General features: G+C 36.9%; 2 protein-coding genes and 1 non-coding gene across 4 annotated transcripts in view; 1 reads left to right on the forward strand and 2 right to left on the reverse strand.

The window, feature by feature from the left end:
• The window catches only part of N4BP2L2 (NEDD4 binding protein 2 like 2), a 75,076-nt gene extending 63,363 nt beyond the window's left edge, over positions 1-11,713 (reverse strand). The window contains exons 1-2 of one of the 2 annotated variants that reach the window (XM_008692218.2): positions 11,544-11,713; positions 8,787-10,048 (exon numbers count right to left, since the gene is read on the reverse strand). In XM_008692218.2, coding sequence (XP_008690440.2) covers positions 8,787-10,048 — 1,262 coding nt within the window. In that variant the 5' untranslated portion in view covers positions 11,544-11,713. The remainder of the gene's footprint in view (positions 1-8,786; positions 10,049-11,543) is intronic. The other variant, XM_008692219.2, reaches the window with a different exon arrangement.
• Positions 11,714-36,818: 25,105 nt separating this feature from the next.
• PDS5B (PDS5 cohesin associated factor B) lies at positions 36,819-223,675 on the forward strand. The gene is made up of 35 exons (XM_040621970.1): positions 36,819-36,916; positions 104,685-104,811; positions 107,967-108,170; positions 111,469-111,555; positions 111,659-111,756; positions 112,389-112,515; positions 118,141-118,221; positions 122,367-122,507; positions 126,989-127,104; positions 129,853-129,947; positions 138,437-138,582; positions 140,707-140,858; positions 142,301-142,414; positions 149,056-149,137; positions 152,212-152,260; positions 154,384-154,523; positions 156,175-156,290; positions 161,027-161,132; positions 163,545-163,705; positions 174,965-175,088; positions 177,662-177,820; positions 189,654-189,722; positions 191,320-191,456; positions 193,326-193,449; positions 200,199-200,403; positions 201,266-201,380; positions 203,172-203,304; positions 206,276-206,395; positions 207,657-207,719; positions 208,314-208,459; positions 210,756-210,861; positions 215,402-215,841; positions 215,932-216,042; positions 219,093-219,231; positions 220,669-223,675. Exons 2-35 carry the CDS (start codon positions 104,704-104,706, stop codon positions 220,702-220,704), a joined length of 4,350 nt encoding a protein of 1,449 aa, XP_040477904.1. The 5' UTR covers positions 36,819-36,916; positions 104,685-104,703; the 3' UTR covers positions 220,705-223,675.
• Positions 223,676-260,514: 36,839 nt separating this feature from the next.
• On the reverse strand, positions 260,515-260,618 carry LOC121101508. The gene has a single exon (XR_005833521.1). It is a non-coding gene; the product is annotated as a U6 spliceosomal RNA (small nuclear RNA).
• Positions 260,619-288,358: the final 27,740 nt, after the last annotated feature.

Here is a 288,358-nt window from a genome sequence, read left to right on the forward strand (position 1 = left end):
ATTTGTACTGCCACTTTTAAAAACACTCTTCAACCAATCCCAAAATTATGCCAACTATTATCTGTGTTTTAACTTTAGTGTATTTGTATGTGGTGTCTAAAATTGCCTAAATTTAGTGTATTAAGTAACCTAAAAGGCAAATAATATATCTGGGGAAAACTCTATTTGACCTAAGACAGCTTTACTAAACTCATTTCCACAAAGCACAAACATGTATGACCTAAAAGTGGAAGTCAGAAATAGCGTGAGACTTAAGGTTATGAAATAATCTGTGATCCTCCAAAGTATAATCAAACTTTAAAACTAAGAGATTAAATTACTAAATGAAGTCAACTGTTAAACACTAAATAAAGAACACACTCTTCATAATAAGCCAGTGATAATCAAACTTCACTCTCACAATATGATACTACCTTAAATTTCTAAGCACAGATTAACTAGTGTTCAGATTGTCAGAGAATTCCCAAAACTCATGAATGAGACTGGGGATATGCTAAGAAAAGGTAAAAACACAATAAAAGAATAATCTGGATCCAACAATAACAGGAATATTTTGTTGGTTCTCTCCTGCCCACTCAGCCATTAGGCAACTGAATATCATTCTATAATTTTTTGAGAGGAAAAGGAAGTGTAAAATGGTAGAAGGGATTGAGAATACAAGAGTATTGTCATGGGATGATTCAAGAATACATACCCTCTAATTCAAAGGAATAAGAAGGACTTTGACTTTTAAATATAAACCTGTCTCTCCTTTCCTCAGCTTATTATAAAATTGTATACAGGCATATCTCACAGATATTGCAGGTTCAGTTTCAGACCACAATAAAGTATCACAATACAGGAAGTCAAAATTTTTTGGTTTCCCAGTGCATAAAAGTTATTACTAAAAAAACAATCTATACACCTCAATTCAAAAATATTTTATTGCTAAGAAATGCTAACCATCATCTGAGCTTTCAATGAGTTGTAATCTTTTTACTGGCAGAGGGTCTTGCCTCGATGTCGATGTAGGCTGACTGGTCAGGGTGGTGGCTGCTGAAGGCTGGGGTGGCTGTGGCAATTCCCTAAAATAGGACAATGACGTTTACCCCATCCACTGACTCCTCCTTTCCTAAACAATTTCTCTGTAACATGTGATGCTGTTTAATAGCATTTAATTCACAAGAGAACTTCTTTGAAAATCAGAGTTAATCCTCTCAAACCCTGCCACTGCTTTAGCAACTAAGTTTATGGAATATTCTAAATCTTTTGCTGTCATTTCAACAATCTTTACAGCATCACTAGTGGACTCCATCTCAAGAAACCACTTTCTTTGCTATCCGTAATAAGCAACTGCTCAAGTTAGATCATGAGATTGCAGCAATGCAGTCCCATCTTCAGGCTCCACTTCTAATTCTAGTTCTCTTGCTGTTTCCACCACATCTGCAGTTGTCTCCTCCACTGAAGTCTTGAACCCTTCAAAGTCATCCACGGGGCTGGCATGAACTTCTAAACTCCTCTTCATATTAATATTTTGCCCTCATCCTATGAATCATGAGTATCTTAAGGGCATCCAGAATGGTGAATCCTTTCCAGAAAGTTTTCAATTTACTTTGTCCAGCTACGTCAAAGAATCACTATGTATGGCAGCTATAGCCATACAAAATGTATTTCTTAATAATAAGACCTGAAATTCAAAATTACTCCTTGATTCATGGACTGAAGAGTGAATGTTGTGGTGGCAGGCATGAAAACATTAATCTTCTACATCTCCACCAGAGCTTTTGGGTGACCAGGTGCATTGTCAGTGAGCAGTAATATTTTGAAAGGAATCTTTTTTTCTGAGCCATAGGTCTCAATAGTGGGCTTCCAATATTCAGTGAACCGCGTTGTGAACAAATATGCTGTCATTTAGGCCTTGTTGCCCCATTTATAGAGCACAGGCAGAGTACATTTAGCATAATTCTTAAGGGCCCTAGGATTTTCAGAAGGTAAATGATCACTGCCTTCAACTTAGTCACCAGCTGCATCAGCCCCTGAGAAAAGTCAGCCTCCATTGAAGCTGAGGCATTGACTTCTCCTCTCTAGCTATGAAAATCCTACATAGCAACTATTCCAGTAGAAGGCCATTTGTCTACATTGAGAATCTGTCATTTAGTGTAGCCACTTTTGTTGATTATCTTAGCTAGATCTTCATTAATTATCTCAGCTAGATCTTGCTGCAGCTTCGACACCAGCACTTGCTGTTTTTCCTTGTACTTCTATGTTATGGAGACAGCTTCTTTCCTTAAACCTCATGAACCAACCCCTGCCAGCTTCAGGCTATTCCTCAGTAGCTTCCTCACCTCTCTCAGCCTTCAGAGAATTGCAGAGTTAGGGCTATGGGTTAGGCTTTGGCTTAAGAGAACGTTGTGGCTGGTTTGATCTACTATCCAGACTATTCCAACTTTCTCCATACAAACAAGGCTATTTCGCTTTCTTATCATCTGTGTGTTGCACTTTTAATTTCCTTCGAGAACCTTTCCTTGCACTCACAACTTGGCTGCCTGTTTGGCTCAAGAAGCCTATCCTGACTTTTGGCATGACTTCCTCACTAAGCTTAATCATTTTCAGCCTGTGATTTAAAGTGAGAGATGTACAACTCTCCCTTTCACTTGAACACTTTGAGGCCATTGTAGGGTTATTTACTGGCCTAATTTCCATATTGTTGTGTCTCAGGGAATAGGTAGGCCTGAAAATAGGGAGAGATGGGAGAACAGCAGGTTGGTGGAGCAGTCAGAATACACGTAACGCTTATCAATTAAGTTTGCCATCTTACTGTATGGGTGCAGTTCATAGCACCCCAAAACAACTACGATAGTAACATCAAAGATGACTGATCACGGATCACCATAACAATATAATAATAAAAAAGTCTGAAATATTGTGAGAATAACCAAGTAACATGCTATCGGAAGAAAGGAGCCAAAAACTTGCTTGACACAGGGTTACCACAAACCTTCAATTTGTAAAAAGTGCAGTACCTGTGAAGTGCAATTAAAAAAGTTATGCCTGTATATTTTTTAATAAAAGTAAAATTGCATATACAAAAATAAAAAAGATTTAAACATGCATTTCCACTTACAGAATTACAGTTCAAATTATTTCAAGTGAAGCAAATAAATGGTTGTTTGTTTGCGAAGCTAGAGTTGGATTTCTTTCTTAAGCCGCCATAATTTTTCCAAAATATGCCACCTAACATATTTGGGACCTTATATTTTATACAGATAACCTAGAATATAAAACTACTGCAGTATGAGGCACCTGGATGGCTCAGTTGGTTAAGCATTCAACTCTTGATCTCAGCTCAGGTCTTGATCTCAGGGTTGTGAGTTCAAGCCTCGCAATGAAAAAAAAAATATGCTACAATATTAGCATTTCAAACCAAAGCTCAATCACCTACAATGATTCTGATCATAATCAACCTTATGATACCTAATTATATTTAAACTACCAGAAAACAGACACCGTCTTTCTTAAATACCCTGTTTCACTTTTTCCATTCTATTACTTTATTAGCAGTGATTTTTCAGATGTTAGTGATACCATACTACCAAGAGTAGAGTAGCTTTTGTATCCAAGGAATGTTTTAACCTCCAAAAAGGTGGGGATGGGGGAAACATGGAGAGAGAGGGTAGGAGACAGCACATCAATTTACATCATTAAACCAAGTAAACATCAAACATGAATAAACCCCTATGAAGAACACCTTAAATATATAAATCATAATTATAGCAAATAATTTTAGCTTGGAGAGAGACTCTTCCTTCCAGGCTGTTCATGCAGCTTCTTAAAATTCCCTGAATTATCTCAAACTATGAAGCTTTATTTTGGGGATTTATATTAAAAAAATACTTATCATCAATTTAGATGTATCTGATGTCATACTAACCATCTGAATCAAAGATAGATTACTTAGGAATATTAGTATTTTCAAAATTCTTGTAGTTAGATTCTATTAAAACTCTCACAAGTTAAGTAAGATATTAAAATGAATTCTCCAAATATCAAAACATAGAAATCTGAAAAATGAAGTATTTAATTTAAAAAGATCAGATATGGGCACACTCGCTACTTGATTGGTATTTTTTCAGAACGTCTATCTTTTTGAAAATTTACTATATGACAAGCATTTTACATATATCTATGACCCCACTTAATATTCATTAACAACCTTGCTAATTTGATATTTACAAATCCAGAGAAAGAAAATGATTTCAGAAATTGGGCCACCAGAGTTACACAGCTGCGTGGGACAGCCAAAACCAATGGCTTACAATAATCCCTGCCTCCTGGTATTCACACCCTTATATAATCCCTTCCTCTTGAGTGTGGGTGGGAGTCAGTGACTAGCTTCTAACTAATAGAATATGGCAGAGTTGACAGAATGCCACTTCTGAGATCAGATTACAGAAAGAAAAGAGAAAAAAAAAAAGCTTCTGTCTTGGGCTCAGAGCTGGCTCACTTTGTCTCATCACACGGTATGTGGAGAGCAGTCCAAGGAGCAAAGAACCAAGGGAGGTGTCCAGCCTATATACAGCCAACAACTGAGGGCCTCGACCTAAGAGCTCACAAGGAACTAAGTCTTGTTGACAACCTCGAGAGAGAGATCTTCCAAGCAGATCCACTCCAAAATAAACCTTCAAACCAGAACAGAGCCCTAGCCAACACCTTAATCACAGCATTGTTGAAGACCTTGACCCAGAGGCACACAGACGCCTGTCCTTCAGAAACTGTGAGATGATATTTGTTGCTTTAACTCAGTTTTTAATAAGGTAATTTGTTACACAGCCAGAGAGATAACTAACGCGGTCTGTGCTTATAATTCTTCACTGAAGTCAGGAAAGTGAACCCTGTTCCTTTTTTTTTTAATAACAATATTTTTTATTATATTGTGCTAGTCATCATACAGTATATCCCCAGTTTTTGATGTAAAGTTCCATTCTTCATTACTTGCGTATAACACCCAGTGCACCATGCAATACGTGCCGTCCTTACTACGCATCACCATGAATCCTGTTCCTTAACCCTGTTTTGAGAACCCTATTTCCCCAAATGGCCCATTATGACAGTTAATTTTCATAGTTTATTTTCATTTTTTCATACTTTATTTTTACAATTTCTAAGAACTGTACTTTATTTTCTTTATGACATCCATGTGCATTTGCAAAGAGAAGTGATTTTCCCCAAAAAATCTGAGCAGAACTGACACTTCATGAACCCCTTACCTCCTTATTTACTGAATGGCCCTGCATACCCCTATCCCAAAACCACTTTACTGGGGCTCTTCACTCTCTAAACACTCCTTAAATTAAGAATAGAGATCTACATAAGAAAAGGTCAATCTTTCCTCTGGAGTTTAAACTGAGATCTTCTCCAAAAGCAGGGAGGAAAAAAAAAATCTCTTCCCATCTCTCTTTAAACTGTAATTTCTTATGGCTGCTATAACAGATTACCACAAATTTGGTGGCTTAAAACAACAGGCATTTATTGTATTGTAGTTCTAAAGGCCAGAAGTCTGGAATCAGTTCCACTGCGCTAGAATCAAGGTATAAGTAGGCTGATATTCCTCCTGGAAGCCCCAAAGGAGAATCTGTTTCCCTGCCAAATTTTCCAGCTTCTAAAAGCCACCTGCATATCTGGGCTCATGGTCCCTTCCTCCACCTTCAAAACCAGCAGTGTAACATCTTCTGTCCTCTCTGAAAGTGCTTCAGTGTTTATCTCTGACCAACTCCCAACATTTTGCTAATATAATAATGAAATTAGTGGCCTGTTTCTGAAAATACATTTACTCACTGTTGAAATCAGTACAGTAGAAGAAATTCATATTAGTTAAAATATTTTAGGTTCACCCTTTCTCCTCATATGAACAGGGTATATGAATCTAGCAAAATCTATAGCCCAGACCCCTAGGAATGACACCCAATGCTTGATCCCTGAATAGTCCTGTGTCCAACCACAGATTCAGAGGATTCTGTTTAGCTGATGCCAATTACAAAGGTAAAATTCCACAGCTAGAAATTGTTGAATTCTGCCTGAAATGAACCTTTCATCAAAGTGCTGTCGGTTTGCCTAAAAGGACAAAGAGCTAGCACTTTCATATACCAACGAAGGTGTATGAACTGTTTTGCACTAGCTTACTCATATTTAAAGTCTGTACTTGTGTTAGAATTCAACCTAAAACTTATTTCATTAAAATCTATTAGCAAATTTGTGGGTAAACAATTAAGTAAAAACTTGGTAATGACAAGTACTATATGAGTTCAGAAGGATTACAGAGGACTGAGATGATAAACCGAAACCTCAAAAAGCAGAGGCACTTGAGAGAACCTTTGAGTAAGTAGAGTCCTGCAAACAGTGAATGAACAAGTATTATGTCTCCTGCAGTGGAGGGTAGGTGCTAGTCCAAGTGCAGAAGGACATGAAGACGGAGAGGTGGGTAAGGAGTAAATTAAGGAAGAAGAGGACTTGAAATACTACCCCCAAAGAATCTGAACTTTAACCTCCTATACTCATTACCACACAGCAATACTAAACAATGCTATCTTTTAATTTAGTGCCCCCAAATCAGCCCAACTTGATCTACCAAATCTTTACTCCTTTCTTTCTTCAAAGCTCATTTTGAAAGCTAACTCCTATATAAAGCCATTCTCTACCACAGAAGATCTGGCTTTCTATCCTGTCCCAACCAACCAATCTTACTTCATTCAAAACGTGGTGATCTAAACAAGTACTCCTGCTTCTTTAAACAAGCTCCTGAAAGTCAGGAGACAGGTATAAGCCACACAATTCAATAGATATTAAAGTGAAGGAGCAGGGAAGAAACACGCTATAATTTACATCTCTAGTTTGACCTCCTACCAGTTCTTGTAACTTCTCCCAAGTCCTTTAACCCGAACTTAATCTCTTAAGCCTCTGCTCCTTCTATGAAATGAAAATAACGCAACCCATCTTACAAGATTTTTATATATGAAAGTACTCTGTAAACTGAAATCATGATACAAATGGTAGTTACTACTATAGCTTCCATTCTTGTAACATACATGTGATTCCTCAAATATACATATTACATAAAATCACCTCTATCATCTCCCACTACAATTACGTCTCCTTGAAATTCTGTTGGAATACCACTACTTTATTCACCTTCAGTTTCAACATATCCCAATGTTGTTCCAAATCTAACCTTTCTTTCTTACATTTATTCTAACCCACACATACACAGGTGACCCTAGCTAGGAGATTCCTTCACACAATTTCCAAATTTCAACTATTTCAAATCTTTCCTCTGATATTATATTCTAAATCTAGGAGACTGCCCATGTTTGTGAGACACCACTCTTAATTTCTATCATTTCTAAAGAGTTGAAATTTCACCTTCTCTACAAAATCTTCATTAAAATAAGAAGAAGAGGGGCGCCTGGGCGGCTCAGTGGGTTAAGCATCTGCCTTCAACTCAGGTCATGCTCCAGCGCCCCCTCCTTGTCTGGCTCCCTGCTCAGCAGGGAGTCGGCTTCTCCCTCTCCCCGCTAGTGCTCTAAGCAAATTTTTTAAAAAACTTTTTTTTTTAAAGATTTTATTTGTCTGAGAGACAGAGCACATACACAAGCAGGGGGAGTGGCAGGCAGAAGGAGACGCAGGCTCCCCACTGAGCAAGGAGCCTGAAGCAGAACTTGATCCCAGGACCCTGGGATCATGACCTGATGGGAAGGCAGACACTTAACGACTGAGCTACCCAGGCGTCCCAATAAAAAAAAAAATTTAATTTAATTTAATTTAAAATAAAATAAAATAAGAAGAATCAAAATGCAAGGACCTAAATTTAAATTCATTTACAAACTTACAATCTAGCTTGAAATGTATCATAAATTTCACCTTTCTTCAATATATTGCTTCTGAAGAAACTTTTGTTTACACTGTTTTGCAAGTAAATATAAAACATTTACATAACGGTTCTTTGGACTTTTTTTATCCTCCCTGAAAGACATTAAACAATTTTCTTTTTCTCCTGATCTGGCATAAATCTTGAATCATCCTACAAAAACTGCAAAGAATTTGATTTGCTTTTCTTTGTACTATTTTTCACTACTGCACAAATGAATTCAAGTGCATCAATATTCTTTTTAAAAAATGCAAGCAAAAACAGGAATTTGAAACATTTTGTAATACAATAAAACATAACCAATTCTAACTCCATTTAACTCAAGTACTGCTCACTTCAGACTCCTTAAAGAAATAAAAAAAAAAGAGTTCCCTCTGCCAATCAAAGGTATGAACACGGCACAGTGCTGAAAACAAACTCACACCTCCTTTTCCTTGGTTTATCACATTTGCTTCTCACAATTACTCCAGAAAATTAAGTATTACCCTTTCTATTAACAGATAGCAAAACTTGTCCAAGGCCACGAAGTTTGAAATAACTGGGTCAAAAGCCCAAATCTTCCAACCCTGAGTGCAGCTCTTGTTGGATAACAGACTTTAAAAGGGAAGGCCAGGACAGTTCTCAAATAGCGTTTACTTACATCACTGTCATAATTATACATGGTGTATCTATTTTTAAAGCCCTCAGCAGAATCTTTACATGCCAATTCTCCTTTCCTCCATCAGAAAACATCTTTTTAAATATTTACAGTCAGATGTCATTCTCAAGTGTAACAAATTAAAGACTTTCTACTCGAAACAGGAAAGCATTTGTCATTGCTGACTACTATCATCTATGATTTTTAAGTAATGAATTATCAAGCATTCACTTGGTATCCTTTACTCACCGAGACAACGTTGTTTTCCCAGAACCAGGCAAACCTCTTAAAAGAATAAGTAACTTCTGCAATTTATTTAATTTTTCCTCTTGAAACTGCTGGCTCATAAGCCTGTCTGTTCCACTATGTTTGTCCACAGAAGGATCTTTCCAACATCCTTCCCTGGTTTCACAGAAACCATTACTCACATATCTATCTTGCACACTGTAGCCATTTGTAGAGGAAGGATCTCTACTGGTATTCTCACTACGGTCAATATAGTCATTGTTCTGACCAAAAGTCAAACAATTCCAGTTTATGTGACAACTATTTACATAATACCCATTTTGATGCTGAGACCCATCTGGAGCATGGAAAATATTTGATGGTGGATTTGGTGGAGCACTGAATCTTTGCATATTTAAATGATAGTTAAAACTGGGAGGAGGAGGACACTGGGGTACTATAAAAGAATGCACTGATTGCCATTCAGGCCTGAAGGAAGTTAAGGAATCCTCACAAAACGCAGGTATTAATTGTCCATTACAAGGATATCTGTCTGGCTCATTCTCCATGTGCTGTTCGTAACCACGATGTGACTGAAGAACATTACTAATATCTCTTTCTTCTCCTTCTTCCGATTTTAAAAGTTCATTATTAGGGTCCTGATAATACGTAGTAAGTTTTTCCTCAGAGGGTTCAGGTTCTTTACAACTGCCTTCCAAATCATCTTTTTCATTTTCAAGCTCTTCAATTTCCTTGTAAAACTGGAATAATTCATTGTCAAGCTCCGATTTTTTGGAGTTGGATTTCTGTTTCTGTTCTCGTCTTCCTTTGCCATCTATACCACTGATTGCATCTGAGTGATTTCCCCTTTCATTACATTTCTTCTTCTCAGGGGGTTTGTAAATGGGTCCTATAAATGCTTTACTTGTGCTATATATCTCATCATCTGTGGATGCCAATGCAGGACTTGCACCCTGTAAAATCTGTGGATCAATGGATTCAATCACATCTGATCTATTATTACCAGGCATCTCATCATGCACAGGTTTCACCGAGTCTGTACTTTTGGTTTTGTCCTCCTGAGGATAACTATGTCCTCCGACATCAACAATGGTCACAGGCACCCAATCATTCCCAGTTTTCTCCTGGATTCTGTGAAAATTAGCACTACCATGATGGGAAAAAACATACGGCTCTTCAGTTGACTTCAGTTTTTTATAGCATGGTTCACCTGTTAGTTCTTCACCATGATCCAAGGATTTCGCTTCAATTTCACCATAAGGCATCTGAGGAGCAAATAAATCATGTAATTAATAGCTAATATTTTAAAAATCTAAACAAAAGTTTTTCAGAAACAAGAAAACAGAAAAGACATTTAAATGGTAAATTTTCCCAAAATTCAAAAATTACAAAATTGTAATTTTGTAACCACTTACTATTTAAGTATTGTTATAACAATGATTTTGGGAAGGGGCCTCACTGAAGGTAAGTAAATATCTTTTTTTAAAAAAGGATATATCTCATATTTAATCCAAATGATGCATTTTTTATAGATTTTATTTATTTGTTAAAGAGAGAAAGCACAAGCAGGGGGAGCAGCAGGAAGAGGGAGAAGCAGGCTTCCTGCTGAGCAAGGAGCCCCTGTGGGTCTTGACTCCAGGACGTGATCATGACCCAAGCTGAAGGCAGGCACTTAACCCACCAAGCCACCCAGGCATCCCTAAATGATGCCCTTCTGAACTTAAAGAACTGGAAGAATTTAAAGGAGTTTGGAAGATTGAATCAATAATATATATTTTGATGATACAGATACACAACTGTGTACTAAGATGGAGAGTAAATCCACCAGCCAAACTGACACCTATCCAAACTGGTTGTGATAAATGTCTTCATAAACTCTTACTGTTTAAAACCAATACATCCTTCGGAGTAAATGGATCCGGCTCCCAAATATCAGAATCCCCTCAGCAATCAAACGTTAGATACTGAAATGCCAAACTTTACAGACCCTATTCCTGTGAATAGCTAAAAGTGGTTCCCAAATGGGTGTACTGCATTAATTTAAAAGAAAAAAAAATTACTTCAGTTGCACTAAGAATGACTCAAATAGGTCATATTATGTTTAGAAATCTGGCAACTCCCCTAATCAACGCGTTCATCTTTTCCACACACTCGGTCAATCTCGAAGATAAATTCTGCTTCCCTTGAAATTTCTTAGGGGCCCTCAAAAGTGCAATCCCAAACGCTGTTTTACTCAATACTTCATCCTGCCCTCTCTCTGGTATTCCTCCAACAGGACAGAATAAGAAAAGGGCAAAAAAGACGAACTAGACAACAATACAGGTAGGCCCACAGAAACTGAAACAAACCTGTAAAGAACGGCGTCCCATCGGAAACGCTCCCCCCCCCCCGGCCCCCGCCTCCGACCACCTCTCAGCCTCTCATTTCCTCATTCGAAATACTATAAAAGTGTCAAGGAACAGCAAGGAGGTTGCATTAATAGAGTGTGGCCTATACACAACCTGAGTCCCCTGGCCTCCTGACCTCCAAAGAAGGTGGCCCGGGCAAAAGTGCGTCACCCAGTTTCTTTCTCCCAACGCAGACATGTTCAGGTTCCGTCTAGGAATTCAAGAGATATATCCTAGACTCAAAGGTTCACTCCGGGCTTCCACGTTTACGGCTAATCAAAAGCGTCAAGCCAAGAGCAGACAAGAAGCCAAAAAAAACGAAAAACGTCACCACCACTACCACACCCTTACTTAAAATGGGATGTTTACTTACCTTACACTACATTGACTTTACCTCCCAATAAAATCGTGGTCTAGAAAGACACGAACATCTGAAAAGGTGAAAGAACACGCAAACACCACCCCAAAGCACAGAGGAACTAAAACCCAAACCCTCAGCATCTGGGTAACTGCACCGCCGTACGCAAGATGGCTGCCACCTCACGGTTACCCCGGCAGGAATTACAGGTTTGCGCTCGGCATTGTGGGAACTGAAGTCCGGCGTTCGCGCTGAGCCTGATAACCTCACGGCTCGGAGACTGGGTCTCCCAGAATCCATTGCGTGATAGACGCGGTAGCGATAACCAACGTAAACCATAGCTAGTTCCTAGATTCGGAGCTGGGAAGTTATTTAGAACTGTCAACTTTGGCTAAAAAAGGCAGCGACCTACCTGCGATTCATCCGTAAAGGAAAAGAGACCATGAGTCCCTGGCACCCCAAACAGATACATAAGCCGCTCTCAGTGCGTGCTTTTAAGACTTTCTAGGATACAAAGAATCAGATTTTTTAAACGGGTCTCAACATTTGGTATCATCAAGTAGGGTTGCTGGCGTTTCTACGAAAAACCACTCAGGAATTTCAGGCTCACGTTCTTTTACCCATGGAAACAAGCACTGCAGCAGAGCCTTAAGTACTTATGAGAAAGATTTCGTATCGTAACCGTGTTGTGTTTTGTTCTGAGAAAAAAAGACCAATTGCTGAGCTTTCCCACTTAAAGAGTCAATTTGTGACAAGCACTTAAAACAGAAGCTGGTTTAAATAAAAAAAAAAGTGCGTGCCTGTTAAATTAGAAATATTAAACAACAACAAAAAAAACCCCGAACAATTTGGCAATCCTCAGCTCAGAGCCCCATCTCTCTTCCCACCACTTCCCCACACTCTCTAAACCCGCTCCCTCCTCTGGATTATTTCCTACCATTTCAAGTAAACTAATGTCTTCCTTTCGGAAGCAGTCTTTCTGTTGTGGTAGTTCCTAATTTATAAATATAACAGTCAAAAATCACAGTCTGGAATATTTGCATTTGATTATTTAACAGCTTTATGACCAAGAGGGCTTAGGCTTATGACCTAACCAAGCCATCTCCTTACAAAGAAAGACTCTTCCTCAAATGCAAATTCCCCCATTAACCTTTGATGTTTCCTCTGGTTAGATCCATGTTATGCATCCTCGGTGGAAACAACCACGTAAGGGAAGTTGAGTCTTTCTCAGGGTATTATGTTTGGAGGTTCAGGATGTCTGTCCATTATAAGGTGATATTAATCTTTATCACCTTATCAAGGTGTTTTCCAGGTTCTCCACTGTTTATTTTATACCTTGCAACTAATAAACAATCAATGAAGAGCTACTTTGAGACCAAGCAAATACCTTGCTCCTAATGAAACTCTACCTTGTGGTTCAACCTCCATTGAATGATCCTTGCTGCAACCAGTCTTTACAATGATGGTTACAACTAGTTCTCTTCCCCCTAATTCCTTCAAGCCCTCCACGTTTATTTGTGGTGATGCTACAATAAAGAAGAGCTCTCCTTATTTACTATTAGCATGAATTTATGTTTTCCTTTTTGTTCAAGAAGTCCATTAAAAATCATTAATATCTTTTATTATTTATTTATTTAGCTTGTTATATTAGACTATTTTGAGGACGGTTTTAGATTCATAAAAAAACTGAGTAGATATAGTGAACAGTTCCCATGTACCACACCTGCCCAACCACACGTTTCCCCTATTATTAACCTCTTCTTATTACAATACATTGTTACAATTAGTGAACCAAATATTGATACATTCACATGAATTACAGCCCATAGTTATTTAGATTTCTTAATTTTTACCTAATCCCTTTTCTGTTCCAATATCCCTTCCAGGATACCATATTACATGTAGTTGGCATTTCTCTTTAGGCTCTTCTTGGCTGTGACAGTTTCTCAGACTCTGCTTGTTTTTGATGACCTTAACAATTTTGGGGAAAACTGGTGAGATATCTTGTAGGATGCCCTTCTACTGGAATTTATCTGATGTTTTCTCATGATTAGACTGGGGTCATAGGTTTTTGAGGGGAAGACCACAGAGGTAAAGTGTCACTTTCATCACATCATAGCAGGGGTACATACTACCAACATAATTTATGATTGTTTATGTTAAACTTGATCACCGGGCTAAAGCAGTTTGTCAGATTTCTCCATTGTAAAGTGACTCTTTTTTCCCCCTTTCCAGTCTGTACCCCTTGGAAGGAAGTCACTGTGCACAGTGCACATTTCTGGTTGTTAATCTCCCCCTCCCTTAGAGTAGTTATATAATTTATTTGGAATTCTTCCACATGGGATAGTGTTCTCTTCTTCCCCATCCTTATTTTGATGAGGTGAGGGAAAAGGGAATATATATATTTCCATTTAAGAAATCATGAGTGTTGATACTTACAATCCAATCCAATTCCTCACTCTTCTGTTGTCTCCCCCATTTCATACTTGTATCTGCCTTTGTTAACAGTGAGAACCTCGTTTCCTAACAGCAATGTTTACTTATTTGCCTAATCCTACAATGCACATAAAATAGTTTCAGAATTGCTACATTCATATACATACAAAAGCAAACCTTCTAGGAGGGGTTCAAGCCTTGTTTGTAGTTTTTGTCCCCCTCGATTGAGGGTTGAAAGTCAAAGTACTATGTGCAAAAATAACTTGAATTAGTTCTCTCACCCTACACTATCCCACTTCAGTGGGTTTCTGTTAGTCATTTGAAATACACATGAATTCACTTGTTTCTATTTCTAGTTTTAGTTTATTTTTCCTTTCATTATTGATAATTTCATTTTACTTTCAAAATATGTAGGATAATATGCTTCCAAATATCTAAACCATACAAAAAAATTATAATCAGAGAACTATCACACTTTCCTGTATCTCTTGAACCCTTCTTGCTACCGCCCTTTACATGTATACAATTGTATTGTTTTTTGATGTATCCTTCCTTTGTTTCTTTTTGTAAAAATAAGTGGATAAATGGATGTTTTCTTCTTTCTTGTTTCTTACTCCAAGGTGAACATACCGTATATGCTGTTTTGCATTTTGCTTTTTTCAGTTAGCAACATTTCCGGAGATCACTTTGCATCAATTTATACAGATCATCTTCATTCTTTTTTTTTTTTTTTTACAGCTGCATAACACTCCATTGTGTAGATGTACTATAGTTATTCACTTAAAATCTGATTCTTGGATATTTAGGTAGTATCCAACATTTTGCAACACAAATAATGCTGCAATATGTAATCCTGTGTATCTGTATTTTAAGAGAACTATCTTTAAAGTCCCAAAGTGGGATTGCTAGATCAAAAGGTAAATCAATATGTGCTACATATTGTCAAATTCTTTCCCATAGAGATTGTATCATTTTGCATGCCTCAAGCAATTTATGGAAGTGCCCATTTACCTGAACTTTTGCCAATATAATGAGTGAGAAATGGTTATGTCAGTGTAGTTTTAATTTACATTTTTCTTATTATAAGTTAGGGAGATTTTTGTATCTTTTCTGTAGATTGTTGGCTTTAGTTCATGTCTTATTGGATTTTTTCTAGTCTTTTTTTTACTCAACTTAAAAGTATCTTTACATATTAGGAATATTAGCCTTTATCTGGCATATTTCTTGCAATAATTTCTCCTAATTTCTGTGTGTTTTCATGTGTGCTTTGGTTTCTTTCCCTCATGTAAAAAAAAAAATTTTTTTTTTTTTGGCAAAACTCATCCTGACTTTATTACATCCTAGACTTTAAGTCATAGCCTGAAAAACTTTACAGACATGCAAGTTAAGAAGAATTTATTTATGCATTTTGCTAGATCTCCAGTCCATTTGGAGTTTATAGTTATATATGGGTGTAGGAAATGGATTTCTGATTTTTCCCTAACATGATTTATTAATAGTCTATCTTTGTTTCAGTGGTTTGAGATGCCACTTTTATCATATATTAAATGTCCACATAAGCATGAATTTTCTGCTTTATTCAATTAGTCTTTCAGTCTATTCATGTACCAGTACTACACTTTAAATTGTATCTTGTGGGATTTAACTGCCCCACTCCCCAGTAGCTCTTTTTAGTAATTTCCAACTATTCTTAAGTGTTTATTTTTCCATGTAAACTTTAGTATCAACTTATCTAGCTCTAAGAAAAAAGACTTTTGGTATTTTTTATGTTGGGATTGCAATCTATTCATAAATTAGCTTAAAGAAGAACTAATGTAGGGATAATGTTGACATGTCCTGAGAATGGATATCTCTCTATTTGTTCAAGTCAATTTTTGTGTCAGGAATATTTATTGTAGTTTCCTATACATAAGTTTTGAAAGTTTATTAAGTTTTTTCCCAAGTATGTTATCTTTTTAGTTACTATTGTAAATGATACATTCTTTTTTTCTTTCATGAGATCTTCTGTTATTATTTGTGTAAGTTAAGGCTGTTAATTTTTCATATTGATTTCATATCTTGCTACCTTACTGAATTATTTTGTTGTTTTGGTTAGTTTAGTATTTACTACTAAGATTTAATAAGTATGATATCATGTCATCTGTAAACAGAGGTCATTTTTTTTCTTCTTTTTACATTCTTATACCTCTAATCAATTTCTCTTGTCTGATTACATTGGCTAGTACTTCCAGCACAATATAGTAACAGAGATAGTGATCATCTTTGCCTTATTCCTGACTTTAGTGGAAATGTCTTTAATTTTTCTCCATTAAATATGTATATATCTCCATTAAATAAGATATGTATATATGTATAAGATATGTGTATGTATATATATATAGTCATATTAGAAAGTATCCATCTGTTTCTATTTTCTCAGGAGTTTTAAATTAGGAATGAGTGTTGAATTTTGTTAGTGTTTTTCAGCATCTAGACACATTAATATGGTGAATTACATTAATATTTCCTAATATTAAACCATACTTTCATACTTGTTATAAATCCCACTAGGTCATAATACATTATCTTCTTAATGTATTACTGGAGGTTATGCACTATATTTAGGATTCTTGCATTGGTATTTGTAAGCGATGTTGGTTTGTAACTTTTTTGGTCATATCATAATCAGGCTTAGGTATCAAAGACTAGTCACTGATGGAGAAATTAGAAACAAAACAGACAAAATAGTTGAGAGTTCTATTTCCCAGTCTCTTTTGATCTTCTTTGTCTGAACACTCTTTAATAAGCCATATTTTGTTGTCTTTACATTTTTTGGTTCTTGTGGGCCTTCAACTTTCCCTTTAATATTTTTACGAGTAAGGACTACCCTTGGCGTGCACCATTTTTGAACTTTTGCATATAGCCACATTGCTTATGCTGAATTATTTAAAAATAAACTACAGACAACTTACAACAGGTCATAAGCCAAGTCCCAGTTCGTTTGTCCTGCCTGTCTCACTTGTATTGCTCTACTCTCAAAATGACACTAGGAGACATTTTGTGAATAAGAAAAGAATACATTTATTTACTTATTGTGCTCGGTGCACTTGTCCCTGAAAGTGACAGTGTGTGTAAACCCTAAACAGAGAAGCAAGGGACAACATTTTTCCTTAGCAGTGGTGACAGCAAGGAAGGTGGTGACAACACAGGTGTAATAAGGCCAAGGCAGGGGCTAGCTAGCTTCTCAAGTTGGTCCAGGCCTTACAATGCCCACTGTTCAATCTTCTAACAAGTACGTTCTCTGGTGATGGGCATTACTACCCCCACTCATCTTTCAGTCTGTCCTCATGGAAAAACCAAATTTTACAGAGGATATGGCATACCAGACTTCACAGAAATAAAATGATACAAAGAAATGGAAGGAGAAATAAGCAATTCTTTTCAAACAAACTCAAAGAAAGCTCTTCATAAAACTATCTTTCTACAAAGCCACGTAAATTTTTATCCTATTCATAAAGAAAATCTGCATTTGATAATTTCTATATCTACAACAGGAAATCTCAGGGGATTGGGTAAAAAATTTATGCAATAAAATATTTTATAGTTTTATTTCATGAAATATAATTAATTCCCACAAATTTTTATGGATCTGGACATGAAACCCTTATGTTTCTAATCAAGAGTTGCAGAAATAACTCTTTCTTGGCTGTTTAGTGCCAAGGTCATTGGAAAGTATACCTTGTAGGCAATTTTTTCAGAGCAACTAGTCAATATATTTGCTTTTTAATAAAATATGCATCTTCAGTAAAACCTCATATATGACTTTCAGGGCTTCACTAATTTTCCATCAGTGATGTGATTTGTTGATTTTTCCATTATAAATATTTGTAGTTACCATGCAGTAAAATTTATTTTTAAAGATAATGACATTTCATTACATAAAGATGATATTTATTATTTTTAGAACCTACAAATGCAGAAGCTGAATTTATTTTTTAACTCATTGTTTAAGACTGGTGAGAGGAGAGTGATTGGGGGATGGTTTAGTGATGTTTTTCCTATTTTAAATTTTCCCTCTATTTTATTAAAGTGATGCATTGTTATCATAGAAAATGTGGAAATACTAAAAGGATAAAGAAGTTATATTATTTGGTGGTAGCCATAGATACTAACTCTGACTAGATTAAGCAGAAGGGAATTTAGGGGAAAGATATCAGGGGATAAAGAACCTAGGATCAGCTGGGCACCCAGCATGGAAATGAATAGCTGCAAGGGTTTTCAGGAATGGCTCACTAGGAGAACCAAGACAGCAGTAAGTATATCTGCAGAAAGGCTTGTCAATGGCACTGCAATGAACACTGCTTGCCATCAATCTTTGACCATCACTATGTTCCTTTTTAAAAAAGATTTATATATTTATTTGAGAGAGAGAGAGAGAGAGTGCATGAGTGGGGGGAAGGGCAGAGGGAAAGGGTAAGAATCTCAAGTAGACTCTCCACTGGCATGACACCCGCCCCCATGCCCCCCGACATGGGGCTCAATCTCAGGACCCTGATATCATGACCTGAGTCGAAATCAAGAGTCAGACTCTTAACTGACAAAGCCACCCAGGTGCCCCTCCATGCTGTTTTAACATTAGTTTAAGATTCAGAATCCCAGGAGAAACATTTGATTATCCAAATCCTAGGTCATGTGCCCATATACTGACTATACCAGAAGAGGGAAAATGGTAAGTCTGGCCCTTTCAGCTCTCCTTGCAGCTCTACCTGCTATCAAGACAATGTACAATGTGGTATTCTCTGCCAGGTAGCTGGCTATTCCATTGGAAAGGCTGGGATTGGATACTACACAACCAAAAAATGACAAAAATCCCCTAGAGAAATGTTAAAAGTATTACAGATAAACTTACAACCCAGAGAAAGCTTAACATTTTGGTATGTCCCTTCAGGCTTTTTTAATGCATTTTTCTTCTCTTTACATAATTTGGATCACAGAATCAGAATACAGTTTTTAAAAATCCCATTTCTTTTAATTACCAACATAGCATAGGCATTTTTTTCCATGATTAAAATGTTTAATCATTGCTAATGGTCAAATAATCATCTATAACACACATGTAGTAGTGTACTTAAATATTTCCCTACTGTTGGAAATTGAGATTATTTCTAAGGGTAAGATAATTCTATAAAACAAGAATTGTAGACCAACTATTTCAATCTTATTATCCATTGACTGATGAACCAGATTCAGGGACAGCTTCATGCGAATATATCCTAGTCCATTCAGGATGCTCTCTAACAAATCAGAGAGATTGGATTGTTTAAACATTTATCTCTCATGGTTCTGGAGGCTGGGAAGTCCAAGATCAGGGCACTGGCAAATCTAGCATCTGGTGAGGGCCTGCTGCCTGGTTGGCAGACCACTGTTTTCTCATTGTATATCACATGGCAGAGAGAGAAATCTCTCTGGTGTTCCTTCCTATAAAGGCACCAATTTCATTCTTAAGGCCTCTACGCTCATGAACTTAATTACCTCCCAAAGGCCCCACCTCCTAATACCATCACATTGGGGGTTAGGATACCCACATATGAATTCTAGGGGGACACAGACATTCAGTCCATGACAGTGTGCAACCAATGAGGCTGCACCGGGCCCATGATCAGAATGGCACCCCACATAGAACTCAGTACTCTGTGATGGCCATCTTGAAATTCTTAATAATTAAACCTTTGAATTTGTGTTTTGTAAGTCAAATAGGATAAGAACATGTTTCAAAAGGTTGGAGCATCCTGCCAGCTTCCCACATCTGTGGGATGGGTTCACAGCTGCTTACTTCCATCTCAGGACGCTTCTGCACCTGTAGCAACCCCTGTATCCCTATGACCACAAATAACGTCTATCTGGGGTGGTGACCCAGTCACTCTGAAGGGGGAAGGCCTGCATTCCACTGATACCCTCTGACCTCAGAGTAGTACTGGGTGAGGATATAGAAAAGGTGGGAGATGGGCCTTGGTGCCACTCCAGGTTTATCTCTGGATGGGGCATGTGGCAGCTCTCTCCACCCTGGGCTGGTTGCACCACAGCATGTTCAGCAGGAAACTCAACAGGGAGGAGCCTCTTGCCCATCCTTAATCCAGGTACCAAGTAAGAACAAGCACAGGAAATGGAATCCTTTGGAGGTTGCCTATCTGTACTAGGATGGGCCTTTGGGAAGGGGAGACTGACTTCCCTGCTCCTGAGCTGGGATACAAAGCTTCCTTCTGAGGCTGGCAGGAGAAGGAACCCAGCATGAACGCACACACACATCAAGTCAAGGGAGAGTGTACCTGGCACCTGTGAGGGTTTACGCTTGCCGCATGAGTATCACCACATTCAAGGGAACATGACATTAGATGGCAAATAAAAACCACCAGGACAGGAAAAAGTTTTCTATCTTTGTACCTTTAATGATGTCTTTTTGCTGCATTTTGAACAAGGGATCTGCATTTTCATTTTACACAGGAACTGAAATTATTAGCCAGTCCTGACCAAATTCCAAATACTTTGACCCAAATTGGATCCAGACTTTCCAGATTTCTCTGACTCCTCCCACATCTCCAAATATGTAATTTATTCATCAGCATTCATCCTCCAGTCTATGCTGAAATAGTTGCCTCCTCTTAAAGACTTTCCTGACCTTTTTATTTATACTGTTTCTTTGTTATTCTCTATCATAGCATGTCCTTTAGTTCTTTTATTGCACAAATTACAATATGTAATTATTTGCTTACTTATTCATTGTCTCCTTCCCCCTATGAATTATAGTCCCCATGAGGAAATCATTTGTTCTGTCTTGTATACTGCTTCATCTCTAGCAACTGACACATTTCCTGGAACATAGCAGGTGTTCAATAAATATTTGTTGAATGAATGAAACATAGGACATTATTTTATCACTTACAAAAGAAGTTGACAGGAAGAGGAAAAAATGACTGGGGAGTTCACAAGAAACACTAAGCCTTAAAAAGGGCCAGGTGACCAGAGGATTGAAAGAAGATAGACCTGGTTATGTGAAACAGAGTGCAAGTCAAATCAGCAAACATTTAGAAAAGGTCTACTCTGGGGTGCCTGGGTGGCGTAGTCGATAAGCGTCTGCCTTTGGCTCAGGGTGTGATCCCAGCGTTCTGGGATCGAGCCCCACATCAGGCTACTCTGCTGGGAGCCTGCTTCTTCCTCTCCCACTCCCCCTGCTTGTGTTCTCTCTCTCGCTGGCTGTCTCTCTCTGTCAAATAAATAAAATCTTTAAAAAAAAAAAAGAAAGAAAAAAGAAAAGGTCTACTCTGTTCAAATCATGAGGTCATGTGGTATTTCACTCTAGGGTCTTCTAATCTGGTCAGAAAGAAGGAAAATTAGCATAACAGAAATAAAAACACAATGTAGTAAAGCAACTTTTTTTAAAGTAAGCTCTCCCCAGTGTGCGGCTTGAACTTGTGACCCAGAGATCAGTAATCTCATGCTCTACTGACTGAGCCGGCCAGGCACCCCATAGAGCAACATCTTTAAATTAATAAAAGAAAAAGTGGTCAGTTTAGAATCCTATAGCCAGAGAAACTATATTTCAAAAACAAAAGTTCAGTTATATAAATACTGAACAAATGTTTCACTGATGGTGCTGAAACAATTGGATATCCATTTTTTTTAAAGAAAAAGAATTAAGATCCATGATTTGTATCATATGCAAAGATAGCACAAAATCTATTATAGGTCTTTAAAAAATCTCCAAAATACAAAACTTCTCAAAGAAAACATAGGAGAAATTATTTTTTGCCTTGGTTTAGGCAGATTTCTTAGATTCAGTATCAAAAGCATGAGCTATAAAACAATAGAAGTGGTTGACAATTATAATTGTCATGAAAATTAAGAACTTATGTTCTTTGAAAGGCACTATTAACAGAGTAAAAAGACAAGCCACAGACTGGCACAAAATATTTGCAAATCACGTATCTGCTAAGGGATGTGTATCCAGAATATAAATAGTTCTCTAAACCCAAAATAATAAAACTCAATTTTTTTAAATGGGCAAAAATTTGAATAGACACTCCACCAAAGAAGATAAATGGATGGCAAATAAGCACTATGAAAATATGCTCAACCTCATCAGTCAAGAGAAAAGTGAAAATTAAATCAATTATATATATATGTATATATATAACTACACAGCTATTAAAAATGTCCAAAATTTAAGGACACCATAGCAATATTGACAAGGATGTGCAGCTTCTGGAATTCTCATACGTTGTTGGTGGTGTAAAATGGTACCACCACTTGGAAAACATTTTGGTAGTTCCTTCAAAGTTAAATATCTGCCACCATATGATCCAGTCATTCCAATCTTCGGCATTTACCCAGAAGAAATGAAGACATATATCCAAACGAATATTTGTACACATATGAAAAAAGGTTTATAACAACTCTATCTTTAATGACCCATAATTGGAAACAATGGATATTGGAAAATAAGTCAATGAATAAGTGAATGGACATGCCATACAACGGAAGACTACTCAACAAAAAAAGGACTATCGATACATACAAAACACGGATGACTCTCAAAATAATATTGTTTAGTGAAAGAAGCCAGGCAAAAAAGAATATAGACAGGTACAGTATGATTCCTTTCATCCAAAGTTCTAGAAAATGTAAACTAATATATAGTGGTAAAAAGAAAATTAGCATAGGAATGAGGGGAGGGTGAAATGGGTTAGGAGTTGAAGGGTAGGAGGGAAGGAACTCAAAAGGGCACAAAAACTTTTGGGAGTAGTGGATATGTTCTTTAATTTGATTGTGTTGTTGCTTTCATAGGCGAATATGTCAAAACACCAACACCGTACGCTTCAAATATGTGCATTTTATTGTATAGTTTTTTTTAACTCTATTTAGTCAATCTTATCAACATTATATCCTCCAAAGATTTCCTCAAAATGTCTGGTTTATTTGTGGCATTTTTCCTGGCTTCTATTTTAAACTGGAAACATTTTAAACCAGGTAGACTCTGGTTTTTATATTCAACTAAGCCATATCTATTCCAACACAGGATTCTCTTCAGAAATTAAAATCTTCACCAAATGATTGAAAGATAAGAGATAGAAAATTAGGTACCCATTTATATGGGCATGTCTATAATTTAAAACTTAAAAAGCGTTAGGCTCCCAGTACTCTCTCTTATCCCACATCTTGCCGCTCTCCTGTGGCTCCTACAACTATGTTTACCTTCTCTGTTCACTCTGGGAAGTGTTTCTATGCTGCTTTGATGTTTCCTCTTGGTAAGATGCTACCAGTGCCTCTGCTTCATTTCATTGTAGGGTTCTCGCACTCGTTTACTTTCTCATAACCTGCCATTGCAGTGGCCGCCATCTCCTCCCGGACAAGCATTCTCTTCATTTCATAGGGCTAGAGGGAAGAGAGAGTGGGCTGGGCCACTGCCCGTCACAGGTGTCACGCCTTAGACCTAAAGACAAGGAGGTTTCCTCCTGTTGTTCTCACGAGATGGTCCTACCTTACATGAATCAGCTGTTTCAGTTTCAGAAACCCCACCCTTGTTACCAGTTGACTTTGATTCCCCTCAGATTGGCTCAAAGGTCTCTCAAACTGAAGGAGATGAAAGACAAACTGATTAAAATGAAACTTAAAAGAACACTTTCTTAAGGTTCTCAATGACGAGATGGGGGTATAGCTCAAATGTCATTTCAAGAGTAGCTACTCACACAGTCTGATGGTCTCTTGGATATCTCCATCCAGCGCTGCAGCCGTACAACTCTGGTTTTTCTGTTTTGGTGATGGCAGTTGGTTGTGCACTGAATAATAGAACACCAAAACCTGGCAACAGCAACATGGATGTGTGCGGGATAAGTGAGTGGAATTGTGAATAAACGCCCTGCATCTCAGATAAAATTAACACAGCAGGATGGGCGGGAGGGGGAGATTATTCTCTATTTTAGATATGCTTAGTTTGAGGGAGTGGTTTCTTCTAAGGGAGATTCCTAGTAGGCAGTCGGGAATGTGTGACTTAATTCCACTGGAAAAACAACAAAAAACCCCGAAATTCAGAGCAGGAGATAACTTGGTTGGCAGATGTCTAGTGCCTAATAATCAGTAAAGCCATAATTGAATGAGATGCTTCAGGAGAAAAAATATAGAATAAGAAAAACAAGAAGTTCAGAACTGGATCTTGACATTAAGAAGAAAAGATTGGAAACAGCTTTATGTCCATTATAGAGGACTAATTAAACAATTATGGTACATTCTTACAATGGAATGCTATGTAGCAGAAAAAAGATGAGAAAGTTCTGTCTGTATTTGTATAGAATGACGTTTGAGTTAAGTTATTATTTGAGGAAAGCAAAATGCTTAAGAGCATGTGCTGTGTGATACTATGTATAAAAAGATGAAAATACAGGCACACACATCTGTGTGTATAAAATGTCTCTGGAAGGAACTCATGAAACACATTGGTTGCTTTTGGAGAGGGGCTGAGGGATGAGAAGGGATATTTTACAGAACATTTGAATTTTAAATGATGTGAATGTGTGTGTATTTATTTTACTATTAAATAAATCAACATTTGAAAGAAAGGATTAAGCTTCTGTGTGCCTCTGTTCAGAGATTTAGGATCCAAAGAGCTCCTGCACTATATAAGGAATAGAGGGACAAGTGTAGCGAAGTACCTCAGAAGGGAGCATTAGGGAGGGGGACGACAGAATTTGACACTTGTTGAGAGTGATGAATGACCTAGAAAGTCAAACATGGGGCAGATGGAGAGAAGGTCACGGTGAAGAGGCAAGGGTTGCCATGTTTCTTAGAACATTATCTAAAAGGGAGAAGACTTATTTACTTATGGAGGAAAGACAGTCTACAGGCAATGTCTCTGGCCTGGTTCTGCTCAAGGCCTGTTTCCACCCTTCTGGTTGTGATGAGTCTGGTGAAGTGTTCTACCAGGTAGCACCAGGCCTACCTACTATCGCCTCCTCAGTATATCCGCATCTCCGCACTCACCAAGGTCCTCCCATAGCCCAGCCTGCAGTGCTGGGCCATTTTTCAATCCTTAAGCACCCATTGATGTTGTCTTGTAATAGATTGGGTTTTCCTGTAAAAGTGCTCTTGCTGCCTGCTTTACTCCATGTTTATTATTCCGGTAGTTCAACCTGAGAAACTTCTTTCATTATAATTTAAACATCCTAGCAAATAGAACCTCTTAGCATAATTGTTATAGATAGCGTATTACCTAAAACTCATAGCACATGGCAGCTTTATTTGCATTTGCCCAAATATATTACTAGCACTGTGGCAGTAAAAAATTCTTAATTTCAAAAGCCTCAGCTTCTATGATCTATATTCATAAATGATGTGTTCTCAACCCAGAGAGCCTTAAAGTAAGTAACAAATTTTTGAATGTTTGAAAAACATATTTGAATCATTGAATCTCCTTAATAGTCCTGTGAAGAAGCTATCACGATCCCTATTTTACAAACCAAGAAACTGAGGCTCAGAAGGGTTTAATAACTGGAACTTGCTTAGGGTCATAAAGCTAGTAAGAGGCAGAACCAGAATTTGAAACTGCAATCCGCTTCCTGGGTCCACGATATGGACCTCAGCAAGTTTAGTAATACCCAACTCTTAGCTTCTTTTTTGCTAGGTAACAATTGTCTTCGATAGTCAGAATTGAGTAAGGGTTACATCCCCTACCCTTACCCCACGACCTTGAAAGCAAGTTTCTGTTTCACTTAGAGACATTTACTAGCAAACACTCATGTTTAGACAGTGAGCACAAAAGAGTTCATAGAGCCTTTTGTTTTTTGTTCCTTTGGTGCTCTGACCACCACCTTGCACGAAAGGTTCTTTTGAAGGAGATGTATTTCAAAGAAAAATTCTGTTACTCTTCATAGTTGGCCTTAGAGAACCAGAAATCCTCCTGACTTATGGTTGAATACCATCCCAAAGGGTATAGACGTCAGGTATCTATGCTTATCACTTGTTCGTGTACAGGTGGGCAGCACCCCCAAAATATTTTAGTTTGAAAACTTTTAATCTCACCGGTAAAAATCCATTTCTAATATCCTTCATGATATTTACAAGTCATGAATTGTGAAAATTCGTTTCTGACCTTAGTTAGCAAAGTGGTGTTGCTGGAGATATGACTAGCCAATGGGGTGGTGGTAACACCCTCTGGAACATGGCCTTTCCAATATAAGGCTAGCTGACTCGCTTCCCTTACCATATGAATGACTGATTGGAATGCTCGCTGCACCTCGAATGTAGCTTGAACACACATTTACATCACATTGTCTATGGGAAGTATTTTATTTTATTTTATTTTATTTTATTTTATTTTATTATTTTTTTTAAAGATTTTATTTATGTATTCGACAGAGATAGAGACAGCCAGCGAGAGAGGGAACACAAGCAGGGGGAGTGGGAGAGGAAGAAGCAGGCTCATAGCGGAGGAGCCTGATGTGGGGCTCGATCCCGTAACGCAGGGATCACGCCCTGAGCCGAAGGCAGACGCTTAACTGCTGTGCCACCCAGGCACCCCTATGGGAAGTATTTTAAAGTAAGTTATGGACATCATAACAATCTCACAGCTATGCTTTCAAAAGGAAGCATTCTCACCTCTCACACACAGTTCAACTTGGCTGCAACCTGACTTCCGTCTCCCACGGTGCCATGAAAACTGCCTGCACTAATATCTCCCGTGGGATCCTAATCTCCAGATCCATGGATTTCTTTTTGTCCTTCTCTCCCTGTGGCATTCGACATTGTTGACCGTGATTTTCTTTTTGATCCTTTCTCCTCCTACCCCTTTATTCCGCTTTTGCAGACAGCTCTTCCTTCTTGCATATCCAATGTCAGTGATCTTGAAGATTTTGACCTCAGCCTTTTAATTCACTGTTAGTCTCCATATTCTCTTTAAATGAGTTCATCCAAGTCCTAATGCTTCAACTAGCTCTTCCATACTGAAAACTCCCCGTATCTTCATCTCTAACCTTGCTCCTGAATCCGGCCAAATGTATCAATTCAACACCACCATTTGGAGATCTTCCAGGCAAATCAAAAGTGCATGCTTGAATTCATTGTTACCTATTTCGCACTACAAGGCCCATTCTTCTTGCAAGTTTTTTTTTTAATTCCAATTTCATGATACCACTGTCTAATTCCCCAAGCTCCAAACTTGAATGTCTTGACTTTTTCCTTTTGCTTACTCTCTACACCTAATCTGTTACCTTTTAAATAGCTCTTAATTCTCTTCCCTCTTCTTTGCTCTTATGGCCAGACACCTTCATCATTTCTCCTCTGAATTACTGAAATAGCTTCTTAAACGGATATCTGCTGCCATTCTTTTTTTTTCTATAGCCCATTCTCCACAAGGTAACAAATTATTTTCTAAAAAGTAAGTCTGACCATAAATTATGGAAACCTGTACAAGGGGCACCTAATCCAGACTTGAGGGGTCAGAGAAGGCAACATCTCAATCCAGGTTAGTGAGAAGATTTCATCTCAAGGATACCATTGGAATTAGTTGATAGTGGCTGTCAAGTGCCCTGGCCTTTCAGAGGACTTGAAGCCCCATCAGGGCTTAGGGACAAATATGAGGCTGTGCCACTTAGCAGGAGCTAGATGGTTAAGGATCTTGTAGTGACTCTAAGTGGGACTTCATCCTGAGGCCAGTGAGATGCCATTACATCCAAGAAGTCAGTTGGTCAGATTTCCATTTTGGAATGTACTCCGTGTAGAGAGAAATGATGGAGGTCTGGAGTGGAGGGTTATAAAACATTTTACAAGTGAGGAAATATGAGGTTCAAAAAGGTTAAGCATATCTCCCTAGATCATATAACTAGCTACTAAGTCTGGAGTCCAATCGCTAACTCAGTTTTGTCTAGCTTCTGTTGTTCTGCCTCTGATCGTCCCTTCAGCACACAAGTACCACCGTGGTTAACGTTAATGTTTTATAGCCACTAACATTCATTCATGCAACATGTAGGAAGCCCTCTCTGGCCTAACAGTTGAGAAAACAAACATAAATTATGGTTATCTTCAAGGAACTCATGGTCTAGTAGGGGATTTAGACAGATAAACGAATATCAAAAATACAGGGTAATTAGAGTAAATAAAGATATCCTAGGCACGGATCATGAAGAAAATGGTTAAAGGACTGCCCAAAGTTACCTGGGCAATATGATTGGCTTCTCCAGACAGGCGAAGTTAAGTTGAGTCTTGAAGAATGTCTAGGGATTTTTCTGGAGAAGAAAGGCACAAAACATTCAGAGTCAAGGAGGCAAGGCAGAGAACCTTCCAAATAATTGTATAGAGCCAGAGCATACACTGTGTATCGTACTAGAAAGATAAGCTGGGGCAAGGGTCACAAAGAGCTCCCTAAAACATACAAAGGGTTTTGGGCTATGATTGTAGGAAAGGGAATCAGGGAAATGGCAAGATTAGAGTTGCTTTGTGGAACTTTGTGAGGGTTTGGTTATGAAGGAGACAGAGCTAGAAAGGGGAGGCTATTGCATTGATGAGAGTAGGAGGTAAAGCCAGAGAGGCGAGGGTCTTGGATAAAGTAGATTGTGTATTTGACTTTCCCCCTGGTGCCTCACCTCTGACTCACTCTTCTCTCCTTTCCACTGGCAGTCAATTCATCCCTCTTTTTTCAGCAGCTGACAATTAAGCTATCTGCTGATTTAAGGTTGGTCTCCTTATCTCCAGTATCTCCTCCACTGCAAACTCTGCGTTTTTAAAGGAAATGCTTTTGAAAGGCTAGCAGTGCTTTCAGCAGCCTGGTGATGCTCCCAAGTCATAAAAAAGAACTGCAAGATCCCTGCCAAGGAATTGAATGGTGAAGGTTTGCCACACCATCTTTGAAAGCTTACCAACTCTTGTTCTTTATCATGTTTCTAGAATACGTAAAAAAATGATAGCAATATGCCAATCTTAGTTTAAGAGGTTTCTTATTGAACATAAAATTACTTACCTATAGAATTTAATAATAATTTCCACTGACTAAGTGAATACAATAGCCCAAGAATTGTATTTGCGGCTTCATATGCAATATTTTGAATTATCACAACATCACTGAAAAGTGGCTGATATTATTACTTAGATTTTCCAAATCGTTCAATTGAGTATTTGAAACATTAAGTAACTTGCCCAAGATTCACAGTGTGGGGCTGGGATCTAACTTAGTTTCATTGGACAGCAAAATCCACTCTGTTTATACAATCTTACGATGCCTTTCTGTGCAGACATGTTGTGTGTGTACTTACATACTTTAGGTAGGTTTCACCTGTGGAGTTAACTCATTTTTAATTAGTCTTCTTTATAATTTATTTCAGGCTGCCACTTAACCAACTGAGCTACACAGGCACCCCTCCTCTGCCCATTTTTAAAATCAGATTGTTTATTTGTTTGCTATTGGGTTGTACAGGTTCTTTGGATATTAACTCCTTATCAGAGATATGACTTGCAAATATTTTTTCCCGTTTAGTAGGTTGCCTTTTCATTTTGTTGATCATTTCCTTTGCCGTGCAGAAGGTTTTTAATTTGATGTAGTCCCACTTATTTTTGCTTTTGTTTCTTTTGCTTTTGGAATCAACCTTCGGAATTTAATTTAGAAACCAGGATATATTTCTCTATATTTCTTATAAATTGGTACTTGATCTAGAGGCCTGATCAGATTTAGTCTAGGTTATTATGGCAATATTACTGCATAGGTGCTGCTATGTTCTTCCATCAGAGAACAGCCAATGTTTGGTTGTTGTTCTGTGTGATGTTAGCAGGTGTTTATGCTCAGTGTCTGCATCTGTTATTTTTATCCAAGATTTAAAAAATGTTGATATTCTAATTCTATCATTCCTTTTTTATTAGCTAGACTTCCATTCAAAGAAAACTATATGATTATCCACTGGCCCAGTTTGTATAGACAGGCGGATAAATGACGGATTCCTTCACTTTATTTGCCAGATTTCAAAATAATGAGTTGGTTCTCTAGCAATCTCCTACAGTGACTAAGTGCTTTTATTTAAAAAATATATCATGGGGGCGTCTGGGTGGCGCAATCGTTAAGCGTCTGCCTTTGGCTCAGGTCACGATCCTGTCGAGCCCCACATGGGCTCCCTCCTCAGTGGGAAGCCTGCTTCTCCTTCTCCCACTCCCCCTGCTTGTGTTCCCTCTCTCGTTGCCTCTCTCTCTGTCAAATAAATACATAAAATCTTTTAAAAAAATCATGAACTTATGGATTTAAACTTATTTTATTTTATAATTCATTACTGAACCTTTAAATAATGAGGGTTTGTTAAATAAATTAGGATATATAGAGATGATAGATTGGTAGCATATAGTCACTAAAAATAATGATATAAGTGTATATTTATTCATCTGAAAGTTATTCATGATATTTTATTCAAAAATTATTTTTGATGTTAAATACATAATCATGGTACCAAAGGTGAAAAATTTCTCTTCTACCATTATTCCCAAGCTACCCAGATCCCCTCCTAGGAGTCCGCTGAGTTTGTGTATCCTTATATATATTTTCAGATGGTTTAGAGCTGATAGTTCAGCTGCTATGCATTGGTGTGACTGCATTAGTCGTTAAAATAATAAAGGACTTCCATAAGGCTGTTACATAGCTGCTTCCCTGACCTCTTGAGTACTCTCCTTCCTCCTTGGGCACTCTAGCCCCTTTCTGTCCCACCCCCCAGACCTTGCCCATCATCCATCAACTAAAGGGTGAATGCCTAGCACACCAGGCAACATTCAATATCCTGTTCAAGCTACAGCCAATATCCATTCTGATTTGTCCTTGCCTGTTCTGTACAGTTGCAAATATTTTATATATTATCCCTAGAGATTTCCATACAAGTAAATACATCTTATATTTTTAAGAAGATAAGGCAAATTATAAAACATTACACATATATATCTAATATATATTATATTTATATTATAAAACATTACATTTTTATAAAATGTAAATGTATGGATAAAATATAGTCTGGACTGACATACAACAAAGCATTAAAAGTAACTTTCTGTAGTGACATGATTATGATAGATATTTTTTCCTTTTTAAAAAAAATAATTGTGTACTTATCTGAGAGAGAGAGAGTGTGTGCACATGCACACACAGGAGGAGGAGCAGAAGGAGAGAATCTTGAAGCAGACTCTTAGCTGAGATTGGAGCCCCTTTGTGGGGATGGATTCCAGATCCCATGAGAAGATGATCTGAGCTGAAACCAAGAGCGGGATGCTCAACCTAGTGAGCCAACCAGGCACCCCTTTCCCTTTTAATCTTAACTGCGTTTCCAGATTTCTCTACAATAGACACATATTTACATATCAAAAAAGAGAATATACCTAAACTGGTTTTATTTCAGTAAACTAAAAAAACAAAACAAAAACCACAATCTTTTAAGTAACGTCAACATTTTTCAACAGCGCCATCTGCTGGCCGCCGAATAAAGTTAATTTTTAAATATTACCGTATTTGTATTTACTACAGCCTGAAGAAGAAATACGATAGGATGCTTCTTACGTATCTTTGAAGAGCGAGTATCAGGAGTCGAATTAATCTACCTGCAATGAAAAGTGATATAAACTTGGGTAGCTATAGAGTAGGCTCTCACCCTAGACACAAACATAGAGCTGTTTGCCTAAACCAGAAACATGACATTGAAAAATTGGTTTGGTGTTTTGGCTATCTTACACTGGGATGCTGATTTTGATGATTGTGCAAAATAAAAAATTAGTAGATATTGAATATGTATGTATGTATATGAAACATATTGTATGCATTCATCTGCCTTTGCCCAAATATTCAGAGCTGCAGTCTAAACTCTCCTGGTCATTCTCATTACTTTTCAAGTGAAATTGCTCTTGGTTTCATGTCTCTTTATTATTTCCTGAAATTGAATTGATGATAAGTGCTTTCCTAAACACAAACCTCTCTTTAGATGGTAGTGAGAGATATGATGTTTTGTATAAAAATCTCTCAATTATCTAACTTTGAAACTCTTAAAAAGTAAGATTTATCATTATGCTAAATAAAATAAGCTTGTCATGAAAAGATGGATACTATATGATTCCACTTATATGAGGTATCTAAAGTTGTCAAATCCATAGAAATCCAGAAAATAGAATGGTGGTTATGAGGGACTGGGGCAAAGGGGAAAAGGGGTGTTGTTATTTGATGGGTATAGAGTCTTAATTTTGAAAAATGAAAAAGTTCTGGAGGTCTGTTTCACGACAATGTAAATAATACTTAACATTATTGAACAGTGCGCTTAAAAATGGTTAAGAGGTAAATGTTGTGGTATTTTTTTTATCACAATAATAAAGTTTATTATATACAATATTCATGCTGTATGTTATATAACATATAATACATACACATATATAATAAATTCAAAAGAACATACTGAAGCAAATATGCACTACACTTGATTTCATTTTTCCTATCTTCTCACAGGTCAATCAGTATTTCCATAAATTTATAGCATTTGCTTGTGACTTACATTTTAAGAAGATATTCAAACATGTTTTTAAGATGGAGTGAATCCCATTTAAATTACTTTCTAAATTAATTGGAAGATGTTGAGATTCGCTAAAAATTTCCCCCTTTTTATGTATTCCTGGACAAGTCATTTAGCTATGTGGGTCTCAGATTCTTTATGTAAAATGAATTGGAAGAGGTGATAATTTCTATGCTTTGTGAACCCTAAAATTCTCAAAATATTTTCATGACGTCTTTCTGATGCCCTTCCCTAAACAGCTCTAAAGCAATTATATCTGTAAGCACACTGGTAATAAATTTTTAAAAGGTACCATCAAGTAATTAAAGGTTTATTAGGTGTATTTTATACAAGAAATTACAACCTAGTTTGAGCCTATAAAAAAAGAAGTCTCTCCTCTACGATGGGTAGAAGTGACACACTTGTTAAATATACATACATATGTAGAATTTTTTTTTTTAAGATTTTATTTATTTATGTGACAGAGAGACAGCCAGCGGAGAGGGAACACAGCAGGGGGAGTGGGAGAGGAAGAAGCAGGCTCCCAGTGGAGGAGCCTGATGTGGGACTCGATCCCAGAACGCCAGGATCACGCCCTGAGCCGAAGGCAGACGCTTTAATGACTGCGCTACCCAGGCGCCCCATATGTAGAATTAATATAGTATCCACACCTTATTTGGAGAGATGATTGAGATCCTAGACAAGAGTAGGGAATGTTTTATTTTTGCCCTAATTCAAAAAAGTGAGGTGAACATTTTCTACAGTTGTAAACAGCATAGTCAGTAGACTATGGAGAAAAAAAGAAAAGACGAAGGATAAACCTACAGACAAAAAGTCATGGGGCAAAGCAGCATGGGTGTGGAAAGTGGGCAAGAAGTAAAGAGTAATAATAAATAAAAGTGGCTAAGTAAAGGAATCAGTTTGAAGTAGGGGTGGGCCCCTATATAGCTTCAGACTTACCTAATCAACACTACTAGGAGCTGCCTTGGATGCAAGACAATTAATTAAAATCAAAATATAAATAAGAGGTTTGGGAGAGAGTCCTCATTTGCTTTCTTACAGAACTAAACCAATGATATACTTCATATAAATATGAAATTTAGAGGAAGTCATTATTCTACATTAAAAACATGAACATAAAATAACCATATACATATATACTATATATGTGTAATACTACGTAAGAATATATATATGTTTGTATACCATATATATATATTGAAATATATGCACTTCAACTGGTATTAGTATAATTCATAACTAACTTCAACAGTTGCAAAGAATATATAGTGAAACAATGTTTGCTATTTATTACAAGTTGTTAAAAAGTGGTATTTTTGATTCCAGGGTCTATTGGCTGCGCTGTCAAGGACAGGAAGCCACTTGTCGCATGTGCTTACAGAGCACTTGAAATATCACTAGCAGGAATTGCGATGTGCTTTAAATGTAAAATTCACAGTGCAAACAAAATAATGTAAAATATCTCCTAAAATATTTTTATATTGATGACATGTGGAAATGACAATATGTTGGATATGTTACATAAAATACTATTAAAATTGGTATCACTGGTTTCTTTTTACTTTTTAAAATTGGAAGATTTTAAATTGCACACATGGTCTGCATCATATTTCAGTTGGACAGCATGGATTTACAGTGTGAATAAATGCAATTTCCTCCCGTGAATCAAGCGCAGGCCCATGTATTGCTCACACTGCGGAGTGCTGACTATGAGTGAGACTGAATGGTCTTTGCTTTGGCTGTTCTGCCTTAAACACTCAGGAATACTCAGTCAGCAGCTCAGACCTCAATCACAATGGTGACCTATGCTATTCAACTCCCAGGAAACCAAGGCGACTCTGCCAAGTGTGTATATTTATCCAAACGGTATTGGATAACACACACATACACACATTTCTTCAAAGATCCCAGGGAGTTTTTCAGAAAAAAAGAATTTTAGGATGATGTCTGCATAGGCGATCTGGAGTACCGTTAGTTATTAGGTAGGTAAGAAGATGGTCTAGGATTCTTTACGGAACAAAATGTGCTTAACAACCTGTAAGACAACTGACCTCTAAGACAGTGTTCAAAAGAAAGCATTTTCTTTTCTTTAAGAAGAAAGAAAGAAGGGTACTGCCTTGGCTTATGTTTGCTAGCTCTGGTATTACGAAGTATGCAAAGGTCACCTTCCCCTATTTTCCCTTTGTGGCATCCTTCCCCTTCTAGCTCTTCTCCCTGTTTGGAAAGCCCAGCACCTTTCTCAGCTCTGTCTCTCCTATCTGTTTCTCTCCATAGAAAGGAAAACAATCTTATTGTAAGGCAGTAGAAGGGTGGGCTCAGAGGCACATGCGGTTTGCAGAAATATCCCAGGTGATTTTGGAATTCTTCCACTCCACTCCAGTTGAGAACTACTGCCCTGAGACCAGATGAATGTGCATTCTTCCAGGATTTTCGCATTTTAAAGACAGTCACAGAAGGGGCACCTGGCTGGCTCAGTCAGTAGAGCATGCCACTCATGATCTCTAGGTCTTGAGTTCAAGCCCCACATCAGGCATACAGCTTACTTTTAAAAAATTAAATAAGTAAGTAGAAATAAATAAAAGGAATGGGCGAAAATAGAACAATACTTAAGGGGTGCCTGGCTGGCTTAGTTGGTAGAGCACGTGACTCTCGATCTTGGGGTTGTGAGTTTGAGCCCCACGTTGGGGGTAGAATTTACTTTAAAAAAATAAAAATAAAGAGGCTTATGGAATGGGCACAGTGCTTAATACAGGGAATTAATCATGGAGGGAGGAAACTTCTGCCGGTACTTCCGAATAACACACCTAATTTAAGGTCATATGATTCGCAACCTAAATTTGATCTGCAGCCTTAATTCCCCTTTGCCATATAAACTAACATATTCATAGGTACTGAGGAATATGACAGATACCTTTGGAGGCTATTATTCTGCCTACCACATTACTCATATTTGGGTTATCTGCACCTTTTGTTTTCTTTTGATAGGGTATAAAGCTGAGGTGAAGGGGATTAGGAAGTCGAAAGGCATCAAGAATGCACACAGTTAATATGAACAACCCTAAAAACACCTGCACTGCCCCAGTACATTTTGAATACTCTTCTACTACACTCTGCTACTCGACTAGCCTCACTACACGACATCATGATTTCTGAAGTCTTTGTTATTCCACATAATTATGCCACATCCAGTTATATTTCTCCTGATGAATTGCATCGTGTTTATTTTTTGGACTTTATATTTATTAGATCTGTTTTAAGTTCACAGCAAAATTCAGGGGAAGGTACAGAGATTTACTACATTCACCTGTCCCCACACTTGGTTATTTTTTAAATCCCAAAACACAGAAGTTTATTTTTGTTTGAACACCAATTTCAGATTCCAGTTTTCCTAAATACTGTTGCTTTAAATGAAGGTTTTTATTACTAATTTCTGTAAATCCACTTGCTGTTGTATAAAACATGGTTTCTTTTGTTAGAAACTAAGCTTCTTTGAAGCCTTAACGATTTTTCCCTTTCTCTGCCCTAATAGTAATTGCCAGATCAACTCTTAATACACTCCCCCAAAGCTGCAGGAGGGAGGAGAGGCACCTCCTGGGGGGTGAAGGGGTTTAGAAACCTAACTACTGCAAGGCGTCTCCGCGGTATTTAGATAAGGACAACTGGGATAACAAAACAAATGAGTGAAATGCTTCGTTACAGGTTGAATCACTGTGTCCCCCTCCCCACCTGCCTCTTAATTCCTCAGACTGGGAAAGCTGCGGATTAAGTAGAGACGTACGTAATACACACAGAGTGGAAAAAACTATTTTATGGTATTTTGAGATGACTAGGTAAGAGTTACCAAATAAAGTGCAAAGTAGTTAATACCAATTTCATTTACATGGCACGATATCACTATTCAATTTCAGTGTCTTAAAAAACACCCAACTTCTGTCTCCAAAGTTAGGTAAGTAACAATTTATGTGGTTTTCGGCAAAAGTCAAGGAAGCCGCAGAGGCAGAGAAAGGACTGACAGCTGCGAGTCTCTCTGCCACCGCGGCCACAGCGGCGGCGTGCCCGTGTGGCTGCGTGCGCGCGCGATGGGGCGGGGCGGAGTTGGGTGCGCGCGCGGGGACGGGGCGGGGCGGGGTGGGGGAATCCAGCGGGCTGGCGGGCGCGCGCCCGGGGCTGTCTGGTCGGCAGGGGGCGCTGCGCACCCACGCCGCGCACTGCCTGCCCCCGGGTGCTGTCCGCGGCGGTTCGATTGGAGCAGCCGCCGAAGAGCGCTTGGCGCCATTTTGAAGCGGAGAGGAGGAGGAACGGCCGGGCAGGCTGCGGAAGGGGAGGGGGGGGGAGGAGGCGATTGGATGCGGCGGCGGCGGCGGATCCCGGAGAGCAGCGGAGTGAGAGGAGTAGCGTGTCGGGCACCCGGAGGTAGGAAACAATTCAGTTAACGGAAAGAAAATGTCTCTCTTCTCTGGTCGCCGTGCTCCATTTTTCAGCGCCCGCCACCGCGGCTGTGTCTGTGGCGGGGCTCAAGCGCCGCCCGCTGCCAGCCGAGACTCGCCTCCCGGCATCGGGGGCTGCAGCCGTCGGCTGCCCGGCGGCGGCCCGGGCCGAGAGTAGTGGGGCGCGGGCCGGGGGCGTGGGCCGGGCTGCGCGGTGGGGGTGGGGAGGGCCCCGCGGCCGGCGCGCTCCCTCCACGCCGCGGGCTCAGTCGCAGCCTCGGGAAATTAAACTTGCCGCCCTGGCCCCAGCCGGGCGCCCGCAGCGGCGGCGGCGGCGGGCGGTGACCTTGCGCGCGGGCGGGGGTCCGCGCCCCGCAGCCCGGCCGCCCGCGCCCCGCCGCCACCGCCGCCCCTCCCCCCGCGTCCCGGCCGGCCGGCGGCTGTTTCCCGGGCGGCAGGCGGGCGGCGCGGTGCTCCTGTTGAATCCTCCCGCTGGCGGGTTTTCCCCCTTCCGGGCGAGGGGTGGGGAGCGCGGGTCGGGGCTGCACCCCGGGCGGCGTGCGGGCCTCGGGCGCCCTCGCCCCTCCGCCCGGTCCCCGCGCGCCTCGCCCGCGCCGCCCAGCCTTTGCTCCGGGCAAGGAAACGGGCTGCTAGAGTGACATTTTACACTGTTACTTGCCAATCGCCGGAGATAAAGCGCGCTAACTGCGCTCTCCGAGCTGGTGCTGGGGGGACCTGAGGACCTAGTGGAGGAAGAGCTCAGCACTGGCTGAAGGGACTCCTCCCGGGCGACGACTGGGGCTCTGGCTTTCCTTTAGGAAGCCTCGGAGTTGGAATGACAATGAAAATGGTGTGCAGTTGTAAATAGTTGACATTTTTTGCACTCAGTTATCTTAGTGACACTTGAAAAGTTTTTGGTCAGAAGGGAAATCTTGTATGTTGCTGCTGCTGCTGTTGTTTTTTGGTACATACGTTCAAGCTACGCCAAGCAGAGGTACAGTTATTTGAGGGAATGAATCTGAACCCCGAAACGCAGCGCCTCGCCTTCAGACTTGGCATGTTACTGCCTACCTTCCCCGGGAGCGTGTGAACTCAGGGCAGGGTTTGAAAGCAGTTCGCTACTCTCAACACACGTTTTAAGAATCCTCACTAACCCAATAAAAGGGAACCGTTTATTTTGCTTTGAAGAATATGAACGTTTTTTTTTACACTTTTATTATGAGATGATGGGTGGGCGGTGCTGTCCTGAACGACCCTACCTTTATTCAATAGTTTCGGAAACTTTGGACATACAGCCTTTAATTTCGAAGGCTGGTCAGCGGTCTTGGGTGCGTTGGGGGGTCTTCTGTCTTCCTAATAAACTTTAAAAATTCACGTGTGATTAAATATGAGGTGAGCTGTAAATAAATTATAATTATTTAAAACTTGAATGGATATACATTGTTCTCAACTAACACATGTAGATAAAGTTCCAAGATAGAGCATTTTCTGTATTAACTCCCGTAGTAGTTAAGTAAAACAGTTAAACATACAAAAGTGTGGTATTAAGCAAAATAAAGGCTAAAAGGACACTTCTTACCTACGCAGTACATTTGTCAGAGATGTTAGCATTTTTAGGGACAGTAAGATGAGCAGTCCTGTGGTGTATGCAGGTCAGTTTGTGGAACAATTAATCATGAATCACCTGGCGATAGCAGAAAACCTAATTAAAATTTATATTGGTGAATATGTAGGTGAAAGTTTCAACGTGGAAAGTCTTAGGTTAAGAAAGACTTATTCTCAAAAACGTAACTATAAAAAACACGTCTTCAATCAGAGCATTACTCTCTGGAAATAAATTTACAAATACATATAGAAAAGGTTCACTTTAGACATTTTTTGCTTACTGAAGTAGTGCTTTTTTTTTTTTCTTAACGTTTAAAAAAATTGTTGCGGGTGGGTGTTACTTCAGGGTGTGACTATTTTAAATGACAAGGTTAGTGTTTGGATTGGCCTTTTATTTTTCTTTTAAAGAACTTTTGTGCCCTTTCTCCTTTTTTTTAAGATTGGTTCTCCTTGTATTAGCTTTGTTTTCACAGCAGCTTTTGTTTTCTTACTGTTGCTTTTATTCCTGTCTAGTTCTGTCTTTTCCCTCACTTTTTCCAGGAATTACAGAAGATAATGTGATGATAGTGATTCTTGTTGTCATGAGATGTCATGTAATGTTACTAAGCTTATATGACAGGTAGTCGAGTTAGCTGTTGGATAAAAGTTGCTTTATTTTTAAATTTATTTAAAAATTGTTCTGCAGCTTTAACAGATCCAAAGAGTAACGTTTTGAGGGCTTGGCTTTATCAATAATTTGTTAAGATTAAAATAAAGTGATACCCTGTATTAGACAGGACTTAACCTGATGAAGAATGAAATGGTAGAATATACCCAAAACTTTGTGAGGAGGGGACTATTTTGGGAAGTTGTGGTTTTTTCCTCTTTTTCCCTCTTGAATGAGGATTGCCCTTTGGCTTCCTCATTGCTACTTTTTTTGATCATGTGTACCTACAACAGGAGAACTCAACTATGATTTGGCTTGGATGACAAGTACTGTAAATAATTTTTTCTTTTAAAGATTTTATTTATTTATTCGACAGAGATAGAGACAGCCAGCGAGAGAGGGAACACAAGCAGGGGGAGTGGGAGAGGAAGAAGCAGGCTCATAGTGGAGGAGCCTGATGTGGGGCTCGATCCCATAACGCCGGGATCACGCCCTGAGCCGAAGGCAGACGCTTAACCGCTGTGCCACCCAGGCGCCCCAATAATTTAAGTTAGAAAAGAATAAATTTATGTTTCCTTTGTCAGAGCTAGCTATAAGGAAACTTAAAGATGGTCATCAACTCACTATATGCATGAGAAATTAGGTTTAGATTGTAATTTAATTGATTTATCCAAAGTCACAGTCCTATTCATGTGGTGGAATTGGGGTAACTCTCCATTTCTTGTGGAAGCTTAGAATCTTCTACATTGTATTGTTTAATTGAGGACTTAAGTCATAGTTAAAATTACTGCCAGATAGTGTATTATTCTTCATTACCTTCACTCTTCTTTTCATTCATTGAGTCAAGAAATAAAGTTTCAAGGTTAACCATCTGTTTCAGAGTCTGTTTTTAATAATTTTTATCCAGGATTCAGTCCACTTAAGTTGTCTTAGAAGATAACCTCTTGCATGTCTTTCTCTTCTGGAGCTGCTTGATCTTTCATTGTGCAGTGTTACTCAACATGGCATTTATTTATTTTTCCCGAAACCTGTAAGCCAGAGTAATTTTGAGGTTAGTATTAAACTTTACTTTGTTATAAGATGTATGTATGTGTATGAGTGTGTATTTTTTTCACTTTTAAACTCAATTTGTTGTACAAGTCATTTGTCACTTCGAATTCAAATAGAATTTGGAGAAAATTGTGTTTAGTTTGAGTATTCCTGTGTGGAAATGTTAAAAACTCCAAAAATACTTAGTTTAAAAATAAGCCCAGTAATTTCTCTGAGAACGTATTTACTTTTTAAGCATATTTAAGAAGCTGCGAAATGGTTTGCAGTTTTGACTCCTCCGTGTGTAGAAGTCAGCTCTTCCTCATGTTATAATGTTATCAACCTGATTATAACCATTTTCCCCAACATGTGAAAAAGGTTTTTAGCCCTTTCTCACTAATTAGTTCAAAAATAGGGTAACTGTGCTGTTTTGAGAATGTAATTGTTTTAGTTGGCATGGGTGATCATGCACATTGAGAAAATTATGAAGATTAAATTCAGATGAGCAAAATTTAGTTGTTTAAAGTAAATCTTAAAGCCATTAATCTGAGATATTTAAAAAATCCATAGGAGTTGTGTTCTAATGATTAGAAATTAATAAGAAGCAGTAATTAGAAGTACTTGGTTTAGTTGTAGAACTTATAAGTGGCTAGGGGGAGTGGAGGAAGACTGATGAAAGCAGGGAGCATCTTTAAAGGGCCATGACCTGGAAGTACTCCTCTAACCTGCCTCTCCCTTTGACAGAGAATGCTCTAACGTGCTTCAGGTAGAATGAACAAATATTAAGCTTGCATATACGTAGAGTACCAGAGATGAAGTGTAAAGTAGTGGTTGGCCACCTGCACCAAGGTGGTGACAGCTGAGAAAACCAGCCGTAAGATCCCCTGCACTTAAGTGATTCTGCAAGGAGCAAGCCTTCCTCCTCTTCAGTAATAATTGAGATTGCTCTTTATGTGGGAGAGTGAAATTAGCCAAGACTAGATATAAAACTGATAGGAGAAGGAGAAGTTATTATAACCATAAGCATTTTCTCTCTCTAGGAGAGGATGGTTAGGGGCCCGATAGGAAATGAGAGTTTAAGGTTCCCTGGGCAGTGTAGGGATTCTTTTTCTCATTTTTCATCTCAGAGGTGATTTTAGAGTGAAGCAATTTTAAAGAAAAACCTCAGATATGGATCCAAAATTTATTTCCAAAGTATATTCTCTACTAGCTGAAATTCCCATCACGTGATTTTAGTCAGCCTTTAGATATTGAGATGGGGGAGTGTGTGGACAGTTGATGGTGAGAGTAGTGGTTCAGGTTGTGGGGATTAGAGGACTTTGTTTTATTTTTTATTTATTTACTTTTTTTTTTTTTTTTAGAAAAAGATTTTATTTATTCATTTGACAGAGAGAGAGACAGCCAGCGAGACAGGGAACACAAGCAGGGGCAGTGGGAGAGGAAGAAGCAGGCTCCCAGCTTTGGAGCCTTACGTGGGGCTCAATCCCAGAACGCCAGGATCACGCCCTGAGCCGAAGGCAGACGCTTAACAACTGAGCCACCCAGGCGCCCCGACTTTGTATGTTTTAAGTTAAAAGTTGTACATGTATATGATAAACCTTCTGATGGTACAGAAAAGTAAAAATAAAAGCTATTTTTTCTGTTCCCCCAAAAGGTAATCATTCACTGTTTACAATTTTCAAAAAGTTTACTTTTCAAAAAATTTATGCAAATAGTATTATAGTATATATTGTATACCTTTTTTTTTTAAACTGTAGTTTACTTTTTGCCTAGTTAATGTTACAGAGCTGTTTTCATACTGGCACGTATAGATCAACATAATTAAAATGATTAGAATATTTTATTATATGGATATATAAGAACTTTTTTCATCTGACTCCTTTTGAGTGATATTTAGGTCGTAGCAGTTTTCACTAACTGGTGGTATATGAATATGCATGTTATATGTTCACCAACATTGGGTTTTATTACACTTTATGCTTTTTGCCAATTTGACATGTGAAAGTTTTATCTTGTTTTGGTTTTGCATTTCTTTGATTACGAGTAAGGGTAAACTTTTTTTTGGGGGGGGGGTACGCTTATTGGGCAGAAGTTACTTGTAGCACATACTTTAGATTAAGTAGCTTAATCTACTTGACTTTCTCCCCCTGCCTCCATCTAAAATGAACTGAAAAGAGGTGCAGCTTTTAAAGAGGAGTGATTATTTAAGAGACTGTGGTAGCTTGAGGGACGCATTGCTCTGAATGGAGAGACTACAGTGCTAGACTTGGAACTACCAAGGGCCACATTGAGGGTATCGATAGCCCTTAACTTGGTGTTAACAAGATATATAAAGGCAGGAAGGGAGATTTGAGAGTCAGGGCAAATAAATTTTGTATAGGGTCAGCTCTGTCTTCTGTCTGCTTCTCTTGTCTCACTACTGCTGCTTCCTACTCTTGACTGTCATTTCATTTTTACTTATACTGTCATTTGGTTTTCTCCTCTTCCCTGGCTGGGGTGGCAGCCTTGACCTTGTTATTTCAATATTTCCTCCAGAGATGAGGGACATTTAGTTTTACTTATAAGGGAAACTGATTTTGCTTCAAACCAGTCAAAGGGAGAGGATGTTAATTCTAACATTCTTTATGTCTATTTTCTGATCTTTACTAGTACCTCTCTGTAGTTGATATTCTACTAGAGTGTCAGAGGCTGAACTGTTTAGAAATCTGGGGATGTTGACATGACTACATGGGCTTTGTTTCTGTTTAATCCCTACATACTACCCTCACCTGCAGCTTCACTTTTTTTTTTTTTTAATGAAATGAAATTTTTCCTTGTAGTCTGGGGAGGTGATTGGTTTAAAGGGCTCTTCCCTGTCACCTGCCCCCCCCAGTGATAACTATGTAAAGGTGATGTTAATTAACTTGACTGTGGCGATCTTTTCACAATGCATATGTGTAGTATCAAAATATTAGGTTATATACTTTAAATATATTACAATTTTTGTATGTCAAAGATACCTCAATAAAGCTGTAAAAAAAAAAAAGTTCTTGTCTGTCTCCAGTTATCATATACAGTAGTTAACATCAGAGAGCTGGCCCTTTTTCATCATTACCTTGAGTCTTGGCCAGTGGTTCTCAGATGTAGGGGTTTGGGATGCCCCCTCTCTCACCAAAACCTCACACCAGGACCTTTATTTGTCTGGAGACATTTTGGCTATTATAGCTGGGGGGAGTGGGGACAGTGATGCTACTGGCATCTAGCGGGTAGAGGTCAGGAATGTTGCTAAACATCCTACATTGTGTAGGGCAGCCCTCCACAATAATTTTTGGCCCAATATGTCAATAGTGCCAAGGTTGAAAAACCCTGGTCTAGATAGAACTAGTCCAGGAAGACTAATTCACCCAGGTCAGCCAAATTAGGCCTGCCCACCAACTTTGATAGTAGCAGTCAGGCTACTTCATGTGTTTCATGCAGTCTTATGCTCAAAGTGGCAAGCTTTGAAATATAAGTCTTGAGCACCTTTTTATTTTCTTGGTCTCTTTGGTAACTTTCTTTTCAGCTTTTGACTTTCCTTCTCCCTTACCTTTATGATGTAACCTAATTGGGTCAAGGCTTTGTAGTCCTAGTTGGAGTTTGGAAGATCACTAGCATTTTTGACTTGAGCAGCAGTAGGAGCATATGTGGGCATTTGTGGTAATGCTTGATGAGTGAAGCCCTTTCTAAGGAAGGCAAAAGAGTTTGGTTAAGCATATAGACTTAGACTGAAGACTGCTTAGGTTTTTATTCTGTTTCCATCACTAGCTAGCTATGTCACCATTAATCTTGCTAAGCCTCAGTTTCTTAATCTGTAAGATGGGGATAATAGTAGATACATCACATTTGAAAACAGCTTAATTTAGCTATAATTCACATGCAGTACAATTCATTCATTGGAAGTGTACAGTTGGGACGCCTGGGTGGCTCAGTTGGTTAAGTGTCTGCCTTCAGTTCAGGACTCCCTGAATTGGGCTCCCTGCTCAGCGGGGAGCCTTCTCTCTCTTCCCTTGCTTGTGCTTGGGTGCACACGCCCTCTCTCTCTCTCTCTCTGTCAAATAAAATAAAATTTTAAAAAGAAAGTGTACAGTTTTCTAGTACATTCATAGGTTTATGCAACCATCACCACAATCTGATTTTAGAACATTTTTATCTCCCATAGAGGAGATAGCTGTCACTTCCTATCACGGCTTATCTCATTGGTTTTTTTGGGATAAGCCAGACCGAAGGCTTAACTCTGGTGCCAGGTTGGTAAGTACTCAACAAAAAGCTGTTATAAGTTGGTGCAGGGATACTGTATTTGTGGCAAAGTCCATGCACATCACTTTAGAGAAAGCAAAGATGGATCATTGTTTGTTAAATGGATATTGATGTGCTATATTATGCAAGAAATTTGTGCTCAGAAATAAAAAGATGAAAGATATTTTGTCAGTTATGAGATGTGTATTCAAGTAAGGAGAAATACTGGTAGTGTAAAATACCAGTTATAATTACAAAATAACTTATAATAAGAATAAAGTGTTTTCAGAAAGGTATAAACAAAATATCTGAAATTTAGAATTAGATAAAAGGAGGGGTGCCTGGGTGGCTGACTCGATTAAACGTCTGCCTTCTGCTCAGGTCATGATCCCAGGGTCCTGGGATCGAGCCCCGCATTAGGCTCCCTGCTCAGCAGGGAGTCTGCTTCTCCCTCTGTCCTTCCCCCCCCCCCCGTTTGTGATCTCTCTCTCACACACTCTCTCAAATAAATAAGTTCTTAAAAAAAAAAAGGAATTAGATAAAAGGAGATTGATTAATCATGTTAGTCTAAGAACAAGGGAACCATGAAAAACTTCTTGAAGGAGGGACTATTTTGGCCAAGTCTTAGATGGTAAAATATGAGACTTTGACTCCTATGAAGAACACTTGAAGAATGCTCTACTTTTTGAGGTATTGGTATCATCGTGATCATTTTTTGCTGCCTCATGGTGCTGCCAAATGATTGCCTCAGGTAGTTTACACCCATGGTCTTTTTTTGATGTTTCTAATCTGTTGTGAATTTGGGACATTATCTAAATGTATTAAATCAGATTTTAGTGAGAGCTTGATGTCTGAGAAAAGGATATGTGTATGTGGCTTTATGCTGTCTCTTTGAATTAGTTGCATTTTTAGTTTATTTTCTGGTTTAATTGTGTGTATAGAACAAATGCCTAGATAAGTTAGGCTGATATAAATGTTTTCTTCTCCAAGGCTTCTAACAAGTATATCCCTGATCCCTCTCCTAAATTTCCTGTCATCTTTTTCTAGCGTAGTACCGTATGGGACACAATACTTTCAGTACATGTTAATAACTGAGCTGCCTTCCTCTACCCTTTAACATCTGGTGTTGGTTAATAACATAGATAACTTTTTTTTTTAATAAGTTGTAAGGGATGACTAGATTTGGTATCAAGTCAGAAATGTGGGAGTCTTCTTGATCCCTCCTTCTATCAAGTGAGTTAACCAAATCCTGTTGATTCTGATACAGCATTTCAAAGTTTTTTTTTTAAATAAATAGTGTATGCACATTAGTACTTCAAAAGTGAAACAGCAAAAAGAGGAAAAAAGATACACAATATGAAGTTTCTCATCCATACCTCTGCTCATCTGCCGAGTTCCCAAATTCCTACAGTAGATTACTAATATTATTGATTTTTTTTTTTTAAAGATTTTATTTATTTATTTGACAGAGATAGAGACAGCCAGTGAGAGAGGGAACACAAGCAGGGGGAGTGGGAGAGGAAGAAGCAGGCTCATAGCAGAGGAGCCTGATACGGGGCTCGATCCCACAACGCCAGGATCACGCCCTGAGCCGAAGGCAGACGCTTAACCACTGTACCACCCAGGCGCCCCAATATTATTGATTTCTTATATATCCTTTTGGGGATTTAAAAAATACAGCCATATGCAAATATGTTTATCCCTTCTCTCCAGGACTCAGTACTCCCTCCTCTCTGTCCCCGCCCCAACAAATGTTCCACATCAATGTTGAAAACTAACTGCTTTGCCTTTAATTTTTTTCACTTAACAATATACCATGGAGATCTCAACTTGTTAGTGTATAAAATGCTAGTGCCTTACGCACTGTCTACTTCTATTCCTCTTGGTAACTGCTGAGTGTTCATTTTTCTTATGAACCACAGTTTAACTGGTAGTTTAAAATACCAGTTATCATTGTACCATAATTTAAAAGTATAAAGCCCATTGATGGGCTTTATAAGCTAGATTGTTTCCAGTTTCTATTGTTATAAAAATTCTGCATTGAGCAACATTGTACATATGCTGATGTGCCTGTAGGATAAATTCCTAGAAGTAGAATTGCTGGGTCAAAGAATCTAGCAGGTATAATTTTGATAGATATTGTTAAATTGTGTTTATAGAGGTAGTAAGAGTATTGTGTATGTGAGAATACTTGTTTCCTTATACTCTTGCCAACACAGTGTATAATCAGGCTTTTTTGAATTCTTGCCAATATGATAGGTGAAAAATGGTATCTCAGTGTAGTTTTAATTAACATTTCTCTTAAAAGTGAAGCTGAGTGTCTTTTCATATGGTTAAGAGCCATCTTATTTTTTTTCCTGTGAACTGTCGGATCTTAATCTTTACCCATTTTCCTGTCCATTTCTTTTTTTTTTTTAAATATTTTATTTATTTATTTAACAGAGACGGAGACCGCCAGCGAGAGAGGGAACACAAGCAGGGGGAGTGGGAGAGGAAGAAGCAGGCTCACAGCAGAGGAGCCTGATGTGGGGCTCGAACCCAGAGCGCTGGGATAACGCCCTGAGCCGAAGGCAGACGCTTAACCGCTGTGCCACCCAGGCGCCCCTCCTGTCCATTTCTTAAATCTCTCTTCAGTCCGTGTGCCATTGGTTGGTTTACTAAAATTAACCATGACTTGCTTGTTTGCCTGCATTTACCTTCTGACAGGTCTCTGCTTCCACCTTCCTTCTCTTCTAGGCTATCTCTTACACTGCTAATGGAGTGATGTTTCTAATCACAAATTTGAATGTACCATTTCCTTGCTTAAAACTATTCAATGGCTCTTCATGGTCTCTGTAATCCAAATACCTTATCATTGATTTCGTGCCTACCTACTTTGCTGGCATTTCCTGTTACTTTCTCTTGGGCTCTCTAAACTCCCCAAACACTGAACTGCTCAGAGCTTCCTTTTGTATTAGACCCTTTGTCTCTATGTCTTTGTATGCAGTATTTCTCTGCTTGTAATGGTCCATTCCTGCCTGTCCGCATGTCCAGACTCCTGCTTTTCATCCCTCCCCTAATGGAAGGCTTCTCTGATACCTGACTCTTCTTTTGGACAATATGTGGTACTTTTTTCTACTTTTCACAGGATCCTCTGTATACCTCTATAATGGAAACCTTCACTTTATGTGTTGTTATTTAAGTGTTTCTTGCCCTAGATGGGTGAGCTTCGAGAGCATGAACTTTTAGTTATTTTGGAACCTAGCATAGTGTTTAGCACATAGTAGGTGATAAATATTTACTGAATACACATAAATGTATGTATATATACACTAAATATACATCTGGACAACCTGAGACTAAGAGAAAAAAAGGAAAATTAATACAATGAGCTCACAAATTCTTTTTTAAAATTTATTTGTATTTGATTTATTTATATCAAGATGTAAACTAAATACAATAAAATGTACAGATATTAGATGCTCACTTTGGTGAGGTGTGACAATTATATCCATGTAACCCATACCTGGAAGGTGATATTGAGCATTTTTGTCATCCCAGAAGGTTCTCTGGTTGCCCTTTCAATTCAGTTCCCTTTCCCCCAACCAGTCTGATTTCTAACAACGTAGATTAGTTTTGTTCTGTCTTCATACAGTGTGTGCTTTTTTGCATCAAGCTTCTTTGGCTTGACATATATATATATATATACAGATTTATTCATGAAGTTGAATGTATCAGTTTTTCTTTTTCTTCTGAGTTGAATTTCATTGGACGAATATACCAAAGTTTATCTTTTCTAATGTTGATGGACACTTGAGTTGTTTCTAGTTTTTTTACTATTAAGAATAAGGCCTAATATGGATCTTCTTGCAAACAGTTGTTTTCAGTTCTCTTGAGTAAATATCTAGGAATGGAATTGTGAGTTTATAGACAGATGTGTGTTTAACTATGTAAGAAACTCCCACATAGCTTTTTAAAGTGATTTTCCATTTTATACTCCCAACATGAATATATGAGAATTCTAGTTGCTGTACATTCTTGTCAGCATTTGGATAATCAGTCTTTTTAATTTTAGCCATTTTAATTGGTATGAAGTGGTTTCTCCCTGTGGTTTTATTTTGGATTTCCTTGGTGGCTAATGATGTTGAGCAATTTTTCATATAGTTATTGATAGTGTATTTTCTTTTGTGAATGCCTCTTCAAGTTTTCTACACATTAAAGAATTGGATACCTTTTTATGGATGTGTAAGAATTCTTAATATAGTTTGGATACACGTTCTTTATCTGATCAGTGTATTGAGTATATTCTCTCAGTTTGCAGTTTGTTTTTTCCTTAATAGTGTGTTTTGATGAAATCTGATCAGTTTTTTCTTTAGTAGGTTATGCTTTTTGAGTTGTAAGAAGCCTTTGCCATCCAAAAATCATGAAAATAATTTCCTGTGCTTTCTGTTAGAAGTTTCATAGTCTTAACTTTTGCGTATAAGACGGTGATCCATCTTGAATTAATTATTATGTATAATGTGAAGTAGGGGGTTGAGATTCATTTTTAAAAGTACATTTATCCAATTCCAGCATCATTGTTTGGAAAAAACCTTTCCTTTCGGGCAGAGAATAGCCTTTGTGTCTTTGTTCAGAATCCTTCAAACTTACTTGTGTAGGTCTATTTCTGGACTCAGTTCTGTTTCATTTATCTGTTTGTTTCTTCTTTGCCAGTGTCATACTGTCTCTGTTATCATAAGTTTTGGAATCAAATAGTGTGAGTCCTCCAGCATTATTTGGCCAGGCTAGTTCTTTTGTGTTTCTGTATAAATTTTAAAATCAGTTTGTCAGTTTCTATTAAAAAAGCCTTTTGGGATTTTGATTGGGATTGTGTTGCTCTGTAGAGACATAAAGGGAAAAATGACCTATGGCAATATTCACTGTGGTAGTCAGCCTCTTAACATGGTTCCCATTTATCCCTGTCTCCTGGTATTTGCACCTTTTCAAGCTGCCTTGCACATTTTATTAGGGTTGGTCTGTGTGACCAATAGAATATGGTGAAAGTGATGGCATATCACTTCTAAAATTGGTTAAAAAAGACACAATCGTTGTTATTGGTCTCTTTCTCTCTCATCACTCACTGTAGAAGAAACCAGATACCATACTGTAGAGAGACCTACTGTCAAGACTGTGAAGGGTCTGAGATTTTACCCTACATGTAAGCTAACTTGCTTACTTCAGTTTCATGGATGCTGATAAGACAAGGACATGAGGCCCCTGGGTCAGAGTTGAAAGACTGTTTACTGCCACTAGTGTGCTGTAGTAGTAGCGAGGGTATCAGTGTTTTTGCACCAGTGCCTTGAGCTCCATTTCATAGCTGGTAACATGAAGAAGGCCAGATGACACCTGCTTATGCAGTGGGTTGTGTTTCAGGAGAGGAACTCTGAACATAGGGAACCTGGATACTTTTTAATGTGCAATAAGCATACCTGCTCTTTGCTGTGGAGGAGACTTTATCTTCCAAGTCTGTTCACTTTATAGACATCGTTGAAAGATGTCTAGAACAAAAGGTAGTCAAGCCTCAGTTACAAGATGTGCAGAAATGCAAGAGTCCCATGGAGTATTGTCTCCTAACATCTCCATGACAGAGAATTGAGGCCTTCTGCCAGTAGCCTTGAGTGAGCTTAGAAGCAGATCCTCCAGCCTTTATTTGACTATGTAACTACCTATTGACTGCAGCCTTATGAGAGACCTTTGAACCAAACCCACCAGCTAAGCTGCTCCTAGATTTCTGACTCTTAGAAACTGAGATAATGTTGTTTTCAACTAAGTTTTGGGGTAGTTTTTTTTTTGTTTTTGTTTTGTTTTGTTTTGTTCTTTTTAAAGATTTACTTATTTGACACAGAGAGCACGAGTGAGTGAGCACAAGCAGGGGGAGCGGGAGAGGGAGAAGCAGGCTCCCCACTGAGCAGGGAGCCCGATGTGGGACTGGATCCCTGGGATCATGACCTGAGTGGAAGGCAGATGCTTAACTGACTGAGCTACCCAGGCACCCCTTGGGGTAGTTTTTTACACAGTAATTACTAATATAGTTATATACCTCTCCTTTTATTTAGGTCATCTTTAATATGTATTATAAACATGTGTTTTTATATATATACATACATATATGTGTGTATATGGAAGCTCTTTACCTCAGCCTCCTAAAATGGATTTTTACATACTAATATATTGTTAATATATCAATTACATGTTAGTGTATTTATTACACAATTATTTATTAAATAATATTTTAGTGTTCTTTGTAGAAATCTTGCATGTTAAATTTATTCCTAAAAATTTTTTAATGCTATTAAATGAGATTTTATAAATGTCCTTTTCAGTTTTTTTCTGTATAGAGAAATGCAGTGATAGTTACTTTACATTTGTTTAGTTAATTTAAATTCATTTAGTTCCAGTAGTCTTTTTGTAGATTCTTTAGAATTTTCTTTACAAAGACAATCATGTCATTTGAGAATAACACCGTTTTTTTCCCTTCCTTTGCTCATCTTATAAGCTTTTTCTTTGTTTTACCTTATTGCATCATCTCACGTCTTCAGTCTAATGTTTAAGAACTATGGTGAGAATGGACATCCTTGTCTTGTTCCTGATCTTAAGGGGAAAACATTGTCTTTCAGCATAAAATAGGATGTCGGCAGTGGGTTTTTTGTAGATAAAAGAAATCAGATGGATGATATTCCCTTTTTTACTGAGATTTTATTTTTAAATTAGGAAAGATTGTTGAATTTTGTCAGACTCCTCCCCCCCAACTTTTTTGTATTTATTGAGATGATTGTATGGCTTTTATTCTTTAACCTTTTATTTTGGTGAAACGTGCTTCTTGATTTTTGAAAGTGAAACCAATCTGGCATTCTTAGGATAACCTCATTTGATCATGATATATTATTGTCCGTATATCTGTTGCTGGATTTGTTTTTTTTTTTAGGGATTTTAATGTCTGCTTATGAGAAATATGGCTTATAATGCATTCTGGAAGCATGGTTGTGCTAGCCTTTTAAAACTGTTACAGAAGGATATCCTCTTCAGTATTCAGAAGTAGTTTGTATAAGATTGGTCTTTAACGTTAACCATCTAAGCATGGAGGGTTTTTTTTGGTGTTTGCGTGGAGGAAGGTTTTTGATAACAGATTTTGTTTCTTTGATAAATATATGGTTCTACAGATTTTCTGTTTTATCTTGAGTTTTTCAAGCAGTTGTTTTAAGTCATCAAATCGTGGCATAAAATTTATAATTTTCCATTGTGATCCTTTTGATCCTTTTAATGCCTATAGGATCTGTAGTGATTGCTCTTTTATTCCTGATGTTGGTAGTTTGTATTTTACTTCTTTTCTTGCTAGGTCTTAGCAATTTTATTTTTTTTCATAGCTTTGTTTTCAGCAAGTTATATTAATTGGCTTCTGGTTTTATCTTGATAATTCGTTTACTCTTTTTTTTCTGTTGGTTTAATTTTTTTTCTAGCTTCTTAATGTGGGAATTTAGATATTTAAGTTTAAGACTTTCTTTTTAAATATAAGCACTTAAAGCTGTAAGTTTTTTTTTAAGCATTACTTAACTACATATCAGATGTTTATAAATTGTATTTTTGTTATTAATTTCTAATTTCTTTTGTGATTTCTTTGAGTCAGATTATTTAGAAGCGTGTTGCTTAATTTCCAGATGTTTTTGAGTTTTCGTAGATAGCTTATTATAGTTGATTGCTTATACAGTTTTGTTGTGGTCAGAGAACATATTCTGTAAGATTTCTGTCTTGAAATTTGAGACTTATTTTATGGTTCAGTATATGGTCTGTGATACAGTTGAGTCAAGTTGGTTAATAGTGTTCAAATCATTTGTATCAGGATCAGAAAACTTTTTCTGTAGAGCTATAAAGAAAATACTTTAGGTGTTGTGGATTATAGCCTTTGTCGTAGCTATTCTCTCATTGTAGTGCAGAAACAGTCATGGTTGTATGTAAATGAATGTGCACGGCAGTGTTCTAATAAAACTTTATAAAGGCAGGCAGTAGCATGGATCTGCCTTGTAGTTTGCTGAAGCCTGATCTATATGTCTACAGATTATTTTTTATCCATTTCCGTTGTTGAGAGATGGGTATTGTTAACTTCCAGCTATAACTATAGATTTGTTCATTTTCCTGTAACTTAATCAGCTTTTGCTTCATATATTTCCTTAATGAATTTTTTGCCTCAAGGTCTCTGATATTAGGTGCATTCTTATTTAGTATTGATATGCCTTCTGGATGAGCTGATTGTTTTGCCTTTGATAATTTTCCTTTACCGAAGTTGATTTTTTTTTTTGATAGTAATGTAACCATGCCACTTCTCTTATGTTTACTGTTTACATTCATGATATATAATTTTTCATTTTTAAACTTTTAACCTGACTTGTATTTTTGTTTTCTAAGTGCATCTCAAGACAGCATATATTTGATGGACTTTCTTTCATTTTTTAAAAAGTTTTCCTTTATTTTTTATTGTAATTGATACACAATGTTACATTAGTTTCAAGTGTACAACATAGTTGTCTGGCAAGTTTATGTTATGCTATGCTCACTGTAAGTATAGTTATCTGTCACCATATTAACACTGATACAGCACCAAAAACTATATTCCCTATTCTGTACTTTTTATTTCTGTGATGACTTACTTATTCCATAACCAGAAGCCTGTATTTTCCAGTCTCTTTCACCCTTTTTGCCGTATCCTCTCACCCCCCCATCCCTCTGGCAACCATCAGTTCTTTGTATTTATGAGTTTGTTTCTTTTTGTTTACTTGTTTATTTGTTTACTTTGTTTTTTTAGATTCCACATACAAGTGAAACCATATGGCATTTGTCTTTCTCTGACTTACTTTACTTGGCATCCGTGTTGTTGCAAATGGCAAGATCTCATTCTTTTTTTTTTTTAATATTTTTTTCAATGAATTTTTATTTTAGAATACATTTAAATTCCAGGAAAACTGTGAATAGTAGGGAATGTATACCACACTCAATTTCCCTTATTGTTAATATCTCACATTAGCGCGGTTCATTTGTCACAATTAACTAATACTGAAACATTATTATTAATTAAAACCCATCATTTATTCAGGTGTCTTTAGTGTTTACCTAATGTCCCTTTCTGTCCCAGGACCCTATCCAAGATGCCATATTACAGTAAGTAATCATATCTCTTCAGATTCTTCTAGACTGTGACAGTGTCTCACATTTTCCTTATTTAATGGCCTCGGCAGTTTTATGGAGTATTGGTCAGGTATTTTACAGAATATCTCAGTTGGGTTTGTTTGATGGTTTTTTCACAGACTGTGCTTATGGATTTGGGGGAGGAAGGCCACAGAGGCATAACATTCTTATATCAAGGGTACATGCTATGAACATGGATTTTCACTTGGCTGAGGTAGTGTTTTTCATGTATCTCCACTGAAAAGTTACTCTCTATTCCCCTCCCTTTTTCCATACTATACTTTTTGGAAGGAAGTTATAGATATGCAACCCACATTTAAGCGGGAGAGACTTACATTACAGTGCTTTGAGGGGGAAATATTTACATAAATTTCTGGGAATTCTTCTGCATGGAAGAATAGAATTGTCTGTTTTTCTCAATTTATTCATTTATTTGTTTAAGCATTTATGTATTTTTTCTATGTGTAAAGTTGGCTCACTTTATTTTATTTTATTATTTTTATTAATATATAATGTATTATTGGTTTCAGAGGTACAGGTCTGTGATTCATCAGTCTTATATAATACCCAGTGCTCATTACATCACATGCCTCCTTAATGTCCATCACCCAGTTACCCCATCCCTCAACACCCCTCCCCTCCAGCAACCCTCAGTTTGTTTCCTATGATTAAGAGTCTCTTATGGTTTGTCTCCCTCTCTGGTTTCATCTTGTTTTATTTTTTCCTCTCTTCCCCTATGATCCTCTGTTTTGTTTCTTAAGTTCCACTTATCATATGATACTTGTCTTTCTCTGATTGACTTATTTTGCTTAGCATAATATTCTCTGGTTGCATCCATGTCATTGCTAATGGCAAGATTTCATTTTTTTTGATGGCTGAGTAATATTCCATTGTATATATATACCACATCATCTTTATCCATTCATCTTTTGATGGACATCTGGACTCTTTCTGTAGTTTGGCTATTGGACATTGCTGCTATAAACATTGGGGTGCAGGTGCCCCTTTGGATCACTACATTTGTATTTTGGGGTAAATACCCAGTAGTGCAATTGCTGGGTCATAGGGTAGCTCTATTTTCAACTTTTTGAGGAACGTTCATACTGTTGCAGAGTGGCTGCACCAGCTTGCATTCACACCCGTAGTGTAGGAGAGTTCTCCTTTCTCCGCATCCTTGCCAACATCTGTTGTTTTCTGACTTGTTAATTTTAGCCATTCTGACTGGTGTGAGGTGGCATCTCATTGTGGTTTTGATTTGTATATTCTGGATGCTGAGTGATGTTGGGCATTTTTTTCATGTGTCTGTTGGCCATTTGGATGTGTTCTTTGGAGAAATGTCTGTTCATGTCTTCTGTCCATTTCTTGACTGGATTATTTGTTCTTTGGGTGTTGAGTTTGATAATTCTTTATAGATTTTGGGTACTAACCCTTTATCTAATATGTCACTTGTCTAATATGTCATCTCGTCTTATTCCGTGAGTTGCCTGTTTGTTCTGTTGACTGTTTCCTTTGCTGTGCAAAAGCTTTTTATCTTGATGAAGTCCCAGTAGTTCATTTTTGCCTTTGTTTCTCTTGCCTTTGGAGACGTGTCTAGGAAGAAGTCGCTGTGGCTGAGGTCGAAGAGAATGTGCCTGTGTTCTCTAGAATTTTGATGGGTTCCTGTCTCACATATAGGTCTTTATCCATTTTGAGTCTGTTTCTGTGTATGGTGTAAGTAAGTGGTCCAGTTTCATTCTTCTGCATGTGACTGTCCAATTTTCCCAGCACCATTTGTTGAAGAGACTATCATTTTTCCATTAGATGTTCTTTTCTACTTTATTGAAGATTAGTTGACCATAGAGTTGAGAGTCCGTTTCTGGGTTCTGTATTCTGTTCTATTGATCTGTGTGTCTGTTTTTGTGCCCATACCATACTGTCTTGATGATCACAGCTTTGCAATAGAGCTTGAAGTCCAGAATTGTGATGCCACCAGCTTTGGTTTTCTTTTTCAACATTCCTTTGGTTATTCGGGGACTTTTCTGGTTCCATAAGAATTTTAGGATTATTTGTTCCAGCTCTGTGAAAAAAGTTGATGGTATTTTGATAGGGATTGCATTGAATGTGTAGATTGCTCTAGGTAGCATAGACATTTTAACAATATTTGTTCTTCCAATCCATCAGCAAGGAACGTTTTTCCATTTCTTTGGGTCTTCCTCAGTTTCTTTTGTGGGTGTTCTGTAGTTTTCCTAGTACAGATCCTTTGTCTCTTTGGTTAGGATTATTCCTAGGTATTTTACGGTTTTGGGCGCAATTGTAAATGGGATTGACTCCTTAATTTCTCTTTCTTTTGTCTCATTGTTAGTACATAGAAATGCAACTGATTTCTGTGCATTGATTTTTATATCCTGCCATGTTGCTGAATTGCTGTATGAGTTCTAGCAAATTTGGGGTGGAGTCTTTTGGGTTTTCCACATAGAGTATCATGTCATCTGCAGAGAGTGAGAGTTTGACTTCTTTGCCCATTTGGATGCCTTTTCTTTTTGTTGTCTGATTGCTGAAGCTAGGACTTCCAAGTACTGTGTTGAACAGCAGTGGTGATAATGCACATCCCTGCTGTGTTCCTGACCTTAGGGGAAAAGCTCTCCGTTTTTCCCTATTAAGAAAGATACTTGCTGTGGGCTTTTCATATATGGCTTTTATGATATTGAGGTATGTTTTTTCTATCCCTACACTGTGAAGAGTTTTAATCAAGAAAGGATGTTGTGCTTTGTCAAATGCTTTTTCTGTGTCTGTTAAGAGGATCATTTGGTTCTTATCCTTTTTTAAATTAATGTAGCATATTACATTGATTTGTGAATGTTGAACCACCCTGTCAGACCAGGAATAATTCCCACTTGGTCGTGGTGAATAACCCTTTTAAAGTACTTTGGATCCTGTTGGCTAGTATTTGGTGAGAATTTTTGCATCCATGTTTATCAGGGATATTGGTTTGTAATTCTTTTTGGTTGGGTCTTTGGTTTAGGGATCAAGGTACTATTAGCCTCATAGAAAGAGTTTGGAAGTTTTCTTCCATTTCTATTTTTGAAACAGCTTCAGAAGAATAGGTATTAATTCTCCTTTAAATGTTTGGTGGAATTCCCCTGGGAAGCCATCCTGCCCTGGGCTTTTGTTTGTTGGGAGATTTTTGATTACTGCTTCAGTTTCCTTGCTGGTTATGGGTCTGTTCAGGTTTTCCATTTCGGAGTTTATACATCTCTAGGAATGCATCCATTTCTTCCAGATTGCCTAATTTGCTGGCATATAGTTATTCATAATATGTTCTTATATTTATTTTTTAGTGGTTATGATCTTTCCTCTTTCATGATATTATTAATTAGGATCCTTTCTCTTTTCTTTTTTATAAGTCTAGCCAGGGGTTTATTGATTTTACTAATTTTTTCAAAGAACCAGCTCCTAGTTTAGTTAATCTGTTCTATTCTTTTGGTTTTTGTTTCATTGATTTCTGCTCTCATTTTTATTCTTTTCTTCTGCTGAGTTTAGGCTTTATTTGCTGTTTTTTCTCCAGCTCCTTTGGGTATAAGGTTAGGTTGTGTATTTGAGACCTTTCTTGTTTCTTGAGAAAGGCTTGTATTGCCATGTACTTCTCTCTTACGACTGCCTTTGCTACATCCCAAAGATTTTGAACAGTTGTGTTTTCATTTTCATTTGTTTCCATGAGTTTTTAAAATTTTTCTTTAATTTTCTGGTTAACCCATTCATTCTTTAGTAGGATGCTCTTAGTCTCCATGTATTTGAGTTCTTTACAAATTCCTTCTTGTGATTGAGTTCCAGTTTCAAAGCATTGTGATGCAAAAAAATGCAGGGAATGATTCCAGTTTTTTGGTACCAATTGAGACCTGCTTTGTGACCCAGTGTGTGATCTATTCTGGAGAATGTTCTATGTGCACTCTAGAAGTATGTGTATTTTGTTGCTTTAGTATGGAATGTTCTGATTATATCTGTGAAGTTCATTTGGTGCAGTGTGTGATTTAAAGCCTTTATTTCCTTGTTGATCTTTTGCTTAGATGGTGTGCCCATTACAGTGAAGGGGCTGTTAAAATCCCCCGGTATTATTGTATTATTATTAATGTGTTTCTTTAATTTTGTTATTAATTGGCTGCTCCCATGTCAGCGGCATAAATATTTACAATTATTAAATCTTCCTGTTGGATAGACTTTATATAGTGTGCTTCCTCATCTCTTATTACAATTTTTGGCTTAAGATTTAATATGTCTGATACAAGGATTGCCACCCCAGCTGTCTTTTGATGTCCATTAGCATGATAGATAGTTTTCCAGCCCCTCACTTTAAATCTGAATGTGTCTTTGGGTCTAAAATGAGTTTCTTGAAGACAGCAGATCAATGGGTCTTGCTTTTTTATCCAGTCTGATACCCTGTGTGTTCTGGTTGGGGCATTTAGCCCATTACATCAGAGTAACTATTGAAAGACATGAATTTAGTGCCTTTGTATTACCTGTAAAGTGACTGTTACTGTATAATGTCTCTGTTCCTTTCTGGTCTAGGTTACTTTTGGGCTCTCTCTTTGCTTACAAGTATCCTTTTTAATATTTCTTGCAGGGCTGGTTTGATGATCACAAATTCTTTTAGTTTCTGTTTGTCCTGAAAGCTTTTTATCACTCCTTCTATTTTGATAAAGTATTCTTGGCTGCATATTTTTCTCATTTAGCACCCAAATATATCATGCTAGCCTTTTCTGGCTTGCCAGGTCTCTGTGGATAGGTCTGCTGCCAGTCTAATGTTTCTACCCTTGTAGGTTACAGATTTCATGTCCTCAGCTGCTTTCAGGATTTTCTCTGTCTGAGATTTCTAAGTTTCACTATTCTATGTTGGGTTCTTGACCTATTTTTATTGATTTTGAGAGGGGTTCTCTGTGCCTCCTGATTTTTGATGCCTTTTTCCTTCCCCAGATTAGGGAAATTCTTTGCTATAATTTGCTCCAATATACCTTCTGCTTTTCTCTTTTCTCTTCTTCTGGGATCTCAGTTATTCTAATATTGTTTTGATTTATGGTATCTCTTACCTCTCGAATTCTCCCCTCTTGATCCAGTAGTTTTTTAGCTCTTTTTCTCAGCTTTATTCTCCATGACTTGGTCTTCTATATCACTAATTCTCTCTTCTGCCTCATTTATCCTGGCAGTTAGAGCCTCCATTTTTTTTTTTTCTTTTTCTTTTTTTTTTTAAATGATTTTTTATTATATTATGTTAGTCACCATACAGTACATCCCCGGTTTCCGATGTAAGGCTCGATGATTCATTAGTTGTGTATAACACCCAGTGCACCATGCAATACGTGCCCTCCTTACTACCCATCACCGGTCTATCCCATTCCCCCACCCCCCTCCCCTCTGAAGTCCTCAGTTTGTTTCTCATAGTCCATAGTCTCTCATGTTTCATTCCCCCTTCTGATTACCCCCCCTTTCTTTATCCCTTTCTTCCCCTACCGATCATCCTAGTTCTTATGTTCCATAGATGAGAGAAATCATATGATAGTTGTCTTTCTCTGCTTGACTTATTTCACTTAGCATTATCTTCTCCAGTGCTGTCCATGTTGTAGCAAATGTTGAGAACTCGTTCTTTCTGATAGCTGAGTAATATTCCATTGTATATATGGACCACAACTTCTTAATCCAGTCATCTGTTGAAGGGCATCTCGGCTCCTTCCACGATTTAGCTATTGTGGACATTGCTGCTATGAACATTGGGGTGCATATGGCCCTTCTCTTCACTACGTCTGTATCTTTGGGGTAAATACCCAGTAGTGCAATTAGAGCCTCCATTTTTTATTGTATTTCATTAATAGCCTTTTTGATGTCAATGTGGTTAGATTTTAGTTCTTTTATTTCTCCAGAAAGGGATTCTCAGGTGTAGTTTATGCTTCTTTTCAAGCCCCGCTAGTATCTGTATAGTTGCTATTCTGAACCCTGGTTCCGACATCTTATGTCCATACTGATTAGGTCCCTGGCAGTCAGTCCTGCCTCTCGTTCTCTTTTTTGAGGTGAGTTTTTCTGTCTTGCCATTATGTCTGGAGAAGAATAGATGAACGAGAGAGAAAATACTAAAATGGCAACAGTGACCCCAGAGAAATATGCACTAATAACTCAAGAGACCTGAAACTTGGGGAAAAGAACAAAAAAACAAAAAAATAAAAAAGGAAAAAAAGAAAATCATCCAACAGATGAGCAGATAGAGCAATGCCCTGGATTCTGTGTGATTTTGGTCTGTTTTTTAGAAAACTAGATCTCAAAATTGTAAAGAAAGAAAAACTTGAATACATACAAAAATAAAGTTAAATACAATGAAAGGATAGGATGTAACTGTAAAAATGGAAGTTAAAAGAAAAAAAACAAGAAAAAAAAAACAACAAAAAAGGGGAGGGATATAAACAGCAGGTGAATAGAACAGTACAGTATACTATTTCCTGAGTGTATTTTGGTCAGTTTGTTAGAAGAAACTATATTTCAAAATTGAAGAGAAAGAACAGCTTACATATATAAAAATAAAATAAAATGGTCTTGGATAGAATTTAACTGTAAAGATGAGAATTAAAAAAGACTTAAAAAAGAAAGAAAAACATATATTCAGGAATAAGATAAAATGCAATGAAGGGATAGAATGTAACTGTAAAAATGAGAAAAAAGATTAAAAAGTTGATAAAATAAGAAATTGGTTGAAAGAGGAAAGAAAAAAAATTAAAAACAAAATTAAAGTTGAAAGATTAAAGAATCATGGGAAAAAAGCCATGAATTCTATGTGCTGTATTCCCCTAGGTCTGGAGTTTTGTAGTTCTCATTGATTGGTAAACTTGGTGTTGGCTGGATGTTCTTGCTGATCTTTTGGGGGACAGGCCTGTTGCATTGATTCTCAAGTGTCTTTTCCCGGGGCGGAATTGTACAGCCCTTGCCAGGGGGCCAGGCTAAGTAGTCTGCTCCTGTTCACTTTACGTGCCTTTGTTTCCTGATGGCTTTCTGTGCAGCCTTAGAGGATGAGAATGAGAATGGTGGCCTTTCAGTCTCAGGCCTCAGAGCTCAAAGCTCATGGCCCTGCTCCTCAGTGAGCTGTCAGAGAAAAGCATCAATCACTCCCATATTCCTTTTTTTTTTTTTTTAAAGATTTTATTCATTTATTTGACAGAGACAGCCAGTGAGAGGGAGAACACAAGCAGGGGGAGTGGGAGAGGAAGAAGCAGGCTCCCAGCAGAGCAGGGAGCCCAATGCGGGGCTCGATCCCAGGACCCTGGGATCATGCCCTGAGCTGAAGGCAGATGCTTAACGACTGAGCCACCCAGGCACCCCAGTCACTCCTGTCTTCCTGGTCTCTGGCCACACTCTGTGCTCACCTGGCCTGTGACCAAGCGTTTCGGTCTCAGGCACACTACCCCATTTCGAGTCTCCAAACCCTGTAGACTCTGTGGCATGCACCCTCCCCGCTCCTCCCCGGGGAGGAAGGAGGGGTCTTACTGGTTCTGCTGCTTGTTGGACTCCTGCTCAGAGGGCAGTTGCCCGACTGTGCCATGGTTTGCGGTTTATGGCAGCTCCGAGCTGAGAGCCCACTCCTGGGCTCACTGTTTGCATCCGGTTTCCCCCCTTCCGATTCCTGTGAGCTCTGCCACACTCAGGCACCCATGGTCATCCTGTGACCCTGAGGGTCCTGAGACCACACTGTTGCAGCTAGGGTTCTGCCCCTGCTTAGCCACCTGAACCACGTCCCTCACCAGAGCAGACTTCTGAAAGTTCTGGTTTTGTGCTTAGCTGCTCTATCACTTGCTGGTAGCTGGCAATAGTAGAACTTATTTGTCTTATAGCAATAGTAGAACTTATTCATCTTATAACTGAATGTTTTACTCTTTAACAAAGTCTCCCCATCTCCCCCATACCTCAACCCCTGGCAACCACCAGTTTACTCTCTTTGGGACGTCTGCTTTTTCAGATTTCACATATAAGTGAGACTGTACAGTATCTGTCTTTTTCCGGTTCATTTCACTTAGTGCAATGCCTTCAAGTTTTATCTGTGTAGTTGCAAGTGGCAAGATATCCTTTGTCTTGACTATGTTTTATCGCATATATATATATGTGTGTGTGTGTGTGTGATATATATGCATATGTATGTTACATTTTTATCAATTCATCAGTTGGTGTTTGTGTTTTGGTTATTGTGAACAATGCTGCAGTGAATATGGGGGAATTTTTACGTCCATTTTTTTTTTTAAGGATTTTATTTATTTATTCGACAGAGATAGAGACAGCCAGCGAGAGAGGGAACATAAGCAGGGGGAGTGGGAGAGGAAGAAGCAGGCTCATAGCGGAGGAGCCTGATGTGGGGCTCGATCCCATAACGCCGGGATCACGCCCTGAGCCGAAGGCAGACGCTTAACCGCTGTGCCACCCAGGTGCCCCTTTACGTCCATTTTTAAAATACCATTCAGTTTTAGTATTTTACTTCTTTTTTTTTTTAAAGCATTTCCATTTATCTATGGAGATTCCCCCTTGTGACCATGTTCCCCATTGTCTTTCAACATGTTTGTAGTAGTTGCTTTAACATCCTTGTTTGTTAGTTCACCTAGGTGAATTATTTCACCTTTTTCTTTTAACTGCTTTTTTCTACCCTTGACAATACGTCAGATTTTCCTGCTTATTTTAATGTCTAGAAAGTTGTAATTGTAGAATGGATATTGTGGATGATATATGATCTCTTAATTCTCTTTATCTTTCTCTGGTATGATTAAAATTCTGGCTGATCATCTTGAACTTTTGGTGGCTTGGTCTTACAATTTAAGATGGGTCTGTAGAAAGCCTGAGGTGTTTTCTAACGCCTTGTTAACTTGGCTGGATTCAAACTCCAGGCTCATGTCTCTGCAGAGGGAAGCATCTGACATTGCTGCTGAATTCTTTCAGCTTTCCAGTTGTTTCCCGCTTGGCTCCATGGAATCTTCCTTGAGCGTATACAGTTCAAGGGTTCTTGAATAATTTGATGGAGTTTATATTAGTTTTTGAGGCTTCCCTTGTTGTGGCTCACTCCTTTACTGAATTACCTCTTTGAGTTTTCAGCCAATCTGTGGCCATGAACTTTAGTAAAACTGTAGCTTTCTGCTTGAGATCTAGTGGACTTGTGTTACTGCAGACTAACAGGGCCCTTAGGGAAGAAGCTGTATAAATTTGAACCAGTGTACTTCTCTTCTTTCAGTGGTCAAATCTCCCAGTTTCTACCTGCTTTTGCTTGCTTTTTTTGCGTTCAAATCATTCTTAAAAGTATTCTATCCAGAATTTATAACTGACATCTGTGGAAAGGTTAGTTTAATGAGTAGACAAAAGCTACCCACCGTTATTAGAACTCTTAACTAATTTTCATTCATTTCAAACTAGGCCTTTAAGCACAGTTGCTGTTAACACACACCTTGTTTTAGAGTTACACATTTTAGAATAAGGTGGAAGTTTGCTGTTGTTTCACTTACATACGCTTGAACTAAGTAGGTAACTATGTAGTGAAGAGGCAGGAGGTAAAGAATGTTTATGAAGGCTGGCAACCTTCTCCCCTTTTTTGGCAGCAACCTTTGATAGGCATCAGTGGGACCCTTGGGACCAGTTAATATTGGGGGAAAATGTTAATTTTCAACTGTCTTTGACCTTTTCTTAGTATTTCTGCCCTGTAGAAAAAGTACTAAAATGCAAATGTTTCAACTGCTTTTCTCTCAAAATTTATGCTCATGGTAGGGTTGTTGGACATGTGTTTTTCTTTAAATTGTTAACCAGGGACCAGGTTAGGTCCAGAGGACCCTTCAGGATCATTCTACAAAAACTTGAGTTTATGGTTCTGCTTTCAAACAGATTTAAAAAAAAAAGGTGTCTAAGAGGAAAATGGGTGAGTTGGTTTAGAGATGACACATCTTCTAAGAGATTTATTGCTTTGTGCTTTCAACCCACATCTAAGATTAACATTAATGTAGTTTAAAAACTACATTGAGGTGTGTTGATTTTTAATTTTCCTGAATTTAGACAGTCTATTTTGTTGTGTTAATGTGACTATAACTTTTTAAGAAGGTAGATTTTAAAATTTGAACTTGTGCCTTTAGAAAATAAATATACTTGAAATTTAACGGTTTCTTCAGGTAAATCCTAAAGTATTTTTGCTGATGGAAGGAAAGTGAGGTATGTGATAGCCCCAATATATGATATTCAACTTTTTCTTTTTAGTTGGGTGTTAGGTGGAGAAGAGAAAGGTAGACACATTCAGGCCTTTTTGCAGTATTCTAATCCTAAATAACAATTCCATCTCTGTCAGTTAGGGTTTGGTTAGAGAAGTAAAATTATTGCAGTGATTGATTTTTACCAGTTGTGGGAACTGGTTATATACTCCCGAGTGTGGTGCTAGGCTTGAAGTCAGCTGGGCTGACATTTGGGAAGGGAAGATAGACATTCAGTAAGGTTAAACTGGAACATGGAAAGAACATTTGGAACTTAGTTAGAACTAATAAGCCTGAACTTCTAGCTTTATTGCTCTCTTACTTCTTCCAAACCTGCAACTCCAATCATGTAGGTAACCTATAGTAGGTGTGGCACCCCTGACCAAGGAGCTGCACACAACCTGCCCCAGTATTACTTGGAAAAACAAAGAAGGAGATCCAGTAGGAGCTAAGGGAGCTGTGGGCGCAGTTGCTGCCTCATGCCAACATTGCTGGGCCCAAAGATCCATGACAGTGTGAGAACTGCATCACTACCTGACCTTACGTTCTGAATATGGCTGTTGCTTCACTTTTATCTTCTAAATTTCGTGGGAATGTCTCTAAGGCCGACCTTAACCTGCAACGATGCAAGGAGTGAAATTTGGAGAAATGTAGTTGTAGCCTAGCTAAGATGACAATGAAAAGCCATCACAGTCTATTCTTTGACACTCTGGTACCTATATACACCTCTTGTAATCATATTTAACTTACAAAGACAGTTGTAAAGCTATACTTTTGATGAACTAATGCAACTATCGTTTGTTCAAATGATAGCATACATTCTTCTTAAAAGAGGAAGAAAATCCCTTTATCCATAGTTGGGTTCATTTTTTTTCTATTTAAGTCACATTTTCTACTTGGTATCCTATAACTTAAATACTGATTGTGGAGATTAGCTACTACTAGATGGTTGTAGAAGGGAAGATAATGAATTGGTTAATATACACATATATAAGTTTCTTATATCAAAACAAAGAAGAAACAGTAGAATGTTCATTTCTGTAACTAGTCATGTGGTTGTAGTTGCTATCTATAATTGCCTTTTCCTGCTGTCACTCCACATTCCTTCTGTTCTTGGCAAGTGCCTCAGCTGGTTGTGGTTGCTTGCCTGGTGGGGTGACTCAGACCTTTATTCCTTTAGGGTCTGGGTCATTAGCAGTCCTGCCTGGATTGTTTCCAGTGACTTTAATCACATTACATGGAAATACTAAGTGGTGTCCCAGAGGAACTCCTGCATTTCAGACATATTTTTTCTTAGCCCATCTGTGTAGTAGCAACCTAGCTTCCTCATAGTAGTAAGATCAGTCTACCCCAGTTCTATAACATTCTTCTTTGTTGACTCGTTGCCATGAAAAGCCCAAAGTGGCTGGATGGTGGTCTCAGCTTCCAGTTTAATGGAATCATTGCTGTATCCCTTGGTGGAAACTAAGATCCACCAAGGGAACCATATGGGCATAGATGCATATGGGTGGGTGTGTAGACGTTGTGGTATGTTATATATCAATGAATTGGGAAGCAGAGTAAATCAGTTAAGAGTGAGGATGAGTTAATAAAAATTAATATAGGTACATTTCAGAAAACACAGGGAGTTTATCAGGATGCCCTGTACACAAGCATTTATTTACATTGAAATAAATGTAAATATATCAAGAAAAATACATGTAGTTTTTCTTTTTTATTATCTAATACTTTAGTTAATGGAAAGGTGGTTATTAGTAATTTAGTTCTAATTCTAGGTCCATTGTGCTTTTTGGATTTTTTTACGTAAAGGAGAAAAGAATTATATTTAGTATTTTGAGCTTTTATAAATTTTCAATAATATGGAATAGTAAGCATAAATGACTTATACCTCTTTTTCACAAAGCAAAGTGCTGGAGTAGTATTGCATATTATGTCTACTCTTGGAGGTTATATAATGTAAGTAGGAGGGTGAGCTTGGATCCGGACTGCCTGGCTTTAAATCCCAGCTCTTCTGTTTACCATGAATTTCAGTTAGATTATTGCTCTATAACAACCCTGCCCCCTGCGCCCCCCCCCCCAAATTGGTGGCTTAAAGCAAGTGCGTTTTATTACTCATGAATCTGGATCAGATGGGTGGTTCCAATCATCTGAGCTAGATTTGGCTCATTTCATTTGGGGTCGCTCATATATCTTTGGTCACGTGGCAGGTTGGTGGTGAGGGTACTGCTTTAGGGTGCTTTCTCACATTTCTGGTGGGTTACTGGCTTTTATGGGGTTGACTGAGGCACATGTCTCTCATCATTCATCAGGCATGTCTGGGCTTGTTCACATCGCAGTATTCTAAGAGAGGTAGTGGAAACATGTGAGATCTCTTGAGGTCTGCACATGGAACTGGAATGTCAGTTCTGCCGTGTTTATTGGCTAAGGCGAGTCAGGAGGCCAGGTAATATTGAAGATGAAGGGAAATCAACTTTCCCTTCTTATGGGAGGAGCCACAGTGTCATATTGCAGGGGGTATGGATACTAGAGAATTGGGGCCATTTTATAATCATTCTGCCATACAATGTGATCTTGCACAAGTTTCTTATCTTTCTAAATCTGTTTCCTAACCTGTGAAAGTGGTTAGGAGAGTAATGATATTTTCTGAGATGATTTTGAGGATTAGATAACTTATGTAAATTGTTTATGGTAGTGTCTTGATATACCAAGGGTTTTTTTGTTTTGTTGTGTTGTTGCTCTTAATCTTGAAATACTTGCCCTTGAGAGCAAGTGCAACGTGTTTAAAAATATGGATTCTGGAACTGACAGACTGTATTGGAGTCCTTGCCCCACCCCTTCCTGGCTCTTCAGCCCTGGGCAAATTACTTAGCTTTTTTTTTGTGCCTCGCTCTTAGGAAAGGAGATTATTTTACAGGGTTGGTGAGGATTAAATGAATTAATGCACATTAAGTGTTTAGAACTGTGAGCACTGTGTGGGTACTCAGTATGTTGCTATTTCTCCCCTTCTTAGTATTGCGCTGTGGTGCCTTTAATCCAAACCTTTTAAAACGTTTTTGAAAAATTTAGATGAGGTGGAAATTGCCATCCTTAACTGTTTAGAGCCACCTAATTTTTATTTATTTTTATTTTTTTATTTTTTAAAGATTTGTCAGAGAGAGAGAGAGACAGAGAGTGAGCGCACGCCCGTGAGGGAGCGCATGAGCAGGGGGAGTGGCAGGCAGAGGGAAGAGCAGGCTCCCCGCTGAGCAAGGAGTCCCATGTGACTCAATCCCAGGACTCTGGGGTCATGACCTGAACCAAAGGCAGACTCTTAACCGACTGAGCCCCCCCCAGGCATCCTGCCATCTAATTTTTTAATGAAGCAGTATTAATCCTTATGGTTAGTTTGCTAACATAATTATGGATTTTTACTGATTTTACCGATGTGAATTCATTACACTGAGACATTTCAGATCTCATAATACTTTTTATTTATTTTTTAGTCTTTTTTTCTGAGCTTTTCCTGCATAATGTCATTTATTTCCATGTTTTCCATTCTCTGTTGGTTCCCCCGTACCAAAATCTGAAGTTTAACTTCCCAGCTATTTTCATTCATTAACTGATTTTTCTTTCTTCTCTTCAATTAATCATTAAAGTTACTTTTTCTAAACCTAGACAGAGGATTTCAGATGGAATTATAAACACATGCAAAGTACAAAAGAATATATGACAGCCCTCAATAATTTCATATATCCAGGACTCAGAAATTCCATTGCAAACTAAAGATTCTTCTGGAAAGGGAAGCACAGACAGATTCATCAAGAATCCTGAATGCTCCAATTTATTTTTTCTTGAAAGCAATGGGAAGTTAAAAAAAAATTTTAACCAAGGAAATAAAATGATCAAACATCTGTTACATAAATCATCTTGACAGTTCTTAGAGGATGGAGTGGAAGAATGGAGTTGAGAAACTGGTTAGGAGGCTACTAATTTAAGAAAAAAATGAGGACTTCTACAAAATCAAAAGCCACAAACATAAAGGGAAGGGAACCTGGACTGAAAGAAAAGTAACAAGCATAAAGGAGGAGAAGAGTGTGAGAAAGGAAAAAGTAAATTATATATGGAACTAATGGAACCAAAGTGATAGTAAAGTTAGAACATTTTTCTAGTTGAAATATAATTGACATACACCTGAAACTAATGTAATGTTATATAACATTTGATATTGTATTTATTGCAAAATGATCACCACAATAATCTAACATCTATCACCACATGTAGTTACAATTTTTTTTCTTATGGTGAGAACTTTTAAGATTTACTCTTTTAGCAATTATTCAGATATACATTGTGTTATTATTAACTGTCACCATGCTGTACCTTACATCCCCAAGACTTAGTTATCTTGTAAGTGGAAGTTTGTACTTGTGACTACCTTTACCCATTTTACCCACTCTCCCTCCTTCTGCCCTGGCAACCACCAATCTTTTTCTTGTATCTATGAGGTATTTTTTGTTTGTTTTTTTGGTTAAAGATTCTACATGCCCATGAGATCATACAGTATTTGTCTTTCTCTGACTTACTTTACTTAGCATAGTGCCCTCAAGGTCCATCTATGCTGTTGGAAATGGTGAGATTTCCTTCCTTTTTATGGCTGGATGATACTCCAGAGTGTGTGTGTGTGTGTGTGTGTGTGTGTGTGTATACACACAGCTTCTTTATCCATTTATCCATTGATAGGTTGCTTCCATTTCTTGGTTATTGTAAATTATGCTGCATTGACCATGGGGATGCATATGTCTTCTGGATTAATTTGTTCATTTCCTTTGAATAAATGCCCAGAAGTGGAGGGCATTGTGCGGAGGCACAAAAGTTTTTAATTTTAATCATGTCCAGTTTATTTTTATTGTTACCCCGTGAGCTTTTGTTATGTCTAAGAAACCATTGCCTAATCCAAGATTGCAAAGATTTAAACATGTGTTTTCCTCTAAGGGTTTTATAGTTTTAGCTCTTGTATTTAAGTTTTTGATCCATTTTGAGTTAATTTTTGTATATTATTTGAGACACTTGCAAATTCATTCTTTTGCATATTGATAACCTGTTCTTCTAGTATCATTTGTTGAGAAGCCCATTCTTTCCCCTATTTAATTGCCTTGGCATTCTTGTCAAATCAATTGATTGTAAATACGAGGGTTTATTTCTGGACTCACATTTCTGTTCCATTATTATATATATATTTATGCTAATACTACACTTAGTTACCGTGGCTTTGTATTAATTTATCAAACTGAGAAGTGTCAGTTTTCCAGCTTTGTTATTCCTTTTTAAGGGTAGTTTTTGTTTATTCTGGGTTCCTTGAATTTCCATATGAATTTTAGGATAAACTTGTAAATTTCAGAAGCGGTGTTAGCTGGGATTCACAATGGATTTTAATAGTTACTCATCTGACTGTTAAATATTTATCTAATGATTGTTTTTTTAATAATCTATGAAGTAGGCCAAGTAGATACTACCATGTTTATTTACTTCTCCAGAATTAGAAACATTCAAAATGGCTAAGTGAGTTGTTTATGGTCACAATTAGTGGGTCAAGCCAAAACTTTTTGACTATTGACTCCAAATGTCAGCTTTTCACTCTACCTTCCAACGTGACTCATCTGCTTTTCTTTAAGACTCTTGTTAGAGGTTTAGTGTTTCTCTAAGACTTTTACTATTTAAAATTAGTAGAGACTGATTTGGCTGAATGAGTTTGTCCCTTGTACTGATTTTTATTCATGTATATATAAAGTAAACACACAGGGTATAAGTGGTTAGGTTCATTAGTTTCCATAAACTAAATGTTCCCTTGTAACCAGCATCCAGATTAAGAAACAGACATTAGCAACACCCCAGAACACCTCCTTTGTGCCACCTTTTAGTACTCCTTCAGGGGGCTGTTACCAGACTTGCAACATCATACATTAGTTTTTCCCATTTTTGAACTTTAGGTAAATTGACTCATACTGTATGTAGTCTTTTGTGTCTAATATTAATTTTACTCAATATGGTTTGGAGACTCATCTGTATTATGTGTGAATGTAGTATGTTGCATGTAGTAGAATAAGCAGAGATACTCCTGCCACTTTTATTATTGAATTGCTTCATGTTATTTTCATTCACTTATCAGTTAATTGCATAATTGTCCAAAGCTGAACTGAGATTCTTGGTGATTAGAAATTTGGTAGGATGTGGGGCGCCTGGGTGGCTCATTCATTGGGCGTCTACCTTCCGCTCAGGTCATGATCCCAGCGTTCTGGGATCTAGCCCCGCATCAGGCTCCCTGCTCAGTGGGAAGCCTGCTTCTCCCTCTCCCACTACCCCTGCTTGTGTTCCCGTTGTCGGTGCCTCTCTGTCAAATAAATAAAATAAATAAAATCTTAAAAAAAAAAAAAAAGATTTGGTAGGGTGAATAGGGAGATAACTGATATATAAAGGTGAAGTAGGCTACTGTGATGATTTATTACATGAAGCTTATGTATTGAATCATCATGAGTAGATAGCTGCTGCTAAGACTGCAGTTTATTACTTATGACCTTTTCTGTAATTTTTAGCTCTTTGTGACATTTTTGTAAGGAGTATGATAAGAAAGCCTCTATCTTTGGACATTTATTGACCAAGTCGTCATGGTTTAATGAAGAGAACACGGGCTTTGGAATTAAATCTAGAATTCAATTCCAGCATTATCAGTTACAAGTGTTATGACCTCATGGGATGTGGACGTGTTGCTTCTGTTAATATCTAAGCATGAACATCATATATCTCAGGATTGCTGGATGAGTAATGCAGAGTTCTTAAAAATAACATAGTTCTTGGAAAATAGATGCTCAGCAAATATTAGTTTTATTCTTTCATTTACTATGTGGTAAATACAATAATTTGCCAATCCAGAAGTATACTTGCGTTTTCAAAATTAACTAAAGTATTTTTGTAATGTACCTGACTACAGCCAAAGAATTCCTTAATTCTGTGAAATATCTTTCATTTCGGGTTCTAGAAATTTCTCAAGATGGTAAGCTAACAGTGGCAATTATTTCTTCTCTTCTTCAAAAGATGTTTATATTTAAAAAACACAAGTGGATATTATACCATTTTGCCTTTTCAGTGTAATTTTGGCCCTTTATCTGGGTCAGCACATAAATTGCCTCATCAGTTTTAGTTTTGCATGTTTATACCAAAAATTACTTAACTTTTCAATTGCAGAACATGTAAGTAATTTTTGATATTTTGCTATTATACCCACTTTTGCATGTAAATACAAAAAAAAATGTAGCTCGGGATGCAATTTCCTGGTATTTTGGCATGTGGAGAAAGGAAGAGTCAAGGGAATGGGACAAAAACAGAGCCAAGGGCAGAAATGGAACCGTGCTGAAAGCCTTCTGTACTTTGGGGTCATTTGTTTCCCAAGACAATAAGCCCCTTTTTGTTCAAGGTAGTTGGGCTGAGGAATTTTGTTTCTTGACACTTCAAGAATCCAAATGGATATTGTGACCGCCCTTACCTTGGATTTGTCTAAGTGGAAATGCTCTAGTATTTTGTAACTAAGTTTAATTATTTGTTTTTTACTCTGAAAAGTAGTTTATCATATTTAAGAATTTTCCTTTTCTTCCTGATTTGCTCCGAGGAATTTAAATAAATCAGTAGTGAACAGTTTAATTTAGATGATTTTGTGCTTTTCTTTTTTTACCTATTAATATAATTCATTCAGTAATAGATTTTCTGATGTTGAGAATCTTTGCAGAAAGAACTCGTTTGCAAGAAGAGAGATCCCACCTTAGTGCGACAGTGAAAATCACGTGCATTTTATTTGTCTCATCTAAAACAAATTCTTGAGCTATGGTTCTGTGGCTAGAAGTGTTGTATCCCCATCAGCTTAAGTCAGTTTTGTCCTAAACCATGTATTTACTCTCCAGAGGGATGGAATTATCCTGATTATCTTGACCAGTTAGGGACTGTTTAATGCAGTTACATGTTACTATGACCCCAAATTTATTGTGGCTGCATCATCAAAGAGGATGTGATGGTTATGGAGGAGGCAGCAGCATATCTACGTTGTTTTGTATATCTTGGCATTTAGAAATATGAGATAAATAAGAGCCTGAATATTGGAAAGGAAGATACCAGTGTGGTGTACACTGCTGTTGTCTTCTTTCTTGTGGATAGACCTCAGATTTGTTACATGTGCTTGGGAGGGGGCTGGTTTGTAGTGGATCCCAAGGTTTAGTAAGAGTAGCTTAAACCATTTGTGGCAACTTCTTTTCAAACCTTGTTAGCATCTGGTTTAGTAATGCCTTTATTACCTGTTTCATTTTTTGCTAGTTCAGTGGGTATAAAATCTTACCTCACTGTGGTCTTAATTTGTATTCTTCTCATTATTAAGAAGAGAGGAGACAACTTGTCAAATATCTATTGGATATTTGTTCTTTTGTGATGCACCTGATAGTGCCATTTTTTTTCCTGTTCTTTTTGTTTTTAATATTAATATATGTTCTTTGAAAAAAAAAGTTGGTTGAATTGCAAATACCTTTGCCCATATTGAGATTTGTTTTTTCACTTTTTTAGTGTTTTGTGAAAAACAGATGATCTTAATTTTAATGTAATGTTTATAAATTTTTTAAATGGCTTATGTATTAAAAATGGCTTATGTATTTATATTTACTTTGGTTTAAGAACTCCTTCCAGATTTGGGTAATAAAAAAGTATTCTTTTAAACTTTCATCTTTAATTTCAGTTCACTGGGGATGCTTTTCTTTTCTTCCCACCAGTAGTGGGTAGTGATTGAAATTCATTTTTCCCTGTATGGACAATCAGTTTTCTGCGCTTCATGTATTAAAGAGTCTATCTTTTCTGCAGTGGTCTGCAAAACTAATTGTAATGATCAAGTTTCTAGCTATCTAGCTATCTAGCTATCTATGTTTCTAGACTCAGGTCTGTTCCATGATCTGGTGGTTTCTCCTCACTGTAATACCACACTGGCTTAATGACTACAGCTTCATACAAGTTTTGCTATTTGTTAGGCAAATGTTAGTTTGTCGTTTTCATGTCAGAATTACATTAGTTTCATAGAAAAAGAGGGAAAGTATTCTTTTTATTTCTGTTCTCTGGGAGAGTTGTAAAATGCAAAGCTGAGTAATTATGAAGGAAGGCATGAACAAAAACATTTATTGTCTAGTCCTTTAAGAAAAAGCTAGGCAATCCTTGGTTTAAGTATTATTTATCACCTTAGCAGTAGACCTTATAACGTCATTAGTTACATCTCCTTTGTTATTCCTAATGTTAATAATTATTCTCGTATTCTTGATCAGTCTTTTTTTTTTTTTTTAAGATTTCATTTATTTATTTGACAGAGAGAGCGCACGCATGCACAAGGAGGGGGAGCAGCAGGCAGAGGGAGAGGGCAAAGCTCCACTGACCAAGGAGCCTGGACATGGGGCTCAACCCCAGGACCCTGGGATCATGACTTGAGTGGAAGGCAGATGCTCAACCAGCTGAGCCACCCAGGCGCCCGTATTGATCAGTCTTGTCAGATTTGCCATATTTTGGCTGTTTAGATGTATTCTCCTAATTAGTTAATTAATTTCTGCTCTTAACTTTATTATCTTATTTATTCTTTGGGTACATTCTTTTCTTTTCCTGGCTTTCTAAGTTTCATGCTTAGCTTATTTAAGCCTTTATTTTTTAGTTTAAACATATAAGGCTGTCAGTTTTTCTGTCTGTACGACTATCTCTAATTCCATCAAGTTTTATGTTTTTTTCCTGTATCACTCAGTTATAAGTATTATTTGTGTGCTTTTTCTAATATATGGAAATATTTATTTTTGTTTTCTACTAATTTAATTACATTTTAGTCAGATAGGTGTGGTGGGTGAGATTTAGATTCTTTGGAGTTTTTTGAGACAAGCATTATATATTAGATTGTCCTCAGTTTTTGTAAATGTTATATGTGTCTTTGATAAGGTTATGTAAGGGTGCAGGGTTAAATGATTCACAAATCAATCTTGGTAATTATCTTACTTCAGTCTTCTATATCTTTACTATTTTTTTGTAGTGTATAATTTATCAATAGTGGAAAAAGTCTGTTAAAACTCCTGTATTGTGTTGGTGGAAAGTCATTTTATTTTTGTGTTTTTTTCAGTTTTTGTTGTATTTTTATCTTATTTAATAGTTTACATTTAAAGTTACTTTCCTGGTGATTTGAATCTTTTAATCATTTTGTGATGACGTTTCTATGTCTTATAACTCTTTGTGTTTTAAAATATGTTTAGTCTGATAAGAACGTAGGCATTCACCTCTCTTTTGCTTACAGTTTTTGTTTTTTATTTGCCATGTTTTTTCCCTTTGCTCGTTTTAAGTTATTTTCATATTACTACAGTTAATTTTTTAAAAGTTTTTTTTTTAATTGAGTAGATTTGACATGTAATGTTTTACAAGTTTAAGGTGTACAGTGTATTACTTTGGTAAATCTTTATGTTGTGATACGATTGACAAAATAGCCATATTTATCACAGTACGTAATTACAGTACAAGATGATTGTCCAAGTTTATTATGCTGTGCATTAGATCTCTATAGTTTATTTTAGTACTCATTGCAAATTTGTATCTTTAAATACTACCCATCTTACTTCCCCTAGGCCCTAGAAATCAATATTTTACTGTTTTTTAAATGAGTTTTAGCTTTTTTGCATTCCATATATATGTCTCATCATATGTACTTGTCTTTCTTTGTCCAACTTATGTCACTTAGCATAATATGTTCAGGGTCTATTCATGTTGTTTGCAAATGACAGGACATCCTTTTTCATGGCTGAATAATAGTTTATTGTGTATTATGTACCTTTTTAATCCATTCTTTCTTTGATGGGCATCTGAATTGTTTCCATATCTTGGCTATTGTGAATAATGCTATGATAAACTTGGGGGTGCATATATCTCATCAAAATCCTGTTTTCATTTCCTTTGGGAATATACCAGAAGTGGAATTGCTGAATCATATGGTAGACCTCTTTTAAATTTTTTGAGGGATCTCCATATTGTTTACCACAGTGGTTGGACTAGTTGACATTCTCACCAGCACTGTATGAGGGGTCCCTTTTCACCACATCCTCATCAGCACCTGTTGTCTCTTCTTGATGATAAGCATTCTAACAGGCATGATACCACATTGTGATTTTGATTTGCATTTCCCTGATGTTTAGCAGTGTTAAGCATTTTTTTCTTGTACTTTGGCCATTTTGATGTCCTTTTTGGAACAATGTGTAGTTCTTCTGCCCATTTTTAAATCAGTTTTTTAAAAATTATTACCTGAGTTCTTCATATACTTTGTATGTTGACACCTCATTTGGTACATGGTTTGCCAGAATTTTCTTGTATTCTCTGGGTTTTTTTATTTTGTAAAATTTTTCTGTGCAGAAGCTTTTGCATTTGATGTAGTCCCACTTGTTGATTTTTTGTTTTTGTTTGTGCTTATGGTGTCATGCCCAAAAAATCATTGCCAGCACCAGTATGTAAAAGCTTTTTGTCTGCATTTTCTCTTAGGAGTTTTATGGTGTCAGGTCTTACATTTAAGTCTTTGATTCACGTTGGGTTGATTTTTGTGAGTGGTATGAGATAAGGGTCCAATTTTATTGTTCTGCATGTGTTTCTCTAATTTTCCCGGCACCATTTGTTGAAGAGACTATCCTTTCTCCCATTGGATATTCTTGGTTCCCTTGCTGAGTATTAGTTGATGGTATATGCCAGGGTCTAATTCTAGGCTCTTTACTCTGTTTCATTGGCTGATGTGTTTGTTTTTGTGTCAGTACCATACCATTTTTATTACTTTGCAGTATAGTTTGAAACCCAGAAGCATGATACTTTTGGCTTTGTTCTTTTTTCTCAGAATTGCTTTGGCTCTTTGGTGTCTTTAGTGGTTGCATACAAATTTTAGGTTGTTACTTCTATTTCTGTGAAGTTTTAATGGGGATTGTGTTCAATCTGTAGATGGCTTTGGGGAGTATGGCAATTTTTAACAGTATTAATTCTTCTAATCTATGAACATGGGATGTTTTCCTGTTGTTTGTGTCTTCAATTTCTTTCGGTAGAGTCTTGTAATTTTCATTGTGCAAGTCTTTGATTTCCTTGGTTAAAATTATTAAGTATTTTTTTTTTGATGCTATTGTAAAGCTTGATAGTTTTGTTTCTTTTGTAGATATTTCATCATTAGTTATAAAGGAGTGCAACTGATTTCTGCATGTTGATTTTGTATGGTGCCATTTTATTGGTAACGTAGCTTAATTTCGTTTTTAAAATAAGACATATTTTGGAGAAAGAGTGGACAGAGCTGGACAGGGGCAGAGGGAGGGTGGAAGCAGACTCCCTGCTGAGTGTGGGAGCCAGGAGTGGAGCTTGATCCCATAGGACCCCGAGATCATGACCTGAGCTGAAACCAGGAGTTGTATACTTAACCGACGGAGCCACCCAGGGCCCCCATTGCTTAATTCTAAGAGTCTTTTGGTCGATTCTTTGAGATTTTTTTACATGGGTAATTGATCCTTGAACAGTAGAGTTTAGCGACGCTGATCCCCTATGCTGTCGAAAATCTATTGCAACTTTTCACTCCCCCCAAACTTTACTAAAAATAGCTTATTGCTGAGTGGAAACCTTAACCAGTAACATAAACAGCCAATTAACACATAGTTTGTATGTTTACATGTGTAATGTACTGTAGTCTTACAATAAGATTGGCTACAGAAAAAGTATTAAGAAAGCCATAAGGAAGAGAAAGCCATAAGGAAGAGAAAATACATTTATAGTACTGTGCTGTGTTTATCGATAAAAAGCCACATGTAAGTGGACATTTGCAGTTCAAACCTGTGTTGTTTAAGGGTCAGCAGTATAAGATCATATCATCAACAAATAGTGACAGTTCTAATTTTCCTTTCAGATTTGATTGCCTTTTATTTCTTTGTCTTGCTTAGTAGCTTTAGCTGGGATTTCCAGTGTTATACTGAGTAGGAATGGCGAGAGTGGGCATTATTGTCTTGTTCTTGATCTTAGAGGAAAACACTGAATTTTTCTCCATTGAGTATAATGTTGGCTGTGGGTTTGTCTTATATGGCTGTTATTATTTTGAGGTCTGTTCCTGCTATACCCAATCTGTTAAGAAGTGTTTTTTTTTTCTTTAAAGATTTTATTTATTTGTTTGAGAGAGAGAGACAGTTAGCGAGAGAGGGAAGACAAGCAGGGGAAGTGGGAGAGGAAGAAGCAGGCTCCCAGCAGAGCAGGGAGCCCAATGCGGGGCTCCATCCAGGATCCCGGAATCACGCCCTGAGCCAAAGGCAGATGCTTAACGACCAAGCCACCCAGGTGCCTCTGTTAAGAGTTTTTATCATGGAAGGATATTGTATTTTGTCAAGTGCTTTTTCTGAGTCTATTCAGGTGATCATGTGATTTTTGTCTTTCATTTTATTGATGTATGATATACTTAATGATATGTGTATGTTGAACCATCCTTGCATCCTGGGGATAAATTGCACTTTGTCATGTTTTACTATCTGTTTGATGTGTTCTTGAATTGAGTTTGCTGATATTTTATTGAGAATTTTTGCATCTGTATTCCTTAAGGATACTGCTCCATAGTTTTCTTTTGTAGTAACCTTATCTAGTTTTGGTATCAAGGTAATGCTGGCTTCACAGAATGAGTGTGGAAGCCTTCCCTCTTCCCTGATATTTCGGAAAAGCTTGGTGTTAATTCATCTTTAAATGTGTGGTAGAATTCTGCAGTGAAGCCTTCTGGTCCTGGTGTTTCCCGTGTAGGGAGTTGTTTTGATTACTTATTCAGTTTCTTGGTCTGTTCAGATTTTCCGTTTTTTCCTGAATCAGTGTTGGTAAGTTGTTTATTTCTAGAAATGTATCCATATCTTCCAGGTTATGTAATTCGTTGGCATATAATTGTTCATAGTCTTTCACAGTTTTCTTTTTGTAATATCAGCTGTAATTTATCCTCTTTCATTCCTAATTTTATTTATTTGTATTTAGTTTTTTTTTTTTTTTTAGTCTAGCTAAAGGCTTGTCAGTTTTTCTGTTTCATCTTTTTGAAGAACCAGCTCTTAGTTTTTGTTGATTCTTTCTAATGGTGGTTTTTTTTGTTTTTTGTTTTTTTTGGGGGGGTATTTTTTTGGTCTCTATTTCTACTCTGATCTTTATTATTTCCTTCTTTCTACTAACTTTGGGCTTAATTTGTTCTTTTAGTAGTTACTTGAGGTGAAAAGTTAGGTTGTTTATTTGATATCTTTCTAATTTCTTAATATATATCCATTTATGGCTATTACTTTTCCTCAGAGTTGCTTTTGTTGTGTCCTACAATATTGATAAGAGGTTTTTCCATTTTCATTTGTTTCCAGATAATTTATTTACCTTTCGATGTTGTTTTTGATCCAGTGTTTGTTTAGAAGTGTGTTGTTCAGTTTCCACATATTTGTAGATCTTCCTACTTTCCTCTTGTTGATTTCTACTTCCTACTTTCCTCTTGTTGATTTCCTCTTGTTGATTTCCTCTTGTTGTTTCATACCTTTGCAGTCAGAAAAGATAGTTGAGGGCACCTGGGTGGCTCAGTTGTTAAGTGTCTGCCTTTGGCTTAGGTCGTGATCCCAGGGTCCTGGGATCCAGTCCTACTCCAGGCTCCCTGCTCAGCGGGGAGCCTGCTTCTCCCTCTCCCACTCCCCTTATTTGGGTTCCCTCTCTCACTGACTCTCTTTGTCAAATAAATAAATAAAATTTTCAAAAAAAAAAAAGAAAGAAAGAAAAGATAGTTTGTATGATTTTAGTCTTCTTAAATTTGCTCAGGGGTGCCTGGGTGGTTTAGTCAGCTAAGCATCTGACTCTTGATTTCAGCTTAGGTCATGATCTCAGGATCTTGAGATTGAGCCCTGTGTTGGACTCTGCACTCATTGTGGAGTTTGCTCATCCCTCTCCCTCTGCTCCCTTCACCCCCTCCTCCCCCATACACACATGTGCACTTTCTCTCAAATAAGTAAAATCTTTTTAAAAAATTTGTTCAGATTTGTTTTGTGGTCTGTCATGTGTTCTGTCCTGGAGAATGTTCCATGTGCACTTGAGAATGTTCCATGCGCACTTGAGAAGAATGTGTATTCTGTTGCTGTCGAATGGAATATATGTTTGTTAAGTCCGTTTGTACGTAAAATGTGGTTCAATTTCAGTGTTTTCTTATTTTCTGTATGGAAGATCTATCCATTGTTGATAGTGAGGTATTGAAGTCCCCTACTCTTACTGTATTGTTGTGTGTTTCTCTCTTAAGATCTGTTAGTATTTGTATATTTTGGTGGGAATATATGAGTATTGTACATTCTTGATATACTGACCTTTTTATCATCATATAATGACCTACTTTGTTTCTTGTTACCCTTTTTTGGCTTGAAACCTATTTTGTCTGATGTAAATATGGTTATTCCTGCCTTCTTTTGGTTTCTGTTTGGAATATCATTTTCCATGCTTTCTCTTTGAGCTTGTGTGTGTTTTTGAGCTGAGATGAATCTCTTGCAAGCAGGATATAGTTGGGTCTTTTTTTTTTAATCCATCCAGCCACTCTGTGCCTTTTGATTTGTAAGTTCAGTCCATTTAGGCTGATTACTGATATGTAAGGATTTACAACTGCCATTTTATCTTTTGTCTTCTGGTTATTTTGTCTGCTCTTTCTTTTTTCTACTGTTTCTCTCACCTTCGTGTGTTGATGGTTTTCCATGACAGTTTGTTCAGTCTCTCCCTTTTTTATGGTTTGTGTATGTTCTAGATTTTACTTAGTGGTTACCATGAGGTTTACATAAAACATCTCATGGATAAAATAGTCTTTTTTCTGTTGATAGCATTTCATCTTCGTTTATCTGTAAAGGTATTCCATCCTTCTATTCTTCTTTAATATTTAGATGTCACACATCTCTTCTTATGCTGATTTTGTTAAAAAGTTATAGAAGCTATAGTTATTTTTAATACTCTTTTCCTTTTGCTTTTCATGCTGTGATTAAGAGTTTAATATACTTTTCTAAAAAATTATCATTTTTTTTTTAAAGATTTTATTTATTTATTTGACAGAGATAGAGACAGCCAGCGAGAGAGGGAACACAAGCAGGGGGAGTGGGAGAGGAAGAAGCAGGCTCACAGCAGAGGAGCCTGATGTGGGACTCGATCCCAGAACACCGGGATCACGCCCTGAGCCAAAGGCAGACGCTTAACCGCTGTGCCACCCAGGCGCCCCCAAAATTATCATTTTCTAATTATATTTATCATGTTAATCACTTTTGTGTACTTAAATTTTTTCATTTCAGATTATAGAGCTCCTTTCAACATTTCTCATAAGGCAGGTCCAGTGGTGATGAACTCCTTAAGCTTTTGTTTGTTAGGGAAAGCCTTTACATCTCCTTCATTTCTGAAGGATGACTTTGCTGAATAGTGTGTTCTTCGTTGGCAGTTTCTCTTACAATGTTTTGAATATGTCATTCCACTCTCTCTGGACTTGTAGTGTGTCTGCTGAGAAATCTGCTGCTAGTCTAATAGGGGTTCTTTCATAGGTTACTGTCTGGTTTTTTTTGGTCTGGGTGCCTTTAAAAGTTTTTTTCATTGACTTTTGATAGTTTTAATATGTTTCTTAGAGAAGTGTTTTGTCTTGAGATAAGATCTCAGCAGTTATTTAAGTTTACTATTTGCTTCCTTCTCTCTTTTTTCTCCTTCTGGTATATCCAGTAATCTTATGTTGGCAATCTAAATGGTGTTTGATAGTTCTCATGGGGTTTCTTCACTTTTTAAGACTCTTCCACCTGAATTATTTCTGTATTCTTATTCTTGAGCTGCTTATTCTCTTTTCCACCTGATGTGCTTTATTTTCAGCAATTTCTAATGCATTCCTTATCTCATTTATTGAGTTAAGTTCTTTTTTAGAATTTCTCTTCAGTTAAGGTACTCCTTGTGTTCATAAACTTTATTCCTGAGATCATTGTCTTGCCTTTCTGAGTTTTCTTTTAGCTCATTGAATTTCTTCATGACAGCTATTTTGAGTTCTTTATCAGTTAGAGGGCAATATTTTGTGTCTTTGGATTTTGTTGCTGGAATATTGTCATTTCTTTTTGTGATATTGTATTACCACAATTTTTTATAGTGTTTGATGAAAAGTGCCTTTGCTGCTTGCATTTAAGTAGTAATCATCTTTCCTATTTATGTAAAGCTTTGTTTCTTTTCATTCTAAAAGCTCAACAGGTTGGTAATTAGGAGCCTTTTTGTTTTCCAGAAAGTAGTTCTGTAGCCAAATTTTTGGTTTCTCCTGCTAGGGCTGACCTGCCGTTATGTTTGGGAGTATTGGCATTAACCGCCCCCCCCAACCAAAAAAACTGCCTGAGAAAAAAGGGTGGTGGCAGATTTAGGGGAGGTGTGTGCTTAGCACTTGGGGCTTTGCTTTGCCCACAGCCCAGTAGGGGGTTCCTCTGGTGGTTGGGGGGGCTCTTCGGGGTTCATGGTGGGTTCTCTTGCCGTAGTCTTGTGGCAGAGAGTAGGAAACACTTTTCTTCAGTTCTCCTTGCCTTCTTCCCTTTACTCTTTCCTCCCCTAAGTCACTGTGGTCTTTTGTCAGAGAAAGCAGTAGGTTTTTCAGCTGCAGCATGCATGGCTGAGCAGACTCCTTGTGATTGCCTTCACCCTCCACCTCCTCTGCTAGAAAGGCCATGCTGCCTCCCTACTGGATCTACCATTTTCTCTGCTGCTGCTCCCCTCTGCAGCCTCCTATCCACCCACACTTGGGTGCACAGGTAGGTGGTTTGTTCAGGTGTCCTGTTGTGCTGTGCAGAGGCACTTATTATTGGGTTATGGATGTGTGATTAGTTATAAGTTGAAGGAGGAGAAAAAAGGAACTACTCACGATGTGATGATGTTGAGGTCGTCTACATTTCTTTTTTCTTTGAGGTGTGGTAGTTACAGTCTGTTTCTTTCCTTTAAAAAATAATTGATACCCTTTAAATTCTCCACTACATAGTTAAAGTTAATTTTAAGATTTAAAAACTTGGCCTTTTTCAAAATTGACACAAAGTCCTTTTTACTCTGATAAGCACCCTCCTCCCATCTTCCATGGTGATGTTGCCCAGTATTTTAGTTCTCTTTTTTATCCCTCATGTGAGACTTGGTATTATGTACAGCGCTTGTTTGTATTTTGCTTCCATGTTTATAATTACTTTTTCAAAAATTTTCTGTTAGGATTTTGAAGTTTGCTATCATCTGATATCTCTTAATTCTCCTTTAAATTTGTTATCTGTTTGTCTCTTCGTCCTGCATTTTATGTAGCTTCTTCAAATTACTAATTTTTATGACTCTATTTCTACCCATTTTCAATCCATTTAACCCATTCATTGAGATTTTGAAATCAGCCATTGGTATCTTTGTCTTTTCCAGTTTATTCCAGTGATTTTCAGAAGCTTGTTTTTGCTAATGAATCTTGTGTTTTAATTTTAAAAAATTCCTTTTATGTTTCATTTGTATTTTATGGTTTTGCAATTAAATTTTAATATTTGAGTTCAGTGGTGCATGACATGTTGGGACTTGGTGTTTTCTTAGGTGTGTGTGATCCTTGACCAGGACTTATATTTTGTTGAGCTTAATACGTGGAAAATTTGGGAGTTTACATTGAGAAGTTTTTTTTAACTCCACAGAGGAATTGCTTTTCCCTCTGCTAAGAAATAGGACTTGTTGTACCTTGGGAACTTTCTAGGGTTTATATGTTTAAAGGATGACTGTCAGGGTCAGCTTGCCTCCTTGTAGCTGGCACAGAGATGATATAGACATTTGTGTGGAAGTGAAGGTGAAGTGTAAAAATCTCCTTATAGATTTTCCTTTTTATGAGTTCAACAACATGATAACAGTTTTCTGCTGGATCTTTCGGGCCCTGTATGCTATGAAATATGGATGTCTCATTTTTTTTTTTTAAGTTGTATTTGTTGGGCTCTTCACTCGTTTTGTTGTTACTTATTTAAAAAATGTTTTTAAAGATTTTATTTATTTTTGCAAGAGAGAGAATGAAAGCACATGAACAAGTGGAGGGGAGGGCCAGAGGGAGAAGCAGACTCCCTGCTGAGCAGAGAGCCCAGTGTGGGAATCAGTCCCAGGACCCTGGGGTCATGACCTGAGCTGAAGGCAGATGCTTAACTGACTGAGACACCCAAGTGCCACTTCTGTTTGATATTTAGTTACCTCTCTCCTCACCCTTTCTGGAAGGTTGGGACTGTTGTGCTTTCAAGTCTCCAGAATTTTCTTGTTTTACCATTGCTACTTTTAAAGTAGTCTTCTTTTATTATGTATGTTTCTCCACATTTCATTCAGACTATTAATTTAAAAATTCTTTAAAATTTCTTTTGTACGTTTCTGTATTTTTTTATTTCACTTGGCCTGTTTGCTCTGATTTTCGGTTTGTGCACTTCTTTTGGACCGTCTGGGTCTTGTCTGCTTGTTGATTTATCCTTACGCAGTTGTAAGTGGGATTCTAAATTTGTCATTATTGATAGTGGCTGCTTTAGCAGTTGTACCAATTAGGATCATTTTCTCTGGATGAGTCCTCCTAAGGAATGGTTGGCTCTAATCCTCTCTCTGTGTGGGTTATCCCTGGTATGGTAAATGAACTGAGACAGGCTTTTAAAAAGTAGGATTATTTTTAGGGTATGTGGGCTGGGAGCATACTGGCAAGTCTTGTGTCTCCCTGGAACAAGACAAATGGCTGAGAGAGCATTCGGGTCATAAAATCCCAAATGATTTATCTTGCAGTCTATGCCAAGTCAAGAAAACTCATATGAAAGCTCTTCGCCCATCTTAGTTCCGTTTTGATTTTTCTTGGGGTTTCAAAATCCTATTTGCTGTGTTATTTGAGCTGAGATTATTAGCAGGAATTAGGAAATAAGTTGCTCTAGAGGTAAGAGTATGTTATTGGAAGATTCTGTTTGCTTGTTTGTTAATTATGGTGGGCCAAAGCTAGGGAACTTCCATTTTATTGTCTTCAGTCCATTCCACCCCATTTCTTCTGTGTTGGGGTGGCTTCTGGAGTTTTGGTTTTCCTTCTGTTGACTATCAGCATTGTCAGTGACCTTCTGATTTCTAACACTGCTTTTTTTTCTTTGGCCATTTTAATGGATTTGGGGAAAAGGAGGGGTAAATGTTATAATGTGGTTGACCAGTGTAAAATTAGTTGTGTTAAAAAAGATTCAAAGGTTTATTCTCTTGTTTTCACGTAGAAAAGTTTTTTCTTAACTAGAGAAAAAATTTTGATGATTTTATTTTTTACATCGAGCTCTAACTTATGCATATTCACTCTTTTCTTACTGTTGCCCTCCTTTTCGCCCACCAAAGAAAAAGTTTGGTTTTTGGTATGCATAATGAGGTGGAAATCTTTAGGTTTTTCTTTTCTCTCTTTTTTTGTTTGTTCCTTTATTACCAAATTAGAACTTTTTTTTCTCTCCTTGCTCCTCCTGTTCACACTCACTGAAAAAATTTCTTTTGATAGCTTGAGAAGTCATTGAGGTAATTTCTTAGGCCAGAGTTTTTTTCTAAATCGAATTTCAATTGGAATAGAAAATCTCATGAATTACACACAAAAAGAATGTTATTTAATGAGACTTTTTTTTTTTTTTTTGTTAGTGTATTTTTGTATTGGGTTGTATCGCAGTTAAAAAAAAAATTTGAAAGTCATCGTCTTCACTTTAGGCTGTCCATTGTAACCTGTGCCTCCCCAAAGAATCCTTTTTTTCAAAGGAGATCTTCTGTGGTGCTGAGCTGTTTTAATTGAGAGGTTGGGACACTTTTGCCCCTTTCCCTTCAGCAGCCCTAGCTATTTGTTGAAATCTCTGGGTTCCAGTGAATACTGTTACCCATGTGGAGGCGGTAGGCCAGAGTGTAGTCCCAGGCTCCTCCTCAGCTACAGAAACGTCTGCTTTTTGATATTTTTTAACTTAGAATTTGGTGGGGGATTTTGAAAATAGAGCTCAACTGCTAAAAAGTGTCCGAAAAAGATTCTTAGATAATCAAGGCTTTGAGACTGCAATAGTCTTTAAATAAACAAAATACAATATTTGGGTATTTTTTTGTTTAATTATTGTATTCGACCTTTAGTTTTGTTTCCTGCTTTTTTAGAATGAAATGTGATGGTGAACACCCTATCATTCTCATTTTTTATATTTTCAGTCTTTTCAGTTTTTTATTTTCTTTGCCCCGTTACCAATGAAGATAGGGTAGAGATGATGTACCCTAGTGCAACTTAAAAATATCTGTGAGGATCCCTTGTAAATATATAGTAAGAGGTTCCCAAAGGTGCTTGGCTTATGGTGCCCTTAGTGTTTCATTCCATTTTTTCATAAAACCAAAAAATAATACTTAATAGTCCTATTTCAGTTAGGTATGAGCAACTTAAGTATTTATGGCCTAGGAATTACACATATGCTTAAAGAAAAAATATTTTTTATTCTTAAATAACAATAGTTACTTACTAATGGGATATATTTGCCTGTTGGTGACAGATAAGTCCTAAAGTCTTAGAATCAAATTGGATACTGCCACCTCATTTCCTATTTCTCATTGATTTCCATGCAGTACTTTTTATCACATCACCTGCCTCCAAACCCAGTTTTTTAAAGATGTGGTACCTTCAGAAGGAATGTAGAATGATCTCATGGTTAAATGGAATTACTTGAGCTAGGAGTTCACTTGGTGTCTAATAGATCTTGAGAATTGTCATGTTTTCCTTGATAATTAAAAAAAAGATTCCATAATGCCTGTGAGTTTGCTGTGGTGTTCTGGGTGTTTTCTGATGTCTTGGAGCACCATTTGGTAATTGCAGATGTAGAAGGTTTACAGTTTTTACAGCAATTAAGCAGATTGTTACTATTTGCATTTTATAAAAGAGAAAATGAAGCCATTTCTTTTTTTTTTTTAAATATTTTATTTATTTATTAGACAGAGATGGAGACAGCCAGCGAGAGAGGGGACACAAGCAGGGGGAGTGGGAGAGGAAGAAGCAGGCTCATAGCGGAGGAGCCTGATGTGGGGCTCGATCCCAGAACGCCGGGATCACGCCCTGAGCTGAAGGCAGACGCTTAACCGCTGTGCCACCCAGGCGCCCCAATGAAGCCATTTCTGTAGGATAAGCTATAGGTATTTGTATGAAGTGGATTTACTGAGCTGCCTAGTTGCATCTCAAACGATAGTCTGTATTCTAAGGTTTACTTCTCATAACTATTTTTTTTAAAAGTACTTCATTGTCTTTGAGTTTTTATATCCTTTTTGGAGAAGAAAACTTAGGTTTGCTGGGGGTTGAAAAGATATTTTTTCAAAGTGAAAAATAGCAAAACTATTTTCTGTATTGATGTTCTTTCTGTTACTTTGTTTTCCTGGGAAAATATATAAAAGATCAAAAATTAATTTTCAAGTGAGTAATTGAGTAATTGCATTAGCGGATTTGTGAATAACAGCTCAACCAACGTTGGAGAGCTGAAAAGTAAGAACTGCAGATAACTGTAAGTATATGATATAATAAGATAATAAAATTGTATTGTTTCAGACCTGATAGAGATCTAAGATGGGATGAGGATAGAGATGAGGGTTTGGTCATCAAATGAAACTCACTGGGTCATGTATTGAATTCTTTATCTTTTAGGATCTTCCAGTGGAAGGTGATGAGAGGAAGGAAGAAAGAGGATTGGTTAGAGAGATACTGTGATTTTATTCTTGTAAAGGCAGAGGTGTCTTTGACAGTACAGAATATTTGCACTGTTGTCTCCTGCCATGGTATACAACCTTGAATATGTTTTGCCTAGTCTTCATTTAAAAAATCAGGTTTTTTTTTTTTTTTTTTTTTTTAAAGATTTTTATTCATTTATTTGACAGAGACAGCAAGAGAGGGAACACAAGCAGGCGGGGACTGGGGGCAGAGCTGGAAAGGGAGAAGCAGGTTCCCCACTGAGCAGGGAGCCTGCTCTGGGGCTTGATTCCAGGATGAAGGGATCATGACCTGAGCAGAAGGCAGATGCTTAATGACTGAGCCACCCAGGCATCCTTAAAAATTCATTTTTAAGAAAAAAATGAAAGCAAAGGTCAAAGAATAACAGTCCATAATAATTGTAGATTATTGACTTGTTTCTGTTCTTTAAGGATTGCTTTTAAAAATACTTTATTACAAGTACTTTGAAATAACATATTTGTAGGAGGTATGTTTTCCACCCCAGGTTCAAATCGTGTTTATATCCCATTTTTACATACTAAACAGTGGAAATAATTTTGAATTCTGTATTTCCCATTAATTTCTGTACGTATTTTTCCATCTCTCTTGAAGGGCTTTTATTTTTGGTATATGTTGTAGTGGTAGTTGTTTTATGACAGTTATAACCCAATGACAATTTATGTCATTATAACCCATATTTGTGTGTGTGTGTGTGTGTGAGAGAATAATGCTTTCCTCCTCAGCATTAGTGTAGATGAGCTGATGGAACTTGTCCATTGTAATGGCTGCACAATATTTCACGGGAAGATTTACCACACTTCATTTAGCTGTTCCCTTGTAGATGTGAGGTTTTTTCCATGTTTTTTTCCCCCCACTATAAATGGTGCTAAGATGAATATTCTTTTACAATTTATATTGACATTTTTGTTCCTGTGAGATAGGGCGGGAAGAGGGGGATTACTGAGTTGAAGGGAATGTGTCATTAAAATTTAATAGTATTATGAATATATTTCTTTTTAGAAAGGCTATAATTATTCACATTTCCAAAAACACTGACAGATCTCTGGTTTTCACGTTGTTCCTTGGGGATTTCCTTGACAAGAAGAGTTGGGGTCATTGGGGTACTGAGCCACCCAGTTCAGCAAGAGCAGCTCTTTAATCTGTTGACTATATTGGACGTTGTTATAAGATTTTGGCTAGAAGAATGAGTTTCATGATTAAAATGTAAGTTTGAAGAATTGCTCTGTGTAATAAGTTCTTTTACTAGATTATAGACATTGAGATCACTAACTTTTTGGATGCTTGTATTGACTCCCTATTCCTGTAGAATTGTCTTTATTGAATCATATTTTAAAAACTTTGAGTTGTACTTTGGCTGACACTGAGGGATTAAAAAAAGTAAATAAAACTCACTTCTGTGCTTATTGTAGGTATGTTGCAGGGTTATCCTTTATATCGCTTACTGACCTCCTGAGGTTCAGTGAGGACTCAGGTGTCAGAAAAATCTTCACTTCCCCTAAGCGAGTTTTAGGTTTTTCAATCTTAGACGATATTAATCTTAGAGTTGATATTTCTGTTTGATTTATTCATCTTACACTCTTTGAGAACAGTTTATTGATTTTTTGGTTATGTACAAAATTATTTGTTGGTTATGTACAATAATTATAGCGTTTCATATTTTGCTTTTGAAATAAATAAAACCAAGAAGTTAGGTATGTTCCTGTGCTGTTTCGTGTCATCTAACCATGTAAATAGCTAGGGTATACTTCCAATTCTGTCATTCAAGAGCTTTCTGATCCTGGATAAATCAGTCAACTTATCGTGACCTTGGTTTTTTCATTTTTTAAATTTTTATATTTTTTCCTGATTTAGTCTTGGAAGAGTGGATGTTTCTAGAAATTTACACAATTATACAATCTTCCTAGTTAGTAACCCAATTAAAATATTAAAGCATTCCTTCATTTTATTTTTTTGTCATTAGTTTTCTAGATATTATAAGCTTGCACTTTCTCTCTAGAAAACACATTTTCACGCACATGCACATTTTATGTACTCCTTCAGATGACTATATGGTTTACAGACCTCTTAAACCCCATTTTAATGGATTTCCTATATGGAACTTCAATTTAAGGACTGATCTGAAGTCGTGTTCTCAAATCTAGAGTGCATTTTGCCCTGCAGGGGAGTTTTGCAATATCTGGAGACATTTTTGATTTTGTCTAAAAGTAGGAGTGATAGTGGTGTGTGTGTGTGTGTGTGTGTGTGTGTGTGTGTTACTGGTATCTGGTTGGCCAAGGCCAGGGATGCTGCTAACTCTCTTGGAATGCACAGGAACACTCATATGCTCACCCACAATAAACAGTTTTGAGCAAAAACATCAACCAGTGGTGCTTAGATTGAGAAGCCCTGATCTAGAGCAAGAGATGAATTGGATTTCTCTCAAGAATCCTTCATAATCCTTGAAATCTAACTGGGCTTCGTTGCTGACATTTGAGTAGCATATTGTTTAAGCTTGTAATCTTTGGTCCTCACTCTGTCTTGAATATCCTTTTTTTTTTTTTCCCCCAAAAAGATTTTATTTATTTATTCATGAGAGACCAGGAGAGGGAGGCAGAGGGAGAAGCAGACTCCCCGTGAAGCAGGGAGCCTGATGTGGAACTCAGTCCCAGGACCTCTTGAGCCGAGGGCAGACACTTAACCAACTCAGCCACCTGGGCGCCTCTGTCTTGAATATTCTGCTGTTGGTATTTGTACAGTTTATTTTCTTTCTTTGTTTCAGGTTACTCAAATGTCACTTTATTGAAATGTCTTTGCAATCAAAACAGCTCCCTTCTACCACTTAACCCTTCATTTTCTTAACATTTCACATTGCCTTACGCACACACATGCTTACTGTTGTCTGTTTCCTGCCAACTTTAAGTTCCATAAGAGCAAGAATCTTTACTGCTCTATCCCCCGTGGCTCAAACAGTGCTGGGGTGTAGTAGATGCTCACATATTTATTGTTAAAAGAGCGAATGGCATGAGTCTGTATTGTGGCAAGCTTGTGTTTGTTTATTTTGGTAAAGCCCTGTGTTTTAGAGATCACATGTGCAGATGGTAAGGTTAACAACCTTTTGTGAAAATTAAGGGCTCTAAGTCCTCACCTGGATGTAGCATAAGCTGAGCATATTGAGGGCTAAGCAAGGATTAAAAAGAAATGGTTCTTTGCTCTAGAATATGAATCAAGTACTTGAAATTTTATTCTTTACTGTTCTTCAAACTTGTTTGACCATGGGAAATATCCGAGACACTCCTTAAAAATGTGGAATCTAAAGTCCCTCCCCAAACCTACTGAATCAAAATTTCTAGAGGAGAAACCAGGACATCTTTATTAAAAATAAATAGGAAAAGGATAGTTTTCAACAAATGATACTGAAAGGGACTGGATTTCTACATGCAAAAGAGTGAAGGTTGGACCTAAATCTCAAACAATGTATAAAAATTAGCTCAAAGGGGATCAAGAACCTAAAGAGTTAAAGCCATAAACTCTTAGAAGAAAACATAGTGGTAAAATTTCATGACCTTCGATTTGGCAATAAATTCTTAGCTATGATACCATCAGCAAGAGCAATAAAAGAAAATGGATAAATTTGGCTTCATAAAAATTAAAAACTTGTGCATTAAAAGACATTGTTAAGAAAGGGAAAAGACAATCTACAGAATGGGAGAAAATACTTGTAAATCATGTATCAGATAATTATGAAATATCCAGCATATATAAAGGATGCCTGCAACTCAAGAGCAAAAGGACAAATAACCTAATTTAAAAATTGGCAAAGGACTTGAATAGACATTTCTCCACAAAGAATCCATAAAATTCTAAGTGTATACCAAAAAGAATGGGAGGTGGGGTCTTGAAGAGATATTTGCACCCTTATGTTTATAGTAGTATTTATAATAGCTACAAGTGGAAACAACCTAAGTGGAAACAATCTAGCAACAGATAAATGAATAAACAAAGTATGGTATATACGTAAGATGGAATGTTATCCATTATAAAAAAGAATGAAGTTTTGATACTTGATACAACATGGATGGATCTTGGAGGTATTCTGAGTGAAATAAGTGAAACACTAAAGGACAAATACTGTATGATTACATTTATATGAGATACTTAGAATAGGCAACTTGACAGAAACAGAAAGTAGATTAGAGATTACCAAGGGCCGGGGAGAGGAGAGAATAGGGGGTTATTTCTTAATGGTTATAGATTTCTGTTTGGGGTGATAAAAAGTTTCAGAAATAGGTAGTGGTGATGGTTGTACAACTTTGTGAATATGAACAGTGCCATTGAATTGTACATTAAAAATGGCAAAATAGCAAATTTCATTTTATATATATCTTACCATAATAAAAAATTAATAATTTATACCAAAAGTTGTTGAATCGTATACTTTAAGTAAAGAATGAATTGTCTGGTATGTGAATTATATCTCAGTAAATCTGTTTAAGAAAACAAAAACAGGAATTCATGTTTGGGCACAATACCAAAGAACAAAATTGGGTTGATTTTGGCCAGGAAGAATATAAGGTAGATGTTGGCAATTATCTGTTGTAAATATGGAAAAATCTTTAATTCTCTCATGGAATGAGCACCAGTTTCCTAGTCAGGGTGATGCAGCTGCAAAATATACCTAATAGGTAAAGAAATTATTGGAGATAATGCAATTGAGAATAACTGAAAAACTAATATTAATGAGACTAGATTAAAGCACTTGTGCATACCTTCAAAACTTATATATTAAGGAATATCTTTGAATATTTATGTACTATGTTGGTTTTGGTATGTTTTCCCATTAGAGGGAAATTTACTGGGAACTTCATCAAATTAAACTTTTTGGTGGACTTGATAGTCCAGATTTATCTTCCAATCATTCTCCTCCCAATTTAGTAATTATATTTCCATCTACAAGGCACATAACTTAAATTTTTAAAGAATTTGATTGTGGTAATAACCGTTAATATAATAGAAAACAGAAGAAAAGTATGCTTTAGTGGGAGAAAAAATGGATGAATGGAAAATATCCTGACCCTTTCTCAGACCATGTCAGGTATGGTCATTTATCTCATCGGGGATCTCTGTTACTTCCTCTAGCCTTAGCTTCCTTCACCCAGGGAATTGAGAAGAAAATTGTTTAAAGAAAGCTATGTTCAATTATAAGGTGCATGGTGTAAGTAACTTAAATAGTGCCAACTCAGAGAGACCTGTACTTTTATTTTTTTGAGACCTACACTTTAAATTAAAAATCTAGCACATCTTGCATAATACTACATTGTATCTCTTTAAGACTGCAATAAAATGTACATAAACATACAATCTGTATTGATACCTAAGGACCGTACCATACTGTATTTAAAATGAAGTGCAGTTATTAATTCTATCTAATTAAAAGTAATATAGTATTTATAGGGGCGCCTGGGTGGCACAGCGGTTAAGCGTCTGCCTTCGGCTCAGGGCGTGATCCCGGTGTTACGGGATCGAGCCCCACATCAGGCTCTTCCACTATGAGCCTGCTTCTTCCTCTCCCACTCCCCTTGCTTGTGTTCCCTCTCTCGCTGGCTGTCTCTATCTCTGTCGAATAAATAAATAAAATCTTTAAAAAAAAAAAAGTAATATAGTATTTATAATGAGCAACATTTAATTAACAACTTCACCTTAAAGGTTTTGTAGTTACAGTGTTGTAAACTTAAAAATTTTAAAGTTCTCTTCACAAGAAAAGAAAATTTGTAAGTTGTTTAACTAGATAATTTTGGTGATCATTTCACAATATATACATATACTAAAACATTATATTGTACCTCTAAAACTAATGCAGTGTTACATGTCTATTATATCTCAGTAGAAGTTTAAAAAACCTTAAATCGTGGGACCATATGTTGTTATGTTTGGAATTATATTGGATCTAGACATTTGACAAAAAATATTGTTTAGATTTATTGTGTTATGAAGAAAAATATGTTCTGTAACATATTTTAAAGTGATCATATAAAGTGATCTATAGATGCAAAACAAACAAACAAACAAAAAGGCTGAAAATCCTGATGCAAAATTGCCTTTTTTACAAGCAGGAGATTTAATAGTGTCAAGAATCCCCAAATCTGTGTTCACCTGTTTAGAACAGCTTCAGGTGCAAATGAAATATCTGTGAGGCTGCTCCCCCCTGACCCCATTTAACAAAAAATTGAAGGCTTGTTTTTAATTTTGCTGAATTTTTTTCTGTTAGTAGTACAGTACTACCTTCAAGGGCCTATATCTTAAAGGAGAAAACCTGAATTCTAATATTTAAGGCTGAAAAGCTTGATTATGATGCTGGGAACAAATGGCAGTGGAGACTGCTTATATGTTATTTGGATTGCTGTTGTTTTGCTGATGTGTTTTATCCTTTATTTTGAAAGTGTGATTTTGCAGAATGAGATTTTTCTAGAAAGGCATATATAACAGATACCTGACTTGTTCGTTTGTGTGCTTGTTTTTTCAGACCTAGTATATTTCTGTGCTTTTTTTTCATTGCTCAGTGTTTCCTCTGCCTCCCAGTTACCTTGAATCCTAGAATCCATACCTAGCCATTTTATTGTCTTCCACAGCTTAAATTCCAACTCTGTGATATGCTGCTGACAAGCTTCTCTACCATCTGACAGAATGAATTGTTCTCTTTTGTGTTTTCTTTAAACACTTATGTGTATAAGTCAATGATTTTTAGTAAGTTTAGAGTGTATAACCATTGTTCTTCAAAGATTACTGGTGTCCATTTGTGGTGACGACTTTCTCAGTCCCAGTCCCAGATAACAACTCATCTATTTGCTTTTTATGGATGTTTCATGTAAATGTCATCTGTACAATATATAGTTTTTTGTGTCTGGCTTTTTTTATTTGGAGAATGTTTTTGAGGTTCATCACTGTTGTCTTGTATACCATTGCTTTGTTCCTTTTTGTTTGTAGTTAGTTTTCTGTTGTATGGATATATCACATTTTGTTTATCCATTCATCAATTAGTAGATATTTGGGTTAACTTTTTGGCTATTAAGATGTATTGTTACTTAACTTTGCATATAAAAATCCTCATGGAACCTTTTTTAAGTGCAGGTGTTTGGGCCTGAGTATTAGGAGATTCAGTTGGCTCCAAAAACTGGGATAACTTCTGGGCTTCTGCACTTCACTAGAGTTCCAAGAGCAGAAAGTCTGTAACCTCAAAGGCAGAAACACTAAGCTTGGCAAATGTCCCATTGGATCAAGTCATAAAATCATTTCAGATTCAAGGACTGGAAAAACACTCTTCTTGATTGGAGGGGCAACAAAGTCACATTGCAAGGGTGTAGATGCAGAGAAGGGAAAATCTGTTGCTGTTTTAGAAGTCCGCTACAATGACTATGGCAAAAGCATTATTGCTGGAGATGGCGGATGTTGGAAACAAGATTGTTAGTATGAAGAGTAGATGGGAACTGAAGATGTGAGGGTAGAAAATAATACTTTTTGAGAAGCTTGGCTGCGAAGGTAATTTGAGAGAGAAGACAGTAGTAGCTGGAGGGGTATTTGTAGTTAAGCAGGAGTGCTATAGTATTCCTTCCACTCAAGAACAGAATATATTGGGTCTTGAGAGAAGGATCTAGTAGACACTGAGGATGCTTATGCAGAGGAAAGAGGAGACAACTAGTGAAGTCAGAGTCTTTGATAAACCCGTAGAGGATGGGATTTTTGTGTTCCAGTGACGGGATTAATTTTTGATATAAGGCTAACATACTTTCTAATAACAGGAAGGAATGAGAGAATGGGTATAAATGCAGTAGGTAGGCCCGTAGATTAGTGATGGGAGACTGAGGGAAGTTCCTGTTTGTTAGAGCTTCTATTTTCTCAGTGAAATGGAGGCAAGTTTATTAAGAATGGGGGGTTGTGCAAGAATGTGTGCATGAGGTTTGATGTGCGTAGAAGAATACATGATTTTATTCCCCCACTGGATAGGATATCGAGCTGATGACTGTCTAGAGAAATACCAAACATTCAGTAAATGAGAGATACTATCATTAACATAAAAAATACTATTTTAAAGAGATTTAACAATACTTTCTGTACTGTTAATTAGAAACTGGTGCTAGTTGAGATGTTTTAGGACCTGGGGCTCTTTTTCTGTTTGAACCAGTTAAGTTTAACTTTACTTCCTTCTGTAAGATTGATGGTCCTTAAAAAGAACGTAGGCAAGAAATACATTTAACCTTTTATAAATAAACATTGCCAAAAATATGAACAGAATGAGTTTGCTTTCTGAAAGGACTTCCTAAACCATTTAAAATTACTTTGTTTTACTAGAACTCATAGGGATAACTATTAAATGCACTTAATTTGAATTTAAAAAAGATTAATTCAAGTTGCATGGTGGCTTAGTGGTAACATTGTATATGGAAAAAAGCAGCTTTTGGTTTGAATAGTTGGAAAATATGTAAACGTGGCCTTAAGGTTATATACTTAGGGAAAATTAACATAATTTATTTGTATTTCAGTCTCTTGGAAAACACTCACAATAGCTTTTTAATTGTCCCTGGCCTAAGAATAAGCCTAACTTCATGTTCTCTGTAATGACTATGTATTGGAAGGGTTGTCTTTATGGAGGGCACCATCTGCTGGTTGTAAGAGGTACTGGTTGTGGGAAGTCTGCCTTTTGCAGTTACTGGACTCTTCACGTATCTTGTTTTCCTTCTAATTCCACCTTTACCTGAGTAAAGTCCCAGGAGGAAAAATAGTTTTTAATGAACATGGCCAAGTAGGAATTCTAGTAGTGGTTTGATTTGATTTGTGACCCTGAACTTGTCACATACTGGCCTTTTAAGCAAATTCATCATGAAAATGGCAGGTGCCTGTCTTTATCTCTTTTCAGATCAATTAGAAAATGATTATTTCTATTACTCTTACCTTTGCTCTTCTTTCCCATTCACTGAAAGGATCTTTAAATATTTTTACTTCAGTCTTATTTCATCTTAACATTTATTTACATCTGATAATATCAGAGTAAAGAATGATGATATCATTGATTTTGTTCCTAGAACTGTCAGTATGATTTTTAATTTTATGATATGTTTCCTTTAATTAATGATCATTTTATTTGAACTTATTCAAAGATTGTACAAGCTGTTTAGTATTAGAATACTTTGTGTTTTACTTATTGTTAATACTGAACATAAAAATGTAAATATAACAGCACATTGCATACAATGAAATTACTGTTTTCTGAAAGTATTAGTTTCACATGACCTTCTAAAGCAGGGAAATTCTGGATTATCATGGTTTTGCTATAAATTGGTGAAATTAAAACTGTATATTTTAAATGGAGAAGGAAATTATTCCTTTGTTCTATAGTGTATCTAGTATATAAAATGTATTCTGAGACCAGTCAGTTTTATATAAATTATTTTTAAGTACAGTTATTATTTTCTCATTTTCAGTGTATCCACCCTACCTTGAATGTGAGTAATTGTAATTCCACAGAGATGAAATAAATTATGTCAGATGATTTCTTTGACAGTCTGTTAAACCTAAGAAGAACAGTTATATATCACTGTCTTATTTTTTATTTCTGTTAACAATTGAAGATCCTATTTATTTTCTATACCCTTCCCTTCTTCCTCAGTATTGCTCCCTTTCCCTCTTTCTTCTTTATACCTTTTTTCTCTTTTGTTGCAGTTTGGTGTTTATTTCTATTATTCTCTGGAAACTTCTTTCTTAAAGACCACCTTGCCAGGTCCAAGGGAGTATTTGCTGAGGTCATTTTGTGTTTCAGGTGTACGTATTTCTGAAATAATGAGCACTGTATGCCACCCCTTCATTTTCAGTTTTTTTCCCCTAGGCTTAAAAATATTTATTTTTTGCTTTTTTACCTTTTCTGACTCTGTTCTCTTTCTCTTCCTATCCCCTCCCCATATCATTATAGATATTTCTTCAAGGTTCAGTGTTGGTGTTTTAGCTAATCCTACATATTTTCTTTTTTTTTTTAATCCTACATATTTTCTTAATTGATCTTGTAAATTCATAAAACATGAGCTATACATGGTCCTAAAATATTTTCTGGCCTTGATTTTTCTCTAAAACTTCAGATCTACATTTTTAGTTGCCTTCTAGACCAATTTTTTCCTCCAAGACTTGATCTCTCTCTGGTTTTTCCCTATCTCCATTATGATGAGGGCAGAGATTTTTTTATATTTTGCTTGTTACTGCATTCCTAGTGTCTAGCGTAGTATATTGCACCAAGTAAGGTCTCAGTAAATATTTAAATAATTGACTTTCAGGAAGAAAGGCTTTGAATCTTGTAACCATCTTCTACTTCTCTATTCTTTTTTTTTTTCCTGCTTCTTTCTTAAAATCATGCATAAGTCTTTGAATCCATTTTCTTGTTTTCCCATGATTGCCTGCAGTCACCTCCTCCTCTTTACCTGGAATTTTGTAGCAGTTTCCTAACTGGTTTTACTGTATTTGATTTTGCCTCTCTGTGGTTTGTATTGCCTGTTGTAGCCACCATTTCTTTTTTTTTTTTTTTTTCAAAGATTTTATTTATTTATGTGACAGAGAGACAGCCAGCGAGAGAGGGAACACAAGCAGGGGGAGTGGAAGAGGAAGAAGCAGGCTCCCAGCGGAGGAGCCTGATGTGAGACTCGATCCCAGAACGCCAGGATCACGCCCTGAGCCGAAGGCAGACGCTTTAATGACTGTGCTACCCAGGCACCCCAGTAGCCACCATTTCTTAGAATAGTTCTGGTCATTCATTCTGCAAGGATTTCCAGAGTACCTACTTTGTGCTAGGCTCTATAATAGATGCTAGTGTAAAAATGATATACTACCCTTGGCTTACAGAGCTTACAACCTAGTAAGAGAACCATAGAGTAAGTTCACTACATATGATGTGATAAATGCTAATTATGATGTGTTCAGAGTTTTTTAGCTGTAGGGGGAGGAGCCTTGCTCTGCTTGGAGAAGTCAGGGGAAGTTTAATCATAGACTTATAGATTTGAGACTTTAAGGTACATAGAGTTTGCTTGGTAGACCAGGGCCAGTAAATATGTCTTATTCTGAAGAAAAGCTTATATATATTAACAGAGATATTTCTATTGTACCAGTACTGTTGTTTGTAAAACTGAAGTGCATACTGAGTAGACCTGCCCCTTTGTTGGCTCTTATCTTTTCCTCCTTAGCTCCCTTTACTTCCTTCCACCTTTTCCTTCAGTCATACTTCTAGATCCTAAATAACGAATACTGAACTCTTCTCTAGATTAGTGACACATTACGAACTGTTTTCTAGGTCCTTTTTTTGTTCTATGTTATTACCAACTTCACTCCCATTCACTTACAGAAGTAGGCTTTCTTTCAATCTTGTATTTTCCAAGCTTGTTATTTCTGTTAAGATAATTTTAGAATTTATTGTCATTTAATTATTGAGCGGGATGTTTTTGAATAGCTTTTTGAGATCCGTCTTACTCATTTTGCCCTATAGTCACTGCTAAAGAGTTACGCAAGTAACAAGCACTTGACCAATTTTTGACCATGACAAATTTTTTTGACTATGTGGGTGAGTTTATTTTACAAAGACACCATGTTTACATTATTTAGTTGCAGTCTGTGGTCACAGTTGTGTATCTTTTGTTAGGAATGGTCAACATCATCTTTTACTTCTGTCAAGGCAAGGCAGAGACTTTCTTGCATTCCAGGTTCTGTGGAAAACTGGGAATCCTGTCATATTTTATTTACCTACCCCTGAAATATTTGTTCTGGGCCTTTGCTAAATATCTTCTTTGGTTGAAGGAACATAACTATGACCTTAGTTGGTTCTTGCTTTTCCTAACCTGAGGTCATGTAATTGTTCTTCTCTATTATATCTTAAAAGTTTTTGTATTATGCTTCTATATTTAGGTCACGAATCTACCTGGAATTCATTTTGTGTAAGGTGTGAGGTATAGGTATGATGTCATTTTTTGGGGGGGAGGTGAGGTATTAAAGTGTCTCAGAACTCGAAAAAAATTTCAGACCTTTTTAAAACTTTATTGAACTATAATTTACATAGCATAAAATTAATAAATTTTACCTGTTTCAAGTGTGCAATTCAGTGATTTTTAGGCAAATTTACTGAGATGTGCAATTATCACCATAATTCAGTTTTAGAACATTTTCATCTGTAAGATTCCTCATGCCAATTTACAGTTAATCCTTCGGTGGATTCTTTTTAGTTTTTTCATCTTGAGGTCTCAGTCGAGTCCAGCACTGTTGGCCATTCCTTGTCTTGAATTGAAACTTGGTGTACCCCTCCCCCCACTTTCTGATATGGCTTCTCTGCATCTTCTTCCTACCTCTTTGATCATTTTCAGATTCCTTTGCAAGCTCTTTTTTGTCTGTATTGTAAAGATGTGTCTTCTCTTATCTCTTCTCACTTTACAAGATTTCCTGAATGCTCTCAACTGTGCCCCTGTTTTAACACCAAGGATTCCCAGATCTGTCCCTAGCTCAGACATATCTCTGGAAATCTAACTGCCCACCGGCTGCCGCCGCCATCATCATCATCATCATCATCATCATCATCATCATCATCATCATCATTATTTTTCTTCCTCCTCCTTCCCCCCCCCCAACTCGTCCTATTTTTTCCCAGCAGATGGGGCAAAGCATTTTATTTCCCAGAGGGTACTTGAAAATCTTCTATTTTTTTTTTTTTAATTTTAGATTTTATTTATTTCAGAGAGAGTGAGAGAGATCACAAAAGGAGAGGAAGAGGGAGAAGCAGACTCCCCTCTGAGCAGGGAGCCTGATGCCAGGCTGATCCCAGGATCCCGAAATCATGACCTGAGCCAAAAGCAGATGCTTAACCCACTGAGCCGCCCAGGTGCCCCAATCTTTTTTTTTTTTTTTTAATGGATTTATTGGGGTGCCTGGGTGGCTCAGTGTGTTAAGCTTCTTTCTGCCTTTGGCTCAGGTCATGATCCCAGGGTCCTGAAATTGAGCCCCACATTGGGCTCCCTGCTCGGCAGGGAGCCTGCTAAACTCTCCCTTTGCCCCTCCCCCCGCTTGTGCTCTCTCTGTCAAATAAATAAACAAAATCTTTAAAAAAATGAAACGAGCGGGCGCCTGGGTGGCTCAGTTGTTAAGCATCTGCCTTTGGCTCAGGGCGTGATCCCGGCGTGCTGGGATTGAGCCCCACATCAGGCTCCTCTGCTGGGAGCCTGCTTCTTCCTCTCCTACTCCCCCTGCTTGTGTTCCCTCTCTCAATGGCTGTCTCTCTCTCTCTCAAATGAATAAATAAAATCTTAAAAAAAAAATGGAACAGATTTATTGAACCGTAACTGATAACAGAGAAAAAAACTGCATACATATTACATACAACACCTATGATACCATTACCACACAGCCGTCACTTGCAATAAACACAGTTATTACTTCCAAAAGTTTCTTTGTGTCCCTTTACCTTTTTTTTTTTTTTTTTTTTTTGGTAAGAACACACTTAACGTGAAATCTACCCTCCTAACAAATTCTTAAGTACACAACACTGTATTAACTGTAGGTGCTATGTTGTACAGAGCATTTCTAGAATTTAATCATGTTGTATAACTGTAACTTTACACCCATCGAATAACAACTCCCCATTTTCTCCTCTCACCTCCTGGCAACCACTATTCTGTTTTCTGCATCTATAAGTTTGACTATTTTAGATACCTTCTATAAATGGAATCATGCAGTATATTTGCCTTTCTGTAACTGACTTATTTCACTCAGCATAATGTCTTCCAGGTCCATCCGTGTTGTTGCAAATGGTAGGATTTTCTTCTTTTTTAAGCCTGAATAATGTTCTATTATATGTATAAAACTCTTTTTCTTTATCCATTCATCTTTTGATGAGCATTTGGGTTCTTTCCATATTTTGGCTATTGTGAGTAATACTGCAGTGAAAATGGGTGTGCAGATACCTCTTAAGAGTTATTGATTTCCATTTTTTGGATATATACCCAGGATCAGGATTGCTGGGTCATATGGTAGTTCTGTATTTAATTTTTTGAGGAAACTTCATACTGTTTTCCATAGTGGCTGCATCATTTTACATTTGCACTAACAGTGTACAGGAATTCTTTGTTCTTCACATGTTTGTCAGCACTTGTTAGCTTTTGTGTGTTTGTTTGTTTTGATAATGGCCATCCTAACAGGAGTAAAGTGATACCTTATTCTTGATTTGCATTTCTCAATGGTGAAAATAGGAAGTTTCCTTTTAAGATCAAGAACAAGACAAGGATCCCCACTCTTGCCACTTTTATTCAACATGGTACTGTAAGTCCTACCCAGAGCATTTAGGCAGTAAAGTAAAGGCAAGAAATAAAAGGAATCCAAATTAGAAAGGAAGAAGTAAAATTCCCTATTCACAGATGTCATGATCTTATATGTAGAAAACCCTTAAAGACCCTACAAAAAAACCTTTTAGAACTAATACATTCTGTTAAGTTGCAGGATACAAAATCAACATGCAAAAATCAGTTACGTTTTTATATACTATCAGTGAACTATCTGAAAAGGAGATTAACAAAAGAATTCCTTCACAATAGTATCAAAAAGAAAAAAGTTACTTCACAATAAACTTTACCAAGAAAGTAAAAGACTTATATACTGAAAACTGCAATATGTTGGTGAAAGAAATAAGACAAATAAATAGAAAGATACCAGTGTTCATGGATTGGAAGACTTAATATTATTAAAATATTAGGCAATATTTGGAACTTTTTGTTTTGTTCTCTCTGCTCTTTTCTTACTGATATGCACTGCTGCTGTTTTCATATATTAAATTTCATGTGTAAAACATGAAGGGTCTGTTTCTAGGCTAATATTTCCCATTGATCCTTTTATTTTTCTGCACCAGTAAGTACTACATCGTCTAAATTACTTTAGCTTTATAATGGGTTTTAATATTTGAGAACAAATCCATTTACAGTATTTTTTTTCAAGTATCTTGCTATTTTTGCCTTTTACATTTACATATAAATTTTTTAAAAATTTGCCATGTTTCTTTTAAAAGCAAAACCTGGGCTTGATTGGGGTTGTATTGACTACATAATTAACTGGGAAGATTTGCTATCTTTATGGTATTTGAAATTTTCAGTCCAGTCTATGGTTTCTCTTTATTTATTTAGGTTTTCTTTAATTTCTGTCAGTAAAGTTTTATGATTTCTCTGTAAAAGTTACATCTTTTGTTAGATCAACTTGTAAGTAGTTTATGCTCTTCTATGTAAATTATATTTTTAAACTTTTTATTTGCTATCCATATGAATACAGTTGATTGGTTTGCTTTTAAACCTTTTTATTTTGAAATAATTATAGGTTTAAAGTTGCAAAAATAGTACATAGAAATCTGTAACCCTTCACTCATCCTCTGCCAGTGGTGACATTATGTAACTGAAGTACAGTATCAAATAAGGAAATTGACATTGGCATAATATTGTTAATTAGATTACTGATTTTATTCAGTTTTCCCAGGTTTTTGAATAATATTTTTTTCTCTCTCTCTGTCTCTGTGTAGTTCTGTATAGTTTGATCCTGTGTATAGGTTCATGTCATTACCATCACAGTCAAGACACAGAATTGTAAAGGAATTCCATAATGCTACCTCTTAGTCTCATCTGTGTACACTGGCAACCACTAATCTGTTCTCCATGTCTATAATTTTGTCATTTTGAGAATGTTAAATTAATGAAACCATATAGCATTGGCTATATGACACTATGGCTCTTTCAATAAGCGTAGTGACAGTAAGTTATTGCATGTATCAGTGAGTCAGTTCTTTTTATTACTGAGTAGTATTTCATTGTATGCATTTATCAGAATTTGTTTAACCATTCATTTATTGAAGGGTTTTGGATTGCTTCCGGTTTTGGGGTATATGAATAAAACTCTTACAAATATTCTTGTACAGATTTGGATGAACACAGGCTTTCATTTCTTGGGAAAAATTCCCAGGAGTGCAATTGCTGGTTTGTATGATAAGTGCATGTTCAGTGTTATGAGAAACTGCCAGATTATTTTCAACTGTGGTTATATTATTTTACATTTCTACCAGCAGTGTCTAGATTCAGCTTCTTCACATCTTTTCCTATATTTGGTGTTATTGCTATTTTCTATTTTAGCTATTCTAATAGTATGGAATGATATCTCATTGTGGTTTTAATTTGCATTTTCCTAATGATTAATGGTGTTGAACATTTTTCATATGCTTATTTGTCATTTGAATTTCCTTTTCAAATGTCTGTTCATGTCTTTACCTATTTTGCAATTGGATTGTTTAGTGTCTGCATGGTATATTTTCTCATCCTTTTACTTTCAGCATTTCATATCCATGTATTTTTAATGTTTTTGTAAGCTCCTTATATTGAAATTTTAAAGTCTTGATTTGTTTTAAACCTGATTGTATATATCATATATGTATAGCATAAAGTACATAGTATGTGCTAAGCAATGTTGTAAGTGCTATATATATTTACTTATAGCTTCCAATTTTTGTTTGGCTAATTTGTCTGTATTTTATCATATTCTTGAAAATTATATTCCTTGGATGTAAACTTTAGCTTTGCAGTTACCTTCTTTTCCCACATTGAGGATGACATTTTGCTGTCTTCTGGCTTATATTGTGCTGATTTATTAGTTTACATACCGTTCCTTTCAAAGTAATATGATTGCTTTAAGGTTTTGTTTGTTTTCTACAATTCTTATTATTATTTTGAGTTTTATTCTGTGTGGGTTCTTGAATTTGTGGATTGATATTTCATGCTGTTCTACTCAGATGGGGCCTCTGCTTTCATTTATCTTTTGGTACTCCCATGAATCGTAAGTTAAACTTTTCTGTCTTTTCTTCTCCTTTTATTCTCCTGATTTCTCTTCCAGTTCACTAATTCTCATAGCTTTTTCTAATCTGCTAATAAACTTGTCCATCGAGTTTTTAATTTCAGGTTTTTCATTTTTCATTTTTAGAAGTTCGACTTTTTGTTCTAGTTTGCTCTTTGTAATTATTCCTTGAGTTACTTTAGACTTTTATTTCCTTAAAACAATATAGTAGTTTTGTAAACTGTTTGAGAATTCTAATATCTGAAGTCTGTGTGTCCTGTCTTCGTGCCTCGTATTTCTGCTGATTCTTGTACATAGTGCCATGTTTCCTTAGGTGCTTGCTTATTTTTGATTTGATAATGCTCATTGTCCTAGAAACCTCATGGTGGGGATTCTTTGAGGTATAGAATTTGACTTACATTTGGTGCTTGGTAGTACTACCAGTCAGGGGTCACTGCATTCATGTGTTGAGGTTCTCTGGATAACTTAGGTAATGTGAACTATAGCAAATGTGCAAGCCTATGGCAAAAACTAGTTAGCTGCATCTGTTACTATGTTGCTCTGCTTATTACCGAGGTAGTTTTCTCTGCTGTTCACTGTGGCTGTTATTGAGGGCAGGGCTCATGTTGATTTCTGGCTTATCTTTGTGGATATTACCTTTTTGGAGACGGGGTAGTATTGTGCATTAATGTCAGGAGGGTCTCTTATTTGATGTTCTGCCTTGACAGGTTAAGATTTACCTCTGTCCCCCTTCCCTCATGAGACCACCAAAATTGAACTCTAGATTTGTCAGGTTTGGCAATGCCCTCAGGGCGTTAATGGATATAATGCTCCAGTGCTCCATTTACCTCTCTGGATTCCTGTATTCTTTTATTTGGGACATGTAATTTTTGGTGCTTTAACAAATAAGCTTATTTTGGATGTTTTTGTTTTCTGTTACTTATAGTTTTTGTAGTTGGAGGGTTACTGCAAATAACCCAACTTAACCATTAGTAGAAATGGAAGTGAAAATACAACTGAAAAAAATTGGGGAAATGCTTAATAAAATTTTTCATTAATTAGTAATTCATTAAGTGAGTTACTATAAATTAGGAAGTATTTTTAAATTATTTGGTTGGGGGGACAGGTTACTTTTCATGTTTATTATTAATTTTGTTTATGCCTATTTTTTTGTTTGCTTCTAATAGTTTTCTTGTTTTAGGGGTAAAAATATTTCCATCATGGCTCATTCAAAGACAAGAACCAATGATGGAAAAATTACTTATCCTCCTGGTGTCAAGGAAATCTCAGATAAAATATCTAAAGAAGAGATGGTGAGACGGTTAAAGGTGAGTAAAATTGTGTTACGTTTTGGGGCATCTGTTTAGGGTGGGCGGTTACCTGTGGAAATCACATAAGGCTGTATTTTGTTTGGGCACCTTAAAAACAAATAAAAGCTAAAAATGGCAGGGAAAGGATCGAGGAGAGTGGAAGTAGGTGAAGAACTGTAGGGTTTCCTTAGCTACTGTTAATAGGAGAGCAACTGGAAAGGTGAAGCTTAGATTTTCTAGGGCCTCCTATACTTGGGTATAAAGAATAAATCTGTAGTACTCTTACATTCATTGTTGTCTGTATAAAGTTCTCCTTTGTCCTATATCTCATTTATTTTACAAAAACAATCATTTTAACCTAAGAAAGGAAGTTTTAAGTCTTTGTACTGAGCACTTGGGCTGTATTTTACTTACTTGTAAGTTATTTTAGAGTAGGTTAAAGAGCTTTACTTTCAGCTTCTCTCTCTGCTTCTAACATGGCAGCAGTGAATCAGGATTGATGGTGACCTTCCATAGATGAGGTGGTCTGTGTATGGCTAGAGTCTCTTTATATGTGTTTGAACAATATTTTACCTTTTGTTCAGGGCAGTGATGGTGCCTGTGATTGTAAAATGGTTAAAGGAACAGAGTGGCCAAGCAGAAGGCTAAGCTGATTTATTAGTTGAGATGTTCTTTATTTTTGAGCATTTTTTTCCCCTTCTAAATTGTATCTACCTAGACATTTATGTTGCTTGATACATTATTATTTGTCTCTATTCCAAGACTGGAAAACCTGCATTAATTAATCATTGAAGACCCTGGAGCCTTAAAGCAAAGTATTGTTTTGTAGCTGTTGCTGTGTGGTTTATTTTTATTAGAAGAAAAGGACTCTAATACTTATAAATTTCACATAAAGTCTTAGTTTTGTGCATAAAGTATTAGAATGTCAGATATCACATTTTTTTTTTATTCAAAGGAAAAGACATCTTTGAGCAGATGAAAATTACAGATATGTGCTAGTTAGGAACTTGTGTCTGTTTTGTTAAAAATAGTGAAGCTACAAATCCTTTGTATGTGACACTTTTCATTTCTCTGTATCTACATTCCCTTGACCTATTGAGTTTTTAGAGAAGTGAATACTTTATTTCCTCAGATTAGTTTATATTTTAGCAATGATAGGTAAACATCTCTTTTGTTTCTAAGAAACTGTTAAATGAAGAAACTATACTTGGTTAACATTTCCTATCTTTTAGAGATGTTATTTCCTCAGACATCTTCTTTAATAGATGACTTACACATGAGCAATTGAGTTTAATAACACCATTTGAGTTGTAGACAGTTTTGAGGAATTCTCATTATCTTGCCCTTGTGTAAACTTCGTTGTTAGTTTTGGTGGAATGATTTCCACAGTGTTCACATTTAGTGTTTGTAATATGTTTTCATTATTTTTTAGACATTTATGCCCAGCAGTAATCTAGTTAATATACTTTTTCTTCATTTATTTATCTAATTTACACTTACCCACTATTTTTAGCAATCTTCTTAGAGAAATATAAAAAGGATTTAATGTGGGCTGACAGTACTATTTTTGGTATGTACTGTTATAAGAGTAAGTTTCATAAATTAAAACAGTTTGTTAACATGTAAGGTGTCATTATTTATTATTTAATTTATAGAGTTTCCTATAATATTCTATTCAAAATATACTGAACCTCTCTTTTGTGAACAGATTCTAGAAAAAGACATGGTTTCCTGCATGTAGGTTTTTTTTTCTTTGTCTCTTTTCATGATATGCCTAGGCCATCAAAGCATATATCTTAAAAGAATAAAATTAGAAAGTGAGGAGAGTAGTCCTGGACCTTGTACCCATAAACTAACTATAGTGCCAGACTGGAGGGATTAGTTTACGGTTGGTTCTGGCATCTGGCATAGTAGAACTGAGGGTCCTCCCTGTGAGGAACACTTTCCCAAGAAGGCATTGGAGAACTTACTACTCAGAAATCTAGCTCTAGGGGCGCCTGGGTGGCACAGCAGTTAAGCGTCTGCCTTCGGCTCTGGGCGTGATCCCGGCGTTGTGGGATCGAGCCCCACATCAGGCTCCTCTGCTATGAGCCTGCTTCTTCCTCTCCCACTCCCCCTGTGTTCCCTCTCTCGCTGGCTATCTCTATCTCTGTCAAATAAATAAATAAAATCTTAAAAAAAAAAAAGAAATCTAGCTCTATAGCAGAGTAGAAATCCTTATATTTTTCAAGGACCAGGTCATAGGTAAATTGATAGTTGGTGGCCAGCCCCTCTTGTTGATTAGTATTTGCAGCACCACCTAGTGGATGCCAGATGGTCACCTTTCCATTAGGGTTATTTAAATGTGTATTCCTGTCAAGTTAGGCAATTTAAAGCCTCATTTGAGGTAAGAATACTGTGGACTGAGGGTTCATTGTGACAACTAATACCGAAATTAGAAAAAGCTCTTCATAGAATTCAACGAGTACCATTCCTCACCATTTTTATTTCTGTCCTACTTCTTTGATATAAATGTTTTTGAAAAAGGAACCATTTCTTATAGGTTCTTTCTGCTTACTCCATATATGCCATTTGAATCCTACTAATAAACTGTCCATGTCATGTTCTCTTTTACTGTGGCACAAAAAATACTTTGTTGGATGCTATGGTAGTCACTTCGTGGTAGCTTTTTACCGTTTAGGAATACATTTTCATCATCCTTTCTTTAATCTGTTTATTGTCTTTTAGCCGAATATACAAGTCCATGTATCTGGAGTGGTTTATGGGTCAGATGGAAAAATAAATTGTTTTTTTCTTTTCCTAGGTTTTTTCTTTAGAAGTATAATAAAAGGAGTAGATATATTATAAAGAGGGGTTGCTCTTTTGAAGACAGACATATTCCTTTTAGTCCATTGTGAAAGTGAGAACAGAAACGCCATGTAAGGCTAGTTTTAAACTTTTTATCTGGTTAGTGGGTATGATGGGTACATGAAAAGTATTTTACCCTTTTAAAGAAAAGTTATTTTTCCTGTAGTTTGAGAAGGATCTTTTCTCTCAGACACTTAGAGGGGAAAAATGAAAGTACTGTATATTATTTATTTGGAAGTTAATCTTTGCAGTTAATATGGTTGTTATTTCAAATGACTATTTTTGCATGAAGGATTTCATTATTTCATTATTTTGTTTTTGAATAGATGGTTGTGAAAACTTTCATGGATATGGACCAGGACTCTGAAGAAGAAAAGGAGCTTTATTTAAACCTAGCTTTACATCTTGCTTCAGATTTTTTCCTCAAGCATCCTGACAAAGATGTTCGCTTACTGGTAGCCTGCTGCCTTGCTGATATTTTCAGGATTTATGCTCCTGAAGCTCCTTATACATCCCCTGATAAACTAAAGGCAAGTACTGATTTAAAGAACTTCCAGGATTGACTGATACTTTCAATTTATGTTTGTAACTAAATTGGGACTTAAAGTATTTAGATACTGCAGCAGTCTTTTGTTAAACAACTTCTTTTTTTTTTAAAGAACTCCCCCACCCCTCATTTAGTACTTACTTTTGTAAAACAATTTTTGATCTTTAGGATAGGAAGTAGCTTAGTGCAGTGTATTCTATATTTCTTATATTATCATTAGTTCTATTTCAGTGACACTCGGGGGGTGGGGGTGGGGGGATACTCCCTTTTCCCTTTTGAACATCTATACTAAAGACCGTATTCGTTATTTAAAACATAGTATGTAGTATAAGCCTGAATTTATACTCTATGAGTCCTAATGTGTGTGTGGTGTGAATTGCTTGGAAGGAAATACAGTGAACAAAATTTTAATGAACAGGTAGAAAAGACACCTAGTACTTGGTTAAAGTAGTTGTAAGTAAAGCCATATGAATAGAAAATCTTTAAAAGATGATAAAAGGGGAATAGCATGATTAATCCAGCTGCTAGAAAGTGTGAAATAACTAGAGCTGTGCAAAAAGATATTGAATAAAACAGGTTGGAAAACTAGAAAAACCATTAGTAATAAAAGGTAATTGTGGGGGTGCCTGGGTGGCTTCCTCAGTTAAGCATCTGCCTTCAGCTCAGGTCATGATCCCTGGGTCCTGGGATGGAGCCCAGCTTAGTGGGGAGTCTGCTTCTCCCTCTCCCTCTCCCTCTGCACCACCCCTCCGCTTGTGGTCTCTCTCACTTTCTCTCTCTCAAATAAATAAAATCTTTAAAAGAAAGAGATAATTGTGGAAATTGTGGGTTAGAGAATGAGTCTATAGGAAGATTATTAATACCAGTGTGGAGAAAATGATGGCAATATAGGTTTATTTCATTTAACAAGTATTGATGTTAAATTATGTGTTAGGAACTGGGTTTACAGTGATGAAAAAGAGTCCTGATATGATTCCTGATAACTTTGATCAAGTCTGCCAAAATTCTGGTGTGGAATGCCCAAACTGGTTTGGGCATGATTGTTTACTATTTTAATTGGTAAAGAATCTCAGGATAGGGACAGTATTTGTCACCTGAAGGTAGAATTGAAGTATGAAATTTGAGAATGGTCAGAGGTTTAAGTAGGTATCATGAGCTGGTCTGTGGAGTTGTGTACCCAGGTATATATTTTGTTTTCTAGTTATAGACCTCTAATTTGGAGATGGCCTGTGAGGCTCTTCCTTACCGGTGTCTTGTTGGCATTCTTATGAAGAGGAAGGTCTTAAGAGTGCTGCTGCAGGTTTCTTCTACCTCTCAGGGCTTTGGGGTAATGAAAAGTCCTCCCCAGAGAATACCTACCTCTCTGTTCTCTTTATAACAGGACAGTTTATAAGAAGAATATTGAGGAGCTGTGATTAAAGTAGAGTCTTTTTGGATTATTCCATAGCTGAAAAATTTACAGTATCTTTTTTTTTAAAAAATATTTTATTTATTTATTCGACAGAAATAGAGACAGCCAGCGAGAGAGGGAACACAAGCAGGGGGAGTGGGAGAGGAAGAAGCAGGCTCATAGCGGAGGAGCCTGATGTGGGGCTCGATCCTGTAATGCCGGGATCACGCCCTGAGCCGAAGGCAGACGCTTAACTACTGTGCCACCCAGGCACCCCAAAATTTACAGTATCTTAACTTTTTCTGCTCAGATTTTTTGGTCTTCTTTAAGTGACTCTTTTCTTTTATGGGGGTAGTACTTAAAAACTATTCTTTTCCAGGGTGTTCTCTAAACGTGTATGGAGTAGTTTTCACTGTTGATTAGCACAAAGTTTGTATTTTTCTTTGTCTGTAGTAGCAATAGTAGAAAACTGTGACACTTTGATGCTCATATTTCCACTGTAAGTTTATCATCATCAGAAAACCCTTTTTATATACTTGGCTTCATGTGTAGGTCAGTGATCGTTGGAGAGGTTATAAATGAGTGGCTGTTGTCTTTTGTCTCCAGATAGTCATTGTGGCACTTGGTTTTCTTTTAGTCACAGTCTTTAGTTAGGAGGATTTATTCACAAAAGATGTATTTTGTACAGTACTACTATCAAAGTAACCATTTTTGAAGGATGTACTTACCATAGTATTCTTTTGAAAAGCTAGTCAGTTAACTGCATATTTCTTCCCTTTTAAAAATATTCTTATCCTTTTACTTATAAGGGACACATTTTTCTCTTTTCTTTTTATTTATTTAATATTATTTATATTTATTTATTGATTAGCATGATTTCTTTCTTTTTTTTAAAGATTTTATTTATTAGAGAGAGAGAGACAGCGAGAGAGGGAACACAAGCAGGGGGAGTGGGAGAGGGAGAAGCAGCCTTCCCGTCAAGTGGGGGTAGCCTGATGCAGGCCTCGATCCCAAGACCCTGGGATCATGACCTGAGCCGAAGGCAGACGCTTAACGACTGAGCCACCCAGGCGCCCCTGATTGGCATGATTTCTTTGCAGAATTAGCTTTTATAATTTTACCCTCTTCCAGAATATTAAGAACATCATCTCCATAAAAATTGCCTTAAAGGGACATTGAACCTATCTCTATCCAGGTACAAAAGGAAGACGTAGTAAAAAATCAAAAGCCAACAGATAGAGACAGATTGAGAAATGGTGGGGAAAAAAAACAAGTAATTATAATGATTAGGTAGGTAGCTTGAAAGTTAACTTCTCCAGTTCTTTTTAAAATTTCTAAGTTTCTGTGATCTAGTGTGTTTTCACTTGGTGATTTATTTTGGAATTTTAAGTTTCCTAAACTGTGTTTTTGCTGTATAATTACCTATATAGTACTGTTCCAGCAAACCTAATTAGCTCTCAGTCACATTATTAGTATAACCTTTGTTATTAGTATGTAATACTAATACTAATAACATTATAAATATAACCTTTGTTATACTGATAATAGGATAAATTTTGGTTTACTAGTTTTTGGGTTTAGTTTTTTAACTTGTTTGAAGATGAAGTTTTTCATTCTCTAAGATCATGGTAAATCATTTACTATTTTCCTGTGAAGGGTAATAAGATATTTAGTGTTTTATGTGATAAGGTTTTATATGATAAGGTTCTTTTAAAAAGTTCCAGCCAAATACAGTCTTGTCCCGTGTTGTCATCCCCCCCACCCCCCGCGGTTCTTTACAATTTATCATGGTAGATAATACACATGAGTACTGAATTAGCTTTAGGAGGTTAGTGAGTATTTTCATTTAGAATTCATAATCTAAATAATACCTTGTCTCTTTTTCTTGAAGGATATATTTATGTTTATAACAAGGCAGTTGAAGGGGCTAGAAGACACAAAGAGCCCACAATTCAATAGGTATTTTTACTTACTTGAGGTAAGCAATGTATCTCGAGAAGACATTTTAAATTGGTTTTTGTGCTTGTATATTTTTACTAATTAAAGTGTTTACCTTTCATTTTTTTTTCTTTTTATTTTAGAACATTGCTTGGGTCAAGTCGTATAACATATGCTTTGAGTTGGAAGATAGCAATGAAATTTTTACCCAATTATACAGAACATTATTTTCAGTTATAAAGTAAGTTTATTTTACTAGGCATGTAACATTTTTTTAAATATAAAGAATTTAGAACTTACAGGTGAATATGCATAAACTGTGTTTGTTATGATGAATATATGGAAGCCTAAGAGTTGTAACTTAAGAACTCATTAACATTATTTTTATAGATGTTTTAAAAATGAATAGAATTTAACTTTGTATTATAAGGTATACACAAGAATGGTATAAGGCAACCTATAGCCAAAAAAAATGTTTTTTGGATTATATTTTTGCCTTTTAATTAAATATTACCGACTCTCTGATTCATGTAAATAGTTGAGGTTTTTTTGTGTATTCTTTAATATTACCTATTGGAATCAACTTCAAGGCAATTTGATTTTCTGAATTTAAGGTAAAACTAAAGATGACATTTGATTTAATTACTTTTGATTGTGAGACTGGTTAAAATTAGGGAAAAATAATCCAAGAAATGTAGTTTAAAAATATATTTTTGATACCACTGTAAGATTTGGGAGAGGGAAACTTTAAATGAATATATGGAATTTGATTTAATTAATATTTTAATATCATGTTTTATAAAGTGTAGTGTTTGTCAACACCATGTTATGAGTAAATCCTGTACAGTTTATAATGTCTATTTTGAATTTCAGCAATGGCCACAATCAGAAAGTTCATATGCACATGGTAGACCTCATGAGTTCTATTATTTGTGAAGGTGATACAGTATCTCAGGAGCTTTTGGATACAGTTTTGGTAAATCTGGTACCTGCCCATAAGGTAAGTAGCAGTATGTACTGAAGTATGTCTAGAGCCCATTAATATTAAGGTCAAGAGCTTGTGCTTATGCTCTAAATATAATTTTTCCTGCTTCAACCATAGTTTTGGAGAATCTTTTTTAATTGATTAATATTAATATTAGTCATGCTTAATGCTTAATAAAACATGGTACACTTGTTACTAATTAAATTAAATAGACGTAGTTTATGTGATAAAATATCTGTAATAACTCAGTTTTGTATAGGGTATGTTTCAGGAGTGATAGCTACTTCCATGCTGTCACAAAACTTTACATGTCAGGAGATGCTGAAACCAGTTAGAGCCTTAAGTGAAAAACAGCAGTAATGTAGATGGAGAGGAGGGGTGAAATTAAAAGGGAATTCTTTACTAATTTGTGGACAAAAGGATATGCTGATGACAGTGTTTTTTCCCTGGGTGATGTTAATCAAGATGTGTGTTTGTGTGTCATGTCCTTTGAAAATGATTAACTCTCCAGTAAACAGTTGGAAATAAATAATGGTTCTGTGAAAGAGACAAAAGAGAGAGGTTAAAGAGAGGGACCAGTCACCAGTATAAAGATCTGTGCAAACTGAAGACCTTTTTGCAAGATATAATCTAAGTTTTATAGGTATATGACATTTATACAAATAGTGCTTCAATGGAAATGACCTCATAATTTAATATTTCCCAGACTCTCAAAGAAGATAGTCCATCAATGCTGAAAGTCAGATACTGCAAATAGACCTAAAAATTCAAATAAATATTAGATAAAAATAATACCCTTAAATGAATTTAAGATAACATATGCTTAAAGGGATCGAATACGTACAAATAAGAGTTAAAAACATGATAGCTAGATATACGAAAGGAGAAGTTTAGGAAAAAGGTAGAAATGAAATATGGTCATTGAAATTAAGATCTCTGTAGGATTATAAAATGACGTTTAGAGAACTGGGAGACAGATCAGAGGAAATTACACAGATAAAGTGAGATAAAGGAAACATAGAAGATACTGAGACATGAAAAATAGAATAAAAAGGACCAATATATTTAGTAGTGATTTCAGAACACAAAGTAGAAAGTCGAGAAGAAATGTGTACATAGGAATTTGCTTAATATGTTCCAGATATGTCGAAAAGCATGAATTTATGGGTTAAGTAGCAAGTGTCATGAGAGGAATAAATAAAAACAAATCCCAGTCTAAGAACATCCTGTAGAAATTATACAACACCAAACCAAAGATAATCTGTAAAGCACCCAGAGGGAAAAGACATAGCTCTCACCAAGGAATAATGATTAAACTGATTGCTCACTTCTCAGTAGCAAGGATAGATGCCAGAAGATAATAGAACTGTATTTCCGAAGTGCTAAGAAAAAATAATTGTGCATTTGTGTGTGTATGTGTGTGTAGTTGCATATCCAATTTGAGTGAAATTAAGACATTAAATATTTACTTGTCAAGATTCGTCCTGAAAGAACTACTATGTGAGTGCTGTAGAATGATGGAAATTGAATTAAAAGAAGCAAGAAAGAAGACATAATGGTGAACAAAGAAATGCATTCAATAAGAACTGATCTATAAAAAAAAAAAAGTGGCAATAGTAATTATAATGATTAAAGAGATTAACAAAATGGTCCCGAACTACTGAATATGAATAACATATAAGATTGAATGGCTTAATGGAGTTAATGAGTGATCTAATCTTGGTGGTGATCAAGAGTATATAGCTATTGATTAACTTCTAACTTGAAGTATTCATATTAAAATTTTCAGGGTTACAGTAAAAGGAAGAATTACAGTAAATGTAAATGGTCTAAATTTACAACTTAAAACATTGTCAGATTTGATTGAAAATAATCCAGCTCTTCAATAAGAGATAAGAACAAAATACTGTTGCAAAAATGTTGAGAGCTTTTGAAGGGATGTAAAAGAGACTTGCCAGGAATGTACTAACTGAAAGAAAACTGAAGCAGCTTGTACTGATATTAGATGTAATAGTCTTTACTGTGTAAAGAAGGAATTTGTCGAAGGATAAAGGGTTTAGTTCTCAAGAAGGTATTCAAACTTGCATGTACATAGGCTGAAAATATATAGGGTTTGTACATAGGCTGAAAATATATAAAGTATAAATTGAAAGAGTTATTAAGTAAGAGAAAGAAACAAACTCAAAATTTGGTGGGCCATTTTAACACTTCTCCCAGTGATTATAAATTAAGTAAATCAGTAGTTTATAAGAATATTGAGGATTTGAAACAAAAACAAGTTTATAGCAACCATAATTTATTGAAAGAATAAATCCTGATGGGCAATTATAAAATATTTAGAAATAATAATGAAAATGATACATATTAAAACTTGTGGGATACAACTTAAAATGTTTTTAAAATTAGTTTTATTAGGTAAGTGTCCAATTCAAGAAGTTATAAAAATATCAGAGTATACAAAGTATGTAAGGAAGAAAAGAATGAAATACAGAAATCAATGAAATAGAAAATATAGTGACAGGTGCCTGGGGTGGCTCAGTCAGTTAAGTGTCTGCCTTCAGCCCAGGCCATGATCCCAGAGTCCTGGGATCGAGTGCCTCATTGGGCTCCCTGTTCAGTAGGGTGTCTGCTTTTCTGCCTCTCCCCTGGCTCATGCTTACTTGCGCGCACGCGCTCGCTCTCTCTCTCACTGTCTCTCAAATAAATAAATAAAATTTTTAAAAGAAAAAAAAAGTGACATTTCACAGAATCTCAAAGCTGGCAATATGAAAATGTATTGAATAAACAAATCCTTGGCAAGTTGAATCAGGAAAAAGGAGATGGTATCTATATACACTTTTAGAATGAAATGGGAACCGCAGACATTAAAAAAAATAAAAGTATAATTCCATGAAGAATATTTTATGCTAACATATTTGGAATTAGGTAAAAGAAATTCCTAGAAAGTGTAACTTGCCAGATTTGTCTTGAGAGAAAATCTTGAATAACCTTTAACCAGCAAAAGAGATCTAATTGGTTTTAAATACTATATCCATAAAATGAACAAAATCCCTTCCTCCCAAACAACAATAGCAACCATAATAAAAGCAACAGCAGTAGAACACAAACTTACCACAAAAGAACTGAAAATGAGTCAGGAGATACCTACTAATCATTTGAATTGCATTATAATCTTAATATCAAGCAAACTTTTCCAGATTATAGAAAATGAAGAAATGCTCCACAATTTACTTCATGAATGGATATAATCTTCATAGGGAAACTAGACAAAACCAAGCAAGTAAGAAGAATCATAGGCTAATTTAAAGTCATAATGACATAAATTCAACATAGAGTAGTAGCATTTGGAATGGTATAAACTAATATTGATAATGAGCAAACTGGCTTTATTTTAGGAAATTAAGAATGGGTTAACATTAGAAAATGTTAACAATAGACTAAGATTTTTATGTAAATTAACAGATCAAAGAAAATATCAATAGATGTTGAAAAAGACCATGTGATAAAATTCAGTATAATTTATGATAAAACCTCTTAGCAGATTTGAAATAGCAAGGAACTTCCATAAAGTGATAAGGGTATGTATGATACTGTACTTAATGGTGAAATGCTGGAGCATTTTTTTTGAAGGTTAGTAACACTTCTACTCAGGAAAAAGGCAACACTGCCATTTCTAATCAGCATTAATTAAAGGTCTTATGTTAGTGGAATAAAATGGGATAAAAGATAAAAGGATCAGAAAGAAGAAATAAACTGAAATTATTTGCGGATAATATGCAGAAAACACAAAACTATATACAGATAAGTTTCTAGAACAAATAAGAAAATTCTGCAAGGTGCTAGATATAAGTTCAATATATGAAAAGCTGTTAGTATAATTTAATAAGTTTGTAGTGTTAACAAAGACTTGAGCTGCTTAGAAATTTCACAGAAATGTGCAACTTTATGTTAAATCATAGTTGACTAAAAAGTATAAAGACTTAAATATGCTGTGTGATTTGTTATATTTATGGGATGGAAAACTCAGTATCATAATGATGCCAGATTTCTGCATAGGAATAGATAATCCAATCAAAAGAGAAGGTTTGTGTGTGGGTGATTTGACAAACTGATTTTAAAATTCACATTGAAGAGCAAATGGCCAATAATAGCTAACCATTTTTGAAGGAGAATAGAAAGTGTGGACTTAATTCTACCACCTGGTGTTAAGACTCTGTTTCCATATATCCCTTTGACTATAATCAGGCAGTAATAGACAAAGGGACATATGGAAGTAATGGAGAATTTACAAGTGGATGCATAATTATATAGAAACTTGAGAATGTGGATATTATAGTAGGTCACTGGAGGGAATAACAGACACTTTAATGACTGGTTTTAGGACAATCAGATATCCATATGGGAAATAATATTATTTTACACCATACATAAAAATAAATTACAGGTAGAATAAAGATCTAAATCTGAAAAATCTTTAAATTTGTATTTCAAAATATAAAGCAACATCTAAATCTCATTGTGGAGGAGAATTTCTTAAGAAAGATACAGCAAGCACAAGCCAAATAGTAAAATATTGATATATTTGGTTGCATTAAGTCTAGAAACTTCTCTAAGATACCATGAACATTGTGAAAAGACAAATATAAGCTAAGATACGTTATACATAAAATTGACAAAGGTTTAGTATGTAGAATTTATAGAGAAACACTACAAATAAATAAGGACAAAAAAGCCTATGTGAAAAATGGCAGAGGTGGAATTTACAAAAAATTATTTCTTATATGCCCAAGGAAGCATGTATAAGACATACAATTTAATGTCTGTGAATAGGAGAATGAGTAAATAAGCTGTAGTATATTATATGGTAAAATACTAAACAGCAGTTGGAAAGGAAATAATTCAATGGAAGCATCAATGCAGGTAAATCTAAAAATATGCTAAATGTGAGTTTCAGGATATCTACAGTGTAGATACTGTTTCCTGTAATGTTTTTAAATTGGAGCAATTCTCTTTTAGATCTTTGGTCTTGATTGTTTTTGTTATCATCAGAATCTCTTAGAAACATGTTTTCTTACGATATTTTCTCTTGTACCTTTTTTCTTCTCATATTTTACTGTTTGTTATGTTTCTTGTTGTATCATTGACCTTATCTATGCTCTGAGATGTGCTTGAGTATATCTGCTGTCCCATAGCTGCCCCAAACTCTCATCTTTCCCCACCTGTGGTCCCCCTGTTCTTGTTCACATTAGAACCCAGTTCATTCTTTCAGGATGTTTTGGTTCTTCTGGACCTGGGGTAAAACAATCTGTATTTGTACTCAGCTGAGCTGATTTGACTTCGGGACTGGTTTTGGAATGACTGTCTCCTCTTCTAATAAACATTTATTGGTCTTTTCTATGTGGTTTACCTTATGCTGTGAATGAGATAGGAAGAGAATATAATTATCCTTTCTTGGAAGGGAGCTTATGATCTAGGTAGACCAGTTAGTCTCAAAAGAAGAAAAGTGGCTTTGCCTTCTCTTTTATTCTAATTGAGTTTTAGTTTCATCATTCATTTACTCAGGAGTATCTTTTTGGAATACAGTTAATATTTTGTTTTTCATAGTTAGAGATATATAATATAGATATTTGTGTTTTTCAGAATCTAAACAAGCAAGCATATGATTTGGCAAAGGCTTTACTGAAGAGGACAGCTCAAGCTATTGAACCATATATTACCAATGTAAGTCTTTCTCATAATTGGTTGTCAAAAGGATTAGCCAACATTTTAAAGATAGCTAGAAGCAAAATTTTGGCAGGTACATACTTTTAAATTTTGTACTGTTTTAATCACTAAATAATATATTTTCTTTCTCCTTAAAATTATTCTCATTTATTATTATATGGAAAGTTAGCTCTCACCTTGTTTGTTCATTCATTTGCTTCTTTCAAATTGCTTAAGAACTAAAATAGCTCTTATTTTGGTTAGCAAGATACACTGTTTCTAATGTTACAAATAGAATTAAATGTAATTAGATAAAACATATGGAACTTCTCATTATTCAGGGAAGTTACAGCTTTTTGGAGATTAAATTGATTTGTACAAGAAGTAGATATGAACTAATATCAAAGCTTTAAAGTTGAAGGCAAGTATGAATGGCAGCAATTTGATGACTATTGTCTCTCTTGCTGTCCCTGGGGTAGATTTCTGTTCATTAGCCTTTTCTGAAAAAGGGGAAGAATTGAGATGATATGAGCCCTTCCAATATTATCCCAAATCTGCTTATTTACACTTGACCATCTTTTAGCTATTTTCAGAAGTGTATTTTAGCTGATAGATTGGTTCACTGATAAAAGCTTATTTTAAGTTTTATTTTCTCTCCATAGTTCTGTTGACTTGCACAACTCTAGAGGACACCATTCACATGGAGTGTATTCACATGAGTGGTGCCTCCTGGAACAAATCTAGAACACAGTGTTAATGTTGGCCTCTGGAATTATGTAGCAGTTCTCTCTACTTACTTTCCACTTTTCACCCACCTTCAAATATGTAAAGGATGTAAATCTGTCTCTTGGCATAAACTGAGAAACAAAGTCCTTTATAATCACTTATGTATATAATTTTCCTGAAGTTTATTGAAGGAGCATATTTCCTGTAGTATATAAAAAATGAAGTCAGTATATAAAATACATCATGAAAAGATGTGCTTTGAAAAAGTAACAAACTTTATAGAACAGTATCTTGGTAAATTCCAGTTTTTGTTTCTGGCTTATGGCCTTAAATAATTCTAAACACATGATGATTTGGAAAAATGTATTTGATTTGTAAGGAAATTATTTTGGAGGGTGAACTTTCAGAAGCTGGACAAATTGTGTAATCTTTCTTAATAGCTCCAAATTGGCAGGGAATTCTAAATAATGATTTCTGCAAGTTTTGTGACTCTTGGTTATTGGCCAGAATAAATTGGTTGGCTTGAGTGGGTTGAGTTTTTTTTTCATTATTGACCTAATGGCTTTTGAAGTGTGTGGACACAGACTTAAGCATTCTGCGTGATTAATTAGCCTTCCCTTTTCCTTTGCTTCAAGTGCATCTGAATGACTATCTTCATGGCCCATTAGATACACTAGGTGAGCTCCTCCTGGTGGTCATTTCTTTAAATTGGTATTACCAAGCCAGATGTTTTTTAGGGAACACTTAAATTTTTTTGATGCCTTTTTTTCTGCCCCCCCCCCAACCAAACAAATAACACTATCCCATGTTAATATCTTTTCTAGACTTGGGGAAAGAAATATTTGATTGGATAATAAAAGAAAGAAAGGTCCAAGATGGAACGCTGGTATTTGTTGGAGCTAGGTGATGAGGTTCATTATAGTATTCTCTCAGCATATGTTAATGTTTGAATATACTTATAATTAGAGCTAAAAGAAAAAGGACCAGAGAAATACTTTTAGCAATCTCAGGTGCTTACATTTCCCTGTCACTAATACCTTATGTTAATTGCCTGTTCTTAGTTCTTGCCTGCAGAAGTAGAGCGGCCCTCTCCATACTTTCTTGTGGTATCTTTATCAGAAGATGAGGGGCGAGAGGTACAAGGCTAGTAGAATAGTCCGAGCATACTTCCAATTGTATATTTATTCCCAGTACTTGGTCCATTGTTTGATCTCTTGTTTTTTTGTTCCTTGCTTTATTTAATGGTTAGCTAAGAAGTCATTAAGAATTGCTTCCCCCCCCTTTGTTCCCTTATACATCTTTTTTTTCTACTTCAGACTTTGACCTAGTGAACTTAATTGTCTTGTAGGATAAAATGAATTACAATATTAAAATAATTCTCAGCTTTTTTGAACTTGTACATGTAGTAGCCATTATTCATTTATCTTTCTAGTAGAGAATTAGCAAGCAAAAATACAGGTAGATGCTGAGATAATAATAACTACATTTCTATCTCTTTTTTCCCTACTTTTTTTCACTATCAGGGATATGATGTAGACACATTCAAGTTTGTTCTTTATAGTGATTCTTAAATACTTAGGACTTAAATCGCTGGTGTTACAGATTATTTTTTAAAAATAAAATGTGTCACTTAACAAACTAAAAAGTGTATGTATTTTTTGAAAAGGTCAAACTATCAGAAACAAAAAGTATGTAATGACCTATCAAAAAACTTTCTGCATGAATCACTTCTTGGTAATTTTATTTATTTTATTTTTCATCAGAACTTTTTTTTTTTTTCTCGAGAAAGAGAGAGGAACAGAGAGGGAGTGTGCACGCCTGCGAATGAGCAGGTGGGAAGGGGCAGAGAGAGAATCTTAAGGAGGCTCCACAATGTGGTGCTCCATCTCACAACTCTGAGATCATGACCTGAGCCAGAATCAGGAGTTGGACACTGAACCAACTGAGCCACGTAGGCACCCCAGCAATACATTATTTTTTATTTTTTAATTTTTTTTAAATAATATTTTTTTATAAATTATTTTTTAATTACTGTATGTCGATGGTTTTTTTTTTAAAGACATACTGCTGTGGCACACTTAATAGACTACAGCATTTTTAATTTTTTTTAATTTTCAAATGTGGTTTCCCCAGACTGATAAGGAGGACAGTTATATCACATGACAAGGTGGCCAGATTGGAAAGGATTATTGTGGTCTTGTTAAGGAAAGGTTAGATTTACTATTTTTAAACAGGAAAAAATTTGTGAATGAAAACAAAGTCATTTTATTTTCAGCCTGAGTGAGAATTTAACTTTGATGTCATGATGTCTTTTCCAACAAGGACAACAAACAAATTACTTTAAAACCAGTAAAAAAAGAAAAGTAAAATAGAATTTGTTCTTTTCTCCCCTTCATGGCTAGGTAGTTTGTACAGGTTCATAGACATAAGAAACTTCATTTAAGAATAACCTAAGAGTTAAAGCAAGCAGAAAAGACATAGAAATCTGAAATATTTGACTTTGTACTTTCCATATAGTAAGCCAGGTTTGTGTTAACTGTTACTGAGAGGAGAGATCAGGGCTTATGTAGTGTAAAAAATCCTTAAACTACTTCTTTAAGGAAACGGAAGATATTGTTGAGAATATGTGGTATATGCTCTGGGTTAATTTTTTATGAATTTGGAAGACTTTAAATAGAAACTGGACCATTATGTCATGTATCTTTACCAGTTTTAGTAGTAATATGGTAAATGATCTAAATGTGGAAACTAGTTATAGCTTGTTCCTTATAGAAACAAAATTGTTCAAATTTGGATTTTCCATGTGTGTGTATGTGTGCTTTTAATTAGATTTTAATGTGTGTGTGTGTGTGTGCGCTTTTAATTAATTTTAATTGGCTGTAAACTTTGTACATAATGTATACACTGTTTATCAGAATATAAAAGAAGACAAAAAGGATTAGGAAGAGGTTATATTGCATTATAAATGTAAAATTACATATTTTAAAAATGGAATCAGCCCCTTTTATGAAGGTGCAAGGTTTTGTCTTTAATGCTATTGTCTCCCATACATGCTAGGAGAACAAGGTGTGATCCCTTGACTTTAAGAAATTTATCTAGTAGGGAAATTAGACATGTACACAAATATAACTCTCTTACAGGATAAAATACAGTAAGTACTGTAATGGAAAAAAAAAGTACATTTGGTAGGTAGAGTGTTGATTGATAAGCTAATTGGTAAGTTAGTACAAATTATCTTTTATTGTGTATAAGGTGAATTTCATATACAAGGTGAACTAGCCTGTAGTTGTTTTCCACTTACTGTTAGAAATGTTTTGATAACTCTAGTTTGACTTTGTACAGAATAATAATGAATTTAATTGAATGATAATTAAGATTTTAGAAAATTCATTTTATCCGTGGCATTTCTATTAATGATAAATTTTCTTTCTCAAAAGTTTTTTAATCAGGTTCTGATGCTTGGGAAAACATCTATCAGCGATTTGTCAGAGCATGTCTTTGACTTAATTTTGGAGCTCTATAATATTGATAGTCATTTGCTGCTCTCAGTTTTACCCCAACTTGAATTTAAACTAAAGGTAATTATTTTAAAAGTGTTACGGTTCTGTCAACCAGATAAGCAAAGAACATTATTTGTTGCTCTTTAATTCTTACGGTGGTAGTTTTAGCTGAATGTTACAGATGTGGTGGTGTGTTACTGTTACTTATTTACATGTTTGTACCTTACCTCTTTGTTAATCTGCAATGCCTGGCATGGTGCCTAGCAGATAGTAGCCACTTAATTAATGATGATATTTTCCTTCAGATAATTTCCAGATAAATCTTAGGATGTGACTAACTTTTGAGGTCTAGCTATACATGAAGTTTCTTTTCAAGTTTTAGTGGTTCCCAAGACCCCTTGATTAGGCCGTGAAAATAGTTTAGGGTCTCTTATTCACATATCGTGAAATATTTTCCCTCTGTATATGTTATGTTATGCCTATGTTGAAAGTTCCATTACTTTTCACATAGTTCTCTGGAATCTTTTGGTGACATGTTCCTATTGCCTTGACATTAAATTATGTCATAAAATGGAGTTTCATTTGTAGATTTGGGGAATAGTCTTTGTTCTTCCAATTATTACAGGAAGATTAAAAAAAGCTGGTTATAATTAGTCATCTTTGATGAAACCTGATGTTACCATCCAGAGTAATTCTTAAATGATTTCCATGTTATATTTCTTGTTTGCAAAAATTTTGATTTGTCTCTTTCAAAACAAGAAAATAAACAATCCGTATTTGTAGTGTGAATATCCCACAAAACTACCAACTGATTATTCTCGTTTTATTCTGGGGTATATTTTTGGTCTATTTCTCAAGTGAACCACTTGATTCACTGGCCTGCCTGCCCCATATCTTCCCATGTAGTTAGCAATTTTGATGAGGCAATCATACTTTTAATTTTTTTGTTGGTCTGATTTTCTTTCTTTTCTTTCTCTTTTCTCTTTCTTTTCTTTTTTTCTCTTTTCTTTCTTTTTGTAAGATTTTATTTATTTGACAGAGAGGACAAGTAGGCAGAGCGGCAGGCAGAGGGAGACGCAGAAGCATGCTCTCCGCTGAGCAAGGAGCCTGATGCAGGGCTCGATCCCAGGACCCTGGGATCATGACCTGAGCCAAAGGCAGACGCTTAACTGACTGAGCTACCCAGGCGCCCCAGTCTAGAATTTTCTTTATTAAAAATACTGAATACTGTAAGAAATATAAAAGTAAGGAATTCTCATCCCTGTTTTTAAGTTTGCCATCTATTATAGAAGAGGAAAAAATTCAGATTTAATAAGCCAGATATTGTAAGTGTGCTAAAAGATAAACAGCGTACAATTGAAACAAAGGAAACAGATAGAGAAGCATATAGAGGTGTAGGAAGGTGGGTGAATTTGTGGAACACAAAGAATTATAGTTGGATAGTGGCATAAAGTAAGTTTAAATCATCCCTGGCAGCACATTAGAATCTTCACGTGTGGAGCCTTAGTAAACAAAACAGACGTCTGGGCATTAAACCAGACTAGTTGTTTTGATCAGAATTTTTGGCAGTAGAGTCCAGGCATTCAGTTTTTGGGTTTTTTTGGGAACTTTAGAGGCCATTTTTTTTAGATTGTTTTATTATTATTTTTCTTTTTGTAATAGCTTTATGCAGATATAATTCACGTACCATAAAAATCACCCATTTAAAGTAGACAATTCAGTATTTTTTAACGTACAGAGTCATGCAACTTTTGTGACAATTAATTTTAGAACATTTTTATCATCCCCCAAAAGAAATTTTAAACCCTTTAGTGGTGACCTTCCATTCCTCCAGGACCCCAGCTGAAGACCTCAACCCAGTCACTAATTTACTTTCTGTCCCTGTAGATTACCTATTCTAGACATTTCTATAAATGGGACCATAGCATATGTAGTCTTTTGTGACCGTAATCTTTAATTTAGCATAAAGTTTTCAAGGTTCTTCCATGTTGCAGTTTGTGTCAGTACTTCATTCCTTTTATTGCTAAATCATATTTCATTGTATGGGTATACCATATTTTATCAGTTGATGGACATTTATGTTGTTTCCATCCTTTGCTATTATAAGTAATTGCTGCTATATTATGAATAGTGCTATTATGAATAGTCATGGGCAGATTTTTTAAAATTTAAATTCAGTTAATTAACATAAAATGTATTATTGGTTTCAGAGGTAGAGGTCAGTGATTCATCAGTCTTATATAATACCTAGTGCTCATTACATCACATGACCTCCTTAATGTCCATCACCCAGTTACCCCATCCATTCATCCCTCTCCCCGCCAGCAACTCTTAGTTTGTTTCCTCTGATTAAGAGTCTCTTATGGTTTGTCTCCCTCTCTGGTTTTATCTTGGTTTATTTTTTCCTCTTTTGAGAGAAGATATTTGCAAATGACATATTAGATAAAGGGCTAGTACCCAGAATCTATAAAGAACTTCTCAAACTCAACACCCAAAGAACAAATAATCCAGTCAAGAAATGGGCAGAAGAGAGGAACAGACATTTCTCCAAAGAAGATATCCAAATGGCCAACAGACACATAAAAAAGTGCTCCACATCACTTGGCACCAGGGAAAACAAATCAAAACCACAATGAGATACCACTGCACACCAGTCAGAATGGCTAAAATTAACAAGTCAGGAAACAACATACGTTGTCAAGGATGTAGAGAAAGGAGAGCCCTCCTACATTCTGGGTGGGAATGCAAGCTGGTGCAGCCACTCTGGAAATAGTATGGATTTTCTTCAAAAAGTTGAAAATAGAACTACCCTGCAACCCAGGAATTGCCCTACTGGGTATTTACCCCAAAGATACAAATGTAGTGATCCGAAGGGGCACCTGCACCCCAATGTTTATAGCAGCATAGTCCACAAATAGCCAAACTATGGAAAGAGCCCAGATATCCCTCGAAAGATGAATGGATAAAGATGATGTGATATATACACACAAGGAAATACTGCTCAGCCATCAAAAAAATGAAATCTTGTCACTTGCAACGGTGTGGATGGAACTAGAGAGTATTATTAAGCAAAATAAGTCAGAGAAAAACAATTATCATATGATCTCACTGGTACATGAAATTTAAGAAACAAGGCAGAGGATCATAGGGGAAGAGAGGAAAAAATAAAACAAGGTAAAATCAGAGAGGGAGACAAACCATAAGAGACTCTTAATCATAGGAAACATTCTGTTTTACTATTATTTTTATTTTTTTCCTCCAAATTTTCATCTAAATTCTATGCAACATATAGTGTAATACTGGTTTCAGGAGTAGAATTTAGTGATTCATCACTTACATAAAATACCCAGTGCTCATCATCATAAGTGCCTTCCTTAATACCCATCACCCATCTAGCCCATCCCCCACCCACCTTCCTCCATTAACCCTCAGTTTGTTCTCTGTCATTAAGAGTCTCTTATGGTTTGCCTCCCTCTCTCTTTCTCTCTCTTTTTTTTCCTTCCCATATGTTCATCTGTTTTATTTCCTAAATTCCAAATATGAGTGAACTAAATGTTATTTGTCTTTCTTTGACTGACTTACTTCACTTAGCATAATACACTCTAGCTCCATTCGCATCATTGCAAATGGTAAGGTTTCATTCTTTTTGATGGCTGAGTAATATTCCTGTGTATGTGTGTGTACACGTGTGTGTGTACATACCACATTTAGAGGTCATTCTAATGTACCCCTGGGGTTGAAAAGTACTTACTTAGAGGAATAGTGAAAGAACTAATAGAGATGAGTTAGGTCATTTTATGGGAGCTCTTAGTGCTTGGCTGAGGCATTGGTTTAAAATTAAAAAAAAAAAAAAAGATGTACAGTGTCTTCGTAGCACTTTGAATATCAGTGTTTTTTGATACAGTCACATTTTATGTTCAAGTGTAGTATTGTGGCTGACTCAGTCATTTAACCATTGTGTCATTTGTTGGAGGTACCAAAACCAATAATAAAATTGAGTTCTTGTCTCCATGCTACCCATAATAGAGTAAATAAAGCAGAAATTAGTTTTTGTGTGTGCAAGGCTTCATCATATTGTTGAACTCTATTATGAATCTGGTATGTGTAGGTGAGCTGATTTCTCCTTTTTGGGACTTCACATATTTATTTCTACAAAGAGTTTAACCAGTACAATCATATAGATTTTTCTGTTTACTGTAGGCCTTGTCTCTTCATGTCTGTTTTTAAAAACCACAAATAGTTTTTCAAGGGTCTGCCTAGCTTTGATGTAGTTTTTGAATTTGACTGTGAATGGAAATAAGCCTCAGATTTAAGAGGGGCCTCTAACATTTATTCAAACTTTGGGATATATTTTCATGTAGGAAGTACTGCTTTAACAAGATGTTTAGAGCATTTAAGGGATTATTTATTTTTTGCAAAGTATATTGGGCATTTTTATGTATACTTTTTCATCTCGAGTACATGAAAGTTTTTCTGTGGGATTGGGAGATGAGGAAAATCATGGGAAAATTATTACGACTCTACCTGATGGTTTTAAAGCTGTTTGTGTTTTATTTTAGAGTAATGATAATGAAGAACGCCTGCAAGTTGTTAAACTACTGGCAAAAATGTTTGGTGCAAAGGATTCAGAATTGGCTTCTCAAAACAAACCACTTTGGCAGTGTTACTTGGGCAGGTATATGATTTTGATGTCCTGTTTAAAAGTAATATATGTTTTAATCTATTTATATTATTTTAAAATGCCGTCCATATTTAATATTTTCTTGAAATTATAAAAACGAAGGGTTTTATATATTGAAATTTTTGAGTGTTAGTACTGATTGGCCATATTTACAATTTCCCTTTCTCTTTTCATCTTATTTTGCCCTTAGTAATTTTTGAAAGACTTAAAAAGCTATCTCAAAATATATTATAATCATGAAGTTAAAATGTGTTATTACATAGCAGTGAATCATTCTAACTGAAATTAAATCATTGTAAGATGTTGTAAGGACAAGGGGATCCACAGAATGAATAAATAAATGATATGTATGTCTTCCTCCTAACCTCCTTTGTACATTTCTATTTTAAAGGAAGTGATAACCTGGGTTCCGTATATGCTTTTGATGTCCACACACTTGAAATTGGTTGCAAAATTGAGTGTGTTTGTATGTTTCTTTTTTCTATGAGAAGGGTTCATTACGTTTCTAAAGGTATCCCTGACCTTGAATATATTAAAACCACTTGAAGTGCCCTGGCTGAAACGTACTTTGACCCAGAAGATAAAGGAGAATTTTTTTCTTCTGCTTAAATTAGGTTTTAAGAACTTTTACTCTATTTCTTTATACATTGAAATATTTGCATGTTATAACCAATTTTTCCATCTTAATACTAGAATTGTCAGTGATTATAATAAATTTAATCTCTTTTGGTCTTCTTTTTCTAATTTGTTAAATGACATATAAGCTTTTATAAATGCTTGCCAAGTGCTAAATTCTTAATCTGATTTCTTAACGCAATAATATATGACTAGGTGCATTAAACAAATAAATTTTAGCCTGTTGTCATTTTGAGTTTGATTTCTAGACTTTTTCCTTTAAATACGATGGAAAGTTCTTGGGCAGTAGAGCAGAATAGTTTAAATGTTTAATTATACTACTCAATTTAAAGTCCACCTAATGTGGTAAAACAAAAATACAGTTTTTACTTACAGACAGTTACTATATTTTTAAATCAGGACTTGGATTACCCAGACTTTATTTTGTAGGTTAAAATTTGTCACATTTCCATTACATTGTAATTTTTCCTTTCCTTTTAAAATTAATGACCTAAAACTGAAACAGATTACTATCACTTTTCAGGAGCTAGAGTATTTTTTAAAGAGGTCTTGTTATATTTATTTATAATGGTTAAATGGTACATGTTTAGTTGAAAAATGGGAAAGTACATAGGGATGGAGTACTTGGACTCAAAACACTCTGGATACTAGAGACCATAGGCTAGATGTTATAACTTTTTTTTTTTTTGAGTGTACTTCATAGAGCATTTTTTTCCTTGTAATAAGCTTTTATGAATAATTTCGTGCTCATTTTGAAGACCTCTTTTGTTTTCTCCTTTATAATACTAAATTTGTTATGGTATTGGGTGATAGAAGATTTGGAAACCTTTTGATATTACAGAATTAGACATTTGAAAATATTGAATGGAAAATTCTCACTTTACTTTGATGTTCTTGTTGTTACTTAACAAGATTTTTTAAAAACATCACTGTTTTGTAGTCCAGGATGAACTAATATATATAGGCTTTCAACATCAATGGTTTAGAGACACTGAGACATCATGTGCTTTATGATGGAGGGAACAGGATTCCATCTATGAAATAGTCTTGCTGAAACAGTGAATCTGGATATGATTAAGTGTCTAGATCTAACTATCAATTTGTAAGATTTAGGAGAGAGGGGGAGCCTATTAATTGAAACCAGAGTAATACAGATCAGCAAAATCTAAACTGTGGAAAACACTACACACACAAACACAGAACAATTGCTTCACCCAATAAATTATAAGGAAAAAAAATTGGAGGAGAAATACAAAATAAAAGATACTTAAACGACATATCTTTCAAAGAGTTTTAATATTTTAGAGATACATACTAAGATACTTCATGGAAAAATTGGCTTTGGTATTAGTTGAAATGTAATGTGATGGTTAGCTGGATAGGAGTTAATTTGGGCTCAGTTTTAGAGTCATGTAAAATAATACGGGGGTTTAATGCAGGATCTGCTACACTTTTAGTGAATGCCCTACGTTTAAGAAAGAATACTTTGAAGAAAAGATTTCTTTTCAGACACAGTTTGGGATTTATATAATGTATCTCTGACCTATGCACACACACAGGTTTATATATAAACATATGTATTTAAAAGAATAATATAGGAAAAATCTTGTCATTCTAATTTTTGTGCTTGAGCCAAATGTGTATTTTTTTTTTTTTTTAAGATTTTATTTATTTATTCGACAGAGAGAGACAGCCAGCGAGAGGGGGAACACAAGCAGGGGGAGTGGGAGAGGAAGAAGCAGGCTCATAGCGGAAGAGCCTGATGTGGGACTCGATCCCATAACGCCGGGATCACGCCCTGAGCTGAAGGCAGACGCTTAACCGCTGTGCCACCCAGGCGCCCCCAAATGTGTATTGTTTATACATGCTCCTTAAAAATATATAGATCTCACAGGAGATTATCCTAGTTTAATATAGACATTCCAAAGCATTCATAGATATATAGCTTATCAAAACTTTGTTGAAATAGTCTAGCTTTGTTTTGAATTATTCTACATAACTTGTTTTTTTCTTTTAATTAGAGAAATAAATATAAATTAAGTATAGATTAAACAATAATTGTTTCTCTTATTTTAAAGATCATTCTGTGCCTTTCTGTTTTATCAGATTTAATGACATCCATGTACCAATCCGCCTGGAATGTGTGAAGTTTGCTAGTCATTGTCTCATGAACCATCCTGATTTAGCAAAGGACTTAACAGGTATTATATACCCATAATAGCAAACATGCCTAGATGTTCTTTGGTGAAAAAAAATCAGTTTTATGTATATTGGGGGAAAAATGCCATTTTTTGGTTATTACTGTGATGTGTAAAGTCATCTTCTTTCAATTCATCACAGAAGTTACTCTCTGAAGCTAGAATTTTTACTCCTTATACCTATTAGTCTAGAAACACCTATAAAAAGTCAGTTTACCAGAAACAATATGAGTTTTTAGTATAAGAACAATTCTAAAGGTATTTCAGGTGTTTGGATTAGAACTTGACTTTGATGTTCTTTACTATTCTTTAATGTTTTGAGAACTTAGGTAAGCGTCATTAATTTGTAAACTATGCCAACTGGAGGTAACTTTTCTGAAATCTGTATAATTACAAGGCATTTCAGAGCTTTGCATTTTTGTTGTAATAAGGATATCATGTATCTGAATATTGCTCCTCTAGTAATTTTTTTTCTTTTCTCTTTTCTCTTTTTTCTTTTCTCTTTTCTTTTCCATTTTCTTTTCTTTTCTTTTCAAGATTTTACTTATTTAGGGATGCCTGGGTGGCTCGGTCAGGTAAGAGTCTGCCTTCAGCTCAGGTCATGATCCCAGGGTCCTGGGATAGAGTCCCACATCCGGCTCCTTGCTCGGCAAGGAGCATGCTTCTCCCTTTGCCTGCTGCTCCCCCTGCTTGTGCTTGCACTCTCTCTCTCACAAATAAATAAATCTTAAAAAAAAAAAAAAGATTTTATTTATTAATTTGAGCAAGAGAGCACGAGTGAGGGGGAGGATTGCAGGGAGGGAGAAACAGACTCCCTGCTGAGCAGGGAGCCCTATGGTCAAGGCTCATTCCCAGGAGCCCAGGATCATGACCTGAGCTGAAGGCAGAGGTTTCACCGACTGAGCCACCCAAGCGCCTTTAATTTTTTAAAATTAGGAAATTGTTCAGAAAATACAGATGACTATAGTAGCTACTCTGTTTTCTTCAGAAATGTTAGCATTTTGCTGTATTTGGTTAAGAGATTAAAAAAAAGAAAATAAATTGTAGATGTAGTTGAACTGCCTCTCATAAACTATTCTTCCTATTTCCACGGGGGGTAGGCACTCCATTAAATTTGGTCTGCATCTTGTTTGTTTTTCTATCTACGTCACATGTATATTTGTCCATAAATGATATATGGTATTGTTATGTGTTTTAAAAATTTTATTGAAATGGTATCATTTGAATTTGTTGGAGTTGAACTTATTTCTCCTATCTTATGTTTTTTATTTCCATGCTTCTTACTTTTTTTTTCTTTTTTTCCTGTTTTCCTCTTTTCTGCTTAATTGATTAATTTTCTTTGTTTTCATATTTCCTTTTTTCCCCTGTGGGCTTGGGAGTTAATATTCGCTTTTGTGCTTTTACTGCATAATTGATCAGTGAAGTGTAAAGTTAATCAGAACTCTCTAGTTTCTTTCTGAGCAATCAAAGAACCTTGAAAGTTTTAACTCTGAATGTTCTCTTTCCATCATTTACATTATTGTTTGTTATTAGTTATTTACTCTTTTTAAAACTTTACCAACTTGTAGTACATTTTTAAATGCTTTTTTTTATGGTCTTTCCTTATGGTTGCTTTTTAAATCTTACTACTTCCTTTTGAGTTTCTTTTGATGAAATGATAAAGTATATTCTTTCGTAATAGTTTCTCATAGTAATGCCTTTGGATTTTGTTGAATTTCTACCAGTTAGGTTTAAACAGCAGGTATTTCTCATTTTCATCCTTTTTGGGGGTGAATCCTGCCTGGATCCCTCTACCTGCCCACTCACATCTGAATTTGGACTGCTTGCTCTTTGAGCTTCTGCTTTATAGCATTGATTTTCATGGGATCTGTTCTTCCTCCCTCTTTCGTTACCCCGCCCCTTAATTTTCCTTTCCTTCTCTCTCTCCCTCCCTCCCTCCCTCCCCCTCCCCCTCTCTCTCTCTCTCTCTCTCTCTCTCTCTCGTGTGTGTGTGTGTTTCTCCTTTCTCTTCCTTCTTCTCTTTTTCCCTGATGTTCCTTTTACTGTAACATTCTGTTCTTGTGTTACTGATGCACCATTCTCTGAAAAAATTAATGTTGGTTAACTTATTTTTCCCGCCTGCTTTTGTCTGTATTTTCCATGTTAGAGGCTTTCCTCAAATGCTTGTCAAGCAGTAGCTCTCTGCTCATAATTAAGAATGGGGGACTAAATAAAGAGCTGTTTAGAAAGCCCCGAATATATATATATATGGGATTGCCGACTCTGAACCTCGATTTAGGGTGATCAGGGTGGGTTGTTTGTTAGAAAACTTTTAGTTTAAATACTTCTTTTCTACTAGTCAGATTCCCCACTGAAGAGTATCCTATTAGGAGTTTAAGTCTAGTTGCAGGTGTCTTTGGGACTCTTGCGTTGTTACTTTATTCTTTTTTATTATTGAGTGGTATTCTATTGTATAAATACACAATAATTTGTTTATCCACTTTTTTGTTTGATGGTTATCTGGGTTGTTTTTGATTTGGGGCTGTTACGATTACTCTGAGTATTGTTACAAGTGTTTCAATAGATTTATGCTTTTATTTCTCTTTGTAACAGCTTAAGTGAAATTGCTGGTCATAGGGTAAATATGTGTTTAATTTTGTAAGAAATGACTGAGTTCTCCATATTAGCTATACTATTTTAAACTTGCACTAGAAATGTTGAGAGTTCCAGTTCTTCAGTGTTCTTGTCAGCATTTTGTATCATAAATCTTTTTGATTGTAGTCATTCTCATAGGTCTTTCTGTTTTGTTGTAGTTTTAATTTGCACTCTCCTGATGACTGATGAGATTATCTTTTCATGTGTATATTGATATTTTCTTTTATGAAGTGTCTGTTTAAATTTTAAATCCATCTTTTAAAAATTGGCTTGTCTTTCTTGTTGATTTGTAGTAGTCTATATATATTCTGCATTTTTTTTAAAGTATAAAAAACTTAATTTTCCCATAGTCAGAACTTCAGTGCACAGTTTACTGTTAGCTAAATAGATGTTTTGATTTTTTATAGCTATCTAAAATATATTTTAGATGTGAATAATTTCACCAATAACCTTTTAAGTCCTTACCATTCATTGTTTGGAATATTCGAAATGTTTGAATGTTTACCAAAAGATAGTATGTAGTTTCATTTTTTTATGAAACATTTATGTTGTATGTTGTATGATTTCCTACTTTTCAGCCTCTGGGTACATTAAAATTTTTTTTTTTCTTTAGTTCCCATCACTTATTTCACCTATTCCCCCACCCTCCTTCCCTCAGGTAACCATCAGTTCTCTATAATTGAGTTTGTTTCTTGGTTTGTCTTTCTCTCTCTCTCTTTTTTTTTTTCCTTTGCTCCTCTGTTTTCTTAAATTCCACATTGAGTGAGATCATATGGTATTTGTCTTTCTCTGACTGATTTCACTTAGCATTACATTCTCTAGCTTTATCCATGTTGTTGCAAATGGCAAGCTTTCATTCCTTTTTATGGCTGGATAATATTCCATTTTGAGAGAGAGAGAGTGTGTGTGTGTATGTGTGTGTATGTGTATGTCTCCTCCTCTTCATTCATCTATGGATGGACACTTAGGCTTTTTCCTTGGCTTGGCTATTGTATGTAAATAATGTTGCAATAAATAGGGATTCATGTATCCCTTTCAATTAGCATTTTTGTATTCTTTGGGTGAGTACCCAGTAGTGCAATTACTGGCTTGAAGAGTAGTTCTATTTTTAACTTTCTGAGGAAATTCCATACTGTTTTCCAGAGTGGCTGCACCAGTTTCATTCCCACTGACAGTGCACGAAGGTTTCCCTTTTTCCATATCCTCACCAACACCTGTTGTTTCTTGTGTTGTTGATTTTAGCCATTGTGACAGGTGTGAGATGATACCTCATTGTAGTTTTGACTTGTGTTTCCCTGATGATGAGTGATTTGAGCATCTTTTCATGTATCTTTTGGCCATCTGTCTTTGGAAAAATGTCTGTTCATGTCTCCTGTTCATTATTTAATTGGATTATTTGAGGGGTTTTTTTTGGTATTGAGTTGTATCAGCTCTTTATATATTTTGGGTATTAACCCTTTATATCATTTGCTACTGTCTTCTCCCCTTCTCTAGGTTGTCTGTTAGTTTTGTTGGTTGTTTTCTTTGCTGTGCAGAAGCTTTTAATTTTAATGTAGTCTCAGTAGTTTATTTTTGCTTTTGTTTCCCTTACATCAGGAGACATATCTAGAAAAATGTTGTTACGGCCAATGTCAGAGAAATTACTACATGTGCTCTCTTCAAGGATTTTTATGGTTTCAGGTCTCACATTTAGGTCTTTAATCCATTTTGAGTTTATTTTTGTGTATGGTGCAAGAAAATGGGCTAGTTTTATTCTTTCGCAATGTAGCTGTCCAGTTTTACCAGTTCCATTTGTTGGAGAGACTGTCTTTTTTCTGTTGGATATTCATTTCTCCATTGTTGAAGACTAATTGATCATATAAATGTGGGTTTATTTCTGGGTTTTCTATTCTCCATTTATGTGTTTATTTTTATGCTAGTGCCATACTGTTTTTAATTCTACCATTTTGTAATATAACTTGAAGTCTGGAATTGTGATACCTCCAGTTTTGTTTTTCATGATTGCTTTGGCTAGTTAAGGTCTTTTGTCATTCCATACAAATTTTAGGATTGTTTGTTCTAGTTTTGTGAAAAATGCTGGTATTTTGATAGGAATTGCATTAAATCTATAGATTGCTTTTGATGGTATAGACATTTTAACAGTATTTATTCTTCCAACCCATGATCATGGAATGTCTTTCTATTTCTTTGTGTCATCTTGAATTGATTTCATCAGTGTTTTTTTAATAGTTTTCAGAGTACAGGTTTTTACCTCTTTGGTTAAGTTTATTCCTAGATATTTTATTGTTTCCGATGCAATTTTAAATGGGATTATTTTCTTACTTTCACTTTCTGCTGCTTCATTATTAGTGTACAGGAATGCAACAGATTTCTGTACATTGATTTTGTATCCTGTGACTATATTGCATTCATTTATCAGTTCTAGTGGTTTTTTGGGGAAGTCTTTAGGGTTTTTTGTGTATAGTGTGTCATCTGCGCATAGTGAAAGTTTTACTTCTTCCTTATCCATTTGGATGCCTTTTATTTCTTTATGTTGTCTGATTGCTGTGGCTAGGACTTCTCAGTACTACTTTGAATAAAAGCGGTGGAAGTGCACATCCTTGTCTTGTTCCTGACCTTAAGGGGGAAAAGCTCTGTTTTTGGCTCTCGGTTTTTCATAAACGGCCATTATCATGTTGAAGTATGTTCCCTCTAGACCTACTTTGCAGAGGATTTTTATCATGAATGGATCTTGTACTTTGTCAGATGCTTTTCCTGCATCTGTTGAAATGATCATATGATTTTTAAAAAAGATTTTATTTATTTGTGAGAGAGAGAGAGAGAGAGAGTGAGTATGAGTGGGGGGAGGGTCAGAGGGAGAGGGAGAAGCAGACTACTGCTGAGCAGGGAGCCCAATGCAGGGCTTGATCCCACGACCCTGGGATCCCCAGGATCATGACTTGAGCTGAGGGCAGATGCTTAATTGACTGAACCACCTGGGTGCCCTTGATCATCTGATTTTTATCCTTTCTTTTATTGATGTGATGTATCGTGTTAATTGTTTTGTGAATATTGAACCGCCCTTGCGTCTCAGGAATAAATCCTACTTCATCGTGATGTATGATTTTTTAAATATATTGTTGGATTCGGTTTGCTAATATTTTGTTGAGGATTTTTTGCATCTGTACTCATGAAAGATACTGACCTATATATTCTTTTTTTTGTGATGTCTTTATCTGGTTTTGGTATCAGAGTGATACTGGACTCATAGAATGAATTTGGAAGTTTTCCTTCCTCTTCTATTTTTTTGGGATAGTTTGAGAGGAATACGTATCAACTTTTTAAATCTGTGGTAGAATTTTCCTATGAAGCTGTCTGGTCCTGATCTTTTGGTTTTTTGGGAGTTATTTTGACTACAGATTCAATTTCATTGTTGGTAATTGGTCTGTTCAAAATTTCTGTTTTCTTCATGCTTCAGTTTTAGTAGGTTATATGTTCCCAGGAATTTATCCATTTCTTCTAAGTTGTCCGATTTGTTGGCATATGGTTTTCCATAATATTCTGTTATAATTGTATTTCTGTGATGTTGGTTATTTCTCCTCTTTCATTAATGATTTTGTTTATTTGGGTCCTCTTTTTTTTATGGCTAGAGGTTTATCAGTTTTGTTGATCATTTCAAAGAACCAACTCTTGGTTTCATTGATCTGTTTTATTTTTTAAGTTTCTCTATCATTTATTTCTACTCTAATCTTTATTATTCATTCCTTTTGCTGGGTTTAAGCTTTGTTTGTTCTTCTTTTTCTAACTTTTAGCTGTAAGGTTAGGTTGTTTATTTGAGTTTTTCCTTCTTGAGGTAGGCCTGTATTGATATAAACTGCACGTTTTTTGTAGTTGGATAAAAGATAGCTTTGAAAGATCTAGAGGTCTAACTACTTTATATGCACATTTTCAACCATTCCTCATATTTTCAGCTGCATTCTTCATCTTTGCCTTTCTCGTTGCTTGGTGCCTTGAATTTCTAAATGTTTTCATGGTTCTTCTGCCCTGGAAATGAACTTATTTATTATTTTCTTCCCTTTTTGGATTTCATCTTTTTCTTTTGTTTACAAGTCCTACATCGGCCACAGTTTTGTTGAAAAATCTCTTTTGCTATGATCTTTTCTCTTGTACTTGTCCCTTTTAAAAGACATTTTCTGGGGTGCCTGGGTGGCTCAGTCGTTAAGCGTCTGCCTTCGTCCGAGGGCGTGGTCCCAGGGTCCTGGGATCGAGCCCCACATCGGGGTCCCTGCTCTGCTGGGAGCCTGCTTCTTCCTCTCCCACTCCCCCTGCTTGTGTTCCCTCTCTCACTGACTGTGTCTCTCTCTGTCAAATAAATAAATAAAATCTTGAAAAAAAAATAAAAGACATTTTCTTAGGGTTTCAAGAGTGAGCTGAGGTTAATATATGTTAGACACACATGTATGTCTTATCTTTCTTGACAGTGTGTTTGTGAGATTCATCCTTGTGCCTTCAGCCATGTTTTGAGGGACATGGACATATTGTGAAGAGTATTATTAGCTGCTTTGTCATTCTAATAATCAAGAATTTCTTCTTTCTCTTGTTTTCTCTTCCTCTGCACAGTTAGGACCTGTAAGTTAATAGCTCTTGTGTATATGTTTCATATGAATGATTTGTTTTGGGGAAGTTGGGATGCATCTTAAAATTGATGGTGTTGTCATTGGTTTTGTCTTAGTGGCACCTAAAATAACATCTATTGCACTTGAAACAAGTAAAGTGAAAGATAAAACTACTGTGTTTATCTTGGTGGGGAAATGAACTTGAGATGTATTTAACAGGCTCCATTTGAAATCAGTGCTTAAAATAGCTTTCTTTACTGAGTTAGATAAAATAACATTTAGGAAGGTTTTTTTGGCAGTGTACGGTCTTTCTCATTTTTGGAAATAGTTCCTGCTATGGAATGCTCACACTGAAAATGCTTAAGACCTGGGTAGTGTTTTTTATGGGTGTTTGCATTATAATTATTTGTTAAACTGTCAATTTATGGGGAGGTAAATGCATTTACTGTCATAAGCACGATTTGCTGTATATAGGCATGGCTAGACACATTGCTCCAAATCCAAACAATGAAATTTTAGCTTACTGGTCTTACAGTAAAAAGTGGAATAATATTTTGTTATGTTCAGGTTCAATTGTGTTACCTCTTCCTTAAGCCTCTAATATATCATTACTGAAGAGTGTTAATTTTTTCTTTCAGCTTTCTCAGTGTCAGATCAGAACTGCCATGTTTTTGACTGTAAGGTCTTCCTCCAGCCACTTCTAATTGTTAAATGTTTAATTTCTTCTGTGTTCCCTTTGCTTTTCTTAGTTCAGTTACATGGACTTTCCTTGTGGTCTTTCCCGTAATCTTATTTCTTGGTGGCTGATATTTTAATTTTATTCTTTCTGAAACCTTACTTAGGGTTTCCCTAGTTAAGGGATAGAAGCTTGAATATTCTAGCCTTTTCTCAGTAGAACCACTTGACTTGGATATTCTAACTATTAAACAAAAAACAGAAATGAAATATTTAAAGTCATATACTACTTAGTTCAGTTGTATGGTTTAGTTAATGAGGTTAAAAACTCCTTAATACAACTACCTGCCCCCCAAATGGGGAGGGGTTTTAGTACTCAGTAGTTGCATGTAAACTCCTGTATTTTGACTAAAGGACTGACCTTCATTTCTACTCCCCTTTGTCCTCTGCTCTTAATTTTCTTGAAACATTGAACCTTCTGCTTAGGTTTTGTTTTGTTCTGGTTTACTTACAAAGGACTTATGCAATCTTTTAAAACATTTCAGTTGTTAAAGTTCCATTTTAATCAAATAAAATTTTGTCTTTCAGAGTATCTTAAGGTGAGGTCGCATGATCCTGAAGAAGCTATTAGACATGATGTTATTGTGTCTATAGTTACAGCTGCTAAAAAGGATATTCTTCTGGTCAACGATCACTTACTTAATTTTGTGAGAGAGAGAACATTAGACAAACGGGTAAGTAGGAATAATAATTAGTAGTAGTAGGCTTTTACTTTGAATACTTTAAATTTAATGGTATTTCATTTGAAAATATTGAGACTTAAATGTAATTAACCCTTTTTTGGGGGACATTTTAATATTTAATGTTTATGAGAAGGGTTTTTTTTTCACATTAAATTTTGTTAGGTTTTTAAATTCAGGTTATTTGTTCTCATCTTAAAAATGAGTTGGTTCTAAATGGTAGTCAGATGTTTAGCCTGGACACTAATTTTAATAAGTGACTTGTTAAGGCCTCTGACACAATTTCTTATGTTGTTGGCTTTCTTCTGTTTCTTTTCATATGGGTATCAGTTGATAGTCCTTTAGCTGGTATTATAATTTCTGTGGAGTAGAAAATAACATGTTTTCAGCTTAGCAAAGCTAAACCAGCAGAGCAGCATGCTTCCAGCCTATCTTCTGTGACCCTAAACCTTTCCTCTTGAATGAGCACCCACTAGCTATACGCATTAATCATTGGCTTTTAAGAGAGGTACCATGTCTTCTTATTGTATTCATGTTGCCTGGAGTATATTAGACACTCAGTAAAGTATGTGAGTGAATGTTCATTCTCTCCTCATCCCCAGTGCCTTTCCTTTCTGGTGTGGGTGTTACTGGATTTAGGCTTGAGTAATTTTGGTGAAGGATGAAAATCATTGATGTATTTGGGGGTTAATTAGCAAAGAAGGTGGGAGGCCTGTTCGTAGTTGTGAATAGTTTTGACTCGTAAATACTTTACGACATTTTTAACAGTTGCTTACAAGGTTGATGTGCTGTCTTCATCATTTAATGCTCTCTTTGGTAATGCTGGTTGTGGGGAGAGAATAGATGGCCAGGAATTGCATAGTTTTCCCTCCAAATCTATAGGTATTAGGAACAACTTATTTTAACTAATAAATTTAGACTTGTCTTTTTGAATATTTCATTGGGTATTAATGAAAGGTTTAAAAGGCATAAAGAAGGAAAAGGAGATTTGTTTGCCACATGGTAGGATAACAGCCTTCTTAGTGTTCAGGTAGTCTTTTTCTTTGTTAGACTTGGAATTTGAGCTAAGTATCTGTGTATTGTTGGGGTCACATAAATTCACATTTTTGATAATCGTGTTGTATTCATCATAGGGCTGCTTGGTTCATTCATATAAATATTAATTGGGTACCAAAAAATAATGGAATATATTTATGTTCTTCGCAGTATTAGAATATGCTCTATCTTTATATTCTCCTTAAAGCAGCAGTTTGGGGAATTAGAGTTACCGATAAGATAGAGAATTAGAAAGTTCCTACAAACATATTGAATTCTTATTTTATGAGTAAAGCTTTTGAAGTCTTTTATTTCAGTATGTATCAGTGGTTGGATGAGATAAGGACTGTTCTGAATCTGCTGTAAGTAATTGAAAGAAAAACGAATGGAAGAATATACAATGAATGACAGACTGCAAAGGAAAAAAAAAAAAAGAAACATCTGTGCAGCTTCATGAAGTTGTAAACATTACTAACATCTTACTGGTTGTAGTGCTGTTTGTAGTGCTGTTTGTATAGAATTAAAGAATAAACTCGTCCCAAGATAATTAAGCAATATTAGATATACTATAGCAAATACGTATTTTGAAAAATAGTTGAATACCTTCCTTTTACACTTGAACTTGATTCTCAAATATACAAAATGAACTGAGTGTCTTTACTCAGCATTTGATAAAGCCACTGTCATGTACCTCTAATTGAAGTATATTTATTATACTCCATAACTGGAAAAAGTGTATAAGAGATAGGTCACAATTAACTCAATCTTGCCTTTTAAAATTTTATAGCATACTTTGCCTTACATTCTAAGTGACTTTTTTGATGGTGATTAACTTTTGTTTTTTAGGGATAAATGATTAAAGCATTAAAATTCTTTATACATGCTTATATTGCTGTACCTTACATAGAAGATACATTAAAATGATAGTTGTGTTTTTTTCATAGTCATAAATTGATATCCACTAACTGAGGATTGATGAATATATATTGTGTAAAGCAACTCAAAAACAAGAAAACAGACTTTCCTGAAATATAATGTGAGCATTTTTAAGTTTTAAGAAAGCATTTTTGTTTTTACTTTAAGTGGAGAGTGCGCAAAGAAGCCATGATGGGACTTGCCCAAATTTATAAGAAGTATGCTTTACAATCAGCAGCTGGAAAAGATGCTGCAAAACAGATTTCGTGGATCAAAGACAAATTGCTACATATATATTATCAAAATAGTATTGATGATCGGTAAGTTAAGGACACCATATGTAAAATATATGGCGCATTTGGTGTATTCAGCTGTTGTTGATCTGTTGTTTTAGGTAAACTGTTTTCTTTATAACTTTAAAGTCTCTCAGTTTTTACTGCAAGGTAAAGGTAGTGACTGACTAGTTTTCTTCCCACCAAAGCCATAAATGAAGCAGTAATGTACATACAACTTTAGGAAAGGATATAGCTTAAATGTTTGTTTTTGTATACTATTTTTAAACAGAGCAGTACTTAAGAGTAGAAATGTGTGTAATAATTTAAATTTTATTTCATAGGTTATTTTTCAAATAAAATGTTTTCAAATAAATGAAACCTTTTGGATTATAGACATTTTAAATAAACAGTTTCTACTGAAGGATAAAGACAGTTTATAATTTTATTTGAAACATATTATATGAATATAATCTTTGTATTTTTCTATTATAGTATAAAGTTAGATCTTGTATGGATCCTGACCACTTAGTAGTTAATAGATCTGTGAATCCTGCTTGCAGTCTGAATTTATTTCACTTGATTGAATTTATTTTATTTTATTTTATTTTTTTATTATTTTAATTCTTTTTTAATTTTAATTTTTTAAATTATGTTAGTCACCATACAGTACATCCCTCGTTTCTGATGTAAAGTTCGATGATTCATTAGTTGCGTTTAACACCCAGTGCACCATGCAATACGTGCCCTCCTTACTACCCATCACCAGTCTATCCCATTCCCCCACCTCCCTCCCCTCTGAAGCCCTCAGTTTGTTTCTCAGAGTCCATAGTCTCGATTGAATTTATTTTAAATTCTTAGATCCAAATGGTCTTGCCCATAATAGATGAGAGTGAGAAAATTAAGAACCAGTTGGCCACCTTACAATTTTAAGACTTATAGGAACTAGAAACTGGGTATCTTAGGTTAACATTATCTAAAAAACTTCAGAGTTATTATTTTTATAAAATTGACATTTTTAGACTTTTTGAGTGTGCAGCATCTTTGCATGGAGATTTGCATTATTATTTGCTAGTACTTTCTTTTTTTTTTAACTTTTAACCAGGTCTTTTCATGGTGCTTACTCCAAAAATTCAGAAGAATCTTAAAAATGTCTTTATAATTTTAATTTAGAGATGCTTAGAATTTGTCATTTGGAAGGACCTGGTTTTTTAACACTTTATTATTCAGATAAGGAAACTGAACCCCCATATACACTCACGGTCATGCAGAGGTAGTTATCTTAGCTGGGTATAGGGCTATTGCCAGTACATACAGCTAAATCTTTTTTTCAGCCCCTCTTATAGAAGGAAATCATTGATTTGGAAATCTCATTTCCAATCGGAAAGCAGAAACTTCTTTTGTATATATTCTTTGTGTGTTTTGGAATTATATATACAAATTTAATACATAAGAAAAATCATTATAGTACCTTCTCTGTGTTTTTGTAGATTGCTTGTTGAACGCATCTTTGCCCAGTACATGGTTCCCCACAATTTGGAAACTACAGAACGGATGAAGTGCTTATATTACTTGTATGCCACATTGGATTTAAATGCTGTGAAGTATGTTTCAAATGTCAAATTTTGTTCTTTTCATCTTTTTCAGTGTATTGGATTTTATGGGGGAAAAAACCACAACTGTATTTTTAAATGTTAACAATTTATGTAATACAAACATTGTTTAAATGGTCAGACACAATAAAATACTTGGCTGTTTTTTCAAAGGTACTGCTATCGACATGAGATTAACGAGGATTTTTGTAAGCAATTAAAAAATAGAGCTCATTGACATGGACTCTTTCAGGATTTGATTTTTTCCCCCATTCATATTGTTGTTTCAAGAAGTATTGATGTATCTTTTTGTTTTTTTCCTTAAGGCGTTAAGAAGGTCCATACTGAGAAAATCCTACCACCTTATTTTGACCTCATACTCATTTGAATTTTGCTGTAGGGCAGTAGGGTACATATTTATAGCCTCAACATAATGTTATAATTTGGCATACGGGTAAGCACTAATATATTTTAATGACCATTTTTCATTCGGAAAATACTTTTGAGTGCCTTTATACGGAATTGGCATTTTGGACATGGAAGAGACATTACTAATTGAATCATACTGATGGTTAGGAGATTGAAACCTAGAGATTGATTTGCTCTAGGTTTTAGAAATGTAGATCCTTTGCATTCCAGCAAATGTAGTTAAAAGTGGGGGTTTAAATGTTCAGAAGTTGGAATTCTAAGGAACTGCATATAATTTTCATTGCTACCTCTGCTTAATGGGACTTTTGACTTCTTCCATGAAAATTATTTATGTGCCAATTATAACTTCCATAAAAACATTGAAGAAAAGGTTGTAGAGGTGAGAAATGTAAATTTCTTATTTGCTATATTTCAGGCAGAGGAGTATGTATTATCAGTGGCTGCTTTTGTGCTTTAACAGCAGAATTGAGTAGTTTCAACAGAGACTGTATTGTATGGTCCACAAAGCTTAAAATATTTATTATTATTTATTTATTATTATCTGGCCTTTTATAGACAAGCTTGCCAACCCCTTGTGTAAGGGGTATTTCCTGATTTTCACATGAGGAACTGAATTCCAGAGGTCAGTTAACTTGCACAAAATCACATAGTAGTAAGAGACAAAGTCAGGATTTGAACTCTACCTGGTTCCAAAGTTTATTCTTTTTCTACTGCACACAGTAAAATATGTTACTACTATATTTAATTGATTTTAAAACATAAAATTGTCATATGCTAACAGCTCTAGAATTAGAGTGCATCCCTATCTTCATGGTGCAGTTGATGGCTTCTTAGAATGAATGAGAATAGGATTGATCGATCTATCCATCTCCCTGTTTGGGACAACCTATGTGAAATCATAGTCTAGGCTTCTTGACTCAGCTCACCTGTCATTCATGAGTAAAAATGAAAGACACTGTTACGCAAAAAATGAGTTCACCACTCATATATCCTACTTCAGAAAATTATTAAAGAATAATAATTTTTTTTGGTAAAAAAGGAAATTCAGAAGGAAGGAATAGGATGTAAGAAGTGACAAAATTTTCAAACACTTTTGCAGATCTAAATAATACCTATAAAAACAACAACAACAATAATAATAATGATAACAACAAAGTTTTCTTTACAAGGGAGGGAGGTGTAGATTAAAAAGTAGGTTAGCATCTAGGCTGTTACTTAGCCAGCACACACTTCTTGGAACAGTATGTGAGAGCTCTTGAGAGTCCCTGGAATCCTTTCCCCACCCCACTTTCCCCTGTGCCTGAGCACAGCAGGACCTTCAGGCCCTTGTTCTACTGCCACCTGTTCTGCCTGATTGGTGCTGTGCCTTTGTGGAAAATTTTGAATACTAGGTGGACCCTATCAGATAACAGCATGTAAGATGGTAGCTAAACTGTTCCGTGGTTCTTTCGTCATAGAAGAGTGAGTGAAGACAGACATGTTAATTAGTTGGGCTGTAAATTAAGTGTGCGAATTAAAAATTTGTGTTGCTCTAGAAGAATAGAATTAGAATGTTGGCTTCCAAACCCATAGGAGCAAAAAAGAATTAAAAAAGAATTAATGAAAACTTTAATATAAGAAATGGAAAAGAAACATAATTGCAAATTGTAAATGTTATTTATTTATTTATTTTTAAGATTTTATTTATTTATGTGACAGAGAGACAGCCAGCGAGAGAGGGAACACAGCAGGGGAGTGGGAGAGGAAGAAGCAGGCTCCCAGCGGAGGAGCCCAATGTGGGACTCGATTCCGGAACGCCGGGATCACGCCCTGAGCCGAAGGCAGACGCTTAACGACTGCACTACCCAGGCGCCTCTGTAAATGTTATTTATAACTAAATAACAGTTATAAAACTATCTGTGTATCTGTATATATCTATCAGGGGGTGCTTGGGTGGCTCAGTCACTTAAGCGTCCAACCCTTGATTTCGGCTCAGGTCATGATCTCAGGGTCGTGAGATCAGTCCCTGCAACTGCTTCCCCCGCCCAGCACTCTTGCTTGCTTGTACACTCTCTCTGTGTCTCTCAAATAAATCTTTAAAAAAACCTATTATCAGATATCATCACTTAAATAACAAGTATGTTTGAATTAAAAAGTAAAAATGCTAATCACAAGAGATACATTGAAAAATAATGCCATGGAAAAGTCAAAAGTAAATTTCAGTCTATGGACCAATAGATTCTACAAAAATGGTTGGTAAGTGAATAGATTTTTATCTGTTTTAAGTTAAACACTTAAGGTATTCATAATATTTTTTAAATGATTTTTTAATTTTAATCAGCATTTTGGAATCAACTAACCTACTGTAAATCTAATACTTAACATTTTATTACTCTAATACTTTAACTTTACATTTGTGACTTATTTCTCCAAAAGTCCTTACATTTATTGTTATGAAATATTTAATGCACACAAAGAAATCACATACAAGTTTTGAAGCATACTAGTAAAGTAAATATATCCGTGAATCTACACCCAACTTGTGAACTCTTCTCCCTTTATCCTCCTGTCTTCCACCCAGAGGAAACCATTAGCCTTAATTATGTATTTCCTTTTAAAAAACAGTTTTATCATGGGGCACCTGGGTGGCTCAGTCAGATAAGTGGTCGACTCTTGATTTCAGCTCAGGTCATGATCTCAGGGTCCTGGGATCAAGCCGCATGCTGGGCTCCACACTCAGCATGGAGTCTGCTTTTCTCCCTCTGCCCACCCTCTGCTGTTTCTCTCTCTAAAATCAATCAATCTTTAAAAAAATAGCTTTGTCCAAAAAATAAAAAATAAATAAAAAATAGTTTTATCATACATATGTATATATCCCTCAATAGCATTTATTTTTGGTTATTTTTTAACTTTATGAAAGGAGAGTAATTGTGGATATAATCTTCTGTGACATTTTCCCCCCATTTTGTTATGTTCCTAAGATTCATCCATAATATATATAGCTTGTTGGTCATTCATTTTCTATGTCTTCCGAAACACTATCAGACATCTTACTTTTTGTGAATGTTTTGGGTCTTAAATTTTGTCTCTTTTTTTTCCTGAATAGTAATAATCTTGGTGTTTTCAATAATGTTTCTAATCTTATTACAGTCCTCACCACTCTGTATTGTAACATCTGTCCTACTTTATTCATTTACATTACCATTCTAGCCCAGAAGTCATGTGAATTCATAATCTCTAATTAGTTTGAAAGGCACTTAAAAATAACTGCTTGGCAGGCAGGTTCATTGTGAGAACTTGTTTGATAAGATCTTTCTTATTTGTTGAAAGAATCATGTATTTTATTCTGTGACCATCTTCTTTTGGGGAAGACAGAATACTTCCCATATTTAAAATTTTTAATGTGTATCAGTTTTGGGTAAGCCCCTAAGTTAACTAAATATCTTTTTAAAAAAAAGATACATTTGAGAGAGAGAAAGTGTGCACATGCACGCATACCTGCACCAGGCGAGGGGCAGAGGGAGAGAATCTTCAAGCAGATTCCCCACAGAGTGGGGAGCCTCACGCATGGGGCTTGATCCCACGACCTGAGATCATGACCCAAGCCCAAACCAAGAGTTGGACGCTTAGCTGACTGAGCTACCGAGGTGTCCCACTAAATACCTTGATTAACAAGAAAGAACAGAGGTAGGCTTGAGTACTCTCCGATCATGGTGTGTATTGCTACCTCCCCCAAGCTTCCTAGAACAACTGTTAATGACGAGAGTTAGTGGTAGTTTCAGGTGTCATGGTTGTGATGTCTTTCATTAGGCGGGCTCTCATCTAGACCGTTTTTGTACTCCCGAGTCTGGTGGGTAGTTTTGCCCACTGGGAGCGGAATGTTGGAGGAGGTTCTCTTCAACATTTCTACAGGTTTCTGACAGCCACCCATTGGTAGCTGTCTTTTTCTTTGAGTTAGTTCAAAGCCCTAGAGAGAAGACTAGACAGGTAACAACTGTAAGAGTACCCATTCCCTAATCAAATTTTTCATGTTTATTTAGTGACAGAGCTGGAATTCAGGCTCATAATTAAATTATATTTGTCTTCCTGTTGTAGTAATATTCTTTCTACTTTTCTTTTTAAGGATTATTTAGGAAGGTAAACACAAGGATAAATTGTCTTTGCTGTTTAAGATAATTTTATTAAAGTACTTGGGAAGATGATTTCCCTAAAAATATATTACAATACAAAATCTTAGTCAGTGATGGTCACTTTTTGATTTACACTTTAGCCATACTAGTTTATAATGGAGCTTTGGAATTGCTTGAGATTGCATCTTTAAATTAATAGCTATTAGAATTATAATAATTTCTGCTTTATCTTAAGTGAAGGCAAGTTTCAAAATCCAGGCCTGTCAGAAGTTGTAAGTAATGATGAAGTGTTAAGAAGCAAGAGACAATTCATTGACTTTGGAGTTCAGGACTAATTTCACAGATGACTACTCTGTTTCTTTGAAAACTATTTTAATTACCTAACAGTTATTAGATTTTTACAGTGCTCTGTATACTGGTCATTTTTCTTTTAATGTCTGCATTCTTAAAGTGTGCCAATTAAACTTTTAATGGAAGTTTAATAACTTGGAAACAGTGTAGTTATTTTAAATTTAACTTCTAAGATAAAATGCTGTTGCTTTGCCAGTACCATTTTGAGATGAGTACTGTAAAGGAATTTAAGTGTCCAAACTTAAACTGTTTTATTTCCATAAAAGTATCCAAAGGTATTCTTAAAACAGAGTGTTAAGGAGGAGAATGAAAAATTTTTAACAATTGTCTGGTCTGTGGAAAAAAAAAGTGATTTTATATGCTTTTGTACTATATTACTGTTTTATGGCAATGCTTAATATGTGTGATAGTGGAGGTTAATGGAAGTGTAGGTAATTGAAAACAAAATAGTAAAAAGTATTTGGTTTTGGAAAATTTCCTTTTCAAATATTAAAATATGTGTGGTTCTGAATTCTGTAACTTAATATTTCGGTAACATTAACTGCTGTCATGATTTATGCATGTTTTCTTGAGTATGTGTATAACTTCTTTTCAGATTTAAATTTCTGTCTGAAAACAAAAGAATTAAGAGGACATCAAAAATTTTGCCATAAAAAATAATATTCACTTACATATAATATGTAAACACATATATTTTTATAACCTAATATATATAGGATATAAACATAAGTTTATATATTTTATATGGAATATATAGAATATATGTTATAGTTATATATTATAGGTAATAAATAATAAATGTTTTATATAATTTGTATAATTTATATAATACATTAGTTACTGTGTAACAGCTGTACTTAAGACTGTAGACCTCAATGAGTCCTTAAAAATCTAAACACATAGGGGCACCTGGGTGACTCAGTTGGGTGGGGTTCTGACTCTTGGTTTTGGCTCAGGTCATGATCTTAGGGTTGTGAGATCAAGCTCCCTGTTGGGCTCTGCAGTCGGTGGGGAGTCTCCTTGAGATTCTCTCTCTCCTTCCGCCACTCATGTGTGCACTCCCTTTCTCTCTCTCTCTTTCTCTAAAATAAATAATCTTCAAAAAAAATCTAAACACATAAATTCTACCTCTAAATAGTGAGAATTTGAGGATTAAATAAAACAAGTGAGAGCTTATTTTTTATTTATATCAGTTTGGTTTGTACATCTTAATCTTATAATGACTAACTCTGTATACTTATCTCTAAGTACATAATATACATTTTTATAATATACATAAACATGTAATATATATTACATAAAGTTACATTAAAAATATTTCTGTTTTTGGAAAAAGTATCCCCCATTCTCTCAGTGCTAACTCTTTTCTGTTTGTGTCTTTGATTCCTTTTTATCCTGCCTACTGCAGGACCTTACTCCATCAAATATTCCTTTATTTATCAAGTTTATAATCTCTGTAGGTAATTCCTATACCCTTGGTTACACACATGTTGCAGTTAATGATAGCCGTTCCCTATTTTTATACAAAGCAAAAAACAACCACTTCCTTTCTTTCGATACAGATATCCCTTCACATGTTCATACCTCTTACATTCGTCTTTTCCCTTTTGCTCCATACATCATCAGTTGCTTAGTTCTGTGAAGTTTACCTCATCTCCGTCATCTCTTTTATTAATTTGAACTTAAAAAAAAAGGCATATTTGGAATATTCTGGAAGGATTTTAATTGTTTTGTTATTTAAATTTATGTGTTCGTGTTTTGCAGAGCATTGAACGAAATGTGGAAATGTCAAAATCTGCTCCGACATCAAGTAAAGGATTTGCTTGACTTAATTAAGCAACCCAAAGTAAGTTACATTTAGTGAAAAGTTTTCCTTTGATGATAAGTTTTGTAAAACGCATGAATTTTAGTTACTCCTTACCATTGCTGCAGTGTTGTTGAGCAACTGTTTCTGTGTGGAACTGTTCTACTTGAGAAGCTATGATCTCTAATTTAGAACAATGAAATTTTTAAGAAACTTATTGCATAGAAAGATTGAAAGTTTAAATTTACTAAATCAGTAAAAGGTGATACCCAACAGGAAAGAGAATGTATTTCTTTGTACTCAGAACTAAAGTTTTTTTGTAGGTTTAAAAAAACCAGAAAATGATTCAGTATCTTTGAAAGCACAGAAAATAGAGTAAAATTGCAGTCTATCTTGCCACACTAAAATGCTCCCATTGTATAGTCTTGTTGTTTAGAAAATTTTAATGCCGTGTAGTTTTAATTACATATCTTTATATTTTTGCTTACAATTAATATTACAGTAATCTTAATGTACTTACTTTTCATAATTATAAGTTAATGGTGGTATTCATCCAGTTGATGTATCATATTTTATTTTTTCGACTTTTAGAATGATTCTGGGTGTTCTTTTTTCTTAGAATGTTGAGAATGTTGTATATAGGCCTATAAAAGTTATGATTCATCAAAAAAGCAGTATGTATGGTCATTTTAAATTGCATCCAAGGAAATGTATAACACACAAAAATAACAATATACTGTTAATTTTAATTTTTTTCATTTTTAGTGGAACCCTCCACCCCCCTCCCAACAAAACATATACTGCCTGGTCATAGAACAGAGGTCGATAGAGAGGAGTTCATGTAAGGGGAGGCTAACAATAACCTCTTTGTTTATGGTTTATTGAAACCTGTGATTATTAAGTATATTGAACCTGCTAGAATAAGTTTTTTCTTACAATAGATGACTTAAAACTAATTTTAGTGATTCTTCTGCTTCAATACTTTCTTTGCCAAGGAACAAAATTGGAAAACTCCATTTAACTTAGTGTGCTTCAGCCAGTAAACATGTATTTCAGTCAATGTTCTTTTTTTTTTTTTTTTTTTTTTTTTTAAGATTTTATTTATTTATTCGACAGAGATAGAGACAGCCAGCGAGAGAGGGAACACAAGCAGGGGGAGTGGGAGAGAAAGAAGCAGGCTCATAGCGGAGGAGCCTGATGTGGGGCTCGATCCCATAACACCAGGATCACGCCCTGAGCTGAAGGCACACGCTTAACTGCTGTGCCACCCAGGCGCCCTCAGTCAATGTTCTAATGTAATAAGTTAGTGTTTAGTTAATAAGCTCTGGATAAAGTGCTCCTGTTTGCTATCTAGAGCTGTATTAATTTACTTCCTTTTGGTCAAAGTTGCAAAGGTGTTAATTAAAAATACCAGTTGTTTTTATATGCATGTATATGAAATTATTACGATTTTAGGCATTATTGAAGTCATATAATAGCAGTCAAGTAGTATGTTAAATGTGCAGATCATATGTTGAACAGCATGATGTGTGAGACTAATAAAAAATAACTTTGTTTTTGACTGTCACTATCCCTTTAAAATTTGTTAGAGGGAACTTCTTCCCCTTGCTTGTTGATAACAACTTGGGAGGGTCTCATGACTTCATTCCCATGTGAAATAACAAAATACGGTCTCAATTCAATTAATATCTTCTACTTTGTGGATTTTCCTTTAAATTGTCTTAAGATAATTACTGAATTGTCCAAGTTAAAGAGGGAATTCAAAATAATTACTGAGTTGTCCAAGTTAAAGAGGGAATTCTTATTAATGTGAAGTGAGGTTGAAGAAGAAGCCAAATGGAAGAAGATGGTATCACAAAGTGGAATTCTAGTGAGATGAGAATTAAGTGTCTTATTACTTAATATTCACTTTATACCAAGAATTATAGTACACATTATAGAGTTAACGGTAGAAAAAATGCAGAACTGTGTTTATTTTTTTGGTGTTTATATTTCTTCCTCTTTTACTAGGAAGACTCATACAATTATGAATCAGTGTTTATTTCTTTGCCTTCTTCATTATTCAGTCCGATAAAGATTGTTTTTATTCTTATTTAGTTCAGCACCTTAGCCCTTCTACTTTAACTAAATTCATTTCCTCAGTGTCACTCAAAGTGACATTTTTTCCAGTATTGTACTTTTGTTGATGCTGTTTCTTTTTCATGTGTGTCATCATCTTGGCAGCCCAGCAATACATGCTTCCCCCCAAATTAAACAACAGAAATCTTACATGATTCAAATACTTAAAATTCCAAATATTTGGGAATTAACTCATGTATTTTATGTTTTGTCTCTCGCTGCTTCTTAGCAAGCTCCTTTTGAATAGGGATGGTTTATTTGTGTATTTGTTGCCTTCACTCTAGTGTTTTTCTGGTTCAGTATATATACAGAGTTGCTCAAAGACATCTTTTTAAAAGAAATAACACTAACTTGATGCATTGAATAAGTAGCACTTTTAGAAACATCTTTTGTACATGTGACTTCATGGGGTACAATGTGGTGAACTCATTCATTTACTGAAATAATACTGTGTTGATACAGCAGGTAAGTGGCACTCTTGGAAAAATCTTTTGTACATGTCAATGGCATCTTTTAAATTGTCTTTATCCAGTGTTTTCCCCCATAAGCTTCATGACTATACCTTATAATCCTCAGGCTTAAAAATTTTAGGAACACCTTAAGTCATTCAGAATTATACACTTGTCAACTTTTTGTTTGAGATAAGCTTAAAACTTGAAAACCAGGTTATTTTGTTCCTTTTTGTACACTCAGTTGCCCTGTTCTTTCATTGCTAAAGAAAACAAAATATCTCCCTGTTTCAAAAGGTTGGTCTGTAGTAGTCTCCTCTTTTGTTTAGAGGATGACAAAACAGGGTGAGGGGGAAGAGAGGACGACAGCAGAACATTCACCTTTCATTCACTTTATGGAATTTAAACGTAGCTAAAGAAGGAGCTCACAGTTGTGGTCAGGCGTGGGCCTGAAGCATTAGTAGGTTATGCTTATCTAATTTCTGAAGAGTGTAATGAAGATTATTGTTAGGAAATGTTAATTTTGCTTTTTTTGTGTGTGATTTGCAGACAGATGCCAGTGTCAAGGCCATATTTTCAAAAGTGATGGTTATTACAAGTAAGTTATTTCAAATATTACATGTAAAATTTAAGGTTTAATTGAAGTATCTCTTTTTGATAATTTAAAGTGTTTCATGGGGTTTCATTTTAGGCTATGATAATATAGGAAAAGAGTATAAAGTGTTTTTGACTGATTTTTTTTTCAACAGGCAACTCAACTTCAACTATTTTTTTAAATTTTTATTTACTTTGCTACACAGAATTTTTCTTTTTCTGTTTTGTGTTGGTATGAGCAAGAATTAGAGAAAGGATTTGTTACATAAATTCATTTTTGGGAATTCATTCAAATTATTGCATAAGCTTACTGCGAAAACCGAATCGGTGCTTTGGTGTTTTTGCTCTAATGTGAATCTGTTTGAAGCTAATTTCGTTCTAAGCCAAAATTTAGAGTAAAGTGTATACCTAATAATTACAAAAGAGCTTCTTTGAAAAAAAAACAACTAATTTGCTTTTTTGCTTTTAGTGATTTCAAATAAAATTTTAATTGCATCTAACAGTAAATACAAAAGGATTCTGTAGCACATCTCTTTGGTTCAGTCCAGGGAATAGGTAAAGTAGCTGTTTTTGTAGGGCATTTGCTTTTCCTCCTGCTTCAGAGATCACTGTGTATAGTGTAGCACATGGACAGAGGTCATATCAGGAACACCTGGAGGAACATTTCTGCTGAGCTTCTACTTGGGAACAGTGAAGAGATCTATCTTAGATGGATTTCTGAGATGTTAACAAATATTCCAAGATGTGTATGGAAGTAATGCTCTGATGCTGAAGAGAACAGTAACCTAATTAACTGAGTTTTAGACTGATAGGAGTTTTAGCATGAATAAGGCTTTAAGACCAAAATATCTTTTAGTCTTGGACAGTTAAACATAAATTAGTTTTCAGTTTCTTTAGATAACTTAAAGCAAGTGCTTTTCAGTCTCTCTCCTTTTTGTTTGGCTGTGGATACTCTTCTTAAAGGATATCATCCCCTATATTTTTTCTGTTTTTTACCCAAATTCTGTTCTGAGGAATGCTAGTATCCTGTAGGTGTTAGTAGTATTGTTAGAAAAAAGGGTTTCATGGTCAAGTACGTTTGTAGGATGCTGAATTAAAGGGTTTTTTGTTTGTTTCCTCCCTCCCTTCTCCCTCTGTTTTCCTCCCACCCACCCCCCCAATCTGTTTGTTTCTTGAATGGTAGACCTTATTGTAGCCTTTAGTATGATGCCTGTACATTATGGAGGGGCAGTAAAGTATGTCACATCTTCCAAAATTATTTGGAAGACAGTATGGTAGCTTTTTTTAATTATAGAAACATGAAAAGATCATACAGTCAAGTATTTATAATAGGGACACTTTGTTCTTATTGTCCTCAGTGATCTAGCTAAGACTTAAAATGGAATTTCAAAGTTGTATATGAACTTGAAGACTGCACTTACTGCATTTGTATTTTAGGATTTAGTTTAATTTCTACAACTTTTATTGTAGTCCATAGTTCTATATTATAAATTCTGTTACTAGAAGTATCTTAGTCTGGTCTTCTATAACAGTTGTGAGTAGCACCCCCCCCCCGCCCAAGACACTGGGATCAGCATGTTAACTAGCTTTCATGAATGTTTTGATACATCAGTATATTAGGAGAGTGGTATAAAAATCCTCTTTGACTCCACGAGGATTTATCCTTTCTCATGCAATAATGACATATCCAACAGTAGCACCCGAAACATTTTGATCAGCATGTGTTATTGACTGATAGCATGTGTATGTGAATTATCTCTGGATGGTTTAACAGATTAATGCAATACAGGATAGTTTCTTAAAGGTAGAACTTACTGATCTCTTGTTGTGAGTTACAAGAGAATAATGTACACAACAAGCTCAAGGAGACAGTAATAAATTGGTATCATTCAGGTTGACATTTAGTGCCCTTAAATATTATAAGGGGTTATTTAGAAATAGCCAGTTCGATCTTTTCCTACAAAGATGTTCCTTCACAGTGATCTTGTTTCATGTTTCTAGAAAACCAAACTGAATTTGTAAATTAGGATTATTAATCAAAGTAATAAAAAATGAGAAATGTTGATCTTTTTATTATTTTGAGAAATTTCTAAAATGGTATTTTTACTGAATTTTAATTTATTTAAGGAAATTTGCCAGATCCTGGTAAAGCTCAGGATTTCATGAAGAAGTTCACACAGGTGTTGGAAGATGATGAGAAAATAAGAAAACAGTTAGAAGTACTTGTTAGTCCAACATGCTCCTGCAAGCAGGCTGAAGGCTGTGTGGTAAGGAGAGACATTTAAAAAGAACTAATGTTTGTGGCACCTGGGGGGCTCAGTTGTTTAGTGTCAGACTCTTGATTTCGGCTCAGGTCATGATCTTAGGGTTGTGAGATTGAGTCCCTCGTTGGGCTCCATCTTGGGTGTGGAGCCTGCTTAAGATTCTCTCTCCCCTTTCTCTCTGTCCCTCCCCCTGATTTGTGCTCGCGTGGGCACATGGGCTCTCTCTCTCTCAAAAAACAAAAAGAGCTAATGTTTGAAGAAGCCCCCAAACCTTTTTGGACCCCTTTTAGAAAATAATTTATATTCATTATGTAAAATTTATATTCATTATGTAAAATATGCATTATTTTAAATAATACTCATTATGTAAAATTTTGACCCCTTTAATAAAATAATTTATATTCATTTATGTGAAATTTATATTCACTATGTAAAATATCACAAAATGACAGTAAACTATAACCCCTTTATAGAGAAAATGACTCTTAATGTTATAGTATATATCTTCCAAAATAAGATCACATACATACAAGCAATGTACATTTTACTTATTTTTATTAGTCTTTTACAGTATTAATAGCAGTGTAGCATACCATTGAATATATGTGCCATGATTATTGAACAGTCTGCTTGTGTTACACATTTAGATTTTTTCCCAGTTTTAAAGAACACTTTAATATCTTTATAGCCAAATAATTTTTCACAGTCTTGATTATTTCTTTAGGGTAGATTCAATATTGGCTTCTATCATTATTGGAAAGAAGTAAAACTCCAAGAAGAACATAATTATTTTGGTAGGATTTCTATTCTTGGTTGCTAGTCATCTGACCATTTTTTCTTCTTGGGCATATTAGCCATTTATATATTTTTGGTAAATTGTGTGTTTTTAATCTTTGCCTGTTTTTCTGGAATGACATTTGTCTTTATCTTACTGATTTGTTAGTCATGTATGTTAGTTAAGCTGCAAATAATTTTTTCTAATTTTCTCTCATTTGTAGTTTGCCCTTTCATTTTGTTTATGATGTCCTTTACATACCATAGTTTTATTTTTATGTAGCTGAGTCTATCAGCAGACTCTTCAAGGTTTTTGCATTTTATCCCCTGCTTACAAAACACCATTCTATTGCAAGTCAATGAAAATATTTACTAATGTCAATATTTCTCCGTCTGTTGCCCATGCATCTTCCAAGAGGCTTTAAAAAAAAATGATTCTTGGCTCCACCCCAGATTGACTAATCTTTACAATGAGGTCCAGAAATCTGTTGTTTTAACAAGCTTGCCTGATAATTTTGCTCTCTGAACTATGTGTCTCCACTGAACTGGGTTTTATTCTTTTGTATTTGTTTTTATCTTTTTGGAATGTTTGTGGCATAAGGTATAAGATAGGGACCTGTTTTTATTCAAAATGTCTGTTCAATTCTTTCAACTACAATATATTGAATAATCCATCTTTTTTCATATTAGTTGAAATGTTACCTTTCTTACATGCAAAATTTTTAATTTAGTTTGTTTTCTGGGCTCCTTCAATTCCTATTGATTTGTTTATTCCAACACCAGTATTACATGGTTTTAATTATTTTAGGTTCTTAACATTTTAATGTGATGTAATTTTTTAAACATATTTTTGTAATATTTAAAAAAATCTGCCTTACAGCGTGAAATAACTAAGAAGTTGGGCAACCCCAAACAGCCTACAAATCCTTTCCTGGAGATGATCAAGTTTCTCTTGGAGAGGATAGCACCTGTGCACATAGATACTGAATCTATCAGGTATTTTTATATAAAAATACTAAATTTTCATTACTCTTCACTCATGCTTCAGTCAGTTGCTTTTGAGTACCTGCTATACACAAGGCACTTACCTGTACAGATTTTTGTATATGTGTGATGGCTAAATACTCATCTATGTATATCTGTTCATATATATGTATATGTACACACTCATCTGTATATATATCTGTATATTTAATTTTTCTTATTTATTTTAAGTATTACTTCATTTGAATGAGAAAATGTCAGTTTAAGCCTAGTTTCTGTTATCAGTATATCAGGAATTCCTCTTTTTAGCTAGCTTGCATAGTGTAGGTAATACAAACAATTTGTAATTATTCCCTCAGGAAAAGAAAATTAGGTGAATATGTTGTAAACAGGGTATGATGCATTTTCACAGGTATTTGAGAACTGAAAGTGCTATTTTTAAAACAACCCTCATTTCAGCTTTGATATCACCTGACTATGACATCTTGGAAAATACTTTCTTTTTATGGCTGTATTCCTTTTTGTAAAATGTTTTTTTTTTTTAAACATTTTCCTAAAATGTTTCAACTGGTTGAAAAAATAAAGTGTTTACAGAATGTATGTATATGTAACATTCTGGTTTACTGGTCATCAGCAGTCTCTTTTAGAGATATATTAGAATCTAAATAATAATATCCTGTATCCACTAAACCCTTTTTGGGGATTTGTTTTGTTTGGGAGGGTAGAGGGTGTAGCTTTTGGCCTATGATTCCCTGCAGAGTAGGGAGACCCTGCTTTGGACACCCAGTAGTCACTTTGGACTCCTATTGCACCAGTTTTCATTGGAAGGAAGGGTCTAAGGTTTGAAAAACAATATAAAACAAAAAATCAGAATCCTCTATATTAGTACAAGGAAGAGACTGAATCAGACTAAAATTCATTAAATAAAGAATCCCATTTTTTCTCTATTCAAGGCAGTGCTTGTTAGATATTGGCAAAGCTTATTTTTTTGCTTTTCATTAACCCTCTGTCTGGTAATGGAATAAAGAGTTTTAATCAGGAGATTATATTATAGTTTCATAAAGTTAACGCACATAGTGTTCAGAGGACTGAAAGAGGATTTCTCTAAAGGAGTAGTATTTGACCTAAGAGGAAGAATGGGTAAAATTTTGTTTTTACAGAGGTGGGAGAATGAATATTATAGGCACTGAGATTAATATAAACCAGGTTAATTGGATAGGAAAGGACAAGGATATTTAGAAAATGATTGCCATGGAAAAGTATGAAAGTATTATGGATAATGCTAAAAAAGTAGTTGGGATCAGATTGTGGAAAGCACTGAAGGTCTAACTTTAGAGTTACTGTATTCTTTAGTCTGTTGAGAACCATGGATGCTTAATGGTGGATAGGAGGAGGGAAGAAGAATGGATAGACTGTTAAGATGTTAAAAATTGTCTATGGATGCTGGTAGTGGGATTGAAAGGGAAGATTATATTTGAGGAAGGTTTTAATAGATGGGTTATCTTACTGGAAATGAGGAATAAAGTTGATGAGGAGTCAGAAGTATAAGAGCTCAAGTCCAAATGATGAAGCACATAGTAATACTTTGAAAAGAATTAAGGGAACTGATGTGCTTTTTATTTGGACATGACAGACAATTAAAAAATTTAGGCAAATTGAGCTTAATGTGAAACTATGAGAGTGGGTTTGTTCCCTGGGCATGAGATTGTGTTAAAAGAAGTAAAAAGATTAAAACGTCATGGGCAGAACCTTGGAATTTTGTTTTTCAACAATAGAAAAATTACAGGAGTATAAGAACACCAGCGTTTTGAAAGTTAAGATGGAGAAAGTTTTCACAAATAATGTGTACTATGAACAGTCAGACTGAGGTCTTTGGCTTTTTCATCAGTAGTTTGTGACGTAAGTAACAGTAACAACTAATAGCAATTAATCCTTATAAAGTGCCTGGGATGATTTCAGATGTTTTACGTGTTTACTCATTTACCTCTTAACCATACGAGACAAGAAATATTATTATTCCCAATTTACAGATAAGGAGCAGTGAGTTATACAGATGTTGAATAACTTCCCCACTGCTAGGAAGTGGTGGATGGCATTGAAACCAAGGAAGTCTGGCTCCAGAGCCCAGTTGGTTAACCACCACACTATTTAATAGGTCTCCAGAAAGATTCCGCTCTTAGTCCCTTACGCCAGTAGTCAGTGAGTGTCCAGTTCACCTAACTCTCCCTGATAGTGGTTATTAACCTTTTCAGTCCTTGCCATTTCATAGGTAAATGGTGATACTAATTTTAAAAAAAAACAGTGTGTCACTAATAAAGTTGAACATTTTTCCTTCCCATATATTTCTTGGTTAATTGCTTTTTAAAAAACTTTTCTGTGAGGGGCTTGGAGGAATTGTCTTTTTCTTATTGATTGTAAGAATGCTTTATAAAATTAGGGGACGCCTGGGTGGCTTAGTCAGTTAAGCGTCTGCCTTTGGCTCAGGTCATGATCCCAGGGTCCTGGGATTGAATCCCGCATAGGGCTCCTTGCTCAGTGGGGAGCTCTCTTCTCCCTCTCCCTCCCACTCCCCCTGCTTATATGCGCTCACGCAGGCATGCGTGTGCTCTCTCTCTGTCTCTGTCTCTGTCTCTTGCTGACAAATAAATAAATAAATAATCTTTAAAAAAAAAGAATGCTTTATAAAATAAGGCTATTAATCTAGTTTGATTGCCTTTTAAATTTGTATAATTTACAATAAATACTATAGATTAAATCTATCAGTTGTTTCCTTTATGATTTTTCTGCCTTTCCTTTCAATCTAGGTGGTTATATTTTTTCCACTTAAATCTTTAATTGTTCTGGAATTCATTTTAGTAAGGTAGAAGTAGATATCCATCCTTTTTTAAAAAAGCCTACCATAGCTTGTTACATCAACTCCATTTATTGATAAATTCTTTCCTTCTCAATTAATTTGTAATGTTTCCTTATTATAGCATAAATTCTGTATGGTTGGGACTCTTACTGAATTTTCGCTTTGGTTCATTTGTCTTTTGAGGTGTTAATGAAACATTTTTGTCTTGTTGAGAAAATTCTTTCATCCTTCCCCCTCCCCCTAAAATTGATTGGCTGTTCCCAAACTTTAATTGATTTTTCCAGTTGAGCCATAGAATGCATCTATTGAATCTTGTCCCATACCAAGTTCTGTTCCCCTGATAACATTTGGAGATTTAGTGAAAAAATGTTATTATTAGTATTCTTAACTTATTACTTATTCTTAACTTATTCAAATCTCTGTGTTCCCTTTCATATAATTCTGAGTTTACACACAGATTCTGTGCATGTAAAACTTGTTTTATATATTTTAACATGTCATTGTGAATAGATTTTCCCCTGTCTGTATTTTTGAGGTGGTTTTGGCTGATACAGAAAAGCACTATCGATTTTTTGTGTTTTGTTGCTATCACCTCACTGAACTCCTAGTATTTTTTAGTAGTTTTTCAGTTGATTCTCTTTGGTTTTATAGGTTGATCCTTTTTCTCATAGATTTTTATATGACTGGCTCTTGTTCTTTGGTTATTAGCTCGGTTGTATCTCTTCAGAAATGCCTTTCCTGGCTGAAGAATTTTACTTCTTGTCTTTGCCTTCTTTCTAGTCACTATTGTTCTCTGATGATATTTTCTATGTATTTGCTTACTTATATTTGGACTTCCCTTACTAGACCGAGAGCTTCATTCATGCTCTTTGTCATGGAAGAAAATAATGACTTTAATTTTGGATATGTGGTATTTTTCATTTTTGTGGGACACCTAGGTTAAAAACCTTGGGGTTGCCGAAAACATCAAGGAGAATTCAGGCTGAAGATTTGGGAGAGTTGGAGCTGTGAGAATCAATTATTCAAGAAAAATGGGCATAAAAGGAGAGAACATTCTCAAAGATGTCAGCCGCTAAGGGGTGATAAATTTAAGAGTACCCAGCAAGACAGATACATTTGACTCCTAGCTTGATCTTAAATTCGAGTTCATGATATTTTTGTAGAAACATAGAGCAACTAAACATTCAAGGAACATTGAATAGTTGAATTTTCCTGCATTTTGATACATAGTTGTGTCTCTAACTGTAGTGTATGTTACTTATTTTTTATAAAAAAAAACAGATACCTCAAAGTGTAAATGATTATTTTAGATAATTGGTATTGCGTTATAAATGTTTATTTTAAAATAACCTAAGCTTGTTTTTAGAAGAAAATTTCAAAGAATTTTGTTTCCTTTTTAATCTATTCTAATTTCTAGTGAAGTTTTATTATATGTCTGTTATCTAGATATTTTTACACCTTTTAGGAACAGGCCTGTGTGTTTCTGACTCTTACAACAGCGCCTGACACATAGTAATATTTGGTAAATATTTTAAAAGTGCTTAATGCTGCCATTTATCCTTTATTTCAGTATATGTTCTATTTACTTAAGAAGTAATGAATTTCAAATAATTAGAAAACATCTATTCATGTGTCTGGGCATGATTCTTCCATGGAAAATGCAAGAATAAAAATATAGGTAACATTAATAAATAGCAAATCAAATAACATTTGGACTTCATTTGAATGGACAGGGAAAATACTATTTTTGAGAAGAAGTATCTTAAAATACCTATTATAATTTTTTGTTTTGCAGTAATGTTTGGAAAACAGCTTTGTCAAATTTTTATGTGTTTGGATGTGGTCTGTAAAAAAAAATTCACGATTATTTTTCTTAAACATTGTCATATTTTAGTGCTCTTATTAAGCAAGTGAATAAATCAATAGATGGAACAGCAGATGATGAAGATGAGGGTGTTCCAACTGATCAGGCCATCAGGGCAGGTCTTGAACTACTTAAGGTAAGTACGCTTGTGGTGAAATTAAGTGCCTAATTAGATAACTGTTGAACATATACATAGTATATATTTTTTATTCTTGAGATTTGCTTCTTAAGTTTTTATAGAAATTGAAGTAAAATTTTCTCAATCATTTTAGGTAATTTAGAAATTGCACATTTCCTCTAACATGTAAGCCAAATATTTTCAGGTTTAAATTGTATAATATAGCCTACCTAGTATTATTACATTAAAATAGCAGATTATAATTTGAAGTTTTCATTAGTGAGCAAAGAAAGTGCTTAGCCCTACCAAACATGGAGCCAAATTCTTCCTAAAACTCCATTTTATCTTTTATTTTGTTAGCTAAAATATACTACTGCCTTTTACTTATTATTATAAAATCAGCTAATTGTTGACAACTTAGAAAATATAAAATTATAAAGAAGAAAATATTCATAAGCCTATCACACATGAACATTCCTTTTGTTTTCCTTTTAATCTTGAAAAAAATGCACACTTACATAGTTGAGATCAGACTGAATATATACAATTTTGTATCTTGACTATTTTCCCTTATTAAATTATAAGCATTTTTATCAGTGTTTTTTAAGGACGTGTTTCTAAGAGTGTCAAAAAAAAAACCAGATCTGATTTACGGCTGTCACTTATTAGATGGATGCTTTTGGACAAGTTCATTGCCTCCACTTCCTCATCTGTAATTGAGATAATAATAGCACTTACCTCACAGAGGACTCAATTAAGTCATGTACATAAGTTTCTGAGCATCTGGCTCATAGTAAAAATATTGTATTTTTTGAAATGGTAATTAGTCCACTTTTGCAGTGCCATAGAGTTCCGAACTCTTTCCCTGGGTGTTTAGATTTTCCTAATTTTATTCTTCTTATAATCACTAAAAAGATAAATATATCTAAGATCTCTTGCTGATGTCTTTTTTTTTTTTTTTTACAATACTGCATTTTCAGAATTTTTGGATGTATATAATCAAATTCCTTTACAGAAAAATTATACCCATATAGAGTTCTGTCAACAGTGAATGAAGGTGCCTATCCTATCTTCACAAACATGGAATATTGTAAATCTTAAAGAGATTTGCTAATCTGATAAGTAAAAATAATGTTTTAATTTGTATAATCATTAGCGTTTCCCTATGATGAATTTATTATTTTTATCCTGTGTTCATTTTCTCTGTTTTAATCTTGTGTTCATTTTCTACTATATTTCAATTTTTTGTTCTTTTTAACTGATTTTTTTTATTTTCCTTGCTTTTTTATAGGACATATTTGATATATAAAAATTAAATGTATTTTATTACATATGTTATAAAGTATAATAATAAAGTGAATACAGTGAAAAGTAAATAGGATGCTAACTCAAATAGAGTATTAACAATACTGTTGAAGTTCCCTGAGTAGTTTTTTCCCATGATTCACATCCCCCAGGTATAATTGTTCTAAATTGTTCTGTTGTTTGGGATTTATTATTCTTTCTCTCACTGTCCTTTTAATTTTATCATCTGTGTCTATCTGTGTATCTCTAAATAACATCACTTATTTTGCTTGTTTCTGAATCCTACAAATATGGCATTACACTTAATGTATTTTTCTACTGCTTGCTTTTACATTCCGTGTTTGTTTCCAGTTGTTTAAGCCTAAAAATTATGTCTTGTTCAGAAGATTTTTATTTTTGTTTTTCAATCTGAAATAGAACTCATCTGAAATTTATTTTGAAAGTATATATTGTAGGGGAGGATCTAATTGGGTTTTCTCCATATAGCTGCATATTTTTATCAGGACTATTTATTAAAAATCCCATCCATTTTCATTTTCTGTTCCTTCTTTATAATCTGTTTTACTCTATATAATCTAAGTTCTTATATATGTTTGGACTAAAAAGTTTTACTTTTTCTGTTTTGTTTCTTATGTTAGTACCATGTTGATTTGATAATTGTAACAGGTGTAAATGTTATGATAGCTTTTATGATCTGTTGTTTTAACCCTCTTTCCTAGATAACTGTTTTCCAAAAATGTTATTAGCTAGTCTCTTCTAATGACCTTTATTTAAAAGACTAGGGCTGTTTTGTTAAATTTTCTCTTCTTGTTCCTTTTCTCCTATTCTCATCCTCCTCCAAAAAACCCACACATTAACTAAAATCTAAATTATTTTGAAAAGAATTATATTGAGTAATTTAATTTGAATAGAAATGTCTTTGTTAGGTCATGCAATCTTCCTACACTAGAACATATCTATTACATATTTTAGTAAGTTTTAAACTTTATTTATAGTGCTCTCATGTACTAATTAGCATAATTATTTTTATATTTACTTTGAGTATTTCCAGTATGTAATATTTTGGGTTTATATCATAAAGATGGAAAGGGTTTACAGATCATTTTTATGACTCATTTTTTTAAGGTACTCTCATTTACACATCCCATCTCGTTTCATTCTGCTGAAACATTTGAATCTCTCCTGGCTTGTCTGAAAATGGATGATGAAAAAGTAGCAGAAGCTGCACTCCAAATTTTTAAAAACACAGGAAGCAAAATTGAAGAGGATTTCCCACATATCAGATCGTAAGTTTATTCTGATAAATATTCCAGAAAATAGAAAAATAAGTTACTGTTTTTTGATTTATGTAATAGTTGGAATCTTTTAAGTTTTGAGGAAATCATGTCTAGGTTATCTTAAATTTATACCATTCAGTTTAGATTCTCATTTTGTCGGGGAAATAGCACTGATTGGTATTTTAGACGATTCACGAAAATGTGGAGCAAACATGGCATTTCTTTCTGAAGCATTGATTTTTGCTTAAATGTTTTAATGAAAACAATTTTATAGTAAAACATTCTCTTAATATCATGGCATAGAGTAAACAATTCACATGAATTTAATGTGTAATGGGAAATTTCAAAGGAATTTCAGCAGGACTGTGCATAGGACTCTTCAGTATACTCCGTGATTAAAGGTATTGAAAATTTTCAGAAGCAGTGCTTTATTTTATTTGACTCAGGGAAGTATGGAATAAACATCCTAACAGCAGTGTATTTTTGTGCGTGTTTCAGTATTTCCAAGCATTGAAAATTGTGCTGTTATCTTTGGGATCTCTAATGCTGGTTGATTATTCAAGGTTCTATAATACCTCAAAACAATAAGTCTTCATTTTCTATGGATCCCTGCTTACTTCTCTTATATGCATCTCTCCACCCTGTTCCTGGAGGGGTGTATCTGATAGTTGGTCCTGATCTTGCCATAGTCATTGGTGGTTAGTTTACATCTACCTCATTACTTCTGGCTTAGCCACTATTCCAGTTAGTTGTGGCTGGGGTAACATGCTTCATGTGGAAGAAAAACCTCAGAAAGAGACTGGACAAAGTTAGCTCTTAAAATTTCAGGTACACTTTTTGTTATTTCTTTTTGTTCATATGAACTTAATTCTAGAAACTATTAATAGTACAAAGGCATTATTTAAATGATCGTTGAAACATACCAGAATTTCATAATCATATTCTCTTTGGCCTGAGTAAGAGACTTTATTGTTTAGAACTGACTTCTTCAGGCGCCCGGGTGGCAGCATCTGCCTTCAGCTCTGGTCATGATCGCTGGGTCCTGGAATCGAGTTCTGAGTCCAGCTCCCTGCTTCTCTCTCTCCCTCTGCCCTTCCAACCCTGCTCATGCGCTCTTTCTCAAATACATAAATAAAGTCTTTAAAAGAAAAAAAAAAAAAAAGAACTGACTTCTTAATTTTTAAGGGAATGCGGAGCATGAATTTTCCTTTGCTGTGATTCTCCAGATCAGAGATCAGTTTGGAGATACAAACACTACATAACACTATATTACTGAATGCCCACTTACTCTACTATCTCATTTAAATGTTTTAACAGTTTAGTATAGTGTAAAAATTATCCTAATCTTCCAAATGAGAAAGCTAATATTCACTTGAGGTAAATGGTTATGGGTCATATAGCTAGCAAATAACAGAGTGAAGATTTGAATTTAGGCCTGTTTGTCTGAATGCCTATGGTACCATATCCATAATGGCACAGTTCCTTTCTTAGTTAGGGCTTTGGGCATGTTTTTGCTTGATTTATTCACTGGAAGTTTTAATTCTTATCCTAGACTGTCTTTCCTAGTACCCTTTATATCTTAAAGAAACTTCGGGGGGTAATCAGAAGGGGGAATGAAACATGAGAGACTATGGACTATGAGAAACAAACTGAGGACTTCAGAGGGGAGGGGGGCGGGGGAATGGGATAGACCGGTGATGGGTAGTAAAGAGGGCACGTATTGCATGGTGCACTGGGTGTTATACAGAACTAATGAATCACTGAGCCTTACATCGGAAACCGGGGATGTACTGTACGGTGACTAACATAATATAATAAAAAATCATTAAAAAAAAAAAAAAAAAGAAACTTCGATATATTTGTAGGAGAACTACAAGAGCAAGGTTGAGAGGTGGACATTTTAGAACATGCAAAGGGCATTTTAAAACATCTGCTTTAATATGGAACTGAAGTACTTAAAACTATTTGATTTATATGCTGAGTATATTTCAAATGTTTCTCATGAGGAAAATTAACTGATAGTGAGTATCTGCTGTGTGTGCATGCACTGTTCTTGATGAAATAGCTCATGGTATATGTCTTGCAGGAGATAAAATCTGTATGCAGATTTTATGTTTTAAATGATTAAATTGCGTGAGTCCATATTGAGGAAAAATGATAGAGTTGAGTGTTTATTAAATTATCTTCCCTTGAATTCATCAAAATAATTCCAAAGAACCAAAACAAAAAAATATATCTAAGTAGAGGCTACCACAAACTGGACAGAATTGTTGCTAAATAAGTCATCTAGACCGAATTGAATGTGAGAACATTGATAGTTGATACACATATTACTGAATCAGGAGAATAAGGGATAAGGGGATGGATAGTAAGTGTTCGGTTGTTTGCTAATTGAGAGGAGGAGATTGAGGGATGGGCAGGCTTTGAGAGAAATAAGGAAAGCCTCATTTCTGCTGTCATAGAACTAAAGGAGAGACTTTGTAGTCACACCATTTTTCTTTGGACTGACCTATTTTCCTTAGCAGGAGGAGCAAAGCTTAGAGGTGAGGCTTAGAGTAGAATTGTGAAGCAAATGTCTTGTTACCAACTTTACAGACAGTAGGAAAATATTGTGCGCTTGCCCACTAAACAAAAATGATGATGTACTATGGTTTCCGTACTGACTCCTCCTGTCTCTCAGGAGTCTGGCTCACCCCCAGATAGGGAGATGTATCAAAACTAAGAGTCCTCTTATAAGCATAGGCTATAGCCATAGTCCAGGTGGAGCTAGTTCTCATCACTGACAGGGTTTCCGTAGACTCAGAGAGAAATTACGGAGATAAAGAACTTGGTCCGTTTAGTCCCAGCGCCTTCCTCCATGCTACTTACTTAGCCAACTGATTAATGAGTTGGGAGCTTTGATTTCAATGTTCAGTCATCAGGGAGACCCTATCTGCTTTTTTGTTTAAGTGGCAGAGCCAGAGAATTTCTCTTATTCAAAGATGAGTTAACAGAGTACAAATAAATTAACAAACATGAAACCTAAGCAGATATTTTAGTATTCCATAGAAAGCTGATAATCACTATTTGAAAGAATTGAATTTTTCTAGGAAAAAAGAAAATTTTAAACCATTCTAAACTGCCAAGAAAGTTAAGCAGCAAATGATATCTGGAAAAATAAGAGAACAAAAAAAAAAATACATAAAAAGAGAAGTGGCAGGACTAAGGATAAAGAAGACAGGAACATACTTGTATTATAAAGTATATTATGAGCAGCAGGGAGCAGAGTAAACAATATCAAAAATGTAATTAGTAAGTTAGAGATAGAGCATGAGAAAATTGCATAGAACGTGGAAACAGTGGGCATAGAAATTAAGGCAGTTAAAGAAAATCATTTGCAGATAGTGAAAAGCCCTCTTTGGTTTCTGTGGAGGAAATAAAAGAATAATGGAAAATGGAAAATAGTAAAAAAAAGAAATTAATAGACTTGTTTAGAATGAATGAAAATGTCAATCTGGAGATCAAGAGGACTCATGTTTTAGGAACACATCCTGGTGGAATTTACTGAATTTTCAGGGATTACAGAAGTGATTTCACAAACATCAATAGCAAAGAAAAGGAAGGGTATTATGTACAATGGAAAAATAAAGAGGTTCACTTCTTTCAGCTACATAAGATTTCTGAAGTTAATGATTCAACAGCTAGAGAGTTTTCAGGGACAAAAAGAATATAACTGAAGAATTTACTGAGTAGCCAAATTGTGCTTAAGGACTAATGAAGGATATTCTTCAGGACAGAAAGTCTCAGGAAATGTATTAATTACCTGGTTTGTAATGTGAACTTTGTCTACCAAGGTATATACTTTTTCCCTTTGCATTCAGTTTGCTTAAGCCCCTCAATCCAACTTTTGTTTTCTTTTTGTTTGCATATCTGATTTGTCTTTTCTCATCATTTTACTTTCAGTATTTAAATTTTAGATGTGTCTGTCTCTGTGTTTTAAATATTTGAAAACTCGGATTTTACTTTTAAGGATGATGTAAATAAATAAAATTGTTTCAAGAAGAATGGGAGAAAACCTAATTAGGCTATAATTGTAAAAAAAAAAAATTGAGAAAAGTATCCTCCAATAAAAGGTCCCAGTAAAGTGTGTGTTATAGGAAGTATTTTGCATCTACAAGAAACCAAGGATTCTAATTCTTTTTAATTGTTTAAAGCATAGGAAAAAAAAAAAGGCATTCAGTTTACTTCTTTCATAAAGCCAAGATAACTAGCAGGAGTGCTAAAACTGGATAACAAATATTCCCTTAAAAGAAAATTTAAGACAGATCTTACTAATATTGCTGCAAGAATTATAAGTAAATTTTTAGTAAAAAGCTTACTACAGTAAAACAAAAATATACTATGGCTGGGGCGCCTGGGTGGCTCAATTAGTTAAGCATGTGACTTTGGCTCGGGTCATGATCTCAGGGTCCTGAGATTGGGCCCTGTGTCCAGCCCTATGTAGGGCTCCTGGCTCCTGGCTCTGGGTTCTGGGTTCTGGGTTCAGTGGGAGTCTGCTTCTCCCTTACTCTCTCCCCTCCCTCCTCTCCCACCCCGCCATGCTCTCTCTTTCACAAATAAGTAAAATCTTTAAACAAAAATCTTAAAAAATATATATATTATGGTCAAATGTGGTTAATTTCAGAAATACAAAGATGGTTGGTTTTAGTAAGCCTAATATTCATGTTACAATTTATTACAAAATTGAGTAAAAGGGAAGAGGGCACATAGTAGGTCATTCTGATAGATGCTAAAAGGGCTTCTGATAAAAAAAAATGAGTCTTATTTATAATTAAATCCAATAAAATAGGATAAGTGTCTTTATAACATAATAAATTTGTCTCAAACCAATAAGCATCGTCATTCCCAGTAAAAATAGGAACAAAATGAGGATAATACAGTATCTCTGCCATGATTTAACATTGCTTTAGAGGCATTAGCCATTATAATTCAATAAGAAAATAAAGAGGTACATGTGTTGGAAAGGAGGAAGCAAAATTACTGTATTTCGAGGCACCTGGGTAGTGCAGTCGTTAAGCGTCTGCCTTCGGCTCAGGGCGTGATCCTGGCATTCCGGGATTGAGTCCCACATCGGGCTCCTCCGCTGGGAGCCTGCTTCTTCCTCTCCTACTCCCCCTGCTTGTGTTCCCTCTCTCGCTGGCTGTCTCTCTGTCAAATAAATAAAATCTTTAAAAAAAAAAAATTACCATATTTCATGGAAAATCCAAGAGAATCAACTGAAAAACTATCAAAACCAAGATAGCCAAAATAAGTATGTAAAAATCCAGAGCTTTCCTTATATACCAGTAACAACTGTTTTGAAAATATTGTAGGAGTAAAAACCAGAAGACCTAGGAGTAAAACATACAAGAAATTTGCAACCTTATACTAGTGAGTGAGGGAAATAATATTTAACAAAAAATTTAGTCAGGAAAAGTTACATTACCCACTAAATAACTGGCAAGCTGTTTTGAAAGGGAAAATCAATGTAGACTGTTTATCTTGATTTTTCATATATTTGAGATGAGTCCAAGATTATCAAAAATCCATTATTAAAAGGAGGATTATTAAAAATCCATTTGTTAAAATATATTTATAGAGCCTATACTGTATATAAGGTACTGGAGTATATAAGGTTCTGTTGAAATGAGTAGACTCTGCCCTTATATTTCAGTGAGGGAGAGTACCATTTAGACAAAAGCAAAAATCATGAAATAAGTGAAAAATGCAAATGGTATGCTGGCAAACTATTTTCAATATGCATAACTTAGAAAAAGTTAATATCTCTAATGTATAAAGACTCTTAACAGAAATAAAACAGGTTTCACAGAATACTAGCGAAGGAAGTGAACAGGAAATTCATAAACTGGAAATCCAGCCCCTCAAATCAAGAAAAGACATTTATGTCCATTAATACTAATTGAGGCAAATACAAAAGAAAACATGTAGGTGCTATAACCATTGTAAGCTAGCATTCCAATGGTGCTCTCTTGATTGGATTATAAAGTGATTCAGCTTTCCTGGGCTGGTAATTTGATAATACGTACAAACTTAAAATGTATGCAGTCTTCAGCACTGCAGTTTCATTTTCTGGAACTTATCCCAGAGATAATTAGAAAAGATACCTACCTAATGTGGGTCAGGGTCTAGTCAGAGGAACAAAAACCATACCAGGTATTTTAAATGTAAATTAATACAGATGTTTGAAGGATGAAAGAGCAACAGGTTACTTTGGTAACCCAGAGATTATGAATTGCTGGAAGCAGCAACCACCCTTAGGGCTGGAGAAACAACTGAGAATTGGTGTTAAGGACTGTTCTTTGGATGGAAGAGCCCTGTCAATATCACCCAACTAGCTGACACAGTAGGAGTGTCCTAGCTGCTGCTGGGAGAGTATTGAAACTACTGCACAGAGTGCCTAAAGAAGCTCTGGGGTCTCTTACTGGAAGAACCTAACAGGAAGCCAGCTCTTGAGGGAGTCTAGGAAATGTAATTTCAGGTTTATATCTCCAGCATCTCAGAGCAGATTATGGGAGGTTTAATGCTTAAAGCTCAGAAACTGTATGTAAATAGCTAGCATAAGGATGTTCACGATTTTGTTAAGATGAAAAAAAATCCAAAACATGTAAATGCTCATCAGTAGGAGATTGGTTAGAATAGTTGTGGTATAGCTATCCACTAAAGAGACATATGACCACTAAATAATTAGTGTTTAGCAATACTTAACATAGGAGGTTCTCTCCAGCATCGTTGGTGAAAAAATGTTTCCAGACACTACGTATTTTGTATCCTCATTTACTTAGTGTATTTATGCATGTATAGAGAAATTTTAGACGTATATTCACCAAAATGTTAACAGTAATTATTTCAGGGTAGGGGAATTTTGAGTTTTTCTTTAGTGGTTTTTAAATGTGTTTTTCAGTTTTGTTTGCATTTTCTACATGTGTATGAAATCATCGGGGGGAAAAAACCTTGAATTGGAAAATCAATTTAACAAGGGAATAAAGGATTTCTTTTAATAGGAACTTTTTTTTTTTTTTTAAGATTTTGTTTATTTATTTGACAGAGAGAGAGACAACCAGCGAGAGAGGGAACACAAGCAGGGGGAGTGGGAGAGGAAGAAGCAGGCTCCCAGCAGAGGAGCCCGATAAGTGGGGCTCGATCCCAGGACCCCAGGATCACGCCCTGAGCCAAAGGCAGATGCTTAACGACTGAGCCACCCAGGCGCCCCAATAGGAACTTATTAATAGAAAAAGCAATCAGAAGATAGTTGTTTCATTTACATTTCACTAACATCTCAGACTCTGCCTAGTACTTCAGAATTCTTGAAAGTGTTTTTTCTTTGTTTATTGTTTTGGTTTATTTCTGTTTTCTGTTTAAATGAGTATGCAGAACATTGGATGAGCTTAAAATTTCTCATTCTGTCTTTAAAAATTCCAACCAAAATTGCCTTTTACTTGTGTGTGACCTGTAATTTTCTCTTGATTACTAAGAAAAGGGATTATGGATGTTTGTATTGACAAGTCTAATCTATGAGAAGACACATCTTATCTAGGGAGTTTAGTTACTGAAGTCACCAGAAGATAATAATTTTTCATTTCACAAAGAAGCCACAAACCATAGACTAAAAGGATCGTTTGGTGAGACTCATATTTTTTTATACATTTTATTACTGAAATTTTCAGACATATATAGAAGTAGCTAGAATATTATAATGAACTTCCATGTATCCAGTAACTAGTTAATGTATGAATAACTTAGCTGCTTTTGTTTAATTTATAGTTCTACATACTCCCCATTCCCCTTATATTTAAAAGCAAATGCCAGACTGTATATACCATTTCATCTGTACATCTGAGTATCTCTAAAAGATAAGAACTCTTAAAAAAATAAGCATAATGCCTTTGTCACATAGTTAACATTGTGTAATGTTAATAATATCCAATTTTCTCAAAAATGTAATTTTTTAAAAATCAGGATCCACATTATTATTTGTTGATAAATCTCTTAAAGTGCCTTGTTTCCTGTAGGCTCCCCTCCAATTCTCTTTTTCTGTTTGTATTTGATAAAGAAACCAGGTTTCTCTTGCAGTTTCACGTAGACTGATTTTTGCTAATTGTATGCCTTTGGCATGTTTTAATGGGTTCCTTATATTTTCTGTAAAGTGATAGTTGAATGCAGAGGCCTGGTTGGATTCCAGTTCAACTTTTTTGTTGTTACAGGACCACTTTATAAATGGTGGTATGCTCTTCTCTCAGAAGGCACATGCTATCTGGTTATTTCTCTTTTTATGATGTTAGAAACTGATGATACTTAGTAATTAATGGTGATATTCTGGCATTCTTCCTTTATTAGCTGAATACTTTTATAAAGAGGAACTTATCTATTCTCTGGTTCCCCAGCGTTGCATCTACAGAAAGGCAGATTAAATGCTTTGTTTTTTTGTGTTATAGAACAGTGTTCAAATAGTGAGTTTACTAGCATCCTCCAAATGTGACAGTTAATTTGTTGTCTTTTTAAAATATCATGCTCAGATTTGTTTGTATACATACATTTATCATTTCTGCCAGTCCTCATTTTTTAGATATCCGTATTTTCATCTGGGATCATTTTCTTCTTGAATAACTAATATTTCTTACTGTATAGTTCTGCTTGTAATTAATTATCTCAGCTTTTCTTTGTCTGCAAAAAAAATCTTTATTTTGCCTTCATTCTTGAAAGGTATTTTTTTTCTCAGAATAGAATTCTCAATTGACAGTTATTTTCATTTAGTACCTAAAAGATTCCACTCTGTTATTTTCTGGATTGCAGTTTTTGATGAAAAGTGTTCCTCTGTATGTATTGTTTCTCTCTATGTAATATGTATTTTTTTTCGGACAGTTTTCAAGATTTTTTTCTTTATCACTGTTTTTACCAAATTGATAATGGCATGTCTTGGAATGGTTTATTTTATGTTTCTTCTGCTTGAGTCTTATTGAGATTTGGGGGACTATGGGTCTATTTCCATCAGATTTGGAAAAATTGTGGCTACTATTTCTTCATTATTTTTTTCTGTTCTCCCGTCCTCACCTCTTTGTTTTCTGGGACTCTGGTTGCATATATTTTTGACTACTAATATTTTCTTACAGGTTACTGATGCTCTGTTCTTATTTTTTTTTTTTTCCTGTTTTTGGTTGGTTGGTTGTTTTGTTTTACATGGTTTCTATTGCAATGTCTTCAAGTTCACTGATGTTTTCTTCTGTAACATATGATCTGCTTTTGACCCTATTAGTATATTATACATTGCAGTTTTTGTATTTTTCATTTTTAGTAGTTCCATTTAGGTCTTTTTAATATATTTTGTTTCTGTTCTCATCATGTTCATGTTTTCTTCTTGGGCATATGGCGAATATTTATGTCTGTTTTAATGTCTTTGTTAATTTTGTCACCTGTGTCACTTCTGGGCCTGTTTCTTTTGATGAATTTTTTTCCTGGTTATGTATTACAAGGTCTTTCTGCTGTGGCTGGCAGAAACATGAATCACTAGCAGCCTTGTGTGTGTCAGGGAACTTTTTGGCTTACTGCTTTCCAGTGTTCTTTTCCTGGTCTCAGGTAGTTTTTTTCTCATGCACGGCACTGAACAGTATTCAGTCAATGACTTGAGACACCCCTCTACGGATCTTCAGAATTCGAGCTCTCTTACTGTCTTTGTAGCTCCCTCCTCTGTGGAACTCTGCCCTAGAAATTATAGCTGCCTCAACTCCCATCTTGGTCTCCCTTGACTCTGTGAGACACTCAGGCTCTAATTGGGTTACTTCTCCTTTCATGGCAGTCTGGAGCTTTGCATGCACTAAGTGGGGATAGATGTAGGACTCTTCTAGTGTGTTTCCCATCTTTTAGGGATTATAGTCATGTGCTGCTTGTTGCCCAGTGTCTAAAACCTTTAACATGTTTGTCTCTTTTCTGCTTGCTTAAGGTAGGAGAGGATGTCCCATCTCAGATACGCTGTCATCATGTGAGGCAGAAGTCTTCTCAGTATAGTTTCAATTCATATATATATATATATATATATATATTTTTTTTTTTTTGGTAAATGAGTGAAGGTAAACATCTTTTCACAGGACACAGGGTAATTTGTGTATCTGCTTTTGAAGAGCTTTCTATTTTTTTTATGACCAACCCATTTGTCCATGATATCGCTGGTCATTCTGTATTTGTAGAAAGTCTTTACGTTAGGTATGTTAACATTTTCTTTGTGAAACGAAATGCAGAATTTCCCCTTAATTTGTCACTTGTCTTTTTATTATATTTTGCTGCTGGTGTCTTATGTGATAGTCCGCTATTACTGTGATGAATTATTATATATCTGAATTCTTAGCACTGAAACACTGGGTTGGTTTTGGGTAAGAAGGTGGATTCAGAAGTTGCTTGTACTGTGAGATGTTTGAATAAATAGTTGAGCCAAGAGATTCTGCTATATTATACATTCTAAGTTTTTGTGTAGTGTAATGATACCATACCTGAATGTTCTTCCAGGTAGCTACGTGACTCTTTACTTCCTTCAGAACTCTGCTCAAGTGTTACTTTATCTGAAAGAAAGGTCTTCTCTAATTCTAATACTCACACACCACTCCCCATTCCCTATCCTGTCCTCTTTTTCTTTTCCTTTTTTTCCTCCACAGCAATCATGATTTGACATAACACATATTTTGCTAATTTATGTAATATCATTTGTCTTGTCCCTAGTATGCTGGTAGCATGAAGGCAAGCATTTGGGACTTCTAATAGTGCCTTATACATAATAAATTAGTAAATGAATTTGTGTAGGTTTTATAATCAGATTTCCCTTTATGTATGTTGTGTTGGTGTGAAGTGAAAGATGAATCAAAGCAGGAAGAGGCTGGAAAAACAAACAGTTTAGGTCCCATTATAGTGGTCTTATGTATAAGGTGGCAGCAGCTTAGCTAGAGTGATAGCAGTGAGAATAAAAGGGAAAAGGCTAATGGGATTGACATTAAGAAGAAATGGGTTACCATCCGTGTTTCTCTTTAGAATTGTTAAGTGAAAAGGAGGGAAAAAATCTTGTATTTGGATTATGTTTTTAATGTATGAAGCAAAATTAGAGAATTGAAAATGAGTTCAGGTAGATTTTTTTTGTTCTTAACAAGGCATTACCTAAAAAATACAAATGGTAAAGTATCTAGTGGAGTCTTGCTGATTTTTCTGGTTTATTGTTTTTCTTTCTTTCTTTTCTTTTCTTTTTTTTTTTAGAGCTTTGCTTCCTGTTTTACATCACAAATCTAAAAAAGGACCCCCCCGCCAAGCCAAATACGCCATTCATTGTATCCATGCGATATTTTCTAGTAAAGAGACCCAGTTTGCACAGATATTTGAGGTAAAAAGAAAAAAATTTGTTTGTTTCATATGTTATAGTTAAAAAACATATTAATGATTTTATAAAATGTTCACATCTGGAGGTGTATCATTTTATAGTATGTTCTCAGAATTTGAATCAGTATAATCAATTTTGATGAGTGGTTAAAATATGAAAATATCTGATTATTCGTATGTTTAGTACTAACAAGTTCAGGAATCAAACAATTGTATAATATTTTTTTATATTATATATTTAGGATTAGGAAACTTTTTTGGTAATAAGTAGTTACATATAAAATTGTACTTATTGATAATAGGTAATAGGTGATTCAGTTTACGTTTGAAAATTAGAGTTCTGTTTATGAGATACTGCTGAAGTATGTGGGATTTTGTCAATACTAATTGTTATAGTATAACACAAATAATTGGTATATAAAACACAAATTTATACTTATATAATCACTGACCAAATTTTGTATCAGATTACATTGTGTTTTTTAAAAATATATATCGTATTTTTTCTACCCTTGAAATTACTATTCCCCTTTCTGAGCATTGCATTTTATTTTATTCTAGTGTAATCTGGGGCTATCTTTAGTATTCTTTTTGTATATTTAGCATTTTTACATAAAATCCAAACTTATAATTTTAGTTCAGGAGCCTTGAATGAAATCAAAACAGTTTGAAGCTACTGTTTAGAAACATTTATGCTAACTTTTTCATATTTTCATGTATTATGCTTAAGACCTGAACGAGGAAGAAAAGTAGTTGTCTTTATCGTATATCATCTTGTTGTATATAGCAAATAATTTATTTTAAATTTTGTGCATTTTGGGGTGCAGGTGTTTTCTGTGGTCTGTTTTTGTATATCAGAATGACTTTAATGAATTCATGGTTGATTTAGAAAGCTTTTGTTTTTCTTGATTAATCTCTTTTCAGTTCCTTTCAGTGATGACAAGGAGCAGGATAATGCTGATAATAACTTGAATTTGTAGGGTACTTTTATTTTCATTTTGATATTATATATCTGATATCTTTACCATAACCTAATCTGTAACCCTTCTGCTTTAATGTATAGGCTTGCTAGCTTTCTGAGAAAAGGTTTCATAGAGCTGTCTGGCCTTCTTGAGATTACTATGAATCCAGGGTCTGACTATTAATTTTGCTTTTCCAGAAATGATTTTATTATCTTATTGTGTAAAATTGTCATACTCATTATTGAAAAAAACTACATAGTCATATTTTTATTTATAATATATGCAAGCTGGCATTTAGGTGTACAATGGAAGTGTTGAGGGAAGTCATCAAGAATAGCAAGAAGCAAACTCATTTAAATACGCTTTTGACTAAATGTAGCTTCACATTACCCTAATGTGTTGGGGAAGAACAGTTTAATATTGTTTTTCAAGCCTTGAATTCTTGGTGTTCAGTATGGGAGGACAGCACTGACTCTATTTAAAGTGTCACTAAAATTTTTAATAATATATTTACTTGCTTCCAAATCAAAAGACACAAAACAAACCCAAATAGTATAATACTAAGTTTTCTCCTCCACCTCAGCCTTGTGTTCCTAGCCACCCAGTTCTCATTCCCAGAGGTAACCAGTGTTACCAGTTTCTAATATACTTTTCTGTAGAGTATTCACATATAAGTAACATACTACACATACGTATATGTGCATACCCCCCCCACACATTTTGTCCTCTTCCCTCTCTACTTGTGCCAGTGATTATACCCTATAGTCACTCTTCTGATTTCTCTATTTTAAAAATGTAACATTACATTTTAGATATTATTCTGTGTGGGTATATGAAGAGTCTCATTCTTTTGTCATGGCAAAATGTGTATTAATGATTGGGTTTTCTATCAGAATAATAAAAATAATTTCATTAGTTATGGTACTTAATACATGATGCTACAAAAGTCCACAAAAATGCATGTGACTCTATATAATAAAAGCTTATTTCTGGCTTCTGAAAAAAAAGTCCCCCTGGGTGTTTTTATTGCATTCTAATCAGTGGTTTAGACACATAGACTTTTTTTGGACAAATGGCTTCTCTTTAAGTCCCACTGGATCCTTGGTATTAAGCCTGTCAGTGAATAGAGAGAGAGAATATGGAGAAGATACACTTCTCATACTTGCCTCAGTGCAGGCATGGCGTACCTCACTTTTACCCCCAGTCTGTTAACCAGAGCTTATTCACATATTCTCATCTAACTGCAGAGGATGCTGCATGTATAGCTGTCCTGCCCAGGAAGTAGAACAAAAGTGGATATTGGTGAGCTCTAGCAGTCTCCCGTATTCACGTATGCGGTTATAAAATATACATAATATGATTCTCCATGCTGAACTTTTTTTTTTTTTTAATCTACTTCCAAGATACGACTTGGGCAAAACCTGACAATATTTAAATGTGATGTCTTTTAGGCATAAATAACCTATAGAAGTTTAAATGTAAGCTTAAGCTACTACTTAAACCATGTATATATCTTAAAACTTTTGTAATTTTTTTATTATTTGAACATGAAATATGTGAATAGTTTATTTGCATATTTATAGAGTTGTATGTGTTTTCCTTTTCTCATTTTCAGCCTCTGCATAAGAGCCTAGATCCAAGCAACCTGGAACATCTCATAACACCATTGGTTACTATTGGGCATATTGCTCTCCTTGCACCTGATCAGTTTGCTGCTCCTTTGAAGTCCTTGGTAGCTACTTTCATTGTGAAGGATCTTCTCATGAATGATCGGGTAATTGATATTTTTTAGACCTGTGTTATTCACAGCATTATCTTCTAAAATTTTATTCAACAAAGAGACAAGTGAAATGATGTGAATAATACTTCCAATTGGCTGCCTTCTTTTAGGTTTTCCTATCTTTTTTACATGCTCTTGCCTCCATTAGAACTAAAACAACATCGAAACATCTCTTTAGTTGAGCATAGGCATGTAACCTGCAATGCATTCCTTGATAAATACAAAATATCAGTTGGTTCTTTTTCACCTTTACAGTAGGTTAATTTTTTATAATGACATCTATTTTTTAAAAATGTGAAGACTAACAAGCTAGTTCACAGTATGGTTGTCATGACAATATTGTTTCTTTCCTTCATATTGTAGAGAATTAAAAGAGCACTGGGAGAAAACATTAGGAAAGAAATAGTGATTTTGTCTGTTTTCAGTTTGTCTTTGGGGCAATGCTTGTTTGGCTATGGGAGAACTGACCCCTTACAGTTGTGTGGAGTTTTATGTATGTGTGTGCATATTTATATGTACACACACACAAACATACACACATAAACATGCATGTGCAGACACATGTAACCATCAGTTTTGTGTCTATAGTGTGCTCAGCACTGTACTGGGTTCTTTGGAGAATTAAAAGAAGTGAAGGTAAAGTTTCTCCTCTTAAGATACAGTTACAATTCTTGCGATGTATAGCTATATTACTGCATGTTTCATATCTGTCGTTATTTTATTAATATATTTTAATACTATTAATACATTTAAACAAATTTGTTATGGAAAAATAGTTTGTGGGGATAATAGTCAAGATAATTGTACGTAGTAGATCTCTAATGATTTGTGGCTATTTAATTTTAGTTGACTGGAGCCCTATAATTTGAAGACAAGTGGCTCCTGTGTTAATTACCATTGTCTCTGGCTGTGTTCTTTAGCTGTGTCTCTTATTTTTCTTCCTCTGCGTATAGTATTTCATATGTTCTTTAGGTCATGTGTATTAATCATGTGTTTAAAGTTTTCTGTATCCTTACTGTGTTTTGTTTTCTTTAATGAAAAAATTTTGTTGTGATAAAATGTATCAGGAAAGTGTACACTTCTTAGGGATATGGTTCATTGAGTTATCACAAAGTTAGCATTTTTGACCAACTGACAATCCAGGTAAAGAAATAGAATATTACCAGGCCCCAAAAGCCCCTGTGTCTTTTTCTTATTATTATCCCCTCCATTCTCCCTGAAGATAACCATTATCTTGATTTCTAACACCAAAGATTAATTTTACCTGTTCTTGAACTTCTATAAATGGATTCATATAGAGTAAATTTTTATGTCTGGCTTCCTTCACTCAGTGTTACATCTGTGAGATAAATCCATCCTGTTGTGTATAGCAGTGGTTTGTTCATTTTTGTTGCTATATAGTATTCCATTGTTCGTATATACGATGAATCTGTGTTCTGTTGCTATACATTTAGGTTATTTCTAGTGTCAAATGCATACTGTTGTTACAAATACTCCTCTACGTATCATTTGGTGTGCTAATGTATGCATTTCTATTGTAGGGTAATTGCTATATCTTAGAATATGTATAAGTTTGGTTTTTTTTTTTTTTTAAGATTTATTTGTTTATTTTAGAGAGAGAGAGTGTGTGCACCCATGCAGGAGTCAGGGAAGGGGGAGAAGGAGAGAGAGATGGAGAGAATCTAAAGCAGACTCCCTGCTGATTGAGAAACCCAATACAGGGCTCGATCTCACAACCCTGAGATCATGACCTGAGCCAGTACCAAGAGTTGGACACTCAACTGACTGAGCCACACAGGCACCCCTGTATAGGTCGTTTGAGTACATTTTGCCACATTGTCTCTCTTTCTTTTCTTTTTCTCTCCTTTTTTTTTTCCGAATTGTTTTTCAAAGTGGTTATACCAATTAACCTTTTTTTTTTTTTTAAAGATTTTATTTATTTATTTAACAGAGATACAGCCAGCGAGAGAGGGAACATAAGCAGGGGGAGTGGGAGAGGAAGAAGCAGGCTCATAGCGGAGGAGCCTGATGTGGGGCTTGATCCCACAACGCCGGGATCACGCCCTGAGCTGAAGGCAGACGTTTAACGTTTAACGACTTCGCCACCGAGGCGCCCCACCAATTAACGTTATTTGTGCCGAATGAGAGTTGTAGTTGTACCATTCCTTGACTGTGCTAGATATGCCGTTTAACATTTTGCCATTATGTGAATATGTAATGAATAGTATGCCCTTAGGCACTTTTTCATATATGTATTGACAGTTTGGCTGTCCTCTTGTTAAGTGTCTACTCAGGCCTCTTCCACATTTGTCTATTATATTGTCAGTCTCTTTTTTATTCACTGTTAAGATTTCCTTATGTATCCTGTTGGCAGTATGTTTAGCAGGTACCTTTTCCCACTTTGTAACTTGCTCTCTCACTCTCTTAATGGAGTCGTTTGATGAACAGAAGTTCTTAATTTGGGCGCCTGAGTAGCTGAGTCAGTTAAGCATCTGCCTTCAGCTCAGGTCATGATCTCAGGGTGCTGGGATCTTGTTCCACATTGGGCTTCCTGCTCATCAGGGAGCCTGCTTAACCTTTACCTCTGCCCCTCCCCGCTTGTGCTCTCTTTCTCTTTGCCTCTCTTTCAAATAAATTAAAATCTTTAAGAAAAACTTAAGTTCCTGATTTTAACAAAACCCATTATTTTCTTTTTAGTTAGTACTTACCTTGCCTTTTTTGCCTTGTCTTTTGTGAAAATAGTCCCTATATTATTTTCTAGAAGTATGGTAATATACAAGCCTCTAACCACATGTAGCTATTTAATTTTAAACTAAATATAATTGTAAATGTATTCACACTTTTCAAGTGCTCACTAGCCACATATTGCTAGTGTTGGACAGCACAGAACATTTCCGCCATCTCAGAGTTCTGTTAGACACTGTTACTCTAGAAGCTTTATTTATTTAGCTTTCACATTTAGCTATGTAATGTATTTAGGATCGATTGTTATATGTGATATGTGATAAATGTCAAGATTCATTGTTTTATTTCCATCTGACCCCACACCATTTATTGAAAAGACTGTCTTCCTTGCTGCATTTTTTTTTTAGGTGAAATTCACATAACATAAAATTAACCATTTTAAAGTGTACAGTTCAGTCACATTTTAGTACATTCACAGTTTTTGTGACCACTACCTCTATCTAGTTCCAGATCATTTTCATTAAGCAGTCATACCTCATTTCCCCCAGCCCTGGGCAACCACCAATCTCCTGTCTGTCTTAATGGATTTACCTATTCTGAAGAAGTTATTTCTTCTTCCATTTATTTCTTATAAATGGAATCATATATGACTTTTTGTGTCATTCTTTTGTCACTTAGCATAATGTTTTTGAGGTTCATCCACATTGTAGTGTGTATCACTACTTCATTCCATTTTGTGGCTGATTAATATTCTGTTGTATATATTTATCACAATTTGTTTATCCATTCATTCATTGATGGACATTTGGGTTGTTTCCACCTTTTGAGTATTGTGAAAAGTGCTGCTGTGAATTTTGTGTTTGAGTATTTGTTTGATACCTGTGTTTATTAGTTCTTTAGGTATATTCCTAGGTATATACCTTTGCTGGATTATATGGTAACTCTGTGTTTAACTTTTTGAGAAACTGACAAACTGTGTTCCACAGAGGCTACACCATTCTACCTTCCTACCAGCAGTCTATGAAAGTTCCAATTTCTCTTCCTCACCAACTTATTATTTTCTGTTAATTTGATTATAGCCATCCTAGCGAATGTGAAGTGGTATCTCATTGTGGTTTTGATTTGCATTTCTCTAATGATCTTGAGCATTTTTTGATGTACTTATTAGTGATTTGTGTATCTCTTTTGGAGCAAAGACTATACAAGTCCTTTACTCATTTGTGTTTTTGTTGAGTGGTAATAGTTCTTTATATTTATATTCTAGATACAGGTCTCTTGTCAGATATATGGTTTGCTTTTCTTACATTCTGTAGGTTGTCTTTTAAGTTGCCCTTTAATGTTTTTTTATTGAGATATAATTGACATATTATTTTTTAAAAGTTTTTTTTTAAAGAGTTTATTCATTTACTTGTCACACAGAGAGATAGAGTGTGTACAAGCAGGGGGAATGGCAGGCAGAGTGCAGAAGCAGGCTCCCCGCCAAGCAAGGAACCCCATGCAGGACTTGATCCCAGGATCCTGGGATCGCAACCCAAGCTGAAGGCAGATGCCTGACTGACTGAGCCATCCAGGCATCCCTTACATTATATTATTTTGATGTGTATAACATAATGATTCAATATTTTATATATTGTGAAACGATCACCACAATAAACCTAGTTAATATCCATCCCCACAGAGTTACAAATTTTTTTTCCTGTGAAAAATGTAATTTAAAGATTTACTCTCTTGGGAACTTACCAAATACACAATAACTGTAGTCACCATGCTGTACATTACATTCTATGACTTATTTATTTTATAACCGGAATTTTGGGCCTTTGACCCCATTCAGCCATTTTGCCTGCCTACCCCTGCCTCTGGCACCTACCAGTCTATTCCATGTATCTTTGATACTAGCCAGTCTGATAGGTGTGAGGTTATATCTCATTGTGGTTTTGGTTTGCATTTCATTGATGATTAGTGATGTTGAGCATCTTCTCATCTGCCTATAGGCCATCTTTATGTCTTCTTCGGAAAAATTGTTCAAGCCCTTGGCCCATTATTCATTTTTTTAAACATTTTTTTAAAAAGATTTTACTTATTTATTTGAGAGCGAGAGAGTGAGAGAGAAAGCATGAGAAGGGGAAGGTTCAAAGGGAGAAGCAGACTCCCCACTGAGCCGAGAGCCTGATGTGGGACTCTGGGATCATGACCTGAAGGCAGAGGCTTAACCAACTAAGCCACCCTCTCTGGCCATTATTTAATTGGGTTGTGTTTTTTGCTATCAAGTCATATAAGTTCTTTATATATTTTGGATACTAACCCCTTATTCAATGTATGATTTGCAAATATCTTCTCCCATTTCAGTAGGTTGCCTTTTCTTTTTTGTTGATGATTCCTTTGCTGTGGAAAAGATTCTTAGTTTGATATAGTCCATTTGTTTATTTTAGTGTTTGTTGCCTTTGCCCTGAGGAGACCATTCCAAAAGCATATTGCTAATACTGATGTCAAGGAGCTTACAAGAAAACTTCTGTTTCCTAGAAGTTTTAATGATTTCAGGTCTTACATCCAAATCTTTTTCCCTTTTGAATTTGTTTTTGTATGTGGTAAGATAGTGATCCAGTTTCATTCTTTTGCTGTCCAGTTTTCCCAACACTCTTTATTGAAGAGACTGTCTTTTCCCCATTGCATATTCTTGCCTCCTGTCTCATAGATTAATTGACCATATGTACTTGGGTTTATATGTGGGCTCCCTATTCTATTCTGTTGATCTCTGTGTCTGTTTTCATGCCAGTACCATACTGTTTTGATTACTGTAGTTTTGTAATATAGTTTGAAATCTGGAACATGATATGTCCAGCTTTGTTGTTCTTTCTCAAGAGTGCTTTTCAGGTTTTAATATCTAGTAGCTTAAGCCTTCCAGATGCCTTCAGTGACAACTGCTGCTGTTACTGCTGCTTCAACACCGTCATCATTACCTTTTCCCAGATCGTTTTGGCTGTTGTTAGCCTTTCGCATTTCTAGCTAAATTGTTTTGTTTTGTTTCTGTCTGAATTTTAAAATCAGTTTGTCACTTCTCCCTGTACCACTCCAACCCAGCATATATACATACCTGGCTGGAATTTTGATAGGGCTGGTGTCGAATTATAAATTTGAATCATCATTATTATAATACCACCTTTCACTCTGTGAACATGGTATTATTAACTGAGCCTTCTGTTTCCTGAAGATAGTATATGTCTTAGTCTTTAATTTCCCTGGATAATGTTTCTAAGTTTCTATGTAGATGTCTTAGCTTTCTTAAGTGTGTTCCTAGGCATTTTATGTTGTTTGATGCTATTATAGATAATAAAATTTTTAATATTTATTTTCTAACTGCATTTTGTTGGCATATGTATATGAAGTTACTTCATTTTTGTATTGACTTTTATCCTAGGATCTTGTTAAAGTTAGTTTTTAATTCTGCTAGTTAGTTTTTGCATTTGGGGGTTTTCTCTTTTCACAGTCATGTCATTTTTTCATAAAGACAGCTTTGTTTTTTTTCTTTTCCGTTCTTGAATGCCATTTATTTCTTTATCTTCCTCATGCCTTGGCCAGGACCTTCGAAACAGTAGAAGGGTGATAGTGGACATTTTTATCTTCTCAGTCTCAGAGGGGAGGATGGACTATAATAGTACCCAATAGAGGACTTGAAAACTTCATCTAAATGGCATATATATCACACTGCACTGAACCTATTTCTGGCATACATTTTTTCAACTTCGTCTTTTATTTGTAATAGTCTGTTTACACGTAATGTAAATAGTGATTTGGGTTAATTTGCCATCTGGTTTTTATTTTCAGTTCTACCAGTTCTGTATTCATTTTACTCTTCTTTCTTTCCTTGTTTTTGATTAATTTTTTTAATTCCGTTTTCCCCTTTACTGACTTGGTTTTTACATTTTCCTATTCTTTTAGTATTATCCTAGAGGATACAGCATTCTCCCTTGACTTCTGAAGGCCAATTTCAATTAGTCTATTTTAAACTTTCAGGACAGCAGGTTCAGTATTCTTAGGAACCCTAGCATACTTCAATTCCCCTTATTTCCTGATGGTTTTTGTGTTCCTGTTCACATAGGACCATTACTGTTATATTTTCTACAGTTAATGTTTATTTAGATTTACCAATATCTTTTCCCCTTCCTCTTCTTTTTTCATTCCTTTTTGTTTATGTGATGATTTTCTTTATACTTGAAGAATTAAAAGAAGTATTTCTTTTAGTGTGGATTACTCCTAATGCAGTCTCTTGGTTTTTATTTGCCTGAAAATTCTTTACTTTGCCTTCATTTTTTAAAGGTTTAGAATTCTAGCCTGGTATATTTCCTCCCCTCGGTAATTTGAAAATATTGTACCATTATCTTCCATTTTCTTACCTTTTCTTTTGAAATCAGCTGACAGTCTTGTTCCTTTGAAGGTTTTTCTTTTGCTTTGAATGCTTTTAATGTTTCCCGTTTTGCATTGGTCCCAGTTTCAAGATGATGTGTCTGGGTATGCTTTTCTTTGTGTTTATCCTTCTTGGGGCTTGTAGCTCTTCTTGAATGTATAGCTTTGATGTTCTGCTTAAGTTCTGAGTAATTTTTGTTTCATATTCTCTTTCCTGTCTTACTGCAGTTGTGATTATACACTCAAAACGTACAATTTCTTTTGCTGTGATCCAGCTGTTTGACCCTTTATGTACTTTTCTCCCTATTCATGCATCATTTTTTATTTTCTTCTGACCTGCGTTTGAGTTTACTAATTCACTTTTCAGATTTGTCTAATCCTATGTTAAGCCCATACATTGAATCCTTAATTGCACTTATTTTATATTTCAATTTTATAATTTCTTTGTAGTTTTTAATATAGCTTTTAGTTCCCTGCCAGAATTCTCTATCTTGTCATTTAAATGTTGGACTTCTTTAATTATGTTAAAGTTTATATCAGCCTTAATTTCTAGACCTCCCGTGGCTCTTTTTGTCTTGTCTGTTTTTTTCTCTTATTTTTTTGGTCAGATCTTTTCTCACATGTTATTTTTGATTGCATGGTGGACTTTGCGTGTGAAAAATGTTACAGATAATTTGAGGCCCTGAATGATTTTGTAATTCTTCTGGAGACGACTTACTTTCCTTCTGACAGGTAGTTGAGCTATTGTCAGATTAGTTTGATCCAGGCAAGAATGCACTGACTGGAAGCTGGGCTTCAGTTTTTGACAGGCTGATTCTTTTTCTGGTTACCTTTATGTATAGGGTACATTTGTTAGGGAGCCACCCAGAACCTCTGGGGTGTTTAACAGGGACTCTGTTCTTTATTGGGCTCAGAATTCCAGTTTTTTCCCTTCCTGCTCTGTGACAGTGATGAAAGCATTGCTCAACCTGTAAGTCTCTTCACTTTCAGAATCAGTTATCGTTTGTATGAGAAAAGCAATCCTAGGGCCAGACTCAAATCTCGATTTCTCTCCTCTTTTGAAACTTTGCCCAGCAAATTCTCACTGCTTTGGTAGCTCTTTTCTCACCTTCAAACTGATTTTTAAAAAAGATCTTTCATCCAGCCTTTCCATTTGTTCCAATGGAAGATAGGTTCAAAAAAACCTAATCAGCTCTTGTCAGAACAGAACTTTCACTTATTTTAACCCATTAATTTGTCTTATTTTAATGTTATATTTGATATGTAGAAAGGAATATTTATTTAACATTTGTGTAACTTGTTTTATAATAATACAGTTAACATTCATTAACTTATTAGCTCCTGGTTTATTTCTCTCCAAACTTTTCTTTTTGTTTCTTCTCTGCCCCAGGTAACTACTGTGTTGAATTGGGGTTTTTAATCCCTAACTAGAACAAAACACCACTTTAGCACATGTATGTCTGTGAACAACATACTTGTTTCAGTTTTACTTATTCTTGAGGTTTATTTATGAGTTATACCATATATATTCTTGGCTGACCTGCCTTTATCATTACACATTTGTTTCTTAGAATAACCCTCCCTTGTTAATACATCTAGATGTATGTGATTCATTACTCTGTATCATATATCTTCTTATATTTATTCTCTCAGTGGACATTTGGAATATTTCCATTTCTTTCCTCCATGGAACAGTGCTCCTGTGAATGTTCTTAAGAGAGGCCTCGTGATGCATATGAGCAAGAATTTCTCTAGGTTATATTTATACAAGTGAAATTGATGAATAACAGTGTGTACACACATTTAATTTTTCATTTTATTCCCGAATTACTTGTCAAAATCATTGTTAAGACTTATTTTTTTATTAGCAGTATATTGTACCCATTAGTGTCAGGTCTTTTAGTTTTTGCCCATCCAAAAGTTGGAAAATAGTGTCTCATTATAGTTTTAATTTGCATTTCCCTGGTTACTAATTAAGTTTTTATGTCTAGTCACCATTCATGTTGCCTCTTTCTGAATTCCTTCTGAGGTCTTTTGCCTTTTTTTTCCCCAAGGTTTTTGTCTTTTCCTCATAAGTAATCTTTACACACATTAATATTTTTTAGGTATATGTTGCAATATCTTCATAAAAATGCATAAAATCTCATTTATGGTGTGTCTTTTTACTTCTTTTATAGTGTCCTTAATTTTAACAAAAGTCCTTAATTTTAACATAGCTAAATTTATCATTCCTTTCTTTTGTAGTTAGTGCTTTTTACATCCTTAAGAAATCCTTCCCTACTCTAATGTCATAAAAATAGTATCCCATATGTTCTAAAAGTTTTAAGACTTTCTTTTCACACTTAAAAAAATTTTATCCATCTGGAATTGATTTGTTTGTTTGTATGCTGTGTGACTTAAGAATTTCATTTCTTTTTACTACTTTAGGACAACCAAATTTCCCCTCAAAAGTTATTTGAGTAATCTCTTATTCCAGTCCTCTGCGTTGTTACCAGTCATAGGGTGTATAGCCTCTCTTCTTTACCATTGCTTTGTTTGCTCACCTACAAGATGTCTTTCATTAAAGTTTTGTAATTTTCTTTGTAAAGAAAATTTAAACATTTTTCTTGTACAACTTTGCTAGGTACTTTGATTTTTTAAATTACATTTTATGTTTGTGGTTGATTTGGAGAATTATAGTTTTGATCCTCTATCCGTCTTTCTTGCTAAACTTTTTTCTCCTTATTTTTAATTATTTCTGAAGAATGCCAGTTTTGGGGGTGCCTGGGTGATGCAGTCAGTTGAATTTCGGCTCTTGGTTTAGGCTCAGGTCACGATCTCAAGGTCATGGGATCAGGCCCCGTGTTGGGCTCTGTGCTGGGCATGGAGTCTGCTTGAGACTCTCCATCTCCCTCTGCCCCCCCCCAAATAAAATAAATAAATCTTTTTAGAAAAAGAATGCCAGTTTTGATTATTTTCTAATCCTTGAATATTTTACCTCTATATTAATTTCTTTATATTTCTATATGTGCTTCCTCTACTTACCATTTTTCATCTCAGCTTCATCTGTTGGTTTTTGTGGAAGTGATATATTCAAGTCTTCTGTGGTAGTGAAGTTTTCTATCTTTACTCTTTTTTTTAAATCACTTTTGTTTTGATTTATTTTGATACTATTCTCCTGGTTGTCCAAATGTTCATGAATTTTATATCTTATTGTGGTATAAGATTTAAAAAAATACTTCAATATCCTGTTTATACCAGTATCCCAATTAAATCCATATCCCATTTCATGTTTTTTATCTTGACTAGTATATTTTTTCATCCTAATATTTTTAGATTTTCTCTGTCATTGGTTTTGTTGCATATGTTTTGGTTTTATATTATTTTTGAACCATCTAACAGTCTGTTGGGTTTTATTTATAATAACTTTTTCTATTTTGTAATAATATATGCTGATTGAATTTTTTCTTATGAATTAAATATTTTAGTGGAGTATATCTTTGAATAATTCTTTCAAAATGGCTTATAATTTGGAAACTTTCTCTCTGTCCTAGCTTGCTAAAAATATTTTTTTTTCCCTTATTCTTGAGTACTAGAATCCTGTGTTTGAGGGTACTTGGCTGCAGAAAATCCAGAACATTGTTTTTTGGCATCTAGTCTTGCAGCTGAGAAATCCGAAGTTGATCTGATTCTCACTTCTTTTTTGGAAGGTTTCCTCCTGGAATCTGTCAGGATCTTTTTTAATATTCTTAGTTCAGAAATTTCATCAGAACCTTTCTAATGTGATTGCTTTTTCATTATTTCCACTTTTTATTTCGAAGGCACTTCTCTGTGGAGTGCATCCTAAACTGTGTGTGCTTGATGAGTTTGCCTTCTGGATGTTGGGGCTACCTATCCTGTTGCAAGAGGGTTATCTGAGCTGCTATTGAATTTGTTTACTAGGCTGCCTCTGGAAATCACTCCTGTCAGCTGGCGGTACACTGGATCTCCAGTGTTGCAGGATTGGGTTCAGCTCTTTTGTCACCTTACTTAAATTTCCTGGCTGCCACTGTAAATGCACATCTTGAATACCCACACTCTCTCATCTCAGGATTATTCTGTGATTGTGCTGGAAAAAAATCTAACTTTTTTGGAAGATGTTTCCCTTCTGTGCTTTTTATGAAGATGTAAACCTAGCCCTGTTAATATTTTTACTGTATGTTTTGTGTTTTTAAAATATTTCTGAAGGTTCTGGTCTTCTTTTGGCCCTTTTTGTTTTCCAGCCCTGCTGTGTGTGTGTGTGTCTGCGCGTGTGTGGCCATTTTGGTGGGATTTAGGTAGGAAGACACTAATGCATCTTTTTTCTTACAGTCAACTGCAAACCTTTCTGATTTTTCTTCTGCTCAAGATTTTTTGTATATACCTCTTTCCTTGTTTGAGAACTACGCTTTTTGGCTGTCTTGATTTTTTTATCTCCTCCTTGCCAGCCGCCTTAAGTAATTGAATCATTAGTCTCAAAGGCTAAGTAAGGAAGTATATGTAAGAGGTTAAAGTCAATCCTACCTCACACCTGGAAAGAACCAGCTGCTGATAGATGTGTAAGTGCTTTATGTGGGTGCTAGTAAAGATAAGCCTTTCAACCTTTTTGAGAAATAGATGAGGTATTTTAGTCATCTGTAATGACTGTCACTGCAGAAGGTAAAAATTTCATTCATTCACTAAATGTTAATTAAACATGAAAATTCTCATTTATGTTTTAAAGTCCTTCATTTTTGTTTAGCTCCCAGGAAAAAAGACAACTAAGCTTTGGGTTCCAGATGAAGAAGTTTCTCCTGAGACAATGGTCAAAGTGAGTGATATGCATAGATCTATTTATTTTAATATATTCACTAAGTTGTATTATCATTAAAGGTGTTAAAATTTTTATTCCTTTTGTAAAGATATGGCTATTAAAATCATCTAAGTTTTTTTTATATTTATTGTATGACATCATCCCATGTGCTCTGAGAGTATAGGGCAATAATGAGAAACCTGAGGCCTTGTGGGCAGCTGCACATAATCTGATTTGAAAAAAAAAGAGTGTTAGAAACTGCCTCCATGTTGCAGCTTCTTAGTTATCAGCCTTTTAATGGCAAAAGACATTGCTGGTTTTCCTGTGTATATTCTCCTATTCAGTAAAGATGGTCATCCAGGTTTTAAGACTATTCATCTTCTTTTTATTTTGATTTTAATAAAAGTTCAACCGTTGTTCCTTGAATTAGAAATAATGCTTAGAAGACTGCTTATAACTAGTGTGGAGAGTATTGATTTATTAAAATGATCTATAGTCTCTGATGTAGATCTCATCTCAAGCCACTGTCCAAGTTGTGTAGGCCAGGAACAAATATATTAAATACTGTTTTTCTAGTTGTAGTTTCGTATAAATACATTCATATTGTGTATGTATGTGTGTACTGGTTTGTATTTTATATTAGGAACTACTTTGTCATGTTATTCCAGCTTCAGATTTTTTTTTTTTAAGATTTTATTTTTTATTTATTTAACACAGATAGAGACAGCCAGCGAGAGAGGGAACACAAGCAGGGGGAGTGGGAGAGGAAGAAGCAGGCTCATAGCGGAGGAGCCTGATGCGGGGCTCGATCCCACAACGCTGGGATCACGCCCTGAGCCGAAGGCAGACGCTTAACCGCTGCCACCCAGGCGCCCCCCAGCTTCAGATTCTAATACTGTTTCTGCAGACCTATAGAGTAGCTGGTGGAACGATGCTTGAAGCTTCTGAGTTCCATTGTAAACCTGTTTTCTCAGCATTGGTGTCAAGCAGCAGTTTTGTGTAGTCAGGCAGCACTGGACTAGAAGGCAGGCTTCCTGCAGTGAAGCTCATGCTTAACAAATGGCCCAGAAAAGGGATCTGAAGAGTGTCTGCCACATGCCACTGTTCAAGACCCACTTAGCTCCTGAGCTATAGATCTGTAAAAAGCTAAGATAATTTGTGAGAAAGAGGTAATATGCACCCCATCAAAAAGGGTTGTTGGAAACATTAGAGGCAATAACAGGGTTTGAAGTACTTAAGCACTTCGTAATTATAAAATGTAGCACAAAAAATGGAATATAATTTGCAGTTGGGAAGTAAGTTTTCTGACTAGGGAAGTTAACATGATTTTACTGTGGATTCTAAAGAATAGAGTTTATGATGGGGAAACATTAAAAAAACAAAAAGAACCAGTCTTTAGTTAAATCATTCATTTGTCAATTGCCTGGGTAGGAGGGTAAACCATCTTTAAGACATTCAGTTATCTTGATATATGCGGAAAAGAATGGTTCTTTTTTCCTTTCCTTTCCTTTCCTTTTCTTAAAAAGCATCCATTAAAACCATTTCATTTTTTTTAAGGTTGATACAGAATTTCTTTAAAATGTAGAAGCGTTGTATTTGTCAATTTGTGTTTTAGATTCAAGCTATTAAAATGATGGTTCGATGGCTCCTTGGAATGAAAAATAATCACAGTAAATCAGGAACATCTACCTTAAGATTGCTAACTACAATATTGCATAGTGATGGAGACTTGACAGAACAGGGGAAAATTAGGTATGTAATTATTATTTCAAAATTCTTGCACAGTATTTCAGTATCTGGTGTAATTATTTAATGGTGCAGTTTCTTTTTAAAACAGTGGTTAGTTGAACACTATATCAAGAACTAATGATGTACTCTGTGTTGGCTAATTGAACATAATAAAGTGTAAAAAAATTAAAATACAAAAAAAAAAGTATTCTGTATGTATGTGTGCATATATTTTTATTGTAATATGCTTTTGTACAGTGTTTATTTCAAAATGGCAGTCATATGTGAGAGGCAGGGTATTGCTATATATTGTAAATATTTTAAACAATATATGTTTACTTTTTTGAATATCTAATATGAAAATGGTTAGTAACTTATCAGTAACTGATGTTTTCCATTCTTGTTAATGTCTGAAGGAAAAAGAACTCGCTAGGTAGAAGACAACTTACTGAATCTATTTCCAGAAATATAAATATTTGCAAACTTAAAAATGTACTAGATGTAAATTATATAAACACACGCACTTTGTTTTGTTTGAAAGATGTGGTTTAATATGGTGATTGAAAAAAAATGGACCCTGGAGCCTGAATTCAAATTCTGACATCACCATTTACCAGCAAATTACTTTAACCTCCTTATGTCTTAGTTTCTTCATTTATAAAGTAGAGATAATGATTATACTTATCTTGTCTAGCTATTACGATAATTAAATTAGTCATTATTTATGTGCTTACTTAGATCTCATCTCACCTGTTTTTATTCATGTTATTTTTTAATGAAATCAAATGTGTATTTGAATTCTGCAAATATATGTAAATTACATTAGTTCACTTTTAACACAAGTCTTTATATAGAAATTTGGTCTTCAAAAACTTAGTTGTAAAATATTTAATTTTATTATTTATCTTTATACAAAATAAACTCCAGTAAGAAAAACAGACTTTCCTTTAGTGGTGGGTGAGTGAATTACCTCATAATAGCTACTTGGAATATTGCTGTTGTTGTACTGAATAGCACCTCTGAGCCATGTCACTTCAGAACCTTATAAATGTTGGCATGTATTCAGTCAGTATTTTTACATAATCCTTAGAAAGATAAGGGGGGGTGTTCTTAAACCAATTAGATCATTAGATTTTAGAAGACCAAGAATGTGTCTTTTATGTCACTCTCAGTGCTGTATATACGGGAGACACTTACTTGTTTAATGAATGTTGAATCTTTTACTGTGCAAGAATGTAGGGGGTCCTGGTTAAGAAGTTACAACTTTCCCTCCTTTTCACTGTGAAATCCCTATAATTCATCTAATATATCACTATATAAGAAAGGATTGTTTTGGTGTATTTATTAGTTAAGAGTTTACTAATCTTTGAGGTGTGCCCCATTAAGTAGAAGTTTTCTTAAATTTAAAAGGAGCTTCTTGGTAATATTTAAAAAGTTGAATTCTAAATAAAAATGTTGATGTTTTCTACTACGCTTGCTTTCATTCTTCTTTTGTACTTAGCATATTAGTTTAAGTTGACTTGATTAACAAGTTGGGACATTTTTGGACCTAATGTAAGTAAACACATTAAAAAAAAATCCATAGTGGAAGACTTTAGACCCAATAACTAAACATACAAATAGATTTGTTCTAAGCTTGGCTAAAAGCTGTTTTGTGTAGGATGAGGGAATTAAATGACTTTAGTATAGACTGTGTTCAAGAGAAAAGTTTTGTAGTATTAGACACCATCTTCCAAAGTTAAGTAAACATAATAGGATGTTCATTATCACGAAATTGTTTTCCGTCCTTTTTTTGGCCACAGGAATTTTTGCAGAATTAGGAATAGCAAACAGGAATGTTTTTGTGCAGACATTTAGAAATCTAATTTACTTTCTTTCTTGCTTATTTTATAGTAAACCAGATATGTCACGTCTGAGACTTGCTGCTGGGAGTGCTATTGTGAAGCTGGCACAAGAACCTTGTTATCATGAAATCATCACATTAGAACAATATCAGCTCTGTGCATTAGCTATCAATGTAAGGAAGATGACTGTATAGAATATGACTTTATATGGTCTTTGACTTGTAGGAAGAAAAAAGTGCACCATGTTGGTAGAGATAAAAGTCTTGAATTGTCTCCTTTTCCAAAGTGTACTCATGAGAAATGTTTCAGAGTTCTAAAACAGGGGTTTGAATTTGGGGTTGCTAACACAGTACATTTGATTCTTGTTATTTGTAGTAGTTCTGTTCTACAGTGTCACCCCCAGTTACTGAATTAGCAAATACTGAGCCATTGCTTATAAAGAGAATACAGTGGTGGTTTCTCCAAGCCTCTGGTCACAACATTTTTGTCAGTCTATCAGTACATAATTTAAAGACAAATTATTTAATATATAGTCGTGTCAGTAACATTGAACTCATGACCAACAGAGCTGTAACTTACGCCGGAATGAAGCTTCACTAACATTTTCTTCCTAAGGCACATCAAAACCTTCTTACTTTTAGAAACAATAAACAGCACTATGCTTGGGAGCTATTTTATTTTATTTTATTTTATTTTATTTTTTAAAAAAGATTTTATTTATTTATTTGACAGAGAGACAGCCAGCGAGAGAGGGAACACAAGCAGGGGGAGTGGGAGAGGGAGAAGCAGGCTCCCAGCGGAGGAGCCTGATGTCGGGCTTGATCCCAGAACGCTGGGATCACGCCCTGAGCCAAAGGCAGACAGACGCTTAACGACTGCACCACCCAGGCGCCCCTTGGGAGCTATTTTAAACAACAGAATCACCAACGAATGCACAAAAACACAAAAAAATGTGGCACTAAATAGACTGTCAGAAGGACACTTGTTTCTAATATTAGAGCTGACATAACAGGCAAAGCATTGCTTTGTTCAGCTTCACCTGGGACATGCTCATTACTCACCAGAGCACTGAAAATGTTTCAGGCACTGATTTTGGTGTTACATATAAATTTTAGGTGAATTTGCAGATTTGGAATATTTGTAAATAATGAGGATTTGGATATATTTAGTTCTTAAATGGAAGAAAAAATGTACAGAAATTGACAACTTTATAAAGATATGGTATAGATTAATTTTAGGTCAGAAGCATTTCTTATTATTCAAGCCAGTTAAATTTTCAAATTATTAACAGTTTTACTATTGAATTCATCCTCCAGTCTTACAAACTTCATATTAGAGTAACATAATATTTGAATTGTATCACTTTGGAAGTTTTTAGCGTCATTGAGAAAATTGAAAAGGACTTCTGTAATAGTAAATATGATATTTCAGTATGAGTTTTTAGTTCATTATTTGGTCATTTTACACTTAATTTTCCTGTTCTTTTCCAAGTAGTCTTATGTATAAGAATTTGGCATTCATTTCAGGGATAATTGTAATTTTTTTCTCCACCCTTCCTTCTGCTTATTTAAAAATTAGTGCTTATGTGTAACCCCTAGACATAAGCAATCATTTGTTTTTTAATTGTAATCATTTTGTCAGATTTTGGTGCTTTAGTCTTTAAAATAGCTATTCCAAATCTTTTTTTTTTTTTTTTTTTAAAGATTTTATTTATTCGACAGAGATAGAGACAGCCAGCAAGAGAGGGAACACAAGCAGGGGGAGTGGGAGAGGAAGAAGCAGGCGCATAGCGGAAGAGAGTGACGTGGGGCTTGATCCCATAATGCCGGGATCACGCCCTGAGCCGAAGGCAGACGCTTAACCGCTGTGCCACCCAGGCGCCCCTCAAATCTTGTTTTTAATTTGTTTTAGTTTTAGTGTTGTAATTCAAATATTACACTAACCCATTTGAAAATGAGATTTTGGGGAGTCTGTAATTTCCTGGTTTAGATTTTTTCATTTAATTTTAGAGATAATCTTATTTTGCAAGAAGGTGAAAATTGTTTAAAAAGTATATATTAAATTTCTTAGAAGAAAACAACCTTTGTAATTATTATTTTTAATTAGTGATTCTTGTAGTCTGTTGATTTATTATGTTCTTGGTCTGATATTTCTAAGGGTATTGGTGCTATCAGTATTGAAGTGGAAATTTATACAGAAGTATGGAAATATGTGAAAGAAATGGGCTTTGTTTAAAAGTTACTGTGTGTAAGAAGTATGTACAAATTGTAAAATGTCCTCTGTGTGTGCAAAGCATCCACACTTACGAACTTCTAGAGATTTTCTAGCACACGCTATATGTTATAAGTTACTGTCTCAATTACCAAATTACCAAGGTGGAAGTTCAGATTGCCTAAGTTTTAAGATTGTTTTGGAATTCTCTTGACTGTGGAACATATGTTAATGGTTTGAAGTTAGTTATTAGCATATTCTCGCAACTTACAGACGTGCATTTTACCCTCTTCTGAACAAAACCTTTCCCTACTTCTGTTCTTGTAAACCACATGCCTGTCTCTTCTTTTTAAACCTCCAAACCTCAAAGAGTAATCCATATTTTTGTCTCTCTTACCCCCTTATCTCTCACTTCTCACTACTCATACTTTTGGCTTTTGCCTTCCTTGTTTTTCCAGAAATGCTTATTAAAGGCCTCAAATCCAGTGATCTTAGTCTTCATTATACATGTCCTTTCTGGATTATTTGACAGAGCTCATTGCACCTTTATTCTTGAAGTTCTCCTTGTTATCTATCTCCTGATTTTTGTCACACTTCCCTGACTACAGTTTTGGTTGTTTTCTTTTCCTCTAAATGTATGTTTTCTTTTTTAAAAGATTTTATTTATTTGAGAGAGAGTGAGACCGAGAGCATGATTGGGGGGGAGGGGCAGAGGGAGAAGCTGGCTCCCCACTGAGCAGGGTCCTGACATGGGGCTCTATCCCAGGACCCCAAGAGCATGACCTGAGCCTGAGCCGAAGGCAGAGACATTCAATCAATTGAGCCACCCAGGCGCCCCTATAAATGTATGTTTTCTATGCGGATCTGCCCATGACTTAATTTTCCACTTACACATTCTTTTTTGATTGTCTCATTTTCTATGTAGGTGACTCCCATACTAGCAACATTAACTTTTTTCAAGTCAGAGTCTGGTCCCATTTCTAAGGTTAAACAGAAATTTCAAACTTTTATGTTCTGTAAATATGAAGACTAAATTCATAATCTTTCCCAAATCTATTCCTTATTGAGATGTAGAGCCTCAGTAAGCATTAAATAAATCCAAATGGCATTCTTAGATTGAAAAGCATGATTTACATTTGACTATTTACTTGTCCTTGCATCTTGTTGCAAAAGTGCAGATAATCTGTTCTATATTTATAATCTTTTCATTCATATCTTCTTAACTATTCTTAACCACCATAATCATTATTAGCTCTGACCTAGACCGTTGTGAGACTTCTCTTCTCCACTGTGTGTTAAATTTCCCTATCATAGTTCCAATCATAGTATTTCCCCAGTCAAAAATATTTAGGAACCTATGCTTGTAAAAAAGAAAAAAAATTGCATATATTTTATAACTTGGCCATTCAAGCCCTTTTAATTTGTGGACCCAAATATACATTTAAAAATCTTTTTTAACCCACTACCCTTATGTCAATGAAGCTGAAAATTTTTTTTTTTTACTTTTATGTTCCTGTAGTTTGCTGCCTCTGACTTTCTTCTCACCCTCCCGTTTCTACACATCCAAATCCGACCCTTTTTGCAAGTCAAGGCTTAAACGCAACCTTCTCCACAAAACTTGCTCAGATTCTTACAGCTGGTCTCATTTTTATTCCCCACAGATTTTATCTGCAGTCCTTTGATACATATATGCCTTGTGCTTTCTTCATTTATGTTCCTGTGGTTTATTTCTCTTATGAGAGTTGAGCTCTTTAGAGATAGTATTGTATCTCAGAGGCCTTTGTTATATATTTGAATAGAAAGTAAACCTGGAGAGGGGCGCCTGGGTGGCTCAGTCCTTAAGCGTCTGCCTTCGGCTCAGGGCCTGATCCCGGGGTCCTGGAATTGAGCCCCACATGGGGCTCCCTGCTCCGCTGGGAGCCTGCTGCTTTCTCTCCCACTCCCCCTGCTTGTGTTCCCTCTCTCACTGCCTGTCTCTCACTCTGTCAAATAAATAAATAAAATCTTTTTTAAAAAAAGTAAACCTGGAGAAATAGAAATTCAGTAATATGACTCTTAATATTATTTAATAATTATCTGAGTATTTTAGAATTTTAGTGCAATTCATGAACTATGTGCTGTACATTGTTCTAGGTTCTGTATATACAGAGATGAGTGAGTCATGGCTACTGCTTTCAAGAATATAACCTCTTAGGAAACAAAATATAAATAAGTGTTGATAATACAATGCAATACACAAAATAATTGAATTATTTGCAAGATACCTTCAGTAGTTTTGTGGATAATTTGTACTAGAAAAGGCCACTAAAAGTGAATTTACATAAGATGCCGACTAAAATTAATTTTACAGTTAATAGTGAATAAAAGCTTTTAATTGGAACTTTATCTTGGAGGGAAATGTTTTGTAGTATTAGACACCATCTTCTTTTTTCCTTATATTGAACCAAATATTGGTAATGATAACCATGAAAATATCAAGTGTTTATTTTTCTGAGAGTATTATTTTTTCTGATACAAATTCTATTACTCTATTCTGGACTTCACATTTAAGTTTTATAACATAGTTAAAAGGATAATCATCTCTGCAAAAAACAAAGCATTTGAAGACTTTCTCATTTCCTAGGAGCTCATCTTTTAAATCTTTATTCAGATGATTCTGTTTGATGTACCTGTTTGTCATCATTCTTGTCAATTTTCTCATCTTTTATTATTAACTGTAATGGTGTCAGTTGTTTGCAAATGATTTAACAGTTCTTCTCTAACTTCACTTTAATGACTTTTCGGAATCCTACTATTTTTGCCATGATTCACTAATTAATTTGCTTTGTTAGATCCTGAATGATTTGTGAGAAAATGACAAAAACATGATCTTGGTTGGGAATGTGTCTGAGTAGGGGGGAAAGATGTGTTAGTGGAAATTAATTTTTTAATGAATGATGTGCTCATTTGTGAATATATTTGTGATATGTTGACTTATACAGTTTGTAATTGGGCATTTTCATGGTAAATAATCAGATAATGAAGATTCCTTTCCCTCATGGGAATTTTAATACTGAGGAAGGAATGAGTTAACATTAACTTTATTTTGTTGAGTGTGAGGATAGATAATAGATAATATTTCTATGAAAGCTAGAATGCTTTCTAAAAGGTATTTAGTATAATAAACTGAAATTTATATTTTTATATAATTTTTAAAAAGATTTTATTTATTTATTTGAGAGAGAGCACCAGCATCTGGGAGAGGGAGCGGGTAGAATCAGACTCCCCGCTGAGCAGAAAGTATGACAGACATGGGGCTGGATCCTAAGACCCCAAGGTCATGACCTGAATTGAAGACAGATGCTTAACTGACTGAGCCACTCAAACGCCCCTTAATATATATGTGTGTGTGTGTGTGTATAATTTTTAAAAAGATTTTATTTGAGAGAGAATAAACTGAAGTTTAAATGAAAGAAGAACACAAAATAAGGATTTAAAGATAAGGGCAAGATGTTATGACCTAGGTTTTGAAGAAAAACAAAATGAACATTATAGATAGTAGAAATAGCATACATAACATTGCAATAATATGAAACATACCATACTTTGTGTTAATTGGTGGAGGGTAAGGTATAATTATGAAGGTCTTTGTATGTCTGTAGAAGGTCTTTGTATGTCTCATATGTGACTCAAATGTCATACTGAGCTTTGTCCTATAGTTTATTCCACAGGTAATCTGTATATCAGATATTGTGCTAGGTTTAGAGGTCCAAAGGTGAATAAAGATATAGTTCTTGTCGTTAAGGAATGAGCAGTGATTGTTAGACTTATAAACCAATTATTTTAATATTGTATAGTAAATGCTATGCTGGAGATATACATAGAATGCTAACAGGGCACAGAGCTGGATGCCTAATAAAGACTACACAGTGATTTCTGAAGATATGGGAGCCATTGTTAAAGATGAGGAGGAGTTGGTTAGGAGAGGGGAGGTGGGTGGTTTAGGAGAGGGAGTATGAGGAAAGCAGGCACAGCGGTAATGAACAGTTGGTTCATTTATAGAACTGAAAGTAATTTGGTGTTTCTGAAATTGATTAGTACCACTTGCCTTTAGAGTTGTACATTTTAATCTGAATAGTTTTTTCAGTATTAAAACTAAAATATATAAATTGGACAGAGTTTTATCTTGCTCAGTTAAGGGAAGTAGCCTAATATGAGATACTGTTTAAACTATTTTTAAAACCTTAAGTTAGGATGGATTTATATGTACTAGTTTTATCTGTTTTAAAAGCACATTCAGGATGCCTGGGTGGCTCAGTCAGTTAAGCATCTGCCTTTCGCTCAGGTCATGATCCCAGGGTCCTGGGTTTGAGCCCTGAGTGGGGCTCCCTTCTCAGCGGGGAGCCTGCTTCTCCCTCTCCTTCTGCCCCTCCCCCTGCTCATGCTCGGGCTCTCTCTCTTTCTCTCTCCCTCAAATAAATAAAATCTTTTTTTAAAAAAAAAGTACATTTCATTATTTTCTAACACATATACCTGGTTAGTTATGAATTAGGGTCCAGGTGAACTCCCCAGCCTTGAAATTAACATATCACAACATCTCAGTCTTGTGAGCAGAAACAATGGTTGTGAATACACTTAGTCTCCTTTACCCTTCAAATTTTGTATTTGGGGTTTTACTTACTTACTCTTTGCTGCCATATGAGTAGTCTGTGAAATAATTGTGTCTTTACAGGATGAATGCTATCAAGTAAGACAAGTGTTTGCTCAGAAACTTCACAAAGGCCTTTCCCGATTACGGCTTCCACTTGAGTATATGGCAATCTGTGCACTTTGTGCAAAAGATCCTGTAAAAGAGAGGAGAGCTCATGCTAGGCAGTGCCTGGTAAAAAATATAAATGTGCGACGCGAGTATTTGAAGCAGCATGCAGCTGTTAGTGGTAAGCATGTATGAAAATGAAAAGTACACTTTTCTAGCCAGTTTCAGTTTTATAGAATACAAAATGATGTTACTGTTACTTATTATTGTCTAATCAGCAGTCGTTGAATACAAGGTTGTTATCATTTTTCAGTAACTGCTTTCCTTTTGAAAAGGTCGTTTTTAAAATATAAATGCATAGGTATTTCAGTATCAACCCATATCTCTTTATATAACTGACTAAATGGCTAAGGAAAATAAGCACTGACACTGGAGATACTTTAAATAAAACAGTAAAATACAGGTAAATGTATAAAGGTTGTCTAAGTACTATCTTTTAGATTAAAAAAGTTATGGGTCTTTCGTTTTTCATCATTCTCACCTGGAGCTGATGTTAATATCAGGTGCTTTTCTGCCTGTTTTTAATCTTCTCACTTTATCCCATCTGTGTTGTTATCAGATAGTATCAATCATTCTATTTTTGTGCCATATTAACTTTGAAAAATGTATCGTATTTTTGCTTAGCAGCTTAACAAGGGAGTCTTAAACATATGGTGGCTCATAACAAGAAAGGTGGATCTTATGTTTCTTAATTTCTTAGTCTTGGATAGTTTGTTCTGGTCACTTTTTACCATGTGCATTTGAAAATGAAAATATTTGTCTTTATAGCCTCAGCAAATGGTGCATTTAGTAGGCATTTCAATATTGAATGTGGTGGATGAATAAATAAGCTTGTTTATGATGTCCCTCAACACTGGACATTTCAGTATATTTTTCTTCTAGCCATGTGGTAAACTATAGGGATGCAGGAAATATGGTATCAGAGACAGAAAGAGTAAGATTTGGTTTTCTAACAACCTGGATGTTTTGTTTTGTTTTTTCAGAAAAATTATTGTCTCTTCTGCCAGAATATGTTGTTCCATATACAATTCACCTTTTGGCACATGACCCAGATTATGTCAAAGTACAGGATATTGAACAACTTAAAGATGTTAAAGAGTAAGACTTTTTTCATCCCATTTTCATGTTTTCTGGAAGTTTTTTTCTCTTTGTTGCTGATAATGGAATCTCCATTATAATTAGTTTATTAGATTTATTTAATTTCTTAGGAGTTTAAGGTTCTTTCCCTTATTTGCTCTCTTGCTTTTCTTTTTTCATACCATCTCTTCATATTCATTTCCCGTGTGATTTTCCAAAACTTAATTTAGCATAATTATCATACTACTGTTCTATTTCTCTATTATTCTGGCATTTCTTTTCTATTTTTTTTTTAAGATTTTATTTATTTAATAAAGCCAGCGAGAGAGGGAACACAGGCAGGGGGAGTGGGAGAGGAAGAAGCAGGGTCCCAGCGGGGGAGCCTGATGTGGGGCTCGATCCCAGGACTCCGGGATCACGCCCTGAGCCGAAGGCAGACACTTAAGGATTGAGCCACCCAGGCGCCCCTGGCATTTCTTTTCTATTGATGTAGTCCATTAAAATCTTCTGTTCCAGTTCCTCCCTTTTCCTACTTTCTTCTGCAACTCTAGATTTTCATATGGGTCAATTAATACTCTCCTTTATTCACGTAGCACTTTTTCTTTGTAGTAACTATCTTCCTCTGTAGGAAGAGAGAATGGTCTAATTTAATAATGGGCCAAGTTGTTGATCAGGGAACTACCCCACTTACTACTTCATTTGGTGATTCTCTAGTTCAAGTTTATGACACTTGTAATTCTTTCAAAGATTGTTGAGAGGCCAAAAAGCCATCTATGCCTGGGTATGGAATAGGGAAATACAGTGGTATTTAGAGAAGTCTTTATAACACAGCATAGTTCTTTAAATTAAGTTTGAGACCCTAGTCCTCTTTCTATAATAAAGGATGACGTTTGTGGTTTTGAATAAATGAATTTATTATGCATTTAGCTTCCTATTAAAATAACTGGTGGTTTCTTAGTTCATAGAAATGTTTTATAGTTAAATATTTGAGGTGCCTTAAGAGAATGAAATCAAATTACTGATAACTTTCTCATGGCAAGGGAAAAGCCATTACCCCCTTTTAGCCACAGTTTTCGGTTTTTTAAAAACAAGCAATTCTCCCAAAATAAGTTCTGCGTTAGAGTGATTGTAACTAATGAAAACTTCTAACCATCCCGCTTCACATTTCTCTCTTCTCCCTTTACTTTTCTCCTCTGTGCCAAAACCCTGTCCCATTCTATCTGGAAAGTGATAAAGCACTTTTGATCGTTCTAGAATGGAGTTTTATGTAATTAACCTTAGCTAGTGAAGCTTCCTTTTAACTTTTTCCTCTTTAAGCAAAGACAGTATGTATAGTTGTACACCTTGACTTTTTCTTCTCTAACTTACTCATGAAGATTCTTAACTACTAAGTGGGGTAATTATATTTTCTTGAAAACTTCCAATCAGGATTGCAGTCAGTCTTGAGTATTTGAGGCTTCATTTTATCCATGGTCCAGTTATTACTTTAGGTAGTCTTCCCTCCCTATCATTGCTGGGGGTTAGGATCACTTCATTCTCTCCACCATTAAGTTCTTTTTAACCTGCCTCCTTGGGAACATTAGTGAAATTTTGGGAAGGGGTCTTACGAATTCATACCTACATTGCTGGTAAGTTATAATACATATGCATGACATACCTTTTTTTCTCTCTTGATTTGCAGCTGGTTTTTCCTTTTTAATTTTTTCCATATGTGGAATTTATTGTATTTATATTTAGAATTATTATATCTCTATTAAACAACCAGTTTTTCCACCTAATTTCTTTTTCTCCCCCCTCCCTTTTTTTTTTTAGATGTCTTTGGTTTGTTCTAGAAATATTAATGGCTAAAAATGAAAATAACAGTCATGCATTTATCAGAAAGATGGTGGAAAATATTAAACAAACAAAAGATGCCCAAGGACCAGATGATGCAAAAATGAATGAAGTATGTAATTCTTTTTAAATAATTATGATTCCATGTTGATTTAAGCATTTGAATGTGGATGTGCTTCTTCTATAGTATTTATCAGTCTTTTTTTTAGTATTTAATAATTAGTATTTCTACTAGTAATTTGAATTACTGATGTAGAATTACTAATACGGAATTAGTAGTAATGCTATTACTAGGAAATAATGAAAATAATAGTTTAACTTACACTATTAACGTACCAAAAACTACATACAGTCATAACCTTAGCACACTTTGCAGATGACTGCATTGTTTTTACAATTTGAAGGTTTGTGGCAACCCTGCACTAAGCAAGTCTCGTGGCACCATTTTCCAACAGCATTTGCTTATTTCATGTCTCTGTGTCACATTTTGGTAATTCCTGCAGTATTTCAAACTTTTTCATTGTTACTGTTTATCTTATGGTGAACTGAGATCAGTGATCTTTGATGTCAACTATTGTAATTGTTTTGGGGTGCCACAAACTGCACCCAACTAAGATGGCAAACTAACTTAATTGACAGATGCGTGTGTTCCAACTGCTCTATCCAGCAGCCGTTCCCCCATCTCTCTCCCTCTTCTCAGGCTTCCCTATTCACCGAGACACAACAATATGGAAATTAGGCCAATTAATAACCCTACAGTGGCCTCTAAGTGTTCAAGTGAAAGGAAGAGTCACAGGTTTCTTACTTTAAATCAAAAGCTAGAAATGATGAAGTTTGGTGAGGAAGGCATGTAGAAACTGAGATAGGCTGAAAGCTAGGTCTCTTGCCAAATAGTTAGCCAAGTTGTGCACGCAAAGGAAAAGCTTTTGAAGAAAATTAAAAGTGCTGCTCCAGTGAAAACACAAATGATAAGAAAGCAAAACATCCTTATTGCCGATACAGAGAAAGTTTGGCCTGAATAGGAGATCATACCAATGACAACATTCCCTTAAGCCAAAGCCTAATCCAGAGCAAGGCCCTAACTCTCTTCAACCTGTGAGGGCTGAGAGAGGTGAGGAAGCTGCAGAAGAAAGCAGAAGCTAACAGAGGTTGGTCCGTGAGGTTCAAGGGGAGAAGTCAGCTCCGTAACATGAAGTACAAGGTGAAGCAGCAAGTGCTGGTGGAGAAGCTGCAGCAGGTTCCCCAGAAGGTCCAGCTAAGGTAATTAATGAAGGTGATTACTCTAAACAACGGCTTTTCAGTGTAGCCACAACAGCCTTCTACTGGAAGAAGATGCCATCGAGGACTTTGATAGCTAGAGAGGAGAAGTCTGTGCCTGGCTTCAAAGGACAGGCTGATTCTCTTGTTAGGGGCTAATGCAGCTGGTGACTTGAAGCTGAAGCCAGTGCTCTTGTACCATTCTGAAAATCCTAGGACCCTTATGAATTATGCTAAATTTACTCTGTGTGCTCTGTAAATAGAACAACAAAGCCTGGATAACAGCACATCTGTTTACAACATGGTTTACTGAATATTTTAAGCCCACAGTTGAGATCTGCTAAGAAAGATTCCTTTCAAAATGTTAACTCCTCATTGATAATGCACCGCTTCTTCCAAAAGCTCTGACAGAGATACACAGATTAATGCCGTTTTCATGCCTGCTAACACAGCATCCATTCTGCAACCCATGGATCAAGGAATAATTTCAAGTTTTAAGTCTTATTATTTAGAAATACATTTTATGAGGGTATAGCTGCATAGATTGTGGTTCTTCTGATAGGTCTGGGTAAAGTCAGTTGAAAACCTGGAAAAGATTCTCCATTCTGCATCCATTAAGAACATTTGTGATTCATGGGAAGGAGTCAAATTACCAACATGGACTGGATTTTGAAAGAAGTTGATTCCAACCCTTGTGAATGACTTTGAGGGGTTCAAGATTTCCATGGCTGCAGTACATCTACAGATGTAGTAGAAATAGCTGGAGAACTTAGAAGTGGAGCCTAAAGATGTGACTGGATTGCTGCAATTTCATGATAAAACTTTAATGAATTAGGAGTTGCTTGTGATGGATGAGCAAAGAAAGTGGTTTCCTGAGATGAAAACTACTCCTGGTGAAGATGCCATGAAGATTGTTGAAATGACAACAAAGGATTTAGTGTATTACACAAACTTAGTTAATAAACAGCAGTAAGATTTGAGAGGATTGACTCTAATTTTGAAAATTCTTCTGTGGGTAAAATGCTATCAAACAGCATCACACGCTACAGAGAAATTGTTCATGAAAGGAAGAGTCAATCAATGCAGCAAACTTCATTACTGTCTTGTTTTAATAAATTGCCACAGTTCGGCAACCACCGCTCTGATTATCAGCAGCCATCAACACTGAGGCAAGACTCTCTACCAGCAAAAAGATTGCAAGTCACTGAAAGCTCAGATGATGGTTAGCATTTTCAGCAATACATTTTTCTAAAATTTTCTTTCCCCTCCCTCCCTCCCTCCCTCCCTCTCTCTCTCCCTCTCTCACTTTCTTTCTTTCTCTCTCTCTCTCTTGCTCTCTCTTTCTCTCTTTCATCTATCTATCTATCTATCTATCCATCTATCTATCTATCTATCTATCTAGACTCCATGTCCAGGCTCCATGCCCAGCATGGAGCCCGGTGCAGTGCTGCTTGAACTCGTGACCCTGAGATCAAGACCCGAGCTGAGATCAAGAGTTGGATACTCAGCTGACTGAGCCACCCAGGCACTCCTGCAATAAAATATATTTTAATTACTTATAATTACATTGTATATTGTTTTTTAGACATGCTATTGCACACTCAGTGGACTATAGTATAGCGTAAACATAACTTTTATATGCAGTGGGAAGCCCAAAAATTCATTTGACTCACTTAATTACATTTGCTTTATTGTGGTGCTTTAGAGCTGAATCCGCAGTATCTCTGAGGTATGTCTGTGCTGAATGCATGTTCAAGAATTACTCCTAATTCACAGAGTCGAGGATACCACCTTAAGTATCTAATTTTTTTTTAATACCATTGCAGAAACTGTACACTGTGTGTGATGTTGCCATGAATATCATCATGTCAAAAAGCACCACATACAGTTTGGAATCTCCTAAAGACCCAGTACTACCAGCTCGTTTTTTCACCCAACCTGACAAGGTAGTTCTTGTATATTTTGTTTGTATGGATTGAAATAAAATGTAAAAGGTTGTGGGAAGAGTAGGAAGGGTCAGTATCAAGAGCTGGAGTTCTACTGTCATGGAAAAGTCATTAGGAGTCTTACTAATGTGGTTCAGGACTAGAATATGGGCCAAACTAGAGGACACAAATAAGGTTCAGAGATTAGTTAAGATGATTTAGAATTTGCGTTCAGAGTTTTATGCCAGTGTATGAGTTCAGGCAAAAATGTGATCAAAGCATGTATGTAGATCTGTCGTTATTGACCATTGGTCCAAAATGGGAAGGAGAATGCTGGTAGAGACACAGTCTGAAGTTATAAGCCTTGATTGAGATTTATAACTGTTATGAAGAAATAAGCAGAGACCAGATACTGGAACAGGTTCAAGACCCAGGGAACATTACAAAAATGTTCCTAAGCCACTTCTACAAAACTCAGGTATTGCATGAGATATAATAGGTGTTTTCCAGGATTGTTCTTAGAGATTCATAATACACCTAAGCCTATTGACTGAGAGTATGGAAACTACCACTACTGTTTTGTGTTTGTGTTGTTTTTAAGTAAAATACCAATTAAAGTCTAGCCATAATGTATAGATATTTACAGCATCCTTGTATGTAGGCTCACCCCGTAGCTAAAAGGGACTGTCTGCTCTTAAGCATTCACCTTGTTGTGATTAAGGTAACAGGAGTATATGTGGTCTCTTCTCTGTAGAGTATTGTTAACAGAAGCATGTGTTTTCCGATGAGCTTACAGAACTCTAACATGTTAGAGTACAAATACATTTTGTTAGTATTGGAGTTGGTATGAGATTAGTTTAAGCTTACTACAGCATTTATTTATTTATTCATCTATCTATCTCTCTATCTCTCTATCTCTCTATCTCTCTATCTATTTATTTTTAGGGGAGGGGAGGGACAGAGGGAGAGGGAGAGAGAGAGAGAATCTTAAGCAGGCTCTAAGCCCAGAGTAGAGCCTGACACGGGGCTCAGTCTCACAACCCTGAGGTCATGACCTGAGCTGAAATCAAGAGTCAGACGCTTAACCAACTGAGCCATCCAGGAGCCCCTTATTATAGTATTTAAAATCAGTGACTGAAATTTTGTGTTTGAACTGATTATTTAAATATGTATTTTGTTATGTATTGTGAAACAAAAGCTGTTGTATGCTTTGTTGGGTTCGACCCACCTCATGTATAGTGTTTCAGTATTCACTGACTGCAACTTTTTCCCTTGCTTGTAGAATTTCAGTAACACCAAAAATTATCTGCCTCCAGAAATGAAATCGTTTTTCACTCCTGGAAAAGTACGTTTTGAGAGTCATTCTAATTTTTATGTGGTAGTTTATTTTAGTATTAGTATTGGCATAATGATGTTATTTTGTATTTCTTTAAAAATTGATGTATCTTAAGATAGAAAACACAATTATTAGATATCGTTCATTTACTAGTTAGAAATAATTATATTTACTGTATAGATGCAAGCTGAGATACGTGAACTTATTTTGTAGCTTATAATGAAGTCCTGGAGAGTTGGATCCTTAAATATCTTATCCTTGTAAGATCAAGATATAAGTCTTAAAGTTAAGAACATCTTATGTCCTTGCAAAGCAAGAGTCTGAGTATCTTTTTGTTGACTGCACATTTTATTTGTTCTCACTTTCTATGTAAGCCTTCTCCTCCACATAGCTAAGAAACGTAACTGTTACGCCATCTGTATAGTTTTTTCACTCATTCAAGTGATATTCAATTCATAATCCTTATTTTGTTTAAAGGATAGGCATATTTGTGTGTGTAATTTGTATGTAAACACTTTGACAGATATTTTTTATGGTTTTTTTTACATGTCAATTTCTTTTGGCTTTAATCAAATAGAAAGAGATATGCATTTTTCATTTCAGCCTAAAACAACCAATGTTCTAGGAGCTGTTAATAAGCCACTTTCATCAGCAGGCAAGCAATCTCAGACAAAGTCATCACGAATGGAAACTGTAAGCAATGCAAGCAGCAGTTCAAATCCAAGCTCTCCTGGAAGAATAAAAGGGAGGTAAGTACCTAAGAAATATCATACTTTACATTTAAGGATTCCAACAAGACAATGAGATCTAAAATAATGTAACCCAAAACATTTAATGTCAGTGAATGGAAATCAGTGCATGCCTGAACGTTCCCATTTAACATTGGTAGCCATTTACAAGTTCTTACTTGCGCTCTTATTTTAGATAGGCACTCCATCTTAGCCTTTCATATTTTAGCTTGTTGGTATAACTTGTGTTGGTAGACATAAGCTAAATGTCTAGCAGTTGTAAAACTGTTATATTATGGTACATCCGTACAATGGAATACATAATCATTAAAAATGAGGTATGAGCTAATATTAATTATTTCCACAATACATTATTGAGTAAAAAAGGCAAAGAATAGAACAGTATTATAGTATTTTCAAGTTTTTAAAAAAGATTTGTATTCACATTGGCTTTTATATGCATAGAAAGTTTTTGGAAGAATACACAATGTCTTATGGTAATCTAGTGTAGGAGGGAGATCATTTTATATACTCTTTGGTTTGAATTTCTTTTTCCTGTGTACATGTATAAACTTTTTTCTTTAAAAAATTGTTTCAAAATTGTACTTTCAAATTATGCTTTACAGATTTTTCTTTTTAAAAAGAAGAAAAGGGAAAATAATTCACACGTCACTAGTTTTAGCATAGTGCTTCGTACACTGTTTGTTAGCAGCAGAACCTTGTATGGGGCTTAACTGCCACTGTTTATTGACTTGCTTAGGTTTTAGGAAAAGCTGTGCTATCTTTTGTATTATTTATAACCAGTCAATAAAGGAGACATCCTAAAATGTCTTATCAGTTTCGTTGTAATGAATAAATTGTCAAGTGGTATATAATATAGTAGAAATTGAACAAAAATTACATTTATAGCTCTTGCTTTAGATTCCTGTATTATTATATATTAGTGGCTGATACCTAAGTGACCCTTCGCCTATATCATTTGGATATTCTCTGGTGGATGGCCTCATACTTAACATTACCAAAACATTTCCAACAACTCATTTCCTAAATTACTGGTTTTTCTTGGCAAATTCCTGGTTATAATCAAAGGTGATCTAATTCACCCAGTCATTTAAGCTAAGAGCCTCAAAATTGTCTTCAACTCCTCCGCCTATGCTAAGGTATTGCTGTGGAGCCTAGTGATCTGATTTGTACTTTTCATTAGATTGCCTTGATTATTTGTAGAGAATAGAAGAACTAGAATTGAGGTAGAAAAACTGGTTAGGAGTCAGCTAATAGTAATTCAGGGAAGGGATAAAGAGGGAGGAAGATGGTAAATAGTCAGATTTAGGATTTATTTTGATGGTAGATCCAGATGGTCTTGCTGATGGGTTAGATATGAATAGTTATGGAAAAGGAATATTTAAGGATATATCCTAGGTGTTTTGCCTCAGTATTTATATAGGTAGTGGTGCCATTTACTGAGATGTAGAAGCCTTTGAAGAGAAACAGGCTATGTGTGTTTGTGTGTGTTCGTTCGTTCGTTCGTTTGTTCTGGAGAGATGGGGAAAAGAGGAGTGTCCAAATGACTGTTTTGGCTCTGTTAAAGTTGAGATGCCTATTAGACATTCGATGAGTGGGCAATTGGATATGTGAGTCTAGAGCTCAGGGTAGCTTCTGGACCAGAGATTGAGATTTAGGATTTAACAATGTTTAAATGGTTTTTAAAGCCAGATTAGGAATGTAATCACCTAGGACAGAAGACAGACTTTATACCAATAAATGAAAGCATGTGCTATTAATTCATTTAGTAAGTATTTATTGAGTGCCTACTTTATGCCTGGCACTAGTACAAGTGCTTAGTATAAATTGCCGAGTACAGTTTAGAAAAGATCCATGCTTACATTCTAGCAGGGGAAGATGGTAGAGAATGAACATAATAACTTTACTGTGTTAGAGGGTGTTAAAGAGAAGGAAAAGTGGAATTAGGGATATTGGAGAGAGAGGGGACAGTGCAGATTGTAGTAATATAGGCCAATTCAACTTGCTAACAAGAAAAGTTTTAATTTACTTTATGTGCCCACTCCAAAACAGAATTTAGTTTTTAAAAAAGACTTAGGGAAAAAACTACATTTGTGATTTTTAAAGTTTCCCTATTATGTTAAATTAAATGTGATTCATTGCTTGTTGGTTCGTTGCTAAATATGGTAGAATAAAATGGATACTTTTTTGAAAAGAATGAAACTTCCTCATAAAACTGTAAAGCTATGCTAGGGAACAGAAAAAGCTTTTAAGGTTATTTCATTGTAGTAATAATTATAAATGTCTATATTAAAAGGCTTGATAGCTCTGAAATGGATCACAGTGAAAATGAAGATTACACAATGTCTTCACCTTTGCCAGGAAAAAAAAGTGACAAGAGAGACGACTCTGATCTTGTAAGGGTGAGATATTTGGTTTGATTTTAATGATAATAATTTTACTATATAAATAATAATTTTATACTGAAACCAGTTAAAATTATTCTCAAATTTGACATTTGATTTTCTTTTAATGGTTTTAATCACAAATTTGAGTTTATAATTATCCTCTACCATGTAATTTAAGCATATTGAATCTCTTGTATTTCTTGTCAATCTAATAAGTGATCTTTATTCTGTCGATCTTTGAAATCAAACATGCAGTCCCATACTCAGAACTGCTTCGGTTTTTGTTGTTGTTTTTAAACTATAATAAGTTTAGACTTAGCATTAGAGGGGGAGGTAGAATGAGGGTCCTTAAAGGTTCCTCCATTTTAGGTGATTTCTTGAGCCTTTCATTACTAAATAAGCTTCTAGTAGGGAAATGCTACAGTCTTCATAAAGGCCGTCTTTAGTTTTTAAATTTTATAATAACAATGATAACTTGTATGACAGAAACAATTTATAAATGTCATTTAAAGACAGATTTAAGTTTTAGTGCAGATATAGAATACAGTTATGTATTCCAACACAACCTGATAGCCTTAATAATTGGACACATTTTGACTTTCTAGGTTAGCTTTAAACATTTCTTGAATAATCGGTGAGGCTCTCTGAATCAGTTTCTTTATCTGTATAATGTGGCTACTTAGCTGGTAAGGTTTACCAGAATAAATGAATTAGCCTAAGTTAATTGGTGTTGCTGCTGTTTTATTATTATAAAGATCAGTATTTTTGGTAAATGATTATAAAGTAAAAGTTAATGTATTTGAATCTACTCTGTTAGAGGTGGAAGATTATTAATAAAATACATTTGCTTTCGCTTCTATTATTGCCCTTCTTGTCTTCCACTGGCCCAACATTACATATCCCAGAAAGTTTAAATTATTTTCAGTTGTTTTCAAGTTTCTCCAGTAATTTGTTTTGCCAGATTGTTTTTCTTTCCACTTAAAAAATTATAATTCTAAAATTCTTACTAAATCCTATTTATACTGTAAATTCTGATTTTTATTGGCTGTTTAAAAATTTTGCCCAAGCAGAATTAAAAATTGATCGCTTAGCCAGAAAGGAATCCTGTTATCTGGATTTATAGAAGAGAACCTTGAATTGGAAAAGGTATTTATGTCTTCTAGTCCTACTTCTCACTTAATGCAGAAATCCTTCATTAGCATTTATGAGAGTTGGTTAGCACGTGCTTGAAAATGCCTTAGGTGGAGAGCTTATAATTTCTCTCATTTGTTGGAAACATCAACTAGGCCACCCATACCCACATATTGTCCTGTTCCCTTACCCCCACGTCCCCCCAAAATTTGGGAAACATGTGGTCGTGATGAACTCTTAATGTTTTGTTATCCTATAAATTCTATATCTAGTTCTACCTTTTAGATCAATGAAGAACAAAGTCTCTATATTTCATAGAAAAGTTTTGACATTTCTGAGCTTTTGAGATTGATTTGTATAATTATAATGGAAGCCTTTGGCTGCCTTTTGTGTAACATTGCATCCATTTTCAGAAATACTATAAGAACCTTATTAATAAATATCAACTGAAATATCCTCAAAGAGTTTAACATTATGAGACAGAAGTTCAATTTAAAGACCAGTAGATTATAGTGAAAGAGTACTGTCTTTGCATATGCTACCACCTTGATGCTAAAATTTCACCACAAATGAATTATTCTCCATACACATTTTTATTCAAATATTTAGTTTCACAAATAATATATTTTCCCTGTTTTCTGCTTCAAACCTCAGCTTTATACTCCCTCTGTTCTTAAGACAATGCAGTGCAAAATGAGAAAGAAACTAAAGAACGTTGTGCTTTGTAAAGCACACTAGATTATTTTATAGTATTCTCAAGAAATCAGACATTGAATATCCTGTTCACCACCAACCTTTTTCAGGGCATAAAGGAATTCAACCACCTTATCACATTTTTGGACATCAAAATGAATTGTAGCATTTAAAATTGGAGGTGATAGTTTTAAATTTAGTTTTAATTCAGTATTTCCCTTATCTTTGCATCTCTGTGTAATAACAATTATTAATTTATGTACAAAACTCTAAATAAACATTAACAAATAAAAACCAGTCACTTACAGGTCTGTTTTTCCCGGAATATAAAGATAATTTAATGCTAAGAAATCTTTTAATGTAAGATAGCAAATCAGTATACCAAATAAGAATACTAACAAGATAATCTCAGGTCATGTGAAGAAGACATAAATACAATTTAAAATCCATTCTTCATACATATGAATTCTTAATAAACTAATAACAGCAGGTTGCTTCCTTAACATGCTGAAAGTGTTATCTATTTAAATCAGTAGTCATTGATTCAGTTACTCTTAAGTTATTCTTCATAAAGGCAAAATGCTTGAAGCATTTTTATTAAAAATCAAAAACAAGGAACCTGTTGTCATCACTATTATTTAAGATTGTTCTAGGACGTTTGACAAATGCAGGAATACATGAAATAGGAGTCAAAGATATGACAATGAAAAAGAAGAGACAAATTCATTTTTATTTTTGTATTCTTAGAAAAATAAGAGAAGCAATTGAAAAACTAAGAATTTAGCATGGTAGCCATATATATAGATGTATGTATGTGTATAACTAATTTTACTTTTGTTAATTTTTCTTTATATCAAGTATACACTTGGGGAAAAGGAGATTTGCTTCACCACAATACCCACTACTACAACAAAAATAGATAGACATATCCATTGATCTAAACTTCCTTAAAAAAGGAGAGACTATGTGGAGAAAATATCCAAATTGAGGAACATACAAGACTTGAAGAGAAAGAAGGCATACCCTGTTCTTTAATGGGAAAAATAAATAAGAAAAGATGACCGTTCTCTCTAAATGAATCTATATGTAGTTATAAAATTCCAGTGTGATTTTAAGTCCATGTGGAAGAATAAATGAATACAAAAAAGAGAAGTTATAATAAGAACAGCCCAGCCAGACACAAATATATTTATCTATAATTAGTAAAATATTATGGTGCTGTTACAGTAGCTCAGAAACATTATTAATTTTTAAAACATAATACAAAATAAAGCAAGACAAGTCAGTGGTTTTTGGAATGATTGGAATACTCTTTGGGGGGGTGGATAGGAAAAACAGTTTAGAACTTCATCTCAAATCCTATTAAGATACAGTAATGTCTTAGTCTGCTCAGGCTGCCATAACAAAATACCATAGACTCGGTGGCTTAAACAACAGAAAGGAATCTTCTCACCATTTTGAAGGTTGGAAATTCCAAGATCAAAATGCTGGCCAATATGCTTCCTGGTGAGAGCTCTCTTCCTTGTTTTCAGATGGCCACCTTCTCACTGTGTCCTCACATGGTGGAGAGAGACACATTCTCTGGTGTCTCTTCGCATAAGGGACGAATTCTGTTAGGAGGGCCCCACCCACCCTCATGATCTCATCTCAACTGATGGATCTCCCAAAGACCTCTTCTTCAAATACCATGACATTAAGGGTTATAGCTTCAACATGAATTTTGTGTGGGCACAATTCACTTCATAACAAATAGGAACTAAAATTTAAATATACACAGAAATGTAGAAGAATGTCAATTAAAATACTAAGACTCCAGTATGCAAATGGGCAAAGAACATAATACCAATGACATAATTAGGGAGTTCGCAGATAGGAAACAAAATGACTATTAAACTAATCAGCTAATTTTTGTTTTTTTCTTTTCACTGATCTTTAAGAATGTAAATTGGCACAAACTTTTTCAAAATAAAATTTACATTTATTTATGGGTTTTATATATGTATGTGTATGGAGAGCTATAAGGGTTCATACTGTTCTTGATTTCTTTGGAGAATTTCCTCAGTTTCCATCTTCTGGTCAGTGCATAAATTCTTTGAATGTAGACTAGGCTTTTATTTTAAATTTGAGTTACCAATTAAATAATTTAAATTGTTTTTGTATTAATTAGTTGTGCATGGAAATAAGCAGTATCTTTGATTCAGAAGTGTTTCCAAAATTTTTGATAAGTTTTGAGTATTTTTAGCTTTTGTATCTCGCAACCTCCGTTTATAAAATAAAAGTAGTTCTTTTATGGTGTCTAAGTATGGTATATAACATAGCTGATATTTTATGTCTTCTTATACACTGTGTAGTAAAATCAGAATTACTTAAATTGACTATCAAAGCAGATCCATTATACTTTAGTGTAGTTATGCATTGTTCATGCCAGGAATTTAGAAAAATTTTTAATGAAATATCTCTTCACGAAAATTTATAATTTAATAAAATACTGATCTTGAAAGGTTTCCATTTGAGGCTCTCTAGCTTAAGTAAAAATAAAAATGTATCCTCTTACCTTACATAAATTTTTTAGTTAAAATACCGGCAGTTATGGTTCTCATGTGCTTAAGAGCTCTGCATTTTATTTAAGCATGTTTTTATGACAAAGTGGGTAGCATGTTTTTTGTTTTATTTTTCAAAATATGCATACTTAGCAATTGTATGTTTGAAGTTGTGATTTTTTTATTTCTAGTCTGAATTGGACAAACCTAGAAGCCGGAAAAAAACACCTGTCACAGATTCAGAAGAAAAATTAGGTATGGATGACCTCACTAAGTTGGTACAGGAACAGAAACCTAAAGGCAGTCAGCGTGGACGGAAGAGAGGCCATACAGCTTCAGAATCAGATGAACAACAGTGGCCTGAGGAAAAGAGGCTCAAAGAAGACATATTAGAAAATGAGGATGAACAGAATAGTCCACCAAAGAAAGGTAAAAGAGGCCGACCACCTAAACCTCTTGGTGGAAGTACACCAAAAGAAGAGCCAACAATGAAAACTTCTAAAAAAGGAACCAAAAAAAAATCTGGACCTTCAGCACCAGAAGAAGAGGAAGAAGAAGAAAGACAAAGTGGAAATACAGAACAGAAGTCAAAGAGCAAACAGCACCGAACATCAAGGAGAGCGCAGCAGAGGTAAGTGCGTGTCACTCTAAACTGCATATATTTGGTAACTGTGTTATAAATCATAATTTGATGCTGTGCACATTTGGGTCTTCTCCAAAGCAGAGCAGAGTCTCCTGAAACTAGTGCAGTTGAATCCACACAATCCACACCACAGAAAGGACGAGGAAGACCATCAAAAACGCCATCACCATCACAACCCAAAAAAAATGTGTAAGTTGTAAATAATATTAAATTTCAAACCAGTTTCAAATTATTTTGCAAAAGTTCATAAATTTTTAAATATACATAGGGCTATATTTAAACTCCCATATATTTACTCCCATTACACCAGGTAAGATAAAATTTTTATAAACTTACCTAGGTGATTGATATCCCAATTAACTCGCCGATAATATTTGTACATTTATACAGGTTTTAGGCAAATCTTTTTAAATGAATAACAAATAGTTTATTATTTCCAATACAGACTTTATAATAGCTAAAGAGATGAGAAGGTATTTTTAAATAATCACATCATACTGACCAAGTTGCCTTGTCATTCCACACTACAGTTTTTCTTAATGTCTCTCCTCAGCAATTTAAAAAAAAAATAATTTTTACATTTTTGCTTTTATTCTTTGAATTGTGTAGGAAAGTAACAGGCATTTATAGCCACAGAAATCATCACATGTAGATCTGAAGGTTTTGGTGTTTTGATTTTCTTTTCTAATCACATTAACACATCCATATCTACATATAAATAGTTTTGGAAGTTTACACAAACATACATTTACAAGAAGTTACAATAACAAATCTGTACCTAAGATTGTTAAAGTAGCAGGAGCATCAGTGCTGTAATATGTATATTTTGCACCTTTTTCTCAAGTTATTTAAGTGGAACTAAAATAACATGTCTTCCATTAGTCAGAAATTTTGCAGTTTTTCTGAGAGTAATCCCATCACATAATTACATCAGTGCCTTGGCTTTTCAGACTTGCCAGCACACCTTGGCTAAATACTTAAGTTTAAGATCTTAGAAGTATTTCCTGTTCCTGTGTATTCCACAGGAAGAGAAAAAGTTACCTGAGTGTCTAGCTACTTCATGCCCTCTTCCATTTAATTTTTTTCTCAGGTAAAAAGTAAAGGTAAGTATATTTTTGTGGTTAGCTTCATAAATGTGTTTGGATTCAATTACGGAAAATAACTGTTTTTAAACAAATTATTAAGGAATATTAAATTTCCACAATTAATTTTATAATGAGGAAATAACAGAAATATCTTTCAGGCTCATAACTGTAATTTGTTTATATTTGGGCATCAAAATATTAAGGACTTAAATGATTATCATGTCATTTCCTCATATAAATGTTCTAAACCAAGCCAGTATTTCTTTTAAAAATCAGTGCAAAAAAAGACTCTATATTCTCTCTTAACAGTGTATCCTCCCTTCATGGGGAACCTCTTTTTTTAGAACTAGTAGAATAACATATGTTATGACTGCCTGTTTTTCTTGTTCTGACCTCAGTGGAATTGAGAAAGATTGTATTTCCATGTAATTCCTGTTTTTTCTTCTGTTAACTCTGAAAAACTGAATTGAGTAGAAAAAATTACTTGGTTTGAGTGTGGATTAAACAATACTTTGGACTACCTGAGAGAAGTGATAAGTTATATTCTTAATTTTTAAAAAAATTATACAGAGAATAAGGTGATGGTTGCCAGAGGGAGGTGGGGGTGGGAGTATGGGCGAAATGGGTGAAGAGGAGTCTCAGGTATGGGCTTCCAGTTTGGGAATGAATAAGTCAGCAGAATAAAGGGGCACGGCATAGGGAATATGGTCAGTGATACTATAGTAGCATTGCATGGTGATAGATGGAAGCTACACTTGTGGTGAGCTTAGCATAGTGTGTAAACACGTTGAATCACTACGTTGTATACCTGAAGCTAATGTACTGTTGTGGGTCAACTGTATTCAAATAAAAAGTTTTTAATTAAAGAATATACATGCAGATAGGAAAAATATAAAGAGGGATACATTTGATTAAATGGTGGTATCTATTACATGTATTCGATTGCCTCCTTTGTTTCAGAGAGTACTAGGTGTTGGGGGATATAGTGGCACAGAATAGACTTGATTCTTGTCCTCATGGGATTTACCACCTAAATGGCCATGTAGTCATTACATAATCACATTAAATATGAAATTCTAAATTGTGATATGTACCCTGAGGAAAAATTTAGGGTACTGTAAGAGAACGTAATGGAAGGGCTAGGGAATTGGGAAGTTTTCTCTTTGGAAAGTGACAGTTGATTTCTTGAGAATAGTAGGAGTTAGGCTGATGGAGAACAGCAATAAGAACACAATTGGAGGGAACATTGGATTTGAAGGTTCCAAAGTAGGAAAAATCTTGGCCAATTCAGAGACTTGAAGGAAGGCAAGAATTTGCCAGATTGTAGTTGTAAGGAACCTGGGGAGTAGAAAAATGAGAATGGACAGGTAGCCAAGGACTATCTGCAGGGCCTTATGTACTGTTAAGGAGGTTTATGGAATTTCTCTCAGTATAGCAGGGAGTTAGTGAGGGGGAGTGAGTGAAATCAGGTGTTTCTACATTTTTAAAGAAGAGGTAAAGAGAATGGTTTGGAAATGTGTAGTAGCAATAGAGGTGGAGAGAAGTGAATAGGATTTGAGATTTCTTTGTAAGAATTGTGGGGCCAGATGAAGAGTGGTACACTATTAAGAAGAACTCTAAATTTTCTGTTCTGAGCAGCTCAGGACATGCAGATGCCTTTTACTGAGTTGGGAGAGAGAAATGGAAGAGCAGACTTTGGTTTATGGTTTTTTTTTTTTTTTTTAAGATTTTATTTATTTGACAGAGATAGAGACAGCCAGCGAGAGAGGGAACACAAGCAGGGGGAGTGGGAGAGGGAGAAGCAGGCTCCCAGCAGAGGAGCCTGATGTGGGGCTCGATCCCATAACGCCGGGATCACGCCCTGAGCCGAAGGCAGATGCTTAACCGCTGTGCCACCCAGGCGCCCCTGGTTTATGTTTTAAAATCCTTTATGGTATTGGTCTCAGTCACACATGTTTTTGTTACTTGGTCAGTGTTTGTAGGTGAGAGTCTAGGATTAAACACTGGTTTAGGGTTTAGAATAAGAAAAATATTTCTTGGTTTGTAAGGTAATGAAGGATAAAAATAAAAAATGAGAATTTATGAAATATTTAAAACATTTGTGCTACTTAAAGATCAGAATGTTCATTTTATTTTACGTCTGTTTTACCCTAGCCGTGTAGGACGCTCCAAACAAGCAGCTACTAAAGAAAATGACTCAAGTGAAGAAGTAGATGTGTTTCAGGGTGGCTCTCCTGTCAATGATGATATTCCACAGGAAGAAACAGAGGAAGAGGAAGTTTCTCCAGTAAATGTATGTGTTTATTAAAGTACCATGTGTAATAGTATAGAATATAGAATAGAGTTGGTAAATAGTTGATAAGATACATATAGTACTTGCTCTTACTTATAAATCTAAGTGTTTATTTGTTTTTCTTCATTAGTTTGTTGTGTTGTTCCATCTACCAGCTTGGAAAATTAGAGAGCATCCTTTATGGAATACTGAGACTCTTAAGTGAGAATAATGTAGCCTCGGGAAGTGTAAATAAAAGCTGGACATAGAGAAGAACAAGTAGCTGTGTGATGTTGACAGTTCAGGCATTTAAGCTGTACCTTGATTTTAGAGCACCGTTAAATGTTAAATAGACTGATTTATGTTTCTTAACTTTTTTCTTTGAGTTTCACAGTAGAAACTAGAAGTTAACCATATAGGATAAAATCACATCTTTAAAATTCATAAAATTGGTAACAGACATTTCTTTTACAAAAGTCGGAATGTGATTCTTCCTGAGATAATTTTTTAAAGAATGGCCTTGTCAGTTAACACATCTTGAGTATTTCTCGGAAGAAATACGGTTAACACATTTAAGTAAGGACTATTCTCTTGATGATACACTAATGCTCAGTCTTTGGATCAGCACAGCCAGCCATCTTTGAGAAACCTGTGTTCTGAGATCTAGTCCCAGAGTTGACCCCTACCCCTCTGTGCTATTTAACATAATCAGCACTTCTGTCTGCACCAGGTTTCATTTATGTGAAGGGGTTAAGACCACAGAAAAATACCTGAACTGTGTTCTCAAACTTGTTGTTAGGCTTGTTTCTTAAAGTATTTTTTTATTGTTTTGAATGTAAGAATAAGGCTGAAGAGTTCATAGTGATTAATAAAAACATAAAAAACAACAAACCGCACCATAAATTAATTTAATTATTAAAATCCTATTCTGTTTATATTCCTCTTAATACCGGACTTTTTAGAATAAAGTTTTATGCTTTCATTAATACTTGCCAGTAAATTGTAGTATGTCTGAATTTCAGATTATTTCTATGTATTTCATGATTGTTACAATCCACATTTAGTAACTTTTCTCAGAAAGACAACTGTAAGCTTAAGTTCATAAGGATCAAATGTTTTCTTTTACCACAGAAACATAAGTGAAAAAATGTTTGCGATTATTTTTCTTGCTGTTGACATTGATTTCTGTTCATTTCTCTTTAAAATTACTAAATAGAAAAGTAAAATAGTTTTTTCATTCTCTATTGTGGGAAAAGCTATCTGGGTATTCAAATATTATATAAAGTCTAAATATGTGATGGTGAGGTAGAAAGTTTTAAAATAGGAGAAAGGTTTCCACTGAAGAAAAGCAAAGAAAATCAGGAACAACTAAGAATAATGATTGGTTAAAAAATAATTATAATTAATTACTGCTATGTCTAATATTTTAATTAAGCATCTGATAATTTTTCTTTTAAGGTACGGCGGCGAAGTTCTAAAAGAGAAAGGCGATGAACAAATGTAACTAATAACTTTCTGTGTGAAAGCTTTGAGAAGCAGCATTTTTTTGTCAAGCTTGAGGCTAAGTAAAGCCTTTGATGCACAAAGCGGGACTGCTGGAGAATGGACAGTTGGAACTTCCTTTGATGACCTCATGTGTTTGTGGTCACAGCGCTTTAGCCATATGCGTGGTGATAACATTGACTATGGAGTCTTGTGGAAGTGTGATGTGCGATGGCTATGTAGACATAAACTAAAGAAGAAACTTGTAAATATATTTTTTCTTTGTCTTTCTTTGTTTCTTTCTTTCTTTTTTTTTTTTTAAATGTTTCTGACTTCTAAAGTGCTTGTATAGCTTTTATCTGCGGCTTTAAACTGACAGTACCCAGCTGTTTATTGGATCTATTGATTTGGAAAGAGTTTGTTAGGATGGATCTTAAGCAGTAATCTGTCAGTGTTTGTATTTGTATTCTCTGCAATTTTACTGTGAAAAAAATTTTTTCAACAAATGGTGTCATTTTCTTGATGTCATTGTTTGTTGGAGAGTTAAATGGTCTCTTTCCCTTGTGTATCTTACCTAGTGTTTACTCCTAGGCACCCTTAATCTTCAGAGGTGCTAAATTGTCTGCCATTACACCTGAATGATGCCTCCGATGGGAGGACACCACGCAAATTGTGAAATAGTCCTGAAGTTTGATTATTTTACACCTCAGTATTGGTCTCAGAATTTTCTGGCCTTTCATGGCAGTGAAAATTTTAAGAAGAGAGAGATTTAAAATATTTTAATTTTAAAGAGTGTGTTATAAAATAATGTACTGAATTCTTTATCCCATTTTATCATCATCCCTTTTCAGTTTTTATTAATCTACTGTATCAATAAAATTCTGTAATTTGAATTAGTTTTTAATAGTCTAGAATGTTATTGTGTATAGATATTTCCTCTTGAACATTATGTTCAGAAAATGCAAATTATTACACTATAATATAAAATCTGATATATACACATAGAAAAGTTCCAGTTCTCCATAACAGTGTAAATCAGAAAGAAAAAATTTTATTGATGCAGTGTCTTTATAAAGCTGTTCTTGAAAGCAAGTGTTTTGTATTTTATAGTGAGTTGCATGTTTATGAAAAAGTGCTGAAAATGGGATGTGCTCTTTTCTGTAAATTCATATTTAGCCATAGTATATGATAGATTGCCCCATAACATAGTTTTTCATCAAGAGTTTATTATTGTACTTTATTTTGGAGCCAAAAACTTGTTTTGGGGGGAGGGACAGGGTGGGAGTGATATATCCAACTATCTGAGCTACTGTAGGTATCACAATCTTATAAATTTTGAATGAAATTCATTTCATCTACATTGGGAGAAGTGGAAATTTATTTGGATTTAGAACAGTTTTTTTTTTCTTCATTGTAATCTGCAAAATATAGGAACAAATTACTTAAGTCAGTATCCTTTATACAGTTTTGTAAACTGTATTATGAACCAAAACATCAAAGTTACTACATAATGCTTGCCTAAATTCATTGTAGTATTTCAGGTGCTGTTCTTTTATTTTTTCCAGAGTTAACATCAGAAAAGAAAATCATATCCTAACTTATTAAATTTATCACATTGAATAATGGAGCATTTTCACATAATACACCATTATGTTTAAGGTATATTTCCAAGATTGGTTATAATAGATGGGGGATATAATAAAGAAACTACTATTTTGGAAAATGACATTTTACTATTTTCCAATGTATATCACAGTTGATGTGGTTATTTTTCTTTTAAAGACTTCTTCATGTTTATGAAACGGCCTTTTATTTTTTAAAAAATGTTTCGAATTGTGTCTTAATCTCTCAATATTTAACTATTCTTCATTTCCAACAGTACTGACACCAGTGATTATGGGAGGCTGCTGTACAAAGGCAGCTAATGTTGGACCAAGATACATTGGTTTTTAACCGTTTCATGAGCTCAGTTCTCCCAAACACGCTATTTGTATCTCAGCAGTACAAAAGCATGTTTTTAAATCTATAAAATAAAGAATAAGGGATAGCTTTGTATTTTTGTCATTTACTAAATTGCACCGGAAATGTTTATGGAAGTATATCTTTAAGACCATTTTATAAAACATAACGAAAAAATGATTGTGGAGGATTTTTATTTGCATGATCATAGTTAACCAAATTTCATTGCACATTAATTCTGTACATCAGTTCACAAAAAATGTTCATTGTAGATTTTGTTTAATGCCAATAAGTCTGTGATTTTGCAACTTGTCTGTTCACTTTTTGGGAGGATTATGATGTAAATTTTCCATTTTTCTGTAGAAAAATAGGTGCAATAATGATCAAAGTTTTGATGTCCTGAGTCATCATCTTAGGGGATTATTTTATTATTATGTTTAAACTTAACATTTCATGTGCTAACATTTGGAGAGCCACATACTATAACTAAAGTAAAATTAAGTATGTATTCAACAGTAATTGCTAACAGTGGTTAGCAAACTCTTCAGTGATAATGTTCATTTTGAAAAATATGTACTGTATAAAATTAAGAAAATATTTGACTCACTGTAACAAGTTCCATTATGAAAATCTTATGATTCTTCAGTGAGGTTATCTTGCTGCACTCTGTAGCAAGTTCATTTAATCTACATTATAATAAGATTTCTTGCTGCAGTGCAACAGGAAGCTTTTTTTCAGTGATCTCCACTGTATATGTAAATTACAAATGTGGCTGTAAAACTTGTTCCAGGTATTAAAGGTTAAATTACTTTCTGTATCTTCTTACAACTTGTAAGTTTGATTTTTAAGATTTCCTTTTGCCCATTTGAAGAATGTCAGGAATTTAAGAATTTGTTTAACTTAGGCATATCTCCCCCACCACATAGTATTATGTCACCATAATGAACAATTGGTATTTAGATAGATAACCAATTTCAGACACATTTTTGGATTTTCTGTGAAGTTGAATAAACATGAAAGCTAATATGTAATTGTATTATTTTATTTATGTGAATCAATATATATATTTAAATATGTTTACTAAATGAAGAAAGGCACATTTTGATGGTTTTTTTTTTTTTTTGGAGACTTTATTGCGTAAAAAGGAAATATATTACCCAGTAGCATTTTTTCAAGCTTTTTGTTTAAATTTCTCATGTAAAATTTTGGCTAACAGAGATTCCTAAGTACTATTTAAGTTAAAGGATTGCATAACTGAAGAAAATAAATGTTATCATATGAACGTTAAAAGTAAGCACTGAGAATATAAGTTGCTAGTGGCACTTTTATTCATTTGTTCAAACATTTATTGAGTGCTTACTATGTGTTAGGCTAGTTACAGAGGATAAAGTGTGATCTAGATAGAATTAGTCCCTGCCCTTGCAGAGCTTATATTCTCCACAAGGGGGTGGGGGGAATAAGGAAACAATAACTAAATATATAATATAATGTCATTGTGAAAAGTGTGGTGAATAGAAAAGGAAAAGCAAGATAGACAGTAGAAATGATTGGAGGAGAAGCTATTTTGTATACTTTGGAGCTGTGTTACTCAGTACATAAACTGTAGAGTTATGCCTTTATGATGAAGTTATACTTCTATAATTATAAAATGTCACTTGATATCTGTACAAATACTTCATGCCTACTTTGTCTGATATTAATATAGCCATACCAGTTTTGTTTTGTTTGCATGACAAAACTTTTTCTGTCCTTTTATTTTCAACCTATTTATATATATTCTTATGTTTAAAATGTGTGTTAACATTTTATACTTTCGTCTTGTTCTTTTATCTAGTCTTAGAATCTTTGTTCTTTAGAGTGTTTAGACTGTTTACTTTTGGTATAATTACTGGTATCGTAGGTTTTAAGTTTATCATCTTGCTATCTTTTTTGCCAGTCTTTTCTGTATTCCTTTATTTGCTCCTTTNNNNACCTTCTTTTGACTCAGGCAAGTACTGTTGACCTTTGAGCAATGTGGGGATTAATGGTGCCAACCCCTACACAGTTGAAAATCCACATAGAACTTCTGAGTCCCCAAAAACATAACTACTGATAGCCTACTGTTGACCAAGAGCCTTACCAATAACATAGCTGATTAACACGTATTTTGTGTGTTGTACGTGTTAGATGCTATATTCTTACAGTAAGAGGAAAGAAATTACGAAAATCATAAAGAGGAGATAATACTTTTACACTACTGTACTATATCAAAAAAGGATCCCGCTCAAACTCCTGTTGTTCAGGGGTCATCTGTACTTAACAACTATTCTGTCTCTTCTATTTGCTTTTTAGTTGTACTTAGTTGTATTATTTTTGTGGTTACCGTACAGATTAACAGTATCTTTTTATGGCTTATTATATTCTGTGTTACATTAATGCTTTTACTACCTTCTGAACAGTTCAAGAACTTTAAAACAGTTCAACTCCATTTGCTGCCTTCCTACTCTTTGTGCTATAGTTTTCATATATTTTGTGGTTATAAATCCCACAATATCATTACTTTAAATAGTGTTCTTTCTTGTTTACATATACATTTTCTTTTCTCTTTGCTATTTTTTTTTTTTTTTTTTGGTGATAGTTTTGTGGTGTCATCTTAATTCCTTTTCTGTCAGCCCGGGGAGCTTCTTTTAGTACTGCCTACAGTGCAGGTCTTGTGGTAGTTAACTCAGCATTTGTTTGAAAGGTCTTTATCAGACCTTCATTCTTGAAGAGTATTTTCTTTGGAAACAGAATTCTAGATCAGCAGTTTTATTTGTTTGGCAGTTTGAAACTTTGCATTCTGTTTTCGTCTAGTTTTCATATTTTCTGTTGCAAAGCAGCTGAAAACCTTTGCTCCTTGTAGGTCCTGTGTCTTTTTCCTGGCTTTTAGGATTTCCTCTTTGTTTTCAGCAGTTTGGCTGTGGTGGGCCTACTTATGGTTTTCATTTTATTTATCTTGCTTGGGGTTTACTGAGCTCTGGGATCTGCAAGTTGATATATTCTGTCAGTTTTTTAAAAATTCTTGGTCATTATCCCCTCACATATTACTTCTACTCTATTATTGCTTCTTTCTTTCTGACACTCCAATTATAAATATGTTGTACCGTTTATGTCCCATGTGCTCTTTATTTTCTTCCCTTTCTTTCTACTCTTGTTTTCTCTCTGTGCTTCAGGTTGGATATTTTCAGATTTGTCAATCTTGTGTTCTGCCTTGTGCAGTCTTCCATTTAGCCCATCCAATTAGTTAACTTCAAATACTGAATTTTTTAGTTTTAGAAATGTCCAGTTAATTATATTTTATAGATTTCATTTCTCTATTGAAAGTCTCTCCTACTCTTTTCCTTTTTTCCCCCTTCTTAACAGTGCTGGCAGAGATTTGAATTATGTAACTAACTCCAACATCTGAATCATCTGTGGGTCTTAATCTATTACCTGATTTTTCTTTCTTGATTATTAGTCACATTTTTCCTGATCATATTTCTTTCTCCCTGTATCTAGGGCTTGTAATTTTTTTATTTTATGCAGGACAGTGTGTATAAAAGAACTGAAGGATTGAGGTTGATGTGATTCCCCCCCCCCCCCGGGAGAAGATTTACCTTATTTTGTTACACATTGTAGGGATTGATCACCTCAATCCATGGAGTTGGGCTTGGAGTACAGCTTTAGTTAGATTCAGTCCGTTTGTTTCACAAGTCTTGAGGGTAAGACTGTATTATGTATGACAGGCCTTTTCTTTTAGCACACCAAGACTATAGGAGATTTCATTCTGCCTTTCCAGCCCAGCCTCTTGGTGGGGAGGCTATTTTATATAGGATAGTCAAAGAAGATTCTTTGAAAAGGTGACATCTGAGCATGAACTTCCATTATGTGAGGGATAGACACTGTGAACACCCGGGAAAAAAGTATTACAAGGCCAAAGGAAGAGTAAGTGCAAAAGTCTTCAGGGAAGAATGAACTTTGTATCAGTAATTTCAAGAAGGCCAATGTTTTTGAAGTGAAAGTGAGCATGGGATAAAGGGGTATGAGGGAAAGTCAGGAGATTTCGAAGAGCCAGATTATAATTGTGTATCTCTCAGGAGTTGTGTTTAGAATTTGATGGAAATCCATTGTAGGACTTTGAGTAGGGGAGTGGCAAGAACTGGGCTTTTTGTTGCTATTGTTAATTTGAAAAAAATACAGTTGGGCGCCTGGGTGGCTTAGGTCATGGTCCCAAGGTCCTGGGAACGAGCCCCACATCAGGCTCCCTGCTCCTTGGGGAGCCTGCTCCTCCTCTCCCCTGCTTGTGCTCTTGAGCGTGTGCTCGCTCTCAAATAAATTTAAAAAAATAATGTATTTTAAAAATAAAAAAATAATACCATTGACCCATGAACAAGGTGACGTTAGGGGCACTGATATCCCTTCCTGCCCCCCCCCCAGAAAGTTGAAAACTTGTGTATAACTTTTGAGTCCCCCCAAATTTACTGATAGCCTATTGTTGACTGAAAGCCTCACTGATAATAGTCAATTAACACATATTTTGTATGTTATATGTATTATATACTGTATTCTTACACAATAATAAGTAGAAAAAAGAATGTTATTAAGAAAATCATAAGAGAAAATACATTTATAGTACTGAATGTATAGGGAAAAAAAATCCATGGATAAAGTAGACCTGCACGGTTGAAACCTGTGTCATTCAAGGGTCAGCTGTTCTTGCAACTCAACATGTCCACAATACTGAATACATAAACTTTCCTTCCTATATCTGGTCATCTTTGTATATCTGAAAATACAACTCGCATTCAACTAGTAATACAAATCAGAATTCTAAAAATTTCCCCTGACTTTTCCTCTCCCTTACATGATTATCTAGTCCTGTTGAATTTATCTCCTGATTATCCCTAGAATTTTTCTTTTCTTTTTTTTTTTTTAATTTAAGAGAGGGGGAGAAAGTGGGAGGGGCAGAGGGAGAGAGAGAATCTTAAGCAGGCTCCACTCCCAGTGTGGAGCCCAATGTGGCACTTGACCTCACAACCCTGAGATCATGACCTGTGCCAAAACCAAGACTCAGACGCTCAACTGACTGAGCCACCCAGACACCCCAAATTTTTCTTTTTTTCCCACCAATGTAATCCTTTTAAATTCTTAATCATTTCTTGGCCTCCAAACTGGTGTGCTTACATTTACTCTTGCTTGACCTCAAATTCATTTTCACAGTGTAACCAGACTGTTGTGAAATACAGTGATCCCATCTACCCAGTAATGACAGCAACGACAATAATAAACAGTATAAATCCGGCAACCCTTTGACAATTTGCCATTGTCTTTAGGATAATGGGCCCCACAAAGCTCTGCATCTTTGGTCACTCCTCTCCAGCCAGTCTTTGTCATCTGTGCCAGCTACACTATTCTTTCAGTCTCTTGCACTTAGTTGCCAGAGGTATAAGCTATTAGGGTATATACAAAACTATATAGACATTCAAAAGATAAAGCATATTCTTTTGTCTGTCCGGAGCACTCTTCCTCCTCCTGCTATATTGGTTTCCTACTCATACTAGAAGTGAGAATTTTCCCTAAGGGAGCTTTTCTCGATTTCTGTGATCAGGGCAAACCCCACTATTAATGTGCTCCCTTAGCTTACCACTCCATAGCACTTAACACAGTTGGCATTTGGATTATTTCATTGATGCCTCCAGAATCCTCAACTGAATGAAGACAGAGATGATATATGTTTTTGTTAACTAGTTTATGTCTAGTGCTCAGTACAGTGCGTAGTGCACATAGTGCTCAAAAGATGTTGAATAAATTACATTAGTCAAATTTGGATAAATTACAGACATTAAAATGTGTTTAAGGTCAAGGAACCTGATAATTGTGCAAGATACCTTATTTAAATCTTTTCATCAGTTAGCATCTCACCTAGTCCTTCCTGTAGTTCTGTGTGCTAGTTGATGCTGTGTATGCCCTTTCACAGGTGAGGAAACTGAGCATCAGAGATTGTGGTTGACCCGAGATTTCTCATCTCTGAAGTGGTGACTGAAGATTCTACCACATCTGTTTAACTCCAAAGCCATGCTCTTTCTATGCTACCTCAAATATTAATCATAAAATAGACATTGATTGAATAAATTTTAAAGTAGTGATAACATAATTCCTTGGTTGGGATTTCCTAGTCACGAGGATGAATGTAATACTGGACATGTTTTACTGGATACGCTGCTACCTGTTTGCTTACATTATCTCCCATTAGGAGAAACATGTATTACCAACATTTTACAAATAAACCTAGACTTGCTCAAAGGTCACGGAATAGAATTATTCAGAATTGATGGTCTTAACTTCTTAGACTATTGATTTGGAGTAGAATTCAAATAACTTACTTAAAAGCATATAAAATGCTTCAGGCTGAGATCTTAGAAAGTGATGGATAAAAATGTAAATTTCATTTATTGCGCTTAATTTACATTCTTTTTTATTTTAAGAGAGAGAGCATGAGTGGGGGTGGAGGGGGGGCAGAGAGAGAATCTTAAGCAGGCTCCATGCCCAGCACAGAGCCCAAAGTGGGGCTTGATCTCACAACCCTGAGATCATGACCTGAGCCAAAATCAAGAGGCCTTAACCAACTGAGCCATCCAGGTGCCCCCATAATTTACATTCTTGAGCTAATGTGTTTAACTGGGTTCACTATAAAATCTGCATTATGGCCCCTGAGTGCCTATAGTTTTGTATAAAAATCTTGGGTGAAAAATCCCCAGAGAGAAGGCAATACAGTTAACACCTTATAGATAACGTGCAAATGTTTGGGGGTTGGGTGCATACTAGATCTGTTCATTTGGGAACCAAGAGACCCATTTGGCTGAGGTAGAGAACTTTGCGTTGTGGTTGGGTAACGGGGAGATACTTTGCACAAGTAGTTGGAGAGAACATGGGGTAGGGCTTTAAATTCTAAAGCCAGCTAAGGGAGCTCCTGATGACTTTTTAGAGCAAGAGAATAAAAATATGAAACTTAGGACATTTAACATGACAGCTTTAAAAGAGTGTGTAATATAGTTAAGGGACTATGAACAGAGGGTCCAGTTAGTTAACTATAATATAAGAAGAGTAGCTTACTAGTTTGCTCTGAAGAAGCAATTACCTTGTCTTCAAGATTCAAACCATTCATAATGGGAAATTGTTAGAACTAAGTTCTATAGTTCCATTATTCAGATAGGCAGACAGCATTCACATTAACAGTTAAACATTTTTGTTTCTATTTAAAAATTAACACAGGAACTTCCTAGATACTTTCCTATAGAAAGGAGGTAGAAACAATACAGACATTCAGAGCAAAACATGGAAATCACTCTTTAGTTCACTAGATCAGGATTTCAGTCCGTTGTACTTTCTCACTCCTATATACATATTATCTTTTATTTTTATGTAAGCGGGATCATAGAATACCTTTCTACAACTTTCTCCTCTACTTAATGTTCTTATAAGGCTATCAGAACATAGGGGTTTATCTCACTCTTTTTAACAACTGCCATGATTTACTTAACTATTCTGTTGGGCATTTGGGTTATTTATATTTTTCACTGTTAGAAACAATGCAGTAAATAATCATCTCTGTATATGTCTTTGTGCTAAGGTGCCAGGTTTCCTATAAGAAATAGATTCCCATGTAGAGAATTGTGATGTTCCTTTAAATTGTGATGTCTGCCCAGTTGCTTTCTGAAAAGTGTACCAATTAATGCTTTTTAAATTTTTGTCCATCCAGTGGTTCCAGAATTAGTTTGTTTTCATTTTCTTTCTTCAGTTAAAATGGAACTGCATTGTTGCATAGGTTTTCATTTGGGTTATTTCTGTTCTATGGATTACTTGTTCTTATTCCTTGCCCATTTTTATATTTAATATGGGTGTTTTTTTCTTTTATCACTGTTATCTCTAGGTAAGAAGGGAGGAGGTAGGGATGGGTATGGACTCTAGCCACACTGTGTTACTTTTCCATACAAAAAAGTACTGCTATTTTGAGCTAGCATACAGTAGTCCCCTCTTATCTGGGGTTTCACTTTGCAGTTTCAGCTACCCACGGTCAGTTGCGGTCCCGAAGCAGGTGATCCTCCTCCCGAAGTATTGTCAGACACCAGTAGTAGCCTCACGCTGTCACAGTGCCTGCATCATTCACCTCACTTCATCTCATCACATACGCATTTTATCATCTCACATCATACTAACAACAAGAGTGACTCCAGTACAATAAGATATTTTGAGACCACATCCACATAATTTTTATTACAATGCTTTGTTATAATTGTTTTTTATCAGTAGTTATTGTTAATCTCTTACAATGCCTAATTTATAAATTAAACTATACCGTAGATATGTATGTATATGGAAAAAACATAGTGTATATCTAGGGTTCATTCCTATCCGCATCAGGCATCTTCTGGGGGTCTTAGAATGTATCCTGCTGTGGAAATGGGGGGATGGCTGTGTGTGCTAAAAGTGGGCTTACCATCTTTCTTTACTTATTCTCGCATTATTCTCTTGCTTATTAAATATGTGGAGGATACCTTCTAGTGAGTCACTTATCTTTCAGCTTTTTAAAATGGCATTTTCTGTCCTATAATACAGAAGTTTTCCCCCTTTGTGACCTCAAATTTGTGAGTAGTTTTCATTATGGATTTTGTGCTTACTACAAGATTCTGAAAATATTTTCCTGTTTTCTTCTAATACTTAGGGCTTTTTTTTTTTTACGTCATTTAATCCACCTGGGGACTATTTTTGTATATTGTATATGATTGTGGTGTCACTTAATTTTCTCTTAAGTATATAGTTACTTTTCTTAATACAGTTTATCATATAGTTTCTCCTCTCTCCTGCTTTGAGATGCCACAGGTATCATGAACAAAGTCTCTTTATCTACCTGGATCTCTTTGTCCATGCCTGTAACCAACATCTAATGTAATTACTATACCTATATAACATGTTTTTATACTTGGTCTGAAATATTTTCCTAAGTTTAACATGTCTTCTTATTCCTGGCTTTTCTTGTTTTCTCTTACTTAAAATACCAACATCTTTACAATAATACTGAGTCTGCTCACTGAGATAGGTTTTTTAAACAGCCTTCCCTTCAATACAATTTTATTATTTTCTTCATAAGACTGGGCTTTGCATCTTTCAAAAAACTTTTTTATGCAGTTTAGTATCATTCAAACATTGTTATCATTTATTTTCTAATTGGTTATGCCTGCTATATTGTTTTCAGCCACTTTGCTGAAGTTGTATTGGTTTTAACAGTTTTTCAGTTAATTCTCTTGGATTTATTAGATAGATAAACTCTCTCCAAATAGTTATGTCAGTATTATTTCAAATCATTCTGGTATTTATAGACCATGTTTTTCTGGTCTAATTGTGTTGGTTGGCACCTCTAGAGTACTGTTAAATACAAAGCATCCTGCCTTTTTCCAGTTTAAGAAAATTTCTACTTCTGTTTAATCAGGCCTATTAAAAAATAAAATTTGGAGTGTGTGTTGAATTCCACGTTTGCATAACAGTTTATGTTTTTTTAAAATATAATTATTAATTTAACAAATTAGGTATACAATCATCCTTGCTTTGGTAGGATTAACCCAGCTTGGCTTGGTTGTGCTGCAAGTGTGCTAACATTTTACTTAATATCCTTATATTCATGGTGAGCAGCAAGGTTGGTTTATAATTTCCTTTGTTATGTTATCCTTATTTGAGTATTGGATAAGGGGTTTTGCTAGCCTTCTAGAGTTAGTTGAAAGGTGGACTATTTTTCTATGAAACGACAGGAGTTATTTATTTCCTGAAGTCTTGCTAGAGCTTACATTTAAATTGTACATGTTGCCTTTTAAATTTTATTTTTTAAAATTCCAAGTTAAAAATATTTCAGACATCCAGGAAATAGTATAGTAGACCATCATGATCTCATTCTCCAAGTTTAAAAGATGTTAACACTTTTTTTTTCAGTTCTCACCCTGCCCCCACCCCCAATACATACACATGTTTTCTCCTCGCCCTGTGAGTGAGCAGCAAAATCTCTCAGGAATGTTTACCAATTGATGTTGCGATGTTTCTTTACTGTGTTTTAAGAATAAACATTCCATAATTATGTCACAGGTGCTGTGGAGTGTTTGAATTTACATTTGTCCCTCCATGGGGACACTTTTAGTATATGTGCTATGCAAAAGCTGCATCCTTCTTTTGTTTTTAATAAGAATAAGATATTAAAAGTTGTGGCTAAGGCTTATAACCTCTTTCGTCCTTTTGCACTAAGAGAGAACTATGCTGATATTAATGTGTGTCTTTCCCATAAGTGTTTTCATCCTCATTTTACACATGTATATTTTTTTAAAAATACATAAGACTATTTTATGTGTTTTTAAATATTATGGAAAAAAGCCCATTGTATCTATAATTTGAAACCTGCTATTTTTCACCCAGTACTGTGTCTTTGAGATCTAGCCATGTCGATACCGTTGATCTCTCCATTTTTTTCACAATTTAATCCCTGAAATTGGTATGCTTCTTAAATCAGTAATGTCTTAAAATTGGCAGCATTTCTTTCTTAATGACAAAAATAATGGTGTACCTTAAAATTGATGTCATCTAAGATTTGATTAAATCCTGTAGTTAATTCCTCTTAATTGCTTTTATAAAGCATTCTATTGTTTGATTATACCACAGTTAATCCATTATAAAACACAGTTAATCATTTATCTTGTTGATGGATAATCAGATATTTTGCACTTTCACTATTACAAACCAGTGCCAAAGTGAACGAGCATCCTTCCTTCATAAAAACAACCATTCTGAATGGAAATGCTGAATTTAATGAATAAGGATGTGCTACTTTTAGATATTGCCAAACTGCATTCCAAAATAGTTGTATTACTTTATATACCCACCAGGGATGCATAAGAGCTTTTGTTTCAAGCTTTTCATTTTTAGACTTGTATCCATTTGAAATTAACTTTGTGTATGCTGTGAGTTAGGGGTCTTATTTTTTACAAATGCATTAGCCTTCACCTCAACACTATTACTTACTAAATACTTGATTCTTTCTACTTTTATTTAAATGCCATATCTGTCATATACCAAGTGCCTTTATATAGTGACAATGTATTAAAAACTGTATTTATCTTTATAATGTTTCTAGGCTCTCTTTTGTGTTCCATTAGTTTATGTATGTATTCCAACAACCAGTATATTTTCATATTATAGTTCTGTAGGAAGGCATCTCCCTTATTAATACTCTTCAAAATTGTCTTGACTTTTGTTTTCTCACATGTCCACATGAATTTTAAAATCAAGTTGCTAAATTCTGGGAAAAGTCCTTAGGATGTTTATTCAAATTGCACTGAATTAAAATTTTATTTTGGCGAGGGGTGCCTGGGTGGCTCAATCGTTAGGTGTCTGCCTTCGGCTCAGGGCGTGATCCCAGGGTCCTGGATTGAGCCCCACATCAGGCTCCTCTGCTGGGAGCCTGCTTCTCCCTCTCCCATTTCCCCTGCTTGTGTTCCTTCTCTCGCTGACTGTCTCTCTCTCTGTCAAATAAATAAATAAAATCTTTAAAAAAAATTTGGGGAGAATGACCTTCTTGATACTGAATCTTCCCATTCATGAATACAGTCAGGTGGTTGGTGTCTGTCTTTTATACCTATCAGTAAAGTTGTACATAACAGTCATGCAAATTGTATCTTTCCTTAAAATTGCTTTTCCTAATTGTTTGTTGCTGGTGGATAGGAACGCTAGTTTAATCTACCTTTACTCCTTTATCCTGAGTCCTTTGGGGCCTAGGCCAAAGCTATTTTTAGGAGCTGAAGCTCTTATTATCTTTTTAGCTTCTTTTATGGTTACTTAATACAAGTTTTTCACTTATTCCTGAAATGAAATTGTGGTAACCTGTATTTTCTTTGGAAATTGTAAATGTCTGGATTTTAAAATTTGTTGATAAAAGTTTTTAATAGGTAATTTTATTTTATAAATCTCCTCGGCAGCAGCTCCATGTATTTATTTTTTCTTGACTGGAAAATCTTTGGCATCTCATGTTTTTCCTCTGTCCCCAGATTTCATTGAAGTTTTCTAAGAACCAGCTTTTGGTTTTATTGATTGTTTTTGTTGTTGCTTGTTATCTTTGTGACTTCTACAATGATCTTCATTTCTTCTTCCAACTGTACTTGAATTTATTCTTCTTTTTGTCTCTTGGGTTGTACACTTCATTCATGTACCGCTAGTCTCTTGTTTTCTAATATAGACATTTCTAAGTACCGCGTGATTACATTCCAAGGGATTTTTGTTTTGTTTTTGTTTTTTTGTAGTGTTCCCCTTATTACTCCTTTCTAAATAGCTTATAATTTTAGTTTTGATGCTTAAGCTAGGTGGTCTTTCATTTTCTCCCAGAGAACTTTTAAAAAAATTCTGAACAGATAGGTTTGAAGGTAGGGGGAGTGTTTTTATTTTATCATCTTTTCGTGATTAATTTTCCATTTAAATGTGGGTCAAGAATGTCATTTGTGTGATTTTGCTTCTTGCTCTGTATTGAGAGATTTTCACATGTGTGTATCCATACATGTCTGAAATGAAGGTTTGTCCACAGTATTTTAGGCACCAAATTCTGTATATGAATGTATGTTTTAGATTGAGCTTGTTTATCAGATTATTTAAATTTTTGTATCTTGTTTTTATTATCTGGCAAACCTGTTGGTTTAAGAGAGAGAGTTCTGTTGATATCCCCCATAAATATTGTGAATATGTCATTTTTCTTTATATGAGTTTTTATATATGTCAAAGTTGTGAGAGAGGGTCTATGGCTGATATATATTCTTGATGGATTGCACCATCTCAACAGTATAAAATATGTTTTCCCCTTTAATGCTTTGCTTGAGTTATGTTTGATTTTAATCTTGCTACACTTTTTGTCGGTATTCGATACCCCTTTTACCAACCTTCATGCATCATTCTCTTTTACATCTAATTTTGAAACAACATATAGCTATCTTTATTATTTCTTTTCCTCCATTTTCTCTGTTGTTTCTGGAATGCTTTTTAGATTTCTTTCTTTTTTTTTTTTAAAGATTTTATTTATTTATTCAACAGAGATAGAGACAGCCAGCGAGAGAGGGAACACAAGCAGGGGGAGTGGGAGAGGAAGAAGCAGGCTCATAGTGGAGGAGCCTGATGTGGGGCTCGATCCCAGAACGCCGGGATCACACCCTGAGCCGAAGGCAGACGCTTAACCGCTGTGCCACCCAGGCGCCCCTCTTTTTAGATTTCTAGAGCTTTTCAAGTTGTCTTCCACATCTCAAATTTTCCTTGCAGTACTTGTCTCCGGCATGTGTCTTGGGCTATGGTTCTTCCTAAAGATTTGTCTTTTCTTTCTAGAATTTGTCAAAATTTCTACATTTCTTTTTCTTGTCTTACTGTGGATTTACCTGCAGTGTGTGTGTTCTTATATTATCTGCTTTCATAAAATAATTTCAGAAAGTAATTGCTAATAATCAGTTTTCTGTCTGGATCCAGTGGAATCCCTTGATTTCAGCACTTATGTTGTATTCCTACTCATTTTTCTTTCTGTTTGTTTGGGGGACTAAAGTTTCTTAAGCTTGTGCTTAATCCATCTTTGAGCCTTCTCGAGCTGCTTAAAAAACAAAAAACCTAGTTATCTTTAGCAGTCTGTGCTACTACGACTTATCCCTGTAACTTGGCATCGCTTCAGTTTTTCAGAGCTTCTGCTATCCAGCCCGATTCAGAGCAACTCATTTTATGAAATTGTTATTGGGATCATCGATGACCAAATCCAACCCTTTCTTTTCAGTTCTCTTTTGCATAATTTCTACATAGCACTTGGTTTTCAACAGTGTTAGAGGATGGTTTTCTTCCTACCTTTCTGAATGTCATTTTTACTGGCGGTTTATCTTCCTTCACCCACTCCTGAATTGGCATTGTAGGTTAACGTCAGAGTTGTCAATATTTTGCCCTCTTTCTAAAGACAAAAAAAAGTTTTACTGACCTCTGGACAGTAGAAATGGTACTCTTAGAAATCACTGATTGAGAACATTTATTCATATGTGGCCATAACAGTTAAGTGGAGCCATATCATAAATGTATTTAACTTATACTGATTTTAGAAGCTATTCCCTTTGGAAGATGGGATTCCACTATCTCCTTTAATCCCCACAACAACATATGCTGTAGTAAGATTGAATAAGAAGGCAGATATTTAAACAATGAAGTAAATCTTGCAAAAAGCAAGATTCTCCATTCACCAGTGTTTTCATAGTTACCTTAGAGGCAGAGTTGTTTGAATACCCTGACATCTAAATGTACATCCCTTTGTGTTTTTCTTAGGTTTAAGATATTGATCTCAAATTTTAGTGTGTACTACTTTGGGTTATGTATACAAAACCATGGGAGATGTGAGGGATTTTCAAGGGTGCTTTTGACTATACCTTAGATCTGCCGCACTCAATAAATTATTCTTCTCCACATGCACTTGAATGATATTACTACATATATGGAAAAGACATTTATTGAAACTCTGGGTAAATGTAGGTCTGTTTATTCCTTGTGTTAATGCCAGGTGTAAAGGAAAGTGTAGACAGATAGCTAATAGAGCCTCATGCTGCCGGCTTTGCAGATGTAGACATGCGATCTTGGGCAAGTCGTTGTACGTGCTGTGCTGCAGTTCCCACATCTGTAAAGTGGGAGTAAGTGGCTTTTAAAAAAAATCTCAAAGTAAAAGTCAAAATGCAGTGCATGAAAAAAGAAAAAAAAAACCTGTAAATGATAAAGCCCTTAGTTATCAAGAATTCAGTTATCAGGATAATTACCCACTTTTGGACAAGAGAGTAATAGTTGGTTCTTAAAATATGTGTAACTGAAAAAGCAAGATACACAGGGAACTGAGAGTGAGCATGTGTGTGAGAGAGAGAGAGAGAGAGAGTATTAGGGTGCGTATATTCCGTGTTTACTGCTTTAGGGCAGAGGTAGGGGATATCCAAACTACTTTGCCATCCTCTTACAGTATCCGCCTTTGGTGGTGTCTTAAATCCCCGACCTCTGTTTGCCGCCCAAATTATAGTTCACCTTGCCCTCTGATTCTGTTGTGGCTTTTTCCAGGGTTTGTTTTTTGGGGTTTTTTTTATTGTGCTAAAAGACACATCACACAATTTGCCATCTTAACCATTTTTAAGTGCACACTTCAGTGGTATTAAATACATTCATAGTGCACAACCATCACCACCATCTAGCTCCATAACTCTTCTAGCAAAAGTGAAACTATACCCATGAAACAATAATTTCCCATCCCCCCCCCAGCCCTGGAAACTGCGATTCTCCTTTTTCTGCACGATTTGACTACCCTAAGTGCCTCATATAAGTGGAATCCTAAAGTATTTGTCTTTTTGTGACTGATGTATTTTCCTTAGCATAATGTCCTCGAGATTTAGCCATGTTGTAGCATGTCATATTTCCTTTTTCCTTTCTTAAGGCTGAATGATATTCCACTGTATGTATGTACATATGTCCCACATTTTGCTTGTCCAACTGTCAGGGGACATTTGGGTTGCTCTTACATTTTAACTATTGTGAGTAATGCTGCTGTGAACATGGGTGTTGCAAATATCTATTTCAGACTCTGCTTTCAATTCTTTTGGGTATATACCCAGAAGTGGAATTGCTGGATCAGGGAGTGATGCTATTTTAAAATTTTCGAGGAACCTTCATATCGTTTTCCACAGTGGCTGTACCATTTTACATTCCCACCAGCAGTACATAAGGGTTCCAGTTTCTCCACACCACTGATCCTGTTTTGATTCCTATTTATTATGTCTTGGTCTGTAATCCTATCCAAACCTGAATCTGAGACCAGGCCCTGTCCCTTCTTGCTTTACCATCTGCTTATGACCTGTTAAACTTCAGCTTACCCTTTTAAGTGGTGCAACTTGATTACACTGTAGAAATGCCATTGTTTTTCTGGATACCTAGGATATGACCTTCATGGATTCTTATTTGTCCCACCTTTTAAAACCAGGAGACTCTATTCTTTCTATGCCACTGCAACTGTTAAAAACAAAAGGATTGAAATAAGTAGAAAATTTAAAGGTAAAGAAACAGCTATAAATCTATACACAGATAATGAAGACTATCTGTCAAATATTTTTTGACTAAAGGTGAATTCCAAGAGCATCATGAAAGAAGGCCTCAAGAAAGAATTCTCCAAAATATTCACCTCTCTGAAAAAGTCCACTTAAAGACCCTCTGGTAGGAATGCCAAGATGATCATGGGGCTTGGTTAGACCCACGACAAGTGCTGGAAATGAGAAATTTCATGGAATCACTGCCCTTTCTGCATTTCAGCCTCCAGATGGAGAGAGCATTGATCTGAAAGTGAGAAATGGCCAGGGAGAATCACAGCTGCACAACCCCCTTGCAGTTGGTGACTGAATTCAGCCGAGAGAAACACCAGCTGGATCTCCAGAAAATCTGTGACAAAGGCTGTACTGTGAGCCATACTGACCTCTTGCTCTGCGGGGGTGACGCAAAAACTGAGTGTGGATGCTCTCCCTCCCCCCCTCACCCCTTGGTGAGAGTGTATTCTGAAACACTCTTCTGAAACAATTAAAGCTGTCAGCTGCTTCAGATAACCAATTTCCCTTATCATGTCCTGTATAGTGTAAATAGAGGGCCTGGGTAGAATTGCCACCATCAGAAGATGACTAATGGGCAGAAAGGAACCAGCAGAATGGGATAGTCACCACAACCCAACTGAACCCTTCCTACCCCCAGAGCCACCCCCTCCAAAGGAACAGAATAAGCGAAAGGCAGTGAAGAATATCTGGCAAAAGAATATCCCAGGAAAGCAGATGTCAGACATTCTCCATACTCTCAATGAAATGCAAGAACTCAGAAAAAGAGCCCAAAGAAGTGATAAGATTGAGAACATGAAAACTAACCTGCAAATAATTAGAGATAAAAGTATATCAGGGATCAGAATAAGGCAGATCTAATAGATACATGTCCTTGAAATAGAACCTGCCTTTTCAAGCAGCCCTGGATCATTTACAGAAATTGGCTATCATGCCACAAAGAATCTCAAATTCCAAAATTAGAGATTGATTAAACCCAAAGAAATATCTAATTACTTGGAAGGCTTTCTTTCTTTTTTTTTTTTTAAAGATTTTATTTATTTATTCGACAGGATAGAGACAGCCAGCGAGAGAGGGAACACAAGCAGGGGGAGTAGCAGAGGGAGAGGGAGAAGCAGGCTCCCCACTGAGCAGAGCCTGACTCAGGGCTCGATCCCAGGACCCGGGGATCATGACCTGAGCCCAAGGCAGATGCTTCATCGACTGAGCCACCCAGGAGTCCCACGGGTGGCTGGATACGTTAACCAACAGGCACAGAGTATCGGGGCCATAGGAGAGCCGGCAAGCCAAGTTAGGTTAGGCTTTTTTTTTTTTTTAATACTCTCATGTCAAGGGAAAAAACAGGTGAATATCTAGAGAGCAACTATAATAAAAATGCCACGAATCAAAGGTAATTTATGTAGACCTTATGGCTGAGAATGTGAACTTCACAGCCAGAACCTGATGGGGGTTCCCAGTCATACTGCATGTTAGATGCGTAACCTTGAGCAAGTGGTATAACCTCTCAAGTTCTCCGTTTCAGTGGATTAGAGGAAGGTAAAGAAGGACCTGACACATGGTAAGTGCTCAAATATTAGCTATTGGTACCATTTTCTAAGTGGCCAGTGGGGCTAGAATGGAGTAAAGAAGGGAGAGCGTGTGCAAGGTGAAGTCAGAAATGTAGGGAGCACAGATACAGGGCCTTGTAGATGATGATAGGACCATATCTTTTACTCTTGAGTGTGATGGGAAGGCATTTGAGGTTTTGAACTTACACTCTGACTTCCATTTTTAAAAGGATCCTCTGGTCAGATGATGAGGACAGACTGAGAGAGGAGGGCTGAGACAGGAAGGCTAGTTAAGGAGACTATTGCATTAATCTGGGTGTTAGATGACTGGAAAGGCCATGATGGACTGGGATGGCAGTTATGGATGCAGTCAAAAGTATCTGGATATATATTGAAGGTAGAGCCAACAGAATTTGCCAATATATTAGAAATGAACCTGGCCCAGATGCTGGAGAGATGGAGTTGCCATTAACCGAGGAATTTCTGTTATTTCTGAAGAACAAGGCTAAGCAATAATGAGAGAATAAATATCCTTTTCTAAATATGGGATCGGACTCTGAGGAATTAGGAGCTGTGCTGAACTCATAACTGAACTTTATGGGAATGAGCCTGCTCCCAGATCCCAGTTCCGTGAGCCTGAGCTGACACTTGGGGTCCTACATTCACCTTGTTCACGAACTAGAGCCCCTCTCCTTCAGGAGCCTGTGGTGACTGGACAGGTAACAGTGACAAACATCTGGTGGAAGGTGCCAGAAGGAACCAAGATGTGGCATTTTATCTTGTGGTTAAGGTATGGGATGAGAAATCCCCCTTGTGAGATATCCACGCAAGTTTGGAGGCCACTGAGCCTCCAGATGGGGAGTCAGTTGGCCCCAAGCTTTAGAAGAGGGAACCACGGCTCTCCTTGCTGAGTGCAGAGAGGAACAAATGGAGCAACAGAAAATGTGTGAAGGAGAAATTTTTCAAATGAAATTATGTTTACTGTGTGATCTCACCTTATTACGGCCTCATTAAAAGTTACAGTTCCTTGCTGAGATTGGATTTGTTTGGGTATACTGTGAAGAAACAGGGTTCTCTGCATTAACACGAGGCAGAATCAGAGCCACAGAGACACTGGGTTACTGTTTTTGGGTTTGGTAACTTGGAATGTCACAAGTGACTTTTCATAGGGCACTGTCAGGACAGCATGGGGGCGGAGGGGAGGGAGGCTGAAGCCAGAGTGGGTTGAGCAGATGGGAAGTTGGGAAATGGTGACAGTGGAGACTGATTTGGGGACGTTTGGATGATAAGCCAAGAGGAGAGGGCTTTTTTTTTTTTTTTTTGAAAGAATAGATTAAGCTTGAACATCTTTTCTCCATTAGATGTACATATTTTGGGGTTCCTGCCCACAATCTTTTTAAGGACACTGCTTGGCCCACAGCCCCTACTGAGTCTCATGAGATTGTTTTTCCTCTGACTCTATGTGACCGTGACCGTGAAGGAGTAGCTGATTCACAAGTGACCTATGCATTGTGTGATCTGTGTCAGAAGATAAGCCACACCCATTTGAGTTTTCCTCTAGGAATCTGAATTAAAAGACACAGTTTCAGTGAGCTGTGGTTAGTAAATACAAAACCCCTGGGCCACTCTGGGCCACATGCAAGAGGAAGCGAAACCCTCAGACAGATGTGGGTGAGAGAGAGGCTGGTCTCCAGAAGTGAATTGGTTCCTGCACCTTTTGAGTTCTACGGCCTTAACAGAACCCTCTCTCCATTTCCTGTTGCTCAAATTGGTTTGAAGGGATTTCAGCTTCTCCGAGATGAAAGGACCCTAACTGGACCAATCTTCCTCAGTCTCCTCGTTTTCAGCCCCTCCCTGCTCTGATATGTTGTACAGGTAAATACCAGGGTATCTGTGTGCTGTCTTCACCATGTTATTGACCACGTCCTGCACAATAGTGTCAACTCAGTGAGCCCTTCACAGCCGGCCAGGATGTGGCCTCATCCCGCTTTTCCAAACATCCCTCCACATTTTCTAACGTGAACTCCTCCGGCCAAACTGGATAGGAACACCTATCCCCCCAACACCCTGTGTGTCAGTACTCTTGTGCCTAGATTCTGCATTCTACTTGCCCGTAATCTGTGTCCTTTCTAGTCAAAGTGTGGCCTCACTGCAGCATGGTGGGGCATCACCCAGGCCCGGCTCCAGACCTCCTGACTCAACCTGACAACCCGGGGTAATTGGAATCCACGTGAAAATTTGAGAAACGTTGGTCTATGCCGTCTGTGTAAATCTCCCTCTTGCTTTAGGTCCCAACCTCAGGGCTATCTGCCCCACTCTATCTTTCCTGACCCTACAGTGATTGTTCACCTCAACCTGAACACCTGTAGCATGGTCTGAAGCCAGTAATAGCTTTCCTGAGTGCTTGCTGTGAACGGGTCACTCGAGGAAGCACTTGTATGTATGTGCCACCTAATTTATCCCTCAGAACAAGTCTATGACGTACTGTTACCTCCATCTTACACATAAGGAGCCAAGACTCGGAGCAACTCACTATGTTCAAACAGCTGGTGTCAGAAACAGCGTTCAAACTTCGATCTTTCTGATTCTGAGCCCACAAAACTTTTCATATATCCTTAAAAGACTAAAAGCAGACACGCTAGAGCATACAGATCCAAATAAACACTTCAGAGTCCTAACTGTGATGACGTGTTATTCTCACTTTGCAAAGTACAACTATGAAAGTATCTACAGAGGAAATGAACAATTTCAATTACGCTGATGACTTTAGAGACAAACCACGTGTCACCTGTGCTACTTGTCTGATGCTTGATGTTTTCACCTTTTGAAGATGGAACATCTTGTCCCTGTAATTTTTGTAAAGCTTGTATAAAACAGAAACTCTTAAATTTTAAAATATCTACTACTTAAAAATGCCTCAGTGCTTTACACACACTAAAGACACAGTAAATATGTATTGAACTCATTTGATTCTCACAATAATTGTGTCCTTGTCATCCCTAACTGAATCCCTGATAGCATACCCCAAACTGAATTCCTGATCTTTCCACCACACCCACCTCCAAGCCTGCTCCGGCCTCACCTCTCCCTTTGTCGGTACCAATTTTATTCTTCCAGTTATTCAAGGCCCAAGCCCTAAAGTCACCTTTGGCTCTCTGATTCTTTCTTGCACCCCTTCCAACTGCCAGGAAGTCCTATTGACCTAAAATATATTCTGCTGCTGCTGTTCTGTGGTCCCAGCCACAATTACATGGTACCCGGTGTGTTACTGTACTAGGGCTGCTGTGACAAAGCAGAGGAAACACCAGAAATTTACTGTCACACTTCTGAAGGCTAGAAGTTTAGTCCCGGCAGGATTGCTTCCTTCTGAAGGCCATGAAGGAAGCGTGTGTCCCAGGCCTTGCTCTCTGGCTTGTGGATGGCCATTTTCTCCGTGTGTGTCTCCATGCCCACTAATTTCCCATTTATTAAGGCGCCCATCATATTGGATCAAGGCCCACCCTAATAACCTCAACATAATTTAAGTATCTGTGAAGACCCTATCTCCAAATACAGTCACATTCTGAGGTACTGGGGGTTATGACTTCAACATATTGGGATGGGGGACACAATTCAACACATAACACCTGGACTCTTGTGGAAGCTCCATCCCTGGTCTCTCTATGTCTCCGCTTGTCCCCTAGAGTCCATTCTCCACACAATAGCCAGAGTTATCTTTTTTTAAATGAAAGTGAGATCATATTTCCCTTTTTGCTTAAGAACCCTAATGTGTCAGCATTGGAGTAAAAGCCTAAGTCCTTACCGTGGCCTATGTGCAGGGCCCTGTGATGGGTCTGCCATCCCATCTCTGCCTTCATCTCCCTCTGTTCTCACACACTCTGCTTCAGCCCCAGGGGTTTCCTCGCAGTCCTTGCCATACATACGAATGTCCGTATTATGCTGCTTGTATATAGTATTTCCTCCGCCTGGAATAGTCTTCTCTCAGGTACTGGCATGTCTTGTCCTCATCTCCTTCAAGTGTTCAAATGTTTCTGACTCAATGAGGCCTTCCCTGAAATCCTTATATAACATTGCATCTCGCACCCCAGCATGCCTTATGGCCCTTTTATGCTTTATTTTTCTCCCCAGAAGTCATCACTTCCTGACATACTGTATTATATGGGACACTTCCATTTTGCGGATTGTCCTCCATTTGAATGTGGCTCAGTGAGGTTTGTTCTCTGTTGCATCCCCAGGGTCTAAAACAATGTCTACTCGTTGGCAGTCAGGACACATGTATAGTATGAACAAAAGAATTCTCATTTGATAAGTGTTGAAACTAGAGAACAGAGAAGTTACGCACTTTTCGAGGTTACACAGCGAGCTGGTAGAGCTTGGATTAGAACCCAGGCAGCCTCCTGGTTCAAAGCTCTTTGTCCCATAACCAGACCATAAATATTTTCTTTGTCATAATGACATCAATACGTATGCTAAATAAAGCTTTAAATATAGGCTGAGTTTTCATTTTCTAGCCTGTCTTCTGCTCAGCAAGGTTATTTCTGTTCTAATAGCCAAGTTAGAACATTGTGTTGTCAGTCTAATTGAGCCAACCCTAACCCGTAGAGCAGGTCCCTCAGCACAGTCCCCAAACACAAACTCTCTCAGCTGACTTGGTGGCTGCATCTGGACAATTGATGATACCAATATTATTTTATATTACATAATTTTCATTTGTATCAGGTTGGAAAAATAAAATATTGTGGAAAGGCTTGTGACAAAACGTCCCAAACTCTCAGGATAATATATCGCTTGAATGCCACCCCCCTCCATTCCCCTGCACTCTCTCTCCGAGCTTCACGTCCTCCTGTGTGGTACTAGTTCTGTGACTTTTCCTTCTCTCGGGCGAAATCTGTTTCCTAGCTCTCATGTCTTCTTCTTAGATTATTTCGTACTTTTGCCAGAACTCATCTGCCAGTAAATTCTTAAGAAAGGGTAATGGAAAGTAAACTTTGTGAGTACTTGCATTTCCGAAAATATATTTATTCTTCATTCACACTCGATTGTTATTTGCCCACAATGCAGACCCCCACGACAGTTTTAAGACCAACAGGGGAAAGGGAAATACATTGGTGTGGCACTCTGGAAAATTCCATCTGCCATAATGAATGAGTTTGCAACAGGTGTATTTGCCTCTTTTAGTTTCTGGCTCCTCCTTCCTTGCCTGGTTCCCTGATGCCTAGCTCCATTTTTCCTGTGACTCCTCTCGAGCCTTTGGAAATGTTGACCTTTCTGACCCCTGACCTTGGGCTCCATCCCATGCCAGGGTCAGCTTTCTTCCCCTTGGCTTTCTGTTTTGTACCTCACTGCTACCCTCAGCTCATGTGTCATCGACACTCTGATTAATTTGTCTGCAGACCTCAGGAAGGAGAACTCGGGCTTGCACTTACAGTAATCTAATCCAAAAGACAAGCTCAACAGAGGCCATCAATCCCCCTTTGCTTGTAAAGCTTTGTACTTCCCCTCCTCCAGTCTACAGTGTTCCCTGCTGCAAAGAAACCTAAAGAAAAAGCATTCAAACACAGAAAGCAAAGAATTTAAAAGAAAAGGAATGCATTTGAGGTTTGTTTTTTGGCAGATTATTTCCAATATGGAGCTTCCTTTACAGACTGGTGTGTTTAGAGACCAGTGCATAAGGGGCAGAACGGTTTAGAGCTCAGGAATGCGAAGCCACGGCCACATTCAGCCACAGCAGACTGAATGGAAGTCCCCCCAAACATGGCATTCCTGTGAGTGGGAACGTGCGGTTTGAGCACGGGGTAGAACAGATATACGGGATCTTACATACAAGGGAAGATACAAAATAGCTGAATGTGAAGGGAAAGGGATTTCTTGGGAGAAAAGCTGTGTTGTGACAGCCCCTCTCCCCTCAAACACACAAGTAGTCCTGGGCTTGCTAGGCCGCAGGGGCTGGTGTTGGCCTGGAGGCCCAAGGCAGCGGGAGGGAGGCTGTACCCAGCATGCCTGAGAAGCGAGGCCCTCCCCTCTGTGGGCCTGGCTGCTCCCCAGCACACAATCGTGGGCACCAGATGCGGAACCTGGGTAAGGGAACGACTTGGGGTCATTGAAAAGAGATCTCGTCCGAGAAAGTGGCCTGCTGGAGTCAGGATTGCTCAGCAGTAAGAGTCGTGGGGGTTTCCAAGAGCGACGAGGAGGGGAGTCCAGCACGGGTGGATGAAGGAGAGGCGCCCTGAAGCCGGGAAGCTCAGCAAGGGTTACTGACAAACCCACTCAAGTTCCCATGAAGGAAAGAATCTGCCAGAAGCATCTGCCAAGCCCGGAGACCTTGCCTACCACATGTCAGAAGTAAGAGCCTCCTTTCCCTGGTCGCTATGTGCTCCATACCCTCCCCTTCAGGATTCACCACGACGCCGTCAGAAACAGTCCGCAGGCAGTGGGGGCAGCGGGAAGGAAAGAAGAAACGGAGCACATGCTCTCCTTAAACCTGGGCCCCCACCTGTGACCAGGCTTCGCTTAGTGGGGAGGGGGTGGGGGGTGATTTGGTGTTAATTGATATATTGGACCAAGCATTCCAGGTTGGAATATGAGATATATGACTTAAAGTAATCATAGCATTTCATGTATTTAGCAATGGTCATAAAGGCCATGGGCTTGCCCTCATTTTCATCCAGTGGCAAGGGCAGTACTCTCCCCATCGTCTAAGTCATAAGGTAGGGTAGGAGACAAAACAATAATATACAGTCGCATCTTGAATGCGCCTCACTAATGACAGACCAACGTGCCACTAGTAAGCGCTTTGGGAAGATTGTTCTATGCCTGTACCCAGAGCGCTCAACTTTCCCCGGCACCATAGTTCTTATAAAGATATAATGAAGTGGGAAAGAAGCAGAGAAAAGGGCCAATCCAATGGTCCACATAGTGACAGCCTGGCCGGAGAGGGGAGAGGGACTCAGAGATGGCAGACACGTGAGGGGCTGCATGGGTTACAAAGAAAAGGTTTGTTAGGATTTGTGGAAAAGTTTATGACGCATAAACTATTATCACATTAGTTTATTTTAAATTTAATTAATAAATCTTAAATGGCTTGTATTCTAGTTAGAAACCAATAGAAAATAATGAAAAATTTAAAACAGCCTAAATAGAACAAGGAGCAGGACTGAGTAAATCAGAGTTTATTCATATGATAGAATAATAAACAGTCATTAAAAAATCATGTTTTCAAAGAATATTTAATAACATGAAAAGAGTCCCTAGTACAAGGGTACCAAGGTGGCTTGGTCCGGTAAGTGCTTGACTCCTGGTTTCAGCTCAGGCTGATCTCAGGGTCATGATCTCAGGGTTGTGAGATCGAGCCCTGAGTTGGGCTTTGCACTGGGTGTGAAGCCTGTTCGAGTTTCTCTCTCTGCCTCTCCTTCTACCCCTGCCTCCTGCCAGGTGCACACACTCTCTCTCTTCAAGAGAATAAAAAAAGTCTCTGATCCATTATGTTGAAACACTTAAAACTGCTGTTTCTGTGCAAAGAAAAAAAAAAGTTTGGGTATTAGTAATTTCATATAGTTTAATCTAGAAACAAATGGGAAAAAAATCGCAGAATACAAACAGTTTACACAGTATGATCCCAAGTTGCGGGGAAAGAAGCTGAATAGAAACACTGACAGCCTTCTGGTTGCTTAGTACTTTACCATGCTGTCTTAGAATCCTCCTAGAAACCCTACGGGATTGCTCTTGTTATTGTCTCTATTTTATAGGGGCAGAGGTTCTGCGCAACAAATATGACAGGTTTATAGCCTGGTTCTTTTTTTTTTTTTCATGTAATTTTTTTTTATTTTTATTAATAATGATTTTTTATTATATTATGTTAGTCACCATACAGTACATCCCCGGTTTTCGATGTAAGGCTCGATGATTCATTAGTTGTGTATAACACCCAGTGCACCATGCAATATGTGCCCTCCTTACTACCCATCACCGGTCTATCCCATTCCCCCACCCCCCTCCCCTCTGTAGCCCTCAGTTTGTTTCTCATAGTCCATAGTCTCTCATGTTTCATTCCCCCTTCTGATTACCCCCCCTTTCTTTATCCCTTTCTTCCCCTACTGATCATTCTAGTTCTTATGTTCCATAGATGAGAGAAATCATATGATAGTTGTCTTTCTCTGCTTGACTTATTTCACTAAGCATTATCTCCTCCAGTGCCGTCCATGTTGTAGCAAATGTTGAGAACTCATTCTTTCTGATTGCTGAGTAATATTCCATTGTATATATGGACCACAACTTCTTAATCCAGTCATCTGTTGCAGGGCATCTCGGCTCCTTCCACGATTTAGCTATTGTGGACATTGCTGCTATGAACATTGGGGTGCATATTATAGCCTGGTTCTGACAAACCTGGCATTGGCTTCCCAGGAGCTGGGGGCCCCAGCCACAGAAGAAGACACCCTAGGTTCCAGCCTTCACTCCTTGCCCTCAAGGGCCCTTTGGGTGGTGACGAAGCACGGGCTCCTCACTTTCAGAGTCCAGTCCCCAGGTGCCTCCAACTTCAGGACACGGTCTAGTTACATCATGGCCCCCCTGATTTCCCCTCTTGCCTCTCTCTGCTTGGCTTGCAGAGCAGAGTGGAAGGCAGTGTCCCCTTCCTGACCAGCCAGGAGTGGGCACAGGAATGCAGGCTTCATGATCTCCGTGTATCCTGAGAGGGTGCCTTTTGCTGTCACTTAGCACAGGTAACATGAGATGTTATATTCTGCCATGGAACCTTAGACAAAACTCCAGGGAACATGCATTTAACAACCCATTAATCTTGTAAGGACCATGAGAAAATGGCAAGGCTGTATCTAAATTCAGGTCTGCCTGGCTCCCTAATCAAAACCACGAGGAGATACCAGTTCACACCCAGTAGGATGGCTGCCATCATCAAGACAGGCAGTAGTAAGTGTTGATGAGGATGTGGAAAAATTGGAACACTCAGACATTGTTATTGGGAATGTAAAATGGTACAGCCACTTTGAAAACAGCCTGGTAGTTCCTCAAGTGGTTAAACATAGAGTTACCGTATGATCCAACAATTTCAAATTTTAAGTATATACTCAACGGAAACAAAAACATATGTCCACAAAAAAGCTTGCACATGAAATAGCAGCATTATTTATAATATCCAAAAAGTAGAAATAAGCCAAATGTCCATTAACTGATGAATGGATAAATAAAATATTTTGTATCCATACAAAGGAATATTAACTGGCAAATAAAAAAGTACTGATACATGTTACAACATGGATGAATCTTGAAGACAATTATGCTAAACAAAAGAAGACAGTCACGAAGGAGGCACATATGACTCCACTTATATGAGATGGCCAGAATAGACAATTCATAGAGACATTTATAAGATATGTAAGAAAGACACCATATTAACAGGTAGAAAGAATCAACATAATAAAAATGTCAGTTGACACCAAATTCAAAAAAATTATAATCCTCATTTGTTTTTTCAGGGAACTTGACAAATCAATTCTAAGACTTAAGTAGAACAGATACTCTTGGAGAAGAATAAGATGGGAAAATTTGCTTTAGATAGCAAGACTTACAAAGTTATGATAATACAAATCTCTGATGCCGAGAGCTTAAAAACTTTTAGAAAACAATGTTGGACGATATCTTTATGACCTTGGGATAGATAAGAGTTTCTTAATCAAGACATGGTATGCTCTGATCAAGGAAAAGATTGTTTGACTAATGCTAAGAACTTCTGTTCATTAAAGGACATCATGAAGAAAGTGAGGAGTCAAGCCACGGTCTAGGATATGGTAACTACATGCATATAGCTGGCAAGAGATTAGCATCTGGAATATAGAAAGAACTCCTGGTTATCTGTAAGAGAAAGACAACCCAGGGTAGCCTGGGTGGCTTGGTCAGTTAAGCATCTGCCTTCGGCTTGGGTCATGATCTCAGGGTCCTGGGATCGAGCCCGGTGTCTGGCTCCCTGCTCAGTGGGGAGTCTGCTTTTCCCTCTCCCTCCCCCTGCTCATGCTCTCTCTTGCTCACTCTCTCTCTCAAATAAATAAGTAAAGTCTTTAAAAAAAAGAGAGAAAAAGACAACCCAATAGAAGCATGGGCAAAAACTTGAACAGGCACTTCACACAAGAAGAAACAAATGGTGATTAAAGACTCCTCAGTAATAAAGGCAGTGCAAATCAGGACCTCAACTAGAAATCATTTTATACCCACTAGATTGGAAACCTTAAGAATTTGCTAACACCAAGTTTTAGAAAGGATGTGGATCAAAGAAATTTGCATATTGCCATGAAAAACGTAAATGAAATGTTTTGCATATCCTATGACAGAGCAATTCCATTAATATATACCCTGGAGAAGCTCTTAGATGTGGGCATTACAAAATGTAATAGAATGTTCAGTGCCACTATGCTCACAAAACAATGAAAATAAGTGAGCATGGAGAAGACTACACAGGTGATGAGACATTTTTATGAAACTCAAAAGCAAAACTGAGCCCTATATTGTTAGTGATACATGATAAAACTGTGTATGTATATGTAAAAACAAAGAAATGATAAATCTGACATCTGAGAAGGGGGTTACACCTATTGAGGGCACAAGGTCGGGATAAGAAAGGAACATGGATATGATGGTGTTTCTGTTTTATTTCTTCAGTTGGGTGGTTTAATAATGGGCATTTTATTTATTATTATGCTGTGGAGATTACATATATTCTTGTTTATGTTTTAAGTGCATTAAACTCAGCCATAGAGAAGAAAGTCATGGCAAATGCTTGTCCTCATTCTGGATTCAGATGTATCTGTGTATATCTGCTGGCTTTGTGTGGGTGTGTCATGGGGGGCAGCATACAAGAGTCCAGTGCCCTACCTAGGGCTCTGGCCCTTCAACCCATGGAAGAGGCAGCCAGCACCCCCACCAGAGCCCTGGTTTCCAGAGGAGGGAGGCATTCTGCATAGGGCTTTATTTTCTCCCACTTGACCAGCTCTTGGCCCAAGCCTGTGTGCTGAAGTCTGTGTTTCCTCCTGAGAGTACACAGCAACAGCTCTGTTACCCAAAACCCTACAGGTCACCGGGAGAAAAGCTGCTCTGGTTTGGAACACCTGTAACTGCATATCACCTAAGAAGGGAAGGGAACGGTTTCTCCCAGCTTGCAGGGCTCTGAGCGCACGGTGAGGGCTCTGAGGAAGAGAAGGAGATGGAAGACAGGAGGGTGCAGGTCCTGGGAGGTGGCCCCAATGCCTCCTCCACGAGGAGGATGTCTCGGACATGTCAGGTGCCGGTCGAGGCTCGATGCTCAGAGAACGCTGTCTGAAAGTAGATCTGTGTGTCCACAAGAACCAGTAAGAGACCCTTGGAAACGCCTTGGTGCCCTCATCTGTATCCACAGCCCAAAGTGTATTTCTAGTTAAGAGAGTGGGGTTTGTAAAACGCTATTTTTGTTTGTTTATTGAAACATACTACTAGTCATCTCTCTCGGTCTCCCTCCCTCTCTTTCTGTCTCTGCTTCCCTCCCTTCCTGCATCCCGATCCTGGTAGGAATATTCTGCTATAGCTCTAAACCCAGAGCCCTAGTTATTATTATTTCCTAAATATTTTCCCAGAAGTAAAGGGTACAGTTTCCCAGGAAAAGTGCAAATGTGCATGGCCTTGGTGTGAACGTGTCCTCTGTGTCCTGTGGCTCCCTCACTCTCCCTTGGTCTGCGGAAGCCACATGATTCACTTCTGTGCTCTGTGCTCTTTTGTTTCCAGAGCAGTGATATGAATAAGACGACGTTACCGTTTTAATTGTGCCCTTTCTCTGGCATTGTGCTTCTTAACTCCAAACCCTCTAAACAAATCTCTTAAGAATCTTTACATAATTATCAATGTTTTCTATGTAAATGCCAAGGTTGGCAAACTGCTCTGAGAAATTTAATTAAAAACTGAGTCAGCTTATCTGGAAATTGAGAAGTGGCATTTTATTTCCTCCTAAATATATTTACACATAAAGAGAATAGAATATGATCCACAACCCAAGAGATATAAGCACATGTTAAGTGATTCTTATGGCAAAAGCTTAAGTGTATCACTCCATTCAAATTATGCCAATCCATTCTCATTCAACAATGCAAATCTCTGCAGAGCTCAGAGTTGTCAAGCCCTTAACAACAGTCACTTCTGTTAAGTGATAGACTAAATATGAAGCTTTTAAAACCGTTCTGAGATTGTTGCAGTTGGGTTGTCCTATACTGTAAGGATTCATTACTATCTCCAGTAGGCAACATAGCTTTTCGGTTAATTTTTCTTAAATCAACTTGAAATGAGAGTGCCAGATCAATTCATTGAGACATTGAAACCGCAGTGTCACCGTTCAAACAATTACAGCAGGGTGTATAAAGCTTGCTTTTGTGAGGTCAGATTTTTATCATTGGAAGTCTGTAGACATCCTTCGATTTTAGCAGAAAGCAACGGCTTTGTTAATTACATGAGCTCTTTTGGGCTACTTAGAATATGATTAGGTTTGTGTCTACATTATATGAACACTGATTGCTATCTCATCTCTGTGGATCTAGAGAACTAATGCTCTGATCATAAATTATACATGTGTGGTAAGAACAACTCTGATGTTAATAAGCCTAATTGCTGTGAATATTTCTAATACTGAAACTTTTGAACTTTCTAAAATCTGTTTTGATGATGCTGGCACTATGAGAGGATAGCAAGGAGAAGATACATTTCATTATAGCTTTTTGTTAGAGATAGCTTTTTCGTGTGTTTTTTTGTCAGGGTTTTAGTCTTTGCTCCACTACTGAACAAAAAAATAAATAAATAAAAATAAAAAAATGAATCCGGAAGAAACCAAGTGGGTTCCCAGTGGGTTGGAAGCAGAATTATAACCATCTTGGAATATAAAATTCAAATTCAAAATAATATCGGCAAGATGAATTGTTGGGAGGATAAGTATAATTATGTTTATTGGGAACAAGAAGATATTTTGGGTGAGTGAAAAAATCTAGGTTCTAGTGTCGGCTTGAGATCCTTAAAAATTTGTGAGGCCTTTCTCAGCCTCAGTTTCCTTATGTGAGGAGGGGTTGGTTAAACCTCATAGTCTGTAGTGTATCTTTCCATAGGAAATATTATTTCTCTGAAACAAAAATGAGAAAGGGTTTGGTATATACACTCACAGAAGAACTGCTGTTCCTGATGGTGGTACATGAAGTGACCATATCCTATAAAACAAGATTGCGTGTTGAGACGTAAGCCCTAGGGCAGCCCTCTTCACAAGATGCCCACTCTTGTCCTGCATCACTCACTGCATGTGAATCTAATGGATGAAAAATGATGTGTGTGAATGTCTCCAAGCATGGCTATACGCTTCTAGAATTTACATTCTTGCCATTGGGCACCCAAGGTGCAGTCAGCCATCTTGAGGAGTACAACTATTTTTATACCATGCGGGAACCTCAGGCTTTGGAGTTTACAGTGGTGGGTTACACCCACCAGCGCTTTCATGCCACTCATGATCTTGGCACAGGTTACAGCACTATATATTTCTGAAGAGGCCTCTCTGTATCATGACTTTTCTCACCAGAAGAACTTTTCCTCCAACCATAACTCTTGGAATTATTCATTCGTTCACCTCACCTCTGATACCTGGGGATGTTGGGATCTTTTCTATCTGGATTCGGTAGCAACCTCTTGGTCCCCAACTATTTAAATGCCATATATGTGTCCCGCAACACTCCTTCTGTTTATATGCATGTCTCCTATTGTAAAATCTCCACAAGCAAGTATCATGTGCTGGGCACTTTATGCTGTTGGTACCGTGTATCTGGTTTGACTACTCCGAGCACTAAAATCTTGACGGTAATGGGAGAGTTCACTGGGCTCTGTAATCATAAGTCTGGTTTGGGCTGCAAGAAAAAGAAAATACCCAATTCAATGGACTTAAACAAAAAAGCAAATGTATCACATAAAACAAGACGTCTGGCTCAAGAACCGAAGTCAGGGTAAAGGATGGACTCAGGTTTATATTGCTCAGCATCCTGGCTTGTCCTTATGGTTGCAAAGTGGCTGTAGCAATTCCAGTCATCACATCTAGCTGCCACAATGTCAGAGGAAGAGGGATTTTCTGTGTGTCTGTTTTTGTTTTCCATACTTTTCCATCCTGTCTCCCCCATACCTGCCATACTTTTGCTAGTATGTCATTGACCAGAATGTATCGATGCCCATGTCTTCATCAAATACTTGGTAAGAGGAATAAAAGCATCATGACTCTTACTTTATATTTTGCTTTATTTAACCAGTTTATTTACAGAGACACAAGAGATGTTGAATAATACATACAAACGCTCTTTTTATATGTAACGAAGTTAGAGCCACACGATATTAAAGCTTTAGAATTAAGTTCTGCCTGGAGGCTTTGTAAAGCCTCTTGAGTTATAAATTACTTTTATGAGTGAGAGGATTTTTACCATTGCTATCAGCATTATTTTTTTGAAGATTAATTCTTTACTATCTTTGAGGCTAGAATGTCGTAAGTCATAGAGCAAACAGGTTTTCCTAGGCGGACTTTGTAGATGTTATTTCCACGTGTAAAATGCACTCCTTGTTTCCAAATGATGGGCTTATCACATCTAGCTGAATGGGAATATCGTTATATTCTGGTAAGAAACGGACATGGTCATGAGTAGTAATTCCTTCCAGAGGTGGATAAACTATACCAATTTGTTTGATTAAATTAAAAAATTAAAAGATAGGAAATGTGGTCACAAAAAATAAGGATCTTAGTAAGGTTACATTGCTTGTTATTTAATCTTTGTTATCATTGTTTTGCAGACAAGGCCAATGAATACATGTTGCTATAATCCAATAAATTGTTACTTTAGAACTGTTTTGATATATTAGCTTATAATTTATATCTTACGAAATACGATCTTTCAGAGGATTTTTCTCTTTTTTTTTCTTTTGAATTTTGACAGTTCATTTGTGACCAAATGCCATGTTAGATGGGCTTTATTCCAGTGTGTGAGTAGATATAACTTGTTAAACTGAGGGTGAGACACTAAATTAAACATGTTTTCTAATGCAGATTTAAATAAAATACAAATCGTAATGAAATGATTAGTCACAAAATTTTCAGGAGCACGTATCCACCTTCATTACAACTCACCTGTCCGTTTATGGAAAACATTGAATTGTTCAATCTATTTATTAAATAAAGCTAAAAGTTGTTTGCAGTGTGCGTTTGCGTGAACGCGTGTGCGCCGAGGGAGGCGGCGACGTATTTAATGGTACCTTCCGCATCTAGAGCGGACAACATTTTCTGCTGCGGGTCTTGATTTTCTTTTACGCTCGCAGATACCTTCCCAGCAGGACCTTAATGTAGTTAAATGAGCTTCTAATGGCTAAAGGGAGAAAACGGCCTCCCAGACAGCACATTGTAATGCCCCTTCTGAGAAAAGAATTACAGCAAAACCTGGACCTAATTGTAAAAACATTAAACTTACAAAAGCATGAAATTGCATGTTAGGGTGTACATGAATTAATATTCTCGTCATACTGGAGATTTTTCCGTATATATCAGACTCAACAACACACAGGCTTTTGCACCAGTGAGGATTCCGTCGCAAAGCTGTATTGTCTGCAGAAGAAAAAAAAAAAAAGGACAAGAAACGAAATACCCAGAATAGTTTGGGCTGGTACGTGAGTGAAGCATGCTTGAAAGATTGCCTTTCTGTGGGATGCCACTCTTGTGTTCTGCCCCAAGTGATAGCAGAGCCATTTCCTGTGGACTGACGGCCCCCCTACCCCGGGAACTTGTGGGGCTTGCCTCCTGGTCCCGTATGAAACCCGTGCCCCTCCCTCCCAACGCCAGGCGCACAACCATGTCACTGCCGCCTCTACCCAGCTGCAATGTCAGTGGGTTTGCAAAGGGACAGTCTGGGGCTGCCTTCCAGTGTTGCTCTGGGAAGCGAGCAAACCATGTCTGAACCCGGAGGGAGCAAGTTGTGCTGATGATGGGAAAAGGCTACACAGTTCCTGCCTTTGTAGCGGTTTTTCACTCTTTTGATTTTAAATAGCAATAATATTTGTTTTGGCCAGTAGTTAGTAGAAAACGGTCTCTAGCATATGTCTACATGGATGGTAACATATTTACTTTGGGATGATCTGCAAGGAGCTCCATCTTTTTTTAAATTTAATTAAATTATTTAGAGAGTGCATGAGCAGAGGGAGGGGCAGAGGGTTCTGGCTTCCCACTGAGCAGGGAGTGTGACTCGGGGCTCCATCCCAGGACCCCCGGATCATGAGCTGAGCCGAAGGCAGCCGCTTAACCACTGAGCCACCCAGGCGCCCCGTGGAGCTCCATCTTCCAAAGCAGATGGAAAGGGCAGGTTTCTAATCTCAGCTCTGTGCTCTGGAGCATTTTCCACGGTAGTTCTGTTTTATAAAACCCCTGTGAACGCTGAATCAGCAAATACTGAAAACGCAGGGTTAGGTGAGCATTTTCGTCAGCCGATCAATACATACCCTTGTTTTCTGTGTGTTTCTGTTTAAAGGCACTTTATTTAATACGTATTGGTGATTCATTAAGATCGAAATCCCAGCAAGCAGCACTATCAATCAGAGCTTATCTAGCGCCTGTGTTTTCTCTGCGAAGCGCGTTCTAGGCTTCAGGCACGTAGGAGCACGAGACAACACCTTGGCCGTACGTTTGGGGGCCTTTTTAAACAGTGAAATTGCCAACAAAAAGCACAAAAATGCAAAAAACGTGGCACCAAATAGCCGGCGGAAAGGACACTGAACCATTATGAAAGCTGAAACAATGAGGCTGAGCATTGTCTTGCTGGACCTCAGCTGCAACGAGCGTGCCAGGCAACTCCAATTTCTCATTGCCCTGCACATGTCCATACACGACCATGCAAAGCGCCACAGGCCTTGATTTGGGGGCACAAATAAAAGCTAGTGAGTAGGTGAATTCCCCAATACGGAACCCATAAAGAATGAGGACCAGCCGTACTTAACGTCCATGCACTTGAGTTTTCTCATCCATGTATTAGAGATCACAGAGATTATTCTAGAAGATTCCTGGGAAGGTTACATGAGGTAGAGAGGTTTTCATAGCACCCGGCACACCGAGGCCCTGCTGTACCTGGGCTCCTTTTTCTGTATCTTCCCCTGTGTTCTCTCCAGCCTTGTCTTAGGGCCCAGCCTGCTCTCACTGCCCTGGTCCTTCCCTCCACCAGAGAGCAGCTCCAGGCTCCAGGGGTCTCCTCACGGGCATCCTGCTGATGCAGTCTGCCTCGTCCTCTGAGACTGGGTGAAGACTCAGCTTTGCCAGGAAGGTGCTCAGATAATCTTACTCCCATTGCAGTTTGTACCACGCCTGTAAGGTGGTAATGCTCTGCTTGAATCTGGTTTGGGGGTCTTGTCTCCTCCCTCACACACTTGTGTGGGCCTGGAACATGCCTTCAGTCTTGCTCTGTTCCTCACGGCCTAGGCGCTGAAGCTGGGGGCTTTGAGGGTACTCTGTCCTTAACATGTTTGAGTGCATCAGTGTGCGGAGGGAAGGGAAAGGAAGGAAGGAAGAAACCTGGGGTTCATACTGTGTATGTTTGCCCGCTCCACGTAGCCCAGGCTGAGAGGTCCTGGTGACTGACTTAGGTACTGGATCTGCAGCCGTGTGGGGTGGGTTAAGGGCCGTACATCGTGGCTCTTCACAGAGCCAGGTCCTCAGAGGGCAGATTCCTCTCCACAGGGGGACTGGCGAGGACCAGGGGCCGCCACACACAGGATTCAGGGCTGCTGCTCCTTTCACCACCGCCAAACGCATGATGGAAGGTGTTTGGGATTGAATCTTACAGGTACTCTCCTCCCCGATCCAGGTCTCCATCTGGCTAATCTCCCTTCTCTCTCCTTCACATAGCTGTGTAAACAGCTTGTTTGATGTGACCCTAATAGTCTTCGATGGCTTTCTGACTACCAGAGCCAGAATCAGTCATTTCCTTAAGAAGCCCTGGCTTCTTGTAGAGAGAAAGGGTATTTTCAGGACCACAAGAGGGACGGTCGTCTGGGGTCTGGTCCTCTTAACAAGACCAAAGGAAAAAAAAATTATACATATGTAACAAAACACCTCATGATTTCATATTGATCACGCCAATTAAAACTTGAGATCTTAAAGCTTTTACTTTGCTGGTTCTCAAGGACACAAGGAATGAAAAAATTAGTATAAACCGTAATTACTTATTTTTTTAAAATCCCGTAATCACACAGCAGAGTCTCAGAATAAAACTGCTACAACCAGGGGCGCCTGGGTGGTGCAGTCGGTTAAGGGTCCAACTCTTGGTTTCAGCTCAGGCCATGATCTCAGAGTCACGAGATCGAGTCCCAAGGCGGGTTCTGCACTCAGTGGGGAGTCTGCTTAAGTTTCTCTCTCTCCTTCTTCCTCTGCTCCTCCCCCCTGCACTCTCTCCCTCTCTCTAAAATAAACAAACGAATAAATCTTTAAAAAATACTAAAACCAATGTGACTGCTGAAAAAAACTTTTCTTATGCTTCCTCCATTCTTCCCCCATAAAAAAAAAATAGTTAGGCTAAGTCTGTACCGTCAGTGCATATAGCCATCGTGCACTGAAGACTCTGTCTCCTTCTGAACCCTCACTGGGTCTTCACTCCACGGGTGACTATATTTAGTGCTCATAATCCGTCTTCTGTCTCTCTGGTTACTTTGGGTATCTGAAGCTCGTTCTCTAGTGGATTTCCCAGGAAGGGCCGTGGAAACAGCATTCCCTGACTTCTTGCGTATTGGTGAGAGTGTGTCTGTGTCTTTTATACTTGAAAGCCAGTGTTGCTTGATATAAAACCAATGACTTATACTTTCTCTCTTTAAGGATCTTAAATATGCTATTCCACTTTCTTTTGGATAAGTATTCTTTGTGAAAAGTTCGATGATAATCCGACTTTCTTTTCTTATGAGTTATGTGTTCTTTTTTCTAAATGCCAAAACATTTTCCTTCCTCCCTTCCTTCCTTCCTTCCTTCCTCCCTCCCTCCCTCCCTCCCTCCCTCCCTCCCTCCCTCCCTTCCTTCCTTCCTTCCTTCCTTCCTTCCTTCCTTCCTTCCTTCCTCTGTCTCTCTCATTCTTTCCTTCTTTCCCTCCAGTAATTGTTTAGACTACCTTTTGGTCATTCTACATTGATATTCTCAGGTACAGTATTGTGCTCTTTCCATAGGTGGTTTCAACTCTTTTTATTTTAGGAAAGTTTTCCTGAGTTATAGTTTTCACTGTTCATTCTGTTCTCTTGCTTTTGCTTTTTTCCTCAGAGACTTGTATTATCTTCATTTTAAATCTGCAGTATTTGTGGGACGCCTGGGTGGCTCAGTCGGTTAAGCGGCTGCCTTCGGCTCAGGTCATGGTACCAGAGTGCTGGGATTGAGTCCTCATGGGGCTCCCTGCTCAGTGTGGAGCCTGCCTCTCCCTCTGTCTGCCACTGCCCCGGCTTGTGCTCTCTCTCTCTCTCTCCCTGACAAATAAATAAATAAAATCTTTTAAATAAATGTTCAGTATTTGTTACTTGCTCTCAAATCCTTTTTATCTCTTTCTTCATTTTTTTGTTGACTTTTTTTCCATTTTCCTCTTTTTATCTTTTATGTCTCTTAAAGCTTTATTTCTTGTGTCTGTTCATTCTTGTGTTTCTTCTGGTTTGGTCTTTAATTTTGAAATAATTTTTTTTTTAAAAATGATACTTTCCTGAGTTCTGCAGCCTCATTTCTGAGTTTTTCTAATTTTGATTTATGCTTTCTTTCACATGTTATATACTTTTTAAAAACATCTTCTGTCATTTTGAAATTGTAAATTACAATTTTGATTGCTCTGTGGGCTTGTCTTTCTACTGTGCTCTACTTGTAGGGATGTTATTCTGCTCTTTATTTCTTTTTTCCTTATGATAAGTTTGCATAGGATTTGACCTTGAGAATTTTCTGGTTGTCAGCTTTAAGTGGACTCGGTTTTCCTGAAATCTTAGAATCAGCTAGAGTTCAAAAATGTTTCTCTAACTCAAAGAGTGCCCACTTCTGTCATTTTTGCAGAGTTCACAAAATTTGGTGACTTGTTTTCTGAGATTTCCTGGATCAGTTTCCTCCCTGCTTTGACCTGGGCCTTTTCTTTAAAAGTATGAAATGATTTATGAATTTGCCTATCACTTTTGCACAGGGGCCATGCTAATCTCTGTGTTGTTCCAGCTTTAGTTTATGTGCTGCTTAAGCAAGCACGACCATAGCCTTTTAACAGGTCTTGCTGCTCTAATGATTATTTCCACAGAAACGAATACTCAAAAAAAATGCAAATCTGATTATGTCACTTCCAACCACACCCTGATTCCTCAGCGGCTTCCCTGCTGTAGCCCCACGGCTCTGCACACCCTGGCCCTTGCCTTCCGCTCAGTTCTCATTTTCTACCTCTCTGCCCTGGCCCCCAGCTCTAGTCAGATTCATCTGTGTTCTAGAACAACCGAACTTGTTCTGCCCCAGAGCCTTTTCACCTGCCACTCTCTTTTCTTGGAGTGCTTCCCCCCTAGGGCTCCAGCTGTCCTGCGCCTGGCTCTTTCCCATCCTTCAAATATCAGCTCAGATATAACCTTGACCAAAGTGATTCTTGGCCACCCCGTGTAAGGTGGTCCTGCACCCCCAGTCACAGTTGCTGTCTGTCACATCGTCCTCTAATCTCCATCTTAGCTCTTGTCACAGGCAGGAATTCTCTGAGCTTTTTCTTTACCTGTTTACTGTATGCTCAAGAGGCCAAGGACCTCGCTCGCTTTCTTTTCTATTATGTGTCCACTGCCTCGCACGGTCCTGACACACAGTCGGGGCTCAATAAATATTTATTGAAAGAGAAATAAGTGCAGTTCAGCTATCATCTATATTCTTTGAAAATTCTTCACTGACTCGCTGCCCCGTCTACATGTCTGCACAGCCAGTCACCTCCTAGCCCGTGGAGACGTCCTGCTTACGGTTTCTATCCGTTTACTCTGTTCTTCATCCATCCGTTCACGGTTGTACCTGCTTCATTCTCTCTACCGTGGGCTCCTTGTGGACAGAGAGCTAATGCTCTGTGTCTTGTGTTCCCAGCACAGTGGGGATGCAACAAATCTTTCTTGAATGAGTGAACAGATGTTTTCTCTGGAGAGCAGAGGTGAGAGGAGAGTTGGGAAGATACCCAGGGAGTAAACTGGGAGATTAGGAGAGAAAAATGTTCTCAAAACCGACTGTTCTGCTCCGTGGCATTAAATGTGCTTTCTTCTCTAGTCCCTTATTTGATCCTCACAAAACCCTACAAACTCGAGCAGGTATTACTATTGCCCTTTAGAAATGAAGACACACAAGTCTTGTGAGTTTAAATCTGAACTTGCAAAGTCGAGAGGGAGTGGATCGAAGACAGAAAGCCATTTGATTCCAAGCCCAATGCTTTTTGCATTAAACTGGGGTGAGTGTGTCTCTAATACAACACGACGAGACGAGTGTTCTTTCATGGATGATAAATGATTGAAGGTAAATCCACAGAGGTGGGCTGGCATTGCATTAGGCCAGTGCAGCGTCATTGGAACAAGGGTAGAATCTTGAGAGGGCTGTGATGGATAAGACCCGTCTGGGGGTACAAAGCCTGATGTGGATTTTTAAAAAACAAAATATTTAAAAAATATTTTTAAAAAATAAGACTATCATTCTTGTTTAGAACAGGAGCCAAGACATGAATAAAGGTGGGCGTATGATGGGTCAAGATGAGGTGGGAAGCAGGAAAGCGTGGTAAAGAGGGCTGTGCTGGGCCAGGTGAAGGCACCCACAGTGTGGCATCTGTGGGATTACGGGTGGGAGCCAGCTGTGTGGAGTCTAAAGGGGTAACGGACAGTTGGTGGCCGGGGGTGGCGAGGAGCGCGTCTGCCAAGGTAGAGAAGGAAGTGAATGCCCCACGTCAGTGCCAGGTCTTGTCAAAGTCCTTTTGGTGTCCTGACCACGGGAACTTCCTCTTTGAACAAGCTGGAAATCAGATTCTGGCAGAAAGACGGCATGAAGTCGCCACCCTCATTCTTCACTTGTTCATTCTTTCAGTAGGGGCTCCTGGCTTCTCCGTGGGTCCTCATGGATGGCGGATGCAGGCCACTGAGAGCCAGCCACGGACTCTCCTTGGAGTCCCTGAGGGTGTCCTGAGCAGAGGCAGGCTGTCCTCTCCCATTCTCAAGCAGCAACCTCCCTGCCCCTCACCCTCAGCCACCACATGGGTTAGGGATGCTCAGCGTTTTCTGAGCACTGGATGGTGTCCTGGCATTTTCTGAGCACTGGATGGTGTCCTGGATGCCAAAGGCATTTGGAAGTTGGTATGAGACCCTCCAGCCCCATCCGTTCCTGTCCAGCATCTCTGTCGCTCCTTTGTCCCATCTGTCCACTTGGTCTCTCCATCTCTGACCACAGATGCTTGGACTCCGCCTCCCCGTCAGCTTGGTCAGGTCAAGGCGGGGCTGTGCTCTGGTAAAAGGAGCCTGCTCTGGGAGATCACCTCACTCTATATACTTGCCCCATTGCTTGCTCAAATTTCACTCACTTCCTCCAGCAACCCTCAAAGGTACGCGTTTCATAGCCCAGAGTCAGTTCCACCTCCTCCTCCCCTCGCCCTCCCCCTGCCTCCGTCCACTAATACCCATTAGCACACCTGGAACCAGTGGTTCTCAAACTTGTCTGGAAAATGATGACATTTCATTTATTTAACTTATAAGGTCTAAATACTAAATTGTGGGTGAAAGCAGACACTATCTCATGCTAGTCCCTAGTGTATGGGCTAGAGGTAGAGAGGTACCAGCAATATAGGAAAAGTATGTTGGGGAAAGAAAATTTTGTCCATGAACATGGTTCCCCTCCTCCCAATGAAGACCCGGGGATTAAGAGATTCCAGCGGCAGAGCCCCTCTGTGCTGTAGGGATGAGGCCTTGTTTGAAGGAGGGAGTGACAGGAAGGGACTCACGCACACCTGCTATGGCTCCATGCTGGGGGCTTTTCGTGTCATTGCAGGTGGCCCCAGAGGGCGGGAGTGGGTTAAAAATAGCAAAGGGGTCCTAGAGAGCTCCTTGACAGCATTTTTACCCTGGAGGAAAGCTGTAAAGAGGGATGATAATAATAGTCCACACTTATAATAATGCCCATACCATGCCCAGCACTGTTTTCTTTTTAAAACCACTTTATTGAAATGGGATCGATGTACAAAAAGCTGTATGTAATTAACACATACAACTTGATGAGTTTGGAGGGAAGTATACACCACCCACGAAACAATTACTATAATCAATGCCATAAATATATCCATCACCTCCGAAAGTTTCCTCCTGCCCCATTTGTTCATTCATTCATTCATTCATTCCTGTACTGTTTTAAGTGCTTTACATATATTAATTTATGGAATCCTTACAACATCCTTATGAGGTAGGTGTGCTTGTATTATCACCATTTTACAGATGGGAAAACTGAGGCACAGAGAGTGAGTTAGAGAGTTAATTGCCCAAAGTTAGTTAGTAGAGGTGGGCTTTGCAGAGTCTGTGTTTTTAACTACTGCCTTCCCCAGTCTTGCTGAGAACCCCCCCTTGCAGCACTCACTGCTCCCCACCAGCGTGTAGCTTTACTGTGTGTGTGTGTGTGCGTGTGTGTGCCCACGCACGCGCATGTGTGTGTGTGGGGGAGGCAGTAAGAGAGAGAGATGGAGAGAGGGTAAAAGAGAGAGAAGGGGAAAGAAGGAGAGAGAGAGAAAGAGGGAAAGAGAGAGTGAGAGAGAGAGAAGGAAAGAGGGAGAAAGGAGGAAGGGCGGGGAGAGAACATGTCAGCCCAGAGCAGCCCAGAACAGAGCCCAGGGGTCAGCGCTAAGGTCCAGCAGCACTGAGCCTCTTCTCCTCAGTCCTGTGTCCTTCTTACCCACGTAGCACTCAGGAAATGTTTGTTGACTCAATGAAGGAATAAACAGATTTATTTGAGTACAGGGCTCGTGTAGCCCTTTTGTTAGCAGTTATTTCGTGGCCTTCATTATGACCCAGTTTTCTTTTTTTCATTTGGGTAAAAAATGATTTTGGCATTTAAACAGCATGACTTCATTGTTGATTTTTAAAATCTACCCCCACCATCAAATTCCCCTTTTGGTATTTTGTCTCTCCTGATATATTTAGAAACATCTGTCTTTGTAGTCTTTTTCTTCTTCCTTTTGACTCCATGATGCCTTTTAACAGGGGTGTTCTACATATGCAAAATAGCTGTATTTTTATTTTAGTTTATTTCCTTCGCTCTGTGATAGAGGTTAAGAACATAGCCTTTTGATAATAAAGAACTTCCTTACTATCTTTTCGATCGACGGAACAGGCAAAGAAAACACCATAATTGTGTGAAATGGTCTGATTTAGAAACCAATTATAAGGAACATAATTATCTACTAATAAAATATGCATGTAAGTCCTTGGTTTGCTGCTTCTAATGCGACAGTAGACAAATGTGTAGCTAGCAGAAACTGGCATAAAGTAAACGGAGAGCCAACCATTTCTAGATTATGTCTGAAAATCTTGTGACAGCCAGTAGCTCAGGATCAAAAATAATATCTATTTTTTCTCCTGCCAGTGTCTCAGCATCGCCCGTGTGAGTGTGTGTACTTGTGAGCCTGTACGTGTGAGTGTGTGAGTGCGTGCCTTGTTGGAGTGACGGGGTGGCTCAGGAGGGATGTTTTTTCATCGGAAATTAAGGTCCGCAGCTCCCCCTTTCTGTCTACTGATGATTATCAGGTACCTCTGGGCTTCAAAGCCGGAACTCTAACGTTCTTTTTTTATCATCAGGATGCAAATGAGTAAAAGCTCCCCTGGTTCCCTTAGGAAGCCCATCATTAAAAAAAACACCCCTTTGCCCACCTCGATTTCCATGAGCTGTGGGCAGGGGCACAAGGGAGCTGGACACCCCGCGCTTTCTGTCCGCGTATCCGCCCTGCGAGAAAACGGCAGGAGCTGCTTCCTGGGGCCCCCTCTCCCTCCTCTGCAGGGGTGTTTGTGAGCCGCCTGCCAGGCTGCGGCAGGGTGGCCGAGGCGGGGGGCCGGGCACAGCCGTTCTGCCCGAGGCACCAGAGCCTCGCCGCAGCCCCTCCGGGCCATCAGAGCAAACTCCTGTCCTCGGTCCAGCCTGTGTCACTGAGCGCGCGCTGTGTGCTTCTGCGTCCTGGTGCTCGGCTTCCTCCTCACGTCCCGCTATATTTTATAGATTCTAAAGACAGGGGTTTGGGGGGGTGTATTTCAGCATCTTTGAAATCCGGATGCATCTTGCAGTCGGCAGCTGTCATAGTCTCAGTGGCAACACGGGGACAGAAAGCCGCGGTGCGTTTTGCCGTCCACGCGGCCTTGGCCTTGGGGCTGATGCGCCGTCAGCCACAGCAAGTCTCCGCGATTTGCGAAATGGTCTCCCTTCCCAGCCTTGTCATCCGTTGGCATTTCAGCCAACTCCGTCCTGAAGGACCCGCCGGCAAACTCTTCCCCCCACCCCCCACCACCACGTGCTGCGCTTTCTCGCCAGGCCGTCATTGCTCCTGGCGTGTCTTGTGCCTTCGAAGCTTTGTCCCGCCCTGCCTGTGGAAATCGGTCCAGCTCACAGACTCAGACACGATGTTCCCGAGACTTCCCTGCTGATTCCCTTCCAGAAATTATCCCTTTCTTCTTGAAAATCTTTATAGAGAGCTATTCGTGCTTCTCATGGTCTTTAGAGCCTTTCTGAAAACTGCTAACCAATTTCTTTTTTTTTCTTAATCAATTCTTATTCTTATTTTGCTTGGTATATGTAAGCAAAAGATACATTTAAATCATCAAACAGTTGCTTTCCCAGGGGCAATTTGGTAAGGGGTGTTTGGCAAAACTCTAATTCAGATTCAGTATCTGCTATTAATTTTATGTGAATGTTTTCTATATAAGGATCAAGGAAAGGACATGAAAATATGAGTAAGAATCCTTTATTAAAAAATTGCCTTGCTCTAAATGTTTTATTATTTATTCTAAATATCTCGTATTTTTTTTTCAAATTTAAAAGCTCCAAGGAAAATAGAAAAATAGAAATGTTTCTGAATTTTTCATCTCCCCTCTCCCATTCCTAGGCCTTTCACCTTTATGATCCTTAGGGAGAAAGCAGGGTAGGTAATGAGCCCAAATTATGGCAGGAGGGGGGAGGTGTTTGTCTTAAAAGCCAGGGTGGAAGCATGGATTTGACTCTGCTTAGCTAGGAGGAGCTCTTTCAGAGAGTTCTGAAACGAGAGAAGCGGTCCACAATTTCTCCTGTCACAGCTTGCGGAGGTCGGGGACACTGTGGTCGCTCCAAGTGGGAAGAAGGGCATGGCCCATGGCACTCAGCACCCCCAGCTCACACCTGAGAAGCTTCTGCTGTGTGCGGGGTAGGGGATGAACACCAACGGCTTCTGGAAGATGGCTGCCTGGTGCTGGGCTTTCCATAATGTGTGCTTGAACGAGCTGGGCATGTTCCACACTCCACGTTAGAGCAGGGAGGAACGACAAAGGTTTGAGTCTGAAGGAGTGGAAGGAAAGGACTACAGTAAAAGTAGATGAAAGAGAGAGAAGAGTGTCAGAGAGTAAATGATGAGTTCAGTTAGGTCCCCAAAGAAGTCTGTGCTCACATACTGTTAATGGAAGAAACCGTCTAAGCTATTATCAGTCCGTGCACCTTCGTGTGAATGAGTCTGGGATCGTTTCCATCAAGCCGGTTTTAGAACGGTGGGTGTGGGGGGGCCCTGAGCACCTGAGGAGGACAGGGGTGCTTGGGGGAGGAAAGAGTGGCAGGGCAGGGGGCTCCTTCCCCCCACGTTGGTAAGGCTGTGATGGAGGAAGAGGGAGAGACACAGGCCTGCTCTGGTTTTCCCACGAGCAAGGGCTATGTCTGCGTGCCAGGTGACCTGGGGGGCCGGGAGAAGCTGGGAACCACCTCCAGCACCTGCTTTCTGGAGGGCCCTAGGTGTGGGGGCCGTTGCCAGCCTCTGCTTGCTCTCTGAACGCTCCCCTCACAGCACGACTTGCGAACGCGGGGCTCGGCCTGGACCCTGTGGTCGCCGTCTTTCCACAAGCTCCACAAAGTCTGATTTACACGCAGCGATACGGCACACAAAGAAAGGTGGTGAATCACGGGGCGTCTGAGACAAACTGGCTTTCTATCACTTCTCCTGAAGGCCCCGAGTTCCTACAGCGCCTAAGGCGAGGGAGCCTTTGTTAGCCGGCAACTAGGTATTCCAGCGTGTTCCACTCCCAGCCGCTCCAGATTCTTCTCTGTGGGAAACTTTCAACCCCACAGAGCGTCGCTTGCTTGCTCCCTGGGTTTCAGCGGTGCGGAGTCAGGCACCGCTCTGTCTTTTCATGGTTCGTTTTGTGTCTGAAGCGGGAATGGGATCTACCGCTCAGCTGCAGATTGATCTTCAGAGCCCAGCCCGGAAACAGGAGCGCACAGATACTGTTGGCAAAAGGCCTGTCGCCTTCCACAGAAGGGTGGATCGGCACTGTCACGTCTCAGGTCATCTCCAAGGCAGTGGGACATTTATTGAGCATCTGTTATGGACTGAGTTACGCTAGGCACGGGAGATGCAAAGACGCAAAGCGAGAAACGGTCCTCACCCTTGAGTTTCATTCATTCATTTATTCAACAAAACCTATTCTAGGCACCGGCGATAAGACAGTGAATAAAACAGAAACGGTTTCTGCCCTCGCGGAGGTCACATTACAGCAGGGGCAAGAAAATAATAGAACAGCAGCCTTAGGAAGAAAGAGAAAGCAGGTAACCACAGAGACGGTGCGTGTCTATCGATTTTAGATGGATGGTCAGAAAGACCCCTCTGAACAGATGGCGTTTGCGAAGAATTCTGAATAAATCAGGGAGTGAGCGTGGGTTCCCTTGCAGGAGGAAGATGCTGGACGGAGAGGAGCCGGTGCAGAGGCCTGAGGTGGGAGCTTGTGTCGTGTGCGTGAGCAACTGCTAGAAGCCAGCGGCTGGGCTTGGCGAGCAAGGAGAAACTGCAGGAGGCGGAGGAAGGCCAAGGAGCCAGGTCAGACCGTGCAAGGCTTGGAGGGCACTTTTGGACTTAAATTTTATGCCGTTTTAGTTTGATTTTTGCAGTCTTTTTGTTTTTTAAGCGTATGGGATTGTAAAAAAGGAAAACTCTTCACTGAGGCATAACACACACACAGAAGCATACACAAATCCCAAGCGTACAGCCCGAGTATACCTGTGTAACCAGCACTCAAGGTGAAGAAACAGCATTTGACCAGCACCCCATCCTCGTGCCGCCCCCCAGCCACCCTTCCCTCCCCACAGAGAACCACCCTCTGGCTTCCCGAATCATAGACTGACTTGGAACTTCATGCAAGTGAAATCCCACAGTCCGTACTCTTTGATGGCTGGGTTCATTCCTCCCACGTTGTGCGTGTGGGATGCTTTCGTGTTGGGTGCGGTAATTGTTCATTCTCGTTGCTGTATCCTATTCTGCGGTATGAATGTTCCACAGTTTCTTCATCTACCCACGCAGGTGGTTTCCAGCTTTTGGTTATTTCAAATACAGCTGTTATGAGCATTCGTTTATGTGTCTTTTGGTGTATTTGTATGTGTTTCTGTTGGAATAAGTCGAGGGATGGAATTGCCGGCTCATGGGATAAGCGTATGTTCAACGTCAGTCCATAGTGTCACTTTTCCAAAGCGTTTTTGCATCATGTTTTCCCCCCGCCAGCATGTGGTGAGAGTTCCGGTTGCTTCATATTCTTGCCAATGCTTGGGGTAGCTTGTCTTTCTGCTTGTTTGTTTCAGCCATTCTGTTGTGTATGTAGGGGTGTGCATTGTAATTTTATTTTTTTTTAATTTTTTTTAATGATTTTTTATTATATTGTGTTAGTCACCATACAGTACATCCCCGGTTTCTGATGTAAAGTTTGATGATTCATTAGTTGCGTATAACACCCAGTGCACCATGCAATACGTGCCCTCCTTACTACCCATCACCAGCCTATCCCATTCCCCCACCCCCCTCCCCTCTGAGGCCCTCAGTTTGTTTCTCAGAGTCCATAGTCTCTCATGTTTCATTCCCCCTTCTGATTACCCCCCCTTTCTTTATCCCTTTCTTTTCCTGATAACCCCCAACTTAAGCACATTTTCATTTTCATACGTTTGTGGGCCATTAGGATATCTTATTTTTTTTTTTTTTTAAGATTTTATTTATTTATTTGACAGAGAGAGAGAGACATCCAGAGAGAAGGAACACAAGCAGGGGGAGTGGGAGAGGAAGAAGCAGGCTCCCAGTGGAGGAGCCGATGTGGGGCTCAATCCCGTAACACCGGGATCACGCCCTGAGCCGAAGGCAGATGCTTAACGACTGAGCCACCCAGGCGCCCCAGGATATCTTATTTTGAGAGGTAACTATTCAAATCTTTTGCCTACTATTTTTTTTTCTGTTAATTGTCTTTTTAAAAAAATTTGTAGTTCTTTATATATTCTGGACACAAATCCTTGGTTGGATATTTATGTTGTAAATATCTTCTCTCACTCCGTGGTTTGCCTTTTTATCCTCTTAATGGTGTCTTTTAGGGTGGAAAAGTTCTTAATTTTAATGTACCTCTTTTATTGTTTGTGTTTTTTTGTGTTTTGTTTAAGAAATCTTTTCCTATTCAAAGCTAATAAAGATCTGCTGTTATGCTTTTGTTTTGCAACGTTATTATTTTGTCTTTCACATCTAGGTCTATAGTCCATCTGGACTTCATTTCCTTGTAAAATGTGAGGTAGGGATCGAGCTTCAGTTTTACACATATGGCTCGTCATTTGACCCAGCACCATATATTGGAAAGATCAGCCTTTCTGCACTAGATTTAATTTTGAGTACAGTGAGAAGCTGATTGAGCCTGTTCCAGAAGGGATTAGCATGATCATATCTGTTTTGAGAGGATTAGTCTGGCTGTGCTGTGAAGAATAGATGGTGGGAGGCAGGAGTGAAAGCAGGGAGCTCAGGATAGAGGCTGTTGTAACAGGCCAGATGAGAGATGGTGGGTGCGTGGAGTAGGGGGGTAGCAGTGAAGATGAAGAGATGTATTTTGAAGATCTTTCTTCACAGGGCCGGCTCATGAACTGGATGCAGTGTGTGAGTAAAAAGACAGAAGTTAAATGTGGTTCCAAATTTTTTGACCTGAACAATTAATCAAATAGTGAAGAACCACTAGAGGGTATCTGGGTTCTCCAATAGCCATGAAAATAATTCCCATTGTCAGATCTGTATTCAAATTTGCTTTAAAGTTTTACTTGTAAATGTGTGGAAGAAAAGTAGTTTGATTAATTCAACACTAATTTGAGCTCTTTTCTCCTTTGTCTTTCATCTATCATTGAAGCTGGAAAATGAAAATACTTCCCAGCCTCCCTTGCAGCTAGCAATGGCCATGTAACATATTCCTTGTCAACAACCACTGTCAGAGGTCTCCTGGAGCCCAGACCAGTGCCTGACACTCGGTAGGTGCTGCAATATTTGTTGAGTGAAAGAATGAGAGAATGAAAAGTTTGAATGATATGATTAAAGATACAAGATGTAAAGGAGAGATTTCTGGAATGACATCAATGAAAAAGAAAAAAGAAAGTGATTGTGAGCAAAGGATGAGCAGCTGGCTTTGGCAAAATAGAAGAACAAGTTTTCTCTGAGAGCAGGTCATCAGTTGTTCTGATGATTATCAAGTCCAAGGAAGTCTTTTATTCTTGACTTCGACTCTGGCATATTAATGTTGATTACCCTCTCTGAATTTTCCACGTGAATCCTCTCTTCTAGTTCTCTTATTTCTCCAGTCACGATTTTTTTGTAATAGCTTTATTGAGATATAATTCACATACCATACAATCCACCCATTTGATGGGCACAGTATAATGACTTGTAGCCTATTCACAGATATGCACAAACTTTACTTCAAAAAGAAACCTGTACCTCTTAGCTATCACCTTTCTACCCCCACCCCCAGTCCTAAGTAACCAATCATTAAGTGCTTTTATTTTTCCTTTCCAATCTGGATCTTCTTCTCTCTCTTTCTTGCCTCATTGCCCTGGCCAGAATCACTCATATAATGTTGAATAGAAATGGTGAGACACCCCAGCAGAGAGCAGGAACTATTTCTCTTTGCCCAGCAACATCCCAGCCAATAAGAACTCAGTGAAATGGTTCCTCCCAGCTTTCTCTTTTCCCCTGTAAAAGCAAGACCCTCTCCTCTGTTGTCTGGACTTGCCTATGGTTCTCTGTAGTTTGCTTGTCCCGAGTTGCAGTTCTCTGCTATTCCCAAATAAATTCACTTTGCCGGTAAAAAAAAGAAAAAAAAAGAAAAAAGAAAAAAGAAATGGTGAGAGACAAAAATGAATGTCTTTGTCTTATTCTTGATTTGAGGTGGGAATTATCCAGTCTTTCACCATTAAGCACAATGTTAGCTGTAGGGTTTTTGTAGATTCTTTTTAATTGGGTTGAGGAAGTTCCTAATTCTTCCTCTTCCTAATTTGTTGACTGTTTCAATCATGAAAGCATTTATTGAGATAATCATATGGCATTTGTTTTTTTTATTCTATTAATTTGACCTATTATATTAATTGAGTTTTAGATATTAAATCAATCTTCATTCCTGGGACAAATCCCATCTGGTTAATGGTGTATAACTAAGTTTGTATGTTGCTAGATTTGGTTTGTTGACATTTCACTGAGGATTTTGTGTCCATATTCATAAGAGATATTAGTCTATACAGTTTTCTTGCGCTGTCTTTGGTTTTGGTATGGGTAATACTGGCTACACACATGAATTTGGAAGTGTCCTCTCCCCTTCTATTTTCTGGAAGAGTTGTAAAGAATTGGTATAAAGTCTTTAGATCCTTGGTAGAATTCAATGGTGATGCCATCTAGGCCTGTTGTGGGTAGTTCATTGATTACTAATTCAACCTCTTCACTTATTATAGGTCTATTCAGAATTTCTACTTTTTTTTGAGTCAATTTCAGTAGTTTATGTCTTTCTAGGAATTTGTCCATTCCATCTAAGTTATCCAAATTAATGGCCAATAACTGTTCATAGTAATCTTTTACATTCTTTTTTATTTCTGTAAGGTTAGCAGTGATAACCCTTCTTATACTTCTGACTCTAGCAATATTTATTTTCTTGGCTGATCCAGCTGAAGATTTGTTGATCATTCCAAAGAACCAGGTTTTGGTTCCATTGATTTTGTTTATTATTTTTCTATTCTCTACTTCACTAATTTCTGCTCTTTTCTTTATTATTTCTTTCCTTTTGCTTGCTTTGGGTTTAGTTTGGTCCTTTTCCCAGTTTTTTAAGGTGAAAGTTTAGGTTATTGATTTGAGATTTTTCTTTTTTCTTAATATAGTTATACATATACAGGATGAAATATAACTATAATATCTAGAGAGGCTAATAGGGAAGGGAGCTGCCTGAGAATCAGATCGTATTAAAAGACTGTAATTCGTGCTGCCAAAATCTGGAGTCCTCTCCTGGATGGCTCTTGGTTAGCAGTCAACGGAATGAGCTTTCAGATTTATAAGGAAAGATCTGGAGAGAGACATAGGCAGGGAAAGGACTCCTGATGATAAAGTGGGAGAATCAAGTTTTTCTGCCAGACACAGAGAGGAAGCCAGGCAGAGGAACTCTGGGGAGTGACACGGGCAAGGTAGTGCCCAGAGTAGGGCACAGGATGCAAAGGCCAATTCATACGGGTGACAGGACCAGATGGAGTGATGGGAGAGAATTCAGCAGAAGCTGAAATTTAGATCCAAAGAAGAGTACTAGGAGAGGGGACCAAGGCATTTTTATTTAAATATTACAGAATAAATGTGACCTACCAGCTCTGGTGACATCATGGACACCTAGGTGGTCTGACTTTGTCCATGTCTCTTTCTCCCCAGATGAGAAGTGAGTCCCTTGGCTCATCTGAAGACATCACATCCAGCACAGTAAGGGGCTTGGTTGTTGAATTAATCAATGAGCAAGACATGAATAAGGATGGGAGGGACTGGGGAGAGTCAAGAGGCTGGGAGTGCTGGAGCAGGCCAGACAGGGTTGAGTGATCAAGAAAGATTAGCTAAGGCCCAACAAGAAGAAATTCAGCTGGACTTGGATTTCCAGCCACCATGTTCCCTGAGGGGAGAAGGGAGCCCGAGCAGAGCAGGTCCAACCAGCAGATGGGGGGCCCTTCTTCTGGCTGGGGACTGTATTGTCAGGTGTTCTTTTTAAAGGCTGTCCCTGACAATTTACCTTTATAAGAAGTGTTGTTTGAGTGACTTTGCTGTGTTTGGATAATACTGAGTAAAGCAACGATTTATGGGCAACTATTGGGAGTAGCCGTAAAACCCAGCCCTGGGCTGGCAAGATAATATTGCTATATTCTCTGGAAGATCTCCTCCAGTGTTTATTACCCTTCACATGGCTGTAGCCGAATAAAGTTATGTTTGCTTAAACCGCACATGCTTATCTGAGCTGTCTTCCTTTTAAGAAAAAAGAATGGATAAGGTGACATAAATCTGCTGAGCGCCAGGGAGATCAGACTGATGGGGCCACATGCTGCCGGAGGGAGTGGAGGATGCCCAGGGGTGGGGGGGAGGATGGGCACATTGGGAGAAAAAGTGAAAGCAAACGTCACATTTGTACAGCACAAGTCTTCCAAGTGGATTTTGATTCCTTTCATACGTAGTTCCAAGGGGCCCCAGCGGCTGAGACCCTTCTGTGTTTGCTTACTTGTTTAGCAAAGGGAAATGTCCCCCCCACCCCAGGCCTAGCAGCCTTCCTGAACTATTTACCTAGAGGGGATCGCAGTTAGTGAGCCAACCTGAAAGGCAGGAAATAAGGCTCTCCCAGCAGGCTATTGGTTTCCAAAGGGTATTTTTGCAATGGCTGGGTAATGTTCCACCTGATGACACCAACCGTATTTTCAGGACTTTATCCGTTGTGTCCCTCCTCTGTCAGTGTCCCATAGTAGGCACTCCGTACATATCGCTTTCCACGTTGGGTTTGTTCCCAGTTTTTGTCTTTCTGAGCAATGCCGCAGTGAACCCGGGTACCTGCCAGCTCTGTGTGTATGTCATCCTGTGCTCAGGATAAAGTCTTAGGAATGAAATCACTAGCTTAGAGCAGTGCTTCCCAAGATGTGCACGAATCACCTGGGGGCTCTTGTTCAAAGGCTGATTCTACGGGCCTGGGGTGGGACCTGAGAGACTGCATATTTAGTAAGATGCTGCTGGTCCAGGGACCACACTTGGAGACTTGAGGCTCCGGCTAAGCAGGTGGGGCCGCCCCCTCCAGGGGCACGTTTGAGTGGACCAGGCCCTGTGCATGAGGAGAAAAGAGAAAACCGAGCCTTGGTCTCCAGAGTCAGTCCCCAGACTGTCAGGTGAATTTGTGCTCCCCCATCATGAAATACCAGACAGACTAAAGAACTATCAGTGGTGGGTTTTGTGATCTGTTTGGAATCCGATCGATACCCTGAGAGCCCAGAGAAATTAGTAATGAGCTGATAAACAGGCTGCTGGCAATGCGCCCATCCTTCCAAGCCTCCATCCAGGCCCCACGCAGGAGCAGGTGATGTGAGGGGTCAGCTCGGGCTGCCTTCCCTGGGGACAGTCACGCTGCAGCGTGGCCTGGGGCTGAGAGCAAACTGCTCCCTCCAGCCTACCTCCACCGTGGGCTCTTGAGGGACACGCCTCAACTCAGCCCTGGGTCCGCAGGAGCCCTTTTCTCCGAAGCAGCTTGTCCCAAGCTGCCAATTTCCCTTCTGTCCAGGTTTACTCCTTCTTATGTTCGTTCCCAGGACTGGTCTCTTCAGAGTAGCACTCAGGGGGCCAGCCAGAGAGAGGGGGGCGGGGTCATGTGTGCCCCCAAGAAGTTGTGTTGCAGATTTACAAGTGGACTTGGAGCTCGGGCTCGCGATGCGGCCGTGGTGCTATCAGTTCTTATTAATGGTTTCATTTGGAGAGATTTGCCCCCGAGGTGATTTTGTGAGATGCAATCTAAAACTGAAATAAAGAAATGATTCACTGAAAGCATCATTTGGCCTGCTAGGGGAAAGAAATCATTCCTTCCATAAAGGCCGTTGTCTGCTAAGAACTAAATGATGGGAAAATCCTGAAAACACATTTCAAATACTGCGGTTATTCTCAGGCGATCTGCTACGTCTTATGTTTCTGCTAGTTCGATTACCCGGGAGAGAAAATTTTGTTTTCGGCAGGAGTTTCAGAGAACCGATGACTGCTGGACACCCCCCGGACCCCAAGGGAGTGCAGGAGAGGTCTAGCAAACGTGGGACCTGCTAAGGAGGCAAACCTGAGGCACACAGAATGTGAGGGGACCCAAGACTTGAAGGAGCACATGTCAAGGCTCGGCAGACACAGACTCGCCTGATGCGTAGGCAAGTCTGATTTCCCAGGGGCAGCAGCCTCTCCCACTCTGCGCTTCTGGGATTCTTGTCCCTTGTGTGGACGACTTGCATGCCTCTGTTGCTTATGAACTTCCAAAAAGTTATTTGTGAATTTGTCTTAACTTCCTAACTCCTAGGAGCCAATGGCTGGCGGAGTTTCAGGTAGAGACAAATCAACAGATGAGGGCTTCCTGGAGGCGGTGACTTTCCTCTTAGCTTTTGGAGGAAGTGATGACCTTGGATTTGGTGAAATTATCCCTTGATTTTCCTTTTCTCTGTTTTGTAGGTTTCTCTATATCCTGTTCTTATTTTATTTTATCCTGCTCTGATTTTCAATATGACTAATCCTCCAGGCCCTGCCATGTGTGTCTATCTGCATCAGTACCATCTATATCTATACTCTTTTCTTTCATCATCTGAACCCTCATCTACGCTGAGCTGACGCCTCCCTTCCTCCCAAACTTCCGTCCAACCTCCCGGTGAAACGGGGTTATTCTCGCTCACGTAACCGTGCTTGTTTACAAATGCAGGTGCCTCCCATTCTCCTTTGTCACTGGGGATCTCAGGATGTGATTTTACTGGCAACCTGGCTCTTTTTGTAATTCCTTCGCTGAACTGTTGATTCACAGTCACAGCCTTTTGCTGGATATATAACTCCAATCAGCTGTGACTTTGACCAATGACAGGAAGCTCGCAGCTCGGGGGCACAGGGGCTATGGCATCAGAATGGGCAGACCGTGTCCATCTCCCCTTGTTTGTGAGAACAGTTCCGATCCAAATTGGAGTGCTGTCACCTCTGCCTGGTCACCTCCTGTCACCTCTATCCTCTGACTCATGAACTAATTAGTCATATTTGTGGCTAATGAAGGGCTATGGGAATGACTTGATTCACCTTCTCTTTCAAGAATCTTCTGGAGTCTAGGGGCGCCTGGGTAGTGCAGTCGTTAAGCGTCTGCCTTCGGCTCAGGGCGTGATCCCGGCGTTCCTGGATCGAGTCCCACATCGGGCTCCTCCGCTGGGAGCCTGCTTCTTCCTCTCCCACTCCCCTGCTGTGTTCCCTCTCTCGCTGGCTGTCTCTCTGTCACATAAATAAATATTTAAAAAAAAAAGTCTTAAAAAAAAATCTTCTGGACCCGACTGTGTACGGAGCAAGAGGTCTGCTCCTCTATCAGCAGCTTGACTGAAATATTTACTGAGCACTTACCACAGACAGAGGACTAGAAGGGCTCAGAACTACAAGGAAGGGCAGAGGGGCGGGGGCAGGGGCTTTAAACTTACTTCCCAGGTCTCTGGGAAGCAGGAGACATCTGCTAACTTCTGATCCCATGACAGGGCCTGGTCAGCCCTGCTCTCTTCTATGCTTCTGGCTATTTACGGGCAGACCAGAGCTCAGTGGGGTCTCTGGGGGCAGAGCCAGAGGCAGGAGCAGAAGAGGAAGCCTTCTAGGGGCGCCTGGGTGGCTCAGTCGTTAAGCGTCTGCCTTCGGCTCAGGTCATGATCCCAGGGTCCTGGGATCGAGTCCCATATCGGACTCCCTGCTCAGTGGGGAGCCTGCTTCTCCCTCTGCCACTCCTCCTGCTTGTGCTCTCTCTCTCTCAAGTAAATGAAAATAAAATCTTTAAAAAAAGAAAAGAGTCAAAGCCTTCTAGACAATCCTAAGATAATGGAACCAGTAGGGAAACAGAAGAATGATAGATTATATGGTCGTATTTATTTTAAAAAATTTTTTAAATAATTTTTTATGGTAGTAGTTCGTGCACATTTTACTGCACAAATAAAAGCGTGACCATTAGCTGAGGGCAGTGGTCAAGGATCAGCCTAGTACTTAGCACTGCCCAGTAGTACTCAGGAACACCGGGCACTAAGCAAAAAGCCCTCAGGGTCCCACAGTCCCAACTCAATAGCCTGATGAGGCTTTAGTTAAAGACTGTTCCTCCCAGTAAGGGAACAACCGTCTTCCTTCCTTTCCCTTTGCCTCTTCTCTTCCCCACGAAGCCTTTCTCAATCCGGGGGCTCGTCGGTGCCAGGGCAGCAACACGGGACGTGTGCTTGTGCAATGTGTGCACGGTGTAATCATTGCCTAACTTCGAGGGCTCGCTTGACAAATGATTTGCTTCTCAACAGTGCCTCTTACACCTACTTTAGAAAAAAATTTCTGGAAATATAAATAAGAGCAGAGACCTTTGAAAGACCCCTTGTCATACCTCTCTTCCAGTTAAGAGACTGTCGCGTGTGTGTGTGTGTGTGTGTGTGTGTGTGTGTGTGTACATGCGAGGGGGACGGACCCTGAGTTGGTCTTCTGTGATGTTTACGACTTGATTATCACCAAAACTAATGGTCAAGTTAAGCGCCACAAAAGTGGCCTCTTTTTTTGCAAACCAAAACTAGAGCAAGGGTTTATCGTGTTTCCTCCTCTCTACCTCCCACCCACTGCTCCCACCATCTCCCCCCTCTTCCCATCTGTGAACACCTCAACAACGAGTTTCTAATTCACTGTGGTCTTTAAAAGCTGCCACAGGACTGCAGGATTTTGCTATGAGCAGAATCCTGGAGTCTCAGGGGGCGCCTGAGTGGCTCAGTCGGTTAAGCGTTTGCCTTCTACTCAGGTCATGATCCCAGGGTCCTGGGGTCGAGTCCCCCATCGAGTCCCCCATCGGGTTCCCTGCTCAGTGGGGAGTCTGCTTCTCCCTTTCCCTCTGCCCCTCCCCCCACTCTTGCTCGCACGCTCTCTCTCAAATAAATAAATAAATCTTAGAAAAATAAAGAAAGAGTCCTGGAGCCTCTAGCTGCAAAGATCTAAAGAATAAGTAGCCGGGGAATGGAGAGCACGGGGGAGATGGGTTTTCAGACGCCCCTGGAGGCTGGCTGCGACTGGGAAAGTATCTGCGGCAGGGCTGAGCCCCCTGACACCAGGGCTGAGCTGCCTGCTCTCGGGGTTCAGGAAGAGCTTCCAGGAAAGTGGGAAAGCGAAGTCATTCTTCAAATCATCCAGATATTAACATTTGTAAGTAGGTGTAGCAGAAAAACAATAGCAAATCCTTCCTGGACATTCTTCTAATCAATAAACAGTTAAATCTAAGTCTTATAAATATGTGCTTCCCACCAAGGGAGAAAAATACAGCTCTTAAATATTTTAGTTTTCCTTGAGTTAGCCCTTATGCAAAGGAGCTGCTGTCCTCTGCAGTGAGAGCCCACTCACCCCAGCGTTTGCTTTCTGATGAAATTTCCAGTGACCCTAGATTTGAATTTCAACGAGCTTTCTGAAGGGTCCAGCACTGTATCTTTAAATGTAGAAACATTCAGAACAGAATCGTGCCTGAGGATAATTATTTTTTCTTATGGTCTGGACAAATAGTTCCTTTTTTCAGCTTTATTGAGACGTAATTGACAAATGAAGATTGTATATATTTAAGGTGTGCGGTGTGTTCTTTGATGTTCACATACTTGTGAAATGTTTACCACAATCAAACTAGCACACCCATCACCTCGCATAGTTACCTTGTTTTTGGCAAGAGCAATTAAGATCTACTCTCTTAGTGAACGTCAAGCACACAGTATAGTATTGTTAACTGTGCAAAGAAATTCTAAAACCTCTTGTGGGTCAGGGTCACGGCCAAGGTTGGACAGAGAATGAGTAGGAATGAGGGCCTACATTACCTCATAGGAGCACCCGTGCCCATGAAGCTCCTGTTTTCGGAGTCTAAGGAGGAAGTTGTGGGGGTGGGGAGGCAGCCTGGGACTCCGGAGAAAGGGGGAGAGAAAGGCAGTGACTCATGCTCTCATCTACACCTTCGTGATCAGACCTTATTATTGAGCTGCTTGAATGTGCTGGGTGGTGTGCTGGCCTCCAGGAGGTTTAGAGGTGCCATTGACTCAGCCCTTCCCACCCGGACTTCAGAGTCTGGCTGGGGAGGGGAGTGAGGACACCAACTCTTGGAACACACGAAATACTGTGTTATAATGGAAGTTTCCGAAAGTGCTCTGGGAAACCAGAGGAAGGGGAGAGGAACGGTCTCTGGGGCCAGCCGGAAGGCTTCATGGAGGAAGAGAAGCAGCAGGAGGAAGAGGCACAGGAAGGGGGGAAAGCAAGGTCTTGCAGAAGGTGGTCGCCCAAGCCTGCCCTCTCCTCCGAGAGGGTGAAATCAGAGGAGGCCAAGAGGAGCAGAACTCCCTTGGAATGCGCCAGGGGCCCGAAATAAACTCAGGATACTATTGGCATTTGGAGACTGCCATAACTATAAATAGAGAGTAGAAAAGATATTCAGAATATTTTCTGAATGTGGAGGAAATTCATAAACGTTCCCGGCACTGACACATGTTCTGTGAGAGCTGGGGCAGGGTCGGATCCAGGGAATGACGGCTTTCCTTTCACAGCGAGGCTAAGTGAGCCCAGGGGCTTGCTCAGTGCTCGGCACTCAGTGCCCCGCATTCCCATGGCTGTGTGGTGAGCAGAGACCACAATGAGGACAGGAGCAGCTCTGGAATGTCCATCACTCAATGGAGTTCCCTGGCTTCTCCACAGCCCCAGAATATTGGACAATGCTTATTATGACTCCTACTTGTTGTATAGGGAAATCCAAAGAAAACAATTTTGGGGGGGGGGAGCTTTCTGCATTCTCCAGAAAAGGAAATCTTAGGGTGAAAGAAGGAGATGAGGTTTCTGACCCTCCTTTCTTGCTGGCCTCAGTTTCTTCATCCTTCCCAGGAGGAGGTGGGGTCCGGGGAGCACAGTGTTCCTTCCTGCGGAGACATTTTCTTCGTCTGAGCCTTCTGCAGACCAGCAGCTGTTTGCAATTACTCAGCCAGGCAGTGAGAGGATGTCCTCTCCCCACCATGTTTCTGCATCTGCCAGGCTGAATTCTTTTTTGGGCAACATCTGTTCTTATTTCCCTTGTGATGTTGTCTCAGTTGACCACAGAAATAATTACATACTTATTCTGAAGTAATCAGATCATTGAAATCCTTTTCCACCGGATAGCAGATTTCGCTGGGAAGGGTGACATCGCAGGAACAGAGTTCCTCCGGGGGACCGCAAATCAGGGAGCTCACCGGCGCCCTTATCTTTGGGGGTGGTGGGGAGAAGCAGAGATGACTGCCACTTCGAGTCATGCTAGACCTAAAATATCAGCCTCTTTTCCCTCCGTTGGAGCTGAGCTGTGGGAGGGCTGCTCACAGACTGTGAGCCAAGTCTCATACAAAGTCCACGGTAATGTAGGCAAAGGAGCAGAGGACTCTACCACAGCCAAGAGTAACACGGTTACATCTATTCTGTTCCCTTTGATATCTACCTAAAAGGCATAAAGTAAGCCAGGAGTACAAAACAAAAATAAACAGAGTGCCTGAAACAAGCTCATCTCTTTTGGAGCCCTTGAACGTAGCATGATGAGGGGGTTTGGGTCAAAGGGTGATAATACGATAATAAGAAATTAATAATCAATTTAGGGGAATGAGTGAAGTTTTGTAGAGCAGAAAATAACCCTGGAAACGCAGACGAGGTGTCAGATCCTCGATGACCTTGCACGACGGGTTGAGCCTTTGTACTACATTTTATGGCAAGTCATTGGAAGGATCTGAACATTTGGTTTAATTGGATTTCACATCTTTCTTAGCTCAGGCTGACCCCGCTGAGGGGAGGGAGCACAGTGTACCGTCTATCCCTGGCATTTGGTGTTCTGAGCTTTGCATACTTCCCTTTTCTTCCTCAAATGATAGTCTTGCATAAATGTTTTCTAGCAAACAGGAAGTTTTCTGGGGTTTGGGGGGGAGGACTGCTAAACTTTTTAAAGACAATAATTATGGAACTTGTCTGTGTTCATTTTTTCAGTTAACTAATACATCAAACACCTGCTATGTGTCAGATGCTGGGGATACAAGGAGTAAATCGTAGTCCTAGCCCTCAAGGATCTTAAGATACTAAAACGTATGTTTATTATAAGTAGTAAGTGAGATAGAAATGAGCACCAGGATCTGTGGGCTTAGTGAGGTTCAAAGGCAAGGCTCCTTAGAGAAGATAAAACAGGCCGTGTGGGTTAATGGACAGCTAAGAGTTAAATAAACAGGTCAAGGCAGGGTACAGGGGCGTTTCAGGTAGAAGGGTCAATTTGGTGTGCACAGTTTAGTGTTAGAACAGAACACTCCAGACAAATGGGAGCAGAAGCCAAACTGTTAAAGCTGGGAACTAAAGAACCAGAAGAAGTGGAGGCAGGGCGGGAACAAGCCTGTTTTAATAACCATGCTGGTTCTAGAAATATGTAAAACAGGATCATCTCAAATCCTTCAGCAAATACCAGAAATTCTGGACAAAATATAGCAAAGATTCTTCTGAATGACTGAGTAGCTTTGAGAAAAAGAGAAGAAATCACCTGGTTATAGACACAGAAGGAACTGAAAACTACAATGATAAGCTCTTGCTTATTCCTTGGGTTAGGGGAGAACACAGAACAGGTGGTCAGTCTCCGTAGTCCCAGAACTTGGATTTTAATGTCCACGTGGCAACAAGACATGCGACCATAAACTGATGAAAAAGACAGAACTGCAACTCAACTAAACCCCTCCTCAATCCACATGCTCAAATGGCATCCCCCCAGTGAAAGGGGACTAGGAAAATTTGTGCACTGACATAGAAAATGACAGAAAGCTTGTCTGTCTTTGGTTGAAAAAAAGAGACCCGCCCCCCTTCCTCCAGAATCATAATTGTGGGGCTGTGCTTTTTCTGCATTTTGGGTAGTAAATTTATACTACCCATATGGTCCAGCAGCAGCCAAACCAAACGTTTTTCATAATCTGTCCCCAGATTAGGGAATACAGCTAGAACTCTTTTCAGGAATGAATGCAAAAAATGTTCTGAAGGGGAGATGTACTCCCACACAGAACATAAAATTTGCATAGCAGAGACAAGAAAAATCAGGTTAGACCCTTAAGAACTTTAGATAATTGAATGACAATATATTAAAGATAATATAAAATAAATATATTTAAGTGATTAAATACAAAAAGAAGGATTTAAAGTCATAAAAACAAGACAATATGAGAACATAAGCGGCAGACTTGAAAGACTAAAATAGAACTTTTAGAAAAAAACATCACTGGAAAAAATTTAGTGAGTGGTTTAAACAGCAGAGTAGACACCATTGAATAGAGAAACAGTCAAGTGGAAGATACACCTAAAGAGATTTCCAAGATTGCAGCACAGCGAGAAATAAACACAAAGGTATGTAAGGGATGTTTAGAAACATGGTGGGTAGAATGAGAACATACGAACTATGTCTACCAAGAGTTGTCACAGGAGAAACAGAGTAAAAGGATAAGCAATATTGGAAGAGCAAACGACTTTGAAGTTCCTTGAACTGACAAAACATATGAATCCTCGGTTTTAGGAAGCACAATCATTCCTGTAGGAAAATACAAATAATGCCACTTTGGGACAAATCTTTTTGAAGATTCAGGATTTCAAAGACAAGAAAAGATATTCAAAGAAAACAGAAGAAAAAGACAGAATACCTGAAAAGGAATTAAAAATCAGAATTCACAGCAACAATATAGCCGGAAGGTGATGGAATGATATCTTCAAATTCTGAGGGTATCGACCTAGAATTCTCTTTCTAATTATATTCTCATCTAAGAGTGAGGATGAAATAGAGACATTTTTAAGTTCAAAAGTTGGAGAATTTACTACTTTTAGAGAATGAAATGCTGAAGGAGGTACTTCAAGAAGAAGGCAATGCAACATGGCAGAAAGCAATAAAATCATGAAGAAAGGGTGAGCACAGAACCTGGCGTCATGTGGATAAATTTAAAATTATCCATTATTGACGGATACTAGTGACAATTCAGGTGCTTACAAAAAACACGATAATATCAGCATGGAAGATGAGAGCAGAGTAATTAAAGTGTTACGGCATTTGTATTTTGGGGAGAAAGGAAGACAAGTTGGTTATTTTGAGCTTTGTTAGGTCAAGTATGTGTGTCAAAAATTTAAGAGTTAATACTAAAAGAACATAAATTGAATGTTTAAACTTCAAACTGTAGAAAGAAATAAAAACAATATAGAGGAAATATAATCAATCAAATAGAAGGCAGGAAAGGAGCAGCCATGAAAAAGCAGGGTATATAGAAAATATATAATAAGGTGATAGAAATAAAACAAATATATGTGATCTGAATTATTTTGCATGAATTGAAAACAATGGACTTTTAGGGGAGTGAGGGGGTAAAATCCAGCTATAGCTTAATTCTGTGACACACATTTAAAACACAATTACACAGAGCAAAAATGAGGAGATGGGAACCGGATGTGAAGCAGATACAAACTACAAAGAGAAAATAATATATGGCCATAAAAAAGATGAAACCAAGTTAAAGGCAAAAACCACATGGTTAATAACAAATATGTCACAATATAATGCTAACAGAGCAATTCAGTGGGAAGATATGGAAATTCTGAAGTGGTTGCAAAAAAAAAAATGGTGTCAGAAGATACCATTTACACCAGCATTTAGTAATATGGCCTCAAAATATAGAAAGCAAAAATTGACAGAATTACAAGGAGAAATCAACAACCATGGTGAAATATATCATACTAAACTTTTCTTGGTAACTTATCAAATAGACCCTAGATTTAAAAGTGATGCAATATTTTGGGACACCTTGGTGGGTCAGTCGGTTGAGTCTCCAACTCGTTTTGGCTCAGGTCATGATCTTGGGTTGTGAGATCAAGCCCCCCATGGGGCTCTGAGCTCAGCACAGAGTCTGCTTGAGATTTTTTCCCTCTCCCTCTCCCACTGCCCCTCCCCCTGACTCAGGCTCTCTCTTTCTGAAATAAATAAATAAATAAATAAATAAAATCTTTAAAAAAAGGTGATGCAATATTTTAACAACATAATTAGCAAGATTGATATCATGTATAGAACTCTGTGCACCTAGCATTAAAGAGCCTATGAGAACTCAGCTTCACCTATCCTGAAAAGAACAAAGCCCCAGAGGATGGTGGTGTGTGCAATGGACGGAGCCTAGGGACCTGAGTGACTGTGTGTGGACAGCCCTTCTCCCAGTCTGGCCCCATAGCTCAGGAGTGCCCTGTGAGGGAAGACTGCTTTATTCTTTGAGCCACTGTAGTCTTTGGGCTGTCTGTTACAACAGTTCAGCATTCTATCCTAAAAAACCAAAGTTCTATCAAATGCTCTTTTTTAATTTTAATGATTTTAGATTTATAGAGAAAGTAAATAATAGCACCAAGTTTCCACATACCCTCCACTCAGGTTCCCCTAATAATAACAATTTTATGTATCTGTAATATAATTATGGAAACTAGGAAATTAACATTGACACAATACTGTTAACTAATCTGTAGATCTTGTCAGAAATTCTCCCATTTTCCCATTAATATTCTTTGTTTGCTCCATAGTCAATCCCAGATTGCATTTAGTTGTCTTTTCCTATTTTTAAAAAATTTTTATTCCAGTATAGTTAGCATACAGTGTTATATCGGTTTCAGGGGTACAATATAGTGTTTCAACATTATACATAACTGGGCACTCATCATGATAAGTGTACTCTTAATCCCTTTCACGTATTTCACCCATCCTATTCATCCCATTCATCCACATCCCCAACCCATTCTCTACTTCTCTCACCCTCATGTTTTAGGTATATGGTGTCATACTTTACATTCTTTTATTTGGTGAATCCCCTCACCACTGAGTTTCAATTTCACTGCTTTTGTGCTTCCTACTTTTCTTACTCCTACTTATGGCCTTTCCTTTCCACTCAGAGTCCCCTTAAACATTTCTTATAGGGCTGGTTTGGTGGTTGTGAATTCCTTTAATTTTTGTTTGTCTAGGAAACTCTTTATCTCTCCTTCTATTCTGATTGATAGCCTGCGGAGTAGAGTATTATTGGTTGCAGGTGTTTTATCTTAAAGCACTTGGAATATATCATGCCGCTCTCTGCTGACCTGTAAAGTTTTTGCTGAAAAACCTGCTGATAGCCTTACTGGGTTTCCCTTGCATGTAACTATTTTCTTTTCTCTTGCTAGTTTTAAAAATCTCTCTTTATCACAACTTTTTGCCACTTTAATTATTATGTGTCTTGACATGAACCTCCTTGGGTTTATGTTTTTTGGGGTTCTCTGTGTTTCCTAGATCTGGATTTCGGTTTCCTTCCCCAGATTTGGGAAATTTTCAGCTATTATTTCTTCAAATAAATTTTCTGTCCTCTTTTCTGTCTTTTCTCTCTCTGGGATCCCTATAATGTGAGTGTTATTATGCTTGATGATGTCACAGATTTCCCTAAGTCTCTGTTCTTTGTCTTTTCTCTCTCCTGCTCAGCTTGATTGCTTTCCATTACCCTGTCCTCCAGGTCACTGATTCATTCTTCTACTTCCTCTAGTCTACTACTTATTCCATCTAGTGTATTTTTTAAAAAGATTTTTATTTATTTGAGAGAGACAGAGATAGTGACAGAGAGCAAAAGTGGGGAGAAGAGGGAGAAGCAGGCTCCCCACTGAGCAGGGAGCCCAATGAGGGACTTGATCCCAGGACCCTGGGATCATGACCTGAGCTGAAGGCAGATGCTTAACCAACTGAGTCACCCAGGTGCCCATCTAGTGTATTTTTAATTTCAGTTATTGAGTTCTTCATCTCTGACTGGTTCTTTTTTGTGTTTTTTTTTTAATCTCTTTGTTGAGGGTCTCACTGAGGTCCCCCACTCTTTTCTAAAGTCCAGTGAATATCTTTATGACCATTACTTTAAATTCTCTATCATTACTTTAAGTTCCTATCTCTGTTTTGTTTAGCTCTTTTGCTGTGATTTTGTCCTATTCTTTCATTTGGGGCATGATCCTCTGTCTCCTCAGTTTGTCTAACTCTCTGTGTCTGTTTCTATCTATTAGGAAAGTCAGCTATGTCTCCTGGTCTTGAAAGTAGTGGCCTTATGGAGAAGAGGTCCTGTAGTACCCTGCAATGCAATATTCCTTGTTCACCAGAACCCGGTGCTTCCGGGGTGTCTCCTAGGTGTGTTGTGTGTACTCTGCAGCTGCGGCTGAGCTGCTTTGGCCTTCAGTCCCGTCCTCTACAATGGCTGTCTTTGCCTATTGCAGAAGATTTGGTCCCTACGCTGTTAGTGGGACCACCTTTAGCTTGAGTTGAGTCAGACGAGGCGTTTGCCAGAGATGCAGTAGCATCAAACTGTAGGGTGCTTTCCCTGTGTTGTCTCCAGAAGCTTTTGTTGGTGGGCAGGGCCTATGGTCAGACTAGATGTCTGCCTCCAGCCCACTGCTGGGGCTGCAGTCCTACTGGTATGTGTGGTTATGTTCCCTTCTTCCCAGGGAGTCACTTTAAAGTGGCGCTGGCATCTTTGGGGGCTTCTTACACACTGTCAAGTTTGTGGCATCACTTTGGATGGGCTCTGGAGGATGCAAGTGCCAGCAAGGTTCGCACAGTTCTTACAGCTGCCTGGGAAAACCGCCAAGGCCAGCCAGTTGGAGGGGGATGATCTGCAGAAGTGCACGGTGGCAGGACTGCAGTGTAAGCAAGTTATGGAGGGTGTTGGTGCTGGTTTCCACAGGTGTCTGTCTGGCTGGGGAATGCTGGGGGAAATGGCACCCACCAGCTTCTTTGTTCTTAGAGAAGTCTCCCAACAATCCCTGTGCCTCCAGCACATGCTCTGAGATTAGTAAATAAGTCTCCCTAATCCCCCCCATGTCTTTCAAGCTGCTGCTTCTATGCAGCATCTCAGTGGAGCTGTTTGTTGTGCTATCGCTTTAAGGTTGGGGACTCAGTTTACTCTTGCCCTCTAACTCTCCCAGAGCTGAGCCTGATGGTTTTTAAAGTTCCAGGTATTAAGTCCTGCTGATTTGTAAGAACTCATGAGGCTAGGCCCGTCTGGTTTTCAAAACCAAATGTTATTCGTTTTCCCTGTGTTGGTTTCCCAAACCTAAGGTGACTGCTCTTCTTGCCTCTCCACACCTCCAATGTCCCTCCCTCCCCTTGGCAGTCCTGTGGGTCTATTTAGCCCCCAACCATGATTCCGCCCCTCTTAACCTCCTCAATGTGGCCTCCTTCCTACATCCAGCTGTGGAGAGTCGGTCTTCAGGTCATTTTCTGGGTTATTTATACTGATGTGGGTGTTATCTAGTTGTATTCATGGGATCAGGGAAGTTTAGGGTCCTCCTACTTTTCCATCTTCCCTGGAAGTCTCTTGTATTCTGTTTTTGACAATTTCTCAGCCTTCCTTTGTCTTTCATGACCTTGACTCTTTTGAAGAGTACTGGCCAATTATTTTTTAGAATGCCCTTGAATTTGAAATTTTCATCTCTTTTTTCATGATTAGATTGAAGTTATAAATTTTTGACAAGAATACTACAGAAATGTTATTATGACCTTCTTAATGCATCATATCAGGAGGTACATGCTGACATGTCCCTTTTTTCTAAAGATTTTATTTATTTGAGAGAGAGAGAGAGAGAGAGAGAGAGCGCGAGCATGCACAAGCTGGGGGGAGGGGCAGAGGGAGAGGGAGAAGCAGGCTCCACACTGAGCAGGGAGCCCGATGAA

The sequence above is a fragment of the Ursus maritimus genome, unplaced genomic scaffold, assembly GCF_017311325.1.
Source record: "Ursus maritimus isolate PB19 unplaced genomic scaffold, ASM1731132v1 scaffold_10, whole genome shotgun sequence".
NCBI classification, from domain to species: domain Eukaryota; kingdom Metazoa; phylum Chordata; class Mammalia; order Carnivora; family Ursidae; genus Ursus; species Ursus maritimus.

Excerpts from the sequence above, each read along its gene's own strand:
- PDS5B (XM_040621970.1), top strand. The coding sequence starts at position 104,704 with ATGGCTCATTCAAAGACAAGAACCAATGATGGAAAAATTACTTATCCT. Across the intron at positions 175,089-177,661 it reads AGTTTGCACAGATATTTGAG|CCTCTGCATAAGAGCCTAGA; the intron begins GTAAAAAGAAAA and ends TCTCATTTTCAG. Across the intron at positions 215,842-215,931 it reads TCAAGGAGAGCGCAGCAGAG|CAGAGCAGAGTCTCCTGAAA; the intron begins GTAAGTGCGTGT and ends TCTTCTCCAAAG.